Source organism: Zootoca vivipara, chromosome 3, assembly GCF_965207765.1.
Source record: "Zootoca vivipara chromosome 3, rZooViv2.hap1.1, whole genome shotgun sequence".
Classification (NCBI taxonomy): Eukaryota; Metazoa; Chordata; class Lepidosauria; order Squamata; family Lacertidae; genus Zootoca; species Zootoca vivipara.
Genome location: NC_142586.1, coordinates 11,968,367 through 12,209,124, shown reverse-complemented (window position 1 = coordinate 12,209,124; position 240,758 = coordinate 11,968,367). Strand labels below are relative to the sequence as shown.

The 240,758-nt window shown below is 43.2% G+C and overlaps 2 protein-coding genes and 1 long non-coding RNA gene across 28 annotated transcripts; 1 reads left to right on the top strand and 2 right to left on the bottom strand.

Annotated features, from left to right (window-relative positions):
* Positions 1 to 4,025: 4,025 nt before the first annotated feature.
* LAMP5 (lysosome associated membrane protein 5) lies at positions 4,026 to 17,591 on the bottom strand. Its single transcript, XM_035110086.3, has 6 exons — positions 16,826 to 17,591; positions 16,239 to 16,405; positions 15,256 to 15,387; positions 14,739 to 14,844; positions 9,203 to 9,391; positions 4,026 to 5,632 (listed from the first exon to the last, which is right to left on the bottom strand). Exons 1-6 carry the CDS (start codon positions 16,890 to 16,892, stop codon positions 5,454 to 5,456), a joined length of 840 nt encoding a protein of 279 aa, XP_034965977.3. The 5' UTR covers positions 16,893 to 17,591; the 3' UTR covers positions 4,026 to 5,453.
* Positions 17,592 to 40,394: 22,803 nt separating this feature from the next.
* On the bottom strand, positions 40,395 to 224,095 carry PLCB4 (phospholipase C beta 4). 26 transcript variants are annotated; one of them, XM_088665578.1, is made up of 41 exons: positions 223,958 to 224,095; positions 203,068 to 203,123; positions 161,601 to 161,686; positions 151,109 to 151,161; positions 127,055 to 127,155; positions 123,218 to 123,298; positions 120,220 to 120,279; positions 118,721 to 118,864; positions 103,922 to 104,001; positions 102,671 to 102,724; positions 101,446 to 101,527; positions 99,882 to 99,982; positions 99,240 to 99,297; positions 93,253 to 93,361; positions 91,485 to 91,695; positions 89,683 to 89,776; positions 88,855 to 88,934; positions 88,318 to 88,402; positions 87,353 to 87,443; positions 85,142 to 85,237; positions 83,738 to 83,838; positions 80,693 to 80,728; positions 77,085 to 77,226; positions 75,930 to 76,014; positions 75,573 to 75,697; positions 73,063 to 73,114; positions 68,964 to 69,066; positions 66,739 to 66,903; positions 62,781 to 62,985; positions 61,609 to 61,697; positions 59,757 to 59,907; positions 58,838 to 58,887; positions 57,056 to 57,121; positions 55,386 to 55,501; positions 53,678 to 53,753; positions 52,680 to 52,855; positions 50,465 to 50,566; positions 48,285 to 48,342; positions 47,050 to 47,136; positions 45,089 to 45,125; positions 40,395 to 42,176 (listed from the first exon to the last, which is right to left on the bottom strand). In XM_088665578.1, exons 5-41 carry the CDS (start codon positions 127,136 to 127,138, stop codon positions 42,088 to 42,090), a joined length of 3,621 nt encoding a protein of 1,206 aa, XP_088521704.1. In that variant the 5' UTR covers positions 127,139 to 127,155; positions 151,109 to 151,161; positions 161,601 to 161,686; positions 203,068 to 203,123; positions 223,958 to 224,095; the 3' UTR covers positions 40,395 to 42,087. The 26 variants fall into 26 exon arrangements, with proteins under 26 accessions (XP_088521704.1, XP_088521711.1, XP_060128392.1 ...); XM_088665585.1 differs by lacking the exon at positions 161,601 to 161,686 and adding an exon at positions 140,204 to 140,290; XM_060272409.2 differs by lacking the exon at positions 223,958 to 224,095 and adding an exon at positions 223,784 to 223,919.
* A 19-nt stretch (positions 224,096 to 224,114) lies between these two features.
* LOC148686164 (uncharacterized) lies at positions 224,115 to 228,999 on the top strand. Its single transcript, XR_015948850.1, has 2 exons — positions 224,115 to 224,254; positions 227,926 to 228,999. It is a non-coding gene; the product is annotated as an uncharacterized LOC148686164 (long non-coding RNA).
* Positions 229,000 to 240,758: the final 11,759 nt, after the last annotated feature.

The following is a 240,758-nucleotide window of genomic DNA, read 5'->3' as shown; positions in this document are numbered from 1 at the left end:
GCAGTGTGTGAAAGGGACATCAGTTGGAAGAGGACCCATATTGCTTTCCCTCATACTTCTCTTTGGCAGGACCTGAGGCAATGTTACCTTACAGCCAGTGCTGCTACTTCACTTTCATGGTGAAAGATAGTGCATAAATTGGTTACTAGGATAACAACATAAAAAAATTCCTTCAGTAGCACCTTAAAGACCAACTAAGTTTATATTTTGGTATGAGCTTTCGTGTGCATGCACACTTCTTCAGAAGTGTGCATGCACACGAAAGCTCATACCAAAATATAAACTTAGTTGGTCTTTAAGGTGCTACTGAAGGAATTTTTTTATTTTGCTTCGACTCAGACCAACACGGCTACCTACCTGTAACTAGGATAACAACAGGTAATTAACAAATAAATAGTGCTTTTCTGATTATTGTGGCCTAAACTCACCCACAAATTGTGACCTGATCACTCAGGATTTTGGAGATAATGTGCAATCAATCACTCTGCCTGTTGAAATGGGTTATAAATATAACTAAAGGATGGCTGAACATAGGACTCATTTGGGTATACTGGGTTCATTCATTAGCTCTCTTTTATTTAAAAAATTGGACGCAAAATAACTGAGCAGCTGTTTTCGCTTTTGCTGCAAATATTTTTAGCTGGCCATATTCACCAAGTGACAACTACTGGTAGCATGCCAGCAAAAGCTAGTCGCAACCAACTTCTCATACAATTGTGATGGATAAGGTCTGTTTGGTGCTTTGTTCCTCTCTACTAGGTAAATGAAGGTAAAGGTTAAGGGGCCCCTGACCATTAGGTCCAGTCGTGTCCGACTCTGGGGTTGCGGCGCTCATCTCGCTCTATAGGCCGAGGGAGCCAGCGTTTGTCCGCAGACAGCTTCCGGGTCATGTGGCCAGCATGACAAAGCTGCTTCTGGTGAACCAGAGCAGCACACGGAAACACCGTTTACCTTCCCGCCGGAGCGGTCCCTATTTATCTACTTGCACTTTGATGTGCTTTCGAACTGCTAGGTGGGCAGGAGCTGGGACCGAGCAACAGGAGCTCACCCCATTGCAGGGATTCAAACTGCCAACCTTCTGATCAGCAAGCCCTAGACTCTGTGGTTTAACCCACAGCGCCACGAAGGAGTCTTCAAATGAGGAAATAATTTTCTGAGGGACTAGACTTAGAGGCATCGTTCCACTTCCTCTGTGGAGCCCATCTTCCCCTGCTTCTGCAGGGAACAGACATAGGGTTCCAGGTCTGCTTAGAAGATGAAAGAGAACCAAGAAAGGATAAATTATAAAAAAGAAATTCTAAGAAATGAAAAGTCTGTTTAGATTAAGGGCACACTGTCAAGGCTTTTCTCTCCAGGCCTGGAGCTCTGGAGCCTGTCTAGGAAGCTACCATACCAAGTCAGATCACTGCTCCATTGAGCTCAGTACTGTCTACACTGACTGGCAGTGACTCTTTGAGAGGGATCTCCTGCAGGGCTTGAAACTGGGGGCTTCTGCAGGCACAGCACTGAGCCAATGCCCTTCTCCAAACTCTTCTTCTGCATCTCAAACTCTTCCCCATTGTCGGTCTGAGGCAGGGTCCCCAAACTAAGGCCCGGGGGCCAGATGTGGCCCAATCACCTTCTCAATCCGGGCCGCAGATGGTCCGGGAATCAGCATGTTTTTACATGAGTAGAATGTGTCCTTTTATTTAAAATGCATCTCTGGGTTATTTGTGGGGCATAGGAATTCGTTCATGTTTTTTTTCTTTCCAAAATATAGTCCGCCCCCCCACAAGGTCTGAGGGACAATGGACCGGCCCCCTGCTGAAAAAGTTTACTGACCCCTGGGACTCTGAGGCAACATCAGGAGAGAGAAAAGAGAAGCTTAGGACAGCGGTGAAGAATTTCAGACCTGGGGAATGAATGTGACTCTCCCCCCCTCTCGGTCTGGTCCTTAGGACTACCCCCAAGCCATATACCCTTCCAAGCCGCACCCCTGTTCCCAAGCCACACCCATCTCTGCCTGTGCTTCACAACCTTCTTGCAGGTTTTTGATTGGCCATTCAGAACAGTCTCTGAGTTGTTCACCCTCCCAGCTGAGGATGGATCTTTCCATCAGGAAATGTGCCTTCGCACAATCTCTCTCTCACACAGAGAACATTTGACAAAATTCTCAGTAACTTCCATGTACCCTACTTCCTTCCTGGCTAGGGGTTTCAAGTGTCTTAAAGCCACAAGATACTCACTAGTCCTAGGGACAGAAATTTGCAGGATGAATCTGAGACGTTTCCTCTCTGACTGGGCTTAAGCTGTGTGTGTGTGTGTGTGTGTGTGTGTGTGTGTGTGTGTGTGTGTGTGTGTTTTCTCTTGAGGGGCAGAGTAGAATAAACTTCAACTGGGGGGAAACCAAAACCTTCTGATCATTAAACTCCAAGCACATTCCAGAGAGCTGTTTTCTGACAGAGGCCCATCTTCTTACACCAGGCGAAAAAGCCGTTGGGTTGGAAGGAGGACACAAGATTGTCTGTTCCATCACCGTTGTACCTCTGAATAATGGCACATTTGCACCATGGGAAAACCCAGGAAGCCACTTGTGGTGTATTCCATTCCAGAGATATAAATGATCTTGGTTTCACATAAAAGAGCACAAAGTCGAATGCAGCTCCTCAGTATGGAGGAACAGTAAGGAATAACAAAATGAAACTTACCCAGGTGAGATGGAAGCGCTTTGGATGGGCGGACCTTCAAGTCCATCCAGTCAGTCCCAATGTGCTCTACAACACATCGTGATGTTGGAATGGAAAGAGGAGAAATAGAGTTGTGCACCGAGAAATTGGGAAGGCCCCCTCCTCCAAGGGGTTGGAGTGTCTCATAGATGGGGGCTCACTCATTACCAGTGCCAGCAGTACAATTTTTCTGCTGAAAATAGCAGCTTTAGCAGGGCAGATAGCAGCATAGGGAGCACTTTTCAATGGGAAATCAGCACAGGGGATGACAGCACCAGACAGTGGAGGCATGTGTGTGTGTACTCACATGAGCTCCAAATGAAAGGAGAGCTTAGGGAGAGTAAATACATTAATACACCACACATGCATTTTCACAGTAAAAATGCCCATGTGGTTTTTATGCTAGAGCAGGGTTGGGAAACCTTTTTGGTTTCACAGCACCTGTTCCTTGTGGGCCAAATTTGGCAGGTGGGTAGGGCTGCCTGCCAGCCATATAACATCATTATGACATCACATGATTGATAGGTAGGTTGTCTCACCCACCAGTCAAAATCCTTTGTGGGTTTTTTTGTCCTAGACCAAGCACCCCAAACTTCGGCCCTCCAGATGTTTTGGACTGCAATTCCCACCATCCCTGACCACTGGTCCTGTTAGCTAGGGATCATGGGAGTTGTAGGCCAAAACATCTGGAGGACCGCAGTTTGGGGATGCCTGTCCTAGACCATGGGTAGGCAAACTAAGGCCCGGGGGCCAGATCAGGCCCAATCGCTTTCTAAATCCGGCCCGTGGATGGTCCAGGAATCAGCGTGTTTTTACATGTGTAGAATGTGTCCTTTTATTTAAAATGCATCTCTGGGTTATTTGTGGGGCATAGGAATTTGTTCATATTTTTTTTCAAAATATAGTCTGGCCCCCCAGAAGGTCTGAGGGACAGTGGACCGGCCCCCTGCTGAAAAAGTTTGATGACCCCTGTGACCTAGAGTAGACTGTCTGCACAGAACAGCACCTGAAGTTGTGGCAGTCTTTTTATATATAAAAGATGTGACCAATCCTATGCATGCTACTTATGCGCTCTTAATGTGTCATTTGGTTCCAAGATAAGCCTGATCCCGCAAGGGAGATCTTCAAATGTGGTGTTCATCTGAGCCACCTACACCTGGTGAAAGTGACTTATGCAAAATATACGACATTTCCCCTTCTTTGGCATTATTTCACCACATCAGGTGGTGAGGACCTGGAATGGGGTCAGCTTCTCTCAAGGAAGCACCCTTATTCCACCTGCCGAAGGCCTTTGTAAGGAAAGCACTAATACGAGGTGCTCATTTACCAAATCCACCCGACATTTTATTTGCATCTCATTATTTGTACAGAAGCAGAGGTCACTTCCAAATGAATAAGAATGCCAATAAAATATTATTTTACATATTTATATATGTGCCTGTGTTTCAAAAATACTCTGCATTAATCAACATAATTCAGGATTTATTGGGAGGGTTTTTTCCATATATATATTTACAGATATATATTTATAACACCTGAAGATATCTGCATAGTCATATGAACGTTTTGTGGTTGTTGTTTTAAATGAAGTCATAATGGAGTGGTAGGCATTTTTTTTCCAATCACAGTACATGCAAGGTGCTCAGCCCAGAAGCATTTCTCACTTGGCTTACAATAGCGTGACGCTCTTATGTTTTGGGCAGCGACAACTATAAAGTTGTTCTGGTGCTAAAGCATTCCCAGTAAGCAAAAAAACAAAATTTCCTCAAGCTAAGATCATGGATTCTTTTCTCTTCCCCCACCCACCCTGCCTGTTTGAAATAGATTCTTGGTTGAGATGAACTTGAAGTGAAGCTGTGATGGCTTAACATCACGTGAGCAGGATTTGGCTGGTGTTTTTGTTTCTTTTTTCAAAATGGCATCATTCTTTGGGGAATATCTCCATAGGATGCTATCCTAGGTTCCCAGCTCCTTGACCATCCCTTTGCTCCCATAGGAAAAGTTGGAGCTTTGGGAATATAGGATGATGAGTTGGATCCAAAGAAGCTTTTCCATGAATGGAAAAAGTCCTTCCATTCAAAGAAAAAGACTGTGGCCCAGAGGAGGTTTTCATTCATGGAAAGATTGGAGATGATCTTCAGCAGTTTCTGTTCTCCTTCAGCCTACCATCCATTTTTTTCCAAGAAGCATAAAGGGCTGTAGGATAAAAGGGGGGAATATCTCTTTCCTCACCCCTTCCATTAGAATTATGGATCTCCATTCCCAGATGATAGGATCCAACCCAGGCATCCCCAAACTTTGGCCCTCCAGATGTTTTGGACTACAATTCCCATCATCCCTGACCACTGGTCCTGTTAGCTAGGGATCATGGGAGTTGTAGGCCAAAACATCTGGAGGGCCGTAGTTTGGGGATGCCTGATCCAACCCATCCTAGCAGCAGCAGCATCTCAAGCAGTACTCAGAGCAAAACATGCATTTCCATCCTAATTTCTTCCCTCAGAACATGAATGGGAAGGAAGCTGCCATTTTACACCAATGGCCCTTCCAAGAAGAAAATGTTGCCTTGTGAGCTCTGAAGTACTGACTTTTGAGAAATGGCTGCTCCCGCTGCCCCCCGCCCCCACCCTTTCCTGCCCTCTCCCTTTTGGTCATTATAAAGTAGTTAAGTTTTATTTCATCATATGGGAGCCCCTGGCCTACAGGAGAAAAAGTGCTTTTGCTTCAGCTGACTGGCGAGCGTGCCAGCTACTATCCCATATGCTTGTACTCAGATCTGTCTCGTGGGATTTGGACTTGACTAGCAGTCATTTTGAGGTGGAGATGGTAAACGCCGAGGGTGATCACAATAATAAGTCCCAAGATCAAGCCCAGAATGAGAGGAAGGGTTTCTTCTAACTGTTCTCTTTGGTCTACTGGACATTTATGTTCTGCAATATAAATGAACAGAAAACAGGGAGGGGCAGCGAGACAGAGAGAGAGAGTTATTTTCTGTACCAGTAAACATGAGCTTATATGAAACTAAATGTACTTTTTTCCATACAAAGAGCTCAAGGCAGCACATCCAATATTTCCACAACAGCCCTGTGACGTAAGCCAGACTGAATACAAAAATATGGCCCAGAGTCACCCTGTGAGCTCCATGGTTAAGTGAGAAATTGGACAGTTTGGAGAACATAGGTATAATCCCTCTGGATCAGACCAATGGCCCATCTAGTCAAGCATCCTCTTTCCTGCAATGGCCATGATGGCTCCAGGAAGTTCACATGCAGGGGAAGAAGGCTGCACAAGGGAATGTCAGAGCAGACTGCGTCAGGGACTGGACATCATCGGAGGACTGGTGGAGATTGCTTCCTCCTCCTCCTGAACCTTCCAGAGAAGAGGAAGACAGTATAGATTTACAGTAGTGGTTTGTGGATGGTCATGGCTCAGAGGTAGATGAGGGGCAAAGTTGGGAAATAATGGGAGAAGAGGCAGGGGAAACAGAGCCAGAGCAGCTGGCTGACACATTATCACTAGAAAGCATTCTAGACCCGCCTTCTTCCAGAACCCAGCAAACATTGAAAGTAGGAGAGCAAAGGGCTTGGAGGCAAATGGCCCTAAGCGGCCACCATAAGGTGGGTGCTGATGATGATGACTGAGTAGAGAAGGAGGGTGGAGTTTACTCAGAGCAACGCCATTACTCCAAGAGGCTACTTTTCTAAGTCTCTCTCTGTGAATATTGAATAAAAGACATTGGTACGAGCTTTCCTTGCCTACCCACTGTGGAAGGGCGTGTGGATCCAGAATTGGCCTCCACAGTCACTTACGGACCCATTGTTAAAATTGTGTTTATGGAAGACAATCTTACTCGGCTATGAGTGATAGAAGAAGAAGAAGAAGAAGAAGAAGAAGAAGAAGAAGAAGAAGAAGAAGAAGAAGAAGAAGAAGAAGAAGAAGAAGAATTCCTGGCAGCCTACTGTGGGGGGATCAGATTCCCTGACACCTGACACTGGGGGAAGCCATTGATCGAAAAGATCCATGGCCTTCCTAGTCCCCCAACATGCCACTGAAACAGGGAGAAACATATGCCAGTCCTGGAATTGCTGTAAGTAATTTCCCTTCCATTGGAAACAATGGGAAGGAAATCATTTAATGGGCAGCCCTGAAAAGAACAAAGTAATGCAAGAATGCTTCTCCCACTCTTCCTGCTGGTGTGGTCTTGCCAGTCCCCCAACATGCCACTGTTGACACTGAGTCATTGTTGACAGTACTGAGCTAGGGCTGGAAAGGAGTAACCAAAATGATCAAGAAACTGGAGTGCCTTCCCTTTGAAATTGACATAGTTTGTAATTTTATCATTAAGGAAAAACAGGTGACCAAGGTCGGATGTGCATAAAATCCTAAATGGTGCACAAGAGGCCTTAACCCTAGTCTTCAGTCTTCTCATTAACCATTGGGGTCACTGAGTTAAACTGATGGGCAGTAGTTTCAGGGCAGAAAGTAGAAATAACTTATTTTTGCAACACTTACGGAATTCACTGCCAGGAGATATAGTAATGGTGATTGGCCCAGACAGCTTTTAAAGGAGTGTGGACTTTTTAAAAAATAACAGGATTTATATACCATCCAATTATCAAGACCTTTAAGCAGTTGGCACAAAACAATATAAAAATATTCATTAACAACAAGTCAACTTATAACTTATCAAAATAGAGCATATATAAACTGGTTTTTTTTAAAGGAAGAAATATACATGATTAAACTAAATGTTCAGATTAGATGGATAGGTCTGGCAATGGCTATTTGCCATGACAGACAAATTGAATATTGTGTTGAGAGTCTGCGTACCTCTGAATACCCATTGCTAGGGGTCAAAATTAGGAAGGGTTCTTGCCTTCCTTTCCTACAACTGGGATTCCCAGAAGCCATTGGTTGGCTGCTATTGGACAGTGGGTGCTGGGCTAACAGGACCCTTGGTATAATGCCACAGGGTCCTTCTTATGTTTTGTTTCTACCAGTGCATATAAGACTTTGACACTCATATGCCAACAATTAACAAATCTGCACCTGCATATATATAATCACACGGAAATGCATAACTTTTCATAAACCTGAAACCTTCCATTTTTTCTGGCATGAGTAGTTTATGACAAAAGGAGTATCTACCATATCTATACTATAAGAAAGGCAGTTGACTAAAGACATTGGTAATGGTTTACTGCTCAGAAAATTTAGAGCAGGACTGAAGAAGGTGAAGCAAAGGATTTGGACATTGCCGCTTTTTCAGTTTGGAGCTGTGGCATTTTGCCAAAATAATGATTGGTTATGAGAAGTCAGCAATATTGAATCCTCGGTCACAGCTATGAATGGAAAACTAAGGGCAGGGGATTCATGTTAGAAATTAAACAGAAAAGCAGGTTGTAGAATGTAGGGCAGACTAAGTCCTTACAATGGATGTTGGGAACAACACCTCCAACACAAAGACCAGGTGCCAACCCCCTGCTTATTCAGCTGCCCCCCTAAGCATTTTCAGGATTCTTCACTGATGAATCTTGCTTCCATACAGCCCAGTGACTGGTACTATTGCTCCAACAAAAAAGCTAGAAGTAAATAAGATCTACTCAATTGAAGTAATAGGAGCATGTCTTCACTTGCCTCCTTCTCCAGAAATAATTATAGTATTGTCCTCAAACTAATGCATCTTCAGGACCTGGCAACTCCTTAGCTCTTATCTTCCTAGCCATTACAGCATTTGTATTTATTTCTGGCATTTATTTTTAGAAATTAAGAACCTGTAATGCAATTAAGAAGGGACCCAGGTGGCGCTGTGGTTAAACCACTGAGCCTAGGGCTTGCTGATCAGAAGGTCAGCGGTTCGAATCCCTGTGACGGGGTGAGCTCCCGTTGCTTGGTCCCAGCTCCTGCCAACCTAGCAGTTCGAAAGCACATCAAAATGCAAGTAGATAAATAGGAACCGCTACAGCGGGAAGGTAAACGGCGTTTCCATGTGCTGCTCTGGTTTGCCAGAAGCGGCTTTGTCATGCTGACCACATGACCTGGAAGCTATACGCCGGCTCCCTTGGCCAATAATGCGAGATGAGCGCGCAACCCCAGAGTCGGTCACGACTGGACCTAATGGTCAGGGGTCCCTTTACCTTTACCTTTAATGCAATTAAGATATAAATTATCACACTTAGTGAACCCTTGTTTGTGCCCACAATTGATTTTATCTGTGAGTCAATGGTCCTTGATGGAAAAAGCATCCATTATAGGATAATAATGGGATGGGGAAAATCTGCTTATTCCTAGCTGAAGGAATGCTATTCTTTGGACACAGCCTTAGTCTGAGATTCCGGACAGGATAAGTTATTCTTTCAAAAATAATAATAAAGAATGTGTGTTGCGTCCCTTCCCCATCCCAGCTTTCCATGGAAACTGCCTGCTTTGCTGGTCAAGTGCTGCCACCTCATCTTTCCAAATGGTACCCAAACATTTCCCAGCACCAGCAAGACCCTTACCTTCACTGAAGGTGAAATCAGAGCTGATGTCAAAGGGCTGAAGGCGGACCTCTGACAGCAAGAGAACTACAGATTTTTGATGGTCGGTGGAGGTCAAGGTGATTGTCTGCTGAGCTTGGCATTCATAAGACTTCCCAGCTGGGGTGACTAAAGCAGAAAGATGGCGTGTGGTAGATGTGTGTTTCCCAGCTGCCAAAAAAAGAGAAGTGTCAATGGATAAGAACCACTCCTATGGCTTGCGATCCTCAATGATGCCTACTATTTGAAGAGGCAACAACTCCCCTGCTTTCACTGACCAGACTTAAGCCTGTTACCACCATGACCCATTCCCCCCCGCCATTTCACTGGTGGAACACTGCTAGGGGACCACCTCAGTGATGGAAGTGTCATCCTGCTGGCATTATCTCCCTGTCTGCTGGCAGAGCAGCACTCGCGTGCCAAGGCCCTATGACCTACAGTTCCCTGATGATTAATAAACACATGGACATGAGCATTTTTGTTTATGGGATTAAATAGGCTACAACTTTGTTGGTTACAGATGTGAGCGGTTTGGCTTAGGCACTGGGTGGTGCCAGGCTATATCTCAACTCCCGCCTGTCTTCAGGGAGTCAATCTAAGGGTAAACCACCAATAGGGGGAGCCCTATGACTTACATCAAATAGGGTCACCCCAAGGGGTCCCTGTTGGGGTCATGGCATGGCCCTAGCCCACGTCCAGGAATCGGACAGAATCCACACCCCAATCTCTTTAACAGGAGGAGGGGCAGACAGAGGCTACAACCTCCCATTCTTCTTTTTCTTTCATAAAAATTGATTTTTTATTCCATTTTCTTTTTCAATTATTACATATGTCACATATCCATAATATTCATGTTACATTCCCTCTTCCCTCTCCTCCTGGACTCCCCCCAACTTCCACTTCTGATTTATTTTCCCCCTCTTTCGCACTACTGTTGCTAAAAAATATACTACGGTATATTATTTCTTCATCTTCTACATATTTTTGTTAATAAAGATGGGAGTGTTTATTTAAATCCTGCCATCAAATCTATGGTCTTCCTTTGTTTCTGCAAATATACTATGAATGGTTCCCATTCTCTTTCAAAGTCACTGTTGTCATTTTCTCAAAGTCTGTCCTTCAGTTTTGCCATTTCTGCATAGTTCATCAGTTTTTCTTGCCATTGTTCTTTAGTTGGTATTTCTCCAGTTTTGTGCTATCAAAATTCTCGCCGCTGTTGTAATGTACATGAATAGGGTCATCTTCTCTTTTGGTAGATCTTGGCCTAGAATGCCTAACAAAAAAAGCTTCTTCTTCTTCTTCTGTTTAGAAAATGTTATTTTCAACATTTTCTTCAATTCATTATATCTAGGAGTATGGATAACAACAGAAATATAAATATTTTTAAAGACAATTATGAAAAAACTTGGTATGAAATTAAAAGAAATTTGGAAACATGGAATAGGGTGAACCTTTCACTAATGGGAAGAATTGCAACTATAAAAATGAATGTGCTTCCATGGATGTTGTTTCTCCTCCAAATTATTCCAATAATAACGGGGACTGCATGCTTCAAAGAATGGCAGAGAGAGATTTCAAGATATGTCTGGAATGGGAAAAAGCCAAGGATAAAAAATAAGAAATTAACAGACATGAAAGAAAGGGGTGGCTTCTCACTTCCAGACTTAAAATTGTACTACGAAGCTGCATCCCTAGTATGGATCTGTGATTGGATCAAGTTAGAAAGGGGGGGAAATAACAGAATTGGAAGGACATGATAACAGGTTTGGATGGCATGCTTACCTATGGTATGGAAAAGCCAAAATACATAAAGGGTTCCACGATCATACAATAAGGAAATCATTGTTTAAAGTGTGGGGAAAATACAAAGACCTACTAGAACCCAAGACACCCTGGTGGTTATCACCTATTGAAGCACTGTCACTTAAAACACTGGGGGAAAAGGGAGAATGGCCAACATATAGAGAACTACTTGTTGAACAAGAGGGGAAACTAAAACTGATAGAATATGAAGAAATAAAAGAACATCTCCAAAGTTGGTTGCATCATAGACAGCTAAAGGATATTTTCAAAGAAGATAATAAGAAAGGTTTTTCATATTCGGTCTCCAAATTCCAAAAAGAAGCGATAGAAGAAAATTCGAAAATATTAAAAAAGGCAACTGCCCCTTCCAACCAAACAAAGGCCCACCACGAAAGGTGTGTGGACTTAAGCAACTTCCAGTGGTCCTTTGGTCAGCTTTCTGATGGGGCATGGACTGCATCCTTAGTTGCCGTCTTCAAATCTGGATTCCACCCAAACAATTCATATTGGTCAGGCCAGCTTAATAGCCAGAAAATCTTGCTTTCCCAGAGCTGGTTGAGGACAGAGGCAGGGCTCTCTCATCCACTTCACAGTGCATTGGCTTCATGTATTCTTTACACTCTGGTGAGACCCAAAATTCCTACAAATTTCTAGGTTAGTGGAAAAGGCAAGAACCCTTTCCAGGACATTCATGGTACATGTCTTGTTATTGTCAATGATGATGAATTGGGAGGGGGGGTGGAGGTTAAAAATGAAGACATATCCATGTGCAGAATTGCCAACACTTGGGGAATTATGGAGAAAGAACCCACTTTGTCAGAATATTTATAAATCATCATAAAGTGTGTGTGTGTCCGTATACCCTATTGGGGTCTTTTGCACTTGGAAGACTAATGTGTTTTTGCTATGGCAGCAACTATGATTATTATGCTAAAGAATACCAACTATTAAGCAGATGTGCAGCTTTGCCAGAAGAGATGTGTTGGCAACATCTTTCTCTTACTAGGTTCATCTCTACAAATTCAGCATATCACTCGTTTGTCTTTCTTATTTTCATTGCTGAAGGCATCCCCACAGGCCAGCATCACTCAAAGTCCCATCACTCATGCTGTGTCCCCTGAGGATTATTCTATTTGTATATTCCCCGGGCAGCATTTTAGCCATGGACATGCCCTGTGAGATAGGATTGAGAGGGTGTGTGACTTGCCCAAGGCCACTCAGTAGGCATTGCAGCTGAGGCAGGATTTGAACCTGGGATCCGTACACCCAATATCCAACCATTTAACCATTTGCGACACTGGTTCTCATAGCACAGCACTCTGAGCAAAACTGTACATAAATCAATAATCAGAGATAATATTCCAAAATAAGACCTGAAGCATATACAGATTTGTAAATGTGCTTAATTTTAAGTAAGAATAATGACAGTGAAATGTGCATGGTGTTCATATGATTAAAGTGAATCCATAAATCTTAATAAGAAGGGCTGAAATTCAAAAATAAAGAAAAATGAGTATTGAAATGAACGACACATAACTGCTTAGCCTATGCACCTATGTCCCACTGAACTGCTTTCTCTGGATTGAACCCTATGGCTGCAATCCTATGCTCATTTACTTGGGAGTATGATTCTTTTGAAGTCAATGAGACTTACCTCTGAGTAGGAACATCTAAGATTGCACTTTAAACCTTCAAAAATTAAATCTTTTTTAAAAAATAAATAAAAATAAACCCATGGCTAATCTATGATTGCATGTGATGACAATTCCCAGTAAATTTATTAGTGCAGAGGCGAGGAGGAGTTTCAGACCCTTTTGAAAATCAATCATGATTCCCCTCCTATATACTTTATTTTAAAATGAATATGACTTTCAGCACACTTTATACTTAGGAAGGAGATAAATAAAACTTTGGCTTCAAATTTCTGCATATCAGGAATTATTCAAAAGCGATGAAATTTATGAACAGTGGATGTGACTTTTGTTTGCTTCAATGCGACAAAAGAAAAAAATAAGGATCTCAGGGTGGGGGGGGGGGCACAGACAATCTCTTGCAGAACTATCCTGCACTGCAGATATACACAGCAACAAATAGAGGCAGCAGGAGAACATCTAAGATCAGGTTGAGAGAGTAATGCTAGAAAATGAGACAGAATCATCTTCAACAAACAAACTACAGCAATGAAGCAAAAAGCTGCCCACATCTTCTAGGCGGGCATTTGGATGCAGTCAGGATGAAGCAGTCAGCACCACCATTTCAGTGAAGGGAACATTGAGGTGGCTTCGGGTTGCTGGTTTTTTTTTTTTTTAAGAGCATTTAGAAAGAACAGTCTCAAAGTCCAAGCAATAACAAGAAAAAAATAGGAGCTGGTTTTGTTATTTACATTTGAAGACAGGTTTAGGAGCCCAGTCTCTACGTTCTAAAGTGCTTGCAATAAGAGCATGAAATTCACCCATACCTGCAAACCCAATTCTGTAAAACTCAAAAATACTTTACACACAAAGCCTAAACTATAGGTACAAGAGTCAGATCATGTAGGCAGCAAATCCATCTATTTCATCGGATCACCTTTACCAATGGAGACCAATGTTAATTTGTGAGTTAAGAGCACATTTCATTTTCTTAATAATATTTCCCCCTCTGTTTTAGTTCTTGCATGTTGCTGTAAATAACCGATGTGGTCTTTCCTTCTTGCGATGAGTAGTAACATGTAGATTTGGGTTTTTGATTTTAATTTTGCCCTTTCTCGTTAACACGCCTGAAAGACAACTCTATCGGAGGTGTGTTTTTTTTGTATTTACATTTAATTAATTAATTGCTTTGCTCTTCGGAGAAACAATTGTAGCTAGTCCTATCTGTTGAAAGGTGCGCATAGACCAGACTTGCAGCCCGATGGTAAGAACGTTTCCTTACAAAGTGAGCCTTACTGAGTTCAGTTTGATCGCAGCCGTACAATGCAATTCTAGGCAATGTCAACTCAGTAGACTCCATTGAGTTGAACGGGTCTTCTTACCCCAGGTAAATGGGCATCAGATTGCACCCGCGGTTCTTTGTAACGTGTCACCACTTCGTTTCAAAAGACTCCGAACTGACCGAAGGGACAGAAATCGGCTTCTAATCGGCAATCTCAAACTGTCGAATCGTTCACTCTTGAAAAGTGTGGCCTTGTTCGCCATTTCGAGGCGGTCCAAAGGCAGAAAAAATAAGTCGGTTTTGCGCACAGGAAAGGAACCCACCTTTCAGGAGGGTGCTGAGAAACAAAGCAGGCGGGGAGGGGGGAGAGAGAAGGCGGGGATCCAGCGCCTAAATCCGGGCATGTGTGCAATCCACCCAAGGGTAGGAGGGCGGTTTGAGGTGAAGGGATGCAGTTTTTATCCGCAGTGCGGGCTTGGGGGTGTAGGGGGATCTAGCCTGAGGTAGGCAAAGCGGACAAAAGAAAACCGGAGAGAAGCGACGCTCCGTGTGAAAGCAGAGCCGGGGACGCAATCCGGACTTGAAGAGCCCACGAAACAAAGCCTGCGTCTCGCTGTGTTGTGCTCTATGTTGTGTCCTAACACCCTAGCCCGCCCGCCCCACTCCCCGCTTTTCCAAGGCAGGTGATGGAGAACTCCAGGTGGCCTTCTTCCTCTCCTGATCCACTGCCACCAAACAACCCAGCTCTCGAGATTTTCCTAGGCCTCTCTCTCTCTCTCTCTCAAAGCACATCAGGACTTACGGTTAACCGCGTCCTTGAAGTAGGTGCGCTCGGAGCTGTCGTAGACGAACTGGACTTTGTTCATTTTCCACCAGGCCTCGGGTCCTGTGCTGGTGTTGCGACCCTCCTGTCGATTTCGGGGTGGAGGAGACGGGGGAAGGGGAGGTGGGGATAGAGAGAGATAGACGGAAAGACAAACGGTTGGTATTAAGGAAGCTTCCCCTTGGGACCCTACGCATCCCGTTTCGGCCTGGTGAGAATTTTGGTTGAGCTTTGGGAACCCTGCGCCCTCCCAATAAATATAAATATTGCTCGATTTCTCAGATCTGTCAAGGCGTGAAAGAACTTAGAAGCGGCGGGAGAAAGAACCGCTTCCTGGGCCTTTAGTGAGGATACTGTACGAACTAGAAAAATAAAAGACAATGCCATCCTGGTGTTTTTTGACCGCCCGTTTTCTCTGCCTCTCATCCCCACTCCTTTGACTCTTCCTGAGTATCTGGGCTCCTACGCGGGTGACCCTGCGGTCGCCATCAGTTACCTTGACAAAGTAAAGTCGCAGGGTGTAAGCTCTGTCTATCCACAAAATCTGGAGCTCGGCTTCGTTGCTGCCGCATTTCCCCTGCTCTTCTGCTCCCCGGGAAAGCGGGATGTAGGCTTGCTCTGTGATCAGCTGGACACAAGGGCACAACAGGCTCAGTCAACGGAGAAGTCCAATGACCTCCCGCCCCTCCGAAGTCCAACGACCTCCTCACCCCCAAAAAACACCTTTACTAAGGATTTCATCCGAGGCAAAAGACTCTCAAAGGCACTATCAAGGGAAACGTGGCCGAGTCACCATCCCCCCTTTCCCCCGATGCTGCTACAACAACAGCCCACAACAGATGGAATGAATACAGGTGTGCGCAGGTTCATAGAAATGAGCGGATTTCTCTGGTCACACCCAGGGTAGAATAATTGCCCATAATCTCTCCATCACCACCCGACTCCCCGTCCCGGAGGATCAAGATGAGCAGTTAGATATGGTCGGATATCTTTTCACTCCCATGTGAAAAAGCAAGTTTTATGCACTTATAAAAGCATTAAACCCAAGAACCCCCAGCAATAGATACAGCCAACATTTCTTGGGGTGGGAGAGCGAGAGAGCGGGGGCGTTTATTCTCCGAGTACAATCTTTTCTCATTCCAAGCTTAACTACTTGCAAATTCGGTGTGGGTTGTTGTTGTTTAATTCTCTTTCTGTGTGTGGTGGGTGGGGAGCTGGGAATCTGCATTACCTTAGCAACATCAGGCAAGAATGAAGGGAGACCATGCTTGGGATCCTCATATTCTAGATTATTCCTGCTTCTCCCTCCCTCTCAGTCACACAGTATTTCAAATCAACAAACATTTCAGAAATACTAAAGCTAAACCTTCCCGCTCTTTTATTGGATGACAAAATGCACAAAGTTGGTGGAGTCGGTGTGCGTCCGTGCGTGTTTGGAGAGACATGGGGCAAGAGAGAGCTCGCGCGCAAGATCCTTACATCTACATAATTGCTGGCCCACACGTCATAGGGGACGATGAACTTCGCCGCGAATTCCGCCATAAGACAAGTAGTTCCATTTTCGCGAACTACAAAAATAGCTTTTTCGGGGTTCGAAGACAGGCCGGAGAGGTTCTCCACTTCTTGTTCTGCTCCGCTGCCGGCCACTGCGTTTTATATATAAGAGATCACAGTCAGGAGGGGGCATGGTTTTCAGGTTTAAGCTACAAACCTTTGCGCATTTGTTAGCGACCAAGACCTATTCAACTCAATCAGGCAGCGGTCAGTTTTTGTCTGATGATGTGGGTAGGAAACTACCTGTTTTTCTTAACTGCACGGCATTTCCCAACGAAAGCCCAGCCCGCTGATCGACATATTCTTCCCAGTAAGACCAAGGAGAGATCATAGTCATCTCCCCACAACCAACCGCAAGACATGCAGGGCTGTCTTATAGCTGTTTCCCATTTCTCAGACGGCCCTCAAAGCAGGGATGATAGTGATGCGCAGACTAAATAGACAGACTCGCCAGAGGAAAGTAGCGCTGGTCGTCCGCCACCCCCATGGGAAAAGCAGGCATTAATACTCACATAAAAATAGAAGCAGTACAGGGAGTCTTAGGCTGGATGAGGAGGTCTTGCGCCTTCTCAGATCCATGCTTCCAAAACGGAGCCCGCGGGGATGAAGCTGGATTTTTTTTTGGCGGGGTGGGAGCTGCTCCTGGAAGGGTCTTTCCTCTTCGCTCGCTTCGCTTCCTGTAGTGTTGCTTGCGCGGAGGCGAATGCACTCCGATCACTTTCCTAAGCTCGAGTAATAGGAGCTGCGGGAGGCGGGGTGTACGTGGAAAGCCGGCGGGAGCTGTCCAAAGTAACCTAGTGCTGAAGTGCCTGGTACTTCACGCTCTCCTCAGTTATGTTACTGCAGTGTCGAAGAGCGAATAGAGGAAGGTCGCGAGAGAGCTGTCCAAAGTAACTTAGTGCTGAAGTGCCGCCGTTGGTACGCTCTCCTCAGCTGTGCTGTAGCAGTGTCGGAGAGCGAATAGCCGAAGGTCGGAGCTAGCTGTCCAAACTAGCTGCGGATTGCAAAGCGACATATAGGAGGGAACTCGATAATTTCCTTGCGGTACTCACCTAAGACCGTAAAAAAGAGCTGTTGTTGTGTCGCTGTTTCCGATTCCACCACCCGCTCCAACATTTACATTCTTTGGGCAGTTAAGGCTTATATTGTCGAAGCCCAACAGCCTTTCCTCCTCCCCGACATCCCTTTTCCAGAGGCAATGCCTCTTTTATTTATTTCACACCCTAGCGAGGCGAAGTTAAAGCGCTCTCCCGTTCCATGATCCTGTTTAGAAGTGGTGGAGGAGGTGGCGGCGCTTTCCCTACAAAACAATTAAAGCGCTGCTTCTGGCGTGCTAGGATTGGAAGTCGTCAGCTGACATCGACGGAGTCAAATACAGCCTTAGAAAGGGGTCGAGGCATCAATGAAGCGTGTTTATTGTAGCCACAAGGAACGATTGCTGCAGTTCCCATGATCGGTGGGGATTTCGTGGCCAAGGAGAGGACAGCAAGTTATCATTAACCTCTATTGTTGAGTCTGCTTGGCTTGATAGCTAGCTTGCTAGAATATCTGGCAATGCAGAAAATGAATACTTATGAAACAGGAAAAGACTGAACTACTAGCGAAGGCATGAGATGGGGCATGAGGTGGGGGGGGGGCCTGAGAAAATAATACCTCACTCAGGTGAAACCAACCGGAGCAAGTAATCTTTCCTTCCAACCTCATTGTCTCTCACACGCACACACAGAGGGAAGAAATGCACCAAATAGTTTACCCATATTGACAGGTCAAACTCAACCATAGGTGGATTTTATGAAATTAACTTGATTCCTCAAACAACTTCCCAGAGTCACCTGATACTATTTCGCACTGCCTTTTAAAATGTCTTTCGGACTGGTTGTAATTGAAGGGGAGTTTTTCTATACAGGTTGCAATAAGTGGTGGATTAGCTATCAGAGGCCAAGCAAGTCAATCCACTTGCAGTAGACTGGCTTCCATCTTTTCGCTTGATTCCATGTGACCACCGCCATTTTCTGGTGGTGGTTGACAGAAACCTGGAGATCATCCAGGCTGTGGAATGCATGCTAAGATGAGATGTCAGTTTTAATCAGACCGCTTCTCAATGTGTGGCCTGACAGTCTCTCTTATACCCCAGCCTTCTCAACACACATGAAAAGCACATTGTATAAGGTCTCATGGACCCTCTTTTGAATACCCTGTGTAGGGTCATGACATTTTTTATTTTATTTTTTGCTTCTATACCTTTATAGTCATAGTAAATATTTTAACATTTTAGGTACCAACAGTTACTTATTGATATCAAAGACGTACAGCTGGACTTCTAGTAATTTATTTCATTTCCAACGGACTTTAAATGTAAAATGCAGAACATCTAAATGCAACTTTCCATAAATAGAGTTGTGCTAAGGTCACAACCCTGTGCACATTTTACCTAGGAGTAAGCACCAGTGAATTCAATATTACATGATTCTCAGTAGAAATGTGTGGATTGCACTGTAAAATCTCAGTGAAACTAGAATTGTCCCCAGCACATGAAATATACTAGGGAAACCATAACTTTTTTTAAAAAAAGTTGATTTAAACAATAAATAATGTTAATATATATAGAGAGAGATTTAAAAGTCCAAAAATCAACATTTAGTGTTAGGGAATTGCATTTTTTTTAAAATGAAACTGCCAGACATTTGTTGGAGTTGAATCACTGAACTGATTCATTACCATTCTACTGCAGACACTAACTTGAAACTGCCATCTCTATCTACTGCTTTAGTGTACCAGCTGCAGAAGAGCAGCCCATCCAAATTACATGAATTTTCAAGCTCATTGATCCCTTCCCTAAAAATATATTGGACCAAAATTAGTTACCACAGTAACAAAGGAGGTAAATTAACCATTAATTAATTACTCTGCTGCATCTAATCAGATCCTGGTGTGATGTATGTTTTCATTACTGTGTGGGAAAGCTGCACATTTCAGGAAAGAAGTGACCCATTGGAACCAGCTCCCAAATAATTATTTATTTGTTATGTTATCTTCAATATTTATAGACTGCTTTTCGCCATAGAAAGTCCCAAAGCGGTTTACACAGCAAGTAAAAAATTATAATCAAAAATCAATGAAACAAAATAAAATATTTTAAACAAACAAAATCCCCAGATAAAAACTCAAATCTGACAAATAGGCATAGTGTATAATAGGCATTATGATATGACGCATGTACATAGAATAGGTGCCTTCCAGTTATTATTTGCTTTCTCATGCTGTGGATCTGTCTAGTGCATTCATCTTTCATTGCAAAAGCTGAACCAATAACATTTAAAACATAATTCTGCATGAAGGATTTTCCATAACCTAAGAGATCGTTTAGCAGTAACACATCAAACATGTGCTTGAAGATTAAAACACTGAAACCAGCAAGGCCTAATGAAGAAAAGAGAAAACCTCCTATTGACAGCAGTGTGCTAAATCGGGAGTCTTCTTTAATCGTTGTCCACATGTTTTGGTTGTGGTGGTGTTAGTAGATTGAGATGACATTGTTTAAACCATGCCAACTTGTACATCAAATGGATGAGAAGGAAATAAAGCATGGCAAATTATGACTGAGCACCGTGGGGATTCTCAATTCCTTGTCAAGTACTCAATTTGTGCATTAGTAGAATAACGGCATACCCTCCAACATTTCTCCAATGAGAATAGGGATGTCCTATTTCCATAATGCGCCAGAAGCGGCTTAGACATGCTGGCTACATGATCTAGAGAAAACTGTCTGCGGAGTGGACAAATGCCGGCTCCCTCGGTCTGTAAAGCGAGATGAGCGCCACAAGCCCAGAGTCGTTCGTGACTGGACTTATCTGTCAGGGGGTCCCATTACCTTTATTCCATAAAGATAATTTTACTATTTATACCCCACACATCTTACTGGGTTGTAAAACATGATAAAATATTAAACATTAAAACCTTTCCTGTCATCTTTAGAGGGCTGGGGGGCCAGATAACTCCATACCCTCCAACATTTCTCCACTGAAAATAGGGACATCCTAAGGAAAAGTGGGACATTGCAGGATCAAATCAGAAACCAGGATGGCTTCTCTAAATCAGAGATGTCCCTGGAAAATAGCGACACTTGGAAGGTCTGTAACGGCAACCATTATTAACACAACCATGTAACATATAAATGACTGGGGCTGCACAATCCTATATAGTTACTCAAGAGTAAGACAAGCCAACTGAATACCCAGAGGCTTACTTCTAAGTAGAAATGCATAAAATTATACTATAAGGCTGAAATCTGATATTCACTTCCCTGGAAGTCAGCCGCGTTGAACTAAATGGTACAGTTGTACCTTGGTTCTCAAATGCCTTGGTACTCATACATTTTGGCTCCCAAACGACAAAAACCCAGAAGTAAGTGTTCCGGTTTTTTAACCTTCTTTGGAAGCCAAAGGTCTGACATGGCTTCTGCAGCTTCTGAGAGCAGGAAGCTCCTGCAGCTAATCAGAAGCTGCACCTTGGTTTTCAAAAGGTTTAGGGAGTCAAACAGATTCCCAGAATGGATTAAGTTTGACAACCAAGGGACCACTGTTTTTACTTCTGAGCCCACATGCCTTGGATTGCAGTGTAAGGATCAACCTTTCAGCCTCTTGGGATGGAGTCTGGTGACTCAGCTAGTTCTCTTTCATTGAAAACCAAACAGCAATAGCCTATCTGTCAGAGGTTAAACGATAAAACGTTAAGCACTTTTTGAGTCTTTGAAATGTTTCACACACATTGCATAGTTTCTTTAAAGCAACTCTTCTCATTCCTCATTTTTGTATCCTAAACCCAAAGAAGCTCATACCAGTATATGTGATGTTCTCTCTTATCATCAATACAAGTCTGTAAGGTAGTTTGGGATATGAGAGAGAAAGTGGCTAGCGCATTGAGTTTCATGGCTGAGGTGGGATCATAGCTGTCAAGTTCTCCCCTTTTTTTAAGGGAAATTCCCTTATGCTGAATAGGCTTCCTCACGAGAAAAGGGAAAACTTGACAGCTGTGGGTGGGATGCTGGGTTCCTTGATTCTAGTGCAACATTCTGACCACTCCACCATGCTGACTGACCCATCTTGAATCTGTTTACTGAAGACGGCTTGTTTAGAAAATGCTGGCAAATGTTAAAGGAGCATGGATTTGGTTTCATTGATGTGAAGATTAGTTGCATCCTGGGGAACTGTGCCTCCACACCTGTCTCACAGTGGAATAATGATGCAAGGCATTCTTAAAGGCTTAAGCAGAGATATACAAATGGCTCTGTACTGCAGCCAAGTAACCTTGGATGTGTTCTGTGCTCATATGTACTAAGATTTTGTGTAAGATAGAAGCTTAATGTGCATCACTCATTGAAGAAAATGCAACCACTTAACTAATTGCAATGAGGGGGGAAAATAAACCAGCAGTAAACTCATTTTCATTTCTGCTGGTGCTTTAAAGAAAGCCAATGGTCCAGATATTAAAGGTGGAAGAATTTTAAAAGGCCAAATTGCCAAAGGTAAGTTAACTAGACAAATATATGAACTGTCAAATTTATGAAAGTGAAGGAGACCATTCAAGCTCTTTTATGTCATAGTACTACAGCCTTTAAAAAACCTGGCCTAGGCATCTTTGGTGTGGCTACACACAACCTCCCCCCCCCAATTGTCATTTCAAGCAGATACTGTCATAGATACTACCATTCTCCGAATGAATCTAATTCCGTCAAGGGGAAGAAACAGACCAATAAAACAAGGCATTTTATGACTGCGTTCGTTGCAGAGAATAAAAGAATCCAATGTCATCTGTCCATGGATCAGTAGATATTTTGCTTAAGAAAGGCAGCTGTTTGACGTGTCGATTTAGAAGCAAGCACTAAAACTGGTGGAGGAGAGAAGTCAGCAGCAATGCTCTTTACCTGGGCGTAAGACTATGAGCTGGTTTTTGGAAGAAAAAAACAACAAGAAAGGAACTCCCACATAGCTTGATGAAATCTATAAAGAGGCACACAAGGCTTGTGAGCTGTGAGTGGGGGCAGAGGCAGAAGTGAATGGATGTAATTTTGACCTTTGAAAATTAAGGAGGCTAGTTTCAACACATGCTCATGCGCTACTCTCACGAGGCGCTATATGGTGGATGGGAAATTTGAGGCAGGCAAAAATGCTAAAGGAGCGTGCAAAAGCAGGTTCAGTGAGGGGTACAGCCATAAGGGACATTCCTGAGGGCCAGGCAGAAAGGGCCGAATTCTATGCCTCTGGCCTAAAGAACAGTGATAAATGCATGTGATATTCAAGCTTCCTTTTGAAATCTGTGCTTTTGGAGCAGAAAAAAAGTCTACCAGATATTGGGATGAACAAATCTGTCCATTTCAGGTTTTTTTTGTTTCTCATTTTTCCTATCTTGACTTCAGTTCTCCACATTTCTATAGCAGGTGGCATAAAAATAAACCCTCCGCATTCAAATTGACCAGCATTTACTGCAAATTTCTCATGCTATATAGACAATTCCACACTTGCGTGGGGGTTATGTTACAGGCCCCCCTGTGTGCATAAGTGGGGAATACCCTCTAAAAAGCTTCTAATCTGCTTTTACCCTGTGGCACCTCCAGTCTCTTCAATCCTAAATAAATTCAGTGACTTTTTTGTTTTGTTTATTCGTTTAGTTGTGTCCGACTCTTCGTGACCCCATGGACCATAGCACGCCAGGCACTCCTGTTTCCCACTGCCTCCCGCAGTTTGGTCAAACTCATGTTCGTAGCTTTGAGAACACTGTCCAACCACCTCATCCTCTACCATCCCCTTCTCCTAGTGCCCTCAATCTTTCCCAACATCAGGGTCTTTTCCAGGGAGTCTTCTCTTCTCATGAGGTGGCCAAAGTAGTGGAGCCTCAGCTTCAGGATCTGTCCTTTCAGTGAGCACTCAGGGCTGATTTCCTTCAGAATGGATAGGTTTGATCTTCTTGCAGTCCATGGGACTCTCAAGAGTCTCCTCCAGCACCATAATTTCCCCCTTTCCCTCCCTCAAACTGAGCTTTTTTCTTACTGTGGATTTTACCCTTTGCTTCCTGTCTTCAGTTTGCTTTGCTTTTTGTACCTTGGTGGAAGGGATCAGTTTCCTGACTTGTTACTTTCATGGCTTTACATTCCCCTTACCCACTGCCCCGCCTTTGCCAGATCGTCAGAGCAGGGACCTAGGGCGATTATCAGAAATACCTTCTCCTTTTATACCTTTGATTCCAGATTGCCAGAAAGGGCACAAAACAGCAGGCTTGGGCCTACTGCAATACAGTATCTGTATTGCTGCTGCTGAGCAGGGTAGTGTGGCAGCAGAGAGAGCTCCCATTGGTAAAGGTAAAGGACCCCTGGAAAGTTAAGTCCAGCCAAAAATTACTATGGGGTTGCGGCGCTCATCTTGCTTTCAGGCCGAGGGAGCTGGCATTTGTACACAGACAGCTTTCTGGATCATGTGGCCAGCATGACTAAACCGCTTCTGGCGCAACAGAACACCATGACGGAAGCAAGAGCACACGGAAATGCTATTTACCTTCCCGCCACAGCAGTACCTATAATTTATCTTCTTGCACGGATGTGCTTTCGAACTGCTAAGTTGGCAGGAGCTGGGACAGAGCAAGGGGAGCTCACCCCGTCGTACGAATTCGAACCGCAGACCTTCCAATTGGCAAGCCCAAGAGACTCAGTGGTTGAGACCACAACACCACCCATGCCGCAAAGACTCCCATACACCGTTTTGGAGTCCATTTAGCCCTCATTTCTGGACTTTTTGCTCACTTTGTGCTCTGGGGAGGGTCTCCTCGTGCGCCACAAAGACTTTCCAGCTCTTTCCCACCATTTCCAAGTCTCTGTTGAATTATTTATTTATTTCCTGGCACTGCACATATACAGTACATGGTTGTGTGCAAGTCAATCGTGCCTAAGTGCAGGGTGCCTGTGCATATTTTTACATGCAATTTTGCTTGGCATTCACATTTTTACAAAGCAACCCCCCCCCAAAAAATTATGCATTTTGCATGCTACTTTCACTATCTGCTTATCTATGCACCCTTTATCCCAGTATATGCACTTCTATACATGCTGCTTGGTTGGAGAACTGCAGGGAAGAGTAAATTTTGAAGGACAGCTGCGTTTTGGATCATGTGATGTCTCAGAAAGTGAAGATTAGGTAGTACCAGCTTTGAATACAAACTGAAATGAATGGCTTCCCATATCCCTTGAGATAAATAGCCAAATGAAGCTTTGATATTGGTTTTTTTTAGCACCCTTTCACTTATTTCTGTTGGAAAATGCCCTGGGGAGGCAGCAGACTCCCCCTCATCTCCGAAGCGTTCCCTGGTGGCTCACACCCTGGCTGTAAATCACCTTCACTCCAGGGTACTGGTAATAGGTGACTCCTCTCCGAGGATAAGATCACGCCAATCTTCTGGCATGATGTGGCAGAAGAAAGAGACATTTGTAGTTCTAAAAACTGCTTTATTATCAGTCCGATATACGGGGAATCCATCAGTACGTCTATGCTCTCCAGCACCAGTACACAACTGTGTAGTTACACAGAAACGAAACTAACATCCAACAGTACTCAGGAAGAAAGATAAGACAGACTTCCTTTCTCACGCTCTCTCTCAGACACTCACATGATACACAAATCATACCACTCCTTCCTGGAGCAGCTCGGGTATATAAAAATCCCAACAATTTCCACCACTGCAATTCCTGCTGGTGCTCCTCCTTCAATCTTGTGGAATGAATTATGAACTGAATTCTGTACGGAAGATCAGGTTGCTCTAATAACCAGTGACACAATGTAACTAATGGGATGACGTTGCACTGTGATGTATAATGTGATAAACATCACCCGTGTTCAGTGATGCCATCTAGAAGAATTGGATGTCATGATGCGCTTATGCTACTTAAGAATTGATTACGTTAGCGAGCATAATTAGTTTTTAAACATGGAAGAACTTTGCTCTACGTGGGGCTACCCTTGAAGGTGACTCGGAAACTACAACTAATCCAGAATGCGAAAGCTAGACTGGTGACTGGGAGTGGCCGCCAAGACCACATAACACCGGTCTTGAAAGATCTACATTGGCTCCCAGTACATTTCCAAGCACAATTCAAAGTGTTGGTGCTGACCTTTAAAGCCCTAAATGGCCTCGGTCCAGTATACCTGAAGGAGTGTCTCCACCTCCATCATTCTGCCCGGACACTGAGGTCCAGCACCAAGGGCCTTCTGGCGGTTCCCTCGTTGCGAGAAGCCAAGTTGCAGGGAACCAGGCAGAGGGCCTTCTCGGTGGTGGCGCCTGCCCTGTGGAACACCCTCCCATCAGATGTCAAAAAGGAAAACAGCTACCAGATTTTTAGAAGACATCTGAAGGCAGCCCTGTTCAGTGAGGCTTTTAATGTTTAATAGATTATTGTGTTTTATTTTTCTGTTGGAAGCTGCCCAGAGTGGCTGGGGAAACCCAGCCAGATGGGCGGGGTATAAATAATAAATTATTATTATTATTATTATTATTATTATTATTATTATTATTATTATTATGTGGATGTCTGCTGAAAAGGATCATCCAAAAAGGAGTAAATTCTTCTCTAAACGAGAATATGAAGTAGAACATAACAGAAAAGATTAGATTATGCTTTTAAGTAAATGTGCTACAATACACTTCTTACTGCTTCTCATACATTTCCCCCAAATGATCTTCTTGCACAGATCACTTCTGCAACAGGCAGTCAAAAATTGAGAAACACAATTTCGCACACTCTCCGCTGCAAATTAGAGGGGTGATCCTATGTATCCTGGGAGGATGCCACTGGCCTCCCTTGCCACAGGCTGAGAGTACAATTTGTGAGCAGCTGCCTCCTCAATGGAGCAACAGAAGCTCTGTCACTGTTACTACATAGTTGGTGATGATTCAGAGGCAGTAGATCCATTGGTAGGGTGTTAGGTGCAGATACGGGAAGGTCTTGGATAGGTAGGGCCCTCATTCCCTTGACGTGCTTCCAGAAAAGGCAAATAAATAAATAAGATAGTCCCAGAACTGGTTTATTGATTTTCTCTCCCATTGGTTTCAATGGATTTTGTTGGGGGGGTGGTGGTCACATGAATACATATTGGAGGGTGGGCTGGAAAATCCCCCCCCCAAAAAAATATTCCAGTGTGGCTATGTCTCAAGGGCCAGGAGTTGGCTTCACCTGCTGAGCAGCAGCCTGAAGGAGCAGAAGGTGAATTGACTCCACCTGCTGCTGATCAGCCTTCTTGCTCCTGATGAGAGCCAGCTGGCTCCAGTTTTGTTAAGCAAGGTTTCCAGCTTCAGCCAGTTGCAGGAAACAACATTCGTAGCTCCTGACCAGACCTTGCTGCTTCTCATGACCTTGGAACCTCGGCTTTCTTGACCCCCAGGATTGTCTGACTATGTGAACTGAGATACTCCTGACCTTAGGACCTTACTGGACCTTGTATATGGTCTCTGCCTCCAGGCAAGTACCCCCCTGAGACTCAGCTGGTTGGCTGGCTTCTCCCTCCACTGAACTCTGCCATGGCTGGCAACGCAGGACTACAACACTATGTGCTACGGATACAGCAGAAGTTCCACCACGATGTTCTCCTTCCCAGGTAAAAAAGAATTTCTCTGTCCATTAGTCAAGTGTAGCCTGATACTGATAGGTATAGGACTATGGTTAAATTTACATGTGTAAGAAAGCTATTCCCCTCCAGTGGTATTGTCTTTGAGCTGTGAAAGAGCTTTGGATTTTCAGATCACATTGGGTTTTTAGATCACTCTCTGCAACAGAAGAACAAGAAGGGAGCAGGCATAGGAAGGAACTGTGCATTCCCTTCCCCAGCAAAGGACAAATGCCTAAAAGCATCTACCACATGGCAAGTGATTAATCTGAAGATACTTGCCATGCAAGGACTGCCCCTGGCTCCATGCCACTGCAGTGCATGGCTGCCCAAGAAGAATCACTTACAAATGTGCACCAGCTCTAAGCCAAATAAATTGCTAGCCAAACTTCCTAAAATGTAATCAAAAATGGTGGCTTTGTCCATAGAGGTTCATTAATTATCTTCCTCATATCTTATTAAACACAGTTGGTACAGTAACACTGACTTCTCTCAAAAGCCTCTCTCATCGCAGGCTAGTAGGTGATTTTTCTAGCTCTGTTAAATTTTTAACACGCCCTTGAACTGCACCTCCTAAAAATGCTCCACCCAATGTGTAGTTTCCCATTTGAGCAGACAAATCTGGAAGAGGCAATTTTCTGCTCACAGGGGGTGTCTTTCAGAATAGCAGCTTGTCTGCAGAATAGGTTTGAGGTCCCAGGAAAAAAAGAAGAGTAGCCCTCATCCCCTTTACTCAGTTAACAGTTGCCGAATGCAGCAGTCGAAACAAAGGTTATTGGCTTCTATTGACGGAAAGATAGCCGTGATTTACAATGTAATTTCCAAACTTGATGGGGTGGAACTGAAATCTCCAGGTCTTGTCAGGCTGGACAAATGGGAAAGAGAATGACATTCTACACTAGCTGTGCCTCACTTTAGCACAGGACAAAGCCGTTTTTAAGATTCTAAGCAGCCGATTTCTGCACACTGATTTTTACCACTTAAGGTTATTGCTGTGCTTGACAATATCAGTGGGCAAATATGGAAATCTTTACTATGTAACACCTACTATGCAAAGGGGGAAAGGGGGCAGTACTATTAAGGTGGTCTGACAATATGGAAAGAACGGAGATTTCCAGTGGAAATTGCCTTGATGATGTAAGCAGCAGAGTTTCTCTATTGGCAAATGGTGAGCTCTGTAAGATGCCTTAAGTATCAATGCATGTAAAGATGACACACACCTCTGTGCTAGAATTCATACTGTGCCATGTAAGCCATCAATGGAACTTAGCTGGAAATTCATATTCATTACATGCAGAATGTTCCATGCAGGGCAGTCTCGAGCAGGTCGCGCGCCCTGGCGCTGAGGGGCAGAGATCGCTCCGGCGCCCCCGCCCTCGCAGGGCGCAGCATGGTTTCCACGTGGCTTTGCCACGCGGTGCCCTGCCTACCGGCCCGGCGCCCTTGTGCACCGCGCCACTGGGGGTCTACCTAGAGCCAGCCCTGGTTCCATGTTCAATTGCAGCTGTCTCCAGTTAAATGTAACACAGGATTTGGGTGCTCACTTAGCTATTACAACTAATAATAAATTTATTATCAACTAGCTGGCCCTGCCACAAGTTGCTGTGGGTTATCTGTGTGATTCCCCCTACCCTGTGCCGATCCATGACGTATCCCTGTGATTCCCCCACTCCTCCCCATAACCCCCAGCTTATCCCTGTGATGCCCCCTCATCCCTATGAATCCCCCAACTCTGTCCTGATCCATGACCTATTATGCCCCCTCTTCCCCCCACCCCCACTTACCCCTGTAATTTCCCTCCTCTCCTCCGTCCACCCCCCGGGTTTATCCCTGTGACCCGTTCATTTTGCACACAATCATTCCCCCAATGCGTGTGTTCTGTAACATTTTGCCCTGTCCCAACCCTGACTCCCCTACCCACGTGTGTTATGTGAAATGACATTTATTCTACCCAAAGGCACGGCCCTGCAAAAGGCCCATATTCAGTTGATTCTATGCTGCAGCCTATTTGCCCCCCCATCCCCCACCCAGACAGGCCCCTAAATCCACTCAGCCTAGTCTGCAAAGCTGAGGCGAGATACTGTGGAGAGGGCAGGTTTCATCCCTGTGTCTCCCCCCCACCCTGTTCTGACCCATTACCTATCCCTGCCCCCTATTCGCCCCCCCATCTCCCCCCAGGCAGGCCCCTACCTCCACTTGGCAATGTTGGGCCTTGTTTTCAGTTGGTTGGGCCTGTTTTCAGTTGGTTGGGCCTTGTTGCTGCAAAAGGCCTGTTTTCAGTTGGTTGCTGTGGAATTTTGTGGTGTCATCTGGTGGCGCAGCTTTCGAGGCAGCAGTGGGCGATCTGCCTTTCTATTGGATGCTGATGGAGTCTTCAGAGCTTCTGCTGGTGACGTCTAATTTGGGCGCCACTTTTGTGTTTAATCATTATTTTAGATATGAAAGTTTTGCTTTTTTGGGAAAAAAATTATGCCAGATCCCTCACTGATGGGCATGGAACGTTGTGGCCAAATTAGTTAAATTACAGTTCAGCGGTTACGGAGAAAGGCTGTGACCACTGCGCACACAATGCCTACATTTATATATATATATATATATATATATATATATATATATATATATATAGATAAGATAACAATAAAGGGTATTAAACATAGAAATTGATCCTGGGGAATTCCATACACTATGCTTTTTAAACTTGTTTACTTACGTTACTTTTCCATCTATAAGATAAGGGTTTTTTTAATGAGAAAATAATGTCAGAAATTGGGGCTCGTCTTATGCATGGCTAGTGCAGAGTTTGGATGGGGTAGAGATTTTCAGTGGTGATAGGGTGGGTGATTGTTTGCTGCGGCAAGGGCAGCTGTTGATTGGCTGCTGCGGGTGCACTTTTGTGGGTGATTTGTTGGTGATTGGTGGTTATGGTGACGCGTGCAACAGCCATTGTCGGTCTTGCGGATGAGTTTTCTGCAAACCCCCCCCCCCAAGCTCAACAACTCTGGGCAACCCTCCATCCCCAAAAGCTGAACTCTTGGAAAATTGTCCCCATTTTCTTAAATTTAAGTCCCCTAAAGGAGGAGGTGTCTTATACATAGGGACATGTTATACACAGAAAAATACGGTAGTTTAGGCATTGGATAGGCACAGCCTTCATCAGAGGGGAGGTTGTAGCCTTTGCCAGGCCCCTCCAAAATGGGGTACCCCATTAAAGGGAACCACAAGAGATGCTTCTGTCTCGATGCCCAGATGGGTGTGTGTGTGTGAGGGGCCACAACACTCACCAAGTGCAGTCCAGCGGGAGACCTACCCCCTGATGTAGGTCAGGGACTCCCTCATTTCTGGTTGACCCCAAAAAGTTTTTCCGGCAGGGAAACCGGAAGGGGTGGGGTGTATTCAATACCTGTGCCAAACCTTTTACATCTGTAATCCATAAACTTGTGGCCTGATTTCACCCAAATATTGGACTGAGGAGTAACAGGGATGCCTTGCCATGCAATTCTGCATTTGAAGAAAATTCTGTTCCATCATCTTTCCTGTTGTGTATTCTGCAAAATCCTTTAAAATTTCTACATACTACATAAAAACGAGCCACTGGCATCAAGGATTTTTCCATCTCCCTAAGTGTTATGCACCAAATGTGCCCCCCCCCCCCCGTATCTGTGAGGGGCTGGGCAGAGGAGGAACGGTGGAGACTGCCTCCCCAGCCTGACCCTTCCAGAGAAGAAAGTTCAGAATTACAACAGGGGCTTGAGGGAGGTCACAGTTCAGAGGAAGATGAGGGAAGAGTTGGGAAATAATGGGAGCGGAGGAGGCAGAGCTGGAGCAGCTGGCTGACACATTATCGCTAGAAAGGATTCCAGACCCACCAGTTCCCAGAACCTGGCAAGCCTTAAAAGTAGGAGAGCAAAGAGCTTGGAGACAGATGGTCCTAAGTGGCAACCGTACAGGGGTTGGTGCTGTTGATGAATGAGGAAATGGGAGAAAAAGGGGGTGGAGACTTACTCAGGACAACACCATTATTCAAAGAGGCTGCATTCTCAAGCCTCTCTTTGTAAATATTGAATAAAAAGCAGATGGTAGGGACTTTTCCTTGTCTTATCCGTTCCTGGCAACCTGCCATGGGGGTTGGTTCCTCTGCCATCTGACAACATCTAAATCTGACCCTTGGGGCTCTCCTTCAAGCCAAGCATCCTGCTGAGGCCACACCCCTCAAGTGCTTTTGAATGGCTGGAATGGGTTGTTGAACTCTGATGATGCTTTCTGCTTTCCTGAATGAAGATGTGCATGTGTGGAGATGCAGGAACCTTAAGCTTTTCCATGCCGGGAATGTAAACCTATTGCACAAGGGTCAAATCCACACCTGTTGTTTCCATCCTGTGTGTGTGTGCTTCTGGAACCAACCCACTCTCTGGTATGTGGTTCCTGGTATGGTATCCTCCAGGGAATGCACCCTTTCAGCTAAAAAATCTATCCCCTGCAAGTGCAGTGGTGGTTCTGATCTAGACTACAGTGGTACCTCCAGAGAGAGCTATAATGGGAATGTTTTGTCATTACAGTGGTACCTCGGTTTTCAAACACAATTGGTTCCAGAAGTCTGTACTTAACCTGAAGCGTACTTAACCTGAAGCGAACTTTCCCATTGAAAGTAATGGAAAGTGGATTAATCCGTTCCAGACAGGTCCGCGGAGTACTTAAACTGAAAATACTCAAGCCGAGGCGTACTTAAACCAAGGTATGACTGTACGTGTAGGGAGAACTCTTGACAGAAAGCAGGGAGAGCAATCTTTGTTATTACCCCCTTCCCTTGCAGTCCTTTGAAAAGCTGTTAGAGAGGAGCAGGGGACCCTTTGGAATAGCATGGGAGGTGGGTGAAAGTCCTCTCCTCTCCTTTCTCCAGCACTAGAGTTCCACTGGAAGTCATTCGCTTCTGTGAGCCAATGGGCAAGTCAGGATCCAATAGCCACTGCATCTGAATATTCGCTGCTGACACAACATCGGTGATGGTGCAACACTACAGGCTTCAATAGTTTTAGCTTTATTGTAGCAGATAACATGTAATGCTTAATTTCTAGTGCAGCCATTCATTTAGAAATTGTGGAGTTACTTCAGTTCCATTTCCAATTGTGAGTCCTTTCCTAAAATGTGAACTGCTGAGGCTCTGGCCAATTGACAAAGCGGGGAGGGAACAAATAAGATGCAACAATTTATATTCCTAAATTATCTAAATTTCCCCGTGAGCTAGTTAAACAGTATGTAAAAATCTTCATTTTCTCCAGGGATTCAAGAGAGTGCTTTTGCACCTATACAATTTAAAATATTTGAATTGGTTTCTTGTTGCTGTCAAATGAGCCTCACTGATGACCCCAAGTTCTTGTGGATGGTAAAGGCAAAAAGGGTGTTGCAAGGAGCTCCAAAAGGGTCTCTTCATACTGGTGACTGGCCAGTAAAATGGCAAATCGAATTCACTGTAAACTGATGTACAATACAAGGGGGAGGGTGTGTGTCTGTTCACACATAAACTAATGGGACCTAAACTGGTGCTGACTTATTGATCAACTACAACATTACTTTACTCACTCCCAGTCATGTCAATTGCAGGTTATTGATCTTCATTCTCTTTTCCATTTTCTCCTTCTCATGCTGATGTATTTTCCTTATTGTTTCCTCTTATTTATGTATGTACTAGCTGACCTGGCCACACATTGCTGTCATTCTTTCTTGTGACCCCCACCCCACCCTGTCTCGATCCATGGCGTATCCTGCCCCTCCTCCCTCCACCCCAGCTCATCCCTGTGTTTTGGTAGGATACCCTTCCCTCTGTTGTCCCTGGGGAGTGTTGGCCCCTCCCCCCTGTATCTCCATACCTTGGCCTCCACCCTTCAAAAAGGAACTGTCAGCTTCTAGGTTCTATTTCCCAGCATGCACTTTTGTCTGAGCCTTCTGTTGTCCCTGGGGAGTGTTGGCCCCTCCCCCATGTATCTCCATACCTTGGCCCCCACCCTTGGAGAAGGAACTGTTAGGTTCTGGGTTCTATTTCCCAGCATGCACTTTTGTCTGAGCCCTCTGTTGTCCCCTCCCCCCCTGTATCTCCATACATTGGCCCCTGTGCACGCATCGTGCACATTTCTATATATTTAGATTAAGGATTGGGGGTGATGATGCGCCCTACGACCCAGAGAACTACTTTAAAAATCCCGACCTAGGTGGGGGGTCAAATAGTGAAGCCCCACAGCCCTGTAGCAACAGACAGACCCAAACAGAAGGAGGGGGGGTCATATGGGCCACTTGGCGCGGGCCTCCGAATCCAAAGGTGGCCTCGGTTAGCATATTCACAATCAGTAAAATGAAAAAAGTAACAAAAGGGTTACCGTAAAAACAGGGCCACATTATCTACCTGGCCCGGGCCACTGCATGGTTTGTTTGTTTGTTTTTTTAAAAAAGACGCATAGGGTTGCATTCAGTCGTAGTATATGTGAAGTGGAGGGTAATAGGCCCCCTTCAGATCCCCCTGAGCCTCAGAGTCCCCCTGAGTTGAGGGGAGATACTGTGGAGAGGGCAGGTTTCATCCCTGTGTCTCCCCCCCCCCTGTTCTGACCCATTACGTATCCCTGCTCCTTATTCATTGGGCCTTGTTGCTGGAAAAGCCCTGTTTTCAGTTGAAACAAAATAAAAATATTCCTTCCAGCACCACCTTAAAGACCAACTAAGGTGCTACTGGAAGGAATTTTTTTTATTTTGTTTCGACTACGTCAGACGTTGTGGCTAATCCCTGTGACTGCCCCCACGTGTCCCGATCCACAATCTATTCTGTTTGTCCCCCCCCCTTTCCGTGACCGGCGTATCTCATGATGTTTTGAAGGATGGTATTTATTTTTGTCTTGTGGTTATTTGGGGGGGATTTGGGGGGTTAGTGGTGCTAAATTGTAAAGTAAAAACCCTTTGCCGTGCCCCCAAGTGCATTGCTGTGGGTTATCCCCCCCCCGGGTCTAGTGGGAGCTTAGGAGCCTGGCAGGCCCTAGGGGTTTGATAATGGCTGACTTGGTGGTTTCAGTTGCTTGGTTGATGTCATTTGGTTTGTGGTTGTGGCTTAGATTTCACAGGAAGGGAGGGGGTGCAGGAGGGTATAACGCCACTTGAGGGCGCTGTTTGACTTGGTGGAAACCAGGTCTATACCTGCCCAGGTGTGTAATTTGAGGGATTTTTGTCCCCAACAACGCTCGGGGAGTAGCCTGGATCGTTCTGTCAAAATTTCAGGACGATCGGTCAAGCGGTTACGGAGAAAAGTGGAACACGCACTTTCACGATTTTTACATTTATATATATATAGATATGGGACGCAGGTGGCACTGTGGGTTAAACCACAGAGTCTAGGGCTTGCTGATCAGAAGGTCGGCAGTTCGAATCCCTGCAACGGGGTGAGCTCCCGTTGCTCGGTCCCAGCTCCTGCCCACCTAGCAGTTCGAAAGCACATCAAAGTGCAAGTAGATAAATAGGGACCGCTCCGGCGGGAAGGTAAACGGTGTTTCCGTGTGCTGCTCTGGTTTGCCAGAAGCAGCTTTGCCATGCTGGCCACATGACCCGGAAGCTGTCTGCGGACAAACGCCGGCTCCCTCGGCCTATAGAGCGAGATGAGTGCCGCAACCCCAGAGTCGGACACGACTGGACCTGATGGTCAGAGGCCCCTTTACCTTTACCTTTTATGTATGTATCCACCCTTCCTCTCCATCAAAAGCATGCATCCAGGTTATCCATGTTTGTTTTGAAAACCTCCTCCTCCTCCTCCCCCTCCTCCTCCACACCTGGTGGTGATGACCTGGAAAGTCATCTTGAATGGAAAGCTTGATTAACATCTTAATCCTGCATGTGGCTTCTGTGAAAAGGCAAATTCCACATTACAGATAAAGAGGAAAAGAGCCAATATCATAATAACTTTATACACAATAATTTTAACATAGTACACATTTTACACTGTACAGACTTTTGTTCCCCACCTCTCCCAAAGAATATATTGCAGAGTTGTAAAAGGTCAAACAAAATGATCAAAGGGCTGGAGCAATTTCTGTATGGGGAAAGGTTATGAAAGTTTCAAACTTTTTAGTTTAGGAAAGGGGTAAATAATGGGGGGGTATGATAAAATGATGGATGATGTGGACAAAATGGAAAGACTCTTAACTGTACCAGGAATTGTATTTCTGTGAAGATTGCCGAGTCTCTGAGCAGGCAGCAGGAGCACATTGGGACTGGGTGCAAGGGCAGAGAGGAGGAAATGTGTAAAGTCTCACAAAGCAGAAAAATCAGCTCTGTGTTGATCAAACTAATGCTATTGTGATTGCTGAAGATGTAAGGTTTTCAGTCCTTCAGTCACACAGCAAACAATTACAGAGACCTCACAAAGGAAGGCTTCAGTTGCTTGGGAAACCGTGAGATACTAAGCTTGACCGTAGCCAGGCTCACTTGCTGTGTAGGACAGCAGGACGGACTGCTACAGCAAGGCAGGTTAACCAAATAACAACGATAAGAAAGGATTTGTAAGTTACGAATGTGTGCCTTTTAGTAATGCCATAAGAGTGTTGTTGATGGATTTCAACCCAGGATCAGTTTTGTATGATATTTTAAAAGTAAAGATGGAGAAAGGTCGGTGGGATTTCCACTGAAAATGCACCGGGTCACAGCCAGAATGTTTTCTTATTGGAGATCCATAACCTAGAAATGAATTACTGGTTAAAATTAAAGAAGACAGGAGTGATAACCTGTGGGTCAGAGATGGCCGAGCAAGTTCTGTGAAGTAGAACTTGTCAGATATTACAGTTTTACTTAAGTGGGGATCTGCAAGGTGACAGTTCTGATTAGACAAATGGATTAGCTGCTGCTACTGGCAATAACAATTTAGTGTTGTGCATCATTATTTTTGTGTGTGTGTTTTTTTACAGGTTTCATGCCTCATTTTTATTCTATTTGATTTTGTTGAAAACTATCCTGTGGCTTGTGCCAAGGGTGGCATACAAGTCACCTAAACAAATAAATATTGGGATCTGATTGGGAGATAAAGCACTCTTGCCTGATCTTCACAAAGTAATCTCTAAAGAGCAGACGTAGTGCTTTATCTACAGATCTCTGTCCTGAGATTGTAATATAAAATCCTTGCCGCCGTTCAGAGATCCTCTCTAAAGAGCAGCTAGAGGGGTTTTCTCTCCAGTCTCGGCATGAAGCACTGTGGCACCGAAACTGGAGACAAGTTCTCTGCTTCCTCTTTTGGAGTAGAAGGTAGCATTTCTCACCTCCACAGTGCTGGAGCTTGGGGTGGGAATGCTAACTTTGGTTAACATTTTGTTAAGATTTTTTTTTTTTCCTGATCACTGACTCTTCTGGTCGTTTTAGCCATTTCACCATAGTCCATTAACTTCATCTGCCATTCTTCTCTGGTAGGAACTTTGTCTTCTTTAACAATGGGGAGAAATTATAACTTATCTTAAAGACCACTGTAAACAGTTAAAATCATTAGTAGGATTAGGGTGAATTTTGGACACAATGGAGATGTAAAAAGATTTGTATCATCATAAAAGATGCAGAAGGAAATGATTGACAATAGGACCCACAAAGGGGAGGAGGGAAGTCCAAGAGGTTCCTTGGTATTTTGTTTTTACAATTTATGATTGATAGATTTCTGTAAAATTTAAATTTGAAAAACCAAATAAATTTAAATAGGGAATGGTGCCTTTTGTCCTTAAAAGAGCGGGCCCGGGGGCTTTTAGACTGATCTTCGCACTAAACCCTACAGTGCTAAGATGAGAGAGAAAGCTTTCTGCCTGCTCTTTCAGCATGAAGGACAGCATTTCCATCAACCCTGACTCCCTATTATGGTTCTTTGGAGGGTGGTGGTAAGGTTGGTTTGGAACACAGCTGCAGGTGTGATCGATTTGTGTCTCTGAAACAGTCTCAATTTCACGGCCACCCTGCCCTGCCACCACCCCAGTTTGTGGCAGCAATGCTGCCACGGGAAGGCCAAGTATGTCTCAGAGATTGGACTCAAGAGGGCGAGATGGAGGAGCAGGAAAGGAGGAGATCACCCTGTCAGCATTTCACTTCTCCGTTGCTGGATGTGTGAGGCTTGGAAAGTGTGAGAATGGAAGCCAGTCTTATCTTTCCCACTTGTACTGTACTTTTGTACTTCTCTTTTTCTCTCTCTCCCTTGGAGAAGAAGTAAGAGGACGCCATGATTGCTTTGTCCTGTATATATTTCTTAATAAATACTTAGAATGCCACACACTCACGCTCCACGATCGTTTCTGCTATACTCTGCTGAGTGAGCGTGCACATGTCTTTTGATATGTGTTGCTGGTGGGCACTGATTTGTGAATGTCCCAGGCTGCGCTTCATCAGGAAGACACCCGGAGAGGTCTGTCTCATTCTGGGGGCTGTGTGTGCCCCCCCCAGGTGTGTTTCAACACCCCCCCTTCTCCTGACGCTGCAGGGGAAGAGGGAGGCAGCCTTGATTACAGCAGGGTTTTGAGGAATGTCACAGCTCAGAGATAGACGAATAGAAGAGTTGGGAAGTGTTAGAAGAAGGGGGGGGGACTGTGGCAGGGCAGCCAAATGACACACTTCCACTGGAGAGTATTTCTGATCCCCCTTCTCCCAGAACTCGGTGTTCATTAAGAGTGCAGGAAAAAAGGCCTCGGAGACATTTGACCATGAGTGGCCACCATAAAGGGAGGTGCTGTTGCTCGGAAGGAGGAGCTCAATTTGGAGCAATGCCATTGTTAAGGCTTGCTGCGTACTTTTGTCTCTCGCTATTATGATAGAATAAACTCATTGAAAAGGACTCTCCCTTGTTTTCTCTCCTCTTGCTGCAACCGGGGGAGGAATAGCTTTCCCGAAGCTTTGACAGTATGTGGACAGAGAGGTCAATTATTCCTCTGGGGGGAGTGTGCCTACATTAGGGCAGGATGATACCTGGTTTCCAACATTGTGATATATCACCAGTTACACATTGCAATATATCAATATATCACAATGTCTGAAATAAGGATGGCGCCGGCTGCGCATTCGCTAGCCCACATGATTTTTGCACAGCATGCGCGTGTGTGCGCTCACACACACACCATGATTCACAATATATTGCCAAGTTATATTGAAGTTAAAAATTGTGAAACTGATATCATCAATTCAAACTGGTTTTGGGGGATATATTGATATATTACCTAGCCCTATACATGTGAGTATAGGAGAGTGGGAAAGAGTGTTGCATGCCTGCATGTGGGGTGAATGAGCATGCATATTGTCAGTTTGGATTTCTTAGTGCAGAAAGTATTGATCTGATGTGCAGATATCTTTCCTATTCTAATTGATTCAAGAGGGTTCTGGAAGCTTCTGGGACAGAGGTCGGCAATCTCCGGATCCAGCCCATGGAGGCCGTTGAACCGGCCCATGAGCCGCTTGCACACAGAGCCGCCCGCTTGACAAGTCCCCCGCATGCTGCACTAAACCGGCAGTGAGGTGCGGGGACTCGCCGAGTGGTGCTGGACATGGCATCTGTGCACGTGCAGATACCAGAAACCACATCTGCGCATGCCCAGATGCTGAAAATCGCTTCTGCGCAAGCACAATTTCCGGCTTCCAGGCATGCGCAGAAGCGAGTTCTGGCTTCCAGGCATGCGCAGAAGTGAGTTCCGGTGCCATGGACATGTGCAGATACGATTTCTGACATCGCGCTGTGCATGTCCAGTCCATGGACAATCGTCCGTGGGAATGATCCGGCCCATGGCCGGAAAACCTTGCCAACCACTGTTCTGGGAGCTTCTCTGGGTGGAAAGAAACAAGCAGAAGGTTCACGATGTTTGGGTTATACTTTCAGAGAAACTGAGTACAGCTGGTTTGAACTGGTTCTGTTATCTCTTCTGTCAAAGTCATGCTGACGATAAAAATAGGCCAGGAGTCGCCTGGGTTTCACCCTTTCACTTTCTATCTCTTTTCCTTCTGGTGTGGTGTTCTGTACACAGTATGCTTACTGTTAAGGTTATGGTTAGACTTATGATAAGTTATTGTAAACTTAAGTCTGGTGCAACTGGATTTCTTATGGACAGTGCCAATCCTGAATGTACTGGGTTTGTGACCATGATGCTCATTTGCCTTCAGTAGCAGTAAAGCTCTGCTGGATGAAATACAATTGCTGCTGGTCTATTTTTCAGGAATCCTGCAACGTGTTTAAGTTTTTACTCTGCTAACTGTACGTCAGAGTTCTGCTCTGGATCAATATTGAGTAGAATTTCCCCAGTGATACCGCTGCCAGCAGACCACGTCTGGGATGCATGTATACATTGGCCATGCCCCCTGCTGGCACCTGGCTCTCAGAGGTGTGGGTGACTGTCAATGCAGCCCTTAGCCCCCAAATGGGTTTTCCCCCCTCTGCAACAGAAGGCGAAGCTGACTAGATCAATACGTTTCTTCTTTGGAGCAACTTTACAGAATTATACCCTAGGTCAGGGGTTCCCAACAAAATTTTCTTGAGGACCCCTCATCGAGCCGCTATTGTGACAAGGATCCCCATTAATTCCCAATCCTAAAATTAAAAAGTGAGAGCCAAATTAAGAGTCTTTTTATATTTTATATTTATACGTTTTTTACAGTTACAACAGAGTACTCCATCAGTATACAGTTAGTTTTAATTTTCAGTTCTTAATGAGATGAACCACTTTTTAACCAGGTAGGTAGCCATGTTGGTCTGAGTGGAAGCAAAATAAAAAAATTCCTTCAGTAGCACCTTAAAGACCAACTAAGTTTTTATTTTGGTATGAGCTTTCGTGTGCATGCACACATGAAATGTACCGTTTCCAGTGTATCTGAAGTATGCATGCACACAAAAGCTCATACCAAAATAAAAACTTAGTTGGTCTTTAAGGTGCTACTGAAGGAATTTTTTTATTTCACTTTTTAACCAACGGTCCATTTTTAACTATGCGAACTGTAGCTTCCGCGAAAAACAATGCTTTGTTTACAAACACTACTGTTTTGCAAAGAGGCAGCGCGCGCCAGTGAGGAGGGAGGGGAATGTAGAAGACAGGGTACCTGCGCACAAATGAAGCCGACGTGCGCAAAGCATCTTGGGGAGGTGAGGGGTTAGTAGAATGCGCGCGCTGCCTCTTTGCAAAACAGTAGTGTTTGTAAAGCGCCACCTAACGGCATACAGCAGAACTACTGCCTCTATCTAATTCTAGTTTTGCGCTAGACTCTGCTCATGCAGGAAGTGGCCAAAACAAAAAAAATCTGTTATCATACGAAATATATTTAATATATTTTTTATTCTAATAGCATCTTGCGGACCCCTCTGGCATAGCTTGCGGACCCCTGGGGGTCCGCGAACCACCTGTTGGGAACCACTGCCCTAGGTAGTCTGTGAACATAAAAATGATTTGATTCATGCTACCAGAGACTCCATTAGTATTTTTCAAAATTTTATTAGAGAACCTGAAAGTTGTTATCTCGGGACAGTTACATCATTATGTCATTTTTAAAGGAATACATAGAATCAGTTTGTACAAGCATATACAACAACATGATTGGTACTCAGCGTTACTGAAATCAGTTGTCTGATTTGTTCTAAACTACCAGCTTCCCACAGTCTCTTATGTTGACAATTCCAAGCAGAAGGCTGGCATGCATTGTTCTGCGTTGTAACTACAGCGGGCTTTGAGAACATGCACGTTAATACTGTAGCAAATTGTTTGGAGATATATATATATATATATAACAGACATAAAAAGGGTTATTCCTGATATGAAAGTCTGAAAATCTGCATAAATATATTGTGTAAAATTAAATTAATATACTTTCTTTTTTTCAACTAGAACTTGAAGTATTAAGAATGCCCACATAATTCATATACACATATATTTATATATATATATACCCCTATGTTTCATTAGTTAGTCAAATATTCTGTCTCATAATCATACACAGACTCTGTATTTGTTTACCAGTAAGAGAATAACTGGGTGGTCATACTATAGTCACTGAAAAAAATTGGTGTCTCTACCACATGCACACAGGTTTTTTTGTTTACTACTGCCGACAATGTCAAAACAGGAACGTGATCTTCTACCATAGTGTGATTGCATGTGTATAAATACTTTACATTTTCACAGTTACAAATTCTCCCTACCCCCCCCCCAAAAAAAACAGCTATTTAACAAAACGTAAGATAGAATGAGCTGTAGTATTGGGGGGACTGGTAACAAATGGATCAATATGCAACTGTTAAGTTGGATGTAAACGTTTGTTAAAGTGCCTACGATACAGGTTCTTTACTTTTCATCATAATAAGTAGATTTGGCACAAAGGCTGGTTTCTTTTTGCCACTTGGCAATCCTTTCAGCAGCATTGTACAAAATAGTAGCTTCAACCAGATACAGACCAACCTGATACAGCACTTCTTGATGACGTAATTCTGAATACAGGAACAAGAAACTGGACAGATTATATACTGAATGTTTACCTTCTCTACTAACTTTAGAGAGGGTGGTTTCTTAATTTTAATTTGCACCATCATTAAATCTGGTAGTTCTAGTTTGTCTCTACAGTAAAAAGAAAAACTTAACAGTTTTCTTTAAGCTATGATGTCAAATTTATTGCAATTTACTCCGGGGGGGGGGGGGAATCAAGTGCCCCTTTTCAAAGGCTCTTGAGTCAGGATGCTATGAGGTCCTGGGAACTCCTGGCTTTCTCAAAAGCAAAAGAAGCCCGGGCAAAATGTGATATAAAATATCAATATAGGTTAATAATAGACAAGTGCAAATTATTATGAAATAATAATGTTTTGCTGTATTAGACTGGTCTGCTCCTGTAGCCCTGACTGACACACACACACACACACACACACACACACACACACACACACACGTTCAAAGGGGAGCATTTTTCTTCTGAACTGGACAGAATTTAAGCATCATCTCTCTTTTTTAGAAGCATCGTCGATTGCTAAAAATAAAATACAGTACTCCAAATGTTACAAAAATTCTAAGTTCTTCATCAGTGATTTCCAGCTACGCTTGCTTGACACTAAGTAGAAGAGACACCGCCTTCCAATATTTAGTGAGTTGGCTTTGCAAATACTAAACATACGGGGTTTTCAGACTTCAGTTTGTGTGTTGGAGCATTATACCACTGTTGCTGGCCTGCGGTCCATCTCTGCTTCTAGCTTCACCATCTGCTGCATCTCCTTCGCCTGCAAACCAGGACAATTATGCAGTTATAACAGGACAGAACACAATGGTGGGGCGGAGGGGGAGAAAAGAACATGCATCTGAGTACCACTTTCAGACTGTGATTCCAGGCCGATTTGGGTGTTATTGCAATTGGGATAAATGTGCAGAGCTAACCCTCAACTCAAGGTAAATACTGTAAAGAATCATAGAATTGTAGCTCTTCTTTGTAATACAACTTGTGTGTTTGTGAGTGTGCATCAGAGCTGCTATGCATGCGAGGAATAACTGAATACATGAGGGTTGTTTTCTATTTGCATGCACACCAGATAAACACAATTCTCCACTAACCAAATTCAAATAAAAAAATAAAAAAATTCCTTCCAGTAGCAACCTTAGAGACCAACTAAGTTTGTCATAGGTATGAGCTTTCGTGTGCATGCACACTTCTTCAGATACACAAACAGAAGTCACCAGACCCTTATATACAGTGAGAGGGTGGGGAAGGATATTACTCAGAAGGGTGGTGGGAATGGGTGATTGGCTGATAGGAGTGGTAAACCTGTTGACGACTATTAACGACTGCAATTGGTCTTACAGGAAAAAGCAAGGGGTGAGATGGCCAAAAATAGCTTTATCATGTATACTGACGGCATGTATATGCCAGCTACTTTGAGATCTTGTATAGAATGTCCTGGGAGATTGAAGTGTTCTCCTACTGGTTTGTCTTGTGATTCCTGATGTCAGATTTATGTCCATTTATCCTTTGGTGTAGGGTTTGGCCTGTTTGTCCAATATAAAGAGCTGAAGGGGACTGTTGGTGTTGGCACTGTCGTATTACAAAAAGAATTTCAGAAATAGACTGGAAAGCGAAGTTGCTGAATTGCAACTTATTACCAAACTTAAAACCATGGAGAGACCTGGTCTGAATAGAGACATTGGATTCTTAACTCATTATACATGATAAAGCTATTTTTGGCCATCTTACTCCTTGCTTTATCCTTTAAGACCAATTGCAGCCGTTAACACCTTTATCACACCTATCAGCCAATCACCCATTCTCACCACCCTTCTGAGTAATACCCCTCCCCACCCTCTCACTATATATAAGGGTCTGGTGACTTCTGTTTTAGTGTATCTGAAGAAGTGTGCATGTACACGAAAGCTCACACCAATGACAAACTTAGTTGGTCTCTAAGGTGCTACTGGAAGGAATTTTTTAATTTTGTTTCGACTGCGGCAGACCAACACGGCTACCTACCGTGTAACTCAAATATAAAAGTGAAGGAAGGATGCTATTGCTATGCTTATCTATGGAAACCACTGGATTTTTTTAAAGCTAAAAATCTGAGCGACACAAACATGGAAGGGCATCACAGCTCTCTCTCTCTTCCTTTCATGTATTTGAGGTCAGATATTAATGGGCAAAAATCATAAGTGAAAATGTGGAAACATAATGTATGGCTCAGCAAGTACAACCTCTTTTGAAATGCTGACCTATATATGGATATTTCAACAACTGGGATGTTCCAGATGAAATTCAGTTACCTGCCACCCTTCCTCAAACTGTTTTTAAATGACTAACCATGGCCTTAGGGACTGTTTGAAGATGGACTATATTCTCATAAGTTATCTTTTGTAACACTTTCAAATTAACAATGGGTAAGGAAAATATTCATGAGTCTAAAAGCAAAGCCTTAGTCATGATGGGAGACAAAATGTGGGAAAGCCTAATTCAATCAGTCATTTTAAGTTGAGAAAAAGGACACAAAACAGACCTTTTAATATATTACTAACCAAATAACAGCAAAAGATTATAGATGCAAATCTACAAACAAAATGAAGATAAATTCTTATCAAAAGAAATTCCAATGAATGTGATCTAATTTCTGCCTACTTTTTTCAGGAATGTGTAGTAGAGTTGTAATTATTTTTGCACTTGGCACTGCATGAATTTAGAGAGAAAAGGGTTTAAAATATGGCATCTTCTTGCATCATTCATGATCATGAGTTTAATAGGAAAGGTGGCTATCTAATTTCATCCACAAAATTCACAATAATCAATTCTGTTTACAAAATTCATGATAATCAATGCAAGAACACCTTATGGACAAATTCAGGAAGTAAAGGTGGACTAATCAAAGTTTTTCAGGCCCAATATTTTGTCAAATGAAGCCATACTTTTATAGAGGATACCCATTTGTTGATTCATTTTGAATTACTTATCACATACAAAGGGCATAGACCCACTTTTACATTAATTACGGTATAGTTTGACCTGCAGTGCTTCAGATACAATGAAAGCACTGGGTTGTTCTGAAACATTGTCTTTGTTATGCAAATGCCACATCTCAGTGATTGCATCTATAAATGGTACCCAAATTTGTATTACCTGGTACAGCTCACAATGCTTGTGAACTTGTCCAATGCTTGTAAACTTGTCAAACTCACAATGCTTAGTTAGATTATGAGCTGAACACCATTCACCCTATAATTTCTTCTCCAGTTCTGGGTATTGAACAAGATTCTGTGCATGTATGGTCAGCACTCGCCAGACTCTTAGTTCTTGTTGGGTGCTGAGAAACTATGGGAACTTTTTAAAAAACAGCATATGTTTTCCAAAACAATATCATGAACTACTAAACTGGGGGATGGTCTGACCAAGTTCAATCTGCGTCGATTGAATCGGCAATCATGTGTGAGATACCAACAGAACTACAGCTTCCAGGGGCAATGGGACAATTGTCAACATGATGAGCAAAGAAAGAACTCTTGGGAAATGGATGAGCATTCCAAGCTGATTCCAAATCAAGCCAAAGGGAGCTCACCCATCACTAATTAAATCTACTAAAAACAGAGTCTCAGTGAAAAATGATTTCTTTTAAAAGGAAAGCACACTGAATGTAGTAGCTAGCTCAGTACCGATCAATCCTACCTTGAGTTTGAGAGACTGCATGGCAGGATTTCAAAAGCTGTTTGCACAAAAAATAATGTCAAAATTGAGAAATACAACAAGGCAAATAAAAGGAATGACAGCTGAGATGAGAACGACAAACAAAGGAAAAGAAATGCAAATATATATATTAAAAACGTTTTCTGTTCGTTTCTGCTTTCATCCGCACGTCTCCATTTTCCTCCGGTAATGAAGGTTACAGGAAGATTTTCACAAAACCGCTCCTTACCATGTCTACTCAGAAGTAGGTCCTACTTAGCTCAGTAGACTGAGTCCCAGGTATGTGGGTAACAAGACTACAGCCTAATTGACTTCTAGATGTATTTTTAATCTCCTTTTTTAATCTCCTTTTTTAATCTCCTGTTGGAAGCTGCCCAAAGTGGCTGAGGAAACCCAGCCAGATGGGTGGGGTATAGGTAATAAATTTATTATTATTATTATTGGGGAGCCCAACTTTTCAAACCAAGTGGGCTGCAAGAATACTTTGGCACAGAACCTGTCATGCCAGTGGTGGTGGTGGGGTCCTAGAGCCCTCCCACCTCCTTCCCAAAACTGGGAAAATGATAACTAGGCTTTGAGAAGGAGGTGGGAAGACTCAAGGACTCTGTCAAACCCTCACACCTCCTTCCCAAAGCCCAGCACCTTGCTTACCCAGCTTTAGGAAGGCAGTGCGAGGGCTGGGGTCAAATTTTGCTGAGGGCCACCAAAATTCCTCTAGGGCCAAGCACTGGACCACTCTGTTCTAGAGGTTATCTGGGTTTGAGTTTCATTAGGCCTGAGGCTGGGAATGCCAAAGGAGAGAGGAGCTGGTAGGGGCACTGTATACACCCGCCCAGTCTCAACTCGGGGCATTAAGGAACACCCAGAAGAGGGTGCTCTCTCTTTGCAGGGACTACAGGACTTGGAAAGGCTTACCCACACCAACAACACCCACAAAAAAGGAGAAGCACCTATGGAAAGACACATCTTTCTGGCTTTGCTCTTGCAAGTTTTGTGCTCAGTGAAAGTGAAATAAAACCTAGTGGAATGAGAGAAAATACACTGGAAAGCGAAACAATTTCAAAACAGCATTTTGAAAGTGTCGATCCTAAATCTTCGAGCACTAAGACTATTAAAATAAATATGATCTGCATTAACAGGTGAGATTGAAGGTGACAGTGTATGACATAACAAAAACACTAGGGCTGGCACCCAATTCAGGAAATCTTAATCAGGTGTTTTAGTTATATTCTCTGCATTTGATTTGACTAAATTCATATCCACTTGCAAATAGTAAAAAAGAAGTACAGTCATACCTTGGGAGTCTAAAGCAGGCATCCCCAAACTTCGGCCCTCCAGATGTTTTGGACTACAATTCCCATCTTCCCTGACCACTGGTCCTGTTAGCTAGGGATCATGGGAGTTGTAGGCCAAAACATCTGGAGGGCCGCAGTTTGGGGATGCCTGGTCTAAAGCAATCCGTTCCAGAAGTCTGTTTGACTTCCAAAGCACAGCTTCTGGTTGGCTGCAAGAGCTTCCTGCAGTGGAAATGGAAGCCGCGGAAGCCCCGTCGGGCATTCAGCTTCCAAAAATAGTTCGCAGACCAGAACCCTCACTTCCAGGTTTGCAGCGTTCAGGAGCCAAAACGTTCAAGAACTAAGCTGTTCGAAAACCAGGGTATGACTGTACCTTTATTTTTTGATGAGGCACTCAGGTATTATAAGAGGCAGTCCCTGCTATGTGAACAGAAGGGGGAATGTGCCTCTTTTAAGATGGAGCCTGCCACCATTCATTTTTCTGAGTACTTCAACTAAAAATAATATACACAAAATACACAGACACACACATATTAAAGTATTTAGTCCATCATGTATTTTTGATCATTTACTCCAATAACCAATTCCTTAACTAAACGCTTCAAACCCCCACCCCCACTTGCCTTTCATAGGCCATTGCACAATTACCTGCTCATTTTGTTTCTCCAGAATTTCTAGATGCTCAAGTTGAACTTTCTTCAGCTGGTCCATTTCCTTTGATTGCTTCATTGCCAGCTGTAAATAAAAACAGGCAAATGCAAAACGAATGATCAGAATTTTCTAAGCGGCTGTTTGGACTATTAAACGTAGTAGCCACTCTTCTAAAATTTTGTGGAGGGATAGATTCTTACAAAAGCAAAGGCTGGTTCAGGGCCGTCTTAACCATATCTGGCGCCAAGATCCCTCCGGCGCCCCCTGTGAGTGAGGCAGGCAGGAGGGGCACGGAGGAGGCAGCCCCAGGCTCGCGCTCCCTGCACACCTCCGGAGAGCAGCCTGAAGCCGCTCAAAAACTGAGAGGCGCGAAGGAGGCAGCCCCAGGCTCGCGCTCCCCGTGCCCCTCCGGAGAGCTGCCTGAAGCCGCTCAACAGTAGAGGCGCGCGGAGGCAGACACCAGCGTTCGGTTCCCCTTCCGTGCCCCTGATGGCCAGGTGCCCTGGCGCCTTGCGCCACCCAGCTCGGGCCTAGGGACGGCCCTGTGCTGGTTCTTTGGCACTTCTGATTTAACATTTGCCACCACTCCCCTCTTTATGATTTTCCCTATCAGTTCAGATGTTGAACAAAGGGTATGTTGGTAGGTTACTACTACTACTACTACTACTACTACTACTACTACTACTACTACTACTATTGAAAAACAGTACAAGAACAACCAACTATACATTTAAGAACAACACAAACTGAACATCTAAAGCAGAGACCAACTAGTGAGACAAGCTCCGAGAGACTATCGGAACATTGTAAATCAAGGGAGAACCATGAGATGTCTTTGCTCACAGGATGTCAAGCAAGGTCAATTCGGATAGGCTATATGGGAAAGCAAGATGTCGGGGAAAGTAAGACCCTGCTTCCCCATCCCCTTTTAAGGTGGTGTAAAAGGAGAAGCAGAGATGGGGAACAATGGATACAAACTGCAACAAACATGCATGAAGAAGATACCACTTAAAATGGGAAGGTTTTTTTTGACTGTGGGTGAAAGTTTGGTATAATGCTATTAATTACTCAGGTGACAAATTGAAACAGCAGTGTACTTAGTCTTACTGTGAAATTTCAAATAGGCAAACCGGTGAGTTTTTGAGAAGTGTGGTGATATCTATTAAAAGGAGAGACTCTTTGGAGAGTATGATGCAGATGTTTTTGGATATGTGAACTAATTAGCTACTTACTCGCTTTCTCTCCTCCAGAAACTTCTTTGTGTTGCTACTGTTCAGTTCCCTGACACGCCTATAAAAGACATTTCTAACATTGTAGAATCTGTTCGTTTTTAACAAATAAACATCAGTGAGAAGAGGGTGCACAGACTAATGATGGCGCAAGCAGCTCAAGTTCAATTTCTGTTAATCGCAGAGATTTGGAGCTTCCAAGTTGAAGTTCCCAAGTGCTGACAGAAGGATCTCAGTTGTCATGAGAATGATGGGGCAACTTGCGGTTTTAGGAAGGTAAAGGTAAAGGTAAAGGTAAAGGTACCCCTGACCAATTGGGTCCAGTCGTGACCGACTCTGGGGTTGTGCGCTCATCTCGCATTATTGGCCGAGGGAGCTGATGTATAGCTTCCAGGTCATGTGGCCAGCATGACAAAGCCGCTTCTGGCAAACCAGAGCAGCACATGGAAACGCCGTTTACCTTCCCGCTGTAGCGGTTCCTATTTATCTACTTGCAATTTGACGTGCTTTCAAACTGCTAGGTTGGCAGGAGCTGGGACCGAGCAACGGGAGCTCACCCCGTTGCAGGGATTCGAACCGCCGACCTTCTGATCAGCAAGCCCTAGGCTCAGTGATTTAACCACAGCGCCACCTGGGTAGTCAGATGCAAAATAGGACAGAGCTCCTGAACATTTATCAGCTGTGTAGAAGGGAGTTTAAAAGCTGTAGTTTGTAAGTCCTACACAACATAAAAATGTACAGGAGCCTTCACATCTTTTCCCACCTCATCACCCTAGGTTAGTTTTTTTTAGCAGAAAGGCATCTTATTTTCCCAATTTTCAAACTAGAGAAGTTAGCAGTTTAGAGAATGAGGGTAGAATTCCTTTAGAGATAAACATGAACCCTCATAAAATGAAGAATTTCCACTCATTAACTCCATCACTAGCGGCAACACATTTGGTCCAGGAAATTGTTGTCTTGATATTGAGAAACAGGTTTGAATGCTGCTCCGGTCAGCAGGGATAGCTAACATGGTGCCATCCAAAGGGTGTTGGGATACAATTCCTATCATCCCCGGGACCCGGGTGGCGCTGTGGTCTAAACCACTGAGCCTCTGGGGTGAGCTCCCGTTGCTCTATCCCAGCTCCTGCCAACCTAGCAGTTCGAAAGCACACCAGTGCAAGTAAATAAATAGGTACCATAACCGGCGTTTCCGTGCGCTCTGGTTTCCGTCACAGTGTTCCGTTGCACCAGAAGTGGTTTAGTTCTGCTGGCCACATGACCCAGAAAGCTGTCTGTGGACAAACACCGGCTCCGGTTCAAATATCTACCAAGTCATGGAGTTGACTTGGTGGCCTTGACATCCTGGGGTCCTTTGGAAGGAAGGGTGGGATATACACTGAATAAACAAATAAAACCAATTACTATCTCTCTGCCTAGCTCACTGGCTTGTTGTGAAGAGAATAGAAAAGGGGAGAAATAACCGGGTGCACCATCTTGAACCCCTTGAGGGAGACATAGGATAGAACACATAATTAATTAATTAATAAAACCTCTTTTGCAGGCTTTCTGGAGATAAGACATCACCCTTGGAAGAAGAATGGGATTTAATACAATAAACAAAATATTCTCCATATATGGCTTTAAAGCCCCAGGAGGTACTCTCCTGAAGAATCAGGACAAGTGACCTGTTTCCTAGGGCGGATTCAACAAAAGGGTAAGGCAACTTGCTGCTTGCACATTCCTGTAGACACACCATCAGGAATAACAGCAATAACAGAATGTTGTAAGGAAAAGGGGATGGCTGTTTTCCACCATGGAATTATAAACAGAACATGTTTTGCCCTCACAGAACATCCCGTATTACATCAGTCACGACATTTTTTTCTCATCTCCTGCTATCGGGTATCCTCCATCAAACAATTTATTTGCCTCACTCACTTTGTTGTCAATTTGGTTTCCTATGCGACTCCTGCTATTCTGAGGACACCAATATCTGTGCTCAAATTGATTTGTCTGCTTACGTGCACACAGGAAGCTAACGTTTCTGTACCTGCATTCCAAAGAATAAGTCCTCAAAAAAAGCTCAGCAAGTGAATCATGTAGAGACAACTTTCGTAAAATTACGAAGTTGAAAATGCAATTTTTAACAGACTGGTCTGTGAGAATTTATCCAATGTGCAGCAATAGAATGCAGTACTTACCTCTCTCTTTCCGCTTTGTTTTTGATAGATTTATCTTGGCTTATGGCTTTACTATTTTCCATGGAAATTTTTGCTTGGTTGGCACGCATTTCTTTGCTTTCCCTAATAAAATGATAAAGGTGAAATCGTGACAAAAAGTCTACAGTCTTATAACACTTTTCTGGAAATAAGCTCCACAAAGCTCAATGGGGCTTACTTCTGAACAGACATACATAGGATTGTTCTGACAAACTTTCAGGCTGAAGTTTTATACAGTACCCATTTACCCAGGTGGAAACTCCATTAAACTCATAGGGACTGTCTTCTGAGAAGATCTGCATAGGGCTGCATTTAAGACTGATTTTGGGTGGGGTGGGGGGTGGGGGAGTACTTAGCTGTATCAAAAGAACCAGAATGCCATGCTCAGTCTCTTTAAGGCTTCCCACCACAAAAAGGCCAATTTCTCCAGAGGCCTCTCCTCACCAGAAGTTAGCAAAACACCAAGCCAGGTGGGCTGTGACATATCTCCATCTCATAGAATCATCCTTCAGATGTCAATGAAATAATGTTTTTAATGTCTAATGTTTTTTTTCGTGTTTGTACTATTCTGCTTGGAGCTGCCCAGAGTGGCTGGGGACCCAGCCAGATGGGTGGGATATAAATAATAACATAATAGTGATTAGAATTAGAGTTGGAAGGGACTCCAACCTTGGTTCATATTCTAGACCAACCCCCTGCAATGCAGGAATCTAAACTAAAGCATTCATGAGAGATGGCCATTCAACCTCTGGTTAAAAACCTCCAAGGAAGGAGAGACCACCTTCCGAAGGAGACTGTTCCACTGTCGAACAGCTTTTATGTCAGACATTTTTTTCCTGATGTTTAGCTGGAATCTCCTTCTTGAAACTTGAAGCCATTGCTTCGAGTCTTACTATCCAGAGCAGGAGAAAACAAGCTTTTGTCCTCTTCCATGTGTCAGCCTTTGAGATATTTAAAGTTGGCTATCCTATCTCCTCTCAAGTCTCCTCTTTTCCAGGATAAACATACCCAGCTCCTTCAACTGTTCCCTATAAGGTTTGGTTTCCAAGCTTGGTTTCCAGATCAAGGGCTTTTCATCATAACTTGCCAGAATTCTATAAAACAGGAATAGTGAACTTGTGTCCTGTGTCCTGTGGGTGGATCCAAAGGGTCCAATTTGGCTTACAAAGCCATTTTCCCCAGACCACATCACCTGTCCAGCAGTTGATATCGTTGGTTGATGAGTGGGAGGACAGGGTTTAATCCTGCACCAGCTTCAGACTATTCCCACGGAACATTAAGGATACAGAAAAATCGCAGTGCAACCCTAAAAGTTGGTGTGAGGAAGAACTCAAAGCAGAAGAACTAATGATTTCAATGCCTGGCCAAATTTTCCAGTGCTCCAGAGCAGACTTCATGGGATGTAGGGAGAAGAGGAGGAATGAGGAGCTATGTAAAGTGAGTGGAGGCCTGCTATAATGGATTTCACCCCTTTATCTGCAACTGTGTCTGCATTCATGCGTGAGTGTACATGCAAACAAATTCATAACTCAAAATATCATGAAAATAATGTCTACAAATTAAAGAAGTATAATCTGAGGATTGTAGATGTTTGATAAAAATCAGACAACTCATTAGAGCAGTGAATTGCCAACATGCATCTTCTTTTCTATTTTATTAAGGACAAATTCCATTCTTGGATTAGCTTAGTGTCATTAATGCTTCATAACTTGCACAGTCGTTACAAGAGGCTACTAAATGAATTAGCTCCACAAACATTCATGAAAGATATTTCAGAGATGTTTTGCAGGTTCCAGGATTTGGGTTGGGAAGAGCTTAATGGGAGAAGCAGAGTAGCAAACTGAATGTAAAGATAATGTCAAATTTCAGTAGCAACTCTCTGAAACAATAAATCCAAGAAAACAGAGGGTGTTTGATTCTCCTCCACCATGGCTGCAACAAGAAAGATGACGAGCATTTAAAAATACTACTTTTAAAGCTGATTCTGAACAAGGCAGTTTTTCTTCAACCTCTACTGACATCAAAAAGTAGTTTATTCGGTGCTCACAGTCTGCCAGGTTGCTTATATAAAACCGCATAGCGAAGTCTGAACAGGATCGCTTCCTGCTACAGTATTGCAGTTTTGTAAAATGAACTAAATCAGCTCCCAAGCTCAGAGGCCCCCCCCCTGTCTGAATGGGAGCACCAACATGCTCACCTGTCATGTGAAAGCTTCAATTGCTGGGTCTGCTGCTCATGAGCATTAATTAGCAGCTTCTTTAGTAACTCGCACTGCTGGCTCAGGTGGAAATCACGCATCTCTTGCTCTTCGGCACTGTGGGTGTTGATCATCTCGGACCACTCTTTTGTGTGCTGTGCCACAATTTCTTTTACCTTTTAGCAAAAGAGGACTGTGTCAGGCAAGTTGTCAAGAGGACTATTCTGCAGGTGGTTTTGGAAGCCATTAGCATACATATCCATGCAGAAAAGGAATCGCACAACATAAATCAGACATTGCCATGCGACTACTGTGTCTTATCAAGACAAGAAGCACCCCCCTGGGGGAAAAAAACCACCACCTATTATATGATGCACTGTGAATGTAGCCACAGATTACAGGTAGAACAGAGACATGGGTGGCGCTGTGGTCTAAACCAGTGGTCCTCAACCTTGGGCCTCCAGATGTTTTTGGCCTACAACTCCCATGATCCCTAGCTAGCAGGACCAGTGGTCAGGGATGATGGGAATTGTAGTCTCAAAACATCTGGAGGCCCAAGATTGAGGACCACTGGTCTAAACCACTGAGCCTCTTGGACGTTTTAAAGCAGAAACCCAACGAAATTCTACTCAGAGCACTTGCACAAACCTCTTCAGGAAGGGTCCTCCTTAAGAGGTTTGCAGAACCCCGATCAGTAGAAATGGGATACCTTAAACTGGTGACTCCTAAGGGAAGAAATAATCCATTTGCCTTATGAGATCCTTCCTCCCAAGTTCCCCCAATGGAAAGGAGTAGCAGCCTAGACCAGAGAAGGGTTGGAAGCTACTCAATTCCATAAAAGTTGTGGCTTGTTTCACCCAACTCTGAGCGGACTTCCAGTCTTTCTTTTGACTCTTTGATGCAGGAGCAAGTTATCTGCTGCCTCTGGGAGCACCTATCTACCCACAAGAGCTTCATGTGATAGAATGCACTGTCAAAATGCCCAGTTCTTCTCTTACCTTAGATTTGTGATCTGATGTTAGTATCTGAATTTTATCTTCTATTTCTTTCTTCACCTCAAGGCAATTATTTCCTCTGGGAAAACAAACAAGCAGGGAAATGTTCAAGAAAAGAGCCACATATCAAAACATCCTAGTAAATTGTGGGAAACAACCAAATATCAAAGCATATTATCTGAATAATATTATTCCCTTTCACTCACCAGTCATACTACATATGTTGTTGGCTTATTCGCCTATAAGGCTGCAATCCTAGCTCCCGCCCATGGGTTTGTCAGAGGCGCCATCACATTTGCAGTTTGGCTGCTCACAGTGGTTGCAGAAGAAGGAAGGGGAAGAGGACCACTAGGCTACACTGTCAGGGCAATTTCTAGTAGGCCTGACCATGTCAGCTGAGAAGTATGCCCTACTGAATTCAATGGGGCTTACTCCCAGGTAAGTGGAGTTAAGATTGTGGCCATGCTTTGTATACACACACACGTTTATCTGCCCCACCAGTCAGAAAGGGCCACCCAGAATTTTAAGTGAGGACATGGAAGAAGTCTTGATGACACATTACAGTATTTTTATGTATTTATTTGTGTGTGTGTGTGTGTAAGCGAGAGATTGAACGTGACACAGAGTTTTTATTTTCAATTCTAATCCCATATTTTTGTCATAGATTCAGAGTTGAAAGGGACCCTGAGGATTCTCTCGTCCAACCCCTGAAATACAGGAATATGCAGCTGTCCCATATGGGGATCGAAACAGCAACCTTGGCCTTATCAACACCATGCTCTAGCCAACTGAGCTATCCCAGCTGACATTTGCTTGAGTGTGATATCTAAGTGACAATTGGGCCACACGAGACACTATGGTGACTGCATGGAGATAGCGGCTGTGTATCTCCCTGAAAAAATCTAACAAACTACATGTAACTCTCCTGCTGTAAGTTTCAGCAAGCAAAGGGGAACAGGGGAATGGGAACTTGTACAATAGAAAAGAAAGGCAAAAGGGGAAGGTAAGATGTCCACCAGCACTGGAATTGTAAGTCTATTCCAAAACTGTCTTTGGGTTAAACTGCAATTTCTGATACAGAGTCAAAATGGCTGCCCCCAATTCAATAGAAGTGGAGAACTGGGAAGAGCAATTTCATTATTGCTGCAGTTAGCATTTGTTCTGAATTTAAAATTTGTATTTGTGTATTGGTACATTTAATTGCTGTTGCTGTCATACAGCCACAAAGTTCTAATAGCAAGGCTTTGGGTTTATGAAATTTAAACTGTTTTTATAGACAATCGTGGTTTTGAGTTTCTCTCCTTCTTCCACCCAATTATGCCGCTTCCCCGACTGCAATCTGAAGTGCTCCAGCCCAGATCGGTTTGAGCACCTCAGTGACAACTAGGCCCAAGAAATGGAGGCTGGAGGCAAGGAGATGACACCATCTCTGGAGTCTTCTGCTGAAGGCAACTATTCCATGCCCTCATTGGGGTAGCCCAGCCCTCTAAAAGTTGTGAGGAGTAATGACTGTTCTGGGAACAAGCTTTGCATCAGTGAGTATCTCAAGGGCCAAATTTGCATGCCTCATTCTCAGCTTCCAACTTCCCATACCAATGAAGCAAAAGGAAAGAATCATTTATACACTTAGGTATGTTACTTCATCAGGCTCTCCAATGCAGAAGATACATCCTAAAAATGAACAAGCACCAAAATTTCAAAAAGACCTTACCCCTTTTTCTTGATGGCTTTATCGAGGATTTTCTCATAAGCTAACTTTTCTTTGTCATAATGTGCTACTATTTTGTCAACTTGTGTGCAATGTAACTTCTGCATGACACAGTGTTCCTGCAGCAGGAAAAACATGGGATGTTAGGCTGGAGCCGGGGTTACTAAGCCCATTTATGTGTCACTAACTTCCTCTGTTTAGCTCTGCCCTCATTTTCCTTCCCTTTCTCCCCTTTTCCTCTTGTAGTGTGTAAAATGCTATACACACTGGGGGTAATATATACCAATATCAGTCCATCCATGATTTTTTATGCCAAGTATTCTCTTCTTGTTTTATGTCCCTTTAAAAACCCTAACTGGTTTTAGTTGTTGATGTTAGCCAATTTGGACATTTCAGATTGAAGCAGAAATGTGGGACACCAAGCTGCTACTTTTGATGTCACTAATTATAAATCAGTTTGCAGTTGCCTCTTCATAACACATCTTTGTATGATAATATACACATTTCATATAACTTAATCCATGCAGAGTCCTTTACAAAATCTCAAAGGAGAATTTTTCACTCATTTTAATGTGAGATAAAGTGAATGTTGGCCAACACTTTGAAGTTCAAGTATTAAAATCTAAACCTGAATTCCAAAATAAGTTGACAACACTTCTGGGAAACGAATCACACATAGTGCCTATGATTTACACTAGGAACAAAGCTCAGACATTGCTGTTCCAGAGAGATTTCAAAGAAAAGTGAATCTGAACAGCATCATTAAGCTGTCAGCTTTATCGAGGGATATACATGTTGATTAAGGAACATTAGAGCAACTGCTTAGAGAAAGGAGGTGGATGTAATTTTGACAAAGTTAGACATCCACAGAGAATCCTGACTAGAGGAATACCTGAGATGAAAAGGGATAAATGGCAGTTCTGAACATTTTCTGGATGAAAGAGTAAATGGGCTGTGGTTTCTGTTTTTTTGTGGGTACTGTAAAATTCAAAAAAAGAATTTGATAGGGGGGCATGTTCTAAAGGTAGAAACTCTTCCTACATTTATTTCCACCCTGATCTCTCCAATTTTCTTTTGGATTTTACAGGACCTCATTTATTTGTGTTTTTTCTTGAATATTATGCATGAGATCTTAGGCTATGTTTCTTGCCATATAGTTCTCATGAAGGGAACACAGTATCACCTCAATATAATGTGGGAGCTGTCTGAATGACATCACATTTAAGGGAGGGGAACGCCACAATATATATTTCTCTTCTTGCCATCATGTTTGCTTCCTGGAGATTTTCCTTTCCTCGTGGAGGGGGAAAGAACATATTCCAGGAAGCAACACAGATCATGACACTTTATGCTATATAGTACAGTTTTGTTTTGTTTTTAAAGAAAACTTGTAAGTAGGTTTAGCTAGTTCTGAGAGGTTGACTGAGCCTCACCTACTTAAAAGTGGTTTAGGCTGAGGGACAGAGGCAATTCACTAGGAACATGGAGACCCACAGTTTGAGCTGGGAAACGCTGCTCCATTTAGCTGTTATAATTAACCTTAGGTTATCTGAACCAACAATTTTCAACTGATCATAACAACCAATCATTTCCCAGCTCTCCCACTCCATCTCTCAAAACAGAAAAATGGCACAAAACACTCTATAAAAAACTTGCATTAAAAATTCCCGTACCTTTGCATGTCTCTTCTTCAAAGCATTGAGCTCTTTCTGCTGTTTTTTCAAATGCTTTATGTATGCCTGCTCCACATTAAAAACAAAACAAAACACACAACTTGGATTAACTTCCCTTCAGATACATCTGAAATCACAAGAATTCAGAGAACAGCACCCAGAAACATTTCTCTTGACTTAAAAGATACATTATAAATGCATTACCACGTTTAAACATTGGGTAGCTGGCATACAATACCATGTTGTGTATATTACTGACCAACGTATGGAGGAATCTGAGGTGGAGGCTTGGGGGTGGAGACAACTGGCTTGTTCAAGCAGTCCTTGTATGTCTTACCAGGGCACTCTCGAGCAGGTCGGGCGCCCTGACGCTGAGGGGCGGAGATCGCTCCTGTGCCCCTGCCCTCGCAGGGTGCAGCATGGTTTCCGCGCGGCTTTGCCCTGCCTACCGGCCCCGCGCCACCGGGGCTCTACCTAGAGCCGGCCCTGTGTCTTACCATTTTCCATTTTACAGTATGGTAGAAACCAGTCAGGAAAATGCCCGGAGGGAAGCGAAAGAGGAAGGTTTCCTGTTTCTAATAACTCCTAACCTGCCCCTGGTCCATGCCAAACTGTGATGAAAGATTGCCTTGGTTTTCTAGGTGCAGAGAAATGCAAAACCCAATAGTGTCTGGTGAGGCAGAGTGTGCGAGGCACAATTGTACTCTTGGTTTCTCAACACAGTAGGTTATTGGCACTTACTGAAAGGCAGCGGGGTGATAAACTTGGCCCAGTGTAGTGTGGGGTGGATTTTTGATACTCTAGAGTAGGCATCCCCAAACTTCGGCCCTCCAGATATTTTGGACTACAATTCCCATCTTCCCCGACCACTGGTCCTGTTAGCTAGGGATCATGGGAGTTGTAGCCCAAAACATCTGGAGGGCCACAGTTTGGGGATGCCTGCTCTAGAAAATATCAATAATGTCAATTCACTTTGGAATTTTCAAGGGGCTAAAGAGAGGCCAATGAAAATGTAAAAGACCTCTTGGTTAACGATCTAATAAGCAAGCAGTCCTGTGGTAGAGAGGGAAGCCCATTTTTTGAGAATTATAGGCTTATGATTCATGCTGAGTCTTCCACAAGGCTTCAGTTTCAAGGGCAATTTTACCCTATGGTAAACAATTTAACATACAGTGGTACCTCGGGTTACAAACACCTCGGGTTACAGACTCTGCTAACCCGGAAATAATACCTCGTGTTAAGAACTTTCCCCCAGGATACGTGAAAAGGACAATCGGGAATTCAAGGAAGAATGGGAATTATTTACAATCTATTTGAAGAAACAACAGAGTGATTTACATTCGTTGGCAGGATTTGAATAAACACCCACAATTATTTATTAGAACAATGGGAATAATCAGGGAAGGGATATGTACAATTTTATAACATGCAGAAACAATATGAAAAAATCAGATGAGGGAGCTGAAGGAAGTCTGGGAAGGGGAGAAGGAGATAAAGGGGGTGGGGAAGGGGGAAAATGTAGACGATTGTAGTATTGATAATATGAATTGGTTTAATATTGATAAATAATTTTTATATAAAAAACAACAACTTTCCCCCAGGATGAGAACAGAAATTGCGCAGTGGTGCGGCAGCCCCATTAGCTAAAGTGGTACCTCAGGTTAAGAACGGTTTCAGGTTAAGAACGGACCTCCGGAACAAATTAAGTTCATAGCCAGAGGTACCACTGTATTGTGGTCCCTAGGCTTTAGAAAATCTTGCTAGGTTTTTGCATAGGCTTACCTTCATTTGCTTCAAGTCCTCTATCTTTATTTGAGGAATAAGGTCTATACCTTAAAGAAAGAAAAGAAATGCATCGATACCATTTTAATATCAGCAGCAGTAATTTTAATAGCATTTTATTGAGCTATCCAGACTTGCTGAAAAGGTGTGTGGATTACTGTAAAATATGCTTTACACTCCCGCTTAATACAGACTATATTTATTTTCAGTGTTTGTACACCACCCAGGACCAATTAAGTTATTGGGGTGTTTTAGAATTTATTCTAAAGAGGAAAACAATAGAGATCAGGGTATGAAAAGCACTAAACATGTTTTAAAATGGAACATTTCTAAGAAAATGAAAAAAAGGTGCTCAGTCAGTTACAATGGATCCCAGTACATTTCTGAGCACAATTCAAAGTGTTGGCGCTGACCTTTAAAGCCCTAAACGGCCTCAGTCCAGTATACCTGAAGGTGTTTCTCCACCCCCATCATTCAGCCCTGACACTGAGGTCCAGCGCCAAGGGCCTTCTGGCTGTTCCCTCACTGCAAGAAGTGAGGTTACAGGGAACTGGGCAGAGGGCCTTCTTGGTGGTGGCGCCTGCCCTGTGGAACACCTTCCTATCAGATGTCAAGGAAATAAACAACTATCTGACTTTTAGAAGACATCTGAAGGCAGCCCTCTTTTGAGAAGTTTTTAATGTTTGATGTTTTGTCACTTTATTATTATTATTATTAATATTTTGTTGGGAGCTGCTTACATAGGAGTTAGGCAAGCCAGGTGTGAAGATCATTCCACAAGTAGGGTGCCATCACTGAAAATGCTCTCTATTGAATAGCCATCCACCCCACCACATTCTGCTGAAGCACCTTCATTCATTTCTCCAGGAGAAATGGGATACAGTGAGAAATCTCTGAATTCCTTCAGATGTGTGTTTACCTTTCCTAGTTTCCATTCCAGGCCCTACCCCAGAAGTGGTATTTGGTCTAAGTTCGGAACTAGTCTGAGGAGTGACATTTGCTTTGGGGTTATTAGCTTTGCCTTTCTTGTCGTTCTTCGAGGTATCGTTGGGAACATCAGCTATATCACTCTGCAAGAAAACAAAGGTTCTCCTTGTAAAAAGACCACCGACAAATCTGAACTTAAGGATAATATCAGCCAAAGGAAACTGGATGATGAATGAATGAATCTTTATTTGCATCAGCCATCGGCCATACCAATAAAACAACAATACGATATACAAAGAATAGTAAGTCAATTATATAAAATATGTTTTAGGGTTTTGAATCAATAGTCAAATAGTGGATTTGTATTCTGATTTCCCCAGCTAAAAACCTTGCAACCTTTCCTGTCACCTGCTCATCTTGATCTGCCAAGAGAAAGGATACTGTGGCAGTGGCTGGGCAACCCGGAATGGACAATAAAAGAGGAGTGGTAATCTCATTCATCAAGTCTTTATAAAGAGTGCGAGCCAGAAGGGCATGTGCCACCAGTTCGAAACTGGATGATGTGAAAAGGGCAAGCTTTTTTATTAGGACTAACAGGAGACGAAATACCCAAAGACTTAAAAAGGTGATTTATGTATGCGACAACAGCTGCAAGAATGCTGCTCGCTCAAAAGTGGAAGGAAGAGAAAGTCCCAACCAAAGAAAAGAGTGGATAACCAAGATGATGGATTAGTCTGAAATGGGGAAGGTATGGCCATGAAGATCAGACACCAAGATGATAAAAAATTTAGTCAAGAGTGGGGGGAAATTATAGATATCTTAAAGACCACTGTAGAGACTTAAAAACGTTAGTTGTTATAATGCAATATGATTTAAGGTTAAAAAGGAGATAGAATAGACTAGAAAAATGTAATTATATGTAATAGAACAAAAAGAAAAATTGGAAACCAGGGGTGGGGGGTGAGACCAAGTAGTCCCAGATGTACAGAAACCGAAAATGTTTTAAATGTATAAGAAGACCGCTCCACTTCCGGGTGGGATGATGTTGCAGTCAGACCATGTGGCTGGCCTTAGTTCCCGCATCATCTGGGAGTCCCTGGCTGTGTCAAGGCCCCCAGCCAGCCAATCTGGGTGCCCGGGGGCGTGGCTTACCCCCTTTTAAACAGCCGCAAGGCCCGGGGAATCCCCCTTCTGGTTCTGGAAATGTAGCTGCTAGCATCTATCTATAGGGACAGTGGTAGCCTCCAGCCCATATCCAAATGGATATTTTTGTGAACTAAGAGAAAAACTCTTGGTAAAATTGGCAACCAATTTTGGACTGCCAAAGTTGTGTGTGTGTGGTTGTTTTTTTCACGGTTCCACATCATTTGCATGACATTTAAGCAACAGAGATGCAAACCACTGGCTGTACTGTTGCAATGAAATCCTTAAGAATCTTATGTCCCTGCCCAAGGAACAGGGGTAGAAAATATTGTTGTGCACTGGAAATTCCATCATAACATGGTCAACAAATTCTTGGTGAAAGCATGAGATCTCCATTTCAAATGTTAAGCAAGACATTCTCAGTTACCACAGGTGACCATACACATTGCCTTTGCTCTAGTTTAGCATCATGGATCTACTGCTGCAAAATATAAACAAGCACAATAATGCAATTATTATAAACAGTAATGTAAACCTATACCTCTGGCCATTCCCTAGTAATGGTGGAGCTTCCCTAAATTTAGCGGATAAAACATTGGCCAATCTTGTCAGTTATTCTCATCTTTTAAATCTTCCAGGAAGAGAGGCTTTAAGTAAGAAATGCAAATCTTTTTTCATACTCACAGTTAATTACTACTTACTGTTTCAATTCCCATAGCTCTCATCTGGTCTGCTCTTTTCTCCATGACGGATAAAAATTTCTTTGGATCTGACAAGGCATCGACGATGTCTAAATGAAATTTCAAAATAAGTAGTCAAGCTATTTTCCACTTCAGATCCCTTCAGCATTTGCCACAGAATTTCTACAAAGACTCTAGGCTTCATTTTGTCAGAAACTACCGACCTCTTCATCATGGACTAATCAAGTGGAGAGACACACTATCCTTGGGAGGAGGGGCAGAAGCATACATCCAATTCTCCCCATGGGAGGAAGGATTGCACCATCATTTTGCATGGCTATAATCCAGAGGTGTATGGGGTGTTAACGGAGGCGTAGAACCTCTAGTGGGGAACACATCATGCTCCTTCTGGGGTCATTTGTTCACCTTTGATCCCACCCTGCATTCAGCTCTCATCTGTTAGTGGTGGTTGGCAAGCAATGGCAACATTGTCCCACCTGTCCCCACAAGAACTGTACTATTTCCATGCAACTCAATGGAAACCATTCATATTTGTAGTAGAAAATAAATGGCTTTGCTTGGGGACACCACCGAGGCAGAAACTAAACCCGTTCTTTGCTCTCTGGGTAATCTAGGATTGGTATCCAAACCAAACGTCAGTCTCTCAGAATTAATGGGGAAATCTGTGGGCATCACAAATGGGTTCTGGGGATCACACATGTCCTCCATATTAACAGTGCAATTCTAACCATGTCTACCCAGAAGTAAATTCTATTGAATTTAATGGGGCTTACTCCGAGGTGAGTGGGATCAAGAATGATGCCTAAAGCATTAGATAGTAGTTGAAGACACAAGCCCTTCCAAGACTATGAGTCTTAGGATGGACCCAAGACTATATATTTGAACAACCATTTAACAAGCAATCACAGGATTGGCTGCACCCTAAGCTAGTTGCATTTAAGTTCCATTGATTTCAAGTTAATCATTATTCATTTTTTCACATTGAGTTCAATGGGACCTGAATGCAAATAACTTAGTTTGCATCTAATCACAATGTTTTCGCACCCATTGTTTATGTTAACACTAAGAAGCGTTTAGGATCTTTAGGATTGTGAGAAGCACCTTCAAGTATATTCTTAATTCTTGCATACCCAAACCCTCAGTTTCTGTCAACAATTTGATTTTTTTTTTACCTCCAAAGCCATCAGGCACATAAGTTTTGAGTACAATGTTGCAGAAGACGGTTGGCAGAGATAATGGTTTATTGCCTTCGTTTCGAAGAGAAATGTGTCTGTAACCTGCCTGAAGACCATCCAGAGGCAGGATCCTTTGGCCAATCAGTTTGTTGTTGTCATCATAAACAGCTATCCTCAAGACCGCAAGGTCTGGCAGAATGACCTAAGAAGTGTGCAAAGTTGGTTATTGATCATCGCAAGAGGACGCGGTCTGCAATTTGAAGGAATCCAGGAATCCTGTCCATTCTAATGCAGTCATACCAGAGAAGTGCTGCCTGATTAAACCTCCGCAATAGTAGAGTCCATACCAGAAGCAAATTTCAAGGTGCTGTGTATTAATTTTAAACAGAGCATACAAACAGTGGGAGTGATGGGCATGAAAAGGGCTTCAAAGTAGAGGAGCTCTCCCACTTCTTGCTCAAGTATGTATAACCAATCTAAAAATATCAATCTCTTAAAAAAAAACACACACACACCTAAAAACACTAAATACAAGGTGTATCTGAAGAAGTGTGCATGCACACGAAAGCTCATACCAAAATATAAACTTAGTTGGTCTTTAAGGTGCTACTGAAGGAATTTTTTTATTTTACTAAATACAAGATCAGCATTGTCACCACCAAAGGGGACAAAAAAAGAGTGAAAAGTTAGGCGGCCTCCATAGGGTCCTAATTAGGGAGTAACCACTTCTAAACTTTTCACCCTTAGAACTTAGTCAAAGTAAATAGTTCTCTCATCACCATAATGAATGAAATTTCTCAGGAGGTCCAATCTCTCTCTCTCTCTCTGTTGGAGGGGAAGAAGAATTAACTTGGGGATACCCAAGAGCAGTATCATTCAATGTAGGAGAATTCGATCACTCCACTATATTTTTACAGCACCTTCCTACTAAAGGCTGCATCTGCAGAGGCATCAGAATCAATTTTGGAATGCCTAGGAATGTGTGAAGTGGTTACTTTGCAACCTTCATTTATAGAGGCGCTGCCCGGAAAGGCTGCAATGTAAGTGGCCCCCTAATGGAGTGTGTTACACTGCTGTGCGTGTGAGAGAAACAAGCCTTTTTCTATATATACGTCTCAAAAAAACCAGAAATTTCTCAGCCACCTTGCAAAGTTTGAATTGAATAGGCTTTTCTGCTTTTGAGGACTGCTTAAAGAAAGGAAAATGGGTCCTCTATCTTTCAGATATGGATCAGTGCACAACCACCAAGGTTCCTGAGAGCTTTGCTGTCTTCTGATGCTAGCCAAGGACACCTGGTAAAGGACTTTCCAATTTTGTAGTTCAGTCGGTTGACCAACTCTATCCACAATCTGTCAAAACGTTTCCCCTCAAAGGACCACTCTGCTTTGTCTACCTGTTGATTGCTCAGTCTCTGCCCATTATCAGAGCCTAGGCAGTTCTCTCACTGCAATCAATTCACAAGCCTGTGAGTCTGGCATCTATCATTGTGTTTATTCTCTTGATTTCTGGTGTTGGTTGGCTCGTAGGCAGCTCAGAATGATTTCACCACAAGGAGAAAAGAGACCTAGCCGGTTAGGGACATGTAAGAGCAGGCAGCCCCAAACTGCGGCCCTCCAGATGTTTTGGCCTACAACTCCCATGATCCCTAGCTAACAGGACCAGTGGTCGGGGAAGATGGGAATTGTAGTCCAAAACATCTGGAGGGCCGAAGTTTGGGGATGGCTGTGTAAGAGGATAGATGCTTGCCTGCATATTTGGTTTCGAGAATCCAGCAGCAACCACTGCATAGTCACAGATACGGGGAAAGTGTGTGTGTGTGTGTGTGTTCATTAGCAAATGGCATACTGAATAGTCTCCAATCAAGGCTCTACCATCTGCTACTGGAAAAGACCTGCTATGAGAAATCTGATGGCCTGGTATACATGGTTAAATGCAGCAAAACTGATCCAACATAAGTATTAAGAAATACTACTGTACGTTACAACTTACCAATATCTCACAGTGGAATGACAACACAGAGTATGTATTACAACAGCTGTAGTTTTTTTTTATATATATAGAAACAGGAGGACAATAAAACACAATCCAGACATTACCTGCTAAGGGTTTGTATTAGCTTCATGTTACAGCAGGAGGCATGGCGAAGCCTAAACCTAATGCCTAGAGCAGCGATGGCCAAACTTGGCCCTCCATCTGTTTTGGGACTAAAATTCCCATCATCCCTGACCACTAGTCCTGTTAGCTAGGGATGATGGGAGTTGTAGTCCCAAAACAGCTGGAGGGCAAAGTTTGGTCATCACTGGCCTAGAGTGTAACTAAGGTGATTTCCCCACTATAGGGCTCTGGTGCTGTGCTTGTTTTAAGTCATTTTCCAAACTGTTATAAGACCAATGCTATTTTTTTCCCCTAGAAAAAGAGGTGCCAGAACTCGCCCTTGTTCTCTTAGAATGGCAACGATGCCCACCTGAGAGGTGCCAGAACTGAGCTCCAGTGAAAAAAATGCCCTGTACAAGAACAAATATTGGCCATATGTGCAAGAACTATTTGGGGAATTTATATTTGGCAGTACACAATTGAAAAGGGCACGTTGGCGAGTCGAAAGATCCGTCGCTGAAGGAAAAAGCAGGTAACTGTTCTGCACTCTCGACAACAGAACAAGTGAAAGGAGAAGAGACATTGTCAAAGACAGTAACCACTAATGCACATACTTTGGATGAAACTCCAGTTGACAAAAAATCAAAATAGAATGGGATATAAAAAATTATAGACACCACTGATTACAACTGAGGGTGGATTTACGAGTGCAGTTCTGACAAATCTTTCTTGCGGTACTTTGACAGTTGAAGATTGCACACATGTTCAACCCAAATGTTCACCAAACTGAGGCTTCTGCAGATTGAGGTGGGAATGAGGTGGCAGTCCTGAAATGTTAGAATGGACTGTACAATTTCCACCTGCAGGTGGGGGGGAATGCTATTTCTGAATGCTCACCTATATGGTAAAGACCCTGCAAGCGTCTGCGGGGAATCAGCATACCAGTGAGAAGGTTGGAGTCAAACCATTTTCTCTTGATATCATTCACTTGCAGGAAGATTTTACCTGACGGAACCTTCAAAAACCACACACACACCCCTCCAGCCTGATGTGGTATGGGCCACTGTACCACCTCAGGAAGATGCCAGCTCATTCAGCCACATGTTCAGACTAGACCTTGGACAGATTCCTCAGAAATATTGCTTGTTTCCAGCACCGCAACGAGAAAGATTGGTAAAACGGCACGTATAAAACCACCCCCGAGAAGCAATCTTTGAAAACGAATTTACCAAATGGTGCCCAGGACATTTTTGGTGGAAGGGAGGAAAATGTACACGATGCACACAGGACGAGGGAGCTGGCCTCAGACGTGGTGGCAGCGGCAGCACCCTCCTGACTTAATCCACGTAATGACATTGACCTTGAGGTTGTTGTGGTTTTTTTGGGATGCAACATCTCACCTGCCCTCTTGGCTGAAGGAACAGTGCAAGATAGCAGCCACTGCCAGGGCAGGGAACAAGTTGTGATCTCCAAGGGATGTAGAGGTTCACCAGCTGGAGCTCATTCTAAGCAGACTGCATACCTGGAACTCAGGCATAGCCCCGAACGAGGTGGGTTCCTCCAAGAGGGAGGAGGAGGAGGAGGAGGAAGCAAGCAGAGGGAAAAGCCAAACAGAAAAATAAAAATCACGAGATAGCTAGAAGAGGTTCTCTCTTTAAAAAAAAACACACCCTGAGATTAAATTAGCCTTAACCCATGACAAATAAAAAATAAAAAAATAAAAATGCATGACCGTGAAGCCCTCTAAATGAAGGGAGTGCATTAGCAAGACTTTATTCTCTGTGGGAGGGGGGAGAAGCCTTGTTTAGGAAAGTGGTCATTTTGAAGCAAAGAACCAGCGTACTTTTGAAACACATCATACCTTTCGGAATACAAATGACTCTTCATTGTAAACTGGATTCAATCCATTGTTCATCACCATCCGTGTTCGAAATTCTTTACGTATTGTATCGGTGGGCAGGCCATACATATCCACTTCTACGTAAGTCCCAATTTTTTTGTCTGATAGAAACTGGCCAGATATTACCTTGAAATGGAAGCATACAGATTTGTTTCTTCTAACATGCAAACCTGTTTTTATATAATTGAAAAAAATTATAGACTGCTTATTCTTTTAAAAATGCTGAAGTGATGTACAAAAGATTAAAAATGATAGTTATTGCTATAAGGTTGCATTTATGAGTTTGAAAGCTGCTCAGAAGTTTGAGAAAATCTAAAACAGCAAAGAAGAAGAGTGGAAAATTAAGACTTCAGTTCTTGACACTCTAGGGAGTAACCCTCCCTGGGCTTGCTTCTGATTAAACATGCATACCAGGGAATTATTAGATTAATTGTTCTGGCTAGTAAATCAGTTTGCAAAGGCGGCTTGGAATAACAGCTTTTTAATTATGAGGCCCAATTACTGTCATGTGTGCCTCATTGTAAATGTTCTTTGTGGCATGAGAATGAAGGTTCGCTCAAGCGCTCCAGGATCTGCACTAATGTCCGATGAACATGTAAGCATAATCCCACATCAGAAAAGCCACTTTGATTGGAATGCCACCTTCTCTCTTGTACCATCTGGGCCAGGCATCCCCAAACTGCAGCCCTCCAGATGTTTTGGCCTACAACTCCCACGATCCCTAGCTAACAGGACCAGTGGTCAGGGATGATGGGAATTGTAGTCCAAAACATCTGGAGGGCCGAAGTTTGAGGATGCCTGATCTGGGCTATGATACCGCAAAGGCTCTGGGACATATCACATAGCAATCTCCGATCTCAATCTCATGTTATCTGTGGCCCGATAGCAGTAGGAATTCATTATGGGTACAATTTTCAGATACCTGCATATCTTAGAAATCTGTCTGTACCAACATATCGGCGTCTCTTTACCAAAGCCAGATTAAATGTATTTCCATCAGAAGTGCTAAATGGCAGACTGAGAGGTATCCCTTATCAGAATAGGCTCTGTGTATGCTCTCAGGACGTCGATTGTATGAGGCATATCCTACTGCATTGTGGACAATGTATCACAGTGGCTGTAGCAAAGTTTCTTTCAGTAGTCATACTTACTGTATCAAAGATCATCATATTAAAAAAGGTAAAGGAGCCCCTGACCATCAGGTCCAGTCGTGTCCGACTCTGGTGTTGTGGCGCTCATCTCGCTCTATAGGCCGAGGGAGCCAGCGTTTATCCGCAGACAGCTTCCGGGTCATGTGGCCAGCATGACAAAGCTGCTTCTGGCGAACCAGAGCAGCGCACGGAAACGCTGTTTACCTTCCCGCCAGAGCGGTCCCTATTTATCTACTTGCACTTTGATGTGCTTTCGAACTGCTAGGTGGGCAGAAGCTGGGACCGAGCAACGGGCGCTCACCCCATTGCAGGGATTCAAACCACCGACCTTCTGATCAGCAAGCCTTAGACTCTGTGGTTTAACCCACAGCGCCACCTGAAAAGGCACTATTTAATGAGATCCGTCAGCTTGTCACCATCCAGTGGTGATGCTATGTTTACAGTTGCAGAATGCATTTGATCTGCTGAGGTTCAAAGATAATGTTATATTAGGCTGGAATCAAAGAATCACAAGAGCCATCCTCCAGAACATAATCCCTGACACCCACTATAAAACTGGATCCAAGGACCCCCCAGAATGTCATGGGATGTGGCGCAATAGGATACAGGGGGAAGAGATAATTAGCTGGAATCGGGACATGACAGCTTACATGAATGGAAGCCCACTCTCTCACCCAAAGCATCACTGTCCGATTTTGGCCAATTTTGCCTCCCACGTCTACAGCATTCCATTCTGGAGGTCTCTTGACCCTTAAACGGCTCGGGACCACAATATCTAAAGGACCGCCTCTTTCCATATGAACCTACCCAGACCCTGAGATCATCTTCCGAGGCCCTCTTTCGTGTGCCTCCTCCTCGAGAGGTCTGGAGGGTGGCAACACGAGAACAGGCCTTCTCTGCAGTGGTTCCCCGTCTGTGGAATGCTCTCCCCAGGGAAGTTCGCTTGGCACCTTCATTATACACCTTTAGGCACCAGGCAAAAATGTTCCTTTTCAACCAGGACTTTGGCTGATCCATTGCAAATGCACCTCCTACCTGCACTGAACAAGTCGCTGCAATCACACCATCGACAGGCGTTTCAGAGAAAGGGTCAAAGGTTCGGTCTGGCCGCCGCATAAAATCTGGTTTAAGAAGAAACCTTAAAAAAAAGAAGGCATGTTTTTATAGGTGAAACATTATACTGCTTTTATATCTTATTATTATAGTTGTTGTATCAAATTAGTAATAGGCTTATAAAGTAAGTTTTCAGGGTACGCATACAGTCTATGAACATTTTATCCCCTGTTTGACCAGAACAGGAATTGAACTTTCCAAAAGGTTAATGACATTTTTAAAGAAAAGGTTGCTCTGTGTTGTTCAAATCTATGTGCTCAGGTGCCTATCTATCTATCTATCTATCTATCTATCTATCTATCTATCTATCTATCTATATATCTATCATCTATCTATCTATCTAATTTATTAATTTAGCATAATTATTACAAAATCAAAACATAGTATTACAATTACATACATATATACAAAGTTCTCTATAATGTTATTAATAAAAAGAAAAGTATAAAAGAAAGGAAGAAAAGAAAAGAAAAGGAAGAAAGAATATTGATTGACTTCCACCACTTACACTGCACTTCCTATAAACATTTTAAACAAAATTGTATCTGTTATTCCATATTTTTTCTCCCATAGTGGTGCCATACTTTTATCACCTTACTGGATGTATCCAATGGGACTTGGAATTCATTTCTGATACCACCAAGAGAAAAAGGGTATTGCAAATGAGGAAGTACCAAAAAACAGAGAGATAAGATTTGTTTAATACCACAAATCCCAAGCAAGTTTTAATACCACAAATTTCAGCAAGTTTCAGCTGATTAGATGAATTTGCATAAAGGACATGAAATTGAATCTGGAAAGGTCTGGCTAGGAGCAAAAATCTCAGAGGATTTCTTACTATCATCCATGCAAGAGCACTATCTGCAAAAAAAATCAACACCAACCCAAACCTCACAAATGTACAAAGTCTTCTGCCAATGAGACTTGATTTTAAATAGAGGGTGCAAGAATGATTGGTGAATGAAGCAGCTATGTACCACAGTGAACCAAATAGCCTATTGCAATTGAGTTTATTTGTAAGACAGCGGCGGCTCAAAACTGATGCAACATTTCTGTAACTTCTGGAATTGCGTGCAAATATAGTGGGTTGAATCTTACAGTGCCCATCCACTGACAGAAGGCACCATGCTTCAGTGGAGGCTTCTAACCCTGGAACAGGGAGACACTTTTCTCTGGTTTCCCCCTCCCCCTGCAACTTTCTGCAGATCTGCTTCAAAGAGTTGGGGGGCCACCAGAACAATGTGAGAGGTGCATGACTGCCGGAGGAAAGAGGGAATAGGGGGGAAATGGCCTTCCTCCCTGTTTGACTGGTTGGTTGAACCTTGCACATATATATGCATTATAATTGCCACTTAAGCACTGAACAATGACTGCTTAATGTAAATATACTTTTTTAAGAAAGGAAGATACTAGTACTCACAGTCCTTTTCTTAGGAGGATTCATGTCAACCTTTTTTCTCTCTCCCAACATTCCACCCCCCCCCGCCACCCCCCACCATTCAAACACCTCCAAAGGCAAGATAATTCAACATCAACTGATCGTGTCTATAATAGGCTTTGATCATTAAATGAGAGTGTGCATGCATGCATATGCAAAAGAGAAGTGAACTATTAGTAACTTGTCTGCAATCTGTTCTTTTTTTGACAGAATTAGGAGTCGGGACATATTCATATGTACACATAGTAGAGACTAAAAGAGAAAAATAGATTTATTGCAAATATTGGCAAGTCCTCTGTAGCCGGTTCAGTCCCACCTTAGCATACAGATGATAAGGCCCCTCGATCAGGGATTCTAAAAATCGGGAGCTCAAAATGCTTGTCTGCAAAAGGAGGTTAACATGATGAGATTTCAGATTCTTCTCTGGCTCAGATACCCTCTTGCCTCAATGTAGGTAGGAGTATTTGTGCCTCCCCCCCGGCTGTTATTGGAGATGCCAATTTTTTCCACCCCCTATACAATGCAACACAGAAACCAGTGGTGTTAGGAGTGTGGTGGTTTGAATTTAGATTACCTCTGAAACAAGCTAAGTCATTTCCTGATTTTTTATTTTTTATTTTTTGAGAAGTGGCTCAACTTACTTATAAGGCAATCCAATGTCTATGATCCCGTAATTGACTTTATATCGCTTAACTGGGCTGTGGTGGTCAGGTTATGCCTATATAAACTAAAGTTATTAGCAGAGAATATTCCTCTTAACCAAATACCTGCTATATGGAAATTAACAACTGGAGAACAAAAAATAAAATAAAAAAGGATTTTACATGCTCTAATTGTAGATATTTATGAACTGGGAGAGTAAAGATACGATCTCCTTTAATGAGTGGAATGGTAATATGATAACACTTGCAACCTACAAACAGGCTGCTTACAGACATAGACCCTGCTTGGATAAATGCAACAATATTTGGAATAAATTTATACAAAATGTAGTAGACTATTAATATTTCTATTAGTATTAGGATAATAATATCAAATTTATAAAAGAATGTATGGGTTAGGGTATTTTTTGTATATATTCATATTATGTCCCCCCCCCCTTTACACAGTTCTGTGTTTTGTTCTTTTTCCTTCTTCTTGTACCACCTTACTGCTTTATATTTGATTTCCCCCCCCAATAAAGTATCAATTAATAAATGCAAAAAGGTTATACTTATATAACTTTAATGCACACAGTTTTTTAGATCATTGCAGTGCAACATTCTATTGATCTTAAGCAATTCAACAGAAATGAGTTGAATGAATAAACTCATAAATGTGGCTGTTACTACCCTAGCTCTGAAACATTCATATATTTACATGGCTCTGTTTGTTTGTTTGTTTTTGTTATAGCTCCTATTTGTTATTTTTAAAGGTTTTTTAAAAAATGGTTGTAACTCAATGCAAACCTGTTCCAGTCTGTTTTAAATCTTTATTAGATATTTTGATTTTGTGGTGGCTCTAGGACAAGTACCCTAAGCAGTGGTTCCCAACAGGTGGTCCGGGGACCCCCAGGGGTCCGCGAGCTATGCCAGAGGGGTCCGCAAGATGCTATTAGAATAAAAAATATATTAAATATATTTCGTATGATAACAGATTTTTTGTTTTGGCCGCTTCCTGCATGAGCAGAGTCTAGTGCAAAACTAGAATTAGATAGAGGCAGTAGTTCTGCTGTATGCCGTTAGGTGGCGCTTTACAAACACTACTGTTTTGCAAAGAGGCAGTGCACGCATTCTACTAACGCTCACCTCCCCAAGATGCTTTGCGCGCATCGGCTTCATTTGTGCGCTACTGTGCAGGTACCCTGTCTTCTCCATTCCCCTCCCTCCTCCCTGGCGCGCGCTGCCTCTTTGCAAAACAGTAGTGTTTGTAAACAAAGCGTTGTTTTTCGCGGAAGCTACAGTTCGCGTAGTTAAAAATGGTTAAAAAGTGGTTCGTTAAAACAACAAAGGCCTACAGATGAAGAGGAAGAACTGTAAAAAACATATAAATATAAAATATAAAAAGACTCTTAATTTGGCTCTCACTTTTTAATTTTAGGATTAGGAATTAATGGGGGTCCTTGTCACAATAGCGGCTCGATGAGGGGTCCTCGAGAAAATTTTGTTGGGAACCCCTGCCCTAAGGATTCTACCTCAATTATATTAAAAAATTCCAGCCTAAATTTGCTAGACAATGAATTGCTCTTTCATCATTGAGGATAATCTTTAGCACGAGTAACAGTGCAATCTTATACATGTCTACTGAGAAGCCCCTTTGAGTTCAGTGTGAGACTTATTCCCAGGTAGGAAGGTATGTATAAGATTGCAGCCTAAATCTCCCTTCTGTACTGTTCTGATCCTCCTCCTGTTATTTATAGAGCATTATTCCATGGTTCCTTAGCCTCTTTCTCCCAAGTCTGAAAAGGTCCAGATCTTTCAGCTCCCTTTCATAAAAAAAGAACAGAGAACCTCATCTCTACATCCTGTTTTTCATTTGTAGCACATAATTAAAAGTAACATAGCTCCACATAATGCTAATACTGTAGTTTAAATCGTTACTCACCCGCACGACCCATTATATTCAAATTTCCCCTGATTCAACTGCATTGCTAAATCTGTCAAGAGACAAAAATAGTTTAGCACCTTGTTCCTGAACAATACTGAGCTTAAACAGCCTTCTTAATCTAAGGGAAATAATTTGTCCTTGATAGCCAGTTAAACTAAAATGCCTTATGTGTTCAGTGAAAATACTAAATTCTGAAATATAAGAACACGTAATGTGGCTTACAGTGGTTTTGCAATGCAACATACATTTATAGCATAGTTTTCCAAATTGCATCAGTTTCTTCTTTTTTGGAGAAGGACGTTTCATTTGATTCTGCTATGGTTAGATGCAAAGTCTGCCTGAGTCCTCCTTCTCCTCTCCTCCTCCATTTAGATGCTTTCTCTGTGTAGTGGATAGCAGTACCCAGCATTGATTATGCCAGAGTCCTGTGCTGGGCAGTTATATCCACACAGAAGCTGTGTATCTTTACAGTGGTGGCCTAAAAGCCCCCTCCATCATGCAGTGGTAAACAACTTTACAAGACACTACACTGGACCATTGAGATAGTAAGCATATTTTGAGTGCTGAATCCCCAATGGAGCAGAAAAGACTATTTATGTGACTATGCAAAGTTCCCACCAGAGAAGAATGGCAGGTGAAGTTGTTGGACTATGCTGAAATGGCTAAAATGACTGGAAGAATCAGAAATCAGGAAGACCCAAATGTTAAGAATGGGGGAAATTGATAACTTATCTTAAAGACCATTGTAAACGTTAGTAGGATTGGAATATCACTTGTGGTTTAAGAGTGAATTCTGGACACAATGAAGGTGTGAAAGATTTGGATCAACATAAAAGATGCAGGAGGAAATGAGCACTCACACTTTACATTGCGGGTGCCCTTTGCGGGATCCCATGTGGTGCTACAGTTCCCAGGCAAACAGGGGCTGGCTTGCCTCTCAGTGTTAATTTTTGGAGGTTCACGCCCAGCTTCAGTAATCAAGTTTCTTGCTGGGAGGTGGGGCCAGCCCCATTTATAAATAGGGGGTGGAGCCAGACAGTTAGCTCTGGAGATTCACCCTCCCTACCCTCCCTTTGTTTAATGTTTCTTGTTCGCAGGTTAACTTTTTCTTCCTGTTTAGCAGGCGCTGCTACAGTCTTTGACTGGTTGCTGTTGAAGGACTGGGAAGAAATTTTCCTGCATTGGCAGGTTTTGTCTTCCACATAGCAATTCATCACAATTCTGGTGTGGGTGTGTGTAGTGGTGACTCACCCCCCTGCAGCGGCAATTCCAGGCTTCCCCTCTTAAAGGGGTTATATATATGGGTGTCACTGGCCATACACTGAAAGGTTGATCGTCAACTAACCTGCATGCGGGGATATGGACTGGGCTGCCTGCTGCACTTACGTCTCACAGAGCACCCCCATATCCCATTTACCCTGATGAGCCCCAGTTCCCCCCGCCTTGGGGGCTAGGAGGCATACACACCCAAGGCCTAAGCCAAGGTCTTCCTACATCTGGAAGTTTAATAAAGTTGTGGCCTAATTTTAATTCCATATAACGTTGCCAGAGTCTTTATTCCTTTCTTATGATCCCTGGGGGCTGGGGCTGCTGCCACTGCCGCCTGGTCACACAATGATTAAAAATAGGACCCAAAAAGGGGAGGATGGAAGTCCAGGAGATTCCTTGGAATCTTTTTATTATTTATGTTTTATATATCTCTGTAAAAAATTGATTTGAACAATCAAATAAATAATTTTTTGGTTTTTGGGTTTGTTTGTTTGTTTAAAAAGAGAGAGATGGCAAGCATATTTCAAATGTGGCATGTGTACACATATTATGGCCAGGATACCCTGGATGGAACAAACCTATGTGGAAGCATTTTTCAGTGGCCTCCACACGGAGGAAATATACGACACTACACCACTTAGGGCGCAAAGAACTCTCCAGGAAAATACCCACATGCTAGTATGAATTCTGCTCTGAATGGACACACTTGACCTCCGAACTGCTTGTCTGTCACAAACATCATGGATTATTCCAACTACTACTGCCAAAAGATGAAGTTTTACTAGCTGCAGCATTCTGGACTTCAAATAAACAAAAGCACACACAAACAGCACTGTGCTTTTCAGCTTCTCCTCCTGGTATCACCCCCCCCCCCCCCCGCTTTCAATATTTTCATTAAGTAGTGATGCATACAGACTGTTTTAGAGTTGCACCTTGTTCAAGAGGCTACCTATATAGGCTACAGCTTTGAGCCCCTACCACCACACAGATTAATCCTGCAATATAAAAGGACATGTAGAGACTTGGTTACTTTTTCGTTGTTTGATTGATTGCTCTTGATCTTATTGCCTGCCTGATTTGACACACATTCTCATATTTATCCATGCGACTGAATCCCCCAATAATGCCAGGAGCAAGACTACAACATCTGCTGGAGAGCTACTGCCCAAGCTGTTTTCTCTTTCTCCCCGCCCCCTTTTTATTTTTGAAATTTAGATTCAGTGGCCCCGTCTGCCTACCTGGGGTCTGATAGTTGAGCGAGACCATCTGGCATCCAGCGTTCCAGAAGATTTGAGGCATGTAATTGCTAGAATCCACTCTTCCTCCCTTCGGGTAAATCCGACTCATTTGCCGTTTATTATAGCTGTGTTGGTTTGTTAAGGAAAATGGAATAACCAAGCAGTGTATAGACTTAACGATCATTTGCTCACATCTTTGTTTTGGTTTTTTTAAAAAAATACATATAAGGCATTTCCCACAGACAACTATCTTGCTGTATTTTACCAAAGGACTGTGTATTGCTTAGGCACAAAATAGCCTCCACAGAGGTAATGACAAAACATTCCCATTATATAGCTCTCTCAGTGCAAGGATACTTCACAAATTCAATTGCGTGTGTTTTCAAATAACCCAGCCCGACAGACTCATTAAAAGAGGACATATTGTAGTGAACGTTGCGTTCTAAAAAGAAAACGGGAAGAAAAAAAACATTCTTTAAAGTTCTGAGAGTGGTAGGATTAGTACACTATTGATGCCCACTAGAATTTTAATAGTGAACAAGAGCATCTGAATAAAGGAAAAGGTAGGATATAAACTGTCGTGATTAAAGTCTTTGAGGGCAGAAACTGGAAAGTGCTGGAAAATTCTAGAAGATTCTAAAAGGTTCATTTTGGATGCAAATCCAGTCATACCTCAGTTTAAGTACACCTCGGTTTGAGTACTTTCAGTTTAAGTACTCCGCGGACCGTCTGGAACGGATTAATCCACTTTCCATTACTTTCAATGGGAAAGTTCACTTCAGTTTATGAACGCTTCAGTTTATGAACAGACTTCCGGAACCAATTGTGTTCATAAACCGAGGTACCACTGTATTGTTTTGACCATTTCAAGGTCATGCTGAGCCAGGAGAGATAAATTCCTGCACTCAGAGAGCTCCTCTCTACCTCTCTCTTACTTTCGCTTGTATCTCATACGTCTGGAGTTTTCCCCCTGAAGTTTTTGTAACAAGCCTTTGCCTTTGAATAAAAGTTTTTCTTTTAGACCTTTGACTCTGTGTGGTCTTTTATTTATTTATTACAAGATGCCGTTCGTCATAAACATCTATATCTAAAGAAACAGAATGGTACATTAATAGTATCTGGATCATGATCATCAGCCATTCTCTAATCAAGACTTCTTTTCTAAGCAACTGACAAGTTCAAAGCCAAAAAAAATAAAATGGCATGGAATCTAGAAATAGTAGGTATTACAAGCAAAACCCAGGCACTTATGCCAACCATATTTTAATGGACAGGAACAAGCAGGCAAAGGCACACCAATATATCTGCGATACACAAGCATTTAAATTCATAGGGCTGTCATGCTTCTCGCAATCTGGTGCCTCCATGTGGACAAAGGAAGAAAGAAAAGGAAAGGAAAATGTGATCTTAAGAGCCATACATGTTGGTTATGTTAAGTAAGAGAAAGGAATTTGAGAGGCACAGTAAGGAGTAGGACAAATGTATTTTATGTATTTTTTTAAAAATAGTTACCTTCTGCTACATGGAAACCTTGAAACTTAACAGGCTGAGCGTAGTTGATCAACGTTGACAAGTATGGGTGTATATTCGTTGTGGCACCTACATATTTGTAAGAAGCCATCCATGCTTGCTCATCTTCTGCAGTTATGACACCCTGGAAGCATATTTAGAACAAACAGCATTTCTTTCTTTGTCCATGCAAGGAAAAGTTCAGACAGGATTTGGATAGAACTTCTAAAAGCGAGCGCAAATGGAAAACGGCATAGAAGAGCCCTTCTCTAGCATCAGCGCATGGGCATAATGCTTAAATACAGCGAAGGAAGTCACAGGCAAGAAAGAGAACTGTAAAAACAAAAAAACCACCCCAAAATCCTCCTGTGATTATGCAGCATTGTATGACCAATGTTACTTATTTTCACGTTACACCATCAGTGTTTTATAGAGCAACTTCAGAGGAGGAGAAGTTCCTTTCTTGGCTCCATAGTGCTTACGATCTAAATTTTAGGTAGCTCTTGGAAGAAGGAAGCGAAGAAAGATAAACAAATGGGGAAAGGGAATAAAAGGGGGCGAGGGTAACAGGGGGTGAGAATGCAGAGCAGTCTTTTGAAATCTTATGTACGTAAGGCTAACAACTGATCTCTAATAGGACAGAAAGGAGTAATACCCCAGTGAAGGGAAAACCTCACAGAACTTAGGGACAGGAGAGACTGAAAGCAGGATCAGGCTACAGTCAGAATATATGTGTGTATTTTCTTAAGATCCAGGTTGGTGGAACATCCACTTTGGGTGGATTATATTTAACCAGCTCTTGTGGCATTGAGGCCATGTAACTCCTGCACAACATCCCATCTCAAACTCTTGACTTGGAATAACGGTCATATGAGTGATGGCGACAGTCTCTGTTCTGTGTGGGGCCCTTCACTGCATTTAATACCCACCCACAAAGACGATGCCACAGTTGCATGTGTCAAAAATGGCCACCTCGATATTTGCAGACACCCTCATTCTCCTCCCCTGATGTCAACAAAGGGCTGGCGCTTGTGGTTTTTATGGCTGCGTACGGACTCCATTCCTTAACTGCTTAAATGTGGAGGGAGTAAGGGATAGAGCTGTGTATCCTGGCATTGTGCCACCCTTAAAGCTGAGAAGGGTCAGCACTTTTAAAAGTTGCGTTTGCCAGCAAAAACAACGCAGCTGGGGAACTCCGACCGCTGGTTAGCTCAGCTGGTTAGAGCATGGTGCTGATAATGCTAAGGTTGCAGGTTTGATCCCCACGCGGGACAACTGCATATTCCTGCATTGCAGCGGTTTGAACTAGATGATTCCCTTCCAGCTCTACAATTCTGTGATGCTATTTTTTGTGCCTCCACATCCTTGGGGGCTGCTAAGGGGGCGGGAGGGGATTGGCCTGCCATTCCGTCTAAGACAGAAGGTGAAAAAATGGTGAAACATCTTGATCGGAACAAGAACTACGGGCAATAATAAAGAAAAACTCAAGAGTTCCATTGCAGCACTAAGTATAATAATAATAATAATAATAATAATAATAATAATAATAATGATAATTTTTATTTATACCCCACCATCACCAGCCAGGACCAGGCTCAGGGCAGCTAACATCAAATTATATAATAAGTTAAAAACATACGGTCAAACAATCAATTAAAATACAGCTTAAAATCAGCTTAAAATCCAATGGCAATCCACGAATTCTAACTATAGGGGTTGGGGACATTAAATGCTCACCAGGCCTAACTGTTTGTGCTGGTCTTATATGGGCTGGTCGGAAGAGTTAGGAAGGCTATTTAGATTTAAGTACTGCATGAAACGTGTGACTCTTCTGTATGGATGGCATGAAAAAAACATGGGATTCTTTCTCCTCCAACCATGAAAGAATAGGGTCATCTTTCTTTCTTTTTTACATTTCTGTTATAGCATTCCTGATGGGGGTCAAGGGAGTAAAAGTAGAGAGGAAAAGGGATTGCCTACATATCTGAGAAAGTTCTCACCAAGAAAACGCCCAGTAGCTCTGTTTCAAAACAATACACAACCTTGCAAGCCTCATGCATGCATTAGTTGGATCCAAAGAATCACGGACAGAAGGAAGACAGTCTCTAGCACCGGCCTACCTCTAACAGGTTTTTACAGACGAGTTTGTGTTCTTACTGGTTCAAGAGCTTGCATAAGCAGAATAAAACCCTGCGGTTTAGTTTTAACTTTTCTCATGCAATGCTATAGGGTGAGGTGAAGAACAGCCTTCTGAGTGGAAGAGGCCTCCTGCACATGGAAGCAATAACTTTGGAATTCTGTGCTTCATTTCTTGCAAACCACTCACAAATCAGTACAAAAAGTATTATTTCTAGGATTCATAAATGTTTTTAAAGAATTTAAATTAAAAAAATATTCACTGACTATTGATTGAAAACTGAAGCCTCCATCAACAGCTTGAGTTTGAGACCCCCTCCCCACCAAACTCAGTTACCACAGAACTGTTCCATAAGCTGCCTGTTACTAAACAATACTAATTACAAGTGACCACTTAGATTCAGCAGCTATTTCATCTCATAAGCTCCTGAGATACAGGCTGTTTTTAAGGTTAGAACAAGCAGCAAAAGCTTTTTCATCCACCCCACCCACACCGATATCCAGTCCATCCCCAATAATGTCCATTACACCATCATCCTCCAATAAATTGGAGTAATTTTCATAGCAGTTTGCACTTTGCCACTGAATATCTTCTCAGTAGCCAAGAACCATTAAATGAACTGCACAGAGAATTTGTACCCATGTTAGGAAAAGGACTACAAAATGTGTATTATTATTATTATTATCTGTGGGGTTATAAAGACAGAACAGATAAAAGTCCATTGAAGTCTCTTCAGAAGCCCATATTCTTCCAAGTAAGCAAAATATGCAAAGAAAGCTTTCGAGTCTAATATTTCTGCTGTCTGAAAACCAGACATCAAATGTATGCATCCCCATTTGAAATAAAACCAGGGGTATCCACAGGAGCAAAAGCTGCGCCATGGTTTTTCTTACTGAACTAAACTGATGGTTATGGCATAATAGCAGGCTGCTTTAGGACCTCAAAGTTTTGCAAGACCAAACTCTGCTACGTAAACAGCAGAAAACCCCATAAAAGATGGAGCAAGCTGAATACTCGATAGGCCTAGGAATCAGAAGAACCTTGATAGTAGGGAAATGTGGAGAAGAGGAATGGGGGAAAGAGGTTCAAGCGAAGCATTTCCAGAAGGAAGTTTAACATGCAACCCCCCAAAAATAAAAAGGAAGAGAAAGCCAAAGTAGAGGAGGATATGAAGAGATGAGAAAGAAGCAAGAGTGGTTTATCACTCTCCAATGAGCTATGTAAACATCTGCATTAAGCTAAGATAGAGGAGACATGCAGGCAATCCAACATTCAAATATCCTACCAGAGAACTGAATTTGCTATGCACTACAAGGAAAGAGCCGCCATAAAAATCAGAAACTATTCCTGAGGAATAGCTAAATAAAGAGAATAGTTAAATAATGCAGTAAGTTAAGAATGCATTCTACAAAGCAGCTTTGTTAGATGCAGAGAAATAAAAAGTTGGAAAGCTATAAAATATCCCAAGGATCACCTTTTTATTGTTTTCTTGTTCAGAATCGTCCACAGCCTAAGGAAAAAATACATATATTATCCAAAGAAGTTGCAGTATGACACTCATATCTCAAAGGCAGAGAAAGCAGGGAGCAAGAGAAAGTGCTGGGCATATTTTTTCAATACGGTGGCAACCCAGCTCCAAAAATTCCAGGATGAAAGTGTTTATATTGACCCATTTTAGTCTGACTTCAAACTTCAGGTTTGGGGAGTCCTAAGTGTATGCTGGGAGCTGGAAAAAGGTGGTATATGCTGTTAGCTCTGCTAGACTTCTCAGTTGCTTTCAGCACCACCGACTATGTCAGCTGTCCTCGTCTTATGGTGGGATGGGGCATTTTCTACAGCAGCCCCCCTTATGTGGAACTCCCTGTCCCAAGAGTTTCTGCCATCTCCTCCTTTAATTCTGCTTATGGCCAAAGACTTTTCTTTTTCATCAAGCCTTTGATTCGGTTGCATCATGCAGGGTTTTGTTTTTTTAATGCTGTTTTTAGTCTGGCAGTTTGCTTGGTATTTACTTGGTTATTTTAAAGATTTGATCATTGCCATTTATTTTACTTTTGTTGTTAATTACATCACGTTAGCTCTGTCAAGCATCTCCGCTGGAGGAGGAAAGTGGGACAGAAATATTAGTACCCACTGTTAAGAACAAATTACGGTAAATACATCGTTTCTGTTGGATCCATGTGTAAGTCATAGCTGCTGTTTAATTTTAAAATGTTCTCAATGTAGGGGAGAAAAGATCCGCTGTACCAAGGTGGGAGATTCAGATAATTGAAACTGTTGGAAGAAACAAAAGTGAACTGAAGCTGCATTTTTAAAGTGGCAAAAAACAAAACAAAAACCTCTTATCTGACCAGATTCTTCAGCTGTTTGAAGCACATTCTGGATAAATGCATCAGACAGAGACCTGTAATTCTGCCCCTAATACTGAAAAACAATGACTAAGATCCAAAACAATGGCTACTATCCATTGCATAGTTGATTATTGGAGGAGCAAAGAAGCCAACCCAGATCACAATCAAGGACAACCTACTAAGTGGAAGTAATTTTGTGCCACTTGGTTCATTAAGTAACTACCATCACCCTAGTCTATGAGGAGTTAGATGCAACGTGGACACCCAGAGGAAGCAAAGAGAAAGCACATAGGGTATTTTCATTTCTCAATTAGCAAATTCTATTCCAGAGACTTAAAAAAGTTATCATTATTGGGAAGGATATTGGTAATCAAAATGATTACCAATGTTATTTTTATTCCGATCAATACCCTTGATCAGCAATGCAGAACACTTCAGAGAGTGGCAAAAAGATATTATTAGATTTATCTGGGAGGGGGGAAATCTAAGAATAAAATATAAATTGTTGATAGATTCTAAAGATAGAGGTATATTCTCCCTGCCAGATTTAAGATTATATTATGAAGCATCCTCTTTATGCTGGCTAAGGGAATGGATATTATTAAAAATACTGATGTTTTAGAAGGTCATGACAACAGATGTGGTTGGCATGCCTATTTGTGGTACAAGAATGTTACATAGAGTTTTCCTAAATCATGTAGTAAGAAAATCGGTTTATGAAGTATGGGGAAAATATAAAAAAATTATTAGAACAAAAAACACCATGGTGAAGCTTTTCTTTTAGGAATTCTAGGGGCCAAAATTCAAACGGATCAGAAAAGACTATTTCTGTATGCAACCATGGCTGCACAGATGTTAATGGCCCAGAGATGGAAAGAAGATAAGGTCCCAACCAGAGAAGAATGGTAGATTAAGTTGATGGACTATGCTGAATTGGCAAAAATGACTGGAAGAATCAGAAACCAGGAAGACCAAAACTTTAATAAGGAATGGGGAATATATAATTTATCTTAAAAACCATTGTAAACAATTAAAATCATTAGTGGGATAGGAATAACACTTGTAGTTCAATGTTGAATTTTGAGTATAATGGAGATTTAAAAGATTTGGATTAATAGAAAAGATGCAGGAGGAAAAGGTTAATATAAAGACCCACAAAGGAGAGGAGGGAAGTTAAGCAGATTCTTTGGAATTCTCTTTAAATGTTGGTTGTTGGATTATTGTTTGTAAATTTCTAAAATCTGAAAAACTAAATAATTTTTTTTAAAAAAATGTTTTTGGCACAGTAAGAGGGCTTCTATTGGTGCAGCTGCCTGGATCAAGGTTAGAAGATAGGTTGGGTAAGAAGAAAAACGCTAGAATAACAGCAGCAGCAAAATAGTTCAAATTTGAATCTTTCCCTTGGACATGCAGGGTTTGATGTGTCTGCTGTCCTGGTGCATTGTGTTTTTTAAAAAGGAGCCATTTGGTAATGGGGCAGAAGAATACCAATAGGAACAATTAGAGTAATGTCTCCCCTTTCTGTCTGTTGTCATGATCTACTGCAGGCATCCCCAAACTGCGGCCCTCCAGATGTTTTGGCCTACAACTCCCATGATCCCTAGCTAACAGGACCAGTGGTCAGGGAAGATGGGAATTGTAGTCCAAAACATCTGGAGGGCCGAAGTTTGGGGATGCCTGATCTACTGGTATCATTTCATACTGGCCCCTTCAGATGTGCACTTTCTGTTACTCTTCAGACCTATAGCTTGTTCTTGTTCACAGGGCAGTCTTGAGCAGGTCGGGCGCCCTGGCACTGAGGGGCGGAGATCGCTCCGGCGCCCCCGCAGGGTGCAGCATGGTTTCCACACAGCTTTGTCGCACAGCGCCCCACCTACCTGCCCAGCGCCCTGGCGCACCGCGCCGCCAGGGCTCTACCTAGAGCTGGCCCTGCTTGTTCATATTAGCAATGATTTACCATTGGATTGGATTCAGCAGGAACCAGACGGGCAAATAAAAGCGGTTTCTAGTCTTTCAGCAAGGAACAGACTCAGGTCCTTTCTTTGTGACTTTGACCAAAATCGTTGGTTCTTTCTACCTACAATTAATAAGCACCATGATCCCATTCTCCTGGATATGTCAACGAACAAGAAGTTGTCTAATTAAAACGTATGCGAGAAAAGCTACCTCACCTTTTTCACATTGTTGGCCACGGATTCTTTTTGGCTCAAGTCGTCGGCAGACAGCTCACTTCCAAATTTGTATTCTGGATGGGCTTCTTCTTCCTGGTCAGCTACATAAAAACGCAAGCAGAAAGCACTGAAAGGCAACAACTAAAATGCCAAAAGAGCCAAGAAGTAAAGCTGAGGCTTTAAAAAAAGCAACATGAAAGCATCTAAGAAGCTTTACTAGTTTTCTAAAAGGAAGTTACATTTCAGGAACTACAGCTCTGCAATACAGTGGAACCTTGGTTCTTGAATGGCTTAGTCGACGAACAAATCAGCTCCTGAACGCCGAAAACCCGGACGTAAGTATTCCGGTTTTCAAACGTTTTTCAAAAGCCAAACATCTGACACAGCTTCCACTTGAGTGTAGGAAGCTCCTGCAGCCAATTGGAAGCCACACCTTGGTTTTTTAACATTTTGGAAGTCAAATGGACTTCTGGAACGGATTCCGTTCAAGAACCAAGGTACCACTGTAGTTAAACTACTGTATGGCTTCACATCTACAGAAGAAGAAGAAGAAGAAGAAGAAGAAGAAGAAGAAGAAGAAGAAGAAGAAGAAGAAGAAGAAGAAGAAGAGTTTGGATTTGATACCCCGCTTTATCACCACCCGAAGGTGTCTCAAAGCGGCTAACATTCTCCTTTCCCTTCCTCCCCCACAACAAACACTCTGTGAGATGAGTGGGGCTGAGAGACTTCAAAGAAGTGTGACTAGCCCAAGGTCACCCAGCAGCTGTATGTGGAGGAGCGGAGATGTGAACCCGGTTCCCCAGGTTACGATTCTACCACTCTTAACCACTACACCACACTGTTACCCTATGCTTGGTAACTCTTCCCCAACTGAGATGACAATTCCCCATTATCCAGGCCTGTTGACCACCATAGGTGATATTTTAATGTATTTTTATATTTGTTGGAAGCCACCCAGAGTGGCCGGGGAAAACCCAGCCAGATGGGCGGGGTATAAATAATAAATAATAATAATAATAGGTTCAGTCCATGAGTGATGTTTTTATGAACTCCCTGGACTTCTTGTGCATATCTTTGAATCCAGAGCTCAAATATAAAACTAAGGACATTTATGATGGAAGTGAATGTTTGCTTAAAGCAGGGGTTGTCAACCTGGTCCCTATCGCCCACTAGTGGGCGTTTCAGGATTCTAGGTGGGCGGTAGCGGGTTCTACGGCACAAGCTGAATCCTTCTTCCACCGAGCACTGGTGGGCGGTAAGGAAATTCAAGAAAGATGCATTAGTGGGTGGTAGAAGAGTAACACTGTCATCTAAGGCAATACCTCTCAAATGGTTTATCAGCCAAGCTATCGTAATAATCAGTTAGAGGAGCTGAAAGGAGTGTGATTTTGAGAGCCACCTTACCGCTTTCTATCTCTTCTTCATTATCATCTTCCAAGATGCTAACAGGAGCAGCCGTTTCACCAGCTTCCATCATACTTTTCAAAGTTTCAAGCTGTTCTATTTAAAACAAACAGGCACACACACACACACATACACACACAAAGGCAAAATATATTTCGTAAATAAAAATATATTGTAAAATAATGTACGGTATACTGTCTTATAAAATCATTCGGCTGTTAAGGGCTGGCTCGGAATGGCTGCATACACTCAAAAGGCTGGGTTGATCATTGTCAGAATGAGCCCAGTCTGGCCTGCGCTCACTGAAACTGCATCTGAAACTGCGTCTTGACCCTAATTTGCACACTGGCAGCCACAATATGGGAGGCACTTCAACACAGGATGCAAAATGGTACACAATCAGGTGTATATAAATTGTGATCTGATGACTTCCTAGTCTGCAGACAAGAGTGCCAACTTGAATAAAATACTGGGGGAGGGAGGTAAGCCCCGCCCCACATAATCGATGTCATGACACAGCACACACACACATATTGAAGTCTTTTTTTTTCATATTCTGTTACCCCTGAATACTGTACTTAACTGGAAGCAGCAGAAACAAAACACATTCAAATTAGAACTGAGCCAAAATTATTCAGAAGTCATTTTCCTGAATTTAAAGTTTGACACCTTATCTCACACCCACTGAAAGAGAAGGCAACTTTTCAGAATTTTCTCCAGCTTTTCTGGGGTGGTGGCTGTCATTCCTCATACACAATGCCCCAGAATGACACCAGCTTTCTGGTATTGTAAGGGGTAAAGGTAAAGGGCCCCCTGACCATCCGGTCCAGTCGTGTCCGACTCTGGGGTTGCGGCGCTCATCTCGCTCTATAGGCCGAGGGAGCCAGCGTTTGTCCGCAGACAGCTTCCGGGTCATGTGGCCAGCATGACAAAGCTGCTTCTGGCGAACCAGAGCAGCACACGGAAATGCCATTTACCTTCCCACCGGAGCGGTCTCTGTTTATCTACTTGCACTTTGATGTGCTTTCGAACTGCTAGGTGGGCAGGAGCTGGGACCGAGCAACGGGAGCTCACCCCGTTGCAGGGATTCGAACCGCCGACCTTCTGATCAGCAGGCCCTAGACTCTGTGGTTTAACCCACAGCGCCATCTGGTATTGTAGATGATGCCAAATAATGACCAAGCTGCCACCCCAGTTGTTGTGGTTGTCACCTGCAACAGCCGGGGGGGGGGGACTTTCTCGGGGAAAAGAAGAAAGCTGTGCTAATGCTACTATACGTTATAGGCCCTGGTGCAAAACAAAAAAACAAAAAACCTGTTGGACAGTTTATCTTTCCTGTGGATAAATATAGTGAAATGGTGACCACCCTTTCAGTTTCTCTATCCATATATAGGGTGGATCATTTTAAGAAGTCATGTATACACATCTTTTAATTCAAACAACACATATTCTACCATCAAGGGAATGGTTAAAAGTTAAAGCCCACGACAATTGTCCACGATCTTAGTGGGCTTTGGGTATCTGTGCTTGTTTACTTGAAAGTAAGTCCCACTGAGTTCAGTGCAGCTTACTCACAAGGAGACATGCATATGACTGCAATCATTCTGCATTCTGCTAGATGTAACAATCACTCAGTCACTGTGATAATTTATCAGAAAGTTGGTTCATGCAGGAAGGGACCAGATTCCCCCATCTGCTGACAAAGGTGAAAGATATTTCAAATGAATGTGTTCTCTGACAAACCTCAACGACTCTAGAAAATTGAGAGACTAGGGTATGGAGAGCAAAATGAAATTCACCACCCCATTGAGACTAAAAACTAAATAACTATCCTTTATGCAAAAAAAGAGCTACTTTGTAAAATCATAAGGTACCTTGAAAAGTAAAAAAGTACTATGGTGGCATAGCAATTCAGCAATGCTTTAGAACAGGGTTTCCCAAACTTGTTTTTGGACTACAAATCCTATTATCACTGACCACTGGGTCCTGCTAGCTAGAGATGACAGTTGTAGTCCAAAGACAGCTGGAGAAACCCTGCTTTTTGAAGAGACTGTTACTGCAGTTTTTCATGAAAAACAACAGAACAGTAAAATAGAAAGTCTTTTTCGGGTTGAGGAAATACTAAAGGTAACTCTGAGACAATTTAGACAGGAGACTACAATGCTGGTGTTCTTGTGAGGCTTGCACTTCAATACTTTTAATAGCACTTACTTTTTTCCACTTCAGTTTTCAACCTTTTGTTTTTAATCAGGATTTTTCTTTTGAGATCATTTGGGGAAGGCAGGGGTCTTCCTGGTTCGAGCTGCAACCAAGAAAAGAGGCATAATTAGGAAACGCACGCAAACATTTACAATTCGTATTGGCAAAAACTGCACAGAACCTGCCTGTAGCCTTAAAATCTAAATGAACACACACAGGCGGGAAAGAAGATGCTACGAGACAAATTAAGACAAACAGAAATAACTCGGTTACAGTACAATCCTGTATGTGTCTACTGAGAAGCAAGTCCCTTTGAGATCATTTGAACTTGCTCTCAGGTAAGTAGCTATAGGATTGCAGCTTTAATAGAACAAAGGCCTCGGGCAAAGAGATATATGTCTGAAGGTGCTTCCTAAAAGGGAACAGTCATAAATATGTCCTGATATACAAAAAAGGTTTCCTTTATTCTTGTGGAGGGATGGCTAGGCTCTTACGAATATCTAGGAGCAATGAATGCCAAAGAGAGGATGCCAACAAAAGAAAATAGATGGAGGCTGATTGGCAGATGAAGCATTTCATCTAGCTAAAAGAGTGCATCACAGGAAGGCAGGAGCATGCTAATATATTAAGGCAGAAAAGTCAACAGGAGCAATAGATATTTTCAGGGCACTTCATTATGGACACCCTTCAAACCCTGAGATCTATCGGTTGCGTCTCCATTTGGGATACCTGCGCGGCAAACCTGAAAATATTTTTCTGGGTTTCGTTGCGTGTGCATACGCAGAAGCACTAAACCGCACCGTGCTCAGGCGCAGAAGCGGCACCTCTGGATACACACACCTCAGGATCCGACCGGAGCTCCGGAAAGGATCCTGTGCGCAACCAGAGGTACCACTGTACTGTACATAACTCTTGTCACCAAAGTTTTCATTGATTTTTACAAGAAGATGTAAATAAAACAGTTGGAAGGTACCTACTGGATGAGTTTCGAGTGGCTGCTTTAATAGAAGGTCTCCAAACAGATCTTCACAGTATTTTGACATTTTGTATTGTTGATATTTGCTGGAAAACAATATAGTGTTTATATAGAACACGAAGCACTGTTATGAATCAAAATACAACTGAGTATGGAGACTATTCTGTTTTCTCTCTCTCCTTCTGTCTGCTTATTCCACAACGGAAAGTTATTAGAGCAAAATACAATAACCATGAATAAAAGATTAGCACAAAACCAAATACAATTGGAAAATTGATTTAAAACAATTATATGAAAGTGGCTTCCAAGTGTATTGAAGCTATTGTGCCACAGTTTAAAACCCAAAAAAGGCAAATGTGACTTCTATCTGTAATTAAAGCAAGTGCTGTAACTCAATGTGACCTTGAATTAAACTTAAGCCAATTACCTTAAAAAGCTGTCATGTACAACAGTTGCCCTACTTTAAACTTTGCCACAATTTATCTCTCAGTTCATCATGGAAATATGCAAGAGGAATAATCCTTCATAAAATATGTACCTGCAGTGATTTTCAAAGGACAGGATGACAGGATAATCAGATGTTACAAATGCTGTTTCCTTAATGGCTTGAATCACATCCTTTAAATGAGCAAAAAGGTCACATGTGAGAAAACCAATTCGATTGCAATCAGAAACATAATAAAGAAATTGGAAAGATGCTGTGTTTCAAGAAAACCCCAAACAGATGCTAAAATAGCTTCACATTGATCTTTTCAGTATTGACTTGTTCAATAAAATTTCCCAAATTTGGGTCTCCAGCTGTTTTTGGACTACAACTCATCCCTAGCTAGCAAGACCAATGGTTAGGGATGTTGGGAGTTGTAGTCCAAAAACAGCTGGAAACCCAAGTTTGGGAAACACTGAATTAAACTGAAGAGCAGGTTTCTCAAAGTTCTCCCTGTTGCTGAAGGAAGTTAACTGTGTCAATAAATGGCGCATCTTCACTAATGCTTTAATCCATGCAGACCACTCTATGCAATCTATTGCTACTTGCAGGACCTTGCTCAACATAAATCATACCCATTCCCTTTGCAATGATAAAAAAGGAGAATAATAAAGCCCAACAGAGCCATAATAAATTGTTCTCCATGGAGCATGGAAGGATTCAAATGAATGCTGCTGCACAGAAGCATTTTAGTGGTCGATCATAAGCAAGCTATAGTATAACAGAGGGGGGAAGAGTTCTTTATATGCTCTTTCCATACTTGGGCAGAACTACAACATTACACAAAAGAAGGAGTTCACACAACTTGCAACTGAATTCCTGGCAAACCAGGGAAAGTATTGTACTAACTGACCTGTTGTTTGGCCTTTTGAAATTCATTACCTTGAAAAGAATGTCTGTACACATTGCCTTTCCGTGAGTTATTATCGGTTCCTGGTCTTCACCTTTGCCATCCCAGCAATCGAGTTCAACACATCTGCAAACCAATGAAAAATAAGTACTGAATCCCCTTTTTGTTACTAAAGCAGTTAAGTCAAATATTTAAAAGCGACCGAATTCCTTTCTTTTTTCCCCTTGTCCCCCCCAATAAATTTTTATTGTTTTCTCAGATTTCTTTACATCAACAAATACAATTTAGAATTATACAGCAAATAGCTTTGTCAAGCTCTGACTTCCCTCCTCCCTTAAGCAGGTAATTTATTCCAATTTACTCGCACATTTTACAATTTCCCAATATTAGATACTAACTCAATGCCAAATATTATATCAATGTTAAATCAATATTGTAGGGTCTAATTTATGCCCGCCAGAGTCTTTAAATTCTTATAATTCTCCTTTGCATAATCCATAAATTTACTCCATTCTTCTCTGAATTTCGTATCCTCCTGTTCGCGGATTCTGCACGTCACTTTGGCCAATGCTAAATATTCCAACATCTTCACACGCCATTCCGCAATTGAAGGTAATTCCTGTGATTTCCATCACTGGGCTATTAATACTCTTGCCGCCACTGTGGCATACATGAACAATCTTTGGTCTGCTTTTTAAATTTCATTTCCCATCAGCCCTAATAGAAAGGCCTCAGGTTTTTGGGGGGAACCTCGGGTTTTTGTGGGAAGCGACCGAATTCCTTTCAAACTATCTGCCATAACGACAAGAGTGGCTACTTTGAAATGCATTCTATATGTGCATAAGCCATATGAGGGGAAAGGATTAAGTATCTTGACCCTTTTTTAACCTTGATTTGAACTGACCATTGAACCATTGAACTGACCATTGTATGCTATGGTTGTAAGGGACACCTGCATGCTGGAGTCTGGTTGTGTGTAGCCGCCCCTCACAGGAGGCATGACTTTGTTACAATGGCCCCTCTCCCCTCCTGCTTGTGGAGTCCCTTCATGCATGGGGCTCATGAAGGAGACATTGTTCTCAGATATTGGACATGCACAGTGAATGTACATGTGGTTAAGGGTGGGATCTAAATTCTTCTATCAAATCAAAATTAAATCAGCCTCTCTGCAATGAATTCAAATAAAAAATTATGTAAATAAATGTGAATACTGATTAATTTAGATACAGTATAAGGAAATAGCTCTCAAATGCAGGTGGCTCCGATAAAAATCAACATTTTCCTTTGCTGCAGTCAAAAGCAAATGCAGTCAGATGGCTAAACCAAACCCTACTTTGCTCCTTGTGTCATTTATTTAAAGGCATGACTGCAAATTTCCACAAGTTCTCTGAAGAGGGAAATATTCCTTTCAATATTTAAATCAGTTTGTTGTATATGTATATTTGTGTGTCATACCATGTAATATACTGAGTCACATGTAGCAGCAAACCAGATGCATTTAAGATGTTTTTTTATAGTATAGCATCTCTCTAAAATATTCATTTGAATAATTGTGTACAGCTGAAAGCGCTGGCAGCATTGAGATAAACGAAACACTGTAAATAGGTTTGGGTGGATGCAATAATGGAATACTGAATGTTATAGCTTTTGTAAAATATGAAGGGATTTATGATATGTAAAATGAACCATGGAAAGAGAGGAAGGGAAGTCATTGATATTTTATGGATGTAAAAAGAGTATCTTAGACTGTAAAACAGAAAACTTAATAAAAATTATATACAAAAAATAAAATAAAATAAAATATTCATTTAAACCACCAATGTGAATGTCCAACCTGCATCCGGCTAAGAGGACTTGTCTATACATCTCCACAGATGACTTCCCACCAAACTGTCTTCCAGTGAGATACGTGTTGTGGGAGGAGCTAATGAAGTAGTGAGCCAAGGGTTGTTCCATTTCTTGGTATAGCTCCAAACGGTCCAGGAAGACAGGGGCATTCTCGTCGGACATCAAGTACCGGCAAAACCCATCACTTGACATGAGACCTAAACGCATGAAAACGTAACATTATGGATTCTGTGCATTCATGCTGAGATTTAAAACACACATGAGAAATGCTGCAGATTAAAATTAGGGGGCATGGGAGCAGCCAAGGGAGACTTTCAAAGCCTCTTCCAAGATGGGGTATTTAAAAGTGGGATATGGAGGCAGACATGCAAAAGGTCAATTCTGTGTCCAGGGCAGCTGTCTACCAGCTCTATCTGGTACGCAGGCTGAGACCCTACCTGCCCGTGCACTGTCTCACCAGAGTGGTGAGTTATCTAGTTATCTCCTGCTTGGACTACTGCAATGCACTCTATGTGGGGCTACCTTTGAAGGTGACCCGGAAACTACAACTAATCCAGAATGTGGCAGCTAGACTGGTGACTGGGAGTGGCCGCCAAGACCATATAACACTGGTCCTGGAAGACCTACATTGGCTCCCGGTACATTTTTGAGCACAATTCAAAGTGTTGGTGCTGACTTCTAAAGCCCTAAACGGCCTCAGCCCAGTATACCTGAAGGAGCGTCTCCACCCCCATTGTTCAGTCCGGAAGCTGGAGTCCAGCTCCGAGGGCCTTCTGGTGGTTCCCTCCCTGCGAGAAGTGAAGCTACAGGGAACCAGGCAGAGGGCCTTCTCAGCAGTGGCACCCGTCCTGTGAAACGCCCTCCCATCAGATGTCAAGGGAATAAACAACTACCTGACTTTTTGAAGACATCTGATTAGGGAAGTTTTTAATGTTTAGGGAAGTTTTTAATGTTTGATGTTTGACTGTGATTTTTAATATTCTGTTGGGAGCTGCCCAGAGTGGCTGGGGAAACCCAGCCAGATGGGTGTGGTATAAATAAATTTATTATTATCATCATCATCATTATTATAAAGGCTTTACGACTTACCTCCACACTCCAGCTTGAGCCTCCAGAGGCTCAAATGGGAGCACAGGAGCTGTCTTAAAGCCCTTGCAAAAGCCTCATTGGAGTAGTTCACAGGTGTGAGCTGCTTTTATATGTACTTCTGCCCAGGGCTCTAATCCCCACTCAGCTAATGAGCAGGAATTAAATCCTGTTGCCTTGGCTGCACAAACCTGTTCCCTTCTGGACTACACAGGCCTATGCACTGATCCAGCAGAGCTCTTTCCATCTTGTTAAAGCTCTGACAGTTTTTGGGGGGCCTTTGCAAGTCCCAATAAACCACGAGGTATGAAATTGCAAGACCGGAATCCGAATCTCTGGAGCCAACCTTATAGGTTCTTCAGGCCAGATCCATATCACCATCTAGCTTGGCAGATCCAATTTGACAGGTGCTTGGGGTTTCAAAGCACCACACGGGGCTTGCAACATCTTCTGAATGTGGGTAAATGAGGTTCATTGGAGAGTACTAGAGAGTTGGCAAAGGTGTTTTTTGACTGAATCCCCCCATGTGTAAAATGGAAACAACTGAGTCACCTCAATGGAGGCTTATTTCAAGGAGGAACAAGATAGGATGATGTTCACACAAAGATGGATCTTGCAGAAAACAGTACATTTTATAGAAATGATCACACAACACCCCTGCTTCTTACCCTTGCTTTTTAAATCATCATCTGGCTCATATGTCTCAATTATCTGCATTGCTCGTTTGGGATCATAGAACGGAAATAAAATTTCATTCAGCCGAGGATCTCGTTGATGCTAAGATTAGAGGGAAAAAACAGGATTTAGAGGGATAACTAGAGTACGGCTTTACTTCCACATATCTCTTATTAATGAGAGCATGGGAAGGGGACAGATAATTAGTTTTAAAACCAGAACACAATTATTCAATGCATGTTTCAATGTTTAGGTTTTTAAAATAAATAAATAAATCCAGCCATTGGTTGCTAAATTATTAAATATTCTCAGTATAATTGTATAATGTGTATTAATGTTGTCCATACACAATAAACACATGCAGTGCGCATTGCAAATAATTTATTGCCCCATTTCAGGGTTCCTTAATAATTTCCTCTCCCCTTTCCTGAAATCTGTATTAAACAGCGGATGGAACTAGTTCACGGCTATCTATTTTAAACTTCCATGTACAAAACCACTACTGCTTATATCCAAAGAGGAAGCCTATACATAAAGAACCTTAAAACCATACTCTGTTTCATTTAAGGAATTTCACACAATCAATTGATAACTTAACCAGCCTTTTAGGTTCATCTGGCCACATATTGGTTTATAAACACAAACAAAGCTGAAGTTATTGGGAGTAAACATTGACATGGAAGAAGGACATTGTTGCTAAGTAGAAAGATGACATCAATTACCAATCTTGCCCCAAAGAAAACAAGAGTAGGGCTCAGGTTACTGGCCAAAATTAGAAATACCAAAGATGGAAAGAACTGCTGTCATCAATTTTACTTTCTTTTTAGAAGTAGTGGTGAAGATATCTCACAGAAAGAGGGACCATCTCATTAATATATCGGTCTCTTAAATTACAAAAACCCATTCTATCAAGCACATTGCAATTGTAAGATACTGTGTCTTACAGTAACTATGCTTGCTAAGGCTGGGTTGAGACAAAATGGGGAGGGGAGCATTATTATAGTATGATGAATTTGCAAGCAGGATCTGAACTATGAGCAACAGAAGGAATTAGGGATTATTTTGAGAAGACAGGTTGCAGCGAGGGGGACAAATTAAAAACACAATGGAAAACAGGAGGAGAAGTCAACAAAACCCAAGAAAAAATTATTATGTTTTGGTGTGTCACAGATTTACGGCATTTTGATGAAGTTGTTGCTTAATGATGGATGTAGAGGAAAAAATTGTGTATTGTTTTTATTTCTGTAGCACTACCAGCATGTACGACACTTTCCAGAGAACAAGGTCCCTGCCCCAAGAAGCTTACAGTCTAAAAAATCAACACAGTAAAAACAGCAGAGAGAGAGAAGGGGAGGAAGGGCGTAAATGGGGAAGCAATATACAGTTGTTTCAGATACACTTGCTTAGGCTTAATTCCAGGCTCAGTAAGGTATGGGAACTAAGGGACTGTGCCAAAGCCTTCATGGGAAAGGTGAGTTTCAAGGAGTGATTCATTAAGGAGTTCTAGGATGGAATTCCAAACATATGCAGCATAAAGGGTGGAGTAATTTGTTGGAGCAGGAGGCTTTCAGATGGTGGAGGATGGTGAAGCTGGAGGAATAAAGCTCTCAGGATATATATCAGGATATAAGAAAACTGAAGACCAGAGAGATGACTGGAGTTTTTGCCAAAGAGACAGAAAGGAAAAACCACCCCCTAGCAGTGGGACTTTCTTCCAAGAAAGTGTGCATAGAATTGCATCCTTAATTTCATTAGATGAAACATGTGAATTGTATAATATCCAGAATTATTATTGTGAATTCAGGTTTATTTGCAGGAGACTTCTAAAATTCTAGGGCTTGAACTGCTATTGCATCAATTTTGCAGAATGGCCAAACATATACCTCAAATCACTTCTAAGAGACTAGTCTCCACTAACAATGTGCCATTAAAAATTATTATTATTATTATTATTATTATTATTATTATTATTACCTTCTAAATATGGCCCAAAATGATCTACAAAATAAAATAAACTAGCAAAAAACAGCTAAGGTTTTTTAAAAAAATAGAGAAGATGAGTTTTAAAAATGGGTTTAAATTAGGGTTGCCAGACTCAATAGAGGACAGGGCTTCTGTGCTTTTAATTGCCCTGCTCTCTTTTGAGTCTGGAAACCTTAAAGAGAACCCAGCAGACCCTTTGTATAATTTCCAAGCAAAGGGTCTGCTGGTTTCTCTTTAGGGTTTCCAGACTCAAAAGAGAGCAGGGCAATTAAAGGCACAGAAGTCCTGTCCTCTACTGAGTCTGGCAACCCTAGTTCAAATTAACTACTAACAAAAGTCCACAGAACGTAAGGGTTTTACTTTGTCATTGTGGATTAGATCAGCACATTGTGGGCCTGATTCTCCACTGAATAACAAAATCAAAAGGCAAGCACATTTCGGCTGGGAGACTTCTAAGCGTATGCAAGCAAAATAAATATATAACTATAGAAATCCTTCAACCAAAGTAAGTGCCCAGCTGTGAACTTCACTTATGAGAGTTTTAAGGATTGAATGCAGAGCCCCGTATGTTGCAGACCAGCAGTTTCAGAGTGGACAGTCTAATATAAGAGACACCAAGAGACATCTGTTGCAATTTCTTAAATATTTTGAGGTTCTGTTCTTCATAGTGAAAACATTCATTGTGTCTATTGCCTAAATTAATATTAACTTTTTAACAGACATTGCCAAATCAAGACATGCAACAGAGAATGCATCATCTCTTAATCTCTTCTACAAGCAGCCGCACTGAAAGTTACGGTACATTGAATTCGTGGATATCTAAGTTAAAGCTGATGAAATATGAAAGCAACAAAACGCAGGCTGGTCCGTTGCTGAGCTTCACATAAAACCAGAATGTCAGCATGCATGTAACTTCACATGCCAACAACAAATTCACACAGCTTATGGACAGTGGAAAGGTCACCATCTTCAGTTCCAATAAAATACTCAAAACCTTTGAGTAACAAAGAGGGGCAGTTTCAGATATTGCAACAACTGTCCCCTGTCCCTCACTACATTACACATGAACTCCCAGTATGAGTACACAGATAGGCAATGCAGGAAAACAAAAGCAGAAGGGGAAGAAGCAAGAAAACTCCGAGTACTTGTGAACAAGAAATCATTACATCCTTCCCACCATTAAATATTTTTCTCAAGTTTTTTACATTCTCTCCATGCTATCTAATTTAAAACTTCATCACACCAGTCCCGCTGTATCTGATCAATGGTCTATTCCCCCGTCGGTCATTGTTTCCTACAACTATGGTCTGAAGTTGCTTCTGTCCTGTTCTAAAGCTGGCAGCCACAGTTTCTCAGTTCAGGCAACACCAGAAACAATGGCTAATTTGAGACTTCATGGTTTAACTGTGGCTCACTGCAAAGGGAGAATGACTGCTTGCATAGGTAAAACACTTGTGTATCTCTCGGCTTTAATAATATAAGTTAAGATATGATTTTTCCCCCCAAGGACTTTTCCAGGAAAAAAAAAATCATATCTTAACTGGAAAAGACCCTGATGTTGGGAAAGATTGAGGGCACTAGGGCAGGCATCCCCAAACTTCAGCCCTCCAGATGTTTTGGACTACAATTCCCATCTTCCCCGACCACTGGTCCTGTTAGCTAGGGATCATGGGAGTTGTAGGCCAAAACATTTGGAGGGCCACAGTTTGGGGATGCCTGCACTAGGAGAAGGGGGTGACAGAGGACGAGATGGTTGGACAGTGTTCTCGAAGCTATGAACATGAGTTTGACCAAACTGCGGGAGGCAGTGGAAGACAGGAGTGCCTGGCGTGCTATGGTCCATGGGGTCACGAAGAGTCGGACACAACTAAACAAGATATGATTGTCTGGATGCAACCAAAGCACATCTGATAATACCTGAGCCCCATCTCATCCAACAAAGACTTGGGGGCAGGGCATTTCATTTCAACAACTTCTGGCCTGTTCATGTACCATCTGTTTCTGGGTAGCTCTTACGACCCATGCCTACTTCAGCAATACTGTATGTATGTTGCCAATTAAGCTTTTCTTCTGGCCTGATTTAACTTGCTTTGGGGCAGATATATTGACAGCCTTCTTTCCCGAAGACTGTAAAAATCAGGAGGCAGAATCTGTAGAACATGTCCATCTGTTTTATAACTTCTATGCTGGGATTCAACAGTGTACGACTGGTCCTTTATTGACCAAACTACCAGGAATGCCAGTTCCATTTTATGTTAAATACCCAATAGAAGATAAAAGCCCCAAAGGTGGTGGCCAAATCTCTATCAGCAGCAGTGAGAACATGAAAACAACTGACCACTTGAAACTAGAAAGAATATCTCCAAGGACTAATTAGATTATTATAATTGTATATGATTTTTTTTTGTTTTACACTTTTGTGTATTGTGTACTTCTTCCTTTTTTTGTCTATTGACTGAAATAAATCAATTGATTGATGAGATATTGTGCAATATATAAAAGTTAAGCAATCATGCCTAAAAACTTTAAAGAAGGGAATGTCCTTGAACCTTTCATTCAATTGAATTTATACTAGAGAAAAGCACTTGAAACTTCATAGGTGAGGGTTATGGTGAAAGGAAGGTTCTATTCTTCACTCCCTCCGTTCTCCCTTGTTTTCTGATTTTCCTCTCACTGACCAAACCACTCGTGCCCTTCATATCATCAGCACTCCTGAATTCTCTCTCTGTCACTTAGGGGGAAAGAGCACTGGAGATGGAAGAGCGGCAGAAAGAAGAGTTGCTTGACTTCATCTTAAAATGGCACCATCCTAGAATGAACAAAAGTGGCTGAGCAAGGGTCAATGGCAATCTTTCCGTAATGAGGGAGAGAGGACGTGACAGGAGTTCCAGCAACTGTAAGGAGAGCAGGGGCAGCCCCCAAAGTGAGTAAATGGAAATATGGTAGGCAAATCAATCCTCAAAGCAACAATAACAGCACAGCAATGACTAATGAGGGTGAGATGCAATTTATCTTTGACACAATCCCTCTCCAACCTCTTTTTTAAAAAAATTAAAAAGCTGAGCTGAAGACAAATGAATTGACTTCAAAGGCTATACTTTGACTCAGCCACATAAATATCATGTGTACTCATCTTAACGCTCACTGGAAGGACAGATCGTGAAGCTGAGGCTCCAATACTTTGGCCACCTCATGAGAAGAGAAGACTCCCTGGAAAAGACCCTTATGTTGGGAAAGATGGAGGGCACAAGGAGAAGGGGACAACAGAGGACGAGATGGTTGGACAGTGTTCTCGAAGCTACCAACATGAGTCTGACCAAACTGCGGGAGGCAGTGGAAGACAGGAGTGCCTGGCATGCTCTGGTCCACGGGGTCACGAAGAGTCAGACATGACTAAACGACTAAACAACTCATCTTAACACATTTATTAATAAAAGAACCTTCCATGAAGAACACTTTTCATCCAGATATTTAACTCACTAAATACTACATCATCATCAATTTGCTTTTGGAAAGGACATACTACGATTCATCAGAAAGCATATTAGGAACACCGCATCACCCATTTTTTTCAAACAGCAAATGGACACTAAGAACTCCCATTACTACATGCAGAAGCCCAATTCTCAATCTCCCCTCTGCTTCCCCATCAATATTTAGAAGGATTGGTCCAGAAACATTTGACTCCTAAAAGTAAAAGTTCACTTCAGTTGAAATTACGAGAAATTCAGTTAAAATATAACGACAAAGCAGTCAATAACACACACATACAACAGCTACACACTACGGCAAGTGATCAACACAAGCAATTTGCAAAGCCACATGAAGAAAGCAGGAGAATGTATCAATATGGAGCTGATTTTTGCACCTGGGTATTGCCAAAATGGAAAGATCAGCGGATCAAAACCACAGCAGATGGTAGCATGGAGCATGCAATGAGAAGAAGCAAGCCACGGCAGACAGACTTGTATGGTAGTTAATGTATGAAAAAGCTTACTTCATTTAGAAAGCTCACTAATTGGTCTACCGTTAAATAATCAGTTTTGTCTCCATTGCTGAAAAGAAATTTATTAGAAAAAGTAAGTTTTCATATAAGATGCTACAGCAGATATGATTTACATGTTGACATTTTTTTATATATTCTCAACACCGAACTAATATTCTCCCACTGATCTAAGCTTTGTGTTTTCAAAGCAGCCACTATTGTAATTAGTAATACTAACTGTTTTCTACAGAACAGGAACTTTTTTCTCCATTTCATTATTTAACAGATAAAGGGGATTAACAAACCAACATGTAAGTCTTCCACATTAAAATCTTAGTGTATGAAATTTCAGACATTAAGACTTTCTTAACCTAGTTAGTTTTCATATATTGTGTTAATAATTTAAAAATAGCAGGTTAATATTATAGGTTAGTAAAGCCAATTCAAAAAACAGTTCCTTCCAGGTGCTTCTCTTAATGCAGAAGATCCTGAAAAACACAGCCGGGCCATTTACTTAGGGTAAATCTTTGTAGAAGAATGTAGACCTGACTGCTAATATTAATATGGCAAAAAAAGTCATGGCACAGTAATATTTATCATCTTTGGATTCAGTAATCAGAAAATTAAATTCATTTTATATTGAGATCAACTTACATTTTCCTAAAAAGATCCTCTATATCAGTTCGAGGACATATCTTCTGAGTCAGTTCATAAAATTTCTCATAAGTAAAGGATGAAGGTTCGATTTCATCATTCTGAAAAGGAAGCGGAAACATGACTATACTAGCCCCCAAACACTTTCATAATATTTTACTCAACAAACTCAAAATTAATACTGAATCAACCATTGTTAAAGACTAACACAGCACAGGACACTTGGCAGATTTCCTGCGTAACTACACCAGTTGAAGGCACAGCTGGAATGTGAATTGGCAAATGGAAACTCTTGGGTCTCACTGTAAGTGTGGGTCACATGCCAAGCCAGCTGAGCGAATGACCACAACCATTTTACACAATGCTCATACAAATGGAAGCACTGAGTGTCTTGCCTGTTATCATTTGACAGAAAAAAGCAAGAGTACAGTCATACCTCGGGTTGCGAACGTGATCCGTGCGGGAGGCACGTTCGCAATCCTCAGTGCCGTGTCTGCACACACGTGTGACGCAATTTGATGCTTCTGGGCATGTGCATGATGCCATTTTGTGTTTCTGCGCATGCGTGAGCGTCGAAACCCGGAAGTAACCCATTCTGGTACTTCCAGGTTCTGTAAGCCAAAAATGTGCAACCCACAGCATTCACAACCCGAGGTATCACTGTACTGGGATACATTCACAGCAATATGTGTAATGTTTAGTGCAGGCATCCCCAAACTTCGGCCCTCCAGATGTTTTGGACTACAATTCCCATCTTCCCCAACCACTGGTCCTGTTAGCTAGGGATTATGGGAGTTGTAGGCCAAAACATCTGGAGGGCCGCAGTTTGGGGATGCCTGGTTTAGTGTGTATTTATAAGCTACGTTGTTCAAATTATAAACAGCATACAGGTTAATCTTTGCAGGCAAATCTTTAAAAATGTAGCATAAACACTGACAACTGGGAAACACTGGCCTGTGAGTGCTCCAATTAGAGAACAGCCTTTACCAATGGTGCCATGGGCTTTGAAGACATTCAAACTCAGGACGAAAGGGAGAAATGTGCTAAGAGGAAGGCACATTTGGCAAACCCTCACCGTGATCAACTCCCCCCCCCCAATGTCTCCACTGTGGAAGGACGCGTAGGTCCAGAATTGGCCTCCAGAGTCAATTATGGACTCACTCTTTAAGACCATGTTCATGGAAGACAATCTTATTCAGCTATTAGTGATCGCCAAAGAAGCAGCAGCTTTGCAAAAGAACTAATTAATTTAGTAGGGTTGGCAATACGTCTGGAACTTCCCAGACATTGCAGGACGTATGGTAACCCATGTCAGAAGTGATGATTTTGGCGAAAGGACTTAAAAATAGCTCAGAAACTTCTTTCTGTCTTTTTAGATATTGCAAAAAAAGTTCAGCAACTTCTGTGTCCGGATTTTCACTTTCTGAAATATGGCAACCCTATGATAGTTTGCTAAAGGTGGTTAAAGGTGGCCATGAGTAACCTTCCACCAGCAATGTTTGTTTTTACTCATGACACAGATTAAAAATAAAGCCCAATATTCTTGAATATTAAATGTTTATACCTTTCCACTGGGAAGACCCAATTCCTTAAGTGCTTGAAAGATCACTTTTTCAGTTTTACCTGATGCAAAAGTTCTGGTAATGCTAGAGAAAAACAATAGATAGGTTATTTAAAGGGCATTCTGCATTCCCATCAGCATAACCACTTCCACCTACAGAGGCTCCCTTGGGTGCTGAACACACACATTCATACATGCTGCAGATCCACTTTACTAATAAGAGTGGCTGTTTTTACAGTTCCATAGGGACCCAGGTGGCGCTGTGGTTAAACCACTGAGCCTAGGGCTTGCTGATCAGAAGGTCAGCGGTTCGAATCCCTGTGACGGGGTGAGCTCCCGTTGCTTGGTCCCAGCTCCTGCCAACCTAGCAGTTCGAAAGCACATCAAAATGCAAGTAGATAAATAGGAACCGCTACAGCGGGAAGGTAAACGGCGTTTCCATGTGCTGCTCTGGTTTGCCAGAAGCGGCTTTGTCATGCTGGCCACATGACCTGGAAGCTATACGCCGGCTCCCTCGGCCATTAATGCGAGATGAGCGCGCAACCCCAGAGTCGGTCACGACTGGACCTAATGGTCAGGGGTCCCTTTACCTTTTTAGGTCAGCATTATTTATTTCTAATAATAAAGCCAATTTTCCCTCCTCCCAGGAGATTACTTAGAAAGGGAAAAGACAACTTAGATTCCCTTCATATCCAAAGCAGCCCAAAGATCCCAGACCAACCAACCACAGCATTTTAGGAACTTTTCCAAGTTAAAAAGAGATGTCACATGCCTCAAAGAGCTCAAATTCTCAATTTTGGCAGTGAGAAAGATAACAGAAGAAGAGAAAGAGGCATTCAATTTTCCAAGTTCAGTCCAAATCCTAGTCTTCAGAGCATACCACTAGTTCTGATGCAATGTTTTATGGTTTGTCTGTGGGCATTGATATTTGAGCATGGAAATTATATCAGGATTTTTCACAGTGATCCCCATTTGAATATACCTTATTTAAGCGGATGATCTAGTGATTTCAACCATCCCTCACATTTTTTATTTTTTATTTGCTTTGAAATATATCAGCATCCATTGGCATTCAGGGGCTACAAATCCAATGTATGTTTTAGGTGACAAAATTCAATATCCCCACTGAGCTGTATGATTTGGAAAGAACTCTAACTCACTATTTTTTAGGGGGGGGGGTCACAACTGTTGTTGGGATCATCGCTCAACAACTGCACAATGTGCTTACCTTCTAACTGGTATCTTGCCATTCGCGTTTGTCAGAAATGCCAGTTTCATCCAGCTAGAAGTTAAGGGAAAACAGGGAAGAAAACATATTGGTTCACATGCTAAAATAAAGGGGGGGGGAGGACCAGAGAAGCACACCTCATATTTCTGTCCATGCTTCTACTGCTACGTATATAATGGGGGACTCAGTGAGATCTGAGAAATACCCTTGGGGAAAACACATGCGAATTGTTTAAGAATCCACTTGGTGTTGAGGTGAATTTCATCGTGATTTTCCTATGAAAATCCCATGAGGGAGGCCATGATGAGTCCAGCCCCTTAAGCCCATGTGACTGACAACAGCTCTGCTCCCAGCTATAGCCATATAGCATGGATTGGGGCTTACAGGGAGGCTATAAACAAGTTCTGCCCAAGCTTTAGTTTGGCAATGTCAGCAAGCTCCCACAACCTCGATAAAAAAAAAGCTCTGTCCATTGAAGGCACATCAACAGGCTGAGAGTTTTTTTATGTATTTTGAGTAACTGAGTGTCTCAAAAGATCTGGGGGCCGTAGGACCCCAAAGCCCCTCTTAACTGGATTTTCCAGAGTTCTTTTGACCTGTAAACTTGCTACTGATTAGGCTTTGGGGCTGAATAAAAGCCTGAAGGGAGGCTTTCCCCTTCACACCTTGCCACTATCTTCGATTGCAGATGCTGGAATTTCTGGAGAATCAAAATGGGGGCTTATAAATTGAGGAGGAGATGAACTCTCTTCAGTGAATTCTGAGTACAATGGAGGGCTTGTAGGGAAGCATCCTGGATGGTTCAACTCTTGCCCTTTCAGAAAATTCTTGGAAGAAGCGGGGGGAGGGGGAATGGACCCACTACAAATCAAAATGTTAACCAGAACATACATAATTGGGCAGACATTCTCCTTCCTGAACCAGAAAAAGTTCAGATGGGGCCAACAGCCACAGCAGCATCTCTCAACAGATTGTTATGCCCACCAGTGAACTCTCTTACTCCTAAGACCGTATTTGACTTTGGGAACATTTTTATTTGTGGAAAAAAATATGACGACTAAATTAACACCACATTTCTCATGGATGTTTGAATTTGTGGGGAATGTCCCCTGCAGACTGCCCAGATATTTATCTCTTGCTGGACCAAGTAAGGAAAGGAATTTTATTTTATTTTATTGGAAAATGCATGCTAAGAAATATGCAGCCGGAAACAAAACAAGAATTGAAGAGGTGAGGGAAGAAAAGGCTTACTGTTTCTTGAGGCATGTCATGGGGCAGACATTGTTAGCTCGAAAGTTACATATGATTGATCTGAGTCCATCAACCCATTGCTGAAAGACAAGAAAAGTGCGTAAGCATTCAGCCGCTGGAAATATCAAGAGGAGAAAAAGAGAACATTATTGCCACGGTGCTCACTTCAACAGCAAGTTTTCCCTCCATGTTGCTGCAGAAATAACAACAACAACAACAACAACAATAATAATAATAATAATAATAATAATAATAATAATAATAATAATAATGGTACCTCTACTTACGAATAACTCTACTTACGAATGTTTCTACTTACGAACGGAGCTCCGTCCGCCATCTTGGATGTGGTTTAGATAGGATTTTTTTCTACTTACGAATTTTTAGATAGGGTTGCTTCGACTTACGAATTTTTCTCCCAATGCATTCTTATCGGATTCGACTTGCAATTTTTTTCCGACTTACGAATGTGCGTTCGGAATGCATTAAATTCGTAAGTAGAGGTACCACTGTAATAATCAGTGCTTTTTTCTTTAAAAATGTTTAGGGGTACTCCCATTTTGACTCAAGAAAATCACCATTTTATAGCTCAAATCGAGAAAAATAAATACAGTAAATGGACAAAAGGCCACCATCAGGGGTAGGAACAGAACTGACAATTCACCGTGCTAGAGAAGAAACTATATATTTTTTTAAAAAATAGTTTCTTCTCCCATTAGATTCACAAAATGTTTAGGGGTATGCATACCCCTGATTCCCCCGAAAAAAAAGCACTGATCATCATCATCATCATCATCATCATAGCTTGTTTATGTTAAGTGTTCAAAGCATATCACATATATAATCTTGTTTCAATTACCATGTCACCTACATAAGTGTTGTTGTTCCCATATTGCAGAAGCGGAACTGAGGCTGAGGGCTTGTCCACACTTTTGCCTGTCCCATGCCAAGAAACCTGCTGTTTACTGCCGAATCGGAACAAACATCACTCCACAGAAAAAGTGACAGATGCTCGTTCCAATTCAATAGGGGTTTTTTTGGGGGGGGGAGCGGTGGGACAATTGGAAGTGTGAACGAATCCTAAGAGGACAGAGGCTTACCTAAGACCCCTAGCCTGCTCATTACAGGGATGAGGTTCAAGGCAGATAAGTCCTTATTCATAGCTCAGTCTCTTCGTCGTAACGCTAAAGCAGCTCTTTCCTTATATATTACACATGACATCTTCTTTTTAATTATGAATTTATTTATTTGGTTTTTTCAGATTCAAGTTTTACAATCACATATCCAACATACATCATAAAAACAAGATTCCAAGGAATCTCCTGGACTTCCCCCCTCCCCTTTGTGGGTGCTATTGAGTCATTTCCTCCTGCATCTTTTGGTACCTTGGGTTACAGACGCTTCAGGTTACAGACTCCGCCAACCCAGAAATAGTATCTTGGGTTAAGAACTTTGCTTCAGGATGAGAATGGTGGCGGCAGCAAGATGCCCCATTAGCTAAAGTGGTACCTCAGTTAAGAACAGTTTCAGGTTAGGAACGGACCTCCGGAACGAATTAAGTTCTTGACCCGAAGTACCACTGTAATCCAAATCTTTTACCTCTCCATTGTGTCCAAAATTCACCAATAAACTGCAAGTGTTGTTCCAATCCTACTGACGGTTTTAACTGTTTGCAATGATTTTAAAGATAAATTATAAATTTCCCCATTCCTTATTAAAATTTTGGTCTTTCTGATTTCTGAGTCTTCCAGTCACTTTTGCCATTTTGGCATAATCCATCAATCAATTTAATATGCCATTCTTCTCTGGAAAGGACTTCATCTTCTTTCCATCTGTGGGCCAATAACATCCATGCAGCTGTGGTCACATACTCCTCCATTGGGATTTCTCACCTGCATGTGACATAGTTCTGGCCCAATCCTTGCCTCAGAAGCTAGGAATGACACAACTCAGTGCCTAGATGCATCCCACAGTCATCCGAGTCATGGCCATCGATTCCCCTTCTTAAATGTTTTCTTTCCGTATTCAGGAAAAATCTAGCAATATGAGTAACAGGGCAAATTTCCTACCCAATTTGACTGTCGCGACAGCCCTGTTCTAATGTCGTTGTGGTACTGGCTGGGTTGCCCCAGCTACCCCAGGTGACTTCCAGCAAATTAAAACACAGTAAAACATCAAACATTTAAAACTCCCCTAAACAGGGCTGCCTTCAGATGTCTTCTAAAAGTCAGATAGTTCTTTATTTCCTGGAAAACTGATGGGAGAGCGTTCCACGGGGAGGGTGCCACCACTGAGAAGGCCCTCTGCCTGGTAAGCTGTGTGTGTGGTTGGAAATGTTCCTATTGGTGCAGAGGTGAAGGAGTAAAGGGACAACTTGGCCTCATCCACATTTCTACCTGTCCTGTGCTTCCTAGACATGGGTCACAGAAGTTTTTCATTGGCCCGACCACTTCCCCAGAGAAGTCTGAATTAGAAAGCCAGCGTGGTAGAGTGTTGGAATAGAATCTGAGGTTTAAGTCACCCAGAAGCTATCAAACTCACCTCACAGGGTGGTTATTTGGAAAAAGTGGGGGAGAGGCAGAATCCTGTGCAATACCTTGAATTCCTTGGAGGAAAGCCATCTTTCCACGTATTTTATATTAAACCTTTCCTGAAAGCAGGCTATTCACTGAAGAGGCAAAGTACTGTTTTAAACTAGAATTACCTCTAGTTGCACAAACAAGTTTATGCCACCAGACAGATGCTGAAGCTACAGCAACATAACATTCCATGGTCAGACCCCCCCCCCCTAATTGATTTATTAAGTGTTCCATTAATAGCCCGCACAAATATGAGCCTCCCTACTTCAGCTACCATTGCCAATTTTAGCCCAAATTAAGTAACGTGTAATTTGTGCTGGCATTAACGGCATCTATTTTAGAACTTTACAACTGTGAATTGCCTAGAAAACTTCACAGGAAAGACACAGCAATTGTTAGGAAGCTCTTAAGCCTACACAATGATCCTGCTACATTGTGTTCCCTTACTTCCTATTTTTCATCCCCGGAAATCGTTTCCGCACTCATTAAGGTGTCTTTTCTGTGACTATCACGCTGACTCTGACTCCCATTTCATTATCATCCATACCCAGAATTTCCAAATTTGTCAAGTTTTAATTGGATGGTTCTATGGAACACCATCTGCAGTCAGTAGCGGTCTTGGCAGCTGAAGCATAAACTGCCAGAACAGCATGAAAACAAGAGCCTTTCCGGCCAATATCTGATCGAGATACTACGGTGTAAATTGCAGGGCAGTTTACATAAATTGCAGGGTTGTTTTACGTAACTGCAGCAGTTGTGGGATGGTTATCAATATCAAACTTCCCACTTGGTCTGCAGCTCTAAGTACATGCTATAAATTAGGCCCTGTTGAAACTACTGGTGGGCAAATACCTGCTCTAAGTTAAAAAGGTAAAGGACCCCTGGATGGTCAAGTTCAGCCAAAGGTGACAATGGGGTTGCGCTGCTCATCTCGCTTCAGGCAAAGGAAGCTGGCGTTTCCAGGTCATGTGGCCAGCATGACTAAACTACTTCTGGCACAACGGAACACCATGACAGAAACCAGAGTGCACAGAAATGGTGTTTACCTTCCCGCTGCAGCGGTACCTATTTATCTACTTGCACTGGTGTGCTCTCGAACTGCTAGGTTGGCAGGAGCTGGGACAGAGCAACAGAAGCTCACCCCAACCCGGGGATTTGAACCGCTGACCTTCCGATCTGCATGCCCAATTGATATTCAGAAGTATTCAGGGTATGTTTAGCCTGGAGAAGAGAAGGTTATTGGGTGATATGATAGCCATGTTCAAATATATAAAGGGATGTCATATAGAGGAGGGAGAAAAGTTGTTTTCTGCTGCTCCAGAGAAGCGGACACGGAGCAATGGATTCAAGCTACAAGAAAGAAGATTCCACCTAAACATTAGGAAGAACCTCCTGACAGTAAGAGCTGTTTGGCAGTGGAATTTGCTGCCAAGGAGTGTGGTGGAGTCTCCTCCTTTAGAGGTCTTTAAGCGGAGGCTTGACAGCCATCTGTCAGGAATGCTTTGGTGGTGTTTCCTGCTTGGCAGGGGGCTGGACTGGATGGCCCTTGTGGTCTCTTCCAACTCTATGATTCTATGTATACCAACTCCAATAATGCAGGTCGTACACAGCCATCGTGAGTAGTAGCCACTGACAGGCTTATCCTAAAATGTGATTATACTGTATCTCTCATAATACTGTATCTCTCAACCATTATCAGATTCCCCCATGAAGTTTTCTAGGTGACCTTGGACTGCTCACAGCCCCTCAGCCTAACCTGATAATAATGGGGAGTGCAGTGAACCATTGAAACTAGCTTCAGATGCTTGGAGGAAAGTCAGGATAAAATAATAATAATAATAATAATAATAATAATAATAATAATAATAATAATAATTGCTGTGACTTCCCATTACGAGGGCTTTCCCAATAATCTGTACATAGGCTTGGTGCAGAGATGCTTACATAACCAATTACAGAAATAATACAAATAATAATAATAATAATAATAATAATAATAATAATAATTTATTATTTATACCCCGCCCATCTGGCCGGGTTCCCCCGGCCACTCTGGGCGGCTTCCAACAAAATACTAAAATACAGAAATCCATCAAACATTAAAAGCTTCCCTAAACAGGGCTGCCTTAAGATGCCTTCTAAAGGTCTGGTAATTGTTATTCTCTTTGACCTCTGGTGGGAGGGCATTCCACAGGGTGTGGAAAACGTTACTTCACGGGCAACAAAAACAAGTGGGGAAAGCTGATTCATTCTGTCACCACAATACTGTTCCATTATACCTCCATTTCTCTTTAAAAATAAGATAAAAATGAAACTCTCAAAATAGCCTTGAATATTGAAAAACCACTGATTCCCCCCCCCCTTCTAAAAATTTAAAACAAAACCCATAAGTACTGAAAGAGACAAGTTTTAGTTAAAAAGTTATGCCTTCTTTTGCAAGAATTCCACCAGGTGTCAGCAGCAGTACACTGTACCACACAGCTAAGGAGATAAAGAAACTAAGAGAAACCACTGAAATAAGCTCAGTTTTGAAATGGTATTACATCCCTCTGGGTTCTAACAACAATTAAATTGGTGGAAAACCAGGGCTCTTTAGACAGCCACACAGGGAGGTGGGGAATTCTCATTCAGAGGATGTCAGTCTGTATTTGCCATTTATATTGATAATGTGCACCTCTTTGCTACGTTAACGAGCAGGGAGATAAAAATGGATGCTGTACATAAACAAAGCTCTGAGTCTAAAATCTTGGGTGGGTAGAATATGCAATCCTATTTATCTATTATTATTATTTTATCTCATGCTTCCTCCTATAATAGATCTCCAAACACTCATTTTAGGCTAGGAGGCCTCCTACCCTCTCCCCATATCCGACTTAAATGTGACCTTGACAAGGCCAGGATGAAAAGTGCCTGTTTTCAGTTGTTCGGTGCAGAATCCGCAAGAAATTTATTATGAATCAAGTTTAAAAGTTTTGAATGTACAGTATATATATATATATATCCACATATGGAAAATTGTTAGAGAAATAACGTTAGAGGATGTATACATTGAAAAACCAATATATATTTTTTTTTAAAAAAAGCTTTGAATGTGACTAGGAATGGGCTGTCAGTTCTGGTTTCTCCCCGTTTCTCATTTTTATAATATTGATTCAGTTTACCACATTTCCACATCACTATATGTGTTTGATTTTATATATATCCTCATGAAAATTTGTCAGCATTTCAGTGCATTTCTCTCCTAATAAACACATTCTGTAAGCAATTTCCCCTAATATTCACAATCTGTGGCAATTTTCCCAAACACAATTCATCCCCCCTACTTATGTGTACGTTTTCATGCATACTTTCCTTTAAATGTGCACATTATTGTCCACTTTTCTTGGCTGGGGAGCTGCATCGCAAAATTCAGAGATGTGCCCCTATCGAAGGACAACAGTGTTTGGTGTTGTGCATTTTTGGGGAAGTGTGAATTAGGTAAGGTAAAGGTAAAGGGACCCCAGACCATTAGGTCCAGTCGTGACCGACTCTGGGGTTGTGCGCTCATCTCGCATTATTGGCCGAGGGAGCCGGCGTATAGCTTCCAGGTCATGTGGCCAGCATGACAAAGCCGCTTCTGGCAAACCAGAGCAGCACATGGAAACGCCATTTACCTTCCCGCTGTGGCGGTTCCTATTTATCTACTTGCATTTTGACGTGCTTTCGAACTGCTAGGTTGTCCATTAATATGTGGACTGCACCAAATTTCCCCAAATTTCCCTAACCTTAACACACATCAGTTGGGCATATTTCTCCTTTCCCCCATTTTCGTGGAGTAATTTCTCTGCCAGAAAAAGTAGCATGTGAAGACAAACAGGCCCCACTACGCAGCACCTCAGTTACTGCTTCTTGCAATCTCACCTCCTACCAGATCAGACAATGACAATAATGTGACGGTCTTCGTCTAACAACGAAAATTTTTACAGTCATACCTCGGTACGCTTCAGTTCGAGTACTTAAGTACTCTGCAGACCCATCTGGAACGGATTAATCCACTTTTCATTACTTTCAATGGGAAAGTTCGCTTCAGGTTAAGTACACTTCAGGTTAAGTACGGACTTCCGGAACCAATTACACTCATACCTTGGGTTAAGTACGCTTCAGGTTGAGTACTCCGCGGACCCATCTGGAATGGATTAATCCACTTTCCATTACTTTCAATGGGAAAGTTCACTTCAGGTTAAGTACACTTCAGTTTAAGTACTCCAAGGACCGTCTGGAATGGATTAATCCACTTGCCATTACTTTCAATTGGAAAGTTCACTTCAGGTTAAGTACGCTTCAGGTTAAGTACAGACTTCCAGAACCAACTGTGTTTGTAAACCGAGGTACCACTGCAGTTGCAATCTCTCTTAAGTACGGACTTCCGGAACCAACTACACTCATACTTCGGGTTAAGTACGCTTCAGGTTGAGTACTCCGCGGACCGCCTGGAACAGATTAATCCACTTTCCATTACTTTCAGTGGGGAAGTTCACTTCAGGTTAAGTACGCTTCAGGTTAAGTACAGACTTCCAGAACCAATTGTGTACTTAAACTGAGGTACCACTGTATTATTAGATTTTTGTCTCTCTGGAAAAGCTAGTAAATGGCAGCACCCAGGAAAGAGGTGATTACTGGAAAACAAGTTTCACCCAGAAGCCAGTAGATACAACCACACCTAATCAATGTTTGGGACCCACAAAGCACTTGAGTGGTTTCTGTTTCTATTTCAGGATGAAAATAAGCTTTGTTAGCACTGAAATAGGACGTTCCACAGGGCCAAGGGCCAGTTCACCTAGTCATTTCCAACTGAAAATATATCCAGTCACTGGGTTCAACAGAAGAGAATGGCTGGAATAAGCACGGTTGGAAATACACAACTACACTTTCCATCAGCACTCAAGCAGTAATTTCTGCTTTCAGAGAAATGTCAACACCATCCTTTGATCACATTTGTATCTTCTTACCCTCCAGCCGGAGGAAGTTGTATCTCTACCCTACTTCATGTCTGCATTATATTCTGATCTCCTTTACTCACTTTAACCCTATAAAGCAGCATAGGTACGGATGGCACCAAACACACTAGGAGCAACAGGAGCTGCTGATATAGCCATCATCCCTTATATTCTCTGTAGGTCATTGCATTCTGCAGAAGAGCTTTTCCTTAACATCCCAAAAGTATCAGAAGGACTGTCAGTGCAGCTGCCTGTTTTGTGGAACAGTATCCCAGATGAGATGGGACCCAGGTGGCGCTGTGGTTAAACCACTGAGCCTAGGGCTTGCTGATCAGAAGGTCGGTGGTTCGAATCCCTGTGACGGGGTGAGCTCCCGTTGCTTGGTCCCAGCTCCTGCCAACCTAGCAGTTTGAAAGCACGTCAAAATGCAAGTAGATAAATAGGAACCGCTACAGCGGGAAGGTAAACGGCGTTTCCGTGTGCTGCTCTGGTTTCGCCAGAAGTGGCTTTGTCATGCTGGCCACATGACCTGGAAGCTATACGCCGGCTCCCTCGGCCAATAATGTGAGATGAGCGCGCAACCCCAGAGTCGGTCATGGCTGGACCTAATGGTCAGGGGGTCCCTTTACCTTTACCTATCCCAGATGAGATACAAATGGCACCCATTATTCACACTTTCTGAGCACAGTTGACATCTGGTTCAAGAAGATTTACCGGCTGGATTAAAAGGTCTACGTTAGGAATTCTAGGAACCGAAATCCCAAGGGAGCAGAAAAGAATATTTATGTATGTGACCATGGCTGTGCAGGTGTTATTGGCCCAGAGATGGAAAGAAGATCAAGTTCCTATCAGAGAAGAATGGCTAATTAAATTTATGGATTATGCTGAAATGGCAAAAAATGACCCGAAGAATCAGAAATAAGGAAGACCAAAATTTTAATAAGTGTCGGGGGCCTTCCTACGGGGGAGCCTCCTCCCTTCTTGCTGACCAGCACTTCGCCCAGTGAGAGCAGCAGCAGTCGATCAGGTAAGGGGAATCAGGAAGTGAGCGGGACGGGGGCGTCAGGGCTCAGCGATGTTGCAGAGCCCCTGCGCCGCCATGACCAAGAGGTGGAGGGGAGCAGGCAGCCCCTTCCTGCGCCCGAATTAAGGCAAGCCACCAAACATAAGGTTGGGAGGAGGCGTTCCGGGGTGCCCAAACTCTCATACTGGTCACGTAGCCGGAAACGTCCACTCCCGGATTCTGCGAGTGACTGAAAGGTCATGTTTTCTGCTATCTCTGCACAGTAAATACTATGCACAATAAACTCTTAAAGACAGAGTGGACTTGGGTAGCCGCAACAACACCCTTACAATAAGGAATGGGGAAATTTTATAATTTATCTTAAACACCATTGTAAACAGTTAAAATTGTCAGTAGGATTGGAATAACACTTGCAGTTTATCGGTGAATTTTGGACACAGTGGAGAGGTAAAAGAAATGGATTATTATAAAAGATGCAGGAGGAAATGATTAACAATAGGATTCACAAAGCGGAGGAGAGAAGTCCAGGAGATTCTTTGGAATCTTGTTTCTATGTTGTATGTTGGATATGTGACTGTAAAATTTTAATCTGAAAAACCAAATAAATAAATTTATTAAAAAGAATAAAAGGTCTATGCTAGATGTTAATTTTGTATCATTTTTAAACCTGTCTTTAGTTGGTTTTTGCACTGTTTATTCTTAGCTGTTTTTAATGTGTTTGTAAATTGCATGAAGACTAATATAAAAGGCAATCCATCCATCAATCATTATCATCATCATACAAATAGCTGAATAGATACAGTTATGTCTATTAGATGCACAATGGACTTGGTCCAAGCAGCCATACATCCAGGGAGATTTCCCATTAATATGCTGGGAATATGCAAAGCTTCCCCCATTTATCTCTGTGGCTTTGTAGGTCTTTTAAAAACTCTGGCAACATTTGATAGCAGAAGCGTAGTTTTAAATCAGTATGATTGATGTAGTTCCCAAATTGTTGGCCAACAGGAGAGCAGTAATAGAGAGATGAAAGCAAGTAAGCAGGCACCCGGTTTGCCTTGGTGTGGAAATGGGTAGATTGAAGAACAACCTAAAAGCCTGAGATATGGGATGTCCTAGGGGTAGGTTAAAAAGAAGAGCCCATCAGGATCATTACCTCCAGGAGCTAGTCAGGGAAGAGGCAGTGAAAATCTTGTTTGAACGCTTTGCTTCCCTTGTGCTGTACAAATGACATGACCATAGTTTGATCAGCCCGGGAGCTTCAAAATACACCTCCTCAATATCAAACACCTGCTTCAGATGAATACCACAGGAACCTGTTATGTGTTTGATATAGTAACCTCTACAGGAAAGCTGGTTATGTATGACCTTGCCCTCATTTTGTGCTCTCTATTATAGCTAAGTACTGGGGCAGAGTCAAGGAGCTGGCAAGTTTCCCAAATCAAGTTTCTTATTAAACTTTAATCCTTGAATTATGCAATCTCTTGGTTTCAAGAGCTTTCCTGAAGAAGAAAAAACTTATTAGTCAGTGTTCCTTGAGTTGCCAGATCTAACTTCTTTTTCAATCTTGGAGTTTTAACTAAGAGATCGAGTGAAGAGACAAGAAATATCTGGTTAGGCTTGGCAGCAGAGATGGTCCAACAGCAAAATTGGTAAATGTACTGCAAAGGTACATTTCTTCCTAAAATTTCTCCCCCAAAATGGTGTCAAATCATTTCCCCAAAGCGGTATAGGACATTACATGAGTGCCTCACTCTGCTCTGCAACCATTGACACTGACACCAGTTGTTTCTAGTTATAGGTAGGTAGCCGTGTTGGTCTGACGCAGTCAAAACAAAATTTAAAAAATCCTTCCAGTAGCACCTTAGAGACCTTGTTTTGACCAGTTGTTTCTGTTCAGTGATGCATTTTTATTTAACAGCCTGAGGAGGGTGGGAGAAGCAGACAGGGACAAGCAACTTTGTTGCTGATGGAGCAGGGGAACGATTCCACCAATTCTACCTCCAGAGGTAGCTGCTGTCCATCTGACTGGTAGGAAGTGCCTTTGGCTAGTGGCCCAGTTGTGCCCCTACCTGGACAGGGATAGCCTAATTTCTGCCATCTATGCTCTGGTAACCCCTGGGTTCAATTACTGCAGTGCTTCATGCGTAGGGCTGCCTCTGAAGGCGCTTCAGAAACTTCAGCTGGTGCAAAATTCAGTGGCCTGTAGGACCGGGTGATATATCAATATATTGTCCAAAACTGGTTTGAAGTCCATAACGTGATATTGGTTTCATAATTTTTGACCTGCAATATATTGTGAATCATGGTGGGTGGGTGATATGCAAACATCATGTTGCAGGAAAAACTGTGAAGCCAGCCAATGCCTCTACATAGTTCCATCCTTATTTCAGACACTGTGATATGTTGGTATATTGTGATGTTTAGCTGTTGATATAGCATGATGCTGAAAACCAGAAATTGCCCAGCCGTAGTGGCTAGGTTGCTCACCGGGCAAGATGGTTTGAGCTTATTACACCAATCCTGGCCCAACTTCACTGGCTGCTAATTACTTTCCATGCCAAAGTCAAAGTGCTGATTTTGACCTATAAAGCCTTAAATAACTCAGGACCACAATACCTCAAGGTATACGCATTAATCTGGACCCTGTGCTCATCCTCTGAGCCTCCTCCACAAGAGATCTGGAGAGTGGTAACATGAGAATGCAGGGCCTATTCGGTGGTGGCTCCCCCATTTGTGGAATGCTCTCTCTGGGGAGGCTCACCTGATGCCTTCATTACATATCTTTAGGGACCGGGTGAAAAAGTTTCTCTTCAACCAGGTCTTTGGCTGATGAACATTCTATGGCTTTTAAGAGGTGTGTTTGGGAGGGGGGGGTATTGGTTTGTTTTTGTTTTATTGTGCAGTTTGTGTTTTCATTTTGTATTTTTATGTTGTGACCTGCCCTGTCACATCTTCAGATGAAGGGTGGTATACAAACTTATTGAATAATAATTATTGCTGCCTTGACACTGGACATTTATTTCAAGTAGATCACACCTAAGCAAAGTGCCAAAAATAATGATTGATTCCTAAGTTCCCCTCACCGCAGTGCCTGTTTACAGTCTGGTTACTATTAAAACTAAAAGGAATATTATGGAGATAATTTAAAGGTGAACTTTTGTAATAAACCCCCCAAGCACCCCTACCATACAAACTGCCTTTCAATAGAACATAAATGCAAAAACACTCTACTTCATAACCAACAGCACTTGTGGTACATAAAGCACATTATCAAACCGTGGGGGTAGCATATTCATAGCAATGAGTGCTGTAGAAGTATTGGCCATTAAATGTGAATAGCAGTTTTGCAAATATGCTTAAGATGCCATTAAGTGCTCTTGGCTGCTAAGTTAAGATTGTTTTCCCCCCTGGTAGCCTATTTGTACTTAGGCTCTGTTCCCTAAAGTAGCATCTTCTCAAGAATGTTATCTTCCCGTGACATAAACCGATATTCACACATGCCATAATGTTCATAACAACAAAATTAAAAGCTGGAAGTCAGCCCACTGCTATTCACTGAGTGTATATAAAATTGCACGGGGACTTCTCACATGGCTATTTAATGGGATGAATCAGCTATGACATGAAAATAGGGCTGGCTGTCTTACATCCGGGACATTACTGAGATTTCAAAGGCGGGATGAGGATCTAGGTTTTTGGGCGTTTTTGTTTTCTCCCACTAAATATGGCCCCAGTAGCTTTTAGCAATAAGCATGGAAGATGCCAACACATAGTTGCTCTAAAGCTATTATGGCGGGGGGGGGTGCCTTAGAGATATTTATCTCCTGCAAAAAAATGTTGAAAGAGGGCCTCTCTCTTTCTCTCGTAGCTGACTGTGCTGGGGAAGCAGTTCTTCTAGGATGTAATGAAACCTCGCCTATAAGTGAGCTTGGAAAACAGGCTATGGTACTCCAAACTGTGTAACTGGGATCTTTGATATTCCTGGGAACTGTCCATCACAAAATGTGCCCAGACATATTGTAATTGCTTTGAAATGTTGCGTGCACTGGAGCTTCTAGGAATCAAACAAATGGGGTCAGCTCTACACCGTCGATCTTTGGAGGGAAACCATTTACTGAAAATGCCTCTTAAATACTGTATCCACAAAAAGGGAAGCAAGCCATTCTGCTTTGCTATGGTAAACCAAAAGTAATTTCACTGGGCTCCAGATTTTTCATGGGGGGGACTATTCATTATAAACATGACCATTATCATCACAGAGATAGTATTTTTTAAAGAAGTTTTTCAAAATTGCAAATTCGTTATAGGATAGCATAGCAGAATTATAACCGAAAAGCATACAAAGAAGAAAGGGGGAAAGCAAACAATCCGAAAAGCATATTAAAACAGATATGATAAAATCCTTATAATATGTACACAGACGAATCTAATCTCAGTGGGCTTTCCTGAGTTGGGAGGCTTTTAATGCAAACTTCGCTGCAAGAAGCATGATCTGGTAGCATAATCTTAAAAAGAAAACAGAATACAAGATAACACTTGTAGCAGAAAGCAAATTAGGGAAGCTCCATAATTTGGTGTTAAGTGCGCATGCTTGAAATGCAGAAAGTTCCAGTATCAATTCTTGGCATCTCTGGTTTGCTGTTGGGGAACCTTTACCGTGTTTCTCATATTATAAGACACGTCTTATATTTATTTTTTCCTCAAAAAAACACACCATGGCTTATTTTCAAGGGATGTCTTATTTTTATTACGGTACATGGGTAGTGCAGTAGCTCCCCCCCCTATCGTGTTTTGCATGACCTGTTGTGAGTGTGTGTCCTCTCGCTCCCACACCGGGCAGTGAGCTGGGGAGCGGAGGTGGTTTTGCTGAGTTGATTGAGTCAGGCAGGCAGGCAAGGGAGTCACCCTGCTATTTCGGATCGCCTGAGGAAACGTTTGCTGCTCTCTCTCCCCCCCCCCCATGCCTGCGCCTCAGCCGGGCGCGCATCCTCAGCCCGCTTTGCGCCCCTCCCTCGCCGCCAACCGACCCCCACCCCATTTCCCCGCCTGAGGTAAAAAGTCCATACCATACTTAGAGCCGGTGACTGGCTGCCCAGCTACCGTATGTGAAGGCCGAGGGAGGAGGAGGGGTGGGTGGGAAACCTCTCCTGGCCATTTCCTCACCTCCCTCGTTCGTTCGCGCACCTGCCTGTCTGCGAGCGGGGCTTCGCGCGGCGCGCGCAAAGGCTGCAGCCGGGTCCCGGGGCTTCGCGCGGCGCATGCAAAGGCTGCAGCTGGGTCCCGGGACTTCGCGCGGCGCGCGCAAAGGCTGCAGCCGGGTCCCGGGGCTTCGCGCAGCGCGCGCAAAGGCTGCAGCCGGGTCCCAGGGCTTCGCGCGCCGCGCACAAAGGCTGCAGCCGGGGCTTCGCGCGCCGCGCACAAAGGCTGCAGCCGGTCCCAGGGGTTAACGCAGCAGCAGCAGCCGGTTCCGAGCAGCCCCCTTCCTTTTCCTCTTCTTTGCCACAGACCTGCGGTATGGCTTATTTTCGAGGTATGCCTTATATTTTGCCACCTCAGAAAAATCCTGCCATGCCTTATTTTGTAGGGATGTTTTATAATGTGAGAAACACGGTAAATTCTTGGAAAGCCTCTGCCAGGCTAAATTAACCAATGATTTAACTCAGTACAGTATATGGCATCTCAACATGTCCATAGGCCCTTAATTCACGTATCCACAATGCTAAGTGCTTGAAATACATTTTTGCTTTCATTTCATCAAGCATCAGATATTTTATTTTTGCACTCAGGCTCGACAGTTCGCAAAGGATAAATACATCATCATGCCCTTTTGAAAACAAAACCAAGATTATAATTGTATTCTTTTCCATTCTTCTTCAAATGAAAGCCAAGGTTTAAGTGATATTTAACAAAAGTCTCCCACCAGTCTTACTTTGAAGAGTTGCAGATTACATCTTTCACTGCAATGCAAACTTTTTATCACACGCTGACACACTTCCTAAATTGCCATTCTAACATTTTCCCACATGGGGGAAACACCCAAACATTTGGGAAAGCACTGCATTAGGTTCAATGGAACCATTAGCTCAATTTTTTGCAACATGTGCTATCCCATTTCAATTTCCACAGATCTGTGTCCAAATGAGAACTTGTTATGCTTCAGTAGAACGCATGGGATTTTATATAGAATAGCAATGCAGTGAAATTAAATATACAATACCTTAGCATCTTCCGTGCTTTCTGCTACCATATATGTGAAGCTGATGTTCACCAGATCTGTGCCGCTACAGACACAAACTATTTTCCCTTCAAGTTCGTTTTCTGTCTTGCCAACAGCCTCGAGAGCAGCTAATATTTTTGGATCCTGTTAGAGACAATGAATGCCTTGTTAGACGTCCAGAGCTAAAACAGAAAGGAATTTTGTTCACTCCCCCACCTCAAATATTTAACATGTAAACATTTCTTATTCACCTTTGCTAAATATTTTTTTTTAATCAATGCTTCAAGTCCACAGTTTGAAAGCATTCACGACACAGGTGAGTATTTTAAATACAACTGATGATGTCACAAAGGCCTTGTTCCAGAAGGCGGAAACTTTATATGGCACAAAGTTGGTGGCAGCTTGTTATAATTCAACCTTTAGGAGCTGACACACCATGATTCTAGGTTATTTATGCAGAAGCTCTTTACAGGCAGGATATACCGCAATCATAGTTCTGGAAAAAAGGATTCAATTTCCAGTGACTGTTCTTTTGCTCAATTGCACTTCTGGTTTTCCTTTCCACGGCATGCTGGTTTGCATTTTCATAAAACTTGGTCCAGTCATAGGTCAACTTTCTAAGCTACAATCGCTATGATCACCATTGCAGATCACAACTTTCATAACTTGCACTGGGGGCAGTGTGACTTATGGCTGCCTCTTATGTTTACCAATCTATGTCTTCAGAAGATTGTGTTTTGCAACCAGCTGCAGAACTGGTTGGTCGGCCCTGTTCCTGCCACTTCAACAACCTCAGGAAGGTTAGGGGAATTTTTTTAAAAAAAAATAAACTACAAATCTGAAAAACAGATTGTCATCCTGCAGCCACCAAAGTCTGCATGCAAGCCAAAACTGAAGGAATATGTAGATCGGAGAGTTCTTGCACAGACCCTTTCTTGTTACTCTGGTGTAAAGAGATTTCCAGTTTATCGCCTAAAATCAGGAAAGCTCATTTGCATGGCAACATCTTCTTGGAGATCGGAATGCCAATGAATGAATACATTAAACCCTTATCTTAATAATGGTCATACATTTTTAGAAGTGTTTGATGGCTCTCTTTGAAGCTGTGTCTAAAATTTAATTGGAAGAAAACTTTGGGCAAGCTTCACTCACAAAGACAGCATTTTTCAATCCTGCCAATTGAAATGGTGAAATTTAAGCAGATGCTTAAAAAATGAAATTTGATGGAACTTTAAAACACTTAACTATGGCCAGAATTTTTAGACATTTGTGCCAAATGCTGAAGCTTTGGAAGAAAACTGAAGAAGTTGTTTTGAAGACTAAACGGGCCATCAAGGAAGCTGGGTTTTCAGAGGTTTTGTTGATAGCAACCTTACAAAGTAAACTTCATGTGCTCGCTTCGGCAGCACATATACTAAAATTGGAACAAAGTAAACTCCACTACCCAAGTCAACACTTATTGTTTAAAACAATACCATTAAAGAAAATTACAGAAATACCTTTGGCACTGCTGCAAAGCGAATACTATTGATCAGAGAGCATTCCAAAACTTGCCCTTCCTGGAACGACAAAGGAAACAGGAAAATCTCCAGGGTTGGTTTGTAATAAAGATCACATTAAAATAGGAATTGTAGCAGAAAGCAAAGCTGGAGTAGAATTCGCAATCGCAGTTAACACAAAGCAGTGTGTATTCTATTCTGTTCAGTTCAAGCATACAGATCAAGGTGATTTCACCACTTCAATGTGATTGATGTGAAGGTAATAATAATAATACACATATTTAGCAACTACACACCAAACCCAAGACCTTTCTCCTCCATTTTGTGTCTTCACATCAAATACACAGAAAAGGTGGGATGAATCCTGAGAGACGGTCACAAGAAGGGAACAAAGTTGGGCTGTTGCTATGCTCCCATAACAGCTGCCAGCGCAGAGGTGGGTGTAGAGAGACTAGCAGACAAAGGACCAGGACCAAGATTGCATATCCCCAAGGCCATCACCAAGCCATTAGCACTATAGCAGGGGTGTCAAACTCAAATTCATTGGGGGCCGCATCAGCAGTTTGGTCACCCTCAAAGGGCCGGTTGTGTCTGTAGGACTATGTGTCCACTCTTTATTATCATAAATTATTGTCAATGCATTCAATTATTACTGTTTTTTGTAATAATGTAAGCTCATTCCCGCCCCCACGCGGATCACATTCCTGCGTCGTGGCGCGTGTGTGGGAGGGGATGTAAACGAGGGAAATTTGAACAAAAGGTGGGGATCGACGGCTTCCGGGGGGGGGCACAACTAAACCTTCGGCAGGAAGGAGAAAGCCACTGCTGGGATTAAAAACCTGCAGATGGAAAGAGGGCTTCCCTCTCCCGCCCTGCGCACACCCAAACCCCGCTAGGCAGGATGCCACACACTGCAACCCACCCCATGCTTTGGAGAGGAGCAGGAACATGCGGTGCAGCGCCAACTCCCTGCTTTGCTTTTGCATCCTCCCTCCTCAGCGCCAGAGTCCCTTCCCCTCGCGCTGAGGGAGGGCAGCGGATTTCCCGAGGAGGAAGGCGGCGGCAGCCCCAGCGGACATGCATCTTCGCCTCAGAGCTGCTCTTCCCCCCACCGTCTTCGCCGCCGCCGCCTCTCCCTACCGGGACTGCAGGCAGAGGAGGCTTGAAAACTCCCCCCCAAAAAAATTCCCCTCCCACCTACTCAAACCGCAAGGCGACTCCATCTGGAGCCCTACATCACAAGGGGCTGAGAGGAGGCGGCGGCAGAGCAGGAAGAGCAGGAACCCGTGCCGTCGTCGTCGCCTCCCTCCCGGCCGCCCCCCCCCGGGGAGCAGCTCCGCCGAAACTGAGAAGCCAAAGGGCGGCTCGGGGGTGGGGGGCAGAGCAAAAGCCAGGCACCCTCCCGAGTGTCTATGAGGAGAAAACGGGGGAAGAGGGAAGAGAAACCCGGCTCCATCAAGAGAGCGGCTGTTGCGCTTCGCCTACTTCCCCCTCAGGCTCACTCCGCGTCCCTCTCGCCCGCTCGCTCGCCCACCTCCCGGATGCAGCCGAGGAGAGGAAGGGAAGCGGCGGGCGGCGGCTCCCAGTGCCGCCTCGCTCGCTCTCGGAGACAACAGCAAAGCCCGCCAAAAAAAAGAAATCCAGCGCTGCTCCGTCCCGGCACCAACTTTGCCGGCGGCGCCTGTAGGGCTTTCCTACCTCCTCGGCGGGCTTCCTCCTCCTCCTCCTGCATCTCACTTCCCCGTCTGGCCGCTGTGCCACCGCCTCCCTCAGCCTCATTCGAAATTGAAATTCCCTGGCCAAGGCCATCAGCGCGGCTCCAGCGCCCCGGCCTCCGCCTGCAGCCCCGCCCCCGGTTTTGACCCTCGGCCAATTGCAGGCTCCAGAACTACTGTCAGCGGATATTGTCGGCGGCGGCTACGCGGGCCACATGACGAGGTCTGGCGGGCCGGATTAGGCCCCCGGGCCTTGTGTTTGACACCCGTGCACTATAGTAATACAACTCTCTGCATTTACATCCCATTTTGTAACTCTGCGAACACAGTGCTGCTCAGCAAATCTCTCCTCCCTACAGTAAACAAATGGTTGCTGGGAGAGAAGAGGTGCCCGAAATATTGTTCCTCTCCCCAGTTAACTAAAATAAAGGTGGGTGGAGGTAAGTAAAATGTGCTTCCGCTTGTGGATTTCCCTTCAACAAATTAATGGTGCAGTCCTGCGCATGTTTACTCAGAAGTAAACTGTGGTCCATGGAGCTTTACTCCCTAACAGATGCTTTGGGGATTTGCTGCCCAAGGACCTGGTATTTAGGAGTTGTGCTTCATGACGGAACAGGCAGCAGATTGCTTTATCACAAACACACACAGGCCTGTCCTAGCCGTAGAGGCTAGTAGCATGGTGAACCACAGTGCTGGGCGTTGGAGGGCGTCAGGGAAGTGGTCCGGGGGCCACGGCTCAGTGGCGGCAAGCCGGGCGCGCAGCGGGGCGGGCGAGGGGGCTCCTGAGCTTGTGCAGAGTGCCCTTTCTCTCTCCCGTCCTGGCTGGCCTGGCCCTGCCTCTCCCGTGCTGGCGATTGGCTGTGTTGCCCGCCCATCCACCCACCCACCCTCCTGCTCACCCTGCTCCTTGTCTCCCTCCCTCCCTCCCGCTGCGGCTTCGAGTCCCGGCCACGGCCTGGGGGGTCGGGTTGGGGGCATGAGGAGGACGAGAGGCCGGGCGCTACGCAGCACCACCCCCCAGCAGAGGCCTCCGCGCCAGAGGAGGAGGTGGCGGCGCCCCAGAGGATGACCAGGCAGCCCGCCCTGCCCGCTGCGACGCCTCTGAGCCCGCCCCGCCCATGCCATGTCCCTCCTCTGCATCCGCGGTGAGTCGGGGGGGGGGGCAGCGGAGGGACCATTGCGCCACGGCACTCGATGTGGTTAAGACGGGCCACATTTCAAAGACCGGAGAGGTTAGTACTCCAGAGAGAAAGTCATGATATGGAAATCATTGCAAAGGGTACCTTTCCTTCACTTTTCCATGTGATAAAGAAGCCAAATTCATCCACTTTAAAGAGACAGTTTGGTTCAAAGACAAAAGACTCCTGTTGAAAGGCAAAAAGAAAAAAATATTCAGTGCTTCAAGTTAAATAAAAGGTCTACAGCGTAGCAACCTCCATTTTTGTTTGGTTCAGAAACAAAATACTTTAAAGCTCGCAATGCCCCCCTCCCCAAACAAACCACTATGTTAAATATACAGAGACCACAAAAGACAAACCCTACAACTAGGACTCAATTCACACAGCACTGATTCAGGGCTAAAGCCCCCCCCCCCCTCTTACAGACATTGCAACAGAAGCATCAGTGAACAATCATTCTCCAAATGACAACTGCGACATCATACCCAGACTTCTTAGGCTTGGGGCAACTCAAGTGACTAAGGACTCAGCCATAGCTGCCAAGTTATCCCTTTTTTACAGGGATTTTCCCTTATGCTGAATAGGCTTCCTCGCGAGAAAAGGGAAAACTTGGCAGCTATGGACTCAGCTATACAACTGCAAACAAAACATTTTAAATGTGTTGTGAGGTGCAATATACAAAGGTGACACTAGATGGAGACAGTGCACTATGCAAAATCCAATGTAATTTTCAAAACTTTTTTTTAAAAGCATTTCCACATCATTTTTATATGTGTGTAGATTCCACCTAGGGCAGGGCCTCATCCAAATAAACTGCATGGTGTCTTATAGGCCTCTCTGGTTCAGTTGGTGGCCCAGCTAAAAAAACAACCATTGGGACAGAAATAGCCAAACCTTTGTTCGTTGTGCTTTGGTAACATCTAAGCAAGGTTTCTGCGATACATTAAGCACGGGGCTGCCTTTGAAGACGGTTTGGAAACTGTAGAATTCAGCAGCCAGACTGCTGGGGCAAGGTGGGTCTGATCACGTGGACAGCAATCTTAGCATGGCTTTCCTGGCTATCAATAAGTTTCCAGGCTCAATTCAAAGTGCTGGTTTTGATCTTTAAAACCTTATTAAGCAGAGGCCCCTGGTACCTCAGCAACTGCCTTTCCCGACTTGAAGTGGCCTGAATACTGCATTCATCTTCTGCGGCCCATTTCCAGTTGCACTTTCTGAAGGAGATGCCAAGAGTGGCAGCATGAGAATGGGCCTTTTCAGTGGTGGCTCCCCACTTGTGGAAGGCTCTCTGTTCAGGGTCAAATTTAAGTTTGATGAGGCCCCAAGCTACTGAATATAATGGGACTCTTTATATGTCCAGCTGTCCTTTGTCAACAACAAATTGTCACTGTTTTTTGTGTGGAATATATGCTATATGGTAACTGATGGACCTAATAGGTATCTAAAGCCATTTGCACATAACAAGACATGTACAGTGGTACCTCGGTTTATGAACACAATTGGTTCTGGACGTCTGTTCATAAACTGAAGCGTTCATAAACTGAAGTGAACTTTCCCATTGAAAGTAATGGGAAGTGGATTAATCTGTTCCAGACGGTCCGCAGAGTACTTAAACTGAAGCGTTCATAAACTGAAGCGAACTTTCCCATTTCCTTTCAATTTTTTTGGAGCCCCCAATAGGGTGGGGCCCTAAACTATGGCTTGTTTAGCTTATATGTAAATCCAGCACAGCCTTTCTTCACTGGTGCCATGCTCAAGTGAAAAGCATTGGTGCATTTCTAAAACCAGCTGAACTTTTAAGTTTAGGGGAAAGTATTTGCTTGCTGGGCGTGGGCATAAACTGAGTGGAGAAGAGTCCCTTTGAGAAGAAGATACTTGAGTAAGCCATACTGTTCCTTGACCGTTTATTTGCTGCCACCATGAATGTGGGAGATAAGATCTCTGGCTGTCTTGGCAGGCTTTAATATTTAAAAATACCTTTTCTTCATTTCAAGAGATTATGGAATGAAGCAAAATAATACTAAAGGGATTTGGACGGGACATATCTTGTTGTTTTATTATCGTCTCGCTAAACAGAGCTTCAAGCTAATCTATAGTGCTTGAAAGATTAGCTGGAGATTCTGTTTACATGAAGTTTGCTAAGGCATCATTCGAGCCCCGCAAATCTAGTTAAACAAATCCATTCCTCAAAAAGACTGTAGATCACATGATCATATAAAAAGGAAACAGGCTAGAAATGCTCTCTTTTGCAAACACATTCTTTGGCGCAATTGTCTGTTAAAGAGTTTACAGATACAGAAATTATATTGAATGAGCTTGCAATAAGTGTGTCTTGCTGGAACTGAATAGCCAGCTCTTGAAAGATGTCTTCTGATCTGAACTGAGATGTAACTGGGCTGGTATCCTTTTCTGGCATTCATTACACTGCTGTCTGGCAATGTGTCTCCCTCCCCCCATATATGCATTTCTCAGTGGGGGAATCTACAAAGTTGGTAACAGAAGTAAACTGTTGTGATTTCTGTTCTCAAAAAAAACACAAAACACACACACCCCAACCTATATGTCAATGTAAATCATTTAATATGGCGGAGAGCGTGGCTTACCTGCAAGTAAGGAAAAATCAACACAAATAGTAGCAATGGAAGGGTTTTTTTTGCTAATTAGACCACCCTCTGCCCCAAGGTCCCAAGGCAGGTTACAGTAATTAAAACGCAATGTTAAAAACAGTTTAAAGCAATTTACAAATACTGAAACAAGGTGGGTCCTAAAATACATACATGGTGTGATAAGAGCTAATTGTGCACAGTCACCTTTGCAATGCCCAGAAATGCCCAGAGATGTTTTATTATTGTTATTATTATTATCGGCAAACAGAGGTTGCAATTCTATTCACATTTACCCAAATATCTGCATTGACATGTATAGGATCACACTGCTAATAATTCAGTTCTGGTCTGTGATTGGGACCTGGTTACCCAGCACTGCAGAAACAAGGGCCAGAGTCAAAGAATTTTGGAAGCATCCCTTGTTCTTTCCACTCTTAACATGTGCATGTATCGAGTCAAATTCAAAGCCTTAGTAATGATCTGGAAGAGTGTATTCTCCCATGCTGTTCACTGTGGTTTTGCACTATTTTGCACTATTTTGTTCACTAGTATTTCTAACAAGGTATGCACACTGTTCCATGACTTTCCTGCATGTGCTGATGATTTGCATTCAGAGTACAACTGTGGTAACCGGATGTCACCAGCCCCCAACTGTTGGACATGTTGACTGGTGTAATGGGAGCTGCAGAGCTTTGGGGAGAAGATGTAAGGCCTCTAGAACCCTGTCAGACCCTTGCGCCTCCTTCCAAAGCCCTGTGCCTCACGTAGTCAGCTTAGAGAAGGCAGCACATGACATGGCAGAGTGTGGCTCATGAGTTTCATGGCAAAGTCTTCTTGCAGTCTCAGCCCAGTATACCTGAAGGAGCATCTCCACCCCCATTGTTCAGCCTGGACACTGAGGTCCAGCTCCAGGGGCCTCCTGGCGGTTCCCTCACTGCGAGAAATGAGGTTACAGAGAACCAGGCGGAGGGCCTTCTTAGTGGTGGCGCCCACCCTAACTTCCCATCAAATGTTAAGGAAATACACAACTATCTGATTTTTAGAAGACATCTGAAAGCAGCCCTGTTTAGGGGAGTTTTTAATGTTTGATCTTTTATCGTGTTTTTAATATGCTGTTGGGAGCCGCCCAGAGGAAACCCAGCCAGATGGGTGGGGTATAAGTAACAAATAATAATAATAATAATAATAATAATAATAATAATAATTATTATTTATTATTATCCCCTTGGTCTCAGAAGTTGGCCCTCCTTTTTCTAGAGGCAAAGACTCCTTGCTTGCCTTCAAACTGCAGGTTTCAATGTTTTGCTCTGGGGCAATATTAAGGAAGTCGCCTTACCTCTTCATATCTGTCAAACACGGCTCCATCTTGTAGAAAGGATGGAACTGGCTTCTGCCAGTTAAATTCGTATGGCTTTGCCATTATGTAGAACTGCCACCCTGAAACAAAACAAGCAAAAGTGAGACAAGTGGAATGTAAAACTGCAAAGACTACGGTGAACATGTTCTCTCGCCTGGTAAGGAAGCACAGTGTGGTTTCTAACCAGAGAATAGTGGTTTTTTTTTTAAAAAAAAATATCTCTGTTTAGTTTACTGTCAATTTGAATTTTTATTACACTGAATTTGTATATCGCCTTTCATCTGAAGATCGCAGGGCAGTTCACAATGTAAAAATTAAAAAAAATGAAAACACAAAATACATAATAAAAACAAAACAAACAATAACACCCCTTCCACAGGGCCATAGGATGTTAATGCCATCTTGAAGATAAATGTTTTCGCCTGGTGCCTAAAGATATGCAATGAAGGCTGCGGGCAAGCCTCCCTGAGGAGAGCATTCCGCAAACAGGGAGCCACCACGGAAAAGGCTCTTTCTCGTGTCGCCACCCTCCAAACCTTTCAAAGAGGAGGCACATGAAGAAGGGCCTCAGGTGATGATTGCAGGGCCTGGGTCAGTTCATATGGGGAGAAGTGGTCCTTCAGGTACTGCTTTTAAAATGTTTTTAATGACTTGTTTTTCTCCGCATTGGTAAAATGTTAATATTTCTTTTAATCGCTCAGAGTTACAGTCAAGTGGTATATACATTTGGGGGGAGGGAATTGTTTTACCCGGCAAGCCAAAATGCTTCTGCTGACAGAACATTCAACAATGAGTAAAATTTGGTTGAACACAACCCATTGCCTTTAGTAAGAAATACCTAAAAGTGAGAAATACCTAAAAGTGAGAAATACCTAAAAGTGAGAAATACCTAAAACTCACCAGGCCACATTTTATTAATGGACAGGATAACTGATACAATTAACTATAACATCACCAAGGCAGAGCATGAGACTCTTAATCTCAGGGTTGTGGGTTTGAGTCCCACATTGAGCAAAAAGATTCCTGCACTGCAGGGGGTTGGACTAAATGACCCCTGGGGCCCCTTTCAACTCTATGATTCTATGATTCCATGTTCTCTGGCAGAAAACACTCCCACTTGGACTGGAGTTTATAAATACGCCTTAACCCAAATGAAAACACTCAATACGACACTAAGTACTATTTATTCCTGGTCCTCCTTTTCAAAAAGAAGGATAACAAAGAGTATTTTCTAAGTAAAGCACGTGGCTAGAAGCCAGAGAATACGGAAAGCACAAGAAGCCAGAGGGGTTATACATAATTTACTGAACTTGTGATCTCATTATACAAACACTGTAATGAAGAGAGAGAACACAAATCAGCTTGGCTTTGAAATCTTCATGAGAAGGGCTACTAGAGCGCAACATTTTCACATGAATGGACTAATAAGAGGGTTCAAAATTTCACAACAGCCACTCACAAACTGTTTTGAGTAAACTGTATTAGAAAGACTGGATTTTGTCCCTGAAACACACACACACACACACACACAGAGAGAGAGAGAGAGAGAGAGAGAGAGAGAGAGAGAGAGAGAGAGAGCTTTCCACAGAATTTAAACACACTATTTTCTGGTTTAAGAGAAGGTTGGGAAGACAATGAGACTGGCATTTTAACTTGAAGAAGACACACACACCCTATACATATGGAATGATGGGATTTAATAAAGACATGGCTTATCAGCTTAAGCAAACTTGTGAACTTCACAAAATTATGATTTAGATTAGAAGTTAGCAAAGGAGTTTTTGTGTTCTTTGGAGACAAGCAGCCAGTGCAGACACACGACTCTGCCTACTAATAAAAAATATCTCAGACCTTTAGAGAAGGGCAAAGGAAATTATTAAAAAATGTGAGAGCACCATCTCTAAGCTTTAATGTCAAGCAATTAGTATTGAAAGCAGATACATGAACAAACATGTGCAATTAAAAGAGAGGCAGATTATTATTGAACCCTCCTTTTCTCTCCCCCACCCCACCCCACACCTACCTCCTCCTCAAAATTCCTTGGGGATAATCTGATCTCTGCCTGAGGCATTATCTAGACCCAGTTCTTCAGTTATTACTTTTTTTAAAAGCCCACTATCATATTTCTTCAATTCCTTTTAAGTGTGTATTGGTAGCAATCCCTAGCACGATTAGGTATTAGACAAAGTCAAACTTTATTAAAATCCCACCTGATTTAATATTAGCTCGTTCTAGCAGTTCAGCAGTTTGTTGCACTTCCTAAAGAAACTAATATGCATATGCACTTTATTTCCCCCCCTATTGCATACTTTTACGACAACTGGCCAACATACGAGAGGATTATAAACGTACAAATGTACAGAAGCACTTGCGAATCCTTCTGAAGGAGGTTTCATTATAGTCTTAAACCCTTGTCCCAGAACTCAGTTTACCGTCATGATTCATCATAGCCTTGATTTATTATTATTATTAATTTTAAATTAGAGGGGGGGGAGTTGCAGGAGCACAATGTAGACACAAAGGGGTTGTCAAGCTTTATGGATCAGCAGACACATTTCAGATTTTGAGTCAGAGCTAAGGTGCTAGCCACAGCTTACTGTGTGGATGGTGGAAGCAGAAACACAAATTTATAGAGCGGCAGCCACCCCCCAACAATCTCATGCTATGTCATGGAGTTCACACAATATTGATTTCACACACACACTGTTGCTATCTAATAGCAAAAGGGTATATTCCTCGGTGCCAGGAAAAATACACAAGGTGGCCACACACAAATTGCTTAGAAGGCACCTGCACATTTTGCCCCATAATATTCTTTCTTGGGGGGTTACTTACCTATTTTTCTGTTCTTAAATGAAAGCTCAGAGTCTGGGGCGCTTGCCCAAGGGTGCCAGAGAAAGCATTCACAGGCACCACCAACTTGGTGACCCATGTCCTAGGTCAACGCATCCCCAGACCTCAACCCTCCAGATGTTTTGGACTACAATTCCCATCATCCCTGACCACTGGTCCTCTTAGCTAGGGATCATGGGAGTTGTAGGCCAAAACATCTGGAGGGCCACAGTTTGGGGATGCCTGCCCTAGGTTTTCTAGCTAAAGGGCTGCATGTGATAGGGCTGGGGGACACCTGTATGAAGTGGGACCTTGGAGAGTTACTGTCAGAAAGATTAGATACTGTAATTGGACCAATGGTCCAGCTAGCATTAGGCACCTCTATGCATTCATAAACCTGTAGCCCAGCTATATTGATATTTCAGTATTTCTGGTCCCTACCCCTCCAATTCATCCAGCGTGTTTGCTCTTGGTCAACCTGAGCCCAGCCAGAAAATGCTGTCTGTGTGCTAAATTTGTTGGACGTGGGTCACTCACAAGCATGTGTGTGTGCTTGCTGCTGTAGGGGAATATCAAAAGAGTTGTTTTCTATGTACTATGGCCCTTTGCTAGGCATTTCATGAAGATCTTTTTTTTATTTTCCTCCAGAATATTAGCTTAGGGACAGCTGGCCACAGTGACATGAACTACTGGTATTTATCTGCTGGTGAACAGAAAGCTTGCAAAACAAAAGCAAAGCAAGGGGAGAAATACTTGAATTTCCAGAGGAGGGGGGGAGGAAAGGAGGAAGGAAAGAAGTGTTGAGGAGTCTGATTGGCTGCAGCCCACACTCACCAGTCCTTACAGAATAAGGAGAATGTCCCTCTCACTGATTTCTTCCTTAACTCTAGGCAAATGCTGACTCTTCTTCAGTTTGATAAACACACTCTTCCAAAGCGGGTAGCATTTTAAAATGTAAAGGGAAGGGAGTACAATTTCATCTTCATCTCCACCCTTAGCTCCCATTTCATTTTCAAACTATGCCCTCATCTCCCTGCACCTGCAAGCTTGTATTAGGACTGGAGCACACATAACATTTCCAACAGGAATGCCATTGGAAAGGATGAGGTCCATCAAACAGAAGTGCCGGGGCCTCCCTGATCTATAACATTTTAAAGTCCATATGGCACTCTGGGCATCAGCCCGGTGGCCGGCCACTGCACTTTGCTGTGGCAGCAAAGGCCACTGTTAAAATCTACCTGTTGCAGGTAATTAACGGGGGGGACACATTAAAAAATATGATAAAACAGAGACAAAGAATGCTGAGGGGTGGGGGAAACTAACATGCAATAATCCTAATCCAGATCAAGAAAGCAAAGGAAGTGGTTCACCAATAGCTGAAGTATTAGTGATGCTAAATGTGGCTCTGTCAATCATGCCAGGGGTTTATGTTTATTTCGTTTACTGGGCCTACAGCAAGCATGGAGGGGATCCCTACATTCTCCACCCATGATCTCCAGGATGACCCTACACACACACACACACACACACACACACACACAGAGAGAGAGAGAGAGAGAGAGAGAGAGAGAGAGAGAGAGAGGGAGAGAGGGAGAGAGGGAGAGGGAGATTGCAATTGCAGTGGTACCTCGGTTTACAAACACAGTTGGTTCTGGAAGTCTGTACTTAACCTGAAGCGTACTTAACCTGAAGCAAACTTTCCAATTGAGAGTAATGGAAAGTGGATTAATCCATTCCAGACGGTCCGTGGAGTACTTAAACTGAAGCGTACTTACCCTGAAGCGAACTTTCCGATTGAAAGTAATGGAAAGTGGATTAATCTGTTCCAGATGTGTCCGCGGAGTACTCAACCTGAAGCGTACTTAACCCGAGGTATGAGTGTAATTGGTTCCGGAAGTCCGTACTTAACCTGAAGCGAACTTTCCCATTGAAAGTAATGGAAAATGGATGAATCCGTTCCAGACAGAGTACTTTCATTTTCAAACTATGTACTTAAACTGAAAATACTCAAACCGAGGCGTACTTAAACCGAGGTATGACTGTAGTGATAGGGAAAAGGCTACCAATTTTGCCAGTGAGAGCACCCCACATCCTTAACTGTAGAGAGTAGGGGGACATTGTTGCTAAGCTTGCAAATTTCTCAGAAGGATGTTGTGAGCATACAAGGATGGAGAAGCCCTGCAGGCCCACCTGAGTCACTTGAAAGAAGTAAAAACAAAACAACAACCCCCCAGAGAATTTTGCTCATTTGCCCGCTGTGGAACTGTAAACTACAACAGAGATAACAAATTTCCAAGAAAAATAATTTTGGACTAGTCTTCAAGATTCACGAAACCACTCTGTGTTTTCTGTCTCTCTCACACTTGGAACTGTCCAACCGAGAAGCCATGCCTAAATTTATTTGTCAGAAAGTCTGCACCTTGTTTGTGGGGAAAGTGTTTGCCCTTGGCTACCATTCTCCTTCCTCTCTCCTTTTGCTCAAGAAATAGCAAGCGAGGCAATGCTGTTCAATATCACACTTTTCCCACAGTGAAAATGCGCTCCTGACATCTTTATAAATGTGTTGAGATCCCATGGCAGACTGAAGTGCGAGGAATACAAATTGTATGCCATGCAGGCCTCGGTTGCTGTGCAACCGGGAACATACCCCGGTGCAGTGGGAAACAAAACAAAATGAATAAATAAAAGCGCCAATGTGAATGTTACATAAAGAATTTAAAAGAAAAATCTCATATACCCAAAAATTAGCATACACACCCCTTGAATAAAAAGTGAAATCTTAAGCTTGGAGAAATAACAGGATGTTCCTCCACAATTGCATAAAATACAGAAGGATGTGGAACGAGTTCTCTCTGTAGGAAGGTAGGAGCATCTTAATCAAACACAGAGCGTCATAATCTCCAACCATCTTAAGAAGAATTTTAATTCTCCAGCAGCTGCTTATTTTGCTTACGGAGAACCTCAAATGCAATTATAATTGTGATAGCCTTAGATAGGAAAAGGTTCACTCCCAGCTAAAAATAGCTAACCCCACCAAGTTCATCCGTCCCTCAAATTCAGCCTGATGCATGACGCCTCTAAGGGCACACACAGCCCACAACAGAACTGCCTCTATAAAGAGCATGTGCAAAAATATGAAAATTTAAATAGGATGCATAAGAATCCTATATTAAGCAAACAATCCTATATCACCACTACCCTGACTTGGTAAGTTTTATTGCCTAGGTAGGAAGGCTTCTGCACAGCTCAGCCTCTCTCTTAACCAGCTTCCGCAATATGTGAAAGGAACTGGTCTCTCTTTGGAAATACTCACACCCAATCAAGCAATGAACAGACAAATCGGGTAACCCTTTAGCTTTTAGCTTTTAGAAGTCCACAATAGGTAGGAGGGCAAATATGAAGAAACAGAAACTGAAGGTGATAGCATAGGAAAAGAGCCTGATTGAGTTTTGTTCCACCTCCCCTTCTTTTTCTCAGCCTTTTCAATATCTGCTCAACATTTTGGAAGACCGGAGAAAACATACTGATTTCCACAATAAATAATAATTTGTTTTACTATAATGTTGATGGTTTCTGTTTATTGTCTTTCACCTGCTCCTCATTACCGTAACTGACCAAACCAGAGTTGCTAGGTTCCTTATAGCTCAGCCATTTGTAACATAAAACTTTTTTTTTTTAAAAAAATTAATTCTTGCTCACACCTCAGCAACAACTGATTCATGCACACAAATTCTATGGCGTTTCGGCATCCCTGATTCATACAAAGTACTCAAAGGGATTTTACCAGCAAAATTACAGAATAGTCGTTTTAATGTTTGTACAACTGTACGACTGCAAAAAGAAAAGAACCTACTATTATTATGTTAAAGAAGATGATGCACATGGAAGCAAGGAGACAGTCGTGAAAAATACAGCAGACTCCGCCCCTACTATTTGTAGTGTTTGTATGTAGCAGGGGAGAAGATGAGGCAGACCTAAAACCCAGCCAGGGAGGGAGAATTAAACAGTCAACCATTACCACTGCATGATATAAAATAAAAATAAAATCCCTTCCAGTATCACCTTAGAGACCAACTAAGTTTGTCATTGGTATGAGCTTTCGTGTGCATGCACACTTCTTCGGATACAGTGAAACAGAAGTCACCAGACCCTTATATATAGGGAGAGGGTGGGGAGGGGTATTACTCAGAAGGGTGGTGGGAATGGGGGATTGGCTGATAGTTGTTACCACTGCATGACATATTTACATTGCTGTATATTCACTGACTGGAAGACCAGCTATAGACCCCAAGGTAAAAGCCTGTGATCCATAAACCAATTCTCATTCCATTTAAGCTCAACTCAAAACTGCTTTAGTCCCTTTTGCATAGGCTACTGAATTAATGCAAAGGAGAGCGCTTCAGTTAATTGGGCTGTCAGCCATCAGTCAGATTGGCAATGCCTGGGCGGAATGATCAAATAGCTTGCCCCAGCCTAAATCAGTTTTCTGTATTCCAGTTTGGCAATCTCCCTCACACAAATACCTTGCTTTCAAGGTACGTACCACCTTAGTCAAGGCACAGCTTGCTCCCAGGACGTGACATGATGAAGGATGTTAACCCCAAATTATAGGGCAGCCAATTGAAAAGCCATAGAGGATTTGTGTTTTTTCTTGATTCCGTACAATTAAACTTGTTGAAATAATTATCTAGGAATGCTGTCCAAGTGAATAGTACTTATTGTATCCGGAAGTGAACACTGCATAGAGCCAGGAACATAAGGCCATATGCAGCTATTAAGCAAAGTGAAAACTGATCCTTTAGATTTGAGTTCATTGTCCTGCTGAATATGATGTTAAAATTATTATTTCTAATAACACTTCAGACAGGTAGAAATTGCATAGGTTCATGTGGGATGAGACCATGCAGAAAGTTTTATATTAACCCCTATAAACAAAACATTTTTTTCATTCCTTGAATAAATGCCTTCTTCCTTGAGTTTGCTTCCTATTAGGAGCCTGGCGTTCATGTTTGAGCCTCTGACAACTGGGACTTCAATAAGCAGCACCCCCTGATGTCATGTGATTGACAGACAGATGTCAAATTTGGCCAGGAGGTGAGGAGACAACCATCTGGTCCACCAGTCAGAACAGGTTTCCCACCCCTCCAGTTACTCAATATTACTTTACCAAAGTGTTTACCTTAATTCGATGCAATTACTTTTGTAGGTACAAAATATTTCTTTTATGATTATGAGAGGCCTGAGATGATTGATAGCTCGGTCAGTAGAGCAGGAAGTGGCCAATTTGTTCACCTTATATTCTACCATAACATCCAGCAGCAAACAGGAGGACAACCTTGTTGGCGGGGACCAATATTTTATGAAATCTGTATAGCAATAGGCCAGTTGCAAGCCATAGAAACTGGATGATGTTTTGACTCCCTCTTTGCAGAGGCCCTAATGTAGTCTTGAGAGAAGAACAAGAGAGGCTGAAAAGGAGAGAAAGCAGGAGGTTGGAGCTATGCAGGTTCAGGTTTTGAAGTAGGAGTCTGTCCTGTTATGTAGAGACAGAAGTGACAGAATGGGGAATATTTGAAGAGAAAGAGGAATGAACTTTTTGTAATAACTGACTTTGGTTAGGTGGATTTTTCTTGATTTTTTTGTCATTATTCCTACTTAGCATTTGTGTTAACTTATATAATAAAAGAGCAAAACTTGAAGAACTGCAAACCTTGTTTAGACCAGTTAAGCTTTGCAAAGAGCCATCCTTGCAATATTGTATCTTTCATGGGTATTGGGGAAATCTGAGATCTTTGATTGTTTGGGGGGATCCTCTCATGTCCCAGGATAAAGGTTTTTCATCCATTCAGGAATGATCTAACCTCTGACATGATCACCACCCAATAACGTGTTATTGTAAGTGGAACAACAGCAGAAAGACTTTTGAGATTTAGAGCAGACCCATCCCTCTACCCATAAACAATAACTATCTTAGGGGGAAATCTAGCACAAATGAAAGCACATCATGATCCTGTTGAATTGAATGTAGAAGTTTGATTTTGTTGAGGATCTAACTGGATCAAAAGACTAGAATGCAGTTAGTCAACAACGCACACCGAATGCTTTCATCAGGAGATAGTACTGCTGCATTTCAGGTCTGACCCAAAGTTTCAAGAACTGAGTCCCTTCAGGGTTTCTAAGGAAAGAGTTGAATTTCAGGATGAGGAGCCAGAAGCAAAGCAGTAAGCTATTTTCTCAGACTTTCCCGGTTTTAAAGTTTAAACTACCACAACCCTTCCCCCCCTTCCCTCTTCTTCAGTATCTTTCTCCATGCAAGAGAGTGATAGAAAGACAGCAGACATGATGGTGGCCATAGCTAAATGCAAGTAAGCAACACACACATTAAGAAATAACCACTTGGTATGCAAGTCAGCCCATTTTCCTGCAGAGTTCTAACTTAGCCGTGGTACATCCACTCAGAGCCACCTAAAGCTGGCATGCAAGTGAGTCAGCTTCCATCGCAATTGTGTTCATATCTGACAGGTCACAGGTGGGACATTTTCATGGGCTTTGCACATGGCCGTCAACATGACCAACAGAGTAATAATAAACAGAGGTTGAAAATGCAGGAGAGAAAAGTGAAATTATCTTTCACTGGAGATAAATTAGAAGGGAGGGTTTGACATCACTTGTCAAATGATCAATAGAAAGCCCACTTTTGTTAGTTTGTCATTAGCTGCAAACTAAGTACACGGTGACCCAACACTCAAAGAAAAGCTCAGTCACCCACAGTTGTTCAGTGAACTAATAAATGCAGATTTATTCCAAACTCAGTGGCAGGGTGTATGCTTTGCATGCAGAATTCTCCTGTTCAACTCCCGGTCTAGTTGGGAAAGACCCCTGCCTAAAACCCTGGAGAGTCAGTGTAGAAAACACTGAGCTTAATGATTCACTCTCAAGTAGCTTTTCTACATAAGCTATGTTAACAGTTCTAAACAACATTGGCTTACATCATAATAGACAAGCCATATGTTGAGGACCAATTACAGACAAGTATATTGTTAATGGTGCTTTAAGAAGAAGTCACTATTATAGACTGGGTGGTAGTTAACTGGGATAGTTTAGGTTATGTTACTTATTTTCGGGGGGGAGTGTTTATTGAAGTTTTCAGAATACAATCAAAGCAGCAAACTAATCTACAGGAAAGAAAGAAACTAAAGGAAGAAGGAACGGGAAAAGAAGCTACAAGATCCTCCCTCGTCACTACATCTTAACTTTCATCCCCTATAGAGGGAGATGTGCCTTCTCACATCTCACCTGGGCTCATCCCTCTCTGCTCACAGCTTCTCAGCCTGTGAGATCTCCCCTTACCGGCCTCTCACATGGAGTCCAAACTATGGTTGTCATATTTTAAAAAGTGACGATCCAGACACAAAGGGGAGGGGGTAAAGTTGTTGAGCAAAATGAAGAAGAAGAAGAAGAAGAAGAAGAAGAAGAAGAAGAAGAAGAAGAAGAAGAAGAAGAAGAAGTTGTTGTTTCTAACCTCTTTTTTAGAAAAATTGCCAAAAAAAAAACAAAACCCTAACACTTCAGATATGGACATGTGTTTTCCTGGACATTTTTGCCGCTTTTCAAAAATTTCGCATGGGAGCCATTTTCGATGGATGAATCCAAGCTATGTCCAGGAAATTACAGACATATGGCAGCCCTAGTCCACATTGTCCTTCGCTTTTATCTGTACAGTGGTACCTTGATTCTCAAATGACTTAGTTGTTGAACAAATCGGCTCCCGAACGCTGCAAACCCGGAAGTAAGTGTTCTTGTTTGTGAATGTGTTTTGGAAGCTGAATGTCTGATGCGGCTTCCATTTGAGTACAGGAAGCTCCTGCAGCTAATTAGAAGCCGTGCCTTGGTTTTTGAAAGGTTTGGGGAGTTGAAAGGACTCCCAGAACAGATTAAACTTGAGAACCAAGGTACCACTGTACAGATAAAATTGAGTTAATGAGACAGAATAATAATAATAATATAATAATAATAACAACAACAACAACAACAACAACAAAACTACCAAGGAAGATAAAAGTAAAGCGAGACGAAAGAGACAGAAATAGATAAAGGGACCTCCAGTCAGTTGTGTATACAATCTTTCTTCAAAATGGCCAAATGCTCAATCTAGGTTTGCTGGCCACATGACTTTCCGAGTCATGTGGCCAGCATGACTAAACCACTTCTGGCACAACGGGACACTGTGACTGAAGCCAGAGTGCACAGAAATGCTGTTTACCTTCCCGTCACAGCGGTACCTATTTATCTACTTGCACTGGTGTGCTTTCAAACTGCTAGGTTGGTAGGAGCTGGGGCAGAGCAACGGGAGCTCACTCTGTCCCGGGGATTCGAACCGCCAACCTTCTGATTGGCAAGCCCAAGAGGCTCAGTGGTTTAGACCACAGTGCCACTCGTATCCCTCATAGCCATGTGGGGAATCCCACCTTAGGGGAGTAAATTGAACTTGACCTTCTGGTGACTTTCAGTGCCCACTGTCAGGCTAAAAGGCAAGATATGAATATTTCAAATAAACCAATGAACAAAACAAACATTGGTTCAGCTTTAATCATGGAGAACCTCTGAATAGATCATTATCTAAAGTGGGCTATAGTCCAATTCACAATTCTGACTTGTGTTTAAACTGGGAAACTAATTTCCTTCTGCCTAAGAGGAAGTGCAGTTGAAGAGGACAGCAAAATTAAATGATGCCAAGAGAAAGCAAAACACAGGATTACTGATGCTACTGTAAACTAGATGGATCCCCCCCCCCACTCGACTCAGCTCAGCTCCGTTTGGAACCTTGCCAAGGAGCAAACCGTCAAGGGGGAACTTCAGAGTAACAGATTCCCAAGGTAAAAACGCCATGAGAATACAGCGACAAAATTAAGGACGCAAACCTAACACTTGATGTATGCTGAAGAGCTACGGAATACAGTAGAAATTGCACAAGGGTGGGGGAACATGAGGCACGCCAGCGCAATGGTTCAGAAACCCTGATAGAATGTCATGCTGGTGCCATCATCAAATCATCAAATTGTAGTTATTCTGCAAGCAAGCACCCATGAGGCAGGACCATGGAAGCTACAAAGTAGCTGATGCCATATCCCAGCCCTTCAGCCCCCAATCATGCACCCTACAACAATGGAACTTTATGCTGGCCATAAAACTGGCCCAAGCAAAATCCCTCCCCACTGAGCTCATTAGTGGGGGAAAATGAGCACCACCCTTCCTGGCACAACTCATGATTAACTGGCACCAGGACCTCTGCACTCAATCACAGCACATTATTGGTAAGCTATTCTGGGAGCCTTTCCTCAACTGAAGAGCAGGGTAAAGGTGCTTCAGAATAAACACTCTGTTTTTGAACAAGATTCTTGTGTTTGTTGCATGCTTGAAATACTTTTATCTTTCTGTTGTTTACCTTCCCGCCACAGCGGTACCTATTTATCTACTTGTACTGGCGTGCTTTCGAACTGCTAGGTTGGCAGGAGCTGGGACAGAGCAATGGGAACTCACCCTGTCACGGGGATTCGAACCGCTGACCTTCTGATCAGCAAGCCCAAGAGGCTCACTTGTTTAGAGCACAGCGCCATCCGCATTTTCATGCACTCTGGCTTACGTCATGGTGTTCCTTTGTGCAGGGGCATAGCAACGGGGGGCGATAGGGGCGGGGTGCCCCGGGCTCCACTCTGGGCGGGGCAGCGTCCACTCCCCACCTCCACCGACGACGGCCGCCGCTGCCGTGGCGCAACCGTCATCACAGGGGTGGGCACCTCCAGCTCCAGCCTCCTGGTAGAAATGCTCGCTTGGTGCAGCTTTCTACCAGGAGGCTGGAGCGCGGCGTTGGAGTCGCGGGGGGGGGCACTACCCTCTACGTAGTGCGCATGCGTCGTTACGTAGCCACGCATGCGTCATTACGTACCAACGCCCCGCCCCACTGGGTGCACGGCAATTTGCCGCCCCGGGAGACGCGGCGGCTTCGCGCCAGAAGCATTTAAGTCCTGCTGGCCACATGACCCGGAAAAACTATCTGTAGACAAACGCCAGCTCCCTTGGCCTGAAAGCGAGATGAGCGCAACAACCCCATAGTCACCTTTGACTGGACTTAACCGTCTAGGGGTCCTTTACCTTTTACCTTTCTGTTGTTCTCATCTGCTGTGGCTTCTTTTCCTGCACATTTCTGCGTTGCCCTTCCCTGTGCTCAAAAATCAAGGGCAGTGTAGCCCTTGCAAAGTACACAACAACTAAGCAAGCCAGCAGTGTTATACTCACAGATTAAAGGAGATTTTCTTTTCAGCTGAATCCTTGGAGGCCATTTCTCCCGTCACAGAGGAAGCACTATGTTCCTTACTGTCTATCCTTTAAACAGAAACAGGAGAACTTTCTAATGCCACAAGAAGAATGCCAACTTTATACTGACACACACACCCCTAATATATGACAGAACTCTGGAGAGCTGTTCCTTCCCCAAGGGGCTCCTGGATTAGACAGTGAAATGCCCCTTGGCAGATGCTTCTGGGTTGAATTTTTCAGTCCTGTGCGTTGTAGATAAATAGCCCTCTCTCCATCAAAACATCTGCCACACAGGCTTCCTCTGGGCCCAGGAATCTGCAACTTTCCTGTCCACTTTCTCTTTTTCACTCTCCAGTCAAGGTGACTGCTCAAGCGGTTGCTTAGGCAACTTGATGGGAGAAAGGATAGGGCCTTCAGAAGAAACTCATCGGCTGTACGAGATGGGCAGCAAACCTTCACTCAACCACTGCCTATTTTGCCCTGGGTGTAGAAGTTACAGGTAGGGCACTTCAACGGCTGGCACCCTGCCAACGACTTTGCAGATTTCCCTGCAATTCTGAGTACACTGTTTAACCCTTACAAGCCTTAGTTCAAAAACAGACATAAAGTCACCAACACACCTTGTCATTTCTTTGGAAGGTATTTATTAGGCATGAAAACATAGCAAGGGTATCTTTAAAACAGGGTGGATAAAAATCAATGATTTTTTATTTAAAAAATAATTTAAAAAATCCAAAATGCTTTTGGAGGGAAAATATTTCTAAAGATTGTTTTCTATTTAAGTTACATTATAGTCCAAAGGCTATTCATCAGGAAATAAGGATTTGTTTTACGTTTTTCATGTGTGTTAAAACTTATGAAAAAAAACAACAACCCACACCAGTTAACAAACATGGATACATATGATATAATGTTAATGCTTTATTTAAATAAATTGTTTAAATTGTTATTAAGGAAATGACTATTTTTCTCCTTCCAATAAAGTAGGTACAGCAGAAAAGTTGTCCAAATATAAACAGTTAACTTATTAAACCTCACAATAATTTCATAATTATCTGTCTTTGTATTTCTAACAGTATAACCAAATTGGTAATTTTTGATATAACTGTAAAAGCTACTCTGAAATTTTATTATTCCAAAAATGAAACCTTCCTGGTTGTAAATATTAAGATTATACCAGCAAGAATGAGTCTTTCTTTTTTTAAAAAAAATGATTTAAATCAAGTCTTACTGACTAGTGTAGTGATTTAAATCGTGATTTGAATCGTGATTAAAATTGATTTGATTTCAATCAAATCCACCCTGCTTTAAAGCAAAAGAGCTAATTAACAGCAAAACCACGAGCCATTTTAAATATCAGTCTCAGCAACATGAGCTTTGGGATTAAAGTATCTGCTTATGAGACATCCATTCGAAATATATTGGGTCTAGTTATGCTAATTGATTTTCTAACCTTTACTATAGCTATAATATATATTTAAAGCAAATGGAATTCACCAAGTGTGGATCCTTATAGGGCCAAATGGCACAAATCACATACTGTACTAGGGAGAATCCCTGAGTTTGCAAAAGTACAAGCAAACTTTAGGGGGTAAAACCATAAGAAGGGGACCCAAAAAGAGCCCAGATCTGAGTTCCATTTAATTGAAAAACACCCAAGGTTGTACCCGACATTAGTCACACTTAACATAGACCCACTGAAATTAATGGTCATGACATATTTGGGTCCATAATGTCACCGGGTCTACTTTGAGCAAATCTTAGTGGGCTACAATCCCAAATCTTCAATCTGTCACTCATGGTCACTCTCTCATGACCAATATAAACCAGCACTTTCAAACTGACAATCCCAGTTTCCTTCCTCCAAGGTTTCAGAAGGCCTTTCCCTCTGGGACTGCAGCAGGTTTATTTATTCTGACAATCAAGGGAATGATTCTAAATCACTCCATAACCATTATTATAGCAGCTTACAATCAATTATATAACAACTCTATACACACAACTATATAATGCACGTTGACATCTAACCACAGTTTGTGCTGTCGCAGTATCAGCCTCCTTCACTGTTGCCTGGCATCCTCTTCACAATACTCCTCTCTCCCACTGACACAACACGTGTTCAATTTCTGCTACTGGAGAACACAGCCTCTCCCATGTATGGCACATAGCTGCCAAGTCTCCCGTTTTTCGTGGGAAACCCCCGTATTTTGTTACTGTTTCCCGCCGTTATCCCGAATTGATTATATCCCGTAAATGCGGCCATGTCCCGGCTCCCAGCTCCCTGCACATGTCTGGACATGCGCAGAAGGGATTTCTGGTGCCCAGACATGCAGACACAGGCAGCCTGGCACCGGAAGTCGCTTGTACGCATGTCTGGACATGCGTACAAGCGACTTCCGGTGCCAGGCTGCCCATGTCTGGGAACCAGAAATCGGGCAGCGCCAGCACCGGAAGTTGCTTCTACGCATGCCTGGACATGCGTAGAAGTGACTTCCGGTGCCGTACCGCTGCTGTTCCCGGATTTTTCAATCCGGGAGTTGGAGGGTATGGTATGGCAGTGTTACTGAGAGGCTCAGCCACATTGTCATCCCAGGCATGCCCCTTAACTCCAGATTCACTACAGAAGACTGTGCAAAGCAGAGGGCTTTTGGAAGCGCAACAGAGGAAGCCCATCATGGCTTATGCTAGCTACCTCCGCTGATAGGATTTTAAACTTAACTCATTCTATGGGAGGAGCAAGAACTCTGCATAGATGTAGATGGCTTACTTTGCACACAGCATGTAGGTAAAGGACCCCTGGACGGTTAAGTCCAGTCAAAGGTGACTATGGGATTGTGGCACTCATCTCACTTTTAGGCTGAGGGAGCCAGCATTTCTCCACAGAAAACTTTCTGGGTCATGTGGCCAGCATGATTAAACCACTTCTGGTGCAACGGAACACCGTGACAGAAACCAGAGTGCATTGAAACACCGGTTATGGTACCTATTTATCTACTTGCACTAGTGTGTTTTCGAACTGCTAGGTTGGCAGGAGCTGGGACAGAACAATGGGAGCTCATCCCATTGAGGGGATTCGAACTGCTGACCTCACAATCAGCAAGCACAAGAGGCTCGGGGGTTTAGACCACAGTGCCACCTTCGTCCACTTCCTGTAAGTAGAGAGGCCCTGTAATAGATGGATTGCCTACTTGCCTGCTCTTTGCCTTGCCTGCTGCTTCTCTGTTCGCATGCTGCTGCCCATTTCGGGGAGATGACCGCTACACTCATACGACTGCTGACCCCCTCACTAAGAGAAGAACATACAGGGCCCACCATCTGCTCCCAACTAAGCCCACCTCACTGAGAAAGAGATTGTGCTGACATGTACCTGCTTTTGGCAGCTTCCGCGAGAGAAATAAATATTCTGCCCACATGCTACTGCCTGCCTGAGTGGAAGAGGAACGAAGACGAATGAATGCCTCTCCCCACAGGATGATGCTCCCTGCCTGAAGGACAGAGGCTGCCCACTGTGGCCCATGCTAGCCACCTGAGGGAGAAAAACTGGCCACTGTGATCTCATGCTGATGCTGCCTATTTCACAGACTGGCCACTGTGTTCTCGCACGGATGTGTCCAACCAGAAGGAGAGACACAGGCCATTGTGATGTCATGCTGATGCTGAAGGAGAGAGAAACTGGCCAATGCACCAGCCCACAAGTGCTGTTCACCTGAATAACAAGGAGACACTGCCTGGCACACCAACACACTGCTCACCATGTTCATGAGAATTATGTCCTTTGCACCTTGGACCAGATGGGGTTTCTTAACTTGATTTTTCTCTCCTGTTCCTGCATATTAGGTTCCCTTACCAGAGGTCTATAATAACAAGGTAATGAATCAACCACATTTATTTGTACACAAAAGGTAGGTAAAGGTAAAAGGTAAAGGACCCCTGGACAGTTAAGTCCAGTCAAAGGCGACTGTGGGGTTGCAGCGCTCATCTCGCTTTCAAGCCAAGGGAGCCAGCATTTGTCCACAGACAACTTTCCGGGTCACGTGGCCAGCCAGGACTAAACTGCTTCTGGCACAACGGAACACCGTGACGGAAGCCAGAGCACACAGAAACACCGTTTATGGTACCTACTTATCTACTTGCACTTTTTGGCGTGCTTTTGAACTGCTAGGTTGGCAGCAGCTGGGACAGAGCAACAGGAACTCACCCTGTTGCAGGGATTCGAACCCACTGGCAGAGGAAGAGAATGCGGGGGGAGCGCACCTCCCCTGGCAGTGCGATCCCAGTGGGGTGCCATTATGACTGCCCCCCTGCCTGCGCTGGGCACCATGCCCCCAGGACACACGCCACGCCAAGCCCCCGCCTGTTCTCCGCCCCCAATGCCAGAGCATGAAGCTCCGCCACTGTTCGAACCGCCAACCTTCTGATTGGCAAGCCCAAGAGGCTCAGTGGTTTAGACCACAGCGCCACCTGCATCCCACAGGCATGTGCCTCTGCTTGACAATTCATTAGCTCCAACAGAAAGAAAGAAAGAAAGAAAGAAAGGAAGGAAGGAAGGAAGGAAGGAAGGAAGGAAGGAAGGAAGGAAGGAAGGAAGGAAGGAAGGAAGGAAGGAAACCACTGTCCCTATCAGTCTTCAGCAGTCATTTGCATTACTTAAGGTTAGGTTGGAACACCTCCATTTCATAAACTTTTTTTAAAGCGTTTACATGCAAAAAGGACGGCTGAACCCAACATTAGGCAGAGTGAGATGAGTGCATCAGGAAGCTGATTTGGGTTGGTATGAAAAAGGCAGAACATTTTTTATCGGAGTAATTTATTATTACAGTGGAACTTCGGTTTATGAACACCTCGGTTTACGAATTTTCGGTTTACGAACGCCGCGGACCCATGTGGAATGGATTAATCCACTTTCCATTACTTTCAATGGGAAAGTTCGCTTCAGTTTATGAACGCTTCAGTTTATGAACAGACTTCCGGAACCAATTGTGTTCATAAACCGAGGTACCACTGTATAGTAGTCTTACTGCCAGGGAGTGGGATTTTCTGCCTCAAGAGCCTTGGGTACCACGTACCTTGACTGGAGTGGTGGGACCAGTGCTGGATTGACATATAAGCTAAACAAGCTATAGCTTACGGCCCACTTTCTTGGGGGCCCCCAAAAAAAATTAAAGGAAAAAACCTGGATGTACATTTCCAAAATATAAGATAAAATAAAATAAAACCTACATACAGCAACAGTGTTTTGTGTTGTGTAGGCTCCTATGATGTAAGTAATGGGCCCCACCTGCTAGACTGCTCCCTAAAATATCACTGGTTAGATACCAACTAGGTCCATACATTACCATATAGCATATATTCAACACAAAAAAACAGCGACAATTTGTTGTTGACAAAGGAGCCTGGAGAAGAGAAGGTTAAGGGGTGATATGATAGCGATGTTCAAATATATAAAAGGATGTCATATAGAGGAGGGAGAAAGGTTGTTTTCTGCTGCTCCAGAGAAGTGGACACGGAGCAATGGATTCAAACTATAAGAAATAAGATTCCACCTAAACATTAGGAAGAACTTCCTGACAGTAAGAGCTGTTCGGCAGTGGAATTTGCTACCAAGGAGTGTGGTGGAGTCTCCTTCTTTGGAGGTCTTTAAGCGGAGGCTTGACAGGCATATGTCAAGAATGCTTTGATGGTGTTTCCTGCTCGGCAGGGGGTTGGACTGGATGGCCCTTGTGGTCTCTTCCAACTCTATGATTCTATGAGAGCTGGACATGTAAAGGGCCCCATTACCTTCAGTAGCCTCATCAAACCTAAATCCGACCCAGGGTGGGACCCTCCATGTTCTGCTCTGCAAGATATCTTGGGCCAACCCTGCCACACAGAAACCTTTAGCACCTTTATCATTCCAGCCCCGCAGATCAATACTTCCGGAGAACACTTTTCACAGCACTTAGTGTTTACTACTGTTTTTCTCTGCTCTGAAAAGCAGAGGCATGGCATCTCCAGGGTAAGATTACCCAAGCTCACTTTTTAGCAAACAGCACTCTGGTGTCACTCTTCTCTGACATCATTAATCGCCACAGAATCCTTTTCAGACCAACCACAAGCCTGAAATAAATACTGTCAATCCATACAAATTGGAGGGTAACCCAGAATAAAGATCAGGTACCTTGCATTCTGCAGCTGCCAACTGCGGCCAAGAAATATAAAGGGGAGGGGAGAGAGAGAAATAAACTGCTACAGTTAAACTGAGCTTCCTCTTGGAAACTAAAAATCTAAGGTAAACCTTCCAACTTAAAGCACAAAGAGATATTTTAATTACCTCTGACTCAAAATCAGTTCTAACAAAAACAAAGCACGGCATACGTTGATGCATTAGTGATTAGTACCACACAAACGGGGAGGAGAGCAAGGTTTTATTAGATATGGTCTTACTATCAATTTTCGTGGCATTATCAGATTACATAAAGGCCAGCTGGGGAAAACAAAAAGGCCTTTCTAATAAAATGCTCATTAATCTTTCCTCTCCAAAAGCACCCGTCCTAAATGGTGTGCAACCAGATGGATCTCGTTGCTCAACGACACATACAGCTTTTGCCATCCTAGAACAGCCAGTCACCACGGCTAAGCTTCCTGATCACTACGGACTCAAAGTATCTTCTCCAAGAGCAACATTACAACTTGCAAAAGCATTTGGTGTAATTCTGCGGATGTGAGCGCTTCACTCTATTAATATTAACTGGGCCATACAGTTAATGTTTAACTGTTCTTTTGTTTCCTAAACAATGGCTAAGAATCCAACTGTACAGTGGAACCTCGGTTTACGACTACCTCCGTTTACGAAAACCTCAGTTTACGAACGCCGCGGACCTGGAAGTGTTTACATCCGGGTTCTGCGGCGTCAGATGTGCAGATGCAATCTGCACAGTGCATGCATGCGCAGAAGCACTCTATCGGTGCTTCGCACACGCGCAGAAGCGTGCCTAGGAGCGAATGCCTCGGCGAGCGAATGCCTCCGCGGAAGGGGTTGTGTTCGCAAACCAAGGTACCACTGTACATTGAAAAAGTGATTTCCCTCGTCAAGCCTTGCCCCCAGAAGAACAAGGGCACCACGGAGGCTTGCTTGTAAACACAAAGGCTGAAAATGCAAGGAAGCACTTGTATTTGGTTGATGATGCTACAACTCTTGTGATTAATGCAAACCATGGTTTGGATCACTCTTCAAGCCAACTCCAAACTTTGAGCTTTAGGTATTAATGCAAACCATGGTTTGGATCACTCTTCAAGCCAACTCCAAACTTTGAGCTTTAGGTATGTAGACATAAAGAGTTGGTTCGCACATCATGGTAAGTTTTCCCCATAGCTGTCAAGTTCTCCCTTTTTTTAAAGGGAAATTCCCTTATGCTGAATAGGCTTCCTCGTGAGAAAAGGGAAAACTTGACAGCTATGGTTTTCCCTAACATTACAGACCATGCTTAAGCAGGAGATACTTTAAAACAATAATTTAAAAGTTCATTCAGCTGATATGTAAACATTCATATAGTGTGAAAATCTTCGCCAAAGTTTCCAGTGAATTCTTTGGAGGCAAAACATGGAGGCCGACAGTTCGCTTAAGAGCAAAGTTACCAGCATTCATCTGAGACCACACACCCCTTGGCAAGCAGACAACATCAGGAAGGTTTTTCCAAAGATAAGAAGGGAACCTCCCACTCTTAGCAAGATTATCTTGATATCAGATAAGGCAGACATTGTTCTCAGGGTCAATAAGACATTAAACTCAGTGCATAATGCATCTAGGCCATTTTGCCAGTTTCGAGTGGGGGCTGTTATCCAAAACTAACAACTTTCTTTCCCTAAATCAAACTTTGTGCCTCCTGGTTGGTTGTTCAGGAAAGGCGCATTGCACAATTTAATGCTCCATTCCATCATCCAAAAACAATGGTTCAAAGGAAATACCGTCAATTGTTGGGGCATTCACCCAATTAACCCACTAGTAATGCAATAAGCTGAGGAAAATACCATTGTGTATTGTGAATCAAAAGAGTTAACATTGCAAAAGAGGGAAGATTTCATCTGTAAGATTTACGCTTTACTCCTAAATCCTGGAAGACCTAAAACGTGGCTGCAAATTGGTTTAACAAAAGCCCAGATTATATCCAGGAGATGGATTCAGCAAAAGTGTAAAACATACATTAGAGACATGAAGCATGTAGAGTATAAAACACAAATAGTTGTGCAAGTGAATCACTGTGTGGAATTTAAAATGACCTCTCCACTAAGCATGCCACTTTTCTTAATGCACTTCTGAGATTCATTAAAGGAAAATCCCCTTTATTTTAACAATCATATATAATAGTCTTGCAACAAAAATTTAGAGGAGTGTGTACAGAGGGAAATGAAATGCAAAAAGGAACAGGTAGTGATTACCTGAAAACATAATATTTACAGTGACCAATTATCAAAGCAGCAGATCGATCTCACATTACACATAGCTTCCAGAATCAAACACAACCTGACAAAAACCCAAGTCAAACATATTGGTATCTGAAGAAGTGTGCATGCACATGAAAGCTCATACCAAAATAAAAACTTAGTTGGTCTTTAAGGTGCTACTGAAGGAATTTTTTTATTTTGCTTCGACTCAGACCAACACGGCTACCTACCTGTAACCAAGTCAAACAGACAGTGTTACTAGCTACAGATGTTAGTTCAACTAAGGATGTTATCTGTGCTGATCTTTAAATGCTTTATTTACACTAAATGCTACTTGCAGCCTTTGCACCAAGGGGGGAAAAACAACATCGGTCATTTGCAAACCCCTTGTTTTTATTAACATGCAAGTTCCCACATATAAAAGGCATGGAACAGGAAAGCATTCAGGACAAATTCAAAGAGGCTAGGTCTACTGATGACCAATAATGCCACAGCTCTAGAGAACTGCTGGCTTTTATTTTATTTTACAAGGTTGACTCAGCCCTCGTGCGTTTCTTCACAGGTGATGCTGTGGCAAAGCCATCTCGTCCGCAACTTCTAGAGATGGGGAAAGGAGGCAGAGAACTTGCAGTGATGGTAACAGGAGGACCAGGCAAGGGAAATTCTACAGTTGAGATAAGTGCTCACCCAACTTGGCAGGCAGCAGAGATGGGGAGGCATTTTGGTGGTCTCTGGGGCAGCCTGTGAACAAGTGCAAAGGGTTTGCCCCACCTACCAGCAGTGGCCAATATGCTCATTGCTACTGGGTGCCATCCCCCCTCCTTTTTATTCGCCAACAGGGTGCCAATGTGAGGGCATGAAGCGCAGCCCTTCCTCTGAAGGCCCCAACTTCTATTCCCAGCAAGTCCAGGTAGGGCCAGGAGGAATTCCTGGCTGAAACCAAGCTTAGTGGGCCAATGGTCTAAGGATCAATAGTCTAAAGCAGGTATAAGGCATATTCCTAGGATTTAGCTTCTTAATACTACGTTGAGATCTGGCTACATGGGGATGTCTAAGTCAGTGAAGCCAAGTCAGAACAAGACCACTAAATGGGGCTTTAACTTGTTGGTAAACGGAAACGTTGGGCGGAGTTGACTGTGCAAACCAGCAGCGGTCATGTTTTCTTCCATACAAACCACCCACACACCCTTTCTGGAAAAAGTTATGCCCCCCCCCCAAAAAAAAACCAGCCAAACCTTTATTTGCAGGCTACTAAAACTACTACTGATGTAATTTTAGAGAACAATCCTAACTATGTCTACTCAGGAAGTAAGTCCTATTGATTTCAATGGGGCCTACTTTCAGGTAAGCAAAGCTGGGAGTGCAGCTTTAGATTCCTAGAAAACAAGATTTCAAAGAATCTCCTGGACTTCTTTTTCCTTCCTCCCCATTATGGATCCTACTGTTAGTAATTTCCTCCTGCATCTTTTATAATAATCCAAATCGTTTACATCTCTATTATATCCAAAATTCACCATTAAACTACAAATGTTATTCCAATCCTACTAACGATTTTAACTGTTTGCAGTGGTTTTTAAGGTAAATTATAATTCCCCCCCCCCCATTCCTTATTAAAATTTTGGTCTTCCTAATTTCTGATTCTTCCCATCATTTTTGCCATTTTGGCATAATCCTAAATCTTGACCCGGCCAAGAGATCTGAGGTTCACAATAAACAAACAGATTAAAAAACACTCAGGAATCAGACCTGATACTAGATGACAGCAACCTATATTTCCCTTGATAGCTGGTAGCAGAGAGATCGTTCTCCAAAGATATATACATATGCAAGTCTGGTTTCTGCAATCAGCACCAAGGGAGTACAGGTTTCCCCAGCCCAAAGTATCAATGTGATATATTAGATTAGAGCTGCAAGAATAAATTGCCTCCTGAGGTGCCTCCTTCAGATGCTGCCAGATTCACTTGCCATAACCCTTGACACCTTCTGTTGCTCATGGCCTGTTCTCTTGCTGCAAATAAGGAGCTATGATGAATCCGATGCCTTTGTAACCGGGTAATTAGCTGGAAGGAGCAAGCTAAAGATTAAAGGAGCTTTTGCCAGTTTCAACTCAGGAGCTAGGAGGGCAATCCCTGCCTGCAGCAATGCATACCATCTTTGCTAAAGTTTCATGACACCGATGAAATCAAACATGCACTCTTGTTTGCTCCTCCACATCCTTCCCAAACCTCCCGAAGCATGTCATAAAAAAGAAAAGAAAGAAAAAAAGAAAGAAAGAAAAGGGGGGGGGAGAGAAGAAAAAGGTTTTAACTTAAGAGGTGTCAAGGTTATGCTCTGCACATGAAACTTAAATTCAAATACCTATATATTTAGGAACATTTCCTGACGGATTTTCACATAAATAAAATTATTATTTCAATACAATGGTGGCAAGTTTGCACCATTGCGTATAAACAGGAAACTTACCAAGTAGCACTTATCCAACTGGTATGTTTGAGTGGACAGGGATACTTTTCTTTCTGCAAGAAGCAAAATAGTGAAAAGTGTTGTTTACAGAAGCCCCATTGTGCAAAGCCATCTTTATAAATCAAAACATCATCACCATTATTAAATTCTTCTAGCATTTCTTGGTCCGTTTTCTCAAAATGACCCAAGACAGTTTACAGACACACACACACACAAAATGAACAACTATTTTTTTCTTTGAGAAATAAAACTAATGATCAGTGAAAACAGGCCATTACTTTCCCATTACATACATGTTCCTATGCAATCACTTCAAAAAATGGATTTGCTTACACTTCCTCTTAAACCACAAGTGGGAAAATGCTAGACATGTGTTTCAATTAAAGAAAGACTAGTCAAGTCTACGGTGGTAGGGCGTAGCACAATTCACATCTACATCTGGTCAAACATTTCTTGCCAAACCCAAAGAACAAGGAAAGAGTTACAGGTATGTGCATACCCATGCCATTATACAGAAAACAACCCCTGACACTCCTCACATATAATATATATGGAACATTCTCTGTCTGAATTCAGGAATGTCCCAGGTAAAGACAGGGTAGTTTGTCAATCAGATGTTGCTTTCTACTTATAGACATAAAAAGCAGAAATCTCAGGTACCTTGATTAACAAGTGTGCCCCTGAAGGACCAGGTGCGCAGCCTGGGAGTCATTCTGGACTCACAGCTGTTCATGGAGGCGCAGGTCAATTCTGTGTCCAGGGCAGCTGTCTATCAGCTCCATCTGGTACGCAGGCTGAGACCCTACCTGCCTGCGGACTGTCTTGCCAGAGTGGTGCATGCTCTGGTTATCTCCCGCTTGTACTACTGCAATGCGCTCTACGTGGGGCTACCATTGAAGGTGACCCGGAAACTACAACTAACCCAGAATGCGGCAGCTAGACTGGTGTCTGGGAGCGGCCGCCGAGACCACATAACACCGGTCTTGAAAGAGCTACATTGGCTCCAAGTACGTTTCCGAGCACAGTTCAAAGTGTTGGTGCTGACCTTTAAAGCCCTAAATGGCCTTGGTCCAGTAAACCTGAAGGAGCATCTCCGCCCCCTTTGTTCTGCCCGGACACTGAGGTCTAGTACCGAGGGCCTTCTGGTGGTTCTCTCGTTGCAAGAAGCCAAGTTGCAGGGAACCAGGCAGAGGGCCTTCTCGGTGGTGGCACCCGCCCTGTGGAACGCCCTCCCATCAGATGTCAAAGAAAAAAACAGCTACCAGATTTTTAGAAGACATCTGAAGGCAGCCCTGTTTAGGGAGGCTTTTAATGTTTAATAGATTATTTTATTTCATTTTTCTGTTGTAAGCCGCCCAGAGTGGCTGGGGAAACCTGGCCAGATGGGCGGGGGTATAAATAATAAATAATAATAATAATAATAATAATTATTATTATTATTATTATTATTATTATTATTAGAGACTCACTTGCTCCCCTTCAGTAGGAGACTACCAAAGCAGACTGGGCCCTTTTAGCTGAAGAAGCACCTTATGATCCAGACAGGACTATGTAGAGCTCAGTCTCAGTATGTTTGTTGCTGAAGCAACACTTGCCTTGCCCTGCTCCCAGCCTGAGCTTTGGGCTGCTTTGCCACAGAGCCAGACAACATTCAGGCCTTGAAGATCCTCAGTGTAAAAATACATTTAGCCTATTGAAGAAGTAAGATTGTCAAAGAACACTAATATGTAATGCACTCAAATCTAAGCTGGGCCGAAGCTTCCTGGGCTTTAGGAAGGAGGTGACAGGGCTCTCAAAGGATGCTGGAGCCGTGCTGCCTCCTTCCCGAAGCCAGGTGGTCTTTGGGAAGGTGGCAGGAGGGCTCTTGGACCCTTAGGGGACTAGACTAGCCCCCCTGGTTCACAGACTACTGAGTTCCATCTGGCAAGTAGAAAGGCTTGCACTAATGTAATGATTGTAACAGCATAACTTTGAATTCCACTGTTCTGAAGATGGCCACATCACAACTTTTAAAAGGGCTTGACAATCCAGGGCAAAACAAGCTCATATGAACAGCAGGTCTGTCTCCCATTCCCTTCTTAATGGCTAAAACAAGGTTCAGTTGCACATTACACTCATGGTTTTATTTTCCGAACAGGAACATTAAAGTGATCGAATGTCTAGGAGCAATTACCGAAAAAGGCAAAAACAAAGCTTAGTATATATATATTTCTGACATGACCCTGAAGGTCCGCATATTAAATTATTGCAAAAGAAAACAAAAACTTGAGTGGAGAAACATTGAGGTTTCCCACTGCCAATGTCAACACACCAATCTGTCTCCAATTCCCCATTATAGGAACCCGAAGCGCTGCAATTATATTGCATGCTATACGGTACAGTTACAGAAGAATTTCTTGCTGCAGAGTAATCGGGTCCTCCCTCAAAGAGGGCACATGTTGCGGTGAGACCTGGAAACCGACACCCTGTGTTGTGGGTGGGTCAGATTAGTCATCCACAACACCCGATTGGTAGGTCCCTCGATGTTGGGTTCAATCTGGCCAATGGGACACAGTCCAAACGGATTGAGGGACCTATATATTTGCATGCACATGACTCAGAGCTTCCTCTTTTGGTGTGTGCATTCGGAACACCTGCCCACCTCTCCCTATATTTAGGGCTTGTTATGTTTGACCTTGCTATGTCATCGTCTGTCATTGGGACATGGCAGGGATTTCCCCCACTTGGCTGATTGGCTGGTGCCATTTGGGTTTCGCCTGCCGTGTAGCAAATCGTCACAACTTGTAAGGTTGCATATAGGCTCTGGTTCAGGTGATAGGGATGGGGGAACGCTCTCGCCATCCCTATGTGAAGGGTATTCCATTAAAAGAATCCAGGGACTCAGTGGTTTGGTCAACCCTGTGAGGGGGTTGTGCCTGTGCCAGAGTCCAGGGGGATATCTGGGTGGTGGACATAGCCTCTTCCTGGCTTTCCACATGCCCAGGTGTTCACCCTAGGCTGACCTATGCTGGTGCCCAGGGTCCAGGGAGCTAGTCAAACCAGAGCCTATGGAACCACTCACTTGCTGTAATCAATAAAGTCGTGGCCTAAATTCTGCCAAAAACCAACCCAAAATTTCAGTCATGTCTGAACTTATTTAGGGGACGGTTTCTGGGTCTGAACATGCAAATGTTGTTCAGCAGAATCTCAAGTAGCTTTCTAAAGAGTTCCCTATGAAAACATAATCATACAGCACAAGCATCCAAACATTAGGAAACAAATTCACCATCAATGGATTGCCGACATCATAATGCCTCTATGCAAATATTATGTTGCAACCACACTTGGAATACTGTATGCAGTTTGGGGTGCTGCACCTTAAAAAGAATACGGTGCAGCTGGAAAAGGAGCAGAAAGAAGAACCACCAAGCTAAATGTTGTCCTATCGTAAAAAAAACAGGAGCAGACATGATTTTTTTCACAACCAAAAAACATATTTTAAAACCCCTCCCTTGGTAAATTTGCAAAAATTAAGTTTCACCCCCTAAAATGGCATGCCCAAGTGGTGCAGGCTATATCACACATACAAATGCACAAGCACCCTGACTAGAAATGCCAGCATCTCTCACTTGTTTTCCTGGAACTGCCAACAACAAGGTCAACAGCTATTTGCTAGTTCATCTTAATGAGGGACAACCTTTTGCCAAGCAAGAACATGGACGGAGCCCCATTTGCTCTTTTTGCAGAGACTTTTGACCACAGCCATTGGCCCAGATCCAGAAAAGTTGCACACAACCCATTCGTGCCTTGCCAGGCTTTGCGCTTCTTCCTTGGAAAAAAGACCTGCACCTCCTTGGTCTTATTCTGCTTTTCAAGGTTTCGTAACTGATTTGTAGCACAGCAGGGGTGCCGCACTCGAAAACAGAAAACCCCCAGAGCCTAGCTGCACGGGCATTTCTGCACAAAACCCAAAACATCTTACTTATGTTTTCATGCTACCACAAAAAAGCAGTAATAGAGAGAAACAGGGAGCATCAACCTCAACTGAGGCCAAACAATGTCACATAAATGTTTTAAGGTTGTGTGCTTTGCTTAGAATGCAATCTTAAAACCTACATGGCATAAACAAGATTTGGGTGAGTGGGTATAAGAGCTATAATGAGTAAAATGATTTAGGTTATGTCTGGAGCAGACTGCAAACCAGCTAGAATCCAAACAGCCTGCATTTAAGCAAAAGCCCCCAAACAGCAAAGCCTTTAGAAAACGGGCTAGGCAATGTAGTTCCCCTCTAGGTGTTGTTGGACGACAATTCCAATCAGCTCCAGCCAGCACAGCCAATCAATTATATTGAGTGTCAGAGTGTGTGTGTGTGTGTGTGTGTGTGTGTGTGTGTTGTATTTATTTTAATTGATGCTGTGAGCCACTTTGGGTCTTGCACTGAGAGAAAGGCAGGATATGAAACAAATAATCAGGGATGTGGTGCCAGTTCTATTCCGATGATATTTGGAGGGTACCAGATGCCTCGCCCTGCCCTAGAGAACACTGATTTTATTCATTAATGGTTCATATCCCTTCTCACTTATTACCCAAATCGCTGGGCCTTGCTGTTTTCCTGCAGTGTTCCCTGGTAGCAAATGGACCATGATGTGATTAAAGAAGTTTCTTCTGACTACAATAAGCCTGCAACTTACGTGGGCTGGGGTGGGTACATTCCAGCATGCCTAAAACCAAAATCGTGCATAGTCAAAATGCACCGAGTTCCACGCCAGGTGAGATTGCCAAAGCATATACAGGTGAAACTCAGAAAAATAGAATATCGTTGAAAAGTGCATTTATTTCAGTAATGCAACTTTTTATTTTTTATTTTTCTTTTACTTTTTACAAATGCTTTCTTTTGGAAATTCCACAGTAATAAAACAAATTGTTACAATAATACAAAAATAAACATTTCATTAATTACATTCCATTTATAATTGACCCGCCTAACAACAAATAATTACAATTGCAACAAATAAAGGCTTGACATATCTTGCTTTGCATGTCATGCATCTATCTCATATATCGGTTTCACCTTTTAAGTTGCATTACTGAAATAAATGCACCTTTCAACGACATTCTAATTTTCCGAGTTTCACCTGCATGTGCCAAGCAATTCTGAAGATGCTATTTGCCGATATAAAAAGCTATTTACAAATGAGAACAATGCACTATCCAAACGAGATTGGGCAATCTGAGTTCTGAACATGATTTTGGAGAAACTATTAAACCTCAAACCGCCTGGTGCTAGTTAAGTATTACCCTTTGCTCCCCATTAAAAACTACACATTTCATATATTCCATTAGGCATACTCAGCCTCCCTCCCTCCCCTCACCAACCTCCAGTATAGTACATTTTGCAAAGTGTGAATCATCTGGCATTTTTTAATGAAGTCCCAGGCTTAATTTAACACTTAAGTTGCTTTGCCAAAATCCGCTATTATTTTCACACTTTTTTCTTCTTTCTTTTACAGAAAGAAGCAGCAGCTGGGCTGGAACTCTGAGCAACACAGGTGTTAAGCCTCAAAATGTATTAAGAATGCCCAATGGTGATTCAAAACTGTTAGCCAGCACATTAAGAGCTCCACACTGGGTAAGATGAGACAAAAGGAAACCGACACACTTTGGGATTAGAACTGAGAACTTCTGGGGAATATCAAGCCCTTGCACCGTACCTCCAGATTTGATGAATGAGACCTTTTCCTATATTTGTATAGACATCTTTGAGTCACAGCAAGGAGAGATACAGTGGTTCTTTTATTAGATGGCCACTGGTCAAGGAAGAAGGCGGGCTTAGAATGGGGCACGACACATAATTCATACATTTTTCTTCCCCCTGCAAATGGGCATTCTTTACTAAATTTTTGGCTGTGTTTGTCACCTGGTTATCTTGGTCTGCAAGAAGAAAAGATACTGTAGCAGTGGATGAATGAGCTGGTATAGAAAACAGAAGAGGGGGGAAGAACCTTGTTACACAGATCTTCACAAAGAGAACAAGCTAGCAGTACATGCACTACTGATTTGATACTGCTGTCTCCATGTGGAGATGGTTCTCGGCCTTTTGGCGAAGATCAAGTGCAGAGAGGTCTTTATACACTTAAGTTACGACATGAGCAAAAAGTAGGTTTGTTGGGTACTGCTCCAGAGAGTTTGAGATAGACCAGAACTACTAAATTAAAACTGGGGGCGGGTGGGATATGGACCAGGTATTTACACATTGGTACCCATTTGGAGTCAGCTATTGTCCCGGGTGTGTGAGAGAGTTTCCCCAGACACAATGTGTTTTTCTTGGGAGAAAAGCAATGACAAACCTAGACGGCATCTTAAAAAGCAGAGACATCACCTTGCCGACAAAGGTCCTTATAGCTAAAGCTATGGTATTCCCAGTAGTGATACATGGAAGTGAGAGCTGGACCATAGAGAAGGCTGATCGCCGAAGAATTGATGCTTTTGAATTATGGTGCTGGAGGAGACTCTTGAGAGTCCCATGGACTGCAAGAAGATCAAACCTATCCATTCTTAAGGAAATCAGCCCTGAGTGCTCACTAGAAGGACAGATCGTGAAGCTGAGGCTCCAATACTTTGGCCACCTCATAAGAAGAGAAGGCTCCCTGGAAAAGACCCTGATGTTGGGAAAGATTGAGGGCACAAGGAGGAGGGGACGACAGTGGATGAGATGGTTGGACAGTGTTCTCAAAGCTACCAACATGAGTCTGACCAAACTCCGGGAGGCAGTGGAAGACAGGAGTGCCTGGTGTGCTCTGGTCCATGGGGTCACGGAGAGTCGGACATGACTAAACGACTAAACAACAATTGTCCCAGGTGTGTGGGAGAGTTATGATAGAGCAGGTTCTTTCCCCAGACACAATGCCATACAGACCATCATTTCCATTGGCTTTCACAGGCCAATTGATTAATTTCTGTTCACCAACCAATATATCAAGGAGAAATGAGAGGATTTAAATTTGCCAGTGCCGTTCTTTGAAGGCAGCAGGCTGAGCTTCAAGGCCAGGATCAATCCAGCTGAAAATGAAATCAAACTCACTCTGACCATCACATTTTACAAAGGCCCAGGCAGAATATGCAAAAAGATATATAATCCAGAATTCCAATCTGTATTCATAAGCATGAATCAAAGTTGCACAAAGCACAAGTGCAGACCCTCCAAGTGTCCCTATTTTCCAGGGACAGTCCCAGATTTATGAAAGCCATCCCGGTTTCAGATTTGATCCCAGCAAGTCCTTAGTACATCCCTATTTTCACTAGAGAAATATTGGAGGGTAAGGAGTTATTCAACCCCGAACCAAGGAAATAAGTAACTATAGAACCTTTAGAAGACATATGAAGGCAGCCCTGTATTTTTTTATGTTTAATGTATGTTTTTATAGATGTTGGAAGCTGCTCAGAGTGGCTGGGGCAACCCAGTCAGATGGGTGGGGTGTAAACAATAAAATGATGGTGATGATGATGATGATGATGATGATGATGATGATGAAGGACATCCTTATTTTCATCAGAGAAATGTTGGAGGGTATGCAAGCATCTAGCAGATCATTCTGACTTGGTGAATATGAAAGGAAAGTGTGTAAGGGGGTAACTAATTATTCCCAAGAATGCTCATAAGGAAGTATAAACATATGTTATAGGAGAGGGGTGTCCAACCAGTTGACCGTGATCGACAGGTCGATCCCCGGACGATTGTGGTCAACCTGCTCCCCTAAAAAAAAACCTCAACAACCCCCCCAAAAAAACGGGTAGATCACTGCCAGTTTATTTTTCCAGGAGTAGATCGCAGTCTTTTGGGAGTTGGATGTCCCTGTTACAGGAAATTAGACATAAAGGGTGAAAGAACCACAGAAATGTTTCCCCTCCACTAATTCCATAAGACTTATGAGATACAGTGGATATATTAGCTCAATATTCTGCCTCCCACATTTTCTTACTAATGCTTTGGGCTAAAAAGTTGTTTAAGTGGCACTCTCTCTGAAGACAAGCAAGCTAAATGAAAACTGTGTCCAGCACATTTTTCTTTCAGTTTAAAAACAAGACAGCAGAAGAAGAACTCTCGTGAATTAGAGGGGATTAGCCCCAACTGTTTTACAGTTCCAGGCTGCGCCATTTTCAGGCCTATCTTCTTACAGGATTACAATATATATATCTATAATGAAAAAATGCTTCGCAACAGACTAATCCAGCTCAGTCTATATTCAGAATGAGATTTAATTTTTAAAGAGCGGAAAAACCTCTTCACGCTGTTATTTTATTCCCCAGGGTGTGAAACATGTAAGAACACGTCAAACTGTTTTTACACAACAGGGTTCAATCCACAAATATGTCCCACTAAACAGGCACAGGATATCAGGTCAAATAATCTGAAAAATTTCTACATTTTCCTCCAATACAGGTCACTACGCCTCATGACACACCAGTATGCTCTGGTTCGCCACAAGGGAAAATACTTCCACTACCAGCACAGTAGCCTTCAATAATTGTATGTGGTTACCCACAGCTGTTTGTGTCTCTTTCTAAACAGAACATGTATCCAGTGGTATTTTTTTAAATACACACAAACACACCCACACTGTACAGGTGATGTGCTCTTATAGAGTAGTCATGGGACGAGGGTGGCGCTGTGGTCTAAACCACTGAGCCTCTTGGGCTTGCTGATTAGAAGGTCAGCAGTTTGAATCCCCACGACGGGGTGAGCTCCTGTTGCTCTGTTCCAGCTCCTGCCAACCTAGCAGTTCAAAAGCACGCCATCGCAAGTAGATAAATAGGTACCACTGTGGCAGGAAGATAAACTGCGTCTCCATGCGCTCTGATTTCTGTCACGGTGTTCTGTTGTGCCAGAAGTGGTTTAGTCATGCTGGTCACATGACCCAGAAAGCTAGCTGTGGATAAATGCCAGCTCCCTTGGCCTGAAAGCAAGATGAGCGCTGCAACCCCATAGTCGCCTTTGACTGGACTTTACCATCCAGGGGTCCCGTCCCTTTTTTATAGAGCCGTCAATGCAAAAACTGAATAAGGCTCCTGGATCTTTAACAGTTCTGTAGAAGAGGGAATTTCAGCAGTTTGAGGTCTAGTGACAATGATTTTATGGAAGTCTCTGCAAGATGCAAACTAAGCTTTATGAACCACTATGACTGAGATGTACTAATATCACAGCCAGTAGGTGGTGGTGATAGGGCCTCTCTTATGGCCTTCCAATGCCATTAAAATCTGAGAAGAAAGGTGGATTTCATCAAGTGTGGCATATGTAACAAACTGCACCAGCTGACATTCCCTCTTCTCCACAACTGGGAGTCCTGGCCTCATTTTCATACACCCCACCCTACCTATTATTCCTCTGCAAACATCAACCACCTTCCAAAGTCACTCCAATGTCAGCCTTTGCTTCCCTAGACAAAATCTAAGGCCATATCCCTGGAAAACTGGCTTTTGACCTGTCCTTCTCTTCTTACATTCGTATAAATCCACACACACACACACACACACACACACACACACACACAATCAAGAAGCCCAAATGTGTTGCCCCTGCAAAGGCACGTGTTAATGCTTTGGTACCCCCTATAAGTACACAATTTGCAGCATTGTGTTTGGTTTTCTGCCATTGTTCCTTCTTTTGTTTTTGTTTTTCTGCGGAAAGCTGTTAGAGGATCGTGGTGACAAATGATCTCAAAGCATCGTTTGCCAACTCTTGCAGAGCATTCCTCCAGGTTTTATGAGAGCAGCACATAATATTCAAAAGTGTACATTTTGAAAAGTACACACATTTAGCTTCTCGCAGTTGGAGAACATCTCTTTAATAGCCAAAGCAAATGTGCTGTTACTGCATTCTGCAATGAAACATTAACCCCACCACCATCCACCCATTTGCCATTTTGCAGCACATAGCTACTAAATACTTGGTGGCCAGGGTGCCTGAAAGTTAAGAAGGCGCAAACAAGCAGAAAACTGTAAAAGGGGCTACATCTGTGACTTGAGCTAAAGAAATGACCTCCTGCCCAAATTTCCCCCATTGAATTTCCAAATATAGTTGCATCTATGAATGGCAATGGGATGAAATCAACATTTGCACAAGTGGAGCAACTTCTGCTTGTGTTGTAGATCTTAAGACTTTCTCTTCCCCCAAAACAGGAAAAAACAACAACCAAAAACTCTGCTCAGGTTTGTTGAGGGAACCCCAGTGCAGATTTGGAGTAGGGGCTTTCAGGGAGAGGAAAAGGAGAGAAAGCTCCATTGAATGATTGGAAGTTGTTCTACTTGGGCAATGGCTTTGTTTAGTGCAACCCAGTGGGTTTCTTGCTTAACTGAGTAACCAACACAGCACCGTTCAGCTGTGGTGGGCTATAACCCACATTATCCCTGACCTTTGGCCGTACTAGTTGGGGTTTATTGAAGTTGCATTTGGCGAACATTCCACGTTCTGCCAGCAATCCTGTGAGTTCAAAGCATGCATCAAACCTCTCCCAACCTCTTTCTTCTTCTCTCCTGCTGCAGCTTCAGCTAGAATGAATTGCTTCTGTTCATTTTTGGTGGGGAGGGAGGTAGATGCTGGATCTGGGAGAAACAAACCCAATGAGGTTATTATGAACAAATCAGGATCTGAACTTGTGAAAACTAAATAATGCGCAGATATTGCATTATGAAAGTATGTTATGCAACTAATGCAAACAATTCTATTATGAACACAACATGCTGGTTCCAAGTAGGTTCTGGGCCCAGTGTGGAAGCCAGTGGTGTATTGTGGTGGAGGCCACGGGGGCTGTTGCCCCAGGCACAAAATTGTTAGGAGCACAAAATGTCAACTCCTGATGCTGCCTCAATACAGCTGTATGCTTCCATTGCTGGGTTCCATTGAAAACAGCTTCTCCATGTGAACCAGGAAGTGACCTCTCCAGACAACGGAATGACTCTTCTTATCTCTGGCGCCACAATCTCTTGGGTGATGTATACGCCATAAGGCAGTTGAATGTGTATGAGTACTCTGTCAGTTGCCCTCCCTCCCAAGCCCACTCCATGTAGCTCTGGGCACTGGCAACCCATGCTATGCCACTGGTGGAGGCACAGGGAGCAGGAGGTACTTTTGCCTCCCCCCCTCCCTACTGTGAAAGCAGCTGAACGTGCAGGCGCTGGGATTGGCACAGACCTCAGCTTCACTAGACAACTTGCCCTCATTCTGAACATCTGCAATCTAGCAAAGGGGAAACTTGAGGCTGCTGAGTGTTTGGGGGTTGTTGTTTATGTACATGTTGTTTATGTACAGGAGATCTTCCCTCCTGGGGTGCAGACTTCAAACTGGGAGATCTGCAAGACAGGAAGCGCCACGAAAAAAGAGCACTTTATTGTTGTATCACAGTAGGGCTGTTCAGGATGTGACAAAGTTCTAGATCAGAATCAATGGCAGGGAACCTATGCCTAATCTTTCCTTCCTCAAGCGTGTCCACGTTGACATTTGACAACAATGGGAGACCCTGAAAATAGGATAATCTAACAGCAGGGGATTTGTTTTGAATGGGTTGTAGCTATTCTGATTCAAAACACATTCTGCCACCCCCCTCCTGCATCTTTACAAATATTGGATGGTTGAAATAGTTGGTCATTAAGATTCCATTTAGAATGGAAGCATCTTTGGGATGCTGCAACTTTCTCCTTTAAAGGAAAAGCAATGCTATGTTTGTAGATAACAACTTCAAGACCAGGCTGCATGTGCAGAGGCTGTTGGGCGACAAATGGTCTTTGGAGCCATACTGCCATTTTGGGAATGGAAAACGAAAGGCAAGCTTAAATGTCATTGCGCCTTTGCATTCTGAGATGTGAGACATTCTCTGTGTTGGGAATTATTACAGAAGGAATCAAAAACAAAACTTCCAATATCATAAGGCCCGTTATACAAGCTCTTGTGACGCAGCCACATTCAGAATGCTGTACATAGTTTTGGTCGTCCCTCTTTAAAAGGATATCATAGGAAAAGGGAAAAAGAAAAGGATGGCCAAAATGATCAGTGGGTTGGAGCACCTCATCTTCATGGAAAGTGCTGGGGAGGTTTTTAAGTCTGAGAGCAGGGAAATGATTAAGAGGGAATGCGATTTTATTTATTCAATTCCTTGTTAAACTTTGTAAGCTGCTTTCCGGCAAACAACAACAACAACCCACAACTCCAAGCAGCACACCAATTTTTTAAAAATGGAATGCACTTTTGTAAACATTTTTTTGGGGGGGGGCAACAACAACACAAAACAAACCATCACTATACAAAGCAGAAAAGAGCAGTCAGTCCGTCACCTTATCAAATGGCAAAACTAGTTCCAGGGACATTCAGCCAGTACCCAAAGCCCAATGAACTTAAAACAAGAGGGTTTAAACCATCTTTTTTTCAAAGTAAAATGGGATGGAGCTGGGGGGGGGCACCTTTAACAAACCAGAGTCCCAGGAGGTCATGACTCTTTAAAGTGGGAAGGTGCTGTTTTAAATGTATAATGCATATGGGGCCTTAGTGGGAACTAGGCCATAGTTTGTGCAACATTAGACTTGCTCACACATTACACTGAACATGGGTAGAAACTCTGTCTACACATGTGCATGTGTTTGTGTGAAAGGGTGTAAACCTCTTGCTTTGTGCAGCTCAGCTACTGTGTGCACAGCTACACAAACCATACAAAGCATAATGCTGGTGGTCAACAAGAGAGGTTTAAAGGCTGTCTCATGGCAAATCTAAAAAAATGTAGCATAAACACTGACAACTAGGAAACACTGGCCTGTGAGCGCTCCAGTTGGAGAACAGCCTTTACCAAAGGTGTCATGGGCTTTGAAGACACTCGAACTCAGAATGCAAGGGAGAAACGTGCTAAGGGGAAAGCACGCTTGGCAAATCCACACCATGATCAACTCCCGCCCGGAAACCAACTGTGGAAGGACGTGTGGATCCAGAATTGGCCTTCACAGTCACTTACGGATCCATTGATAAAACCGTTGAATTAGATAAAACCAGTTGAATTATTGATAAAACCAGTTGAATTAGAGTCTTTGAACCAGATGGCTGCCCTGAAACCTGGAAAAAGCTGCCCAAGCATCAACAACTTCAGTATCAAAATTGAAGGTTTAAGAACTGAAATCAAAATTGTTCTACTTACTGCCTGGTTATAATGCGAAAATTAAAATGGGTAAGTAATCCCAATATTCTGTTAGTGGGTCTTTTTTCGTCTTCTCCTCTGAATTCTCGCCCTGGCACTTCCTACATCAGGGAGCCTGCTTTATCACAACCCAGGGACACATTAAAAAGAAATATTCATCACATAAAACTATCAGCAGCAAAATCCTCTCGTGGCGATTTTACCACGTCAAAAGGGACCGCAGGAACCAGCGATGGACAGAACTTCCAAATTTCTAATTAGCAATTGCTTTTAAAAATTGAACCAGAGTTCCAACCTGCAGTTAATTTGCATAGAAATAGGGAATTTGAATTAATTAAAAAGAGATCCTGGAGTGGTGATGACATCATTGGTGCACAGGGATCTACTGTATATGAGCTTTAAACATGCCAGAACCTCTTGGCAATATGGAGAATGTGGTTTCTATTAGCCATAATGCTACCATGGGCATCGGGGGTGGCGTAGGGAAGGGGGAGCCCCCTCCCTCAAAGAGACAAAATTCTAGATTCCCAGCTCTCACTTAAAAACAAACAAACAAACAAAACCTTATTCTGACCATTTTGTGAGAAACTCCCCTGCACCTGTTGTTCAGTGTGTCAGCCAATGCATGAATTCATGGCAGTAACTGACATTGAGGAAAACGGATCAGGCCAATTATCCAAAGGAAAAGCTAAATGGCTCATCCATTATCTGGGGAGGAACTTCCCAGTTCACATTTTAAAGTCTTCTTCTTCTTCTTCTTCTTCTTCTTCTTCTTCTTCTTCTTCTTCTTCTTCTTCTTCTTCTTCTTCGTCTTCTTCGTCTTCTTCGTCTTCTTCGTCTTCTTCGTCTTTCCTGCTGGAGAAGTGATTTTTCTAACTCATGCCTTTTCTCATACTAAAAAAAATCATGTCATTTCCCCTTGCTAAGCTTGTAAACTTTGAAGAAATCATCCTGCGGATGCCAATGCAGATCACCTTTATTGCGCTCATTTTTCAGGGTAGAGGGTGGCGGCTGAGATGGCCTGGTTTAGACCAGGTAGTATAATTTATTATACCCATTTTGACTGGTTTCACATGGAGGAATCAAAGTAGTATATGACAGCCCTACAGTGAGGCATTGTATTGTTATCCAGTTTCCATTATTGTTATTTATTAAATGTCTATACTACCCTTCATCTGATGCCCGCAGGGCAGTTTACAATATAAAAACACAAAAATACACAACATAGTAACAAACAAAAACAATAACCCCCTCAAGGTTTAGAAGGCCATAGATTGGCTAATTAGCCAAAGACATGGAGGAATAGGAATGTTTTAATCTGGCGCTTAAATATATGTAAAAAAGGCCACCCCAGAGAGAGCATCCCACAAGTGGGGAGCCACCACCGAAAATCCCATGCTGCCCCCCTCCAGACATCTTGCAGAGGAGGCAAGAAGAACCTCAGATGATGATCACAGTGTCCTGTTTGTTTCATATGGGGCGAGGCAGTCCTTGAGGTAGTACATTGGGTAGTGTATTTAGCGATGTGGGTGGCCCTGTGGTCTAAACCGCTGAGCCTCTTGGGCTTGCTGATCGGAATGTTGGTGCTTTGAATCCCCATGACAGGGTGAGCTCCTGTTGCTCTGTCCCAGCTCCTGCCAACCTAGCAGTTCGAAAGCACACCAGTGCAAGTAGATAAATAGGTACCACTGCGGCAGGAAGGTAAACAGCATTTCCGTGCTCTCTGGTTTCTGTCACGGTGTCCCATTGCGCCAGAAGCAGTTTAGTCATGCTGGCCACATGACCTGGAAAGCTGTCTGTGGACAAACACTGGCTCCCTCAGCCTGAAAAGCAAGATGAGCGCTACAACCCCATAGTCGCCTTTGATTGGACTTAACCGTCCAGCGGTCCTTTACCTTTACATTGGGTTTTTTATAAGGGAAATGTTTCTATGAAGTTGATTGCTGCAGCACCACAATTCATTTAGGGCTGCAGGAGGTGAAGGAATCAAAAGGAAGAAGTGAGGGTTTCACCTATTGCTGCAAACTCATATGAACACCAGGTCTAGCCGTAGACTATTATTTTTTGATAGTTCAATTCACAACTAATCTAACAAAAGTTTCCATGAAGAAATGAACTCTCTCACCAATCTGTTAATGTTTCACTGATTAAGACGTTTCAGCTAAATTGCACAAAGTATTCAATACTGAATATTCAAATACAGTACTGAATAAGAAAGGAATAGTTCCCTGAAAGTGAAAATGTGGGGCTCTCATAAACAACTCACAATGTGGTTCCCTTAAAGACTGGTGCCTTCTAGGCAATTTTAAAATCTGAAGTCACATCAGGTAACAAAATTAGACTCTCCTTCCTCTCCAAGTTCCTTCTCATCCAGTATTCCTATGCCTCTGGAATAAGGCTCCATAGGGCAGCAAAGTTGACATCCTGTTCCTATTTACAGAGCTTGGAGAGCTTCCATGTAGCATAATATGTAATCCTTCCTTATAAAAGACCAACCCCATAAGACCTCACGACGAAAAACAATTAACCAGGAACACAAACAACCTTGTTGGTTAGGTAAATAGAACTGAAAATACTCTCTTGTAATATCAAGTGTTTATGTCTTATGTCCACAATTACCCAAGATGCTAGAGAGGCAGTTCCCAAACTTTCCCCCCATGAACCACTTGAAAACTGTCAAGGGTCTTGGGAAGACCACTTAATGGTTTTTGCAATGTGCTGTGCTAGATGCTATATAATTTTTAATTGCATTTTAATTGCTTCTTTTATTTCTCGTATATTGTCTGTCATCGAACTGAAGTTTGAACTCCATAGAATCCCAGTTGTAATACAATAAAATACATTGCAAAAGAAGCAATAAAAATACAATTAAAAATCAGTATGAATGCTTAATGTGATGGATGGGCCTTCACCTATCTTCATCTACAAATCCACAAACACACTGTGGATGATCTGAATGAAGCTCACAGACCACAGGAGGTCCATGGATCACAGTTTGGAAACCCCTCTGCTAGAGTGTTATTCTGCCATTAAAGACAGATCCATTCCTGCTATTACTTCAAGCAACAGTTTAAAAGGTCTGTGCACACAACGGCATGCGGATGAGCATCAGGCTCGGAAACCCCATCCCTCCTTCCATTCCACTCAGGACAAGTACTGAGTTGTTGTTGAAAAGTACAAATTGGATATCCTGGTTTAAAACAAACTGTTGCTAAACAGGCCAGTTTCAAACCATGCCTTCGTTTAACAAGATGGCTTGCTTAACTAAGCATTGTTTGTTTTAAGCCAGGGTACTTGGTTTGCACATAATGCTAAGCTAAGTCTTTGAAAAGAAAACCTCCCCAAAAATTATGGGGCCAGCACTTCACTCAGAAAGGTGCCTAAAATTATGACGACAGAAGTACTGTTTTGGGGGCGGGCAGGTGTGGGGGACTCCCTGGTCCTGAATGGGGTAACTGTGCCCCTGAAGGACCAGGTGTGCAGCCTGGGAGTCATTTTGGACTCACAGCTGTCCATGGAGGCGCAGGTCTATTCTGTGTCCAGGGCAACTGTCTACCAGCTCCATCTGGTCCACAGGCTGAGATCCTGCCTGCCCGAAGACCGTCTTCCCAGAGCGGTGCATGCTCTAGTTATCTCCCGCTTGGACTACTGCAATGTGCTCTATGTAGGGCTACCTTTGAAGATGACCTGGAAATTACAACTAATCCAGAATGCAGCAGCTAGACTGGTGACTGGGAGTAGCCACCAAGGCCATATAACACCGGTTCTGAAAGACCTACATTGGCTCCCGGTATGTTTCCGAGCACAATTCAAAGTGTTGGTGCTGACCTTTAAACCCCTAGACGGCCTCGGCCCAATATACTTGAAGGAGCATCTCCACCCCCTTCGTTCAGCCTGGACACTGAAGTCCAGCTCCGAGGGCCTTCTGGTGGTTCCCTCACTGCGAGAAGTGAGGTTACAGATAACCAGGCAGAGGGCCTTCTCGGTGGTAGCACCTGCACTGTGGAATGCCCTCCCATCAGATGTCAAGGAAATAAACAACTATCTGAGTTTTAGAAGACATCTGAAGGCAGTCCTGTTTAGAGAAGTTTTTAATGTTTGATCTTTTATCATGTTTTTAATCTTTGTTGGAAGCCGCCCAGAGTGGCTGGGGAAACCCAGTCAGATGGGCGGGGTACAAATAATAAATTTACTACTACTACTACTACTAAAAAGGCTGAAATACAACCATCCCCTTTCCCACACCTGAACTGCCAGAAGTGGTCAAATTAAATATGAGATCAACATAATTAGCAGTAAAGAAGACCATTCAGTGCCCCCCACCCAGCTATTGAAACAATCCACAAGCAGGTGGGTCAGCCAAAAATTCCTACATGGCCCCGAAGCGACCAACAAGTCACACTAAGAGGGAGGGAGAGAGGTGCTGCTGCCTGAAAAATATGAGGGAGGAAGACAGCCACCCAGCCTTTATATGACATCTCACCCAAAAGCACATGAGTGACAGAAGAGCTTCGGACAGGTTTTCTCTCTCAGCCTGAACAGGCCACAAAGATACCCTGCTGGTCAGCACCAAAATGCAGAATGGGCATCAGAACAGGCCCTGTGGCAAACTTTTTTTCCTACAGCACATTTCAAGCTAAGGAGTATTCAACAGCAGTAGTAATTCTGCAGCAATGAATTAAATGAGAAAGCCCAACATTAGAACAAAGGAAATAAAGACCTGCACTACAGGTTTGAGAACAATGCTGCCAGTCTTTCTTGGCCACAAAATATGACACAGTTGCTTCTTTCTAAGCAATTTACTGAACACCTGGGTCAAGGAAACATATTGACGCTGCCGTTTTGTTTCTCCCCAACCAGCGAAAAAAGAGAGAGAGAAGTTCAAGGTTTCCTGAGGAAACATTTTATAGAAACAATGAAATGGTACTGTATAAGAATTAATTTAGAAACCCAGTAAAGATGAGCTATTGATTCTTGTTTCCAATATGTGCAGATGAACTTGGGACTCAGTGAAATAGGAAGACTTAACAATTTCATTTCTCTTCTGGCAAAACCTCCCCCCCCCCTTTTAAGATCATTCTTTTCTGTTGATACAGTTTTCTTTTTTGCAGATCACCAGTGCAGATAAAATCTTGGCTGTAGCAAACCAAAGAAAAGAAAAGGAAGTTTTGATCTCAACAGAGTCAGGATTTGATTCATTAGGAAAACCTTCACCAGCTGGGTGCCTGGCATATGTTTTGAACTGCAATGTCTATTACCTGCAGACAGCAGCACCAAGGAGCAGAGGCTGCTTTAGGATATATCCCATTCTCTGATCCTTTTCAAAAGTCAGCTGTATATGAGAACACCACTGTCCCATCAAATCCTGGGCAAGGACCAGGCAAATGACACCACAAACCAAATTCATTTACACTATGCAAAGCATCTGTTTTATTCAGCTCGATGGATACAGGATCGAACTAAACCTCCCTTTAATTATGTGGTTATAGTCTCTGCTAACATGCAGGGGGGTCAAAAAGCAAGAACAAAAAAAGCACATTTTTTTAAAAAGCAACCTTTGAACCCATAATGCCTATATATACTTCCCTAGGAAATAAAATTTGGGGAGGCCAATAATTTTTCCGGCACTACTAATTGCACAGCTAAAACCAATTTTTCGCGGGACTCCTTTTTCTGCACACAAAAGATACTATTTCAAGGGACCCGGAATATAATTCAAAATAGCAGTGGTAGAAAAAGATGCCTTACCCTAGACTGTGATATCCCAATCCGCAACCTTCAAGTCTTAGGGAAGCGGCTGCAAAAACAGATGGAGGAATCGCACTGGGCATTGTTCCGAAAGGGACTCCTTTAAAGCAGCTCCTCCAGCTGCTTTAAAAGGAAGTGGCTGATACATAACAACATAGGCATCTTGGGGTGTTTGTGCCCCCCCTTCTCTTAGTAAAGCACTTGCCAAGAGAGATTGGGCGGGGGGCCTCCCCGCTCTGCAGACTGGCTCCTTCAAAAGTGCCAATTACCACTTTTTAAAGGCAGAAGATTTTTGCCCTTGTCCCTCCCGCACATACACAAAAGTTCACCAAGACATGACACATACATATCAGTAAAATCTGGAAGAAGAAAAAAGGGGAGGGGGGGTCTTGCTTCTGCTTATCTGTAACTAATACTGCAGCCTTGCCTTGGTAATTCCAAGTGGGACACAAGTTACCTACAGGTACACCTTCAGGTTATTGGAACGGATTAAAAAGGGTTTTTGAAACAAGTAGAAAGTTGTTGAATTCCTTTTGACACACTGCTCCGGACACTTCATTATTAGATGGATAACCGGGTCCTCCCTGCAGAGAGGGCACGTGTTGTGGTGGGTCCCAGCAGACCAGGTCTAGGTGCTGGGGCGGGACAATTGGAGCAGCCACAACACCCTATTGGTGGTCCATCTGATGGGGTGCAATTGGGCTGAGGGCATGCCAGTCAAAGAGTCAGATGGACCAGTATTTAAACGCTGCACTCAGCCGTAGAGACCTTCCTTCTCCGGTTGAATTTCATCAGAACACCCGCCCACCGCTCCCTAGTTTTAGGGCTTTCGCTTGACCTTGCTATGCCATCGTGTGTCGTCTGCCGTTGTTGCAGGGGCATGGCAGGAATTTTCCCCACTTGGCTGATTGGCTGTTGCCACTTGGGTTTCGCCTGCCGTTTAGCAATTCGTCACAACTTGTAAGGTTGGCGGATAGGCTCTGGTTCATGCTGCTAGGGTGGAATGATCCCTTACCACCCAATCCACAGGTATTCCTCTTAAAGGAATCCATTGGACCGATGCTTAGTATTCCCCCAAGCGGGGTTGCCCTAATCCAGTGTTCTGGGCACATGTGGGGGAATCAGGGCGTGGCTGTTGTGTGCCAGTCAGGTAACCCCGTCTCAGGTGTGCACCTGGCTGCTGACTCATGGTGTGCCCTGAGTCAGTGCTACCCTAGGTAGCTTTTGGAACCAGAGCCTATGCAACCACTCACTTGATTTGTAATCAATAAAGTTGTGGCCTAAATTCTGCCAAAAACCAAACCAAAAATATGAGTCATGTCTGAATTTATTTCTAGGCCTGGGATAAAGGGTCTCCACACGCAACAAGCTGTTCATCCCTCCACCCCAAAACCCAGAGTTGAAAAGTACTTTTGAAATGTGTTTAAAGCATATTTCCTTTTAAAAGGAAAAAGTTAAGGCATTTGGTGGGTAGATACGCAATGTCACAACATACTTAAACTATAATCCTCATGTACAAAACATTCTGTTTCTATGTTTTGGCTTATTTGACCCCTTTGGGCCTAAGTAAACCACAGAGCCTAGGGCTTGCTGATCAGAAGGTCAGTGGTTCGAATCCCTGCAATGGGGTGAGCTCCCATTGCTCGGTCCCAGCTCCTGCCCACCTAGCAGTTCGAAAGCACGTCAAAGTGCAAGTAGATAAATAGGGACCGCTCTGTCGGGAAGGTAAACGGCGTTTCCGTGCACTGCTCTGGTTCGCCAGAAGCAGCTTTGTCATGCTGGCCACATGATCTGGAAGCTGTCTGCGGACAAACGCTGGCTCCCTCGGCCTATAGAGCGAGATGAGCGCCGCAACTCCAGAGTCAGACACAACTGGACCTGATGGTCAGGGGCCTCTTCACCCTTTACCGACCTGCTTACACGAGTTACATTGCTGAATTCTGAAAATACGTAGTTTGAAATACAAATTTGTCCTGCTTTTAACAACCACCTCACTTTACAATGTTGTTCTTTCAGTTCTATTACATTGCAAGCCAGTGTCCCCATCTCTCTCTGGCCCCCTGAATGCTTTAATGGCCGCACCCCTGCTGCTACCGTACATACCAAAGTGTTTAGTACAGACTTAGGATACTTTAGTTCAGCTTTCTCAACCATGGGCCCCCAGATGTGGTTCGACTACAACTCCCATTATCCCTAGCTAGCGGGCCCAGTGGTAAGGGATGATGGGAGTTGTAGTCCAGCAACATCTGGAAAGTCAAAGGTTGAGAAAGGCAGCCCTAGATCCATGATGTCCCAGAGGGTCATTGTACCTGAAATATGTGCTCATCCATATCTGAGATACAAAATGCCCTGGACATAAAATTTCTGAGTTGACTGAATTCCCCTAAATGGATTCGGGTGCCATGGAGAACTTCATTTCCCAGGTTCCTTGGTGCCCCGTGGAACGCCCTCCCATCAGATGTCAAGGAAATAAACAACTATCTGACTTTTAGAAGAAATCTGAAGGCAGCCTTGTTTAGGGAAGTTTTCAATGTTTGATAGTACAGTGGTACCTCGGTTTATGAACACAATTGGTTCCGGAAGTCTGTTCATAAACTGAAGCGTTCATAAACTGAAGCAAACTTTCCCATTGAAAGTAATGGAAAGTGGATTAATCCGTTCCAGACGGTCCGCGGAGTAACCGTTCATAAACTGAAGCGAACTTTTCCATTGAAAGTAATGGAAAGTGGATTAATCCATTCCAGACGGGTCCGCGAAGTACTTAAACTGAAGCGTTCATAAACTGAAACATGGGTGTAATTGGTTCCGGAAGTCTGTTCATAAACTGAAGTGTTCATAAACTGAAGCGAACTTTCCCATTAAAAGTAATGGAAAGTGAATTAATCCGTTCCAGATGGGTCCGCGGCGTTCATAAACCGAAAATTCATAAACCGAGGTGTTCATAAACCGAGGTTCCACTGTATATCGTGTTTTTAATATTCGGTTGGAAGCCGCCCAGAGTGGCTGGGGAAACCCAGCCAGATGGACGGGGTATAAATAATAAATTATTATTGTTATTATTATTATTATTATTTAATATTCTGTTGGGAGCTGCCCAGAGTGGCTGGGGAAACCCAGCCACATGGGTGGGGTATAAATAATATATTATTATTATTATTATTATTATTATTATTATTATTATTACCAGATTAGACGGACCTCTGGCCTGATTCAGCTGGACTCCTCTTATGTCCTCATGAATTACAAAAGCAGTTACACAGACTCATCCTTAAACTTCCAAATTTACAATACTGAAATATTTTTTAAAGCACTTTTAGTGATATGAAATTAATTGAGCCTGTGAGTTTACAAAATAATTTTAAATTAGCATTACCACCACACTGACTTCAGCCTTCAGAATTTGCTTTGCCTAGCTTTGAGACCTTGGCGGGACTTCTCTGCTCCTTTGTTTCACCACATATTGGTCATATACCCTGTTTCTCATATTTTAAGACATACCCATAAAATAAGCCATAGCAGTATTTTTAAGCATTCAAGGAATATAAGCCATACCCCGAAAATAAGACATAGTGATAGGCGCAGCAGCAATGCCGGCCACGGCAGGAGGAGGAGGAAAAAAATAAGACATCCCTTGAAAATAAGCCATAGTGTGTTTTTTTGAGGAAAAAATAAATATAAGACATGTCTTATAATATGAGAAACACGGTACCTAGCTATTGATGGCATGTATCACATGCCACATTAAACCATCGTTGAAAACAAACCTATGGTTGAATGTGACTGTGCTGGGACAGGCTGCTAAAGAGTTCACACTGCAGCAAAATAAGCCAGAGTCCGGCTTGTCATGTGTAAAGCCAGGATCATGGCTTGTTTCTCTCCAAACAAATGATAAGTGGAAAACTAAGAACAAGACCGGAAGTGAAAAAAAGCCACAAACCCAAATTCAGACAACACAACTGGCTTGTGTCAAATCTGGCTTGTTTCATCGGTGGAACAGCGAAAACGCCGGAGAGGCAGAGTGGAGTGAGAATTTTTGAGCAGCATGAATTATCAGTATGCTACGAATTTACATTAAACCATCATTTGTATTCAGATATGGTTTAATGTGGCCTGTGAAGCTCAATGTTTTCCAGACACCAGGCTCCAAGTAAAACTGAAGGCCATGATGAGAATGTCATGCAAAACTTTAGTACTGTACACAAAGAAACGATGCTTTAAGATAAACACACTGATCTCAGAAAATATCTATGCAAATATTCCTCAAAACCACTTATGGCACATATGGAAGGAAATGCAGATTATTTCATTTCCAAACCTCTAAACACAGATTGAATCCACAGCAAAACAAGCCAATCAATACACAATGTAACAAAGAGCCAGATTGTTCTATAGAGAAAAACCACGTTTGCTATGGCCCAAGTGAGCTATGCTACATTTTTACTATCAGAAAAGCTCTCTCTCTTTCTTCCTGTTTTTTTTTTATAAGTAGAACTGTTAAGCAGTTTGTGATCAATGTGCATTGCATCCATGAGTTAAAGGTGAAGGTAAAGGGACCCCTGACTGTTAAGTCCAATCACGGACGATTCTGGGGTTGTGGCGCTCATCCTGCTTTACTGGCCAAGGGAGCCGGCGTACAGCTTCCGGGTCATGTGGCCAGCATGACAAAGCCGCTTCTGACGAACCAGAGCAGCACACGGAAACGTCGTTTACCTTCCCGCCAGAGCGGTACCTATTTATCTACTTGCACTTTGACATGCTTTCAAACTGCTAGGTTGGCAGGAGCAGGGACCGAGCAATGGGAGCTCACCCCGTCGCAGGGATTCGAGCTGCCTACCTTCTGATCGGCAAGCCCTAGGCTCTGTGGTTTAGACCATGAGTTAGATTCACGAGTTAGTGACTAGTTATTCACAATCTCTGAATGGCTATAAAGAAAGAAAATGAACAAAGGAAACAATAACCCACATAACCCTTTTTGCTTTTGAAATCACAAACATGGTGACCTGCAATTGGGGCCACCCTCAAACATGAACATGTTGCGTGCTCCTTTCTGCTCATTTTCCATCTCTAGGACATTCGTTTTGAGATGAGATGACACAATATTCCAAATGTGCCTGGAATATAGATTCAAAAAAGAGCACCGTGGACTTGAAGTTTGTCCTTGCAGATTCTCCAAAAGAAAAACAAGAAGTCAGACAATCTTCCACATCCTCTTTACCAAACTCGATTATTGGAATGAAAACGCAGGACTGAAATGTTATTTGTCACAATGAGAAACAAACTCATGTCAAACCTGAACTCTGTAGAACCCTAATAGGTCTGCAGTTTAGCATTACATTATTTAATCTCACCAGTTAGCTTAAAAAAAATTTTTTTAAGGAATATGAGAATGATATGTCATGAGCTTCGCAATGTGGTTGGGCTGGGAGATCAGGGCATTACACCCTAATCAACTTTATAATGAATTATTGTGTTGTACGATACTTTAAAAATTCAGCCAAGTCTAGTGGCGCTCCCTGGTATCCATAGTTAAGACTATACACAGGCAAAAACAAGATTAGTAATTTCAGAACTGAACCCAAATAGGGTGGTCACAGTATCTGCCACTGCTGAATAATTACATGCCAGTGTCACTAAGTTTGGTAAAGTCCTGAGAGCCTAATTTTGTGTGTGTGTGTGTGTGTGTGTGTGTGTGTGTGAATGCACAAGGGCAAAAAAATGCAAACAAAATAGCAGAATCTATTTTTGGAGGGCTAATTGGTATTTTATAACTGAAAAATTAAATCCTCCAGCTTTACATGTCCCTTGGTTCCATACCAGTCAATGTTTTCTGGTGAATCATTAGCCCCCCTTCCCAAATTGTTTAGGGTTCCTCATCTCAACACAAGGATATCTGACTCTCCATCAGACTTTTGCCAAATATGCAAGGGTAAGAGGGGGTGGACCAGGACAGCGCAGGAACCCCAGAGTCAAGGCAGTGGGGCAGGGCCGGATTCTGGTTTGATGAGGCCATAAGCTACTGAAGGTAATGGAGCCCTTTATATGTCCAGCTGTCCTTTGTCAACAACAAATTGTCGCTGTTTTTTGTATGGAATATATGCTATATGGTAATTTATGGACCTAGTAGGTATCTAAGACCATTTGCACATGTTGCCATGCAAACAGTCCATGCAGAATGTAGGCACCCTAGATATAGAAATGAGCAAACCGGTGATATTTTAGGGGGCAGGCTAGCAGGTGGGGCCCATTACTTACATCATAGGACCCTACACCACACAAAACACTGTTGCTGTATGTTGGTTTTATTTTATCTTATATTTTGGAAATGTCCATCCAGGTTTTTTTCCTTTAAATTTTTTTTGGGGCCCCCAAAAGAGTGGGGCCCTAAGCTATAACTTGTTTAGCTTAGATGTAAATCCAGCACTGCAGTGGGGTATGTGACATCTGGGGTGGGCCAAGAGGCATGAACAGTCTTCCACTCCCCCCCCCCCCCAAAGTGGCTTTCACACAGAGGACTGATGCCTCCATAGGGTCATCCTTCCTGGCAAATCGCTTTCACGACTTTGTCTTTTAGAAATGCCTTTGGTATTATAAAATTTCCCCATTCCTTATTAAAATTTCAGTCTTTCTGATTCTTCATTTTAGCCATTTTGGCATAACCCATCAACTTGATCTGCCATTCTACTCTGGTAGAGACTTTATCTTCTTTCCATCTCTGGTACCTAGTATAATTTCAACCAAGGGCATCTACCTTCATGGTTTTTAAATGCTGAGATCTGACTGAGGTTATGGCTCAGTAGATTCTTCCTTGCTTGTCTCGATGTGAAACATCAGTGCCCCACTAAAAAAGATTCTCAAATATACCTTCCAAAAAAAACCAGAAGCCTTTCTATTGGGGCTGATAGATAATGGACTTGCAAAAAGTGATCAGAGATTTTTTTATGTATGCCACAGTAGCCGCTAGATTATTAATTGCTCCAAAGTGGAAATCAGATGAGTTACCCCAGATTACGGAGTGGCAAACGAAGCTATTAGATCTGATGGAAATGGCCAAACTGACTTACAGATTACGGGACCAGGGTGACGAGAAATTCCATAGAGAATGGAGTAAATTTGTAGACTTTGCTAGGACGAACTATAAAGGAATGAAAACATTGGCAGTTATGAATTAAATCCTATATTTGCGATCCTAAGAGAAAGTTGAAATACGCGAGAGGACGGAACTAATTTACCTGCTGAGGGGGTGGGGGAAGTCAGAGCTGGGGACAGCTATGTATCGCATGGTTCAATGTGTTGTTTAAATTGTTAAAAAAGGAAAACCAATAAAAATTTAATGGTTAAAAAAGAAAGAAACATCAGTGCCCCTGCTTCCCACCCCAACCCTTCACTGCCGCCAAAACAAACAGGAAGCATTGCCGAAGGCATTTTGAGGTGCATCTGTTTCATAATACAGTAACCATAACCATATCCACTTCAATATTAGTGGCTTGGTTAGGTTTTAGAAACCAGCAGTTGTGGTTAGTGTTGTACAAGACACCCTGAGATAAGGTCAGACATTGTATAAAGCAGGAGTGGAAAACCTGTGGCCCTCTAGATGTTGCCGAACTGCAAGTCCCATTATGCCAAATCATTTGCCATGCCGGTTGGGGCTACTTGGAGTTGGACTCCAATAGCAACTGGAGTGACACAGGCTCCTCAACCTTGGAATAAAGCATGCAGAAAATAAGAGACGTCAGCAAGCTGTTATTTATTGGCTGGGGAAGGGAAGGGAATGGCAGCTCAGATAACAATCCTTGTTGCCCTATCATTGCTCCCATGTCCACCTGTGACCCATCAGAGAGTATCCATTCAAAAGTGAGATCCCTGCCCCCCCCCCCACTGAAACGGTCCGGTTCCAAATATATTTCCGAGAGAAGCTGCATACAGGTTTCATTTGGGCAAAGCAAAAAAGGAATCAACATGCCTCGCTCAAACGTGAAATGCCATTTTCCTCCTTCCTTCACCCGTGCCTAATTTTCCACACAGAGAAACCAGCTGCATAACAACTCCGTAAGAAAATACCTCCAGCAATTAGAAAGACCACCTGAAAATGAATTTCTGGGTTATATAAAACGATGCTGTATTTTACCTTTCCTTCCCAGTCTCTCTTGCTGCCTGGACTGATTACCTTTTCACCTCGCACAGAGACAAAAGGTTTGACCAGGAACTTGCAGACACGGCTTTGGAAAATATTCCAATGTCACTGAGCTAAAAGGCCTTCCGAGTTGACCGAGCTGCAAATTCGCCTCTGGGTGTATCACATGGCTGAGGCTGTTGCCTGCCTCTGTATGATCTGCCTTGTTCTCTGAGAGTTTACCTCTCCAATTCCACCCCCCCCTTCTCTCTGACTTCCTTTTAAAAGGAAATGTCTATGTATTTTCCCCTTTGACATAACCTAGCTATATAACTTCTCACACTATTAAATTTCACAGTCTCTAGTTGCTTCTGCAATGCATTGTATTAAACAGAATTTAGGGAAGCCATAAAATCATTAAAAGTGTGGTGTTTACGGATAAATCTACGGGTCAGATTCTCTCTTTCTCTCTCTCACACACACATACACTCAAAAACTATTTTAGAATATGCTTCAAGAAAAACTCATACTTGAAATTATAATGTATGCTGATTTTTCCAGCTCTTCTCTTTTCCCTCTGAAACATAGTCATCATAGCCACTGATAACCCCATGAATTTGTCTGATTCTGTTTCAAAGCCAGCCAGCCAGCCAGGGGTGTAGGAATATAGGGGCAGTGGGGGCAGGGCGCCCCGGGCAGCGCGATCCCAGGGGTCCCATTTATTGAAGAATAATATATATATGATAAGAATAATATTGGAGAAAACTGGATATTGAAACTTGCTTAATCTAAATCATATATCCCAGTTTTACAGCGGCCCTTTAAAGTATGCTTCACGTAGAGTATACGCAGTCAGAAGTTGACCTGGCTAAGAAAACACCACCAAGAGCGTAGGGAATTAATCTCCCTTATATAAAAAAAACCCTTACTAGCTGCACACTTGTAAAAGTATGCAGATGAAAATACAAACGGTTGGGTTTCTTTAACTGAAAAAACAAACTGACTCTAAAGAGACTTTAAACTAATGATAAATGCTTTCTCCCACATTACAAACCTCCCACAAACTCCCACATATCTCCCATTAAACTACCCAAGAATTAACAGTAAACTCGCTTTATAACTAAGCAACTCTCATACTAAGATTCAACTAAGGAATCTCTTAAACTGAGAACAACTGAGAGAGTAATCTACTAAGAGATGAATCAAACTGAAAGATCTAACTAAGAGATACAGAAGGCTTTCTGGCAGAGCTTTATATACAAGAAGCAGAGCCCACGCCTGTGGGCAATTAACAGAAACACCGGCACCTGTTTCTCTTAAACAGACAATATTTACATTAGACCGGCTCTAAAGTAACTTGACTATTCAAAAAATCCAACACCATTGCAGCTGCCCGCCCTGCCCCCAAAACACGCGCCCCACCCCCAAAACGCATGCCCACCCCTGCGTGCGGCACGGCCTGCCCCAAAACACGTGCCCTGCCCCGCCCCCAGAATGCGCGCCACATCCCTGGGGGCAGCGCGCCTTCTCTCTGCCCCCAGTGGCAGAACATGAAGCTCCGCCCCTGTAACCAGATAGTCCAACTCCCACCAGCGTGATGGGGGATGCTCAGGGTGATTGTAAACATCTGGTGTGCACCCGGTAGGGCAAGACTGCTCTATTCTCACCACATACCTAATTGCTGTGGGTATAGACTAACAATTATTCAGACCATTCTCACATATTATTATAAACCTGGTCTCCGACAGGGAACTTAAATGGGTAAAGTAGGGTTGCCTCTCTCTTTTTGGCCAATATCTTTCAGCTATTTTTAAGGAAAATCACCAAAAACAACACTGCCGACATGGGTTGCCCGGACACTGTTTCTAATGGCCAAATCCTGGCTATGTCCAGGAAATTCTGGGTGTATGACAACCCTAACCTGGTAAAGTCATTAAACCAGTGAGTTTTACAGGGCAGTGATATGCATGTATACTCTGATGTTAAGTCCTATTGCATCTAATGTGAAATACTCTCAAGAAAGCAAGTGTGCACAGTATTGCAGCCAAAAGTGGCTTCTGTCATTTGGAAAAGAATTATAAGATGAAACATAGATAATAAGGGAAGTGGAAGTACAAAGAGGCTGAAGAAGCATTTAGATTTAGTAAGAAGGGAATAAGTTTAAATGTAAAATAATTATTAAGATTTCTAGATCCAAATGATTTTTTGAAATACTGGGAATGTGTTGTTAAAATGGATCAAGAGAAATATTCATAATAAGTATATTAGATGAAGAAATGGTTTAAGAAGTAAAGAGTGCTATAATAGATATAAATAGAAACGTGGAAGGGGGGGGAAGGAGGAAGTCGACAGAGCAAGAAATATATTTGATAAATGTTAAAGAAATGTTTTTTCTTTTTTCCTTTGTTTCTTGTTTTTTTACTTTCTTCTTGTTTTTTGTATCTTTTTTGTATTTGTTATAAAACTAATAAAAATATATTAAAAAACAACAAAACAAAACAGAAGTGGCTTCTGTCATAAAGGCATTGCAAGAACCAATAACGGTGCAACAGGTACTTGGACAGAGAGCAAAACACCCACAGTTTTGCCAAAGTCTTCCCGAGATAATGCGCGAAGCGTTGGGAACTGAAGAGCAAGTCTTTTCTGAACAGCACCCCACCTGTCAGCATCTTTCAACGCTACAAGGAACCAAGACGTGGAGGAGCTAAACATCCAGGACAAGTGGGAAAAGGTTGCTCCCTCTGTGCTCGTGGCCCCAAACATCCACCACGGCACCATTTGTGAGGTGCCATTTTCACCGCAAAAGGCAACATTTTGTGAAGCACAGTCACGTTGGCCAACCCATCTGCCCATTCTTCCGACACAGATTTCCCACGGCAATTCACACATCCACTGCGCCTCTTTATAGTTTCTTGGGGAGGAGAAGGAAGAAAAACAAACTCGTCTCCACCCCGAAAGCAATCTGGGCAGTGCTCTCTCACAAAACAGTCCTTCCATTTTGCCCGAAACACTGAACACAGCCACCATGTTGGAAAACACCACCATCACAATCGGCAACGCAATAAGCTGCTACAGGTTTTGCACACTTCCTGGAAACACTGGACATGGGCAATTCTTTGCAGATTCTTTGCAGATATTCTTCTACGAGACCATAAAAAGAGGGAGGAAATTCTCACGCTACACAGGATATTCCTCACAGATGCAAGCAATTATCAGTGCAATCACTACCGTTCAATCTATACCTCAGTTATGGCCTGGGTTTCTTATTAGTATCAAACCTCATTACCTCAGTAATTTGGCACTCTGAAAGCTCTTCAAGGGAAAGGAAGGAGGAAAGGGACCCTAGTATTCTGGAGAGCATTGGTTTTGTTTCAAAGGAGATTTATTGAAATGCATGAAACCACAGTCGAGCTGTTCTGATTAAAGCTCCCATTCCCAAGTACCACTAAACAGAAACAAATGCTACTCTTAGCTTTCATTCCACAAAAATGCTTCAGCCTTGATTACACTAATAGGCTGAAAACACTTCTCCCCCCCCCCCCCAATAATATATATATATATATATATATCCAATGACAAACCTAGACAGCATCTTAAAAAGGAGAGACATCACCTTGCCTACAAAGTATAGTTAAAGCTATGGTTTTCCCAGTAGTGATGTATGGAAGTGAGAGCTGGACCATAAAGAAGGCTGATCGCCGAAGAATTGATGCTTTTGAATTATGGTGCTGGAGGAGACTCTTGAGAGTCCCATGGACTTCAAGAAGATCTAACCTATCCATTCTGAAGGAAATCAGCCCTGAGTGCTCACTGGAAGGACAGATCGTGAAGCTGAGGCTCCAATACTTTGGCCACCTCATGAGAAGAGAAGACTCCCTGGAAAAGACCCTGATGTTGGGAAAGATTGAGGGCACAAGGAGAAGGGGACGACAGAGGACGAGATGGTTGGACAGTGTTCTCGAAGCTACGAACATAAGTTTGACCAAACTGCGGGAGGCAGTGCAAGACAGGAGTGCCTGGCGTGCTCTGGTCCATGGGGTCACGAAGAGTCGGACACGACTAAATGACTAAACAACAACAATATATATCTCAGAGGTTTACAAAATGCCACCGATGGAATGGACACAGGGATCCATGTAAGACGGCTGGCTGCCTGGACAGAGTTAGACTATTGGCTTATCTAACATAACATTAGCTACAATGATTGGCATACGTTCTCCTGAGACAGCCCTGAAACTTAATAAAGTTGCTGCCAGTCAGTGTAGACAATACTGGGGAGGCTGTCCAAAGGCAGTTTCCAGCATTCCTATGTTACTGCACATTGTACAAACAGTTTTAAAAAGTTTATTTATTTGGTTTTTCAGATTAACATTTTACAATCACACATACAACATAAAGACAAGATTCCAAGGACTCTCCTTGGCTTTTGCATCTTTTATGTTAATCCAAATCTTTTACATTTCCATTGTGTCCAAAATTCACCATTAAACTACAAGTGTTATTCCAATCCTACTAACGATTTTAGCTGTTTACAATGGTTTTTAAGATAAATTATAAAATTTCCCCATTCCTTATTAAAGTTTTGGTCTTCCTGATTTCTGATTCTTCCTGTCATTTTAGCCATTTCAGCATTACCCATCAACTTGATCTGCCATTCTTCTCTGGTTGGGACTTTATCTTATTTCCATCTACAGTTGTACCTCGGGTTAAGAACTTCTTTCCATCTCTGGGCCAATAACCTCCACACAACTGTGGTCGCATACATAAATAGTCTTTTCTGCTCCTTTGGGATTTCGGCAACAATTTGTTTGCTAGGTTGCAGGAGCAACGACCTCCCTCCATCTACAATTGTACCTCGGGTTAAGAATTTAATTCGTTCTGGAAGTCCGTTCTTAACCTGAAACTGTTCTTAACCTGAGGTACCACTTTAGCTAATGGGGCCTCCCACTGCCGCCGCACCACCACCGCACAATTTCTGTTCTCATCCTGAAGCAAAGTTCTTAACCCGAGGTACTATTTCTGGGTTAGCGGAGTCTGTAACCTGAAGCATCTGTAACCTGAAGTACCACTGTATGGGCAAACACTTGCACATTTGTGTTTGCACATCTCACTAAATATACGCCAACGGCCTGGCGTTACTCGCTATTCATTGGTTGTTTGAATCTTTGTTTGACTCTGATACATATAACAACTTGCAGTTACTTGTATATTTTGCGAAATGTGTTGTATGATATATACAGTGGTACCTCTACTTACGAATAACTCTACTTACGAACGGAGCTCCGTCCGCCATCTTGAATGCTGTTTAGATAGGATTTTTTCTACTTACGAATTTTTAGATAGGGTTGCTTCAACTTACGATTTTTTTTCTCCCAATGCATTCCTATGGGATTTGACTTACAATTTTTTTCGATTTACAAATGTGCGTTCGGAACGCATTAAATTCGTAAGTAGAGGTACCACTGTATATTGTTTTGAAGTGGCTTATTCGTATATTTTGAATGACATCATACCGATTATATATTTACTAACAGTTATTAACCAGCATGTTGAACCCACTTCTGGCCATGATGCCTACAAAATTCACATGCTCCACAAAACCTTCTGGTATCTTTAGGTAAACCACTTACAGTGAAACTATGCATTCTAACTCTGAAGCAACTCCCATAGAGTTCAGCTGGAGATACCAGGTAAATGTGTAGAAAAGCATTTGGATTTGGAAATGATATACAATGAATTGAAAAGGATGTTCAAAATAACTTTTGTAAAAACAAATAAACCTAGAAGTGTTTCTTTTGGGAATTATAGGGACAAAACTACCTAAATTGTATAGAAATGTATTGATGTATGCTACTACAGCAGCAAGAATACTACTTTTCCCATAGTGGAAAGAAACAGAAGTCCCAGCAAAGGAAGAATGGATACAAAAACTTATGGAATATTCAGAAATGACAAAATGAAGAAAAAGAAATCAAGATAACAAACTTTTTATAAAAGAATGGAAATGGTTTATTGAATATTTACAGATAAATTGCAAACTGATAAAAAACATTAGCGGGATTGTTGTAATAACCTGCAGTTTCATAAACGTATATAGTTAAAGCAGATAATTAAATGAGCAAATTAAATGAATTTGGATATGCAGAAGATATTGAAAAATAAATTTAAGGAACTGCAGAAAGAAGGGGAAGGTAGTCAAACTTTGAAATGTTAAATTGGATGTAAAAGTAATGAAATGTATAAACTTGAAAAGTATAAATAAAAACTTTTTTTAAAAAAAGTAAATGTGTACAACAATATTCCCCAACCTGGTGCTCTCAAGCTGTTTTGGGACTACAACTTCCATCAGCCCTAGCCAGCATGGTGAATGGATAGGCATAATGGGAACTGTAGTCCATCTGGAGGTCACTAGGCTGGGGAGGCTGGTTTGCAGCATGACGACTACTCCTTGTTTTTACTTTCTCCAGCCCACATCTTTGGCCACCTGAAAACTCAACTGTACCACAGCTGAGGCCTGGGAGAGCAAATAGGTTTTTCATCCGCCATGCAGATACCCTTTATATAAAAAAAACATTGATACTATTTGAAAAACTCAAACATAGTAATTAGAGCAAAAGCAGAGGCAAGGCGTAAATTTGATTTGGAACCAAGTTAATAGAACTGATATCCCTGGATAAAAGGTGTACTGCTTAATATACCAGAATCTGGAGATAATGAGTTCACGAAATTAAGCATTTCTAAGAGTACCCACTAAAAATAGTAAATTAGCACAGAAACCTCTACGAGCAGGCTGCAGATTGTTTGTTTAGCGGAGCCCCATAACAGAGTCAAAAAAATACAGAAAATGGACTGCGTTACTCCTATTTATCTAAAGCCAGTCAACTACCCACACTAGACAGTCTGCTAAGGGACTGAGTGGGTAGCAGAAAGCACTACAAGAGCCAGAATCAGCTTCTGCTCAGGACACCTCTGCAAGACAGATGATCTTTTGCCCGGTGCTGGAGCCAAATGCAACATGTACAATTATTATTAATACATCAGTATTAATATGCATGGGCACTTGGCAGAACAACAACAAAAAGCCCAGTAAACTTCCCATCCCCAAGGAGCTGGCAATCTAAAGTCCAAGCCATCAGTGGAAAGCATGCCTGGGCAAGAAGTGCAGGGAAATGCTATTCTTAAACTCTACAGCAGAACCTCCACTTCTCAATGTACTTAGCAACGTAACGTTCCAAGTCAGGATCTTAGCCTTTAAAAAAAAAAAAAAAGACTCCTGTCTGCTCTGTTAAGTTCTACAAGGGACCCATGGAATATGCTCATCATCTATAACTTAAATTGGGGTTTCTGGTAGCAAAATATTACTGGCATTTAACAAATAGAACATAACAACATAAAGGATAGCCCCCCCTTACCCCTTAACCCCCCCCCACCTTGTGATAACTTTCAGCCCTTTCTCTATTCCGGTTTCTGTTTCCATATTCTTTTGTATACCTTTTTTTCTCGTTCTCTTCCATCACTGTTTACAATTTCTTGAACCCTTCACCTGTCTGCTAAGAGGTTGGCATTTTCTACAATTTTTGCTTTATATTTGTTAAAAAAATTCCCCAGTCCTTATCAATTTTCTGTTACTAACCAATAAACTGAAACTGACACGGGGTCAAATTAGAAGAAGATGGTTCTCCTTTATCACATACATAGCCCAACGAGAATCCACCGACAGCATACGAATCAATCTGGCTAACCTGATCTAAACACACACACACACACACACACACACACCAAAGACAATCAACCACACCCTAGACCACCTGTCTTACCACCAAGGAAATACAACAAGCAAATAGTAAGATGATGCTTGACAAGTGATGTTGACACAAAACCCCACACATACACTAAGGAGAAGCATAAAACAATAACCCCCCCACTCCACCCCTCCCTCCTCCCCCTTTTCTTCCTAACCTAACACTGTATGCAACACTAATGTCTCACAACAAATGAAACTGATCTGTAGAAAACACAAGTTGAAAAAAGAGACAACGCACGTATTTTTGTAAACTAAGAAATCTGTAATAAAAATTTATTTATTTATTTTAAAAAAGAAATGCTCGCCTTCACCATAAGAAATGGCGAAGCCTGCAGCATGAACCACGCTGATATGTTCTGTGAAGAACAAAGCATTTCAACAGCCTTCGCAAACTGTGCATTTGAATAGACCCTAAAGATGGTAAAAGAAGCAGGTTGCCACTGGAGACTCTTCCAAACAAGGCACATCAATTACCCTACGCCACAGTATACCATTGTGATCATTCATCCAGTTGTCTTCATCTATAGCTGACATCACTGTTCTCACTCTCTCTAGTGAAGAACTGTGACCGTAAGCTGCTCTTTAGAACTGCAAAGGACAGATTTAGAGACTCAGTTCCCACTATCCAGCATACTTGATTCTTAAACTGTGCTTTGAAGCAATTTAAAATACCCCTAGAATTGCTGAGAACTTCAATTTGAAGTCTGCCTCCACTTTCAATTTACAATAAAGGCTGCCTTTAAAAAAAATCAAAACATATTTAAGAATGGCCCTGCCAGTGTGGAAAATTGTTTCCTTTTCAAGAAAGTCTGGTGCAAACATTTCATAGCTCAAACCCATCAAAGATAGCCAGACGGTCAACTAAAGTACATAGGAAAAGAAAAAGGAAAAGAAAAAAATAAAAGCTCGGTGGAGAGTTCACTGTATGTCTGTCTAGTCATAAACAATCATATGTAAGTTCATGATGATCAAGTTATTTGCTTTGTCATTCATAGTATATAACTTCTGGGGCTTTAATTCCTTTTCAGAACTGAGATGCAACTTAATGCATGAACCACTGAAAAGCAAGAAATATCAATGACCCTCTTCATGAACAGGAATCTCAAGTCCTTAACATGATTACATGCTCCCCCATATAAGCAAATTCCCTGCATGCAGATAAGGATCAAATCAGGCATATAGCTAAGGTGCAATATGCTAGTTTTCTACGTTTCTAGGAAACGTTTTATGTGGGTAAAAATATGGGCATCCCCAGATGAAATAGTAAAATATAGTCACCAGAGGGTGAATTTGAACTAGTTGACTGCCCCACAGAAGCAGATTGGGAAGCTCATAGCTAGAAGGCGCTCATCCCTATATTTGGAAGCACTAATAGGATGTCTCCATTTTCACTGGAGGACTGCTGGAAGGGAAGGAATAGGATACCCCTATTTTCACCTGAGAAATGATGGAGGGTACGAGAAAGGCCTTTGCACTTTGCGCGGTCTTGGCGATTCATGAAAGACCTTCTATGACTTCTAGCTGTGAATTTGGCAAAGGTCCATATATATTTTACTAGATATCTGTCAGGGACTGGACAGAGGAGGAATGGTGGAGACTGCCTCCCCATCCTGACCCCTCCAGAGAGGAGGAAGAGGAAGACAGTATAGATCAGGCATCCCCAAACTGCGGCCCTCCAGATGTTTTCGCCTACAACTCCCATGATCCCTACCTAACAGGACCAGTGGTCAGGGATGATGGGAATTGTAGTCCAAAACATCTGGAGGGCCGAAGTTTGGGGGTGCCTGGTATAGATTTACAACAGGGGTTTGAGGGAGTTCACAGCTCAGAGGCAGATGAGGGGGAAAGCTGAGAAATCATGGGAGAGCCAGGACAACACCCAGCTGACACATTGTCATTAGAAAGCATCCCAGACCCTCCATCTTCCAGAACCCTGCGAGCCTTAAAAGTAGGAGAGCAAAGAGCTCAAAGACAGAGGGCGCATAGCAGCACCCGCAGAAGTGACGGATGAGGAAGTGGGAGAGATGGGGGTGGAGATTCACTTGGGACAACGCCATTATCCAAGAGGCTTGGTTCTATAGCCTCTCTCTATAACGGCTGAATTTAAAAAGGACGGTGAGAAACTTTTCCTTGCCTTTACACTTTCCTGGGCAACCAGCCGGGAGCCGCTGACAGCATCCTGACAATAGCACGGTCCAGCTACTCACCCTGTCAATATAGTGCGAGCATTGGGATTGCACCCCCTGGTGCAATTCAAAAAGATGGAGTGCAATGTACAGATTTGTATGCCAGTACACTCACCCCAAATACATGAGGTGGAGGGTGCCCACAAGCCCTCTGCTCCTTCATAGCTTGGCTTGTTTGTGAAGTGACTCCCATTTCTGCCAAAGCTGGTTTTAGGACTTTGAGCACTCTACTCCGCAGAACAATTCCACAGCCCCTCTCTTAATGCACAACTGACCTTAATCTTTGAACCCTGCAGCGTACGGAAAGCTAAAAAGTAGAAAGTGCTGAGCCGCAGAGCCAGAGCTGGAATGAAGCTCCACTTAAGGGAATCCTGAAATCGCAAGAGGATTGGACTTGATTATTCTTAAGTCTGACATGACAGATGGTCTATCTGGAAGGAAGGAGATCCCATAACAGCCCGGAAGGAAGGAGGAGATCCCATAACAAACTACTTGGAAGAAAGTCTCATCCAATTCAATGCTGCATTCTGAGCAAAAGTGTATGAGATGGCAGCCTTTACTGGTAAGTATTTATTTGACAACAATATTCAAGGATAGCTTCAGTCAACGTTGCTTCATTTAAGACCATTTATGGCAACAAAACTATATAAATGTGGCAATCAGCGTGCCAATTAGTAACTGTTAAAGGGGCTTTTGTTCAGCCAGAACTCAGATCCGGCACCTCTCAGGTGGGCTCCATTGCCATTATAAAAGAACAAGGGAGGTGTTCATGGTGAGTTCTTTTTTCTATAAAAATTAGCACTGACTATTACTATCACAAAACACAGTCAAATTTTATTGTAAGAGCAATATTATTCATATTAATAATCTCAAGGGTAGAAACCATGGTTTCACTACATGGGAGCTCAATCTTGAGTTCAAAACTCCTGGAAATGTCTCATTCAGACTTGACCTAACCATGTCACTTTCCCCCAGGGAAAACCCCATATTTAATGCTGAATCAGAGCAAGTATAAATCAGGTTTTATCTGGACTGTGGTTTGCTCTTACTGTCAGAAAGCTTTTCGGAATGTTTAGTCGGAATCTCCTTTCTTGCAACTTGAAGCCATTGGTTCGAGTCCTACCCTCCAGAGCAGGAGAAAACAAGCATCCTCCCTCATCCATGTGACAGCCCTTATGATATTTGAAGATGGCTATCATATCTCCTCACAGTCTCCTCTTTTCCAGGTTAAACATACCCAGCTCCTTCAAGCACTACTCATAAGGCTTAGTTTCCAGACCCTTGATCATCTTGGCTGCTCTCCTCTGCACATGTTCCAGCTTGTCAAAAATCCTTCTTAAATTGCAGTGTCCATAACTGGACACAGCATTTCCTCAGCAAAGGACAACCAGAAAAGTAGACACACCCTAAGACAGTGGCATCCAAACTTTTTTCAAAGAGGGCTAGATTTGATGAAGTGAAGGGCCGTGGGGGCCAACCAAAGGGCCAAGCAAAGTTGGTGAACTTTTTTTAGGATTGAGCTTTTTTATGATTTCACCCCAAAGTTGTTGAGCTTTTTTTAGGGTTGACATTGTTGAACTTCTTTTAGGATTGAAGTGGTTGAGGTTTTTTAGGGGCCGAATTAGGCCCCCAAGCTGGACTTTGGACATGCCTGCCCTAAAATGAGAATACGCAAGGTGGCAATAGAACAGTTCTAACCCGGGGAGAAGGAAGCAGGTGGGGGGGGGGGCTGAAAGAGAAAGAGATTGAGGATAAAATGTTGGGAATACAGCAGGGGAGAGAAAGGGGTGAGCAAAATTTAGAATGTGACAAAACAGGAGTGGGGTGAGGAGGAATTGAGATGATTTTTATAGGTGGATTAAACACGGTCTGAACTCGGAATGCAATAAGGAGCTGGCTGAAATCTCTGGAGACACCGATTCCAAGGAAAGGGGGGAGAACTAGCTTTTAGGGTGGCAAGAAATCGAAGAAGATTATGGAAATAAATTATGAATATTTTTGGGTAAAAGGTTAGAGAATATTGGGTAATAAAGGTAAAGAGAAGTAAGTTGGGTAAATGGTTAAAAAGAAGTTATAAATTGGAAGAAAGAAGGTAATCTTAGATTTGGAAACTGCAATAATTAGTAATTGATAAGGAACTCAAGAAGGGGAAATGAGGAAGTCCGAAATATTTGGATTAGAAATGGGAGAATATTATAATGTTTTATGCCTTTTTATTTTTAATTTGGGCCTTCCCCCCCTATCTTTCCTTCATACTCCTATATATAATGAATAAGAATGATTTAAGAAACTATATGATATTTTGATGAGATTTGGAAATGGTAAATTATAAACAAGGATTGTAAGAAAGGGAAGTGAAGATGTTGGAAGAAGTCTTTTTGCATTGTCTTTTTGCATTTTGTATTTTTGTACCCTTTTTTTAAAGAAATTGTTTTTGTTTTGTTTTTCTTCTTTTTTTCTCTATGTAAAATCCAATAAAAATTGTTTTTTTAAAAAAAAAAATAGAACAGTTCTAACCCAGTACGAATAGGCCTGACAGCTCTATGCTTTGAAACCCTTTACTCTAACCTGTTCCTGCTGTAACCAAATACTGTGAATAATCTTTGCTGATGACATTAAATTTTCTGGGGAATGAGGGGGTCACTGGGTGCTGCAGGGCAAGGGGGACTGGTGTTTTTGAGTTCTGAATTTACAGTATGATTTCATTTTATTTTTGGGGGGGCCTGTTCTGAAACTCAATAAAAATATACAGTATATGTTCAAAAAAATCTCACTGTAAGAAACAGTGAGATGAATTCTGAACCGTTTAGCTTTCCCATGGATCACTGTGGTAGCTTTCATTAGCATAATTGAGAGCATATTTTATTCTGACCTTTGTAAAAGCTCTCATTTCCCAAACGTGATGGATACTGAATTGCTTTTTCTGAACAAATAACCATCATTTCCTATGGGAAAGCTGCCAATTATACGCAGGAGGAAAAGGCTGTATCAGATAACATATAGACATTCGGAAAGTGAGCAGAGTTTTGACAATTCTAACCTTGAAGTCAAGTATCAATAAACTGTACTTTCGCTTAAACAAAATAAATAAATATATAGCTTTTGGTTTAAATTTTGTAACCATTTCTTAATCTCTCCTGCTAAAAGATGCAGCTAGGAAGTTTCAAATGGAGAGAAGAGCTAAGCCTCCTATGGGAGCGAGAACTTTTTTCTGCCAAACTTTGGCAAGAGTCGGAGAGTCCCTAGGGCAGAAGAAGATACCCTGACCCTTCATACCTTACCTACTCCTTTCCCCCATTTTCTTCCCAAGAAGAAAGTACCACAGCATCTTTCCCCCTCTGTGTGGATTATCCAGCCATCAGTGGTGGGGTTTGACAATGGTTCTCAAAGCCTGATGGGGGCTCAAGGCCACTTATGCCTCTTGGGCAAGAGAAGACAAATGAACTCCAAAAGACGTTGTGGGTGAGATGCAGGAGTGCCTTGTCTGGAGTCCAGTTCCCTGGCACTGAAGGTTTGAGTCCCACCTGTACTGCAGGGGGTTTTGCCCTTGTGATTCCCTCCAACTGTACAATTCTATGGTTCCTCCTCCTTGCTTGCCTCAACTTGGCATTGAGCCACTGGTATGGCATGATGCCCAGTAGTGTGGTTGGTCCTCCACAGTAGAAGAGGATCGTTTCCCTGACAGTGCCACCAAGGGGGAAGGGAATGAAGCATAATGGGAACCAGCATAATTGACCTCTGGTCTAAATGCCCTCCACTCAGCTCCACCACTCAGACAACTGATGTCTTGGAGAGGTGATTGAAAGTAATAAAACATAAAAAAACTAAGGTTGGCAATGGTGGTAGCCTTAATACTACAGGGTCCCTCAATCCTGCTCTTTATCAGAAAGCAGAGTCTAAATCTGGGCACTCCTCTCCAAACTGGGCTGTTACAAGCTGTGGCTGAGCAGTTGCAGGTTCAACACAGCCTGCTCTGCTCTTTCTCATTCCTGCTTTGCAGAGGGTTGGGCTAGATGGCCTTTGGGAGCATTTTCCAGCTCTCCAAATCTTGGATTCTATAAGCAGATTGATTCTGCCCTTCTAAGTCAAAGGAAGGCAAACTTACCCTGCCTGTTGTCTTCCCACTTGATGAGAATCAGCTTGTCCTAGTCTACTCTTTAAGGGACCCAGGTGGTGCTGTGGTTAAACCACTGAGCCTAGGGCTTGCTGATCAGAAGGTTGGCGGTTTGAATCCCTGTGACAGGGTGAGCTCCCGTTGCTCGGTCCCAGCTCCTGCCAACCTAGCAGTTCGAAAGCACGTCAAAATGCAAGTAGATAAATAGGAACCTCTACAGCGGGAAGGTAAATGGCGTTTCCATGTGCTGCTCTGGTTTGCCAGAAGCGGCTTTCTCATGCTGGCCACATGACCTGGAAGCTATACGCCAGCTCCCTCGGCCAATAATGCGAGATGAGCGTGCAACCCCAGAGTCGGTCACGACTGGACCTAATGGTCAGGGGTCCCTTTACCTTTACCTTTAGTCTACTCTTTAAATTAAGCAACATGCACTTATATTTAGGAAACAGCAGCAAGGGAGCTTGATATAATGTTTGTTTGTTTAATGATCTTCTGACAACGAGGTAGCCCGTGATTTAAAACCAGCCCAACTTGGAGGTGTGGTGAGGAATAGGGCCAAAACAAAACAATTCCATTGCATTTATTAAATTAGCAATCCTTGGCATTTCATGCCCTATTATCTCAAAACATGAATGAGCAGTGGCAGCGTATTTCCAGGGATCTCTCTGGTGCTGCAGCCTCACTTCATATTGCAGGGAAAGATAGGGATACAATTTCCCTTTGCCGCAAATGGCAGGCAACCCTGGCGCCAACTCTATAGGGCATCTCCCATCCCCTTAATAACTGTGAGGAGGGGGCCAGGCCCTCTCAATGTTGAGGAGGCGTGTGGCCTCCTCCCGACGATGTGACATCATACACATGACATCACACATGACATCACACACATGCAGTGCACTCTGGGCACTCTCAATCATGGGCACAAGTCAGCACCTCTGATAGGTTTTGGAAAGGTGGGGGGGGGCTTTTGGACCCTGTCGGGCTCCCTCCCTAAGCCAGGCAGAAGCTTCCCCCAACTTTGGGAAGGAGGCACCAGGCTATAATACTTTAATACTCCAATTTACCAGGAACATTTAGTGGACCAGCCTAGTCCTCCTAGTCAGTTGGCAGCACACCACTGAAATCTATGGCTTAAATACCAGGTATCCCTTAATGCTCAGATACATAAAGTGATGCCATGTAACCACAGAACCGAACTTAATTAAAAAGGATACCCTGGAGCACCTTCTCTCATGAAACCACCAGGCCCTTCCCCCTTTGCAAATATTGCGGGCAGCTTTTTATGTGAAGTCCTTATTGATTTTGCAAATTTATATTCTACCTCGTTGCAAAACTTTGAAGTGGCTTCCAATAACTCACAGTGAAATGTAATATGGTACTCTTAAGCAGCAACCCTTAGGAAAACCAAACACACCATCAACCCATTTTTTTTAAAACCCATCGTAAAAACTCCTGTAAAACAGTCAACAGTACAATTGCGGCCGCAGGGCTTCTGTGTGTTGGCCTTCACCCATTCGACCCCTGGAGAAGTGATGTAAGACAGGCAGCTACACTTGTCCTGGATGTTTTGCTAAGGTGCTCCAGTGCTATAGATCATGTCGACCGACTGTTTCATATAAATGTTAACTAGTACTGGAGAGAACACAGATCCCTATGGGACACAGCACAGCAATGATGAAGCTGACACAGGCATTCCACAGGTGCATCCATCCCAACAGAAATGAACTAATGAAGGGTTAGATCCAGGGCTGCAGTCAAAAGAGTAAAATGGGGCCACCATCCTCCCATCGAGCTACACCATTCTCAAGGCTGACCACATTATTCTGCCACCCGAAGCAGAAGACCGCACAAGCACCTCTCTCCAGGAGCAAAAATGCAGCAATGTTAAATTAACTCATAAGTTGCTAGGGTTTTGTTTTTTAACGACACTCAAAATCAGCAGCCCGGGGCTAGCTGCCTCAATCTGTCTAATGGTAGAGCCGCCTTAGGTTAGACCCTTGGCTACAAATACAGTTTCTAGCTGAAAATTAGGTTTGAGTCCATCCAAAAATTAGGTTTGAAATTGGGTCTGGCTGCAACTTGACCGTTGCCCTTTAAAAGGCAGCAGCAAGCTGCACCCAGGTCAAAGCAAATTAGACAAAAGTAGATCCAGCCCCTTCCACCCTCTCTTCACAAGAGTCAAAATAGCACATTATGACTCTCCAAGCCCAAACCGGCTAAAATGCCTGTCTTCAATATTAAGAGAGCAACTGCCAGAATTGTCCTCCGTGTGCAACCTGCTGATCAAACTTTACTTTGTGTGGGACAGCTCAGTTGGTAGAACATAAGACTCTTAATCTCAGGGTTGTGGGTTAGTGCCTCATTCTGGCTTAAAAGATTCCTACATTTCAGGGGGCTGGACTAGATGACTCTTGTGGTCCCTTACAACCCTACAATTCTATGACACACTTATGGCACCAAAGACTGATAGTTTGCATTTCTTAGTGCAGAAAGTATTGATCTGATGTGTAGAGATGTTTCCTATTCTAATTAATTCAAGAGGGTTCTGGAAGCTTCTCTATATGAAATAAACAAGCAAAAGGTTCATGATGTTTGGGTTATTCCTTCAGAGAAGCTGAGTACAGCTGGTTTAAATTGGTTCTCTTATCTCTTTTGTCAAGGTCATTCTGACTATAAAAGTAGGGCCAGGAGGAGCCTGGGTTTCACTTTCTCGTTCTTTCTATTTCCCCCCTCCTGATGTGGTGTTCTGTAAATACAGTCATACCTCTGTTTACTACCACAATTGGTTCCGGGGAGCTAGTTGCTCCCCGAGTTTGTCGCTCCCCGAGGCACGCTTCTGCGCATGTGCGAAGCGCCGATAGAGCACTTCTGCGCATGCACGCGCTGCACAAATCAACTCCCACCTGGAAACCAATGTCCCCACTGTGGAAGGACGTGTAGATCCAGAATTGGCCTCCACAGTCACCTACGGACCCATTGTTAAAATCGTGTTTATGGAAGACAATCTTACTCGGCTATGAGTGATTGCCAAAGAAGAAGAAAGCTTGCTGTAAAAACTTAATGGTGAGTTCTGGTACCCTTTTTCCTAGCTCATTGCGCAAAGGTACATTCTGTCTACTTTTGTGTGCCTGACATTATTTTAAAAATGATAGAAGCCTGAATTACGCATACAGCCAATTTGCTGGGCAGCTGGGTCGTGTAGTTCAATTAAGAGAGCTGCTGCTACTTAATTACTGCTTGCTTGGCAGCTCTCTGTTATCGGCAACATTACCAGTACTGTAAAACCATACGTTGCTTTTAAATCCCCAATATAGAAGCACACCTTGGTTCCCAAACAGCTTAGTTGCTGAACAAATCGGCTCCTGAACGCTGCAAACCCAGAAGTGAGTGATTCAGTTTGCGAACGTTTTTCAGAAGCCGAATGTCTGACGCAGCTTCCACTTGAAGCTGCACCTTGGTTTTTGAACGGTTGCGGGAGTCGAACTGACTCCCGGAACAGATTAAGTTCTAGAACCAAGGTACCACTGCATGATTCTCTTTGATTCCTTAGATCTAGAGGTGAGACTTCTGCAGTGTGGATTTTCTATTCAGGATGTTTTAAAAAATCAGTTCATATGGAAAAGGGTCATTAGTATGCAGAGCACTAACTGCTTGTTTTACGAGATAGCTTGCTTGGGGAAGTCTCCTCACTGGAGAAGAAGATTAACCACCCAGAGGATAAAGATGTGGCATATTTAGAAGGGGTTCCAGGGAGGGAGGAAGCAAAGGCAAAGAAGGAGTGGGGGGGGGAGAGAAACAAGAATTAGGCTGTGGGCAAATTTCACCATGGTGACTTAGGGCACAGCTTGAGAGGAAGGAAAAGGCAGCAATCTGAGGTCTAGCCACCACAGTGGCAAATCAAGGGGAGGGGTTTAACTGAAGGGGGGAGAGGCCCACCTGATGATAAAGGGATTAATAGGGAAGTAAGACTGCTTAAGGGACGCGGGTGGCGCTGTGGGTTGAACTACAGAGCCTAGGGCTTGCTGATCAGAAAGTTGGTGGTTCGAATCCCCACAACAGGGTGAGCTCCCGTTGCTCGGTCCCAGCTCCTGCCAACCTAGCAGTTCGAAAGCAGGTCAAAGTGCAAGTAGATAAATAGGTGCCGCTACAGCGGGAAGGTAAACGGCGTTTCTGTGTGCTGCTCTGGTTCGCCAGAAGCGGCTTTGTCATGCTGGCCACATGACCTGGAAGCTGTACGCCGGTTCCCTCGACCAATAACGCGAGATGAGCGCCGCAACCCCAGAGTCGGTCACGACTAGACCTAATGGTCAGGGGTCCCTTTACCTTTACCTTTAAGACTGCTTAAATAAATAGATGGGATGGGAAGAACTCTAAATGCATCAGGGTGAAGAGCTTGCCAGACAGGGAAGCCCTAGGTTACATAGTGGGAGGGGGACACGAGTGGCGCTGTAGTCTAAACCACTGAGCCTCTTGGGTTGCTGATCAGAAAATTGTCAGTTCAAATCCCTGCTCTGTCCTAGCTCCTGCCAACCTAGCAGTTCGAAAGCACACTACTGCAAGTAGATAGAGGTACCACTGTGACGGGGAGGTAAACAGCGTTTCTGTCCGCCCTGGCAATTGTCACGGTGTCTCATTGCTCCAGAAGTGGTTTAGTCCTGCTGGCCACATGACCCGGAAAGCTGTCTGTGGACAAACGCCGGCTCCCTCGGCCTAAAAAGCGAGATGAGTGCTGCACCCCATAATTGCCTTTGGCTGGACTTTACCGTCCAGGGCTACTTTACATAGTGGGAAGGGATAAGCTCTCACACTGCTCTTATTGTTAATTGGATTAAATAGGTGTATTTAACTGGAACACTGCTATGTGTGCGCTGCATCCTGCAACTCTGAGATCCATTTTACTGCCACTCAGGCGTTAGAGCTAACAAGATAACAAAAAAACAAACTTTGTCCCCCTTTTGCAGGCCAGGGACATACAAACAGACACTCCACAACAAACAAACAAACAAACAAACAGGGAGAGGGGTACAATTCGCTGGGGAGCAAAAGTTTTTCACAAGACATTGCACACTTTTGGCTCAGCCCCAATTAGATCTCCAGTTGCACTGAAGGGAAGTGCTTGCAAAACTGGACCGAGAAGAATAGTTTTTTAAAAAATAAAAATAAAAAAAGCAAAATTCATAACCAAATTAAGGGAGAATCACGGTGATGGGCATTCCTGCTGGCCAACTGGCATTGCAAACGCATCAGATGGCATTGCAACAGACATAGAGAAAGCCCTGCCAGAGGGCTTTGCTTGATAATGCCACATCTTGGCAGCACCCAATCGGAGGCACCGGCAGGCTGGGGGGAGGGGGGTGGTGAGGCCCACTGTGAAAGCTCTTATTGCAGGAGACTGTTGCATTGAGCTCCTGCTTGCTGCTCCCTCTCCGCACAGAATGCCCAGCAGATGTTTCCCGGCAGTTTGCTTCCCAAATCAGATCCTCTGTTCCAAACCCAGCCTTTTTTTATACCCTTTCACCTCTGCGTTTCACTGCTTCGCCCTCAAGTTTTACTAGGCTGCGTTTGATTTTTGTTTTAATCTCCTCTCTGTCTCAGGGAGCTCTATGGGATTCCCACCGCCTCCGGGTCTTCCCAATCCCTTCCCTCTCTGCTTTCCTTTTCCCTTCTATTCCTAAGGCTCCCTGAGCTGCCTATGATTTGTCTGTGTGGTTAGCTACTCCTAACCCATGCCCCTTCTCTCTCTGCCCCACATTTCTACTACCCAGGTTGTCCCCTGCTACTCTCCGTCTCCTGTTTCTTCCACTCCCTCTGTTCTCCGGTCAACTTCTCCATGCGCCCCCTCCAACCATCACTTAACCCACCCCTACGATGCCCATAGGGAGCACGCAGTGGTTCCCACACCCCCCCCCCCCGGGGACACACTCTCAGAATTTTTAAAAAAATTGCTTGCCCCACACTGAATATTCTTACGGGTAAGAAATACACTGGAAAACGAAAAGAAACAAACTCCTAGCAGAGTGCTTGGTTTATAAGAAAGAACGCAACTATTTTATAATATGATCACGGAACACCCAGAAATTATAAAACAATGCAACTACCTAAGAACACAGATCGCTCCCAAAATATAATAATAAACAAGCCTCTTGCATATGTATCTTAAGCATGTATTTGAACACAAGGTGTGATTTTGCTTTTGCCGGGTCATCAAATTTATATTAGATCTGAACCGAGACAAACAAACTCTCATCTCATCATCCACACAAAGAACCCTTTCTCTTTTCGGATCTTTCATATCTGTCAGAGTTGAAAATCCCTGTTCGTAACAATATGTCGGGGAGAACTGTAGAAGAATAGACAATGCTCTCAAAGAGAGGCATGTTTGTGGTTGCATATCCCCTCCTGAAAAAAAATATTTTTGATCCGATACAATTCTACACTGATATGTTTAAATGTTTCTTTGATTGTCCTTGGATCTTCCTGCCACATTTGCCAACCTATCCTCCCACCCCGTTTGAGAACCACTGGCTTAAGAATGGCAACTTAAACTGATGGAATATGCGCAGTTTATAGAATAAGAAGAACATAACATTTAAAGAAGATTGGAAAATGTTTATTGATTATATGGAGGGAAACTTGTGTATATTTGAAAACGTGGGCAGCATTAAGATAAATTTAACAGTGTAAATAAGTTTTGATAGATGTAATAATGGAACACTGAATTGTTTAGTTTATATAAAATACGCAGGGATTTATGTTATGCAAAATGAACCATGGAAAGAGAAGAAGGGAAGTCATTGATATTTTAAGGTTGTTTAAATGAATATTCTAAAATGTAAAACAGAAAATTTAATAAAAATTATGGGGGGGGGAGAACCACTGGCTTAAACCACTGGTGTGTTCTGCCACTGCATGCTACTTTTCTGCATTTCTGCAATCTGCCAGTTTCCCCCTCACACTAAGACCCTTTAAGCTGCCATCTTGTCGTACCAGGGGGTGGTGATCAAATGACAGGCTTTGCCCCCCCTTCCCACCGCCAACATTTTTTTTCCTGATGTCTATCATTTTAGAAGGTTCCAAGGGAGGGCATGATTTCCACCACCACCCCTGCCAGGGCCTGGATATCTCCTTAGATGGACTAGCCCTATCATCCACCAATGCCTTTTAGGACATGCAGTGACTGTCCACAGACTCCTGCTGGCTGCCAGCAAGAGAATTCTTCCTATGGGTACAGTCAAATCAACATTCCTTGTTTCCCTAGAGCAGGCACAAGCAGGGTGATGTTACTCCAGTCAGTGTAACTTCCTGTTCCACTGGTCTGGAACATCCTCCCTCTGCATGTGACCTGGGAGATGGGCGTAGATAAAAGTAAAGGGCCCCTGGACAGTTAAGTCAAGTCAAAGGCGACTATGGGGTTGCAGCGCTCATCTCACTTTCAGGCAGAGGGAGCCGGCATTTGTCCACAGACAGCTTTGCCGGTCATGTGGCCAGCATGACTAAACTGCTTCTGGTGCAACAGAACACTGTGACAGAAACCACGCAAACGCCATTTACCTTCCCGTCGCAGCGATACCCCTTTATCTACTTGCACTGGCATGCTTTCAAATTGCTAGGTTGGCAGGAGCTAGGACAGCAATGGGAGCTCACCCTGTCATGGGGATTCAAACCTTCGACCTTCTGATCAGCAAGCCCAAGGGGCTCAGTGGTTTAGACCACAGCGCCACCTGCGTACCTAGATGGGTGTGCTTTTGGTTGACTCCATAAAAGAGCCAAGTCATGCAGCCTTTTTCTCAGTGTTGATTTCCTTGCTTCACTTGCTCACTTATCTTGCAGTTCTTTTGCAACCATTTTGTCGTGTTAATGTAATTTTGCTGTCTGCTGACTCTCAGCCAGCAGCACATGAGTTCAGTCTCCATTTGAGATGAACTCACTCTTTATGTAACTACTAAGTAAAGCCTGCCTTTCAGGGATCAAATTGTGAACTGAAATGTGAGTAAACATTTTGTTACTTTAGTCAGAAAGACTCTTGTGTCTTTATTCTTTTAAAAGGGATTAAAGGGGACACCAGGAAATAATCTTAACTAAGAGATTCAAATGAATCTGCAAACTAGCTTCCAGCTATATTGGTGTGAGTGAAGGAAGCATAATACTTAGAATCATAGAGTTAGAAGAGACCACAAGGGCCATCCAGTCCAACCCCCTGCCAAGCAGGAAACACCATCAAAGCATTCTTGACATATGCCTGTCAATCCTCTGCTTAAAGACCTCCAAAGAAGGAGACTACACCACACTCTTTGGTAGCAAATTCCACTGCCGAACAGCTCTTACTGTCAGGAAGTTCTTCCTAATGTTTAGGTGGAATACTTATCTAATACTGTATATCCTTTCCTACTTTCCTTAACATTCCTACACTTCCATGCTTTTTCTGTCTGCTGGACATGTTTCTAATGAAAGAGAGTCACTGAGGAGTCAGCAGTCACCATTTAGGAATGAGAAAACGAGAGAGAGAGATTTTAGGAGAGCTGAAGTCACTCCCAAAACTAAATTTAAATAATATTCTTTTAAAAAAACCTAAAAGTAAAGTATGAAACTAAAAAGTTACCTTCTGCAAATCCCTGTCCACACATACACAACCTAGGATCTACTGAGCCAGACACCAGCTTCCCAGGTGTTTGGGCAGTATCAGGTATGTAGCAAAACTTAAAGATATATCTAATTATTGCCGGGCCACTTTCCATTGCCGATGGACTGGTTTGTTGGCTTCCCGAGTACCAAATCACACAGGCCTGATTGACAGAAATCAGATGGAATTTGTATAACAGACACAAATTGCCCTTACGTTACAGAAATTGCCAGAAGCATCCTTCATCAACTAAACTGCTTCGTCATTCTGTAACACAGAATTATTCTGAACCTTATGTAGACACCTCGAGTCTCATTTGACGACAAGCATGCAAAATCCAGCTACATTCTTTGGACTGATGAATCCTTCCCCCCTGCCATCTCTTCTTTTAAATCCCCAGTACGCAGACTTCGTTCCTGCTAGGCACATCAAATTCAGTAAACATCTAAAATACTAATGAGATGCCGTTCTGTTCTGGCATGTTTTATATTTATAGACATATAAATGAAAACCTACTCAAACACACACTGGTCCAAGGTCTGCATGTCACATTAAAGGTAAAGGGTAAAGGTAAAGGTAAAGGTAAAGAGTCGTGGACGACTCTGGGGTTCCGGCGCTCATCTCGCTTTATTGGCCAAGGGAGCCGGCGTACAGCTTCCAGGTCATGTGGCCAGCATGACAAAGCCGCTTCTGGCAAACCAGAGCAGCACACAGAAATGCCATTTACCTTCCCGCCAGAGCGGTACCTATTTATCTACTTGCACTTCATGCTTTCAAACTGCTAGGTTGCCAGGAGCAGGGACCAAGCAATGGGAGCTCACCCAATCACGGGGATTCGAACTGCCGACCTTCTGATTGGCAAGCCCTAGGCTCAGTGGTTTAACCCACAGCGCCACCCGCCTCCCTTATAGCATTAAAAAATAAGCCCAACTATAGTTGAATGTGAATGGGTATCAATTCCTGCTCAAAAAGTTCCCAGGGTGCACCTCCCATTCTCCTGTTGTTGTTATGCCACAAATGAAACAAGCCAGGATCTGGCTTGCGGTGTCATCTTGGCCTCCAAGAAAATCACAAGCAAAAAGCCAAGAACAAACCTCGATTACTGTTCATTGCTTGGAGAGAAACAAACCAGAAGTTCGGACAACAGGACAAGCCAGACTCTTGCTTGTTTCGTCTGCAGCATGATGGAAGTAAGAGTGGAAGAGGAGCACTGCAGGAACTTTTAAGCAGCAGGCACCGGCATAGTATTTATGTTCATTGAACCATAGTTTGTTTCAAACCAGGGCCGTCTTAAGCATATCTGGAGCCCTGGCACCATGGTGCGAAGATCCCTCTGGCACCCCCCTCCGTTTCCCAGCACGGCTGTCTGGTGGGTGCAGCGCGGCGCCCCCAGCGGCCTGGCGCCCTGGCGCATTGCGCCACCCAGCCTTGCCTTAGGGCCGGCCCTGTTTCAAACTACAGTTTAGTGTGACATGATAACCAGGCCATTACCTACAAAACCTTCAATGCCTCAGGCTGTCAAATCCCACTGAGTGGCAAAACCTAATTCTTAACCAGAGTTGAAACACACAGTGATGAATTGTGTGTGAAGCACAATCCGTAAGAAGCCAAACTTGAAGAGCTGGGCACACACACATTTCTTGATTACTTTAAAAACATAAATAAATAAATGTAGGTTTAGGGGGAGCCAATCTGGATCGGGACCTGGGAGGGGGGCTTAAACCTTTCCCCACCCCCTGCCACAATTCTGATCCAGATTGTGGAACTCAAATTGGAGCTCCCCACTGCAGTGCAAACATGTCCACCGTTTACTTTTTAAAAGCAGCTGATGCCTCATCCAATAAGGGAGAAAACATGCTACAGGAGATTTGGGGGAAGTTGCCCCTGAAGATGCTGCTGAACTACATCTCCCATCAACCCTAGTCGGCACAGACTGTAGTTATGACTGAAGGGAGCTGTAGTCCAACAGCTGGAGATCCAAAGGCTCACCCCTCCCTGTGCTACAGCTGCAAAAAGTACAGAAAAAGGGCAGCTTTGTATTCTGTTTATTCAGAGACAGAGGAGCAAGGAAAGGAGAGAACGTTGGTTTCAACCATTCCTAACAGCCCCCAATCAAACCTCTCTCTGAGAAAGAGGCCCATTTTTATTTCCACTTCCACGTACCAGGAGGTGCCACCATTTCTCAGTACACTGCAAGTTTTCAGTTAGATTACATGAGAGGTTACCTACCTTTTCAATCAAGATCACATCTTAGAAGCTCTCGCTGTGAAGAACAGCTCTTTTGCCTATGGGGAAAAAAAACAAAGACAAGAAGCAGTGAAAAATGTGGCGTGGCGAAGTTCACAGTGCTCTAAATTAAATTGCATTTCCACAATTGATATTTACGGCGCTGTTCAAAACACAAACTTGGGCATCTCCCCATTAATGACATCAAGTGATAGCCAAGGGCACAATCAAAGGTTTAATTGCTGATTGCAACAGGAGTTAAGCATGCACTTAAACCTAATGAAATAAAATGAGGCCAGGGCAGGCTGGTGTCCCAAGATTTTAGTGCATCCTTAAAACGTAATTTGATCTGAATTCGGCCAACATTTCACATTGCTCCATGCAGGTCTAACAGCCTAAAAAGTGATGTTGAGAGTGTGGCTATTCAGTCCTTTGCTATAACAATAGCAGGGGGTGGGGAGAAAGCAGGGCCAGCACTTTAGTCCATGAGGAAGGGGTTAACCTAGGCATCCCCAAACTGCCGCTCTCCAGATGTTTTGGCCTACAACTCCCATGATCCCTAGCTAACAGGACCAGTGGTTGGGGAAGATGGGAATTGTAGTCCTGGAGGGCCAAAGTTTGGGGATGCCTGGGTTAACCTCTTCCCCAACACAGCAGTCCCACTGACAATCCTCAGTCACTATCACCACCCCTGAAATTGCTTTTTTTCCCAGGACGCCTCTGCAGGAAGCAATGGGAACTTTCCTCCTAGGTAGGACTAACAGTAGATTGGGTGATTGCAGTGTGGGGAAAGCGTCCCGCTGTGTCACAATCCAGGTCTTGCTTGCTTCTTCGGTGGGGAGGCGCAAACACATGTCCGCTTTTCTTAAAGGGAAAAAGCTGCAGACACATTAACCTGCATCCACACATATGACATCACTTTCCGCTTCAGCTCCAAGCTGATGTTTGTGAGCCTTTGACCTGTCCATTTCTCTGCCCGGCTCCCCACATCTCAATTCCGTTTGTTTTCACTGCAAACTCTCATGCTAGTATTCAGCACCATTAGATAAGCATCTGGGCTGCGGCCTGGGAGACCAGGGTTCAAACCCACACTCAGCAATGAAACTAGGTGAAGGACCTTGAGCCTAAACTGCCTCACTGGGCTGTTGTGAGAATAAAATGGGCAGAATGGCAAATTGTCTTTCCTGCCTTGAGCTCCTTGGGGGAAAGGAAGAATGTAAATGGAAAAAATAAAATAAAAAGCACATGAATTCAAACTGTACCCCAGTCTCATTTACACGGAGTGTTTAAAAGCCAGCTTCACCCAAGTTAGGTACTCCCAAACTTAGTTGAGTAGCACATGCCCAAACCAATAATTGGAGTGCATCCGTCACTGTCCAAAAAAATAATACTGTAATAGCACAGAAAGCTGGGGCTGAGTCAAATTACATCCTGGAGCTTTGCAGCCCCTTTCCGAGGCTGCCAAACACAATGAACAGACTCCTTTCAGAGATGCAACAAGAATACCCACCTCCCTCTGTCCCTGTGCTGCACTGCAGCCTTGCAGCGCAGGGCTGGAAGCAAGACAAGTGCACTTTGCCTGAGAGCAACGGTCTCTCTCCTGTGCTGAAGTCTTGCAGCATGACACTGAAAGACAGCAAGCATCACCCTGTTGCCTAGACAACAGGGAGATGCTTTAAAGCACTCTTCCACGGCTCCTCGCCCAGAGCCAGAAGCTTCTCAGAGCCAAGATAAAACGGCAGAGAGGTCCGCGGCAGTGCATTGCCATGGTTGTGCACAACCACAGGAGAGCCAAAATGAAATTAAAGGGTGGTGGGCCACATTTTGCACTCCACAATCCCCCCCCCACTTTCCCCACTATCATGTGTGGCAAATGATTCAGCTCCACCTTCCACGAAATAGCTACCAATGAAGCAAAAGGGCAGAACTAGCTCACGGGCTCTGGGCAAGAGCCTCTGCTCAGCATGTAGGTCCCGAGTTCTCTTTTTTCATTTATATAATTTTTATTAATTTTTCTCTTTTACAATTTTAAATACTCATTTAAACATCCTTAAAATAAAAATGACTTCCCTTCTTCTCTTTCCATGGTTCATTTTACAATATCAAAAATCCCTGCATATTTTACAAAAACTGAACCACAGTCATACCTCGACATCCAAACACTTCAACTTCCGAAAGTTTCGACTTCCAAAGTCGACAACCCCAAAAGTCTTTTCGCTGCACACGCGTTCTGCACCTACACAGAAGCACAAAATCACGCTTCGTGCAGGCGCCGACTGCGCGCTTCGACATCCGAAAACCTCGACTTACGAAGACGGCCGCGGAACGGATCATCTTTGTAAGTCGAGGTACCACTACATTCAGTATTCCATTATCACAGCCATCAAAACTTATTTACACTGTTGAATTCATCTTAATGCTGTCAAAGTTTTCAATCTTCAGACAGGGCTGAGAATGTCCCCTATATTAAACCCCAGAAAGCCACTACCTTTCAGTCAAGACAATGGTGAGTTAAATGGGCCCATGGTCTAACATGGCATAATGCAGACTCCTGTGTCACTGGGGGCCACTTCAGACTCCCCCAACCTCCAAATAGCGTTAGGCAAGAACTCTCTTGACTTTTATGGTCATACGTGCTGGGAAATGGAGTCCCAACAACATCTAGAGGGCACCATGTTGAGGAAGTCTAGACTAAAGAAACACCAAATCCCATGGAGAGGATTGCCAAGAGGTTCATATCTCCCACAACAATGAATCATCGTATTGTAGCATGGGAAGGGATCCCAAGGGTCATCTAGTCCAACCCCCTGCAATGCAGGAATCTCAACTACAGCATCCATGGCCATCCAACCTCTGTTTAAAAACCTCCAAGGAGGACTTATACAGTATGAGTCTGAATCAGATAAGTGCTGGAGATGTAATAAAGTTGAGGATACGTTTTATCATATGTGGGGGACTTGTAAAAGGGTAAAAGAGTATTGGAAAATGATATATAATGAATTGGGGGGGAATGTTTAAAAGTACATTTCCAAGAGAGAGAGAGAGAGAGAGAGAGAGAGAGAGAGAGAGAGAGAGAGAGAGAGAGAGAGAGTCCTTTTTGTTGGGGATATTTCAGATGAAAATTCCCTGGTGTCAAAAAAAGGTTATGTATGCCGCTACTACGGCCCATGTTTTGCTAGTCCAAAAATGGAAAACGAGTGACGTCCCAAAGAAGAATGGCCTTAAACTGATGGAAAACATACAGCTTGCAGATTTAACATATAGAATAAGAGAACAAGAAGAATGTACGTTTAAAGAAGACTGGAAAGTATTTATTGTATAGGTAAAAATTGTGCACTTTAAAAAACACTGGTAGTATTAAGATAAATTCAATAGTGTAAATAAGTTTTGATGGATGTAACTATGGGATACAGTGGTACCTCTGGTTAAGAACTTAATTTTTTTTCCGGAGGTCCGTTCTTAACCTGAAACTGTTCTTAACTTGAAGCATCACTTTAGCTAATGGGGCCTCCTGCTGCCGCCGGGCCGCCGGAGCACAATTTCTGTTCTCATCCTGAAGCAAAGTTCTTAACCTGAGGTACTATTTCTGGGTTAGCGGAGTTTGTAACCTGAAGCGTTTGTAACCCAAGGTACCACTGTACTGAATGGTTTAGTGCATGTAAAATATGCAGGGATGTATGGTATGCAAAGTGAACATGGAAAGAGAAGGGGGGAAGTCATTGATTTAAGGTTGTTTAAATGAATATTTTGAAATGCAAATTAGAAGGAGTGTCTCCACCCCCATCGTTCTGCCCAGACACTGAGGTCCAGCTCCGAGGGCCTTCTGGGGCGGTTCCCTCACTGTGAGATGTGAGGTTACAGGGAACCAGGCAAAGGGCCTTCTTGGTGGTAGCACCCATCCTGTGGAACGCCCTCCCATCAGATGTCAAGGAAATAAACTATCTGACTTTTAGAAGACATCAGAAGACAACCCTGTCTAGGGAAATTTTTAATGTTTGAAGTTTTATTGTGTTTACAATTACCTGTTGGAAGCCGTCCAGAGTGGCAAGGGAGGCCTGGGCAGATGGATGGGGTATAAGTAATAAATTGTTGTTGTTGTTGTTGTTGTTGTTGTTGTTGTTGTTGTTGTTGTAAATGTATTTACGTCCCTATTTTCATTAGAAAAATGTTGGAGGGTGTGATGTCCTTATAGACCAAAACAGTTTGGTTGGCTGCCACCAGCAATCTTCCCCTCACAACCATTTCTGATTCTATAATGCAGTTGTTTTCACAGCATGGACACATTTTTTAATGCATTGTTCTAATTTGTAAAGGAAAAGGGGAGAGGGAGAGAGGGTAAAGTCACTGAAGCACATTGTCTCCATGGTTTGGCAGCAACAGAACACCAGGACTGGCTCCTCTTGTCAAGTTTATATGACAAAGCATGATTATGCAATTGACAAATGATAATAGTTCCCTTGTACAGTTCAATATTCGCTTAATTTAAGGCTCTGCAGAGAACAGGCAATCACAAACATGGCCAGAGGGAGATACAGATTTGGGGGGAATGTGAGTGAAAGTGAAATGACTTCTCTTATCATCTAGTTAATTAAGTCTGACAGTGACCAGGTCCTTGCAAACGCAGCCATGAAACATAACTGAATTATGTCCCTGGCTGCAGGAAGACTCATGCCCCCATTACTTATGCAGGGAGATGCAAAAGGCAAGGGGCAGATATCCCTGCCCACACAGTTTGCCTATTCTAGCTGACATGACCTGGCAGGAATTGCCTGTTTTGTACCTCCTCGGGACTTATATTTATACACAGCACCATAACAGTGTGCAAGGGAAGAAGCCAAAGAAGACAGTCTGCAAATACTATTTGTCAAGATGGTAAAATAAGATTGCTTTCAACAACAACAACAACAACAACAACAACAACAACAACAACAACAACAACAACAACAACAACAACTGCAAATAATTTAGAAATCACCTTCAATGTTTAATAGCCAACCCTGCATAGAACTGAATTTCAGGTAAATAAAAATGGCATTTTCAAACAGATATTTGAGGTTTTCCAGCCTTGCTATCTGTGGGCAGACACAGCTTCCATAAACACACTGCTAAAAGCAAATAAACCATAAACACGCTGCAAAAGGAGAGAAAATTACAGCCACCATCTACAAACAACATGTCTCTATAGTATACTCAGCAGAGATTATTTCACCACATTCAAGCTGAAATGCACTTCTTCTTCCCTGGAATGGTGCACCTTTCATTAGCAAAGATCAACCGGAGCTTGCACTGTTCGATCACACAACACCCATTATAACCACAACTATCATAAGATGCCCACAAGTCAGATCTTATCTTCCCACTAGCAAACTTCACCAATCATTCAACTAAAATAAACCACATGACAATTGCTGGTTTTTAGATTGTCACATCTTTTCTACACCCCCCCCCCAGTTCCCACCTGCTCCCAGTCACTTGCACGATTCCAGCTACATTCTGCTTAGAGGTTATCAACATTTGGGGTTTCATCCTGCACAAGGGGTCAAGCAGGAAAGACAGGTGTGTCAATTGTTTGCAAAATCTGCCTCCCTTCCTTCTGCTGCCATATATTGCCCATGGTGCATGGAATCAGCGCTTTTGCCCAACACAGCTGCTCCCCCACCCAACCCCTAAACGGACTTTTAGCAGTAAAGAAAATTGCCAGAAGAATGTACCTGAAAGTAGGGATATCGTCTAACCTCCCTCCAATCAAATCTGAATGAATGCCCAGTGAACAGCCAACCTCCCTACAAGCTTTGTGCAAAGACGTCGGAAAGAATGTTCAATGAGCAGGTCACCTGGAAACGACCTTTTTTGTTTGTTTGATCGTCTCACTTTAAAGCTGCCGGGTTCTGTTTTCACTGCTGGACATGACGGGCCTTCCGTCTGATCCATCAGGGCTCTTAACTATGATGTGTAAGCCATCCCTGCATTTACATTACAATCTCAGGCAGGAAGAGATATAGATGTCTACAGGCTGTATGAAACGCATCCTCCGCTCCTCCACATGCAGCTGCTGGGTGACCTTGGGCTAGTCACACTTCTCTGAAGTCTCTCAGCCCCACTCACCTCACAGAGTGTTTGTTGTGGGGGAGGAAGGGAAAGGAGAATGTTAGCCGCTTTGAGACTCCTTCGGGTAGTGGTAAAGCGGGATATCAAATCCAAACTCTTCTTCTTCTTCTTTCCTCCCCGGTCAACAACCAAGAGGCTTCCTTCATTTGCACCATCATGCTTCTAAATCTCACCCGACAAGCTTGCAGCTTTTGCAAGCACTTTAGGAAGAGGTGCCCAGTATCACATCAGCAGCAGCCAAGACCTGTGTGCTACGTGAAGGAGACGGAGACGGCACCTCAGGTTTCAATTCTTTCCCATTCCTCCATCCTTTCCAAACAGCTCCAGACAATTAGTGTAAATAAAGATAACAATAATTAAAACTTGCTGGTCTTCAGGGAAAAGAGATGAGGGAACAAGCTTCCTTCCATTTCCTGTTGCATCCCAACTAATTGTTAATTGCTTTCTTAAATACTTTTGTGGGCAGAAAGTAATGTGTTTTTCAACTTACATTTATTTTCTAGTCCACAGCACTTCAAGGATATTGAAGAGTTAGTTGTGCTCCTATGAGGAGGAGGAGGGGTATGTGTGTGTGTGTGTGTGTGTGTGAATGCTTTTTTTATAAACAAAAAACAAAAACACAACAACTCCTAAGGCTCATGCTGTATCTTTCTCGGCCACATTTTCCCATACACTTACTTCAAGGTTATAAAAACTTTCATTTCTATTTGCCAAGTTCATGGGAGTAAAGCACAAGATGCTGTCTCACAATTCAAGAGGCCGCCTCGCCTATCTTGCTTTGGCTACTAATTTGTTTCAACGTTTGGGGCAAAAAAGGTGTATCGGCTGGTGAGAGAAGCCAAAATTAATCCCACACCTGAAGGACTGGATAAAAAAAATCCAATTTTATTACATTTTAAAACCATTAAGGAAGGCACTTCCTTAAACTGACATCTGGATGCAACACAAACCTGTTTTAATCTATGAAAGGTTGGGGAAATATTCTGGACAGGATTCCATGGCTTAGACCTTATTGGTCTGTTTTGTTGTCCCATCCCTAGTTCACCCCCCCCCCCAAAAAAAAAAACACCCAACAACACAGAGTTTATGCTTCCCCCCCTTGATTTTTTAATTTTTATTTTATTTTTGTACCGGTAGTTCTGCAAATTTAGGAGTTCCCCTAAGGCTGTGAAAGGGGCACTCCAAACTCTCAAAGAAAATACAGTACAAGCACCTATTTAATATGTTCTTTTTTAAAAAAGAAAAAGAAACCAGAGGTTTAATCACAGTTAAGCTTTTCAAGTGCCCAAGATGAACAGGTTCACAGGAGCAATGTGTTGGCGAAAAGAAAACTTAACACATTGTTGCTTTGTTCTTTACTGCTGCACTAAAAAGAAGTTTCAGGAAGTGGATTAAAATTTAAACGTTGTTCAAACAATCACAACAATGCTTCATTTATAAAACCCTGTCATGGTTGCTATGGGTGAAAAGACATATTATTTACACACATACACAGAGAAAAGTACAAAAATATATGGGGGGTGGGAGGGATTTTCCAACTGTTTGTCAACTGCTTCTGCAAGCAAATTGGATTAGGGACAATCATCAGATGGCCTTCCTATTTGTCTGGCAAACAAACCGGCTGCACACTCACTGAGGAGAGAGAGCTACAGATTGCTGTGTAAATCTGACTGGCTTGAACCAGAGGATTTCTCCCTTCTCAAGGAAATTGCCACACTTCAGCGGGAAAGCAGTGGCTGGAGGAAGGTCCGAAAGCACACAATACTGTACTCAAATAACTTTCTCTTCTGCCTACTATTCCAGCACAATTCAAACCTCACAGCAAACCATGGTTGTAGGAAGCTTGCTTATGATAGCTCAGCATCATGTCTGAGCTGGCAAACCATGGTTTAATATCAGCTCGCTGAGACAATTAAAAAAACCATAGTTTGAAGTAGGTTTGCAAACCATTACTTCATCCTGAACTCAGGCACTGGCCGAGGATCTCAGGATACAAAAGGGGCCCTCATCAGCCCAACTTGTCTTCCAGGTACTAACTGCCATGTCTGACTTGCATCTGCAGCAACCAGCTAGCCAGCTGCCTCCACCCCCACTTCTCTGCCTCATCTGGGCTCCGAGAGCCGTTTTGGGCAAAGTTTGAGCCTGGCATTCCCTGTGAGACAGCTGTGGAGCTACTAGGCCTGGTAGCTATGCTCTGCCTGTACAGTTAGAGGCAGAAATGTCTCTGATCTGTAGTTTTCGGAAACTGCAGGAGGGGAGAGTGATCTGGTTGGCCACTGTGAGAACCAAATGGGCCTTTGGCCTGATCCAGCAGGCTGTCTCTTATGTCCTTGTGAAAATGTCTCCCTTGCTGCCACAGGAAACCCGATCGGAGACACAGGCAATGCACACAGAATGACTAACTGTGAAACAAAGGGAACACACACACACACACACACACACACACACCCTGGTCATTTCTCAGAGCCCAGATGCAAAGGGAGGTGGTAGGAAAGCAGCCAGTACTGCCATGAAGTGGCAAAGGCTGCTTCCTGGGTGGAGGGGGGAAGGAGGCTGCTGGGAATGCAGTGTGGCTCCCCCCGCCGCCACCCAGAAAGCTGCCCGCCGTGGGTGGTTTGCTCTACCCACCATGGGCGTCTCGCTCTGCCCCCATGGGTGTCTCACCCCCTGGGATGCTCACCATGGCCCCCCCCCTGGGATGTTTGCCCCGCCCCTATGCACCTCTCCAGGTGCTGGAGCAGCTAGCTCTGCCTCTGCGCTAGTGTCTAAAAGCCACTACCAGGCTTTTTTTAAAGATGACTTTTGCATCTTGTTCTCTCCACTTTTTATACTCCCATCAGTCTTAATTTATTCCTAAGACACTACCCAGGAAACATTTGCATGTTTTATCTTTACAGCCACCAATAAACTGAATGAAAACATCATGACTAATTGTAGCCATGTGTTTCATATAAGATAGACTCCAGTTGGTAAAATATGTTAATCCCCAGGGATAGGGGCCTACTATAATGAATTCTTTAGGGTACTGGATTCTCAGGAGATGGGGAAATGTGTGTTGTGAAGGGGAGAGAGAGCCTAGCGTTTGTACTTCCTTGGGGAAAGAAGTAATTTCTCTTCTCGTTCATTTCTGTGAATTAATCAGTTTGAAAGATATGTACTAGCAAACCCCTCAAGAGCCCCGTGGAATAAATGCAGAAAAAACACAACCAGTAGTGGAATGCTACTGAATTATTTTTCAGCAACAATAACAAAAATGACTTACTTGGGATCATTTAAAAAACATATGCTTGCTGTCTACATTATCTAATAACAGATGCCACAAGTTGACTGGGGGGGGGGGGCAGGGAGCCTGCCAAGTTTAAAGATGGGGGTTAAAGAAGTACCATGAAGAATTTAAAAATGGGGAGAGGAGGCTCCATTGCTCACTGTTGCAAGACTTTTATCTTAGCTCTATGCTTTTTGGAGTGAACTGAACCTTTTTTTGAGAGCGCTGAACAGAGATAATGGACAAACACAGAATAATATTCAATTATACTGTTGAGCAGCACACACACAAAAAAATAGGAGGGGGGAGAATAAAGCAACAAGACAAACTTCTTACATCTCTCTTAGAGGGCCTTTTTACTGACAGTCAGATCAGGTGAGAGCATGGAACATGTTAGCGTTATATCACAACTGGATGAACCATTTCAGAAAGCTAGTGAAAAACAGCGGGCTTGAGCAGCCACGTTACAACACATTTATACTACACATCGCGAAAAGTGCTGTTTGTCAAAATGCATCCCGGCTATTGAACACATCTGTTCTCATTAACTACCCCCCCCCCCAAAAAAAAAACCCAACCCAAAGAGACACCACTTTGAAGTGGTATGCTGTTAGCCTACAGAGAAATGGAAAGTTCTAAAATCTGCCAATCTTCTGTTTCTTGGGGATAGCGGAGGATGTCACGAATCAAACCAGTATTTGCAGAAATGTTAGGGAAACAGAGAAAATTAGCTGGAGGGGCTGAGAGAATATAGACTTTCGGGGAAATTTAAAAACATGCAGTTTCAACTTATGAAACCTATATTTTACTTACCGTATTAAGAATACCTGTATGTAGAACCTAGCACTTAAAATGCAAGTTTGGTGTATTTGTGGCATATAGCTCTTGCGCAAACACTAATGGTCATTGGTGGCAGATGGAACCGTAAGCTTCTGATCCTACAATGGGCAAATAAAAGTTGAGGATTGAAGTCTTCCCTAATCAGTGTGCTAGCTGGGGCCAATAGCAGTTGGCCCAAGACATCTGGGGGGGGGGGGAACAAGTTTGAGGAAGGCTGCTTTGATGTGCCCTGTGAACCTGGCCTGTTTATGCTTAAAAATAGTGGTCCCCCAAGTCAAATAAAAATAGCCATGCTTCAGTTCCAGGGAAACCAACGGCGTTCTAATTTAATCCTGAGTCACAGCTAATTTTTCCCTTTGTTTCCAATGAGGTTTCAATGCAATTGGCTTTATCTGGATCGGAGCCAAGTATCTAGCCCTCATCATGCAGCAACAGAACAATCAGGTCTGAAATGCAAGATCTTGTAATAAGGCTAACAAGATCACATTAAAAGGTCTCTTCCTTCCCAGGTTTCCCAAGGAGAAAGCTGGAGGGGAAGTTCTTTTTTGGAAAAAAACAAAACAAATTGCTTTCATGTTTGCCTTCACATTTCAAGTTAGGGTGACTATTCCAGATGTTCCTCAAAAGGCCAAAGTTGCAAAAAGAAAGAAATGCAAGCAAAATTAGAAGTTATTAAAATTAGGCTGCATTTGACACCCATTGTTTTCTAAAAAGTAAGTCCCAGTCTCATAAAACACGTTCAGACAATTAAATGCAGGCACCTAGATAAATATTTATACTTCTATCAATTTGGCAGACTTTTTTGCATTATAATTATATGAACACCACTCCCAATTTTGTATTTATTATATTATGAAGAAAGTTTCTTTTGAAAATCTGATCAGACGTAATGGAAAACTGTAGTTTCACAGTAGCAAAAGACAAGTCTTCACAAGCCTCTGATTCATGTTCTCCTTCATTTCCCCCTTGTGAGCACCAGGAGGCGCACAGAGGTGCGCCTCATATAGGCTTGTTCCCGCAGCAGAAAATCATGGTTTCCCTTACATATGAACCAGACCATAGGCTAAGTTCTCCTACAAACTACGGAGAAGAACAGGAAACTAGGACCCTTCCTGCTGTCCTCTTGCAGGTGGATTTCTTCACCATGCGTAGCTTGAACAGTTCGTACAGATTCCAAACCTGCAAAGAATGACTAGCATTCACCTTCCAAGCCAAAATTCGCAAAGTATGGCTTGAATGGAGTTTCCGCTTCTGGTTTGGAGGGAAGGTGCTGCTAGCCACAGACTGCCAGTGGCAAATTACATAGCCAGCGATCAGACAACAAAAACTGTGGGTAGAAAGCACAGTGCAGAGTTTCTATGCAAAGGATCCCAGGTTCAATTCCATGGAATCAGAACAAACAGCAAACGGAGTATCCTGACAGAAGGCATAGCTGGTGAGCAAGCAGGATGAGCAAGAGCACTCCTCTCTGCTGTGGATCCTGTTTGCTCGCAATAAGTTAAATGCCTCCAGAGCAGGTGGTACATTTTCAGTTGAAGAAAAACACAAAAGGCAGCCAAAATGAATAGTTGTTGGGGCAAGATTGTACGGAGAGTACGAAAGTAAGAAAGTTGGCAAAACAATACTGTACTGCCCTTTGGAAACAAACAAAACTGAACAGAAAGGAATCTTATTTCTGGATGTTGGACAGCCCAAATATTTTCACTGTTGTGTTGAGAGAATCACAAGGACTGCCTCCTCTTCCTCTTCAAGCCTCGCTTCTTCAGAATCAATATATTTTAACAAGCTTACGCCTTGAATTGTGTTTTCAAGGATACTAACCAGAGAAGATGGCAATCTGAACATGTTACAGTGTGGCCTGTACCTGTTCTCACATTTTATGTCCACATCTTGCAAATGTATAAAATATCAGAGTCTGGGTGGATGAGCAGGACTTCCTTAAAGTGATCAAAAACGGTTTCATTGCCTGACATCCCTCTAGGTTGGGGAAAAAAAAAATCAGAATCATGCCAAATTTATATATCTTACACAGGCAACAATTCACACTGCAATCCTATCATCGCTTACTTGGGAGTAAGCCCCACTGAATTCAACAGGACTTACTTCTGAGAAGACATGGTTAGGATTGCCGTTGCAGCTCCTGGAATAGTTACAATGTTTTTGTTTTTGTTTTCAAAATAAAGCAAGGAGAGCCCTTGTTAATGTCACGGTATTTTTAATTGCAACAGTGATCATACAATTAATCTTGCCTACAGAATCACAACTGTTTGCAGGATACACAGTGGGAGGCTGTGCTCAAGGTCAGATGCTCTCAGAGTCACAGGTCACAGAAATTGCCCATTGACCCCAACAGCTGTGCAGAATGAATCACATTGAGACTGCAAACCTAAACACACTATGAGTAAGCCTAGGTGAACACAGCGGGAATTCCTTCTCGTTGCCCCTCCAGGCATCCTTTCAAATGTGTATTCATGATTATTTGTGCTCATGATTTTATCAGAAAAGTTACTGGTGACCCCACTGTTTGCACCTGTGAAACTTTTGTGGCAGACATACGGTACTGCTTCATTTCCAATCAATGGCTGTCCCGTAGCTTGCCACTTAAATCCTGTAACTTTTTATTCTATAAATGTTTGGGGTTGCGATTATTGGTCCAGCTCTTGTTGCACCCTACTGCAGAATTGCTCCCCAGAATGCAATAACACTGGGGAAACATCACAGAACCAGTGCTATTTTTCTACTAAAAGAGGTGCCGGTACTCCTCATGAATGCCTCCCTTCTCTTAGATAGGAGTGGCGCTGGGAGATGCGGGTGGCGCTGTGGTCTAAACCACAGAGCCTCTTGCCGATTGGAAGGTTGGCGATTTGAATCCCCATGACATGGTGAGCTCCCATTGCTCTGTCCCAGCTCCTGCCAGCCTAGCAGTTTGAAAGCATACTAGTGCAAGTAGATAAATAGGTACCACTGCAGGGGGAAGGTAAACGGCGTTTTGGTGTGCTCTGGCTTCCATCACGGTGTTCCGTTGTGCTAGAAGCAGTTTAGTCACACTGGCCACATGACCCAGAAAGCTGTCTGTGGACAAACGCCGGTCCCTCGGCTTGAAAATGAGATGAGCGCCGCAACCCCACAGTCACCTTTGACTGGACTTAACCATCCAGGGGTCCTTTACCTTTTTTCCCTCTTTGATTGGCAACGGCACCCATCTGAGAGGTGCCAAAACTGAGTTCCAGTGAGTTCTTGGGGGGGGGGGGAAGCCCTGCACATAACTAATAAAGAAGAATGATGTGTTGCAACAGCCTGGAGGATGCCTGCAGAAAGCTGCACTACAGTTGCCTCTTGGATAAAACTAAATCCCCAGGTTGCAGATTTACTGAAAGGCAATCAACGACATGCAGGGTGGATCCAAATACTGCCATCTTATTTTTGTAACCTGATTACTGTTCTGCCAAATGCAGCGGTTCTTTTATCAGATATCAGGACAAAAGGAATGAGGAGGTGGAAGGTGAACCAAAGAACCTTTATTATAGAAAACAATACATACATACTCAATGTCCCCAATCTGCTCCCTGGGTAGCGAGGACATGCAACCTATCTCAGTTCTCCTCCAGGCAGGCAGGCTCTCTTCCCATCCCAAATGCCTGCCTTTTATAGAGAGCCTTCTCTTAATTGGCAATACCTGTGGTCAACAAGCTCTCTTCCCTTAAAGAAACATCCACGCAGAAGCTAAGTTTGGGGCGCGGCGCGGCTATGGGGAGAACTCTAAGACATGCCATCCTATCTCCTCGTCACAATGTCTTCCGCATTGTTTCCCATACAATTACGCTACACATCTGCTCTAGAGAGAACTTCTGGTGGATTCAATTTTCATATGTTTCAGTGTACCTATTTCACTAAGTACCCTAAACTGGATGATTTATAAATCCCAGAGGAGATGACATCAAGTTTGTCTGCAAGATCAGTCCTGGCTGCTGTATCCCAGGAGCCTAGAATGATCACAAACCTTGTATTTTGAAAGCATACACTAAGGCCTTAATACAATTTTAAATCAGCTATATTACTGTCTTCTTTTCAGGCTATGAACCTGCAGAATATTGACTGTTAAGTCAGTCTGTCCCCTTATTGGGCATGCGGCTTTGTGGGCGGGCCCTGGGCTTCCCTGGTAAGCCAGTCTATCACAAGCTGGATCATCTTCCTGCCGCAGGAGTTAGGGGGCGTCCCCATGGGTGCAGGACCAACCGACTAATTGTGGCCCTTGGTGCCGTGCCCAGGCGAAGTTTAAATGCTCAGACGGTGGGGCCTTTTGGCCTCTCTCTTGCTGCACCAGTGTGGTGTAGTGGTTAAGAGTGGTAGACTCCTAATCTGGGGAACCGGGTTCACGTCTCCGCTCCTCCACATGCAGCTGCTGGGTGACCTTGGGCTTGTCACACTTCTTTGAAGTCTCTCAGCCCCACTCACCTCACAGAGTGTTTGTTGTGGGGGAGGAAGGGAAAGGAGAATGTTAGCCACTTTGAGACTCCTTCGGGTAGTGATAAAGCGGGATATCAAATCCAAACTCTTCTTCTTCTTCTTCTCCTTCTCCTTCTCCTCCCACCCGCCCTGACTCAAATCAGAGTTTTTTCACGGATGGTACAACCTTGCTATGGACAATGTCGGCCACCTAATTTTCAGGGGCTGGGCAGGAATTCTTCCCACTTGTCTAACGGACATCATCATTTGGGTTTTCCCCTACCTCATAGCAATTGTCACAACTTTGTAAGGCAGATGGGTAAGCCTAGTCTTGGTTGGAGGGGAGGTTGTAGCCTCCTCCTGCCCCTCCACGGGTAAGGGTAACCTGTTAAAAGGATCCGGGAAGAGTAGCTTCTGTCTGATGCCATGGCTAGGGCCATACCACTCCTTCAATGGGGATCATTTAGGGGACACCACGATTTGACCTAAGTCAGAGGGCATCTCATCCTCGTCCCCCACTGGCTTCACCCTTAGTAACACTCCCAGCCAACAGGTGGGAGTGACCTATTCAGTTGCTTGCCTCAATGCCTATGGCCAAACCTTCACATCTGTAACCAATAAAGTTGTGGCTTTATTTGATCCCATGGCTTTATTTGATCCCAAAGCTGTGTGTTGTCTAGTTATTTGCACATTATGAAACAGGGTGGCCACAGGGCCTCGATATGCAAGCTGCCCAGCATTTCCTGAACAGTTTTAAAAGCCCTCTCTTTGCATAGGTTTGCTAAACACTGAAACAAACCCAGCATTTCCACATATTTTAGAAATCTGTGGATTGCAAACACATCACTAACTAGAAATCACTTAACCTACATAGTAATTGTATGCACTGGCATTAAGAATCCTGAAGTTCTGTTTTATCTTGTTCTGTTTTGTTCTGTTTTATTAAGAGTGTTTTGGAGTTTTTTTAGTCTAACATTCTATACCACTTTCCTGGGCGTAACCCCACTGAAATCAATATGATTTACTTCTAAGTACAAATACAGGATTGTGCTGTTATTTTGTGTTCTACTGCATTTTTAAATACTGTATATATTTTACTGTACGTAGTTGTGTTATTGCTGTTCACTACCTTTTAATGGAAAGGAAAGATACAGATGTAGCAAAGAATTGCATTTCAATGGCCTGCTATATAGTTTTATCCTTTTTTAAAAATAATAATAATGCATGGTTGCATTAGACATCTGTTGCATAACTCGGTAGCTAATGAACGCCGAAATCCAAATCAGTCCCAATAAAGGTATGACCCAACTAGGGACTTCCTAAGATCCCCAACCCTCTTTTTGACCAACGTAATTGCCTTTGATTTTTTTGTACTTTGGTAGTCAAAGGTTGCTCTTAAATTTCTTCTTTTATTTCTTACCCTTTTAGTGGGCTTGGCTTTTTGGCTTTTTTTCTATTCTGTATCGAACTGCTCTAGGCTTGTTAATGCTGCTTGCTAAAAGCAGTGAGGGAGCTGATTCACCCAAGACCTTTAACTTTTCATACAAGTGGTCCCAGCTATCTTGAGGCACACACAAAGATAGCCAAATGCAACACAGAGATTTGATCATCAGATTCCTGAAACAGCAGCACTTTTCCCACCCAGAGCTGGAATTTCCTCCTGCCCAGCTGTATCCACAAGAGAGGAGTTCCCACATTACATGGTCCTCATGCATGCATGCCTACCCAGAAACGGATGTGGATAATCACATACAGGAGGGAAATGTCTTGCTTATAGAACAAGCTTATAGAACTGCGATGCTATCAGACTCCAGATCCCATCATCCCCAACCACTGATCCTGATGGCAGGGGCTGATGGGACCTGGAATTCAACAACATCTGAAGGGTTACAGGTTCCCGATGCTTGTAATAAAACCTATTGGCTTTCCAAAACAACAACTCATCATTGGGAGTATGTGAATCAGATCAACATGCGTAAAGAGAGCTCCCATTGAAAGCGCAGCAACAAGGAATGCTGCTGAGCCACATCAATGCATTCATTTCCTAGTTCCTAATCAAACAAACACAAAAAATCAGAATCAAACAATCAATCTATTTCTGGAGTGGGAAGCTTGTGCCCAACCCCTGATGTCACTGGACTAAACTCTGAGCTGCCCTGACTAGGTCTGTTGGAAGTGGGAGTCCAATGACATCTGGTAAAGGACCCCAGGATGGTTAAGTCCAGTCAAAGGCTATGGGGTGCAGTGCTCATCTCACTTTCAGGCAGCCAGCATTTGTCCACAGACATCTTTCTGGGTCATGTAGCCAGCATGACTAAATGCTTCTGGAGCAACAGAACACCGTGACGGAAACCAGAGCACACAGAAACGCCATTTACCTTCCCGCCACAGCGGTACCTATTTATCTACTTGCACTGGCATGCTTTCGAACTGCTAGGTTGGCAGGAGCTGGGACAGAGCAACGGGAGCTCACCCCACCGCGTGGATTTGAACCGCTGACCTTCTGATCAGCAAGCCCAAGAGGCTCAGTGGTTTAGACCACAGCGCAACCCACTCCCCTACCCCAAGTGCATATGCATGTGTCGACTATAGCATTAAGACATGTCCTCACCTTACATTCAAGGCATCAAGTACTTAAAGTTACATTAAACAAAGAACTCTTCTCTCTCCCCCACCCACCCAATGGCAGGAGGCAAACTGATTTGACAGGCTCGCAACAGAGCTCCGAGTCCAACGGTACTGCCAAAATAATACTTAAACAGTACAGCCACAGAAGTTGCTTTTAAAATAAAATAAAATAAAATAAAATATGGCACTAAAAGTCAAGACAAGAGAACTGTGGATTTATTTGAAGCAGCAGCAGCATATACTGCAGCACACTCATTCCCTAGATTTGGTGTGGTACAGAACAAGAGATCATTGCGGTCTAACATGCTATATATTTGAAAACAGGCTGGGTGGCAGTCATGGGGGGGGGGGGAGTTTCCACCTGCAGCTTTTCCTATGCAGCAGAGCCAACTGTTTGGATTATAGGCTGTTCGTAGGATATTTCTGGATTCATTTTAAAAATAAAAATAAAAAAGACCTGTGTTTCAGAACAAAGCTCCTGTGTGTGGGAGTGCAGCTCAAAAGCAAAGAGCATTGTTATGCAAGCAGATATGAATCCATACCCAATGATCAAATAAGGTTTTGGAATTGTTTTGACAGTTGCTAGCTAGTTCCGATCGACTCTTCATCCGAGTGTTTGTAGGCAAAGATAAGAGCCATGATTTGACACACAGTTAGGCAGCCTCAAGTCAATTGATTTCAAAGGGCTTTAGGTGCATAGAAACTCTGTGGCAAACACCTTTACTTTATACACCTATTATTATTCTTTTGCAACAGAATGCTACGTAATTTGGAAATAAAGTTTCTTTCTTCCTTTTTGAAAAAAGAAAGTTCAATGAAACCTACCTGTTTTAAGCATCATCTCTATTATTTCCTTGATTAGAGTGTTGGATCGGGACCTGGGAAGCAAAAGGGAATCAAATCCCAATGTAGCCATGGAGCTCCCTGGGTCAGTCACAATCTCTCAGCCCAACCTACCTCACGGGGTTGTTGTGAGGAGAAAATGGAGGGGAGAAAAACCATGTACTGTATGCCACCTTGAGCATCTTAGAGCAAAGGTGGGATACTGATTAAAAAATAACCTGTTCCTTTTACACGCATCTTAAGTCTTACTGCAATGTGGAAGATTTGTATCATTAAGTGCCAAAGCATCAGCTGTGTTTTCTGAAAGGCAAGCAAACAAACAAAAACCCAATACCTTCACAGAATAGATGCAAAGGCAGTTTATAGAGATAATAAACTGTGTGTAATAATTTACAGTAGACTAGACCGACACTAGTTACACTAACCAACATTGAATATTTACTTATGTAAGTTGCATGGCAATGCTATCTGTTGCTCTTACAGAGCTAGACAGCTTGCCTTCTTTGGCACAAAGGACAAGCCACAACTGGCAAAGCTGCACAACTGTGTTGTCAAAGAATGCTCACGGAACACTGCATGTTCCGGACAGCAATGTTTTATTGGCTTCCTTAAAAGTGCAGCATTTTAGCCACTTCAACTTGAAACTTTGGGCGGTCTGCTGTTGTTTATAGCATCCTCTCATACATGCTTGCATAGCAACAAGTCCAGCAGCTTTTAAAAGGTACTTGCTTCCTGCTTGACACATTGATTTTCCCCCACAGAAACTATTCCAGTTTTCATAATTCATGCACCAGATTTCTGACCCGTGTGCCTGGTTGCACAACAAACCCTTGTGACACATCGCACAAATGGCATGCCCCTCTCCCCCCAAACACAGGCATTAATGTTTGGGATCACAACATCAGGCTCCAGAACAGAACATCATCAGCAGAAAGGGAATCTGGACCATTCTCTGTCTCCCTTGTTTCTGCAAGAGAGTAGGGCTTCCAGAAGTGCTGGGTGTGGATGAGCTCTCTGACAAAAGTCAACAAGCAAGATAGTAGTAGTTCACTAATATTCTGTTGTGCATCAGCAGCCTCTCACTAAGTAACAACAATAAGCACATGCAGGCAGGCCTTTTGTAAAATATACACCGGCCATTTTTCATAAATGATATCATATTCTCATATCACATTTAGGGGAAGGGACATAGCTCACTGGAATAGAAGGTTCTAGGTTCAATCCCCAACATCTATAAGTAATGTTGGGAAAGATTCTCTGACTGCCTGTCAGTGTAGACGACATTTACCTAGATGAGCAAAACTGGTCCCACTCAATATTCCACAAACCTTTATCCCCCACATTAACTGGGACCAACAGTTATGTCTATTTTAATGTTTCCCTAGGCAATCTTCACCTCGGGCAGGAATAACCACTGGTGGTTTATCACCTGTGTTACAGCTACAGCCCAAACACATCAGTATACAAGTCTTTACGCTTCTCTTAGCAGCTTCCAAATATTATTCTCCATGGCCTGAAATATTACCTCATCAGACCAGTAAGGGGGGCGGGGAGGGGACTCTAAGAGAAATAGCAACAGAATGATACAGCCAGGTATTTTAATAAGAGCAATGCATTTAAGATCGCCCATCTGCAGCTGACAAAGCCCAAATTGGATTAACCAGCTAGTGTCTCATCACACAAAATTCAGCCATAGAACTAATAACTTGGTGGGTTCCAGGCACACAAACACTCAGCACCTGTTTCCTATTATTATTATTTAAGTTTTAATTTAAACAACACCAGGAAATAATTCAGATAGGAAAGCATACCCCCCACACACACATGCACACCCTAGGAAAGTGCCGCTTACCTTCTCCAAAACAGAGGCCACCCTTTTTGAAACTGGAGGGCGAACACTTCAGAAATGCTAAAAGTTACACCTGAAGCTAGGGAAAGATTTATAAGAACTGCAGACATTTAATCCCGGATGCACATACGGGGGTGGGAGGAAAAGGTGACCTGCTCGGCACGGACCGAATAATATTAAAAATAATCTCTACAGTATTAATAAAAAACGGCTCGGATGCAAGCGGAGCTCTATGGAGAGACCTGCCAGCAGCGACGCTGGAGGGCGGGGGGTGGGGATGTTGCATTTCGCGGGGAACAAAGCGCCAAGGGTGAAGCACACCGGGAGCCAAGAAAGCGCTTTCGCCCCAGAGGAGCTGGAGAAAGAGCAGAGCCACGCATGGACTACCAACAACAGCAACAACAACAACAGAAAAAGCGCCCACCCACCGCCCACCAACGCGAAGAACAAGCCAACGGCTCTCCTCTCTGCGCGCTTACCGGGAAGCAAATCCCGCGGGGCAGCGCGGGGCTTACTTCCCAGTAAAGGGGCGCGGAGCCAGCTGGAGAGAGGAGGCAGATGCAGGAAGGGAAGCGTGTGTGTGTGTGTGTGTCTCAAACGTGAGACGAGGCCAATGGAGAGTCTCTCCCGACCCCCGAGGGAGGGGTCGGTCAGGCTGCAGCCCCCTCTGCATAGCAGGCAAGCGCGCCTCCTATGCGCCTCCCCGGCGCTAGGCGATGGCCACTCCGTGCCCCTCGTACCTGCCGGCCGGCCCCCTAGAATCGCCAGCGCCGGAGATCCGCTGGCGCGCGGCTGGCGGCTTCAGCAGGGAAGGCAGCCCTGTGCCTGCAGCAGCAGCAGCACCGCATTCCCCCCGTCCTCCACCACCACCTCCTCCCCGCCTGTTTCTGCCATTGCTCCCGCCAGAGTCTTACATCAGCTGCCACCGGAGGATTCCGGAGAGGAAAGGCGAGCAGCAGCAGCAGCCAACCAGCCTTTCTGTTTGCACAAGATGCTCCGGGAAGGAGAGGGAGGGCGGCTTTCCCCGATGCCTCCCACTCCCTCCCTCCCTCCGGGCCAGACTTTGGCGAGGTGCTTTGTTATTGGCGGACGCCGCCGCTGGACTTGCTGCTCCCGGGTGGTTTCCCCCTAGCAAGCGTGAGAAAAGGACGCCAACTCCGCCGGCGCGCAAAGGGAGCGCGCGCTCCTCCTGCAAACGCAGCCCAGACGGGGTGAGAGAGAAGGGTGCTCAGCAGGCGCGTGCACAGACTAGGAAAGAGGCACGGGTGCGGGCAGGGGGGGTGAGTTCACCAGTGGCACCTATGTAATCCTATGCATTGCTGATCGGGGGTGGGGGAGGGGAGAAAAGGGTTATGTGCCCGCCAAGGACGGGGGCCCACCCGCTTTATGGCATGCATTATTACGCACTCTGCATGGCCAGGGCTCTCCGGCTGCTGGCGTCTCTCCGCCGCCAGGGGCAGGACGAGAGAGAGAAGCGCCAGCCAAACTCCTGCCTCCCTCCTCCCACCCAGGGCACTTGCAAGCTGTGCATGACAAGTGCACAAAGACGAGGCCCTGCTCTGTGCCTCTTTCCCTTCCACGCGGCGCTTGCATGCCGAGATGTGCGCGCATAAGGCAGGAGGCGCATTACTGTTGGTGCCTGCGCATAGGTTGAGGCGGCCAGCGGCTGCGATACCTGCCAACAAGAGCATAGCAGCATCATTTGACCACCAAATCGGAACAATCCTCAAAAGAGTTGGGTTTAGGGATTGGGGGAGGTCAGATATAAGCCTACCCAAACACACAAGGCAAAGAGACACACTCAAGTGAAAAGTTACAGGTAGGTAGCCGCGTTGGTCTGGCGTAGTCGAAACAAAATAAAATAAAAAATTATCCCAGTAGCACCTTAGAGACCAACTAAGTTTGTCATTGGATTGAACTTCTGTGTGCATGAACACTTCTTCAGATACAAGTGAAAAGTTATTTTAAGGGAGGGTGTGTTCTTAAGTTTATGATTGGTCAACAAAATTACACTGCCTTTTATTTGTTTGGATGACGTATTTTATTGTTTTATAATTGATGGTTGTAGGTTTGCTCATTTAATGTACTGCAGTTCCTGCTGGTGTCTGCACAGAAGTATTCTGAACAAATAAAAAGTTATTTAAAAGCTAAACTCTCTTTGTAGGTACAGGGTTGGGGGGGGGGGGGTTTGCAGGTCATTTGTACATCTGACCTGTCAAGCCTCTTCTGCCTTTGCTTCTGTCCAAATCCTGTATAATCTTACTGCTTGCAGGTTTTCCATAGGCGCCTGGTTAGCTACTTGGAGAATAGGATGCTGGACTAGATCATTGGCCTGATCCAGCAAGCCTCTTTTATGTTCTTATGTTATGTCCGGTTCTCATAAGAAGATATTTACACCAGTACTATTGTGGGGAAAGTAGAGCACAAAAACATAAATGCAAGCAGCCATCGCTAAAACCAACTCATTGTTATCAATAAATAATGCAAAGCTTCCAGCTTGTTTTAATTCAAATTGTATTTTAATTGTGATGCCAACCTACTTCCTGCCCAAATATTTCCGGGTGTGGGGAAAATGAGAACAGCATATTTTGCTCAGTGGAGAATTCAGGTGGGAGGCTTCCATGCTACCCTACACTTGCTAAAGGTTTGGAACCTGTACAGTATTATAGTTCAGTACATGTTTACAGCTGTGAGTTATAGGGTTTTACAAGCAATTTTTTGTTTGAGAGAGATCAGGTTTTCCACATTTCTAAGGTAGCCTAGGGCTGAATAGCTTATATATATCTGACGAAGTGTGCATGCACACGAAAGCTCATACCAAAATAAAAACTTAGTTGGTCTTTAAGGTGCTACCGAAGGAATTTTTTTATTTTGCTTCGACTCAGACCAACACGGCTACTTACCTGTAACTAGCTTATATATAGTTTGAATACTTGCATACACATGGTGGGAATTAGAAGTGAGAAATGGGGGGGGGGTGGAGGCCCCCACAGCTATTCCTAGGCCCCATGCTGTTTCCTTGTTTTGATTCATAACTTGAAACACAGTAATGGGTTTAGAGCTTGTACTTTCAATTGAAAACACAACGATTGGAATGCAAATGATCTTGAACAGGCATCCCCAAACTTCGGCCCTCCAGATGTTTTGGACTACAATTCCCAGCATCCCTGATCACTGGTTCTCTTAGCTAGGGATCATGGGACTTGTAGGCCAAAACATCTGGAGGGCCGCAGTTTGGGGGTGACTGAAATTGGAGAGCAAAACTGAAAGCATTCTCTCAAAAGCAAAAAGGCAATTATGTTGCACACACATTTGTTTTATTGTAAAGATTGATCTCTTCAAATTCTCACAGCAACTTGACAACATTTCAAAACGCCATAAAACAAAAGCATACCGTGAAATCTGCAGTCTGTGCAAGTACCATGAAACAGGTCAAATTCAACGAAAAAGCCTGGCACCAAAATGGCTTCAAAGTAGGTGCCAGGTGAGCCTTCCATGGTGAGAGCAATTGAGTTGGCACCACCAAGAAGCCCCTTTCCCTAGTAACCCCCCTCCCCTGCTATACATCAGATGACAAGAGAACCCTTAAAAGGGCCTTCAGATGAGCACATGGGGACAAAGGAAAGGCAAATGCATTATATTGGAAAGATTCCAGAATTAGTTACAGAGGGTGCCATATTCATCTCTTCATGCAAGCTTTGCAACAGGACTGGGGGACCAATGGTCCTCCAGTAATTTGTTGGGCTACAGCTCCTGTCCACCATCCAGCTCTTAAGCACAGAGCTATGGTTTCCACACTTTACATGCAAGGCGTAGCAGTGCAGTCACAATGAACTTCAGAACAAATGCCAATGTTGGTATCTGGCAATATTTCGTATTTGCCTGCACAGCCTCATGGTTCCAAACAGGTGCAAATGAATTGTGTGTGTGTGTGTGTGTGTGGAGAGAGAGGGAGGGAGGGAGGGAGGGAGGGAACTCTGCAGCTATTCCTAGGTCTCATGCTGTTTATCTATTTGATTTGTGGCCGGTGGGCTGTAAATAAATTATATTCATATTCATTTATCTGACAGAACTTGAAAGGAGTGAGTAAATGAGTTTCTGTAGTTATATACCCAGAAAAAATGATGCAACATGGTTGCAGGGAGAATTATAGCTGCATGTAGGAATAAAGGTTACAGGTGTGCTGTTGGCTCCATCCCAAGCAATCCATCAGAAGTGACGGGCAGAAATCCCAACATAATGTCTTTTGACTTAAGAATGAACATCTATATCTAGGGTTCACCAGATGTTGCTTGATTCCTGACTCCCATTTTCCTTGACCAATGGCCATGCTGGCTGATGCTGATAGGAGGTGCAATATAACAAAATCTCAGTTTCCTCACCCCTTATGTACAGAACATATGCACAAGCATATACTCTCAGGCCCCCAAATAGAGGAACTTTGTTGTCTGTGCAATCGGGGCTTTTTACTGGGTAGCTGGACTTGCAGTTTCTTCCCCTAACAACACAGGGTCTCAAGGTGAGCATCTGAAATCCAGTCCAAATAAAAAGCTTTTAAGCACTTAATATTCCCAGGTTTGGGCATTTCCTACCTGAGAATGCTGCTGTGCAAATCCTTTCTGTTGGAACATGACCCATCAATGATTTCATTAAGATGCATTGACAACTTTCGTGTGTGTGTGTTTTAAAAAATTCTTATTGGAGCACCTTGTTGTTGTTGTTGTGCCACTTTTTCCTCCCATGAGTCGAAAAGCTGTTTCCATACCATAAATAGTAATACCACAACCACAACATAAAATAATTAACCAATCAACCACCTTCTATAAAACACTATTGACAAAGCAAATTACATACTGAAAAACCAACCTGGTTTTACTCCCAGCAGGGTCACCCAAGGCGGTAAGGTCAAAGGGAAGGAGCTAGACAAAGAATGACCCAAGAAGTCTTCAATGGCAGAACAAGTGGTATGTTACAACAGCTGTGAAGGCGGATGAAGGCTGCAGCAGATAGGAATCTACTGGTTTGTCGTGACTACTTCATGCCATCGGAACAGAGCCCTACTGAGAAGACTGCGCGTTGGTCACCATGCACTGATCTACACACACAAAACAAATTCACGCACAGGCATCTTCCAAAAACCCAACCCAAACCCCAAAAGTCCCATGACGATCGGCAAATGGTAACGGGGGCAGGATCATGAAATCTGGAAGACCCTGGTCATGAACCGGCACATTGGCGGTGGATACAGATACAGTCATTCTGACTTAAGGAACGAGGCAGTTGAGCAGCTCAGCAGCTGTATCCATGACTGAGCAGCCCTTTTTAGGATCCACTCTGCTCACCCCAAAAAGGGGGAGGGGCTAGAAAAGGTGCCTGAAACATAGTCTGCCTCCCTTTTCCCCTGACTGGATTACCGCGCCCAGTGGGGTCACCACCTAGCGGTCGTAAAAGACAATTGAACTTTGGAACATGGAATATACAGACTCTGAAAGCGTAATGCTGGTGGTCAACAAAAGAGGTTTAAAGACTGTCTCAAGGCAAATCTAAAAAATGTAGTATAAACACTGACAACTGGGAAACCCTGGCCTGCGAGCGCTCCAGTTGGAGAACAGCCTTTATCAAAGGTGTCATGGGCTTTGAAGACACTTGATCTCAGGACGCAAGGGAGAAACGTGCTAAGAGGAAGGCACGCTTGGCAAATCCACTCCCACCCGGAAACCAATGTCCCCACTGTGGAAGGATGTGTGGATCCACAATTGGCCTCCACAGTCACTTACGGATCCATTGTTAAAACCATGTTTATGGAAGACAATCTTACTCGGATACGAGTGATCACCAAAGAAGAAGAAGAAAGAAGATGATATGTTTGAAACTGTAAGCCTAAAACCTGCCTTCAGGGATCACACTGTGCTCTGCCTGATCATGAGTAAACTTGCTTTTTGTTACTTATCAATAAGACTGTGGTGTCTTTATTCTTTTAGGAGGGATTCAATGGGTCTTACCAGGAAAATATTAGAACACATTTCAATCTGGACCAGCCAGATTGAATTGCTTATTGTCTTAAGCAGGCATCCCCAAACTCGGCCCTCCAGATGTTTTGGGACTACAACTCCCATCATCCCTAGCTAACAGGGCCAGTGGTCAGGGATGATGGGAATTGTAGTCCCAAAACATCTGGAGGGCCAAGTTTGGGGATGCCTGTTCTTAAGAAACTCACATGAGTTTGCAACCAGCTTTCTGCTACGTAAGAAGGGGAATGCACTCTGCTAAGTAAAGGAACTTGCTAGCGCAAGTTAGGAAGGGTATTAATAAACAATATATCCTCTCTTGCCACCCTGAACATTCCCAGAAGAATCACATCCATTGCTCTGTCTGCCACATCCACTTTTTGTGTCTGTCCCACCCACCACTGGCATGAGACACCCCCTCCCCCCCCCAGAAGGTTGCCCGTGAAGAAATGTGACCCATGGGCATTAAAAGGTTCCCCACTCCTATTTTCGAGATAGTTTGCATTTGTTTCTTGATCTAGATTTTTTTTTTAATTCTATGTTAAATGGGATCCTTCCAGGCAGCTAACAATCACCAAATTCCAGCAGGCAAAGAGCAGAATCTTACATTACTCCAAAAGTCAAGCTAAAAGCAAACATTTGCCGGAAAGGTCAAAGCCAAGGCTTGGAACTGGACCTGGAAACAGTAATAATACTGGTTTTACAATCAGGCTCCCATTAGGTGCGTCTTTCACTAACTGAAGAGTGTGAAATGACAATAATATGCAGCAAGAGCTCATATTACCCCAACCTTTGCCCTTGGAAACCTTAGAAAAAACTGCTGCAGGGGTGGGATTCTGAGCACCATCATGGGGGTGGGGGGTTATTCTAGGACAAAGGTGAAACTATGACGTTCCTTTGTTATCTTTGCTACTGGTTGCTGTGTGCTGTTTAAGTAATCTTGCTACATTTATAGTATTGTAATGTGTGGGGCTGGGGAGCATGCTGTTCTGTTTTTGCTCTGCTGTGTAATTTGAAATTGTTTTTCTGGTGCCTGTTTGAAATGCATCCCTGCTTCTTGGAGCACCGTTTCTTTTTTGGAAAAGCGGCACACAAATAAAATGAATGAGTGAATGAGGGTGATAAACCTGTGGCCTCCCAGCATTGCCAATGGCCAGGAGAAAATGACATCCGGAAAGCCACCGGTTCCCCCATCCCTGATCTACTAATAATAATTTTGTATTTAGCAAGAGCGAATTCACATGCTGGCAGGCCACAGCACACACATTCTAGAGATGAATGTAGCAAACAGATAGGCAAGGCAGAGTAAATAGGTCAACAAATATTTATCAAAACCAGGTTGGCTTTTCAGTATGTTTTATGTAACGACATGTTTCAGCTCAGCAGAAGCAGGTTGCAGTTTCTGGCCAGAGTTTCCTGGGGAGTAAAGCACCCTGATCCAGTTTTGCCACTTTTCTGTGATTAATGTAAATGTGCTGCATAAATAGCTGCCTCTCTCCATCCACCATCTGCTTGGTGCATAGGTTAAAATCATCCCTGTGTTTCGTCATCTACTCGGGAATAATTCTGCCTTAACCACCACTATCATGCTATTATAAAGTCTGCTTATGAACATTCAGAACCCTACTGTGGCCATGCAGAAAGACCCCCCCAAGTGTCCCTATTTTACAGGGACAGTTCCAGATTTACAGAAGCTGTCCTGGTTTCTGATTTGATCTTGGAATGTTCCACTTTTTCTTAGGGCACCCCTATTTTCATCAAAGAAATGTTGGAGGGTATGGAGGTTTGTGACCCCCGAACCAACCTTCAGAAGACATCTGAAGGTTTTTTTAAAAATAATAATAATAATTCTAATGTTTTATTATGTTTTTATATATGCTGGAAGCTCCCCAGAGTGGCTGGGGAAGTGGGGAAACCCTGTCAAATGAGAGAGGTATAAATAAATTGTTGTTGTTGTTGTATAAAGGAAAAGGGGCCCCTGACCATCAGGTCCAGTCGTGTCCGACTCTGGGGTGGCGGCGCTCATCTCGCTCTATAGGCCGAGGGAGCCGGGGTTTGTCCACAGACAGCTTCCGGGTCATGTGGCCAGCATGACAAAGCTGCTTCTGGCAAACCAGAGCAGCGCACGGAAATGCCGTTTACCTTCCCGCCGGAGCGGTACCTATTTATCTACTTGCACTTTGATGTGCTTTCGAACTGCTAGGTGGGCAGGAGCTGGGACACCCCTATTTTCATCAGAGAAATGTTGGAAGGTATGCCTGCAGATGCCTATGGGATGCACATGAGCAAGACACATGCACAACAGCACTCTCCCATTTATGATCACCACTGCTGATTTATCTCTTTCCACATATGTCCCAAGACGGTGTACAAAATATTATCCAAACAGTTGAGCTGATGGCCCTTATTAATTTCTCTAAATGTAGAAATTACTCACAGCTGGATTCTGCCAACAACTGAAATAAATAAATAAATATAATAATAATAATAATAATAATAATAATAATAATATAATATAATATAATATAATATAATATAATATAATATAATATAATATAATATTTATACCCCGCCCATCTGGCTGGGTTTCCCCAGCCACTCTGGGCGGCTTCCAACAGAAATAATAGAATACACTAATTTCTTAAAGATTAAAAGCTTCCCTAAAAAGGGCTGCCTTCAGATGTCCTCTAAAGTCTGGTAGTTATTTTTCTCTTAGACACCTGGTGGGAGGGGGTTTCACAGGGCGGGTGCCACTACCAAGAAGGCCCTCTGCCTGGTTCCCTGTAACTTGGCTTTTCGCAGCGAGGGAACTGCCAGAAGGCCCTCAGTGGTACCTGCAAACCCTCTTTGGGTCCTGCTGCATATTTATCTGCTCCACATCCAACATCGTATATGACATCAGGTATAGGGCAGGTGGACATGGCTTGGCCGGAAAAGCCTGGCGGGCCAAACTGGGAGGTCTGATGGGACTAATTTGGCCAATGTCTTTGAGGCATTACAGGAAATAAAAAAGGTGGGTACATGCAGTGCTCTTTGGAGCAGTTCCACTGCCACCTCGTAAGCGCACCAGGGTCCACTAGCAAAGAAAGGCACATAAGAACATAATAAGAGCTGGATCAGGCCAAAGGTCCATCTTAGTCCATCATCCTGCACTTACAGTGGCCAACCAGATGCCTGTGGGAAACAGGCAAGCAGGATCCGAGCACAAGACCCAATAAGGGTCCAAGTACAAGCACAAGGGAGCCCTCCCCCACCTAGAAGATCCTTGATCCAGGATCCCCACTCCACTCAAAGCTGGAACCAACACTGCTCTTTTGTACAATAATCCCACCCAAAGTGTGCCATCCCCAAATGGCCCTGTGCCTTGAATGCACCATCCTTTTCATCTTCTTTCCTTCCCTTTTACAGAAGAGCTAAAGGAGAGGCTCGGCAAAAAGAGAAAAGGCAAATCAGCTTTTGCAGAAGGTTAAACGGCCATGTGCGGCAAAGCCAGAGTTACAGCTGAGCATTGCCTTTCTACTTCTACACTCTCAACTGCCCCTGGTAACCCCATGACCTGGCTTCTCTTCTTCACTGCCCGGGGAAGCAGTCATCAAAAGATCAGCACTGGGTAGCAGCAGAGAACAGTTACTTCAACTGACAGCCTAAACAAAAGATAGCTTTGCAAGGCTGTTTAAGCCAGAGAAAGAGAGAGAGAGAAGGCTAAATACTAGGATTCAACTTTCAGAGGGGCAGGACTGTCCCATGTAGTTGAGGCAAAAACAACAACCAACTACCCTGGGTGTCCAGATCAGAGTTTGCCACCTGTTTTGCACACCTGTATCCACACATTGGGATGCGGGTGGCGCTGTGAGTTAAACCACTGACTCTGGAGCTTGCTGATCAGAAGGTCGGAGGTTTGAATCCCTGCTATGGGGTGAGCTCCCGTTGCTCCGTCCCAGCTCCTGCCAACCTAGCAGTTCGAAAGCACGTCAAAGTGCAAGTAGATAAATAGGTACCGCTCCAAGCGGGAAGGTAAACAGCGTTTCCATGTGCTGCTCTGGTTCGCCAGAAGCGGCTTTGTCATGCTGGCCACATGACCTGGAAGCTGTATGCTGGCTCCCTTGGCCAATAACACGAGATGAGCGCCGCAACCCCAGAGTCGGTCATGACTGGACCTAATGTTCAGGGGTCCCTTTACCTTTACCTATCCAGACATTAGCTGACACCAACCTGTCAAAACCACTCTTTTAAGAAGTTTGACGTCGTTTCTTTCTGTCTAAACTGCAGACAATTAATGGGAGAGGGGCAGCTGTATCAGGAACCAACAAAGCATGTACTGTATAGCACTTTAAAGGATAACCACATCTATTTTAAAAAAGTCATAAGCCTTTGTACACCAGTGCCAGCTTCTTCAGATGTATGTGTGAAGAATCAAACCAGGCCGATATAGAAGTCAACTTAACTTCCAATCCATTCAGTTACAGATCCTAAAGTCCTTCAGCTCAGGAGTGCATAATCACAGGGAGGGTAATTTTGAGCCGAACAAGGATCAGAGAGGGAAGGGTTAAGCCATCTTTCTCCCTGCACCCATCTTTTTGTCAGCTCCAGACTGCTTTGGCTTTTGTTTAAAAATCCACAGATGAAAGAACCGGGAGACTGCATAATGCATAGTTTCCCTCTGGAGACTACTCATCCCATACTTCTACAGCTCTGCCAAACAGTAGCTGAGTGAACTCTGGTAAATTTCACTTCTGATGCTAAGAGGGTGGCAGAAAGAGATCTCCCTGTTGAGTCACATGTTGCTTTATGTACCTTCTGTGAATCTAGTGGTGGAATGAAACTCATGCTAGAGTGTTTTTGCAGGAGTGTGTATGGTAGAATGGGTGCCAAGAATCCCCGGGTGAAAAGGGTAGGATTTAGCATACATAAACTGCATTAGGAAAATATGAGCTCCGTTATTTATGTTGGCGGTAATGGGTTTGTGTCCTGTCTGGTTTAAAAGGAGAACATTTGAAGCACAATCCTGTGTGCAAGCCCCACAATGTTCAACTAGTAATTTAATTCAGTGAAATCACAAAAAGCGGTTTATTTTATTTTATTTTTAAAAAAGTAATAAGCATGAAGGAAAACTAATAAAACAGCAAAGACAGCTACAAGTGGGAACAGGTATTTAGGAAGCTAGACTTCCCTTTTTAGTGCAAGATGGTTCTTGAGCAGCACTGAGGAGGACAATGAGGGGGTAGATGCTGTGGCGGAATAGTGCCTGATGATGATTCCAGTTCATAGGCAGGTGTTCCTTGGGAGGCGGAGCTTGATGGGATTCTAAATGACAGTTGGCAGTTGGGAGTCGGCAGTTGTGGGGAGTAGAGTGTTAGAGAGGGATGCAGGAGCTGTATTAACAAGTCTGTGTTATATGAAAAGAAGACGATGAACTAAGAGTTTAAACAAATGAAACCATAACGAAATATAAATGTTCTCCAGTTAAATAAAGCTTTCATCTATGTTGTGTCAAATTGGATGTTCCTCCTTATTCCAGCAATGTATCTAAACTCAATAGGGTGGTGAATGAAGAGGGGAGATAAAACTGAGCCTGAGGAGCAGGTGGATAGTCTGAATCTCAAAGTCACACACAGAGGAGGCAAGTGCAGGGAAAAGAGTGCCTTGCAAAGGCTAAAGTGCTGAGGCAACAGCTGCTGAGGTGAACCTGAGTTGAGAGGGAAACCTTACTGAGGGCACAAGATTGTTCCTGTAATATTTGCCTGGAGTTTTTAAGGATACAGAGCCACGTTATTTGGAAAGCTGGAACTGTACTCTATGTACTAGCAAACCCATATAAAAACAGGGAGTTTATTTGGGAGAAAGAAGGAATAGTGGGTTGTTTGAACAATAACTGAATTCCTTCAGCACACTGTTAGTAATAGAGGAGGGAGGATCGTCACAGATGCCACTTCAGATGGGACACTGGTGGCAGGTCTTCAGGTGGTTCTATCTTCTGTCTGTCTTCCCCTCAAGGCAAAATGGTTTCTGAGTAGCCCAGTGCTGATGGTTGGGAGACGGGGAGGCCACCTCAGCTACAACCCTAGGCAGTTACTTAGGCAGGGCTGAGGAACCAGAGACCTTCGAGAGGTTGCTAGGCTGCAATACCCGTCATCCCTGAACATTTGGACTGATAGAAACTTTAGTCCAACAACCTCAGGAAGTCAAGCTGGTCCCCACCTCTATATTAGACAGAAAGTTCCCTTGAACTCAGTAGGAGTTTTTTCTATGTGAATATGCTTAGGATTGTGCTATTGGTCAAAAAGTTGCTACTCCTTGAAATACAATTTCAAACATAGAGTTTCCAAATAATTGCATTGTACAGAAAACTAGGCACCCAAAGACCTAGAGATTTTTTGGGGGGGGGGATTTCCTCTTTAAAATATTATTAGTGACAACAATACAAAAATAAACAGTTCAAAAATACAGCACTCGTTGTGTGCGATCAAAGGAAGAGGTTGGCGACCATCTTCTTGTTTCCCCACTAGAGCATTTTGTGCTGGAATCTCATTATAAGCATGTTTGCTTGCTGCATACTCGATTCAGGAAAGGGTCTCTCTCTCTGTGTGTGTGTGTGTTTCTTGATTTGTCCCCTAATTACTTTACTAGCTAATTTTTCCAAGACTGCTAAGAACCAGATCGAGATGGGGAAAACTTTGAGTCAGAAGAAATGCAAACCTTCAAATTTTAGCAAATTCTCCCATTTTGCCACTCAGGGTTTGAAGTCAAGGTTCTACTTCGCATTTATATGTGAACTCTTTATTTATCTCCATAATTGTCTCTCTGTATGTTTGAATCAAACCATGCAGTCAAGGGAAGATTATTTCCCCATTGCAGATCACCTTGAGTTCAAGCCCATTTGCAAACGGAAAGGCTTCACCCAACATCTTGGTGACAAGAGGGGATGGACAATTGGGTGGTTGTATGCATGGGTCAAAGAGATAGGGGGCCCACCATCCAAATCCAGTTCTCCACCCCTACACTTTTAAGGAGCTTCACCTGTTCAAGCCTTTCTTCTTTAAGCTTTGTAACACACACACACACACACACACACACACACACACACGATGTGACTTTGTAATCATCTTCCTTTAGATTCAGAGAGAGAACCTTTTTAGACAGGGTGATAGGCAAACTGTCAGGTAATTAACTTTACAGTGTGGCCGCACTTCTTCCAATTATGCTTTCAAAAGACCAGAACTATCCTGCCAAAATAAAGCCTTTGAGCCTCAGTGAGCTCCTTCCCTATGCAAAATGAACCTAACAGCTCCACTGACACTGATGAATATCCTCAATCCTACCCACTGGATCACCCTGTTGGTACCTGGATGCAATACCTACCCCCCCCCCACAGCTCTGAGGATGTTTTACCTTTGTCTAAGTAGTCCAAAGGATGGCCTACGGATTCCTCTGAGGATCAAGAAACCCCTAGGAAACTTCCACAGATTCAGTCCTTGCTGTTCCAAACTGTCATGGAGGATCCAGCAGCTGCATCCAAGGATGTCAACATTTTAACTGGCATATTGCAATACTCAGAAGGCTCCAGCCTTGAGCCTCCAGGCCAGACATTGGCAGGTGCCACAAGCCAGGGGTGAGACAACTTGTCCTGACTGCTCTCAGCTGCAGGGTCGCTGTCTATGGTCCTGATCATCTTACCTCTGTCACAACTGCCCTACAGCATGAAAATGCCTTGCGTAGTCCTCTCACCATCTCATTTGTCCCTGCTCCTTAGCAATGGTTAAGGATGAGGACAGAGGGACTTGAAACATGCTTTAAAAAAAACCTATGTGAAATTTATCTCAGTTCCATAGGGGTGTGGGAGGTTGTTTGAGGAATATTCAAGTCCCCTTCGGTGTGTGGAACTACGGTAGTAACACAGGACTATTTTTAAAAGCTGGTTTGTGTGTTATCAGTGATGATGTTTAAAGGAGTACAGTGGTACCTCGGGTTACAGATGCTTCAGGTTACAGACGCTTCAGGTTACAGACTCCGCTAACCCAGAAATAGTACCTCGGGTTAAGAACTGTGCTTCAGGATGAGAACAGGAATTGTGTGGCAGTGGCGGCAGCGCGGTGGCAGCGGGAGGCCCCATTAGCTCAAGTGGTACCTCAGGTTAAGAACAGTTTCAAGTTAAGATGGGAACTCCAGAACGAATTAAGTTCTTAATCCGAGGTACATCTGAAGGCAGCCCTGTTTAGGGAGGATTTTAATGTGTAATAGATTATTTTATTTCATTTTTCTGTTGTAAGCCACACAGAGTGGCTGGGGAAACCCAGCCAGATGGGCGGGGTATAAACAATAAATTATTATTATTATTATTATTATTATTATTATTATTATTATTATTATTCCACTGTACTCGGGTGTTATTCATTTGCAGCAAATACAAAAGAGAGACATGTGGCACCTTTAACACAATTATTAAGGCATCTGCTTTCATGATCTACAGACATACTTTTCTGCATTTCATTTCCCCTGCCCTCAATTGTTACAAATTGCCATTACCACCATGAGTATATATAACTTCAGATAACACTCTAGGCATCTGATGAAGTGGACTGTTATCCACAAAAGTCTGTACCATGAGAAATGTCTTAATCTTTAAGGTGTCACAATACTCTTTGACGTTTAAATGGTACATGCTCCATTGTTACTTTAAGCAAATCATGTTAGCAATTAAGTATACTTGCATCAAAAGGAACTGTATTCTTCACAAAATCCTCTGAGTAGCACCCAGACTTAGACATTTAATAGTACTTTGTATTCCTTTTAAATGTTTTTCATGTTGTACACTGCCCTGAAGCTTTGCAAGGTGGTGGCGTATAAGTATCTTTATATATGAATAAAAAACTAATAATTGGTTCAAGGAGAGATTTAAATACTTAACTGAAATGTTAAGAAAGCAAAATTTGCTCTGTCCCAGGCAGAACAAACATTTCAATTTTGAAGACAAAGATTATTTCTGCCGTAGCTGATTGAGAGTTAAACCTGCTCGGTTTTAGTGATTAGTCTACTTCTAGAGAAAAAGAAAATCATACTTAAGAGTGTACGTCAAGGAGCGGCTTTAAGAGTTGGTCTATCAGAGGATGCATAATGAATGACGTATACTGTCCTTTTTCCTTGCCAACCAAAGAGGAAGTGAAGAAAGGACTTTCTCAGGAAATAATAACGGGTTCATTCCTGCTTTGCAACTGATTGCAACTGGCTGATTTCAAGAGGAATGCAAAAGCACATTAAGAAATGCACTTTAACTATTTGTTTTCAAGCGGTTTGTGGGGGGTACCTTCTGCGAGCCAGCTAGAGAAACACATTCTCACAAAATCTCCTGGAAACATCCTGAGATACGGTTGCTTTTTGCACTTTGTGTCTAGGAAATAGGGCGAGGAAAACTGGAAAATGGAAAGTGGTATTTTGTGTGAGAGAGAGGAGAACGAAAGATTGAGAGAGAGAGGAGCAGTTGCAAAATTTTATCCATTTGCCCTTGCATGTGTCAACATTTAGAATCAACATGTGCAGGAGTAAAAACTTGAATGTACCCAAAGGGAAAGAAAACTTTGTCTGTTTTGTGCTCCTATGAAGATTTTCTGTTCATATTCACTTTATTTTTGAAAGATCCTTGATGGATGAACAACGAAAGGGAATTAAAATGTTTATTGCTTATATGGGGCGGATTGTGTACACTTGAAAATGTTGGCAGCATTAAGATAAATTCAACAGTGTAAATAAGTTTTGATGGGTGTAATAATGGAATACTGAATGGTTCAATTAATGAAAAATATGCAGGGAATTATGATATGCAAAATGAACCATAGAAAGAGAAGAAGGGGAGTCACTGATATTTTAAGGTTGTTTAAATGAATATTCTAAAATCTAAAACAGAAAAATCTATAAAAATTATAGAGGGGAATGAAAGGGAATCCTACAAACCTTTATGACTAAAAAGAGACTTATAATCCATTGGTTTGAAGATCTTACTGTGCTTTCTACAGATTAACATATAGCTTGCAATCATCAGTTTCATTTGGATATCTATTTGGACATATGTGGTGGAACTGAACGAAGTAGTTCCATTACTGCAAGAACTTCTGACTGTGTAATGGAGATTCCCCTTTCTGTCCTCTCCTTGTGCTGCCTCCATTTCTATTATCCCATCCTTCCTGACCTCTGGCTATACTGCATGAGGCTGATGGCAGCTGACTTAAATGCCACTACACAGTAAGAAAGTCTCCAGCTCCCTCCTCTGATTTCATACATCTTTTAAAAACTCAGCGCTGAAAAGTCACACAAACATGTCTTGGGTGCTATTGGTATCCATCTGTCTGAAGAGACAATGGAGTGCACCTCTGGGGGTGAAGTCAAACTGCTGGAGAACCAGAGCATCTGTTGTTCTTGCAGAGACTTGTAACTCAAAACTACTGCCTTCCCCTTTGTTTTGGCTTTGTTAGCAGCACTCAAGTGACCTCTCTGGGCCACAAACCTGGGCAGCATGTATGGAGGTCCTGGGCTGCCCAGACAACAAGACCCCCTTCTCGGCCTTGCTGATGTGGAAAGCAAGGCAATACATTTGACACCAGCTGGGCTTCAGGAGTTGCCAAGAGGAGACTTACAAGGAACCAACCATCTTTGGGTTTACTCCTTAGCCTTTTCTCCTTCTGAAGATGTCCCACAAGGCAGCCGGTGTGGCTTTTTCCTCCTGAATGTATCAGCACATCTATCTGATATTATTGTTAAAACATATTGAACAACAGTTATATATAAAGGTGTGCAATTGCTTGAAAGGCCAGTTGAACTGACCTGAGATTCCTTCGATGTGCAACACTCTGCGCACAGTAAATTCCCATCAGGTTCAGGAAGGGTGAAACTTGCATCAGAGTTCTTCCCACAGCTTATCCTTATAATGCTACTGGTGGTGGTTTTCCCCATGGTGCTTTCCCTTCTGAGACTCTAATCATCTGCTTTGTGTGATGCTTATGTAAACTAGCACCAGGTTATTGATAGCAAACACAATGGTGTTTGTCTGACTCAATCAAGAAATGAAATAGCACACTTTTCTCTTAGGTAAGGGTGCTAATCATCCTTTTTCAATTGCTATTACAGAGCAATTACAGAGAGAATGGCTCGGCTATTTCTTGTTCCATAGCACAGAATAATGCTACATCCCTGGGCCTGTTCTCCTGAAGAGAACAGTGGCATTCTGTTAAGAAAGGCTAGCAGGCACAGTGCATAAGGAAACTGGGAGTGTAGTACCAGTATGCACAGAGAACTACCGTAGCAGCCAGTAATTGCACTGGAGAGATCCTGCTCTGTTATTTACTGGTAGATGCAGGTTAAGCAAAGCCCTACTCATAGCTTGCATTGAACAGAGTCTACTCAAGCTGCACCTTGAGTCACCATTGCGGCTGTGCGCACACTCCTCTTGACTCTGTAGTTTAATATATCTGCAGTTTAAATAGCTCAACAAGATCTTATGGAGGATTGGATAAATGAGCCAAAGCTTCTTAAGGCTCCTACAGAAGACCTTGCTTCAAAAAATATCTGACATCACCAGCAACTGTTAACAAAGCCCTGGAGTTAATCACACAGACATAATCAAGAAAAAAAGAAAGAAAGAAAGAAAAGCCAACATAGCTTGGGATCTATAGCTGTAGTCTGAGGATCTACAAGATAGAGACAGGCAATGAAATATTCA

Coding starts and splice junctions, on each gene's coding strand:
- LAMP5 (XM_035110086.3), bottom strand. CDS start 16,892: ATGGATCTGAGAAGGCGCAAGACCTCCTCATCCAGCCTAAGACTCCCT. Junction 15,388..16,238: donor GGGCCAGCAATTATGTAGAT/GTAAGGATCTTG, acceptor CCTTGTGTCCAG/CTGATCACAGAGCAAGCCTA. Junction 9,392..14,738: donor CTTCAAGGACGCGGTTAACC/GTAAGTCCTGAT, acceptor TTTTTTTGGCAG/CTGGGAAACACACATCTACC.
- PLCB4 (XM_088665578.1), bottom strand. CDS start 127,138: ATGGCAAAGCCATACGAATTTAACTGGCAGAAGCCAGTTCCATCCTTT. Junction 118,865..120,219: donor GCTTTGCAGCAGTGCCAAAG/GTATTTCTGTAA, acceptor TGTCTCTAACAG/GATCCAAAAATATTAGCTGC. Junction 99,298..99,881: donor GAGGATCTTTTTAGGAAAAT/GTAAGTTGATCT, acceptor ATTTCTTTTCAG/CAATGGAGACAAAACTGATT.